The sequence below is a fragment of the Ovis canadensis genome, chromosome 4 (genome assembly GCF_042477335.2).
Source record: "Ovis canadensis isolate MfBH-ARS-UI-01 breed Bighorn chromosome 4, ARS-UI_OviCan_v2, whole genome shotgun sequence".
In the NCBI taxonomy this organism is placed as follows: Eukaryota; Metazoa; Chordata; class Mammalia; order Artiodactyla; family Bovidae; genus Ovis; species Ovis canadensis.
In genome coordinates, this window is record NC_091248.1 from 47,817,663 (window position 1) to 48,061,455 (window position 243,793).

Below are 243,793 nucleotides of genomic sequence, written 5' to 3' on the forward strand. Positions count from 1 at the left end.
GGGGGCTGGGCACAAGGGGCTGCCTTCAAAAAATGAGGTGGCGGGGGAGAAGTCGTTTTGTCTTTCTTTAGTTGTTTGTTTGCCTCAGTTAATTTAGAAGTTGTATTTGTAGAGAAGTAATTTTAGACCCCGGATAATGCTTGCAAGCCTCAAAATATCATTGAAAATATGTGTCCCATTAGGTTTTGACAGCTTTAGCGCCCACAGCTGTCCAATTCAGTTTGAAGAAAAGTGTGAGGAGTTTGGGAGTTCTCTGTAATGGCCATTAGTGTTTGGTTAAGTCAGTCTATTGAGTTAGAAATGCACATGAGGAGAGGTTTGTTTTTTTTTAACTGTTTATTTTGTATTGGGTTATAGCTGATTAATGATGTTATGATAGTTTCAAGTAAAATGAAGAGATTCAGTCATACATGTACATGTACCCATTCTCCCCAGAATCCCCCTCCCATCTAGGCTGCCAGATAACATTGAGCAGAGTTTGTAGTGCTGTACAGTAGATCCTTATTGGTTATGCATTTTAATTATAGCAGTGTGTACACATCCATCCCAAACTACCTATCCCTTCCCCTGTCCTTCCCACAGCAGCTGTAAGATTGTCCTCTAAATCTATGAGTCTCTTTCTGTTTTGTAAGTTCATTTGTAGCATTTCTTTTTAGATTCCACAGGGCTATCATAAGATATTTCTCCTTCTCCATCTGACTTACTTCACTCAGTATGACACTCTCTGGGTCCATCCATGTTGCTGCAAACGGCATTATGTTATTCTTTTTAATGAGAGATCCAAGTTTTTAAACATAAAATTGGCTGGGGGCACCCTCAAAGCATTCTGATGACTGGGATCCCATTTCTTTGGAATTTTTTTCCTCTAAAGCAACAAGGAAAATTCTCAAACATACAATTCCTATAGGAACAGCCCAGTTCCAAAAGAAATTAGGCTAAAGATCAGGACGGTTCTGATAGAGTTCTGATATGACAGACTTCCAGTGGGAACAGCTCAGTTCCAAAAGGAATGAGGCTAAAGGTCAACACAGTTCCAATAAACAGAGTTCCAATAGACAGAGTTGCAGTGGGAACAGCCCAGTTCCAAAGGAATTGGGCCAAAGGCCATATGAACACTCTCAGAAAGAACAAAGCCTTCAAACAGATCCCAAATAAAGCCTGAACTCAAAATGCAGAGTGTGGGCTTGAAATCCAGGAGACTCTTTTCCTCAAATTCATGGTCAGTGAGAAAGCAATGAGCTCTGGGCTTTTTGGGTTGCTCACACACCTTGGGAGTTGTTGGAGGTTTTCTTGGGATCCCATTTTTTATCATCAAGTGATGTTGACCTTAAAAACAAATCAGTCAGTTATTTTACCAGAATGGGTTTACTCAAAAATACCAGAGGAGCTGCAATTCAGGACAAGCAAGCTATAGCAAAAGCCAGAGGCAAGTGCAACAAAAGAAAGGAACGTTATAAGAAAAAAAGAGGAAGTTAGGAAGTATTGTTTTGAATTAGTCTGTCGGAGAAAAGTGAGAGTCTAGGGTGATGACTGTTTCTCATTGGCTGAGTTGCTGCAGTAGCTGGTTTCCTGTTCAGTCAGTTCAGTTCAGTCACTCAGTCGTGTCCGATTCTTTGCAACCCCACGGACTGCAGCACGCCAGGCCTCCCTGTCCATTACCAACTCCCAGAGTTCACTCAAATTCATGTCCATTGAGTTGGTGATGCCATCCAGCCATCTCATCCTCTGTCGTCACCTTCTCCTCCTGCCTTCAATGCTTCCCAGCATCAGAGTCTTTTCAAATGAGTCAGCTCTTCGCATTAGGTGGCCAAAGTATTGGAGTTTCAGCTTCAACATCAGTCCCTCCAATGAACACCCAGGACTGATCTCCTTTAGGATGGACTGGTTGGATCTCCTTGCAGTCAAAGAGACTCTCAAGAGTCTTCTTCAACACCACAGTTCAAAAACATCTATTCTTTGGAGCTCAGCTGTCTTTATAGTCCACCTCTCATATCCATACATTACTATTGGAAAAACCGTAGCCTTGGTTAGACGGATCTTTGTTGACAAAGTAATGTCTCTGCTTTTGAATATGCTGTATAGGTTGGTCATAACTTTTCTTAAAGGAGTAAGTGTCTTATTATTTCATGGCTGTGGTCACCATCTGCAGTGATTTTGGAGCCCAAAAAATAAAGTCTGACACTGTTTCCCCATGAAGTGATCGGACCGGATGCCATGATCTTTGTTTTCTGAATGTTGAGCTTTACGCCAACTTTCGCAGTCTCTTTCACTTTCATCAGGAGGCTCTTTAGTTCTTCACTTTCTGCTGTAAGGGTGATGTCACCTTCATACCTGAGATTATTGATCTTTCTCCTGGCAATCTTGATTCCAGACTGTGCTTCTTCCAGCCCAGCCTTTCTCATGATGTACTCTGCATAGAAGTTAAATAAGCAGGGTGACAATATACAGCCTTGACTTACTCCTTTTCCTATGTGGAACCAGTCTGTTGTTCCATGTCCAGTTCTAACTGTTGCTTCCTGACCTGCATACAGATTTCTCAAGAGGCAGGTCAGGTGGTCTGGTATTCCCATCTCTTTCAGAATTTTCCACAGCTTTTTGTGATCTACACAGTCAAAGGCTTTGGCATAGTCAATAAAGCAGAAATAAATGTTTTCCTGGAACTCTCCGGCTTTTTTGATGATCCAGTGAATGTTGGCAATTTAAACTCTGGTTCCTCTGCCTTTTCTAAAACCAACTTGAACATCTGGAAGTTCACAGTTCACATATTGCTGAAGCCTGGCTTGAAAAATTTTGAGCATGACTTCGCTAGCTAGTGATATGAGTGCAATTGTGCGGTAGTTTGAACATTCTTTGGCATTGCCTTTCTTTGGGATTGGAATGAAAACTGAGCTTTTCCAGTCCTGTGGCCACTGCTGAGTTTTCCACATTTGCTGGCATATTAAGTGCAGCAGCATTTTCACAGCATCATCTTTCAGGATTTGAAATAGCTCAGCTGGAATTCCATCACCTCCACTGGCTTTGTTCATAGTGGTGCTTCCTAAGGCCCACTTGACTTCACATTCCAGGATGTCTGGCTCTAGGTGAGTGATCACACCATCGTGATTATCTTGGTCATGAAGATCTTTTTTGTACAGTTCTTCTGTGTATTCTTGCCACCTCTTCTTAATATCTTCTGCTTCTGTTAGGTCCCTACCATTTCTGTCCTTTATTGAGCCCATCTTTGCATGAAATGTTCCCTTGGTATCTCTAATTTTCTCAAAGAGATCTCTAGTCTTTCCCATTCTATTGTTTTCCTCTATTTCTTTGCATTGATCGCTGAGGAAGGCTTTCTTATCTCTCCATGCTATTCTTTGGAACTCTGCATTCAAATGGGAATATCTTTCCTTTTCTCCTTTGCTTTTGGCTTCTCCTCTTTTCTCAGCTATTTGTCAGGCCTCCTCAGACAGACATTTTGCTTTTTTGCATTTCTTTTTCTTGGGGATGGTCTTGTTCCCTGCCTCCTGTACAATGTCATAAACCTCCATCCATAGTTCATCAGGCACTGTCTATCAGATCTAGTCCCTTAAATCTATTTCTCACTTCCACTGTATAATTGTTAAGGATTTGATTTAGGTCATACCTGAATGGTGTAGTGGTTTTCCCTACTTTCTTCAATTTCAGTCTGAATTTGGCAATAACGAGTTCATGATTGAGCCACAGTCAGCTCCTGGTCTTGTTTTTGCTGACTGTATAGAGCTTCTCCATATTTGGCTGCAAAGAATATAATCAGTCTGATTTCAATATTGACCACCTGGGGATGTCCATGTGTAGAGCCCTCTCTTGTGTTGTTGGAAGAGGTTGTTTGCTATGAGCAGTGTGTTCTCTTGGCAGAACTGTAGGAGATGCAATGTACATATTTTCCTGTTGGGGGCCTGTAATCAATGATTCTTTCCTTCTGCTGACCTTGACAATTCTTCCTGTCATGGACAATGAGTGATATTGCATGAAAGCTCCCTCCATCCACTGCTCGCCTCCTGACTCCATTTTAATGAAGTTTCCCTCTTTATTTTCACAACACAAATCCCTTTCCTTATTCTCTTTCCAGTTATTTGTTTCTTTCCTGCACATATTCATAAGGTAACTAGGCTGCTTTGATAAGTAGTTTCATCTTCTATTACAGCCGGATGGAACCATCTGTTTCTTGTTGAAACTTCTAACAACCCCTGGTCTTCCCTATTCTGGCATTCTCTGCTGAACTTTCTTTTAGCTCTGCACATTGAGTATCTGTCAAAACCCTCATTTCATCGAGTATATTTGTGGTTTCCTTTTAGTTATCTCTTTCTCTCAGTTAATAGAGCCCCCAAAGCCATCTGAATGATTTGGTTTTTATTTCTTTGTCTTGTTTATCTCTGAGCACATGAATTCACGTGAGCCTGAAGCTCCGAGAACACACATGAGGTGTAGCCAGGCTCTCCTAAGGTGGTTCCAAGGCCCTGTGTTGATGCTGAGGCAGAACTATAGGAGATGCAATGTACATATTTTCCTGTTGGGGGCCTATAATCAATGATTCTTTCCTTCTGCTGACCTTGACAATTCTTCCTGTCATGGACAATGAGTGAAATTGCATGAAAGCTCCCTCTTGAAACAGTGAGGACATGGTCAGTGAATATTTAGGTGTACAAATTGGAAGCTCATGAAAACATTTGCATGAGGCTGCAAAGAAAAATACAGATATCCTATGAAATTCCAGGGGGAAAAAGTAGTGAGTTTTTTAAAGGGAAAACTCCAGCACCCACAGCTCTCCCCCTACGCCTCTCTATTCTGTGTGCTGGGTGCTTCCCTGAGATAACTCATTACTGTCCTCCAGGGCTCTGAGTTACCTTCCTAAACTAAGGTGAGGAAAATTCCATTTTCTTTTAGTCCAACTGGTACAAACCTAAATTTTCAAAAGGAATATTTACAGTAATTTTAAGACAAAGTACATAGAAATGAAATACAGACTACAAATGTATCCTCTGACAACTAGAATCTAGCTGTAAGTAGGCTTTACTGGGACTATTGAGTACCTATCCCAGCACATTCTAAGCAGTAACTCGACAAAGGAAGTTGTTTGTCCATCATAGGACGTTCAGCAATATCTGAAAACATTTTTGATTATCACGACTACAGGTGGGAATATTATTGGCATTTAATGGGTAGAGACCAGAGATGCTAAATACCCTATACTGGACAGCCCCCTACAAGAAGGAATTCAGTTCAGTTCAGTTGCTCAGTCGTGTCCGACTCTTTGCGACCCCATGAATCACAGCACGCCAGGCCTCCCTGTCCATCACCAACTCCCGGAGTTCACTCAGACTCACCTCCATCGAGTCACTGATGCTATCCAGCCATCTCATCCTCTGTCGTCCCCTTCTCCTCCTGCCCCCAATCCCTCCCAGCATCAGAGTCTTTTCCAATGAGTCAACTCTTCGCACGAGGTGGCCAAAGTACTGGAGTTTCAGCTTTAGCATCATTCCTTTCAAAGAAATCCTAGGGCTGATCTCCTTCAGAATGGACTGGTTGGATCTCCTTGCAGTCCAAGGGACTCTCAAGAGTCTTCTTCAACACCACAGTTCAAAAGTATCAATTCTTCGGTGCTCAGCCTTCTTCACAGTCCAACTCTCATCCACACATGACCACAGGGAAAACCATAGCCTTGACTAGACGGACCTTAGTTGGCAAAGTAATGTCTCTGTGTATGAATATGCTGTCTAGGTTGGTCATAACTTTCCTTCCAAGGAGTAAGCGTCTTTTAATTTCATGGCTGCAGTCACCATATGCAGTGATTTTGGAGCCCCCAGAAATAAAGTCTGACACTGTTTCCACTGTTTCCCCATCAATTTCCCATGAAGTGATGGGACCGGATGCCATGATCTTCGTTTTCTGAGTGTTGAGCTTTAAGCCAACTTTTTCACTCTCCTCTTTCACTTTCATCAAGAGGCTTTATCCATCCCCAAATGTCAACAGGGCTGAGGATGGGCAATCGTGGTCCAGGTAGATGAGTGCAAAGAATGAGATTCAAGCATGCTGTTTGGGCTTCCAACCCAGAGTGACTTGGATTGGTACTCTGCCATACTGCTGATCCTGGAGAGGCAGCTGTGAGTGGGCCTGAAGAGAGATCTTAATTCTAGGACCCTCCCCAACATGTGGACACAACTTTTTGTTAAGATGGACCCCACCATGGAGGTCTGTGAGGGTAGGTCTATATTTATTATGGAGTGGTACTCTCTCCCTTTTTGATCTGCAGGCAGCCTTCCTGTGCCTGTTCCAACAGGGAAGCTTTCTTTGGCTTCAGAAGTGGGTACCTTATCTCTTTCTTTCAGCAGAGCTCAGTTTCTGCCACTGGCTTTGCCCTTGGAGTGTCTGGGTGAGAACAAAGCTTGAATTTTACTCCACCCGACAAACACCAGCTGTCTAGCCCAGAGGCCTCTTTATCTCTTACCTCACTGAGAACTCTGCCAAAGGTCAGAATCAATATTGAAATCTGTTCTAATTCAATGTAACCATATCTTTTCAGCCTGACAACCAAATTCTTACTTCCTTTGGGTGGAAAGTCTGACTCGTAACTTTCTGTGCAGAGAGAATAAACCATTGATTGCCTGGAAAATCCCATGGATGGAGGAGCCTGGTAGGCTAGAGTCCATGGGGTCACAAAGAGTCGGACATGACTGAGCAACTTCACTTTCACTTTCAAAACTTTAGTAACTTAGGGAGCTGGCTTTCTTTACCTCCCCTGTTCTCTTTGATTACTTAGATGCCTGTAAGAGAAAAACATTGCAGATTTCCATCGCTAGTTTTTGAGTGAAAATAATGTAAATGTTCCCTTAGAGAGGTCACTAACAAGTATTTATTAGGCACCTCAGTTCAGTTCAGTTCAGTCGCTCAGTTGTGTCCGACTCTTTGCGACCCCATGAATCGCAGCACACCAGGCCTCCCTGTCCATCACCAACTCCTGGAGTTCACTCAGACTCACCTCCATCGAGTCACTGATGCCATCCAGCCATCTCATCCTCTGTCATCCCCTTCTCCTCCTGCCCCCACTCCCTCCCAGCATCAAAGTCTTTTCCAATGAGTCAACTCTTCACATGAGGTGGCCAAAGTACTGGAGTTTCAGCTTTAGCATCACTCCTTCCAAAGAAATCCCAGGGCTGATCTCCTTCAGAATGGACTGGTTGGATCTTCTTGCAGTCCAAGGGACTCTCAAGAGTCTTCTCCAACACCACAGTTCAAAAGCATCAATTCTTCGGCACTCAGCTTTCTTTACAGTCCAACTCTCACATCCATACATGACCACAGGAAAAACCATAGCCTTGACTAGACGGACCTTAGTTGGCAAAGTAATGTCTCTGCTTTTGAATATGCTGTTTAGGTTGGTCATAACTTTTCTTCCAAGGAGTAGGCATCTTTTAATTTCATGGCTGCAATATTCTGCAAGAAACTAGAGAGGATTTTTTAAAAGTATCATCTTCACTAGATTTATATTAATGTTTTGTCTTGAACCCATATTGGAGGCCCTCTCAAGAAGCAACTATATCAAACTTGAAAAATGTTGTGAAAATGTTAAGGATGTTGTTCATTACATCACTTACAATATCTCCTACGATGTCTCACATTAAAAACCTTTCTTTTAGGGCTAAATTCACTGAAAGTTTTTGGCATAGTTCCTCTTTTCTGCTAATGAGATTTAAACAACTTTTCCTTTAAGCTATAGCTGCCAGGAAGCTCAGCAAAATTTGAATCATATGAACAGTATCTATTTATCGTTCCCTTTTTGTTATTTAAATGATTTCAAATCTTGTGTAAAAAGAGGGAAGGGTGGGGAAGAAGGAGGAATTAAGAGTTAGAAAAAATATTTATACGCTTAAAGGTACAGGAATAAATGTACATGCAAAAATAACTGAAGAAGAGGTTGTACCTTTTGAAAATTGAGTGTCAGGAGATGTCATATATTAATAGTTCATAAATACCAGTGCCATAGTATTTTAAAACCTAAAACATGAGAAAGGTTATTATGAGCGCTAACTCAGAGAAAATTTGGAATTAAATGGCCACAGAGGAAACGTGGTTATTGGTAAGGAGGGAGGAATGTGGGCTTTCCTTCTGAAAGTGACAGCCACGTTGACAGGTGTGTAAAGGACAGTGAAGAGGCTGGGTGAGATGAGAGATTCATACTGGGGCTGTATACAGAGAGATGGAGAGATGGTAATGACTGATGAAAAGCCAGACCTGGGTTTGGCTCCTGGGTCAGGAAGATCCCCTGGAGCAGGGAATGGCAACCCACTCCAGTATTCTTGCCTTGGAAATCCCATGGACAGAGGAGCCTGGCAGGCTGCAGTCCATGCGGTCACAAAGAGCCAGACATGACTGAGTGAAGAATATGTTTTTCACTTTTTGTGCGTGAAAGCTGTGGAGACACACACACAAGCTGGCCTTACTTGGGGCTCTTTCTGCTATGCCGCATTGTCTCTCAAGATTTCTTTTGACAATGGAAAGCTGTTGTAGATTTATAAGTTAGAAAGTGCGTTAGAACGTGTGGCAGAGTAAAGTGGGTGTGGGTTGAAGGCAACTGTAGGGAGAGTGTGTCTTGGCTGAGCTGTTTGTCTTGGCTTCTTCACTTCCAACATGGAAGAAATTTGCATGATTCCCTGGACCCTGAAAAGCTATTATAATGCCCCTATGATTAAAAAAAAAACAACAACAAAAAACCCACCAGATTAGTGCCTGCAGGTTTCCTTATCATCTTATCAAGTGGAGAAAGAATCATCCTGACGTCACAAACACACGGGCTACTTGTCCCTTCAGTGCTCTCCATCAGCTTCCCCAGGCTGAAATCAGTCACCATATGTCAAGCTGTGATGACAAAAGGCGTATTGAGCAGGATGTAGTCAGCCAAATTAGGGACCTTGGACTAGAGACTCTGGCCAAGAGCATGTGGCAGTGCCCTCCTTGTGATGAAGACTAGGATAAAGATTTCTGGGGAAAGACCAGCACACTACTTGTGGGGCATAGCCAACTAGCATGGCAACAGCATCCCTTTAAGCAACATAGTTAGGGAACATAAGAGTAACCTGTGTGTTCCCACGTCTCTGCTGTATGTTCTGCTATGAAAATCAATGCCAGACCCTAAAAGACCCTTACTGCTTCCTGCCATGGAAGAGGCTATGGCAACTCCACTATTCTTGCCTGGAGAACCCTATGGACAGAGGAGCCTGGCAGGCTACAGTGCACAGGGTCACAAAGAGTCGGACACGACTGAAGTAACTTAGCATGCACTTCCGCCCGCAATGGGTTCTTCACTTTTTTTCCTCCTAATCTAATTAAAGAAAGATAAATTGTCTGTGACTTTCAAAAAAAGAAAGTGTAGCACAGTGGGGATAAGCTGTGAAGAGATAGAACCAAAGAGTCTTTAATGGTCAAGAAAGAATAGAATTCATGACCAAGAGGAAAAAGAACTTGCTGTTTAGGAAGCACTCCCATGGATGCACTATCATTATAGTTCCTGCATTGAAAAAGGAGAGATTAGTATACAGATTCCCTATTTAGCAGGATTAATAGCTTTCTAGGAAGTCATTATGAACACTCCACTTAAGTTATGCCTGTGTGCTTTGAGCTGTGTCACCTAACTCAGAGGACAGCTGGTTTCCATGCATGTATTACTTTATATTCAGAAGTCAAGAACATTAGATATTAATGATATGGGTTTACACTAAAGTAAACAAAAGCTTCTCTTAGGAACTAACATTCCAATGTATTTCATGGAGGATTCTCTTAAGAAGTCAACTTTCCAGTTACAGAACATGTGATTCCATATCACCACTAGTTTTCAGGAAAATGAAAGGTACTGAAAGATGCCCTTTCCCACGTTTTGGAGCATGAGTTTTATGAATGAGTTTAGACACCATGAACTTAATGCTTGTGTATACTCAGTTCAGTTCAATCGCTTAGTCTTGTCTGACTCTTTGTGATGCATTGACTAGAGCATACCAGTCTTCCCTGTCCATCACCAGCTTGCGGAGCTTATTCAAACTCATGTCCATCAAGTCGGTGATGCCATCCAACCATCTCATCCTCGGTCATCTCCTCCTCCTGCCTTCAATCTTTCCCAGCATCAGGGTCTTTTCCAATGAGTCGGTTCTTTGCATAAGGTGGCCAAAGTATAGGAGTTTCAGTTTCAGCATCAGTCCTTCCAATGAAGATTTAGGACTGATTCCTTTAGGATGGACTGGTTTGATGTCCTTGTAGTCCAAGGGATTCTCAAGAGTCTTCTCCAACACCACAGTTCAAAAGCATCAATTCTTCGGTGCTCAGCCTTCTTCACAGTCCAACTCGCACATCCATACATGACCACTGAAAAACCATAGATAGCCTTGACTAGATGGACCTTTGCTGGCAAAGTAATATCACTGCTTTTTAATATGCTCCCTAGGTTTGTCTTAACTTCTCTTCCAAAGAGCAAGTGTCTTTTAATTTCATGGCTGTATCACCATCTGCAGTGATTTTTTGCAGCCCAACAAGATAAACTCTGTCACTATTTCCATTGTTTCCCCATCTATTTCCCATGAAGTGATGGGACCAGATGCCATGATCTTTGTTTTCTGAATGTTGAGTTTTAAGCCAGCTTTTTTGCTCTCTTCTTTCACTTTCATCAAGAGGCTCTTTAGTTACTTTTCACTTTCTGCCGTAAGGGTGGTGTCATCTGTACATCTGAGGATATTGATATTTCTCCCAGCAGTCTTGATTCCAGCTTGTGCTTCATCCAGCCCAGCATTTCTCATGATGTACTCTGCATAGAAATTAAAATGCAGGGTGACAATAGACAGCCTTAACATACTCCTTTCCAAATTTGGAACCAGTTTGTTGTTCCATGTCTGGTTCTAACTATTGCTTCTTGACCTGCGTACCAATTTCTAAAGAGGCAGGTAAGGTGGTCTGATAATCCCATCTCTTGAAGAATTTTCCAGTTTGTTGTGATCCATACAAAGGCTTTAGCATAGTCAATGAAGCTAACATTGATATTTTCTGGAATTCTCTTGGTTTTCCGATGATCCAATGGATGTTGGCAATTCGATCTCTGGTTCCAGTGGATGTTGGCAATTCGATCTCTGGTTCCTCTGCCTTTTCTAAATCCAGCTTGAACATATGGAAGTTCATGGCTCACATACTGTTGAAGCCTAGCTTGGAGAATTTTGAGCATTACTAGCATGTGAGATGAGTGCAATTGTGTGGTTGTTTGAACATTCTTTGATATTGCCTTTCTTTGGGATTGGAATGAAAACTAACCTTTCCAGTCCTGTGGCCACTGCTGAGTTTTCCAAATTTGCTGGCATACATTGACTACAGCACTTTCACAGCATCATCTTTCAGGATTTGAAATAGCTCAACTGGAATTCCATCACCTCCACTAGCTTTGTTTGTAGTGATACTTCCTAAGGCCCACTTGACTTTGCACTCCAGGATGTCTGGCTGTAGGTGACTGATCACACCATCATGGTTATCTGGATCATGAAGATCTTTTTTGCATAGTTCTTCTGTGTATTCTTGCCACCTCTTCTTAGTATCTTCTGCTTCTGTTAGGTCCATAACATTTCTGTCCTTTATTGAGCCCATCTTTGCATGAAATGTTCCCTTGTAACTCTAATTTTCTTGAAGAGATCTCTAGTCTTTCCCATTCTATTATTTTCCTCTATTTCTTTGCATTGATCACTAAGGAAGTCTTTCTTACCTCTCATTGCTATTCTTTGGAACTCTGCATTCAGATGGATATATTTTTCCTTTTCTCCTTTGCCTTTCACTTGTCTTCTTTTCTCAGCTATTTGTAAAGCCTCCTCAACAACCAGTTTGCCTTTTTGCATTTCTTTTTCTTGGGGATGGTCTTGATCATTGCCACCTGTACAACATTATAAAACTCCATCAGTAGTTCTTCAGGCACTCTATCAGATCTAATCCCTGAATCTATTTGTGACTTCCATAATGTAATTGTAAGGGATTTGATTTAGGTCATATCTGAATGGTCTAGTTGTTTTCTATACTTTCTTCAACTGAAGTCTAAATTTTGGCTAGACAGACCTCAGTTCAGTTCAGTTCAGTCGCTCAGTCGTGTCCGACTCTTTGCGACCCCATGAATTGCAGCACACCAGCCTCCCTGTCCATCACCAACTCCCAGAGTTCACTCAGACTCACGTCCATCGAGTCAGTGATGCCATCCAGCCATCTCATCCTCTGTCGTCCCCTTCTCCTCCTGCCCCCAATCCCTCCCAGCATCAAAGTCTTTTCCAATAAGTCAACTCTTTTCATGAGGTGGCCAAAGTACTGGAGTTTCGGCTTTAGCATCATTATTTCCAAAGAAATCCCAGGGTTGATCTCCTTTAGAATGGACTGGTTGGATCTCCTTGCAGTCCAAGGGACTCACAAGAGTCTTCTCCAACACCACAGTTCAAAAGCATCAATTCTTCGGTGCCCAGCCTACTTCACAGTCCAACTCGCACATCCATACATGACCACAGGAAAAACCATAGCCTTGACTAGACAGACCTTAGTTGGCAAAGTAATGTCTATGCTTTTGAATATGCTATCTAGGTTGATCATAGCTTTCCTTCCAAGGAGTAAGCATCTTTTAATTTCATGGCTGCACTCACCATCTGCAGTGATTTTGGAGCCCCAAAAAATGAAGTCTGACACTGTTTCCACTGTTTCTCCATCTATTTCCCATGAAGTGATGGGACCAGATGCCATGATCTTCGTTTTCTGAATGTTGAGCTTTAAGCCAACTTTTTCACTCTCCTCTTTCACTTTAATCAAGAGGCTTTTTAGTTCCTCTTCCCTTTCTGCCATAAGGGTGGTGTCATCTGCATATCTGAAGTTACTGATATTTCTCCCGGCAATCTTGATTCCAGCTTGTGTTTCTTCCAGTCCAGCGTTTCTCATGATGTACACTACATGGAAGTTAAATAAGCAAGGTGACAATATACAGCCTTGATGTACTCCTCTTCCTATTTGGACCCAGTCTGTTGTTCCATGTCCAGTTCTAACTGTTGCTTCCTGACCTGCATACAAATTTCTCAAGAGGCAGGTCAGGTGGTCTGGTATTCCCATCTCTTTCAGAATTTTCCACAGTTTATTGTGATCCACACAGTCAAAGGCTTTGGCATAGTCAAGAAAGCAGAAATAGATGTTTTTCTGGAACTCTCTTGCTTTTTCCATGATCCAGCGGATGTTGGCAATTTGATCTCTGGTTCCTCTGCCTTTTCTAAAACCAGCTTGAACATCAGGAAGTTCATGGTGCATGTATTACTGAAGCCTGGCTTAAAGAATTTTGAGCATTACTTTACTAGCATGTGAGATGAGTGCAATTGTGTGATAGTTTGAGCATTCTTTGGCATTGCCTTTCTCTGGGATTGGAATGAAAACTGAGCTTTTCCAGTCCTGTGGCCACTGCTGAGTTTTCCAAATTTGCTGGCATAGTGATGCAGCACTTTCACAGCATCATCTTTCAGGATTTGAAATAGCTCCACTGAAATTCCATCACCTCCACTAGCTTTGTTTGTAGCGATGCTTTCTAAGGCCCACTTGACTTCACATTCCAGAATGTCTAGCTGTAGATGACTGATCACACCATCATGATTATCCAGGTCGTGAAGATCTTTTTTGTACAGTTCTTCTGTGTATTCTGGCCACCTCTTCTTAATATCTTCTGCTTCTGTTAGGTCCATACCATTTCTGTCCTTTATCGAGCCCATCTTTGCATGAAATGTTCCCTTGGTATCTCTAATTTTCTTGAAGAAATCTCTAGTCTTTCCCATTCTGTTCTTTTCCTCTTTTTCTTTGCATTGATCACTGAAGAAGGCTTTCTTATCTCTCCGTGCTATTCTTTGGAACTCTGCATTCAAATGCTTATATCTTTCCTTTTCTTCTTTGCTTTTCAATTCTCTTCTTTTCACAGCTATTTGTAAGGCCTCCCCAGACAGCCATTTTGCTTTTTTGCATTTCTTTTTCATGGGGATGGTCTTGATCCTTATCTCCTGTACAATATCATGAACCTCATTCCATAGTTCATCAGGCACTCTATCTATCAGATCTAGGCACTTAAATCTATTTCTCACTTCCACTGTATAATCATAAGGGATTTGATTTAGGTCATACATGAATGGTCTAGCGGTTTTCCCTACTCTCTTCAATTTGAGTCTGAATTTGGCAATAAGGAGTTCATGATCTGAGCCACAGTCAGCTCCTGGTCTTGTTTTTGTTGACTGTATAGAGCTTCTCCATCTTTGGCTGCAAAGAATATAATCAATCTGATTTCGGTGTTGACCATCTGGGGATGTCCATGTGTAGAGTCTTCTCTTGTGTTGTTGGAAGAGGGTGTTTGCTATGACCAGTGCATTTTCTTGGCAAAACTCTATTAGTCTTTGCCCTGATTCATTCCGCATTCCAAGACCAAATTTGCCTGTTACTCCAGGTGTTTCTTGACTTCCTACTTTTGCATTCCAGTCCCCTATAATGAAAAGGACATCTTTTTTGGGTGTTAGTTCTACAAGATCTTGTAGGTCTTCATAGAACCATTCAACTTCAGCTTCTTCATCATTACTGGTTGGGGCATAGACTTGGATAACTGTGATATTGAATGGTTTGCCTTGGAAACAAACAGAGATCATTCCGTTGTTTTTGAGATTGCATCCAAGTATTGCATTTTGGACTCTTTTGTTGACCATGATGGCTACTCCATTTCTTCTGAGGTATTCCTGCCCACAGTAGTAGATATAATGGTCATCTGAGTTAAATTCACCCATTCCAGTCTATGCATATTACTCGATACAAAATATTTCCAAGGAAACATTGAATTGGGTACCAAGATAAGAAAGTTAAGACTCTTCAGCTCTGTTGGCAAAGAATCTGCCTGCAATGCAGGAGACCTGGTTTGGGAAGATCTCCTGGAGAAAGGAAAGGCTACCCACTCCAGTATTCTGGCCTGGAGAATTCCATGGAGAGTCCTTGGGGTCGCAAAGAGTCAAACACAGCTGAGCGACTTTCACTTCATTAATGATTACTTCTCTCCTGAAAAAAATAGAAACTTGACAACTTGTTGTTTTTATGACAAAGCTTCAAAAGACCTACTTTAGGTCAATAGAAATAAAATAGTTTTGAAGCAGTAAGATTAAAGATACTTTCATATCTTTTTAAAAGCTTTAAGATACTCTGTTATATTGATGTTTACACAGTCGTGTATCAGCTTTTATTCAACCTTGAATTCTTGCTTCATTGAGATAATATATTGTGTATGAGGTGTTTCCTATGTCTCTTCTGGATCCTGGGACTTATTGGGGACACAAAACCATTTAGATTTTAGGGCTGTCATTTTCCCAAATAGAATTTTGCAAATGAGAATATAATATTCTTGAATAAACAATGAAGCTTTGTAAAGAGAGTTCAGAAATAGCCTTGGAGAGCCTCAAGATTCTATAGCAGGGCCATGTAATTCCAAGAATGTGATAGGAGGCAGGATGGTATAGTCAGGGCACTCCTGGGAAGGTCTAGAAACCTACTTGTGCTGCTAACAGATATGTCTGGAGCTAATCATTGAAACCCCAGGTAGATCATGGCATTCCCTGGGAAATAAAATGGTTGCTCTCAGAGCTCCTTCACCCCTGCCTATGGTTTAGTTCTGAGGAATTCCCAGTGAGCCTTACAAGTTGTCCCAAAACAGGGCTCATTGGGACCATGTCTCTTGATGGGTGGAAATCCTATAGGAAAGTGAAGCAGTCATGGCACACACACGTGTGGGGGGGGGGGGGTGTGGAGAGAGATGAGAGAGAGAGATTTGCAGTCTGCCAGAGCAAATTTGAAGAATTCCTTAGGAAATAAAATGATGTCCACCATCTCATGGGTCTGCCTTCTGCTCTTTCTTACACACAAACTCCTGTAGGAACCCTTTCTTGGTGTTCCCCTTCCTGTTCTCTTCTCACCTTTTTACCAACAACCCAGGCTGACTGCACAACCAGGCTGCACAACCCAGGCTGACTCACACAAATCCTTCATTGCTCACCCTTTTCGTAATCCTTGTGAACCATCCTCACATATAGTTTCACCCCTGTGCTACTGAAGCTGGCTGACTGGGACAGTTACTGTGGCTGGGCAACTTGACGCAGTTGTTCCGACTGATAGCCCTGTTCGGTAGCTTTCCTTTTAGCCTTCTAAATACCGTGGATTCGGCTTTGATGTGTGTAAGGTTCACTTTCTTTGTTTGTTCCACAGAAGCTGATAAAGTGATTAGCTAAAGAGGTGAAAGGCTATACAAATACATGTTTATTAAGCATTAGTCCTTGCCCAGCGTTATGTTAAATACAGGTACAAATCAACACGTTAATTCTGTTTTCCAGTTTTCTGTCTCATGGGTAGGGCATCTCATAGAAGGTGGGAGTCATGAAGCATTCTTTGTTGTATGTTATGGTGAAACACATATATTGTAAGATATAATAGTAGGCTGCCAACTGTGTAGCTTTTAGAAAAAGTGCATTCGACATTCTGCTTGTATCAATGTAAGCGCTATATTTTATGTCTTTTCCTAACTTATACAAATCTGTAGAACTTACTACTATCCCTTGCAGTAATGTTTGCTTCTTCAATAAAAATTGAATGTAGGATACATATCATTTTATTACACACGCTTTGCATCTTTCTAGCACAATGCCAAGCCAAAGTGAATGATGCTTTAATTTTTAGGTGTGGGGGAAAAACTAAATAAGAGCTTTTATCTCTGCATTATAATCATACAGATTATTTTTTATTTCTTTATACTCTTCCTGCATTTTCCAAATAACCTAACATACATAATTGTTTACATACATAGATATATATGTTTATATATATCTGTATCTACGTATGCGTTTTTATGGGACCTCAGGATATCATGCAGTACTGTGTCCTGCCTTCAAAAAGATTATATGCCTTCTAAGAGGTCAGTCATCAGAAGCCCAGAAATATTAAGTGACTTATCTAGAATTATACGAGTAGGAAGTGATGGAGGAAGGACCAGAACCAAGATTTTGCTAGCTGCTAGTTTTGTACTTTTCCTGTTAAAATGAGTATGACAGGTTGAGAGTGTGGCACCATCCTTTCTTCCATTACTGTGCATGTATACTACCTGCTGCTGCTGCTGCTAAGTCGCTTCAGTCGTGTCCGACTCTGTGCGACCCCATAGACAGCAGCCCACCAGGCTCCCTCGTCCCTGGGATTCTCCAGGCAAGAATATCGGAGTGGGTTGCCATTAAGGAAATGGCATGAAAGTGGCATTTCTCCAATGCATGAAAGTGGAAAGTGAAAGTGAAGTCGCTCAGTCGTGTCCAGCTCCTCCTGCCTACTTCATGTTAAATCTCTGGCATTCCAGAACTTGAAACAAAGTGTGCGGCATGTTGTGTGTGCATCTACAGTCCTTAGTCAATTTTAAAATGTTTGTATTTTTTTAATGTCTAAAAATGCCTTATACAGTAAAATGCATGTATTAGACTGTTACAATAATGCCTTAAAGAAAATATAAGGGAACATTAAGCGATTAATTCTGGATTGTGGGTTGGTATTTTTCTTCTTATTTCTTATATGTATCTTCCTATGATTTTCTTTTTCTTTAATAATGACTATTTCGTAGTTTATCATTAATCAAAACTGATTTCTTTATAAAAAGGAGGTTGATATTCCTGAGGCCATATTTTATTCCTCAGAAAAGGAGAAAGGTTTCTTTTTTTCATTGAGGACAGTTCAGTTCAGTTCAGTTCAGTCACTCAGTCGTGTCCGACTCTGCGACCCATGAATTGCAGCACGCCAGGCCTCCCTGTCCAGCACCATCTCCCAGAGTTCACTCAGACTCACCTCCATCGAGTCACTGATGCCATCCAGCCACCTTATCCTCTGTCGTCCCCTTCTCCTCCTACCCACAGTCCCTCCAAGCATCAGAGTCTTTTCCAATGAGTCAACTCTTCGCATGAGGTGGCCAAAGTACTGGAGCTTCAGCTTTAGCATCATTCCTTCCAAAGAAATCCCAGGGTTGATCTCCTTCAGAATGGACTGGTCGGATCTCCTTGTAGTCCAAGGGACTCTCAAGAGTCTTCTCCAACACCACAGTTCAAAAGCATCAATTCTTCAGCGCTCAGCCTTCTTCACAGTCCAACTCTCACATCCATACATGACCACAGTAAAAACCATAGCCTTGACTAGACGGACCTTTGCTGGCAAAGTAATGTCTATGCTTTTGAATATGCTATCTAGGTTGGTCATAACTTTTCTTCCAAGGAGTAAGCATCTTTTAATTTCATGGCTGCAGTCACCATCTGTAGTGATTTTGGAGCCCAAAAATATAAAGTCTGACACTGCTTCTACTGTTTCCCCATCTATTTCCCATGAAGTGATGGGACCAGATGCCATGATCTCCGTTTTCTGAATGTTGAGCTTTAAGCCAACTTTTTCACTCTCCTCTTTCACTTTCATCAAGAGACTTTTTAGTTCCTCTTCCCTTTCTGCCATAAGGGTGGTGTCATCTGCATATCTGAGGTTGTTGATCTTTCTCCTGGCAATCTTGATTCCAGCTTGTGCTTCTTCCAGCCCAGCCTTTCTCATGATGTACTCTGCATAGAAGTTAAATAAGCAGGGTGACAATATACAGCCTGATGTACTCCTTTTCCTATTTGGAACCTGTCTGTCCTTCCATGCCCAGTTCTAACTGTTGCTTCCTGACCTGCATACAGATTTCTCAAGAGGCAGGTCAGGTGGTCTGGTATTCCCATCTCTTTCAGAATTTTCCACAGTTTATTGTGATCCACACAGTCAAAGGCTTTGGCATAGTCAAGAAAGCAGAAATAGCTGTTTTTCTGGAACTCTCTTGCTTTTTCCATGATCCAGCAGATGTTGGCAATTTGATCTCTGGCTCCTCTGCCTTTTCTAAAACCAGCTTGAACATCAGGAAGTTCACGGTTCACATATTGCTGAAGCCTGGCTTAGAGAATTTTGAGCATTACTTTACTAGCATGTGAGATGAGTGCAATTGTGAGGTAGTTTGAGCATTCTTTGGCATTGCCTTTCTTTGGGATTGGAATGAAAACTGAGCTTTTCCAGTCCTGTGGCCACTGCTGAGTTTTCCACATTTGCTGGCATATTGAGTACAACACTTTCACAGCATCATCTTTCAGGATTTGAAACAGCTCAACTGGAATTCCATCACCTCCACTAGCTTTGTTCCTAGTGATGCTTTCTAAGGCCCGCTTGACTTCACATTCCAGAATGTCTGGCTCTGGATTAGTGATCATATCATCATGATTATCCGGGTTGTGAAAATCTTTTTTGTACAGTTCTTCCATGTATTCTTGCCATCTCTTGCTTTGAGCAACACCAAGAGGGTTTACATGAATGAACTTCAGGGGATCTGGGAACCTCCAAAAGTTTTTACAAGGTCTTATTTCTGTGTGTATTTGTATTTCTCTGAGGGTAGGTTCATAAATTTCAAAAGATGGTTTAAGGAGTCTGTGATATAAAAAAACAATTTTTAAAGTAATACATTATCATGTTAGATATTTACCTTGAATATGTACATTTGCCTTCAATATGTATACCTGTCAATGGGCAAACATATACAGTCAATCCTAAAGGAAATCAATTCTGAGTATTCATTTGAAGGACTGATGCTGAAGCTGAAACTCCAGTACTTTGGCCACCTCATGCAAAGAGCCAACTCATTGAAAAAGAACCTGATGCTGGGAAAGATTGAGGGAAGAGGTAGAAGGGGGTGACAGAGGACGAGATGGTTGGATGGCATCACCAACTCAATAGACATGAGTTTGAGCAAACTCCAGGAGATAGTGAAGGACAGGGAAGCCTGGCATGTTATAGTCCTAAGGGTTGCAAAGAGTCAGACACAGCTGAGTGAATGAACAACAAAGAAAAGGGAGGGATTCATGAGTCCTTCAAAAACTGTTCTGGAATTATTAAATGTTAATAATAGAGGATGTGAGATTTGGACTGTGAAGAAAGCTGAGCATGGAAGAATTGATGCTTTTGAACTGTGGCGTTGGAGAAGACTCTTGAGAGTCCCTTGGACTGCCAGTTGATCCAACCAGTCCATTCTAAAGGAGATAGGTCCTGAGTGTTCTTTGGAAGGAATGATGCTAAAGCTGAAACTCCAGTACTCTGGCCATCTCATGTGAAGAGCTGACTCATTGGAAAAGACTTTGATGCTGGGAGGGATTGGGGGCAGGAGGAGAAGGGGACGACAGAGGATGAGATGGCTGGATGGCATCACCGACTCAATGGACATGAGTTTGAGTGAACTCCAGGAGTTGGTGATGGACAAGGAGGCCTGGCATGCTGCGATTCATGGGGTCTCAAAGAGTTGGACATGACTGAGTGACTGAACTGAACTGAACTGAGCAATAGAGGAAACCTTATTAATAATCTCTGCCAACTTTCTCATTTAAAAGAATAAGATTCTTTAAAGTTTATCAAAGCTTTGCTTAGTCATTGTCATCAGAGATAATACTTTTGTGAGATAATATAATGGGTTTATCTAAGGCACATTTCCTTATGTTGGATTGAGATGAAAAATGAAAGTGTAGCTTGCCTCTGCGGAGAAGGCAATGGCATCCCACTCCAGTACTCCTGCCTGGAAAATCCCATGGATGGAGAAGCCTGGAAGGCTGCAGTCCATGGGGTCACTGAGGGTCAGACATGACTGAGCGACTTCACTTTCACTTTTCACTTTCTCGCATTGGAGAAGGAAATGGCAACCCACTGCAGTGTTCTTGCCTGGAGAATCCCAGGGACGGGGGAGCCTGGTGGGCTGCAGTCCATGGGGTCACACAGTCGGACACCACTGAAGTGACTTAGCAGCAGCAGCAGCAGCTTGCCTCTGAGTCACATGCTGGCAGAGCTGAGTTAGCAAGCTGTTCTGTTTCCAAACAGTTTCTTAACTTATGAATGCTCACCCCAGATAGGCCATAGTTGAATATTTATGCTTTAGGTTTTGTATATCTGTACATAGCCTTTGCCCAAGTAATACAGTCTTTACAAGGTAAGGAGTAAGAAAACATATTCTAAACAGTTACCACAGCATGAAGACTTCTACCTGGCATGTGATTCATCACCATGGCAGAGAGGTTGGCTGCAGGAAGGGAGAGGTGGACTGCAAGAAGTTTGTAACACTGAAATCTGAGCCTTCTTCTACCAGAGCAGAAATGCATTCAGGAAATGTGACCTCATTGGGTTGAATTATATTTGTGAGTGAACTGGACATGGAACACCAGACTGGTTCAAATCGGAAAAGGAGTACAACAAGGCAATCTGTTGTCACCCTGTTTTTTAACTTTTATGCAGAGTACATCATGTGAAATGCAGGGCTGCGTATGAAGCACAAGCTGAAATCATGATTGCTGGGGAAAATATCAATAACCTCAGATGTGCAGATGATACCACCCTAATGGTAGAAAGTGAAGAGAAACCAAAGAGTCTGTTGATGCAAGTGAAAGATGAGAGTGAAAAGCTGGCTTAAAACTCAACTGAGTTTTAAAAAAACTTTCAAAAAACTAAGATCATGGCATCCAGTCCTATCACTTCATGGCAAATAGAAGGGGGAAAGAATAAAAATAGTGACCGACTTTTTTGGAGGAGGGGGGGCTCCAAAATCACTGCAGACAGTGACTACAGTCATGAAATTAAAAGACACTTGCTCCTTGGAAGGAAAGCTATGACAAACCTACACAGCATGTTAAAAAGCAGACACATTACTTTGCCAATAAAGGTCTGTCTAGTCAAAGCTATGGTTTTTCTATTAGTCATGTACAGATGCGAGGGTTGGACCATAAAGAAGGCTGAGCACTGAAGAATTGATGCCTTTGAACTGTTGTGCTGGAAAAGACTCTTGAGACAGCAAGAGTCTCCCTTGGACAGCAAGGAGATCAAACCAGTCAATCCTAAAGGAAATCAACCCTGATATTCATTGGGAGGACTGATGCTGAAGCTGAAACTCCCAACAATTTGTCCACCTGATGCAAAGAGCCAACTCACTGGGAAAGACCCTGATGCTGGGAAAGGTTGAAGGCAGGAGGAGAAGGGTGTGACAGAGGACGAGATAGTTGTATGGCATCACTGACTCAATGGACATGAGTTTGAGCAAACTCCAGGAAATAGTGAATGACAGGAAAGCCTGCAGTGTCGCAGTCCATGGGGTCGCAAAGAGTCAGACATGACTTAGTGACTGGACAACAATAACAGAGGTCCTTTCGAAAGCCCATAAGCAAGTGAAAGTTTGCATCCTGTAAATACTCTAATAACTTGTGTATTAAACTGTTCTCATTTGTGCATCCATTTATCTATTCAATAGTACTTATTGTCAATCAGGGTACTAAGTGCAGGCAATAAAGTAGAGGATAAGACTGATATGCTGTCCAGCTTACAGAGCTTACAGGCATACTGGGGAGTTAGCCATCAAACAGATTAAATACACATATAATCATGAAATGAAATTTTCATTAAGTTCTATTAAGTGAAATGCAGTATTTTAATTTGTATTTGGTGGTTAAAGACTCTCTTTAGAGATAACATTAGGCTGAGATCTGAAGGGTGAATAAGTTACCAGCTGTAGCTGGGTAACAAGGTTGTTACCAAGAGGGGAGAGTGTGTTCAAAGACCTTCAACAAACCCAAAGAAGATCTGTGACTGGAGAGCTACAAACAGGAAGAAGTATGTCAGTAGAAGACTAGGAGGGAAGCAAGTTCAGGCAGGAACCGTTAAGGCCTGACTAGCTTGAGAAATCCTAGCTACAGGTGCTGCTTTGAATGATTGTTCTTACCCACCAGAGTGTGTTTTGGGAGAGGTACACTTCAGCTGCCAGAGTGCTGTGTTTTCAGGGACATACTGTTTTACAACAACCATCCTGTTTTACAACAACCTGTGACTAAAACATTTTCAGCCAGGAGTTCATTTTTAAAAGTTTGCCTTGGTTAGGCAAGTTCAGTAAATTCCTCCAAGCATTCAACATATTCCAGTTTTGGGTGGTATAAAAAGGTAAGCTTTTGTGCTCGCTTCGGCAGCACATATACTAAAATTGGAATGATACAGAGAAGATTAGCATGGCCCCTGCGCAAGGATGACACGCAAATTCATGAAGCGTTCCATATTTTTTGAATCAGTTCTAATGAGATGGGTGAAACTGGAGCCGATTATACAGAGTGAAGTGAGCCAGAAAGAAAAACACCAGTACAGGATACTAGCACACATATATGGAATTGAGAAAGATGGTAAGGATAACCCTGTATGTGAGACAGCAAAAGAGACACAGAGGTATAGAATGGACTTTTGGACTCTGAGGGAGAGGGAGAGGGTGGGATGATTTGGGAGAATGGCACTGAAACATGTATACTATCATGTAAGAAACGAATCGCCAGTCTATGTTCGATACAGGACACCGGATGCTTGGGGCTGGTGCACAGGGATGATCCAGAGAAATGGTATGGGGTGGGAGGTGGGGGGGAGTTCAGGATTGGGAACTCATGTACACCTATGACAGATTCATGTCAATGTATGGCAAAACCAATACAGTATTGTAAAGTAAAATTAAGTAAAAATAAAAATTTTTTTAAATAAAATAAAGTAAATAAAAAGGTAAGCTTTTATTTAGATCTATGCTGGGAGGGATTGGGGGCAGGAGGAGAAGGGGACTACAGAGGATGAGATGGCTGGATGGCATCACCGACTTGATGGACGTGAGTTTGAGTGAACTCCTGGAGTTGGTGATGGACAGGGAGGCCTGGCGTACTGCGATTCATGGGGTCCCAAAGAGTCAGACACGACTGAGCGACTGAACTGAACTGATACAGTTAACTGGGCTTTCCACGTGGTGCTAGTGGTAAAGAACCCACCTGCCAATGCAGGAGATATAAGAGACGTGGGTTCGATCCCTGGGTGAGGAAGGTCCCCTGGAGGAGTGCATGACAACCCACTCTATTATTCTTGTCTGGAGAATCCCATGGACAGAAGAACCTTGAGGGCTACATACAGTCCATAGGGTTGCAAAGAGTCAGACATGACTGAAGCAACTTAGCATGCATGCACACATATGGTTAACTCATACTTTTAAGCAATAGCATTGCCCAATGTTTGTGCAGGTTTGGGATGTGACTATGATATCTCAGATGGCAAAAGAAATTTTACAGATATGATTAATTTGGAAAATAGCATTGGCCACAGGACTGGAAAAGGTCAGTTTTCATTCCAACCCCAAAGAAAGGCAATGCCAAAGAATGTTCAAACTACTGCACAGTTGCACTCATCTCACACGCTAGCAAAGTAATGATCAAAATTCTCCAAGCCAGGCTTCAACAGTATGTGAACCGTGAACTTCCAGATGTTCAAGCTGGATTTAGAAAAGGCAGAGGAGCCAGAGATCAAATTGCCAACATCTGCTGGATCATGGAAAGAGCAAGAGAGTTCCAGAAAAACAGCTATTTCTGCTTTCTTGACTATGCCAAAACCTTTGACTGTGTGGATCACAACAAACTGTGGAAAATTCTGAAAGAGATGGGAATACCAGACCACCTGACCTGCCTCTTGAGAAATCTGTATGCAGGTCAGGAAGCAACAGTTAGAACTGGACATGAAACAACAGACTGGTTCCAAATAGGAAAGGAGTACATCAAGGCTGTATATTGTCACCTTGCTTATTTAACTTCTATGCAGAGTACATCATGAGAAATGCTGGACCGGAAGAAGCACAAGCTGGAATCAAGATTGCTGGGAGAAATATCAATAAGCTCAGATATGCAGATGACACCACCCTTATGGCAGAAAGTGAAGAGGAACTAAAGAGCCTCTTGATGAAAGTGAAAGAGGAGAGTGAAAAAGTTGGCTTAAAGCTCAACATTCAGAAAACGAAGATCATGGCATCTGGTCCCATCACTTCGTGGGAAATAGATGGGGAAATAGTGGAAACAGTGTCAGACTTTATATTTTTGGGCTCCAAAATCACTGCAGATGGTGACTGCAGCCATGAAATTAAAAGATGCTTACTCCTTGGAAGAAAAGTTATGACCAACCTAGACAGCATATTAAAAAGCAGAGACACTACTTTACCAACATAGATCTGTCTAGTCAAGGCATGGTGTTTCCAGTAGTCATGTATGGATGTGAGAGTTGGACTATGAAGAAGCTGTACATCCAAGAATTGATGCTTTTGAACTGTGATGTTTGGAGGAGACTCTTAAGAGTCCCTTGGACTGCAAGGAGATCCAACCAGTCCATCCTAAAGGAAATCAGTCCTGACCATTCATTGGAAGGACTGGTGCTGAAGCTGAAACTCCAGTACTTTGGCCACCTGATGTGAAGAACTGACTCATTGGAAAAGACCCTGATGCTGGGAAAGATTGAAGGTAGAGGAGAAGGGGATGACAGAGGATGAGATGGTTGGGTGGCATCATCAACTCAACGGACATGAGTTTGAGCAAGCTCTGGGAGTTGGTGATGGATAGTGAAGCCTGCATGCTGCCATAAAGAGTCGGACATGACTGAGTGACTGAACTGAACTGAGATAGGTAGGGTTTCCTGGATTTGATACCTGGGTCTCATGTACTCACAAGAGGGGAACAGGCAGAGACAGTCAAGGAAGGAGATGTGAAGATGGATGAAGAGGTGTGGAGTTATTTAACTGATGGCCTTAAAGTTGGAAGGAGGCTACAGAGCAGTGAATGCAGATGACTTCCAGAAGCTGGAAAAGGCAAGAAGTGGATGATTCGAAAGGCATGCAGTTCTGCTGACATCTTGATTTTAGCCCTGATTTTGAGCTTCTGATCTCTAGAATGGAAAGATTAAGGGGATAAAACTATTACTTTAAGCCACTAAGTTTGTGGTAGTTCATAACAGGAACAATAGGGGATTAATATAAAGTACATACACCAATTTCATATCACTAATAAGTGAGGGATCATGAATCAAGCCTTGATCCTCTCTTGACTCCCCAGTTCATACTTAACCCAGGGCAGTACCAGTATGACTTGGGTACAAATGAAGGAAGAATAAATCTGTACAAGTTTCAATGAGAGATTTATTCTAAAAGTCTGAAATACTTGAAAAACAACAAAAAAAGATGTGTCATGGTCTATTGAGCATCTTCTTTGAATCAGGCACTGACAATGGCAGGTGGGAGAGTTATAAAGATTAAAACAACAAAATGTCCCAGGACTATGATCTAGTTTGTCATTTCCATGATCCGTGGTGGTTTGTTTGTTTTATGTCATAGCTTTTATCAGATTTTCTGTGAATGCCTTACTGGCAAATCCTTCTCGATATTGTAGTATGTATCAGTATTTCATTTCCTTTTGTTGGTGAGTAATATTACATTATAGATATACTTGTATTGTTCATCCATCAGTTATGAACATTTGGGTTATTTCTGGGTTTTGGCCTTCATGTATGAGATTTTGTGCATCTGTTATTATTTTATGCAGTAAAAATTCGTTTAGATTTATCCATGTATTTTCTAGTTGTGTATTTATTCATTCTGTGTTGGATCTCAGACTTTGAATCTGGCATCACTTTTCTTTCTGCTTGAAATACCTTGTTTTGAGTTTTCTTTAAAGAGATTCAGCTAATGGCAAAAATCACTGTTTTTATTTTCCTGAAAGTATCTTTATTTCACTTTGTCTTTTACAAAATTATTTGGCTGTGCCAGGCCTTAGTTTCAGTGCTCGGGACATTTAGGTGCAGCATGTGAACTCTCAGTTGCAGCACGTGGGATCTATTTCCCCGACCAGGAATCGAACCCAGGCCCCTGCATTGGGAGCTCAGAGTCTTAGCCGCTGGATCCCCAGGGAAGCCACTCACTTTCATGTTGAAAGGCATTTCAAGGGACAAAAATCCTAGGTTGACCGCTATCTTCTTCCGGTACATGAAAGATAGTGTCGGGGGAGTGTGTGATTTCCTTGGCTTTGTGTCAGCACAACAAAAATTTGAAACGGTGGACCAGTGTTACAGCTAGGTTCCAGCTCAGTTTTATTAAGCAAAGGATAGTACACCCTCGAAGCATGAGGGTGGGCCAGTCCCCAAGGAGAGCCCTCAATCTATCTTGGCTTCCTCTTTTTTATACGTTTGTCCCCTCCCCTCCTCAGCCTGCCCTATGTGAATTGGGCTAGCCAGGAGGGCTGTTTGTTTCACCTGAGGTTCTCACTCCAGTCCTTGGATTTTCTTTTGTTCCATGTTTATGGGCTTTTTCCTTTCTTTATCTTTTAGCCAACGCCATTTTGGACTCCTTTTTCTTATTGTAACTACCTAACATTAGCATTCCACCAACTTTGAGTCTCCGCTTTTGCTGATGATATCAGTAATAACTCCTTTGAGGTTAACCCATCTGTGAATTTCTCTGTCTTCCTTTGCATTCATTCTATGGTTCGGGGGTTCTGTAGTTATCCCAGTTTGGCATTTTGTTTATCTTTTGCTGTTCTGGGTCTTTGTTGCTGCATGGGCTTTTCGCGAGCTGTGGGAAGGAGGGGTTACTCTCTAGTTGCAGTGGCTTCCCTTGTTGCTGAGCACACGCTCTAGGGTGCAGGAGTTCAGTAGCTATGATTCATGCGCTCAGTAGTGGCCCCCAGGCTCTGGAGCACACGTTCAATAGTTGGGCTTAGTTGCTCCATGGCACGTGGAATCTTCCCAGATTGGGGATCAGACCTGTGTCTCCTGCATTGGCAGGCGGATTCTTTACCACTGAGCCACTAGGGAAGCCCCCCTATTTTGTGTTTGAAATCTATTTTTGTGCAGTCCTTGAGACTCATTCTTAAATCAAAAGATCACCGTATTTCTTCATTTTGGGGGAATTATCAGCTATTACCTTGTTGATGTTATTTCTTTTCCATTCTCTCTACTCTTCTTCTGGGACTCCTTACACCTATATTCTACCTTCTTTCTCCATTCTTTCTGTCTCTTAATTTTCCTTCTGTGTTTCCCATTATTTTCTCTCTAAATCACATTCTGGATAATTTCTTCTGCTCTGTCTTCCAGTTCATTAAGTCTCTTAGTATGTTATACACAGTTCATAGCTATAGAATTTTTATTTGAAATTACTGCAATTATTTTAAAATTTTTATTTGTTCTTTTACAGTTATTTTAGTTCACTCTTTATACTTTCTCCTAAAGTTACCTTTAGGCTCCTTTCTAAAATTTTTTGATAACAGTATAAAACATTGCTTTCCTAGTATTAATAGTTCCCATATCTGAGGTCTTTCTGTTGTTTTGCTTATTTTCTTTTATGGTGGTTTATTTTCTTGTTTACTTTGTTTTCATCATGTGCCACTCATTGTCCTCAGGTTATTTTTAGGGAGATTTTGAGGTCTTGAATGGAGGTGACTTCCTCCATCCGGAAATTACTTGCCTTCTTGACAGTTGCCTTTAGACATATGTTAACTTGGGGTCACTTTAAACTTAATTTACAGCTTCAGGTGTTTGGGTCACTCAATGGAAGAAAATTTGGGCTCCAGATATTTGTGTTAGTTTAATTATGCAATTAAATTTGTCCTTAAGGTGTAGCTGTATAAGGAGCCAGTTTGGCAAGAAGAACATGTCTTTAGATTTTGTACCTCAGGCAGGATCAGATTTTGCTTCCTGTTTCTCTTGTGCAGTGCTTCAGAACCAAGGTCAAATCCTATGGTTGGGCATTCATCTATTTTTAAGGAGAATTTTCCCATGTTTAATACAATATTTTACATTTTCAGCAGGGCTATTGGTCTGAATAATCTAGCCTGTCATTATTAGAATGACTATATAATATTTAATTTTTCACAAAAATAAAACAAAACATAGTTCAAGTTGTCAAATCTTAAGTAGGTGATGTTTTGAAAACTTGGGTTGATTGCAGACATTCAAGAATTTTTTTTTTTTTTTTTTTTTTTTTTGCCGCACCACGTGGCATGTGGAATCTCAGTTTTCCCACACCAGGGATCAAACCTTCAGTCCCTGCAGTGGAAGTGCAGAAGGCTTCAGAGAAGTCCCAATGGTTACTTTTTAATTTGAGACACAACCTGACCAAGGTAGGCATTTTGAAATGGATACTATTCCGTAACAACTCTGCTCACTTTAGTGAACCTGCTCTCCTTTCCCCCAACAGGCCACAAAGCTCAAATAGGTCTGTGTAGGCAATTTGAAGACCCACCCATGTGGAAATTCATTTTAGCTACAGTTGATTTCCCAAATTCAATTTATTTACTTATCTCAAATTATTTTACAAAATCAAAGCATACTTCCTTGGACTTAGTTCCAACTTACATAAGTCACCATTGATATCAGAAGCTATCAGATGTCAAGGTTCAAATATCCAAAGTGCAGAGGGAAAATTTTGAAACAGAAGGGAAATTTTGGTCATTTTTCAAATCTTTTCCCGAAAAGAAGCAAACTGATGCAGAAGGTCATTAGCATTGAAAAGAAAAAATATGCCCCTTGATGTTACCAATATTGTAATGATCTCCAAGTAAATTGGGATATAAATTCCACTACATGTGTACTAGTTTTGTAGGACTGTCGTAACAAAATACCACAAACTGGGTGGCTTAAACAACAGGAATTAATTTTCTCACAATTCTGGTGGCTAGTTGTCCAAGATCAAGGCATCAGCAGGCTCGGTTTCTCCTGAGGCCCACCTTCTTGGCTTGCAGATGGCCTCTTGCTGCTGTGTCCTCACATGGCCATTTCTCTGTGCGTTTGTATCCCTAGTGTTGGTGAGTCCTAATCTTATAGGGACACTGCTGCTGCTGCTGCGTCACACTGAATTAGGGACCACCGTAATACCTCTCATTAGCTTAATTACCTCTTTAAAAGTTCTGTCTCTAAATACAGTCACATTCTGAGGTAATGGGGATTAGAGCTTCAACATATAAATTTTAGGGGATAGAATCAGTTCATGACAGTGTGTAAATAAAAGACTCGCAGATCCATTCAAGTACTGCGAGTACTTTACTAGTTCCTGAGTACTGCTTGTGCTAGTGAGGAAGAAGAAAGGATTCTATTGACATTTCATTTTAAAACTTAGTTTGTCGCACGTTCTTTGAAATGACACCAAAAGCACAAACAACAAAGGACAAAAAACCCATAAATTGGACTTCATCAAAATGTTAAAAAATTTTGCACCAAAAGACACAATCAAGAAAGTGAAAATGCAACCTACAGAATACTAGAAAATATTTGAAAATTGTCTATCTGAAGGGTCTAGTATCCCGAATACATAAAGAACTCTTAAAACAAGACAAAATTTTTTAAATATCTGTTTGATTAAAAAAGTGAGCAGAAGATTTGATAAGACATTTGTTCAAAGAAAATATACAAATGTCCAACAAGTGTATGAAAGGATATTCAATTCATTAATCATTTGGGAAGTGCACACCAAAACTACAATGAGAAACTACTTTATGCCCACTAGGATGACTATTTAAAAAAAAAAAAAAGCAAAATAACAAGGGTTAGAAAAGATGTGGAGAAATTAGAATCCTTGAACATTGCTTGTGGAAATGTAGAATAGGGCAGCTACTTTTTTTTAATTGAAGTATTTTTAATTGATTTACAATGTTGCATTAATTTCTGCTTTACAGCGCAGTGATTCAGTTATACACACACACACACACACGTGTATATATACACACACACAGTTTTTAAATATTTCATTATGGTTCATCATAGGATATGGAAGATAGTTCTCTGTGCTGTACAGTAGAACCTTGCTGTTTATCCATTCCATGTATAACAGCTTATATCTGCCAACCACAACCTCCTATTCCACCCCTCCCTATTACTCCCCTTTCCCTTGGCAACTACAAGCCTGCTTTGTGTGTCCACGAGTCTGTTTCTGTTTTGTAGATAGGCTCAACTGTGTTTTATTTTGTATTTCATATACAAGTGACCTCATGTGGTATTTGTCTTTCTCTTTGTGATTTCCTTGACTTAGTATGGTAATCTCAACTTGCATCTATGTTGCTACAAATGGCATTATTTCATTCTATTCTTTGTCTGAGTAGTATGGTGCAGCCACTTTGGAAAGCAGTTTGGCAATTCCTAAATATGTTAAACATAGAATTACTACGCAGCTCAGCAATTTCTTGTCCAAATATATTCCCCCAAAGAATTGAAAATAGGCACGCAAACAAATAGGTACTCAAACCAAGAACTTCCAGATGTATGCTGGCTTTAGAAAAGGCAGAAGAACCAGAGATCAAATTGCCACCATTCATTGGATCATAGGAAAAGCAAGGGAATTCCAGAAAAACATTAATTTCTGCTTCATTGACTGCACTAAGTCTTTGACTGTGTGGATCACAATAAACTGTGGAAAATTCTCCAAAAGATGGGATAGCAGGCCACCTTACCTGTCTTCTGAGAAACCTGTATGTGGGTTAAGAAGCAACAGTAGAACTTTATATGGAACAGCTGACTGGTTCAAAATTAGGAAAGGAGTATGACAAGGCTGTATATTGTCACCCTGTTCCTTTAACTTATTTGTAGAGTACATCATATGAAATGCTGAGCTGAATGAATCACAGGCTGCAATCAAGATTACACGGAGAAATATCAACAGCCTTGGATATGCAAATGATACCACCCTAATGGCAGAAAGCAAAGAGGAACTAAAGAGCCTCTTGATGAAGGTGAAACAAGAGAGTGAAAAAGCTGGCTTAAAACTCAACATTCAAAAAACGAAAATCATAGCACCTGGTCTCATGACTTCATGGCAAATAGATGGGAAAAAAGTAGAAGCAGTGACAGATTTAGTTTTCATGGGCTCCAAAATCACTGCAGATGGTGACTGCAGCCATGAAATTAAAAGACGCTTGCTTCTGGAAAGCTGTGACAAATCTCGACGGTGTATTAAAAAGCAGAGACATCACGTTGCCAATAAAGGTCCCTGTAGTCAAAGCTATGGTTTTCCCAGTAGTCCTGTAAGGATGTGAGAGTTTGACCATAAAGAAGGCTGAGTGCCAAAGAATTTATGCTTTTGAATTGAGCTGGAAAAGACTCTTAAGAGTCCCTTGGATTGCAAGGAGATCAAAGCAGTCAATCCTAAAGGAAATCAACCCTGAATATTTATTAGAAGGACTGATGCTGAAGCTGAAGCTCCAATACTTTGGCCACCTGATGTGAAGAGCCAACTCATTAGAAAAGACCCTGATGCTGGGAAAAACTGAAGGCAAAAGAAGAAGAGGGCAGCAGAGGATGAGATGGTTAGATGGCATCACTGACTCAAAGGACATGAATTTGAGCAAACTCTGGAAGATAGTGAAGGATAGGGAAGCCTGGCCTGGTCCATGAGGTCGCAAAAATCAAGCACGACTTAGCAGCTAACAATAACAACAGCTCAAACAAATATGTACATACAAATGTTTATTGCAGCACTATTCACAATAGTCAAAAGGTGGAAACAACCCTTAAAGTCTATCAACAGAGAAATGGGTAAGGAGACTGTTATACAGCCATACAGTGGAATATTATTCAGCCACAGAAAGGTACAAAGTACTGATAAAACATGGATTAACCTCGAAAACATTACAGTAGGTGAAACAGGGCAAACAAAGATCACTTACCTAAGATAACATTTACATGATTCCATAAATATTCCATTCATAGAATAAGCAAGACCATAGGGACAGAAAGTAAATTGTAATTACTAGAAGCTGAGGTGGGAGTGGTGAGTGGAAAGGTGAAAGGCTGGTAGTGGGTGTGGGATTTCCTTTTGGAGTGATAAAAATGTTCTAGAATTAGATAGTGGTGGTCGTTGCATAACCTTGTGAATATATTTTTTAAACACTGAACTGTATAATATAAATAAGATGGTAAATTTTATAGTGTGTGAATTATTAAGTTGATACAGAAGTAATTGTGGTTTCAGACCATCAATTTTAAATCATTTTAACTAGGCTCAAATACATCTTTATTAATCAAAATAGAAACTATACAATCAACACATTTCTGCCAATGAGAAATAAGTTTGTTTATTCCCGTAGTGTAAAAATCCATGCTTCAGGATTCAATGGACTCTTGGAAAGAATTTTCTGCCTCCGGCTGGTTGTGAAAGCATTCTGCCTTCAAGAAGTTGTATTGCTTGAAGAAGTGGTAGTTGGTTGTCAAGAGGTCGGTGAATATGGCAGATGAGGCATAACTTTGTAGCCCAATTCATTCAACTTTTGAAGTGTTGATTGTGCGACATGTGGTTGGATGTTGTGGAGAATTGGGTCCTTTCTGTTGACCAATGCCAGCTGTAGGCACTGTAGTTTTCAGTATGTATCATCAGTTTGCTGAGCATACTTCTCAGATACAATAGTTTTGCTGGGATTCAGAAAGCTGTAGTGGATCAGACAGGCAGCAGACCACCAAACAGCGACCATGAGCTTTTTTTGGTGCAAATTTGGCTTTGGGAAGTGTTTTGGAGCTTCTTCTTGGTTCAGCCACTGAGCTAGTTGTCACCGATTGTCATATAAAATCCACTTTTCTACGTATGACACAATCCGACTGAGAAATGGTTCATTGTTGTTGTGTAGAATAAGAGAAGACAACACTTCAAAACAATGATTTTTTTGAATTGCAGTCAGGTCATGAGGAATACCCTTATCGACCTTTCTCACCTTTCCAGTTTGCTTCGAATGCTGAATGACTATAGAATGGTAGACACTGAGTTCTTTGGCAACTTCTCGTGCAGGATCAGCTTCTATGATTGCTCTCAGTTGGTAGTTGTCAACTTCCGATGGCCGGCCACTATGTTCCTCATCTTCGAGGTTCTAGTCTCCTTTGCAAAACTTCTTGAACCACCTCTGCACTGTCCATTCATTAGCAGTTCCTGAGCCAAATGCATTATTGATGTTGCAAGTTGTCTCGACTGCTTTACAACCCTTTTTGAACTTGAATAAAAAATATCACTCAAATTTGCTTTTTGTCTAACATCATTTCATAGTTTAAAATAAGTGTAAAATAAACAGCAAGTAATAAGTCATTAGCAAAAAGAAATAATAAAGTGAGAAATGCACATGAAATGATGTATAACATAATCACATTTATTTAAGAATCTATTCTAGTGTCAAATGGCAAAGTTCAACAATGTAAAACTGCAATTATTTTTGTACCTAATATATCTTATATATCTCAATGTTTGAAATTAAAAGTGGATTATTAAATATAATCATCTACAGTTTGTTTCTTCTCCTCACAAATTCTTTTTGAGTTTTAGAAATACAAGATAAAAAAGAATGAAATTTAAAACTGGTTATCTATTTAACTCACATTTGTAAGCAGTCTGATTCATAGGAGAATGTAATTTCAATAGCAGTTCATCTTTTATAGGAAAGAAAAAAAATTTAGGATAATAAAACAAGGTTTAAAAAAAAGGAGAGAAAGAGCTTATATCTCTTTAAGGAAAAAAATCAGTAATTTGGAGTCTGAATATGAAAGGAACACTTGAGACCAGAGATAGATATTGAATTAATAGGAATTTCTAGAACATGAAGGGATGCTTCTATAACTAGTCAAGCTTTCAGTTATGAGATGAACTTCTTCTGGGGATCTCACAGCATGGGGACTATGATTAAAAATATTGTAACATATACCTGAAATTTACTAAGAGAGTAGATCTTAAGTACTCTCACTGCAAAGAAAAAAAAAAATGAAGAAAAAGGAAAAAAGAAATGAATGTAACTATGTGAGGTGATGGTTGTATTAATTAACTTGATTGTGGTAATCATAGTAATCATTCACACTGTATACTAAATTATCATGCTGTACACTCTTAACTGTATACATTTTTTATTTGTCAATTTTACCTCCATAAAGCTGGAAAAAAAATGGAGTAAAACAAGTCATTCATGAACAATTTTGGTGAACCTTTAAAATCCATGTTGGAACAAATTTCCATTTCAAAAGGAAGCTTAAAAATAAAAGCAGTCAGATCATTTTTCTAAGGTGACGGACACTGAGTGAGTGAGTGAGTGAAGTGCTTCAGTCGTGTCTGACTCTTTGCGACCCCGTGGACTATAGCCTATCAGGCTCCTCCGTCCGTGGGATTCTCCAGGCAAGGATACTAGAGCGGGTTGCCATGTCCTTCTCCAGGGGATCTTCCCAACCCAGGAATCGAACCCAGGTCTTCCACATTGCAGGCAGATTCTTTACCGTGTGAGCCACCAGGGAAGCCCTGAGAACCCTAAATAGACATCTGTGTTACAAAGGGCAGTCATAACTTGATGATTACCCTTAAAGTGATTAACACGGGCATTTGGTCTAAAGTGAACCTGTTAACAACAGAGCCTTGATGTAAATTTTATTATAATAGAACAGGGAAGACTGTTCATGTTAGTGGTCTTCTCTGAGCAGCCATCGTGGCCAAGTTATAGAACAGAACATTAAGGAATTACATTTCATGAGAGCAAACTTTCATGCTACCTTTCCTTCAAAAGAGTAGCTTCAATGATTACACCAGTTTTAGTGAGAAAGCCTAGAAAGAAGAGTCATATGCTAATCTCTGCAGATGACATTAATAAAAAAACACTAGTAGTGGGTATTTGGTGATAGCTTATGGTGAACATGATCTCTGAAGAAGATTAAGCTTCAGGACCAAACACCAGGCTTAATCACTCAAGAGGCTTTGTGTAGCGGAGTTTTATTAAAGTGACAGAGGACAGAGAAAGCTTCTGACATAGGCAGTACAAGGGGAATGGAGAGTGCCCACTCGCTAGTCTTAGCAAGGGACCTATATACTTTTTAATTGGTTATTCAGTTCAGTTCATTCGCTTAGTCGTGTCAGACTCTACAACCCCATGAATCGCAGCACTCAAGACCTCCCTGTTCATCACCAACTCCTAGAGTTCACTCAAACTCAGGTCCATCGAGTCAATGATGCCATCCAGCCATCTCATCCTCTGTCGTCCCCTTCTCCTCCTGCCCCCAATCCCTCCTAGCATCAGAGTCTTTTCCAATGAGTCAGCTCTTCGCATGAGGGGCAAAGTACTGGAGTTTCAGCCTCAGTATCAGTCCTTCCAATGAACACCCATGACCGATCTCCTTTAGAATGGACTGGTTGGATCAACTTGCAGTCCAAGGGACTCTCAAGAGTCTTCTATAATACCACAGTTCAAAAGCATCAATTCTTTGGCGTTCAGCTTTCTTCACAGTCCAACTCTTAATCCATATAGAAAAACCATACCCTTGACTAGATGGACCTTTGTTGGCAAAGTAATGACCACTTCTCAATATGCTATCTAGGTTGCTCATAACTTTCCTTCCAAGGGGTAAGCGTCTTTTAATTTCATGGCTGCAATCACTATCTGCAGTGATTTTGGAGCCCCCCAAAAATACAGTCTGACACTGTTTCCACTGTTTCCCCATCTATTTCCCATGAAGTGATGGGACCAGAAGCCATTATCTTTGTTTTCCGAATGTTGAGCTTTAAGCCAACATTTTCACTCTCCTCTTTCACTTTCATCAAGAGGCTTTTTAGTTCCTCTTCACTTTCTGCCATAAGGGTGGTGTCATCTGAATATCTGAGGTTATTGATGTTTCTCCCGGCAATCTTGATTCCAGTTTGCGTTTTCTCCACCCCAGCGTTTCTCATGATGTACTCTGCATAAATAAGCAGGGTGACAATATACAGCCTTGATGTACTCCTTTTCCTATTTGGAACCAGTCTGTTGTTCCTTATCTGGTTCTAACTGTTGCTTCCTGATCTGCATACAGATTTCCCAATACGCAGGTCAGGTGGTCTGGTATTCCCATCTCTTTCAGAATTTTCCACAGTTTATTGTGATCCACATGGTCAAAGGCTTTGGCATAGTCAATAAAGCAGAAATAAATGTTTTCCTGGAACTCTCTTGCTTTTTCGATGATCCAGCAGATGTTGGCAATTTGATCTCTGGTTCCTCCACCTTTTCTAAAATCAGCTTGAACATTTGGAAGTTCACGGTTCACATATTGCTGAAGCCTGGCTTTGAGAATTTTGAGCATGACTTTAATAGCATGTGAGATGAGTGCAATTGTGCAGTAGTTTGAGCATTCTTTGAGACTGGAATGAAAACTGAGCTTTTCCAGTCCTGTGGCCACTGCTGAGTATTCCAAATTTGCTGGCATATTGAGTGCAGCACTTTCACAGCATCATCTGTCAGGATTTGAAACAGCTCAACTGGAATTATGTCACCTCCACTAGCTTTCTTCATAGTCATGCTTCCTAAGGCCCACTTGACTTCATATTCCAGGATATCTGGCTGTAGGTGAGTGATCACACCATCATGATTATCTGGGTTGTGAAGATCTTTTTTGCACAGTTCTGTGTCTTCTTGCCACCTCTTCTTAATATCTTCTGCTTCTGTTAGGTCCATACCATTTCTGTCCTTTATCGAGCCCATCTTTGCATGAAATGTTCCCTTGGTATCTCTAATTTTCTTGAAGAGATCTCTAGTCTTTCCTATTCTGTTGTTTTCCTCTATTTCTTTGCATTGATCACTGAAGAAGGCTTTCTTATCTCTCTGTGCTATTCTTTGGAACTCTGCATTCAAATGGATATATCTTTCCTTTTCTCCTTTGCTTTTGGCTTCTCTTCTTTTTTCAGCTATTTGTAAGGCCTCCTAAGACAGCTATTTTGCTTTTTTGCATTTCTTTTCCTTGGGGATGGTCTTGATCCCTGTCTCCTGTAAAATGTCATGAACCTCCATCCATAGTTCATCAGGTACTCTATCAGATCTAGTCTTTTAAATCTATTTTTCAATTCCACTGTATAATCATAAGGGATTTGATTTAGGTCATACATGAATGGTCTATTTTCTTCAATTTAAGTCTGATATTGGCAATAAGGAGTTCATGAACTGAGCCACAGTCAGCTCCTGGTCTTGTTTTTGCTGAGTGTATAGAGCTTCTCCATCTTTGGCTGCAAAGAATATAATCCATCTGATTTCTGTGTTGACCATCTGGGGATGTCCGTGTGTAGAGTCTTCTCTTGTGTTGTTGGAAGAGGGTGTTTGCTATGACCAGTGCATTTTCTTGGCAAAACTCTATTAGCCTTTGCCCTGCTTCATTCCGCATTCCAAGGCCAAATTTGCCTGTTACTCCAGGTGTTTCTTGACTTCCTACTTTTGCATTCCAGTCCCCTGTAATGAAAAGGACATCTTTTTTGGGTGTTAGTTCTAAAAGGTCTTGCAGGTCTTCATAGAACCATTCAACTTCAGCTTCTTCAGCATTACTGGTTGGGGCATAGACTTAGATTACTGTGATGTTGAATGGTTTGCCTGATGCTGTAAAGAGCAATATTGCATAGCAACCTGGAATGTTAGGTCCATGAATCAGGGCAAATTCAGTTCAGTTCAGACACTCAGTCATGTCCGACTCTTTGTGACCCCATGAATCACAGCACGCCAGGCCTCCCTACCCATCACCAACTCCCGGAGTTTACCCAAACTCATGTCCATCGAGTCAGTGATGCCATCCAGCCATTTCATCCTCTGTTGTCCCTTTCTCCTCCTGTCCCCAATCCCTCCCAGCATCAGAGTCTTTTCCAATGAGTCAGCTCTTCGCATGAGGTGACCAAAGTACTGGAGTTTCAGCTTCAGCATCAGTTCTTCCAATGAACACCCAGGACTGATCTCCTTTAGGATGGACTGGTTGGAAGTGGTCAAACAGGAGATGGCAAGAGTGAACGTTGAGATTCTAGGAATCAGCAAACTAAGATAGACTGGAATGGGTGAATTTAACTCAGATGATCATTATATCTACTACTATGGGCAGGTGGCTGCGACAGGTGCACTAAGTGCGGCTGAGAGGAGCTACCCTGCATCTGAGGTCAGGGGCAGTGGCCAGGAGGAGCAACCCAACGTCCAAGGAGTGGTGGCTGCGCAGGGGAGGGCCTAGAGGAACTATCCCATGTTGAAGGTCAGGAAGGGCGGTGGTGAGGAGATACCCTTACTCCAAGGTAAAGAGCAGCAGCTGTGCTTTGCTGGAGCAGCCATAAAGAGATAACCCATGCCCAAGGTAAGAGAAACCCAAGTAAGATCGTAGGTGTTGCAAGAGGGCATCAGAGGGCAGACACACTGAAACCATACGCAAAGAAAACTAGTCAATCTAATCACACTAGGACCACAGCCTTGTCTAACTCGATGAAACTAAGCCATGCCCACAGGGCAACCCAACACGGGCGGGTCATGGTGGAGAGGTCTGACAGAATGTGGTCCACTGGAGAAGGGAATGGCAAACCACTTCAGTATTCTTGCTTTGAGAACATCATGAGCAGTATGAAAAGGCAAAATGATAGGATACTGAAAGAGGAACTCCACAGGGCAGTAGGTGCCCAAATGGTACTGGAGATCAGTAGAGAAATAACTCCAGAAAGAATGAAGGGATGGAGCCAAAGCAAAAACAATACCCAGCTGTGGCTGTGACTGGTGATAGAAGCAAGGTCTGATGCTGTAAAGAGCAATATTGCATAGGAATCTGGAATGTCAGGTCCATGAATCAAGGCAAATTGGAAGTGGTCAAACGAGAGATGGCAAGAGTGAACGTCGACATTCTAGGAATCAGCAAACTAAAATGGACTTGAATGGGTGAATTTAACTCAGATGACCATTATATCTACTACTGTGGGCAGGAATCCCTCAGAAGAAATGGAGTAGCCATCATGGTCAACAAAAGAGTCTGAAATGCAGTACTTGGGTGCAATCTCAAAAATGGCAGAATGATCTCTGTTCGTTTCCGAGGCAAACCATTCAACATCACAGTAATCTAAGTCTATGCCCCAACCAGTAATGCTGAAGAAGCTGAAGTTGAATGGTTCTATGAAGACCTGCAAGACCTTTTAGAACTAACACTCAAAAAAGATGTCCTTTTCATTACAGGGGACTGGAATGCAAAAGTAGGAAGTCAAGAAACACCTGGAGTAACAGGCAAATTTGGCCTTGGAATGCGGAATGAAGCAGGGCAAAGACTAATAGAGTTTTGCCAAGAAAATGCACTGGTCATAGCAAACACCCTCTTCCAACAACACAAGAGAAGACTCTACGCATGGACATCCCCATATGGTCAACACCGAAATCAGATGGATTATATTCTTTGCAGCCAAAGATGGAGAAGCTCTATACACTCAGCAAAAACAAGACCAGGAGCTGACTGTGGCTCAGTTCATGAGCTCCTTATTGCCAATATCAGACTTAAATTGAAGAAAATAGACCATTCATGTATGACCTAAATCAAATCCCTTATGATTATACAGTGGAAGTGAGAAATAGATTTAAAAGACTAGATCTGATAGAGTACCTGATGAACTATGGACGGAGGTTCATGACATTTTACAGGAGACAGGGATCAAGACCATCCCCAAGGAAAAGAAATGCAAAAAAGAAAATGACTGTCTGAGGAGGCCTTACAAATAGCTGAGAAATGAAGCCAAAGCAAAGGAGAAAAGGAAAGATATAAGCATCTGAATGCAGAGTTCCAAAGAACAGCAAGGAGAGATAAGAAAGCCTTCTTCAGTGATCAATACAAAGAAATAGAGGAAAACAACAGAATAGGAAAGACTAGAGATCTCTTCAAGAAAATTAGAGATACCAAGGGAACATTTCATGCAAAGATGGGCTCGATAAAGGACAGAAATGGTATGGACCTAACAGAAGCAGAAGATATTAAGAAGAGGTGGCAAGAAGACACAGAACTGTGCAAAAAAGATCTTCACAACCCAGATAATCATGATGGTGTGATCACTCACCTACAGCCAGATATCCTGGAATATGAAGTCAAGTGGGCCTTAGGAAGCATGACTATGAAGAAAGCTAGTGGAGGTGACATAATTCCAGTTGAGCTGTTTCAAATCCTGACAGATGATGCTGTGAAAGTGCTGCACTCAATATGCCAGCAAATTTGGAATACTCAGCAGTGGCCACAGGACTGGAAAAGCTCAGTTTTTATTCCAGTCCCAAAGAAAGGCAATGGCAAAAATGCTCAAACTACCACACAATTGTACTTCTCTCACTCATTAGCAAAGTCATGCTCAAAATTCTCAAAGCCAGGCTTCAACAATACATGAACCATGAACTTCCAGATGTTCAAGCTGGTTTTGTAAAAGGCAGAGGAACCAGAGATCAAATTGCCAACATCCGTTGGATCATTGAAAAAGCAAGAGAGTACCAGAAAAACATCTATTTCTGCTTTATTGACTATGCCAAAGCCTTTGACTGTGTGGATCACAATAAACTGTGGATAATTCTGAAAGAGATGGGAATACCAGACCACCTGACCTGCCTCTTGAGAAACCTATATGCAGGTCAGGAAGCAACAGTTAGAACTGGACACAGAACAACAGACTGGTTCCAAATAGGGAAAGAAGTACGTCAAGGCTGTATATTGTCACCCTGCTTATTTAACATATATGCAGAGTACATCATGAGAAATGCTGGGGTGGAGGAAGCACAAGCTGGAATCAAGATTGCCGGGAGAAATATCAATAACCTCAGGTATGCATATGACACCACTTTATGGCAGAAAGTGAAGAAGAACTAAAGAGCCTCTTGATGAGAGTGAAAGAGGAGAGTGAAAAAGTTGATTTAAGGTTCAACATTCAGAAAACTAAGATCATGGCATCTGGTCCCCTCACTTCATGGCAAACAGATGGGGAAACCATGGCAACAGTGTCAGACTTTATTTTGGGGGGCTCCAAAGTCACTGCAGATGGTGATTGCAGCCATGAAATTAAAAGACGCTTACTCCTTGGAAGGAAAGTTATGACCAACCTAGACAGCATATTAAAAAGCAGAGACATCACTTTGCCAACAGAGGTCCATCTAGTCAATGCTCTGGTTTTTCCAGTGATCATGTATGGATGTGAGAATTGGACTGTAAAGAAAGCTGAACGTCGAAGAATTGATGCTTTTGAACTGTGGTGTTGGAGAAGACTCTTGAGAGTCCCTTGGACTGCAAGGAGATCCAACCAGTCCATTCTAGAGATTAGTCCTGGGTGTTCATTGGAAGGACTGATGTTGAAGGTGAACCTCCAATACTTGGCCACCTGATGCGAAGAGCTGACTCATTTGAAAGGACCCTGATGGCTGGCAAAGATTGATGGCAGGAGGAGAAGGGGACGACAGAGGATGAGATGGTTGGATGGCATCACCGACTCAATGGACATGGGACTGGGTAGAGTCTGGCAGTTGGTGATGGACAGGGAGGCCTGGCTTGCTGCGATTCATGGAGTGGCAAAGAGTTGGATAAGACTGAGCAACTGAACTGAAGAAGGAGAAACATGTCCTCCAGCAGGATACATTATTACATAGTCATTGATACAGAGTTTAAGGAAAAACATATCCTTGAGCAATTGTTTTGTTGTGCAATCATAAACTCTGGACTTACAGAAAAAAATGTTTGTCCTTCTCTCCTCCTTGAGAACTCCAGACCCCTCTCTCCCCCTTAGGAGCCCCAGATCCCTTTCCCCTCCTTGGGGACCCCAGACTTTTTATCAACCTGCCTAGGAATTGACTCTCTCATTGGTTAACCAAAATCTTTCAGGGACTGGGTCCCCAGGACAATAAGTGAGGTGATATATTTGATTAATCTTTCATTTCTGCTTTCTTGTTGATGAGCTTTGTTCTCTGTAGGCCTTCCCTGTCGCTGGGAAAGATTACTCCTGACAGCTCTCTAGGCTTTTAGGTTTTGGCTCTCACCACTCACCATCAACAAAGAAAGAGATTCTAACTCATTCTCTTTCTCTCTTTTTTTTTTTTTTTGATTGAAACATAGTTAATTTACAGTGTTGTTAATTACAACTGTCAGAGGAGAAAGATTGATTTACAGTGTTGTTAATTACTTCTGTACAGCAAAGTGATTCAGTTATGCATCTATATATACATTAAAAAAATATTCTTTTCATTCTTGCTATCAATATTCAACACAGGATTTAGACGGAATCTGCTTGAATGACTATGCCTTCCCCTGCACTAGTTGCTTACCCAACCAGTGATAGCCTAGGGCAGGGAAGTAGGGTCCTTGACTGACAGCCTCAACAGAGACATATGTACCTATAGATCCCAAAAGGAAAGGATGCAGGGCAAACAAAAAAGTAACATATCTACTCCAGTTAGTAACTCTATCCTGCTTTCCCTGTCCAAAGCCACTGATGGTGATGGAGCAGAAGAAACACGTTTGCATGGCCAACTTGGTCATCACTGGCCATGTTCTCTTTGCATATACACCATTCGTTTCATATTTGATGACTGACCCCCAAAAATAAGTTTTCTCCTTAATTCCAAGACAGATGTGAATTAATTCATCTTTTAGCAAATTAACTGGCATCCGGTGGGGGGGGGGGGAGGGGGAGAGAGAAAAAGACTGCTTCCAATGAGGGAAAGAACCCTTGCAGATGGGACACGGCCTCATCCTGTGAGCTGTCTTGCTTAAGCTTTCAGCTCTGCTAGTTTTTTGAAGATACCCAGTTTTCCTTGGTCTGTTAATTGCTATTTTCCTTTTTAACTAGACACAGCTTCCCCCTCATTTTCCCCTGCCAAAATCTCATTGTAGCATCTGGATATAGAATTCTCTGACTAGATTACCATTTTAGGAACATTCTGAAACAAGAATTCCTATTGCCCTATTCCCCTCTGTTCCTTATGTATAAATCAGATTGCCTCTGAAGTCTGCCCTTGATAATCCTTCTATCACTTCAAGTGATTTAACTTAAAGGTAATATTAAAACTGAACTAGATAATATGATACATGATCATTTATGACATATTATCAACCTCATTTTATTTGTTGTATTAAGCCTGGAATTTGTCTTTGGCTTTTGAGAAAGATGACTGAGAAACCATTTGTCCAATGCATTATAAAATTTCCCCTAACATGATGGGGAGAGGGATAAACTAGGGGTCTGTGATTAACAGATACACATTTCTATATATAAAATTGATAAATAACAAGGACCTGCTGTATAGCACAGGGAACTATATTCAATATCTTATAATAACCTATAATGGAAAATAATCTGAACAAGAATATATATGTGTATGTGTAACTGAATCACTTTGCTGTACCCCTGAAATCAACACAACACTGTAAATCAACTATCCTTCAAAAATTTTCTCAAGGAAATTGTTGATAATAAGAATGTATTCCAACTTTTTTTTCATGTTAAAGGCAGATTTGAAACTTACTGGTACATTTACTAAGTATCTAGTAACTAACTTAGTTTGTTCCATGGAAGAATACAGTTTCTGAAGAAGAAAATTTGGTGGGCTGTGTTTCCCTCTAGGCTCTGTGCTATTAACCAGTCTTGTGACTTTGAGGAAGTAACTTAACTTCTCTGAGTCTGATCATTTCCATCCTGCCCATGTCATGATGCAGGGATGCTAGATCACTCATAGATTTCTGGTGATAATATAAAATCATGTAGCTATTCTGCAAGCAGTTTCTTTAAACACTAAACATGCAACTTCCATGTAACTCAGCAATTGCACTCCTGGTATTTATTCCAGGGAAATAAACTTTTGTCCACCCCAAAACTTGCATATGAATATTCATGCATAGCATTTATTCGTAATAGCCAAAACTAGAAACAGCCTCGATGTCCTTCAGTGGGTGAATAGGATCCCTTATTGACAGCCACAGTGTGGCCATATGTGTATGAGTTAAGCGAACTCCAATACAATGACAGTCAGCCCTCCATATCTGTGGGTTCTACATCTACAAATTCAACCAACAGTAGATCAAAAATATTTGGGGGAAAAATTCCAGAAAGTTCCAAAAGCAAGTTTACCGCATACCTGCAACTACTTACAGAGCACTTACATTGTATTTATAACTATTTGCGTAACATTTATACTGTAGTAAGCATCGTAAGTCACTAGAGATGATTTACACTGTACAGAGGATGTGTGTAGGTTATATGCACACACTCCACCATTTTACATAAGGGACTTGAACATGCTCGAATTTGGTGTCTGTGGGAGTCCTAGAACCAATCCCCAGGAGATACTGAGGGGCAGCAGTAGACTCTTATCATGATCTACCTCTCAGCAATAAGAAGGAATGAACTGTAAATATATGCAACGATCTGAGGGGTGCTGATTGTGAAGAAGCCAGTCCCCTAAAGTTACAGATTGTTTGTTTCCATCTTCATAACATTCCAGAAATGACAAAATGATGAAATCAAAAGAGAGTAGCTACTGTCACAAGTCAAGGAGGGGGTAGGAGTCAGAGGGGACCTGGATGTGGCTGTTAGAAGGGTGAGAGGAGGTGTCCTTGTGATAAAATTGCTCTGTACCTTGACTGTATCACTGTTAATACCCAGGATGTTACATTGTATGATAGTTTTTCATAAGATGTTCAGTTCAGTTCAGTTCAGTTGCTCAGTCGTGTCCGACTCTTTGCAACCCCATGAACTGCAGCACGCCAGGCCTCCCTGTCCATAACCGTCTCCCGGAGTTCACTCAGACTCACGTCCATTGAGTCGGTGATGCCATCCAGCCATCTCATCCTCTGTCATCCCCTTCTCCTCCTGCCCCCAGTCCCTCCCAGCATCAGGGTCTTTTCCAACGAGTCAACTCTTCGCATGAGGTGGCCAAAGTACTGGAGTTTCAGCTTTAGCATCATTCCTTCCAAAGAACACCCAGGGCAAATCTCCTTTAGAATGGAGTAGTTGGATCTCCTTGCAGTCCAAGGGACTCTCAAGAGTCTTCTCCAACATCACAGTCCAAAAGCATCCATTCTTCGGTGCTCAGCTTTCTTCACAGTCCAACTCTCACATCCATACATGACCACTGGAAAAACCATAGCCTTGACTAGACGGACCTTTGTTGGCAAAGTAATGTCTCTTACTATCAGGAAAAATGGAGGTAATTACACACAGGATCTGTCTGTTTTGTTTCTTACAACTGGGTGTTAATTACAATATCTCAAAATTAAAAGTTTAATTTTCTAAATCTCATTTTAGTTGGAGAGAAAGTCTCTGAGTCAGAATTCATGATTTCAGTCCAATGGATTAGGAAAATTCTGTAGTCTGTTAAGCGTATCATTCTATATTCCTTAAACTGAATTATTCTGTGGATTCTCTCTACCAGTAAGCAGGGTTGATTCAAAGTCTTTTTCAGTTAGTGAGTCATTCCGTGGATTTTCTTGCCTAATATCTCATACAACAAGTATATCCCACACAACAACTAGTGTTAGTCACGCGGTCGTATCTGACTCTTTGCAATCCAACGGACTGTAGGATCGCCAGGCTCCTCTGTCCATGGGGTTCTCCAGGCCAGAACGCTGGAGTGGACTGCCATGCCCTTCTCCAGAGGATCTCCCCGACCCAGGGATTGAAGCCGGGTCTCCTGCATTGCAGACAAATTCTTTACTGTTTGAGCTACAGGGAAGACCAGTTGCAGCAAATACCAAAGTTCTTTGATGCAACAGACCTGTCATCTTCAAAACTACACAGTTCCTTTTCAGTCCAGAAAGTCCAGCTGGAGATGGGCTGTGCAACTGTGCCCAGGTCTGGAAGGATTCAGAAGGTTCTGCCCTTGCCAGTAACCACTTGGATGAGAGCTGGGCAAGGATTCTTAGGAAAGCCCTGAGGCCTTCCAACAATACTGAACCTTGATTAGCCTAAGAAATTCCTTTTCTGTCATCATATCATTATAAAGTTATTTCATCATGAAAAATTTCTCCTTAAAAAGTATACAAGATTCTGTATTTTTTTAAATCAGTTCTTTTTTCCTTGCAGAAATATGGAAACTTGTCAATACTTCCTTTGACATACTTGGAAAAGTTATAAATTTCTTCTTTTTCTAGAATTCGAAATACTAACTCCAACTATTACAGTTACTCCATATCATAAGTATATTTTAACTTGCTGAAATGAACCTGGTTGTTTTACAGCCCTATTGGGTACTATTTAAAATTTAACCTTTCTGCCACTCCACTAAGGGTGGATTTCCGTGAACACATTTTTATCATATAATTCTATAAAATTTCGTTCAAAAGTCTTAGAAGTTTGCAGAATTAAGACATGAGTCAGTACAGTACAAACACCACAGTCATCCACTGGAATCTGTGTTTGTAGGCTCCAGAATGAGAAGCACATGAGTGAATTGTCTCATTATGATGCAGTTCTTCCGTATTTTCTAGTTTGGAAAATAAGGCATTTAGAGGGAGTGTATAAGGCATTTGTTGGAAGACTCAAGAGCAGGTTGCTAACCCCAGCCTCCCGCTCTAGCCCTCCCCCAACCTCCTCCCCCTTGGCAACACCAGTCTGTTCTCTGCGTCTGTATGTGCCCCTGTGCTCGTTGTAGGTTTACAGTAGCCAAGATATGGACACAAACTAAGTGTCCTTCAGTGGATGAAATGGATAAAGAAGATGTGATACACGCTCACAGACACACAAATTAAAAAAAGATGAAATCCTGCTATTTGTGACATGACTGGACCTGGAAGGTATTATGCTAAGTGAAGTAAGTCAGCAGGAGAAGACAAATACTGTTTAATTTCACTGATGTGTGGAATCTAAAAACAAAACAGAAATGAACAGATACAGAGAACAGCTTGATGGTTGCCAAAGAGGAAAGAGGGTAGGAAGAGGTGAAAATGGGTGAAAAAGGTCAAGTGTATGTTGGACAGAAACTAAACTTTTGGAGGTATACGCCCCTTATTATATACATAAATTGAATTGTGTTGTACACATGAACTATTTTAAACCAATGTTGCCTGCATTAAAAAATAAAGAATAAAAATATCCATACACGTGCCACTAGTGACCTCCATCATTAGTGCCGAGATTAGTGAAATTCAACGGTCTCTTGTCTTTCCTGGTGGTCCAGGGGTTAAGAATCTACCTCCCAGTGCAAGGGGCACAGGTTTGATTCCCGGTCCAAGAAGATTCCACAGGCTGAGGAACGACTAAGCCTGTTTGCAACAACTACTGAAGCGCACTTGCTCCAGAGCCTGTGCTCCACAACAAGAGAAGCCACGCCAAAGAGAAGCCTGCAGACGGCAACTGGAGCATAGCCTTCACTTACCGCAACCAGAGAAAGCCTGTGCAGAAGCAGCGAAGACCAGCGTATCCAAAGTTAATACAGAAAAACCACAGGAAAGAGCAGCCCCTGCTCGCAGTCACGTCAGGACCTTCTTTGTGCTAAATGTTCTTAAACATTCAGCTGCTGTGAATGGGGTTGTCCAGTAAAATATTGGACACCCAGTTAAATTTGAGTTTCAGGTAACTAACAATTTTTTTTTAAGTGTATGTCTCATACAATGTTTGGCACCAATTACTACACAATTCCTGGAGGAGGGCATGTCAACCCACTTCAGTATTCTTGCCTGGGCAATCCTCATGGACAAAGGAGCCTGGCGGGTAACAGTCTGTGGGACCGCAAAGAGCTGGACACGACTGAGTGACTAAGCACAGCACACAGCACATGCTACACAGTGACCGCATTCAACTGTGTCCTAGAGACTAAACTAATTTATTGCTCATTTAAAATTCAGATTGAACTGTGTTCTGCATTATTTGCTTATCTGGCAATCCTAGTCCTGAACCATGATGGAGGTTAGATAAAGAATGCCAATTTCATGATTAACAAAACACAATGAAGCTCAGAGAGACAACGTCCCCAAAGTCGGTTCATTGAAAAAAATAATAGCAAGAGATGTGACCTGAGCCCAGATTAGATTCATAACTTCCCCCTATGTCTTGGCAACCCTGGGCAATGACTTGAAAGTGAGAGGGAGGTGACAGAGCATACAACCTGCAGACCTGGGGCTGGGACCTGCTGCCGCTCCCTGTAAGAGCGAGGCCCCCGCCGTGGAGGCACCCTCCTGCTGCTGCCCGACTGCCCCCAGCATAGGCACAAGCACACGTCTCCTCCTCACGGTACATCCTGTTCCAGGCTCGGCTCTTTGTTTGGGTCTTTGAATTTGCTGAGACTTGCATGATATGGCGCTTGTCTTCCAGACATGTCACTGTGACTGTGTCCTTGCCAAGGTCTTACATACAGCCCCTCCTTCTACTGAGTCTCAACCCCTAGCACACCACTTCCATGCAAGTTACCTGACAAAGGTGGAAAAGGGAAGGAAAGTTATAGACACCAAGACTGGGCTCTAGGTGGCTGCTGGCTGCTAAGCCATACCCAGCAGGGCTTGCTAGTATGAATACTAACATAAAGAGTAGCTCCGTCCTTTAATACTCCGTAATATTAATACTAAAACAAACAGCAAATGCCTTGTGCCTGGATGGATCTTTTACATACACGGTGTTTCAGTTCAGTTCAGTCACTCAGTCATGTCCGACTCTTTGGGACCCCATGAGTCACAGCACGCCAGGCCTCCCTGCCCATCACCAACTCCCGGAGTTTACTCAAACTCATGTCCATCGAGTCGGTGCTGCCATCCAGCCATCTCATCCTCTGTCATCCCCTTCTCCTCCTGCCCCCAATCTCTCCCAGCATCAGGGTCTTTTCCAATGAGTCAACTCTTCGCATGAGGTGGCCAAAGTATTGGAGTTTTAGCTTTAGCATCATTCCTTCCAATGAACACCCAGGACTGATCTCCTTTAGAATGGACTAGTTGGATCTCCTTGTAGTCCAAGGGACTCTCAAGAGTCTTCTCCAACACCACAGTTCAAAAGCATCCATTCTTCAGTGCTCAGCCTTCTTCACAGTCCAACTTTCACATCCATACATGACCACAGGAAAAACCATAGCCTTGACTAGGCAGACCTTTGTTGGCAAAGTAATGTCTCTGTTTTTTAATATGCTATCTAGGTTGGTCATAACCTCTCAATCCTCAGATCTCCCAGGCAAAAGATACTATATATTATCCTCACTGCACAGGCTCAGGGAAGTGAGTTACTTGCTGAAAGTCATTCATCAGAGCCAAAATTTCTGTCTAGCTTGATTTCCCCCTCAAATCCCCTGGCACAAAGCTCTGTCTGCTGTCCCTGACTATCAGGAAACTAAACCCAGAGTCCAGCAGCGGGGTAGGCAGCTTCTGCTTGAAGCTAAGCAGAACAGAGAGCTTTAACAGATAACACTGGAGGTTGAGATTTAAATGAGTAGCTTGCAGCCTAAGCTTGTACCCTTGCTTCAAAAGAGGTTACCTGAAGAGAGACAGTCCCTACCTTCCTCGTTGCCTCTTTTCCTTTCTTTCTTTCCTAGTTGATCAGATGTGCCCTATCCTGAAAGGTACATCTGCCCCCATTTTCCAAGTGTCTCACTCCCTGGGCTGGGCTCTGTGTCTCTGGTGGGATCTCATTATTGGGATTTTTACTCCATGATCAGAGCAATTACCATGTATTTTTGAGCAAGTTCTGCACCTATTGTAACACTCTGGCAATTAAAACACAAGTTTAAACTTGGTTTCTTCTATCATCCCAAGGACTCCTTGAAGACCTACCTAACTCCACGCCCAGTCAGGAAATAAACTGCAAGCATTGTACTAAGAGTGCTGAAACAGTGTCTTGAGAGTCACCCTCTTATCTGAGAAGTTTCAAACTTTAAATCATCAGAGAGCCATGGAGAGAGTCCTGTTTAAGATAATTACTGATATGAGCATTAAACTTCCTCAGACTTGTAACAGTGTATTTTGAGGAAGGGCTTAGGGATAACTTTTCCAGTTTGTGGACATTTGTTATTGTCTTTCATTTAAAAAGTTTCAGGGAACCCATGTTAGAGAATGCTGACCTAGACCTTTTCTGGACACTCAGAGTGTGGTCGAAAAGCCAGAAGCACTAGTCCCGCCCTGGGAGCTGTTAACTGGGAACTGTGAGGCTCTGAGTCAGAATGTACATTTTCACAAGATCTGCAGGTGGTTTCCGGGCAGCGGTCTAGACTGATAGATCATAAGTGCACCCCATCATAAGGGTGTGGGGGAGTTGCAGTGATGGGAGGAGCCTAAGTGACCCTCAGGTGGGAGAGTCCACCCTGGGAGAAGTCGCTGGGCAGGCGAGGCTCACCGTGATCTTCCCCTTGAGCAGACGGTTACACAATTTTATAATATAGAAATATATTTCATATATATGTCATTTATGTTTGTCATTTCGGTGACATTATAGTTGGGAGGACACTGTCAGTCTGACTTCTTAAAACCAAACCGTTGTCCAGTAAAACAACAAGACTCTTCCTGAACTATATCAACCCCAAACTTGATACACACTTTCAGAAACTGGATCTTTGCCCAAGTTATACAACTTATATTTAAAGAACATCAGAATGAGCTTGTGAATGAAAAAGTGTAGAACGGTGGAGAACAGGGGCCCTTTGGTTGAAAATCACTGGCCTCTCCTGTGAATGAGGGATATTTCCTGGTGGATTGTAGTGACGCTCATGGTATGTTTTCTAAAACGTTAGAACTAGTATTAGAATCAGCATTCATTTTCATACCAGTGTAAACACAGCAGCAGCCTCACCGACTGTCTCCCTACTCAAGCAGTGAGCATCCTGACGCCTGGCTATCTGCATCTGGCTATTGAAAGCAGCAGAGCTTAACTCCAGAAACTGAAGTTTTAGGTTGTACTTACTTGTTGCCTCCTCATTACAGGATGAGGAGTGTTAAAAGGGAACGACCTTAGGAAAACAAGGAGACCCAATTATAAAAGGCAGGTTGGGAATTCCCATGATTCTCACCACTCATGGGACCCAAGACCAACCCAGGCCAACAATGACACCAGAGTGTCTTCACACTGTCCTGCCTGTTACAGGATCCAAGCCAGGCCCACTTCTCTTCAAAACAAGCTCTTATAGGGGCTTCCCTGGTGGCTTAGTGGTAAAGAACCTGCCTGCCGATGCAGGAGATGCGGCTTTGATCCCTGGTTCTAGAAGATCCCATGTGCCACAGGGCAGCTAAGCCCAGGCGCCACGACCACTGAGCCTGTGATCTAGAGGCCAGGAACCTCAGCTAGTGAAAGCTGCGCGCCCTAGAGCCCGTGCTCTGCACCAAGGGAAGCCACTGCAGTGAGAGGCCCGCACAGTGCAGCTAGAGAGCAGCCCCCAGTCCCTGCAGCTAGAGGAAGGCCCGTGCAGCAACGAAGACCCAGCACAGCCAAATAAATAAAATTATTACCAAGAAAACCCAAAACCAAGCTTCTGTAGCTCAAGAGCCAGCTCGTCATTTCCCTACTCCTGATTTGGTGATTTGGCTGGGCTTTTCAGGCCAGCCCCATTCTCCAGGTCACCGTTTTGGTAATGGAGCTGAGAGGTCATGTCTTTCTAGTGCCTCATTCCTCAGCTGTCCTGAACTTTAGAGGAAAGGATAACATCACCAACATAAAACTGTTGTTCCTGTAACTGGCTTTGCTGAAGAGCCATGACTAGAGAAATTTCGATGTAAGGGAAAAACTTTAAATTATATGCAAATTATAACTGTGCCCACATCACAGGTCTTAAAAAAAAAAAAAAAAAAGTTAAGCCCTACTGTGGACACAGCCTCTTTCCCTGTCCTGGTGTTCACTCACCTCTTCAGAAAGAGGGAAGATACTTCAGTATCTCACGGTACAAACTGCACCCCATACTTCAGTAAAATCCCTAACACGGCTAAAGTTTGAGTCCCCATCTCATCCACAATAGCATATATTTTCTTAACATTACAATATTATTTATTCAATACAGATCTGTTGAGTGTTTACTCTGAGCAAACAGTGGTGAAAGGAAAAACAGTAAGCTCTGGGTTGCTGGAACTTTTTTCTCATGTGATGAGGATGATAAGAGAGCTTTGGAAACACTATATACTTTCCTAGAAAATATCATTTCAATAACTTCAGGAAGGGATGGAATATATTAACATAAGCAAGAATCAGAAGAGCCGATCTGACTCCTAATTGGAATGACGTTGGGCAGGGCATTTCTCCTCTTCAGACTTTACTTGCCTTATCTGCTAAATGCAGTGGTTAAACTAGGTATTTCCCAAGGACAAAACTCTAATAAATCCCAATGGCACCTCGGAGACACGACTGACCGTAGGATGAGTCTTCAAATCTTAATATAGAATGATGGGAGGTACTCTAGCAGATTGGTCCCATGTGGGCTTGACCCTCCAAGTCTTCTGGTCTCCTTGGAGGATTCTCTGCAAACGTGAAATGGGGGCACCTGTTCCATCTTCTGGCAGGTTCCTAATGGACCTCTTCCCCACCACACATATGCACCCTTCAGGGAAAGCTGTGAGAAAGAGCAGAGTCTAAACCCATATGAAGGATGAGAGCCGTTGCTCTGAATACAGCCTCACTAGAAGATGCCCCTTTGCTCAAGGGAGAGAGCTCTCCACCATGTCATTTCCTCTTTGTTCATTTCTCTGCTTCCAGAATTTGCCCAGAAATCTATTAAAATTATCATATTAAAAAATCAGGCCCATTTTTAGTCTCAGTAGAGAGTATAATACTAGTGCGTCCCCTTTAGCCGTACAAAGTCCAAACAGAAGCACTGATCATCAGTTTGTCTTCACTTTGGACCAGATCTTAGTTCTGGGACACAAGTCTCTACAAGCAGAGGATGAGCGGTTTAAAGAATGCTTCCCCCTCAGTTTGGAGTGCTCCCAGAGGGGCTGCGTTGATAGCCTCAGGGTTCTTTTCCCTGCATAACAGAACCTCTGTGGAGTTTATGAAGGCCATTTACTGTGGCCATTTTTTCCCCCAGGGAAGAAAATAATCCAAAGCGAAATTGCCACGTACATTGATAGCAGTCTGCTCTGCCTTCGAGCCTGCTTCCTGCCCACTGCTGAGAACCATTGCTTTCACCACATCAGACCCTCTGGCATAGGTGGTGAGACCACGTGGCTTCAGCCTCTGAAGCAGTCCACCTAATGCTAAACGTAGGCTTAACTTTCTTAGCATTTTGACAGAATTACTTACTGAGACTATATTTTCTACAATGACTCAATGTTGAATGAAAGCAAAACATACATTGCTGTCCACTTTGGGGAAAGTTTCCAGCATGTAACATATCACTGGGAATCATCAAATACCTTACTATAAAAGGAAGTAATTTTAAAGGGACTTCAAGAAGTAATCTAAAAAGCTGACAAATCTCCTCCTGGTAATGACATGGCAAAAATATACACCTGAGAACAGCCTGGTTACTAATTACTAGGTTGCAGATTTAAAGAAATAGATTCAGTGAGGAGTGGCTCTGATTCTCCTGCAGGGGCCGGCAGTGGTGGAGCGGCACCTACTGGCATGTGAGAGTACTGCATGCCAACTGGCCACCCCCAGTCCCCCACGCCCCCCAACCCCACCCCCACCTTGAGGAGGCCTTCCGTCAGGTTCAGTCTCTTGTGGGGACATTGCTCCTTTCTCCTGGCTCCTGGTGTGCACAAGGGAACATTTCATGCAAAGATGGGCACAATAAAGGACAAAAACACTATGGATCTAACAGAAGCAGAAGATATTAAGAAGAGGTGGCAAGAACACACAGAACTATGCAAAAAAGATCTTCATGATCCACATAAACATGATGGTGTGATCACTCACCTAGAGCCAGACTTCCTGGAGTGCAAGTGGGCCTTAGGGAGCATCACTACAAACACAGCTAGTGGAAGTGATGAAGTTCCAGTTGAGCTGTTTCAAATCCTAAAAGACGATGCTGTGAAAGTGCTACACTCAATATACCAGCAAATTTAGAAAACTCAGCAGTGGCCACAGGACTGGAAAAGGTCAGTTTTCATTCCAATCCCAAAGAAAGGCAATGCCAAAGAATGTTCAAACTACTGCACAATTGCACTCATCTCACACGCTAGCGGAGAAGGCAATGGCACCCTACTCCAGTACTCTTGCCTGGAAAATCCCATGGATGGAGGAGCCTGGAAGGCTGCAATCCATGGGGTCGCTGAAGGTCCGACACGACTGAGTGACTTCACTTTCACTTTTCACTATCATGCATTGGAGAAGGAAATGGCAACCCACTCCAGTGTTCTTGCCTGGAGAATCCCAGGGATGGGGAAGCCTGGTGGGCTGCCGTCTATGGGGTCACACAGAGTCGGACATGACTGAAGTGACTTAGCAGCAGCAGCACACGTTAGCAATGTAATGCTTAAAATTCTCCAAGCTAGCCTTCAACAGTACGTGAACAAACAACTTCCATATGTCCAAGCTGGATTTAGAAAAGGCAGAGGAACCAGAGATCAAATTGCCAACATCTGTTGGATTATCAAAAAAGCAAGAGAGTTCCAGAAAAACATCTATTTCTGCTTTATTGACTATGCCAAAGCCTTTGACTGTGTGGATGACCACAAATTGGAAAATTTTTAAAGAGATAGGAATACCAGACCACCTTACCTGCCTCTTGAGAAATCTGTATGCAGGTCAACAAGCAACAGTTAGAACTGGACATGGAACAACAGACTGGTTCCAAACTGGGAAAGAAGTACATCAAGGCTGTATAGTGTCACTCTGCTTATTTAATTTATATGCAGAATGCATCATGAGAAACACTGGACTGGATGAAGCACAAGCTGGGATAAGATTGCTGGGAGAAATATTGATAACCTCAGATATGCACATGACACCACCCTTATGGCAGAAAGTGAAAAACTAAAGAGCCTCTTGATGAAAGTGAAAGAGGAGAGTGAAAAAGTTGGCTTAAAGCTCAGCATTCAGAAAGCTAAGATCATGGCATTTGATTCTATCACTTTGAGAGGGTAACAGGCAGGAAGGCCAGGGGTCTCCAAACAGAGGAAATAGCTTGCAAGTGTCAGACATTTTTATCTCTCTTAAGCAGCAGGAGGAAACAAACTAGCAATATTTTTTTCCTTCTCTATGCAAATTTAAAAGGAGGTGTCTCTTAAAATTCTGTGTTGCCATGACACCTGGTTTCACCTGAAGTTAACTATTCTCAAACTTAGAGATAACCAATGCCTTTTTCTTATGGAAATGTTTCTCTTAAGCTATGCTAATGTACTATGCAGTTCAGTTCAGTCGCTCAGTCCAGTCTGACTCTTTGCAACCACATGAATTGCAGCACGCCAGGCCTCCCTGTCCATCACCAACTCCCGGAGTTCACTCAGACTCACGTCCATCGAGTCAGTGATGCCATCCAGCCATCTCATCCTCTGTCGTCCCCTTTTCCTCCTGCTGGCAATCCCTCCCAGCATCAGAGTCTTTTCCAATGAGTCAACTCTTCGCATGAGGTGGCCAAAGTACTGGAGTTTCAGCTTTAGCATCATTCCTTCCAAAGAAATCCCAGGGCTGATCTCCTTCAGAATGGACTGGTTGGATCTCCTTGCAGTCCAAGGGACTCTCAAGAGTCTTCTCCAACACCACAGTTCAAAAGCATCCATTCTTCAGTGCTCAGCCTTCTTCACAGTCCAACTCTCACATCCATTCATGACCACAGGAAAAACCATAGCCTTGACTAGACGGACCTTAGTTGGCAAAGTAATGCCTCTGCTTTTAAATATGCTATCTAGGTTGGTCATAACTTTCCTTCCAAGGAGTAAGCGTCTTTTAATTTCATGGCTGCAATCACCATCTGCAGTGACTTTGGAGCCCCCGAAATTAACTTCTGACACTGTTTCCACTGTTTCCCCATCTATTTCCCATGAAGTGATGGGACCAGATGCCATGATCTTCGTTTTCTGAATGTTGAGCTTTAGGCCAACTTTTTCACTCTCCTCTTTCACTTTCATCAAGAGGCTCTTTAGTTCCTGTTCACTTTCTGCCATAAAGGTGGTATCATCTACATATCTGAGGTTATTGATATTTCTCTCAGCAATCTTGATTCCAGCTTGTGCTTCATTCAGCCCAGCGTTTCTCATGATGTACTCTGCATATAAGTTAAATAAGCAAGGTGACAATATACAGCCTTGACGTACTCCTTTTCCTATTTGGAACCAGTCTGTTGTTCCATGTCCAGTTCTAACTGTTGCTTCCTGACCTGCATATAGGTTTCTCAAGAGGCAGGTCAGGTGGTCTGGTATTCCCATGTCTTTCAGAATTTTCCACAGTTTATTGTGATCCACACAGTCAAAGGCTTTGGCATAGTCAATAAAGCAGAAATGGATGTTTTCCTGGAGCTCTCTTGCTTTTCCCATGATCCAGCGGATGTTGGCAATTTGATCTCTGGCTCCTCTGCTTTTTCTAAAACCAGCTTGAACATCAGGAAGTTCACGATGCACTTATTGCTGAAGCCTGGCTTGGAGAATTTTGAGCATTACTTTACTAGCGTGTGAGGTGAGTGCAATTGTGCAGTAGTTTGAGCATTCTTTGGCATTGCCTTTCTTTGAGATTGAAATGAAAACTGACCTTTTCTAGTCCTGTGGCCACTGCTGAGTTTTCCAAATTTGCTGGGATATTGAGTGCAGCACTTTCAGGATTTGAAATAGCTCCACTGAAATTCCGTCACCTCCACTAGCTTTGTTTGTAGTGATGCTTTCTAAGGCCCACTTGACTTCACATTCCAGGATGTCTGGCTCTAGGTGAGTGATCACACCATCGTGACCATCGTGAAGATCTCTTTAGTACAGTTCTTCTGTGTATTCTTGCCACCTCTTCTTAATATCTTCTGGTTCTGTTAGGTCCATACCATTTCTGTCCTTTATCGAGCCCATCTTTGCATGAAATGTTCCCTTGGTATCTCTAATTTTCTTGAAGAGATCTCTAGTCTTTCCCATTCTGTTTTTTTCCTCTATTTCTTTGCATTGATCACTGAGGAAGGCTTTCTTACTCTCCTTGCTGTTCTTTGGAACTCTGCATTCAGATGCTTATATCTTTCTTTTTCTCCTTTGTTTTTTGCTTCTCTTGTTTTCACAGCTATTTGTAAGGCTTCCTCAGACAGCTATTTTGCTTTTTTGCATTTCTTTTCCGTGGGGATGGTCTTGATACCTGTCTCCTGAACAATGTCACGAACCTCAGTCCATTGTTCATCAGGCACTCTATCTATCAGATCTAGTCCTTTAAATCTATTTCTCACTTCTACCACATGATCATAAGGGATTTGATTTAGGTCATACCTGAATGGTCTCCTTTCTTCAATTTAAGTCTGAATTTGGTAATAAGGAGTTCATGATCTGAGCCACAGTCAGCTCCTGGTCTTATTTTTGTTGACTGTATAGAGCTTCTCCATCTTTGGCTGCAAAGAATATAATCAATCTGATTTTGGTGTTGGCCATCTGGTGATGTCCACATGTAGAGTCTTCTCTTTTGTTGTTGAAAGAGGGAGTTTGCTATGACCAGTATGTTCTCTTGGCAAAACTCTATTAGCCTTTGCCCTGCTTCATTCCATACTCCAAGGCCAAATTTGCCTGTTACTCCAGGTGTTTCTTGACTTCCTACTTTTGCATTCCAGTCCCCTGTAATGAAAAGGACATCTTTTTTGGGTGTTATTTCTAAAAGGTCTTGTAGGTCTGCATAGAACCGTTCAACTTCAGCTTCTTCAGCATTACTGGCTGGGGCATATACTTGAATTACTGTGATATTGAATGGTTTGCCTTGGAAACACACAGAGATCATTCTGTTGTTTTTGAAATTGCATCCAAGTACTGCATTTTGGACTTTTTTGTTGACCATGATGGCTACTCCATTTTTTTTTGAGGGATTCTTGCCCACAGTAGTAGATATAATGGTCATTTGAGTTAAATTCACCCATTCCGGTCCATTTTAGTTTGCTGATTCCTAGAATGTCGATGTATTATTAACATCTCCATTTACAGATGAGGAAGCAGAATCTTAACTAGATTAAAATAATCTTATGGATCATCATCCCTTCCGTCAGTGGTGGAAAGTGAAAGTGAAAGTCGCTCAGTCCTGTCTGACTCTTTTCCACCCCATGGACTATATATATATACAGTTCATGGAATTCTGCAGGCCAGAATACTGGAGTGGGTAGCCTTTCCCTTCTCCATGGGATCTTCCCAACCCAGGGATCAAAGCCAGGTCTCCCACATAGCGGGTGGATTCTTTACCAGCTGAGCCACAAGGGAAGACCGTCAGTGGTGAAGCCACTAACTAAAAATCATCCTATGTCTATCTGGCTGCAAAACTCCCTCCCCAAACTATTCAGGAGACCTCCTCCCACTGCACCATACTTTACTGAAAAGAAAGAAAAAAACAGAGGTGTGAACTCTTTCTCCTCCATTTGGAAATCTTCCCCAGCTCAGAGGAGCAAGCGTTTCTCCTCCTTTGTGCTCCCAGACTCTATGATTCCACCATCTGCCCTTCACTGGAGCCTTTCTCACCTCCACCCTCAGTCTGCATCACCAGCTTCCTGTGGGGAATTTTCTATCAGCAGTCCCTCAGAAGCTCTAGCAGCCATAACTACTTCTTCCCGTTCTCTGCCAGAACCCAGACTTAGGCCCGAGGGCATGAATTCTTTAACAGTTTCCTAACTGGCCTCCCTTCTGCAGTCTCTGAGTTCTCTAGCCTACTCTATATTTCCCCCAGGTTAGTTGCCCCAGAATACTGCTCTTTGTTGACTCTGTTCAAAAAATCTTCACATCATCCCACGACTCATAGATGGACTGAGCATGCCCCTGAGTATGCCCCATCATGCTCACTCTTTTCTTAAAAAACAAATACTTTTCTCTATTTATTTTCGGCTGCACTGGGTCTTTGTTGCTGAGCAGGCTTTTCTCTAGGTGGGTTGAGCGGGGGCTACTGTCTAGCTGTGGTGCACGGGCTTCTCATTGCTGTGGCCTCTCTTGCTGCAGAGCACGAGTTTCAGTAGTTGCAGCATGGAGGCTCGGTAGTTGTGGGGCCCAGGCTCTGGAGCACAGGCTTAATAGTTATGGTTCACGAACGCTGCTGCTCAGCGGCATGTGGGATCTTCCTGCGTCAGGGGTTGAACCCCTGTCTCCTGCATTGCAGGCGGATTCCTTACCACTGAGCCACCAGGGAAGTCCCTCCCCTCATCAATCTTCCCCACACACATGCATTAACTGACGCTTGCATGCTCCTCTCTCATCTTGGTGCTCCTAGATATCCTGAGACACTCCTCCTGCCTCTGGCCTGGAACCCTGTGGGTGAACTCCTGTGCCAGGTCAAGGCCCTTCCCCACTCCTCTATCATTTTCCCAGTGAAATCTCGGTGGATACTTGCGTGAACCCTGTGTTGCAGCCAAACTGCTCATTCTCCTTCCGTAGAGACGTCTGGCACTTTCTTACCTTAGCTCTTGTTCTTTGCTCCTGCTGGTCCCCCAATTTTGTTTCCCACGCCCTCTGCTCTATCCACCAAGTTAGCTAAGATGTAACTTTTACACAGATCCCCCTCAATTGCCTCACCCAGACATGCCATCTCCCTGCTTTAAACCTTTCTCCCTTGCCTGGCCCGTCTCTCACTGCCTGACAGCAACCACTTATGAGTCTTATGTGTTTGTCTCATCCCATCCCTTTATTTCTTATACTGTATAGCTCACAGGGGGTTGTTAGAAACACAGACTCATTGCTCTTAGTTTTCCAGGTAAAGAAACTGAAGTGCAGGGAGATTAAGGGACTTGCCCAAGTTGACAAAATAAGTTCGAGCTACTTGGAAACAGAATGCCAGTTTCTGGATACCCTTCAGCATCGTTCTTTCCATACTATGCTAATTCCTTTACCAACTAAAGCTAATCTTCCAAGGGAAGTGCTTGTCTTTTAAGCATTGTACACATACCCACCCCTGCCCTTGCACATATGAGCATGCACACACGAGCATGCGCGCGCACACACACACACACACACACACCCTCCTTCCCCATATCTAGCACACAGTAATTGCCTTATACACATCTGTAGATGATGGAAAGGCTGTCCCATTTGGAACTATAGTCTTTGCATAGTGTCAATATGAAAATAGTTCTCTTTTCTTTGAGAAGAGGAACGTTTTGACAAATAACCTCCACAGAGAAACAGTAATTAAAAATATATGTAAATGCTCTTATTAATCACCAATACTTTGGCCACCTGATGTGAAGAGCTGACTCATTAGAAATGGCCCTATTGCTGGAAAAGATTGAGGGCAGAAGGAGAAGGGTGAGAAAGAGGATGAGATGGTTGGATGGCATCACTGACTCAATGGACATGAGTTTGAGCAAACTCCAGGAGATGGTGAAGGACAGGGAAGCCTGGTGCGCTGCAGTCCATGGGGTTGCAAAGAGTCAGACACAACTGAGCAACTGAACAACATGTAGTCACCCAATTCTCAGACTCACATCCTTCCTTTGTCCAAGGCTATTTGTAAGACAGTGCAATGTAGATCAATCCGATGTCTTCCTTTTTCTGACTGCTAGACTCAGAAATTCATTGCAGAAATCAGATGTGGTAGCTGTGATACTTAATTCAGCTAAGCTGTATTGGAACCAATTGCATACAAGACTTGTGCTCAGCTGGTGTGAAAGATTTGAATGTGAGAGTTTTACAGGTTAATGGGGATGTAATCTCATGTAAAACTAACTCAGCATCAAGACACATTCTCAAGATGCTCTGCTGGAGGGTCAACATAAATGGCCAATAAGCACTTGAAAAATTATTCTACCCTGCTAGTAAAGCAAAGATAAGCAAATTGATATAATGATAAATATCATATTTCCTGATCAGATTAGCAGGGTTTTTTGTTTTAAATCATAACTCCTAGTGTTGACTACAGTTTCTGGGAAACACACTCTCAAACACTGGTAGAAGAAAGTCCTTTCAGGTAGATAATTTAGCAAAATTCTTAAAAGCTTTAATTAAAAATGTATCTGTTTCACCTAGCAATGTATTTCCCTAAGGTGCCTTGAGTCTGTTTTCCATAGATGTTGCTACAGAAGTATTCACTGAATCAATATTTTTACTTATAATTGTGAAACACTGGACATAGTAAATGATGATAAGAGCTATTATTGAACTGAGTACTATGTCCTAGACACTCTTCTAAGGAGTTTACATTCAGCCTTCCCAGACAACTCTGTTATTATTATTATGCCCATCTTGCAGATGAAGGACTGGGGCACAGAGAGGTTAATTCATGGGCTCACATACCCAGTAGATGAAACAGTCAGGATTTAACCCTAACAGTTAACCTCTAGAGTCCCGTGCTGTTAACCAGACCACCCTACCACTGCTCCAATAACAGGAAAACAGTTAAAAATAGTAATGCTATGTGAGAGAGAGAGAGAGGAGGAGGAGGAGGAGGAGAAGAACGAAAGGAGAGAGGGATGAGAGAATGAACATGTGTGTCATATGCAGGAGAGCTATGTTGCGAGCACGTATCCACCATATATGCTATGTCGCGAGCACGTATCCAGATCACTTAGGGCCTCTCTTAGTGGTGGGACTGTTTCATGTTCCTTGGGATTAGAGAGGAGATGAAAAAAGGGAGAGGGCCACTAGGTTGCATGAACTGCAGCACATTTGTACACATAGGATGATCATTAAAATTCTGATATTTAACTATACTGAGTCCTAGAACTGTGTCTTTCAAGTTCTTTTGATGTGACCGATATCAATAAATAAACACGTTTATCACAACCATGCTCATCCATAATAGGTTGAGGAGCAGCTGTCTCTCACCAGTTCAACTGTACTAGTTATTTATGATTTATTTAAAGTTTTTGAATATCGTATACATTGTTTTACACACACACACCTGAACTAAGTTTTCATGACACAGTACTCAGTCATAGGAAGTGTGACGCACTCATCTATCCTGTTCTGTTCTTTTCTATGCTATGCTATTCTGTTGTTCCATTCTGTTCTGTTCCACTTCCTTCCACTCTATTCCATTCTTAAAATTATAGTTGTCAGCCTCTAGTTGATTTTATCACCCTAAATTAATGTACCCATAATTTGAAAACAATTTTAGAAGCAAATGATGGTACTTTTAATACCTAAAAGCTTCCCTGGTGGCTCAGATGGTAAAGAATCTGCCTGCGATGTGGGAGACTGTGGGTTCGATCCCTGGGTCACGAAGATCCCCTGGAGAAGGGAATGGCAATCTACTCCAGTATCCTTGCCTGGAGAATTCCATGGACAAAGGAGCCTGGGGGCTACAGTTCATGGGGTTGCAGAGTTGGACACAAATGAGTGACCAACACTTTCTTTCACTTAATACCTAGAGTTTCCACAAGAGGGTTCCACAACTCTAGCCAGACACATTTTACCGGCAAGAATAAAGGAGGGCCACAGGGGCAGGGGAAGCACACAACCAAGGAGACCAGCAGTGAGCACCTGGCTCGAGGACAGCCAGGCTCTTGACCACAGACTCACCTTAAGTCCTGAGTCGGAAGTCCTGCCCCTAAGACTGTCAGGGTCTATCAGAACCTGAGTCTCGTAAGCCTGAAATAGAAACTGCAGAGAGATTCAGGTGATTGGCAGAGTGAGGCTAAAGGTGAAACGCCACAAGATAAAGAGAGACTGAAAGGGTAATAATGGGCCACAAAAAGGCCAAAGGTTCAATAAGTTGAAGTCACGAGAAAGAAGAAATTGAAAAAGCAGACGCTTTAAGGACCTAAAAAATAATACCCAGGGCAAGGAAGCCTGTCAATATAGAGAAGAGAACGCCCGGATACACAGCGACATGTAATCATTTTAATGGTGGAGCCCTAGAGGGGCTTCCCAAACTCCTGCTGCCTGTCATACCTGCATTTCCTTCTAGGGTCTCGTGGATCCTGTGTTCCTTAGCACCAGGCATCCTTATGGTAAACTCGGCCTCTTTTCTGTTGACCAAGCAGCCTTTGAATCTCTTCTGTTTATTCCTGCAATGAAATCTTCTCCCTCCCCACCCCCCAAAAAAAGATGTTTCCAGTATATTAAGTTTTAAAAGGATATCATTTAATAGCACTACTTTATAATGTAATTTTGTTTTTAAATGTATAATAGAATATAAAGTCCTGAAGGACAGACATCAGGATATCAACAGCGGTTATAGCAGGGAGGGATTGGGGGCAGGAGGAAAAGGGGACGACAGAGGATGAGATGGCTGGATGGCATCACGGACTCCATGGACGTGACTTTGAGTCAACTCCGGGAGATGGTGAGGGACAGGGAGGCCTGGCGTGCTGCGATTCATGGGGTTGCAAAGAGTCGGACACGACTGAGCGACTGAACTGAACTGAACTGATAGCTGAGTGATGATATTGTGAGAATACCGTTTTCTTTTTTGCACAAGTATCTTTTTTCGAAGGTAAGCATATGTGTGCATGTGTGTGTGCTGAGTTGCTTCAGTCGTGTCCAACTCTTTGCAACCCCATAACTATAGCCCGCCAGGCTGCTCTGTCCATGGGATTCTCCAGGCAAGAATACTGGGGTGGCTTGCCATGCCCTCCTCCAGGGGATCTTCCCAACCCAGGGATCGAATCTGTGTCTCCTGCAGCTCCTGCATTGCAGGTGGATTCTTTATCGCTGAGCCACCAGGGAAGCCCAAAGTAAACATATACTAATTGTTAAATGTTTCAAGTGCGATGCTCATTCAAAAGGATAGAATTTTAAAGTTAAGATATGTTTAAAGATGACAGTACAAGGTTGCTGAGTAACTCCAGAAGGATCATGTGATGTGGGCTGGGCCCAGGGCCTCACAGGGTACAGGTGTCTGGGAAAGTCTCCTGAAAGGGGCCACTCAGGCAAAGTCTGAAAGGTCACTACCTCCAGGGAATGCTAGGAAAGTGGGGGAGGGGCAACCTTAGCTGAAACAGAGAGTACCACGAGATCATAAGAGACACAAATTTGAATATATTTGGTGGAGATTATTTTTTCACCTTTAAAAAATTATGCACTATTTGATAGATATTTTAAAAGACAGTTTATATGTAAGTTATAAAGTATAATAAAACAACAAAAATATATCCATTATCCAACTTTAAAAAATAGAACTTAACTAGCACCTTTGAGACCCCCATATACCTAGCTCTGAACCTATCAAACTCCTTACTTCGAAAAGTTACAATGCTTCTGAATATTGTGTTTAAAATGTTCCCTTATGGTTTTATTGCAAATGCAGTACTAATAGCTTGGACTCTTAAGACAGTATTCTAAATTTGTTACGTATTTTAAGTCTAGTCCTCACAACAATCATAAAGGTAAATATTGTTACCATCCCCATTCAGCAGATGGGGAAACTGAGGCACAGAAAGGTTTAGAGATTCGCTCAGAGGCACGCAGCTAGTAAGTGGCAAACACTTCAAACCCAGGCAGTCCAATCTAGTTTCTGTACCCTTAACTACACGCTGCACCTCTTCTTAACAACAGATTGTTATTCTACTTAGTTCTGAATTACATACAAATAAAGCCCTACTGCCTTAGTTTTGTTTGCCCAGAAGCACTCTCTGAGATATGAATTCTAATACAAGTAGTTTATCTGAGAGGCGAGCCCCTGTATTAGTCAGGGTTATCCAGAGAAATAAAACCAATAGGATGTGTATATATGCATATAAGAGGAGATTTGTGTTTATTATAGGAGTTGACTCATGTGGTTGTAGAGGCTTAGAAGTCTCACCATCTGCCATCTCCAGGCTGGACAAGCAGGAAAGCATGTGGTGTAATTCAACCCCGAGTCTGAAGGCCTGAGAATCAGGGCCCAAGAGTGTAAGTCTGGTCTAAGTCTGACAGCCCACAAACCAGGAGCACCAGTGTCCAAAGTCAGAGAAGACAGGTGTCTCAGCTCAGTAGAGAGAGCAAATTCACTCTTTCTCAGCCTTTTTGTTCTGTTTAGGTCCCCAGCAAGTTGGGTGGTGACCACCTGCACTGGTGGGAGCCATCATCTTTACTTAGTCTGCCCATTCAAATGCTAATGTCTTTCCAAGGCATGCCCCCCAAAACACACCCAGAGAGGTTTTACCAGCCATCTGGTCATCGCTTAGCTCAGCTGACAGTACAATTAGCCGTCACAATCACAAAGGCCCAGCAAGAGAGTGGGGACCTGAGACAAGGAAGAAAAAGCAGCCAAGAAAGAAGTCACTGCCCCTGTGGACATCTATACCTTAATCGCATTGAGGAGCCAGAGTAGAAGACACACGGTGGAACTATTCCTCCCAAGAGTTTCTACCCAAGCCCTGTGGATCACTGGTTGAGGGCTGGCTCTTGGATGGTGTGAACTTCCTGGCATTCCCGCTTGTCTCGTGTGCAGCCAGAGTGGGCTTTGCAAACAGAGCAACCCCCTGGCAAAGGGTTTAAGTTACTGACAGTTAAGGGTTACACTGGCCTGTGCTGCGATGATAAGGCCTAAGGGTTTATGAGCAGGGCACTTCCAGTGTTTGCTATATACTCATGAGCATTCAATGGCACCCACTCCAGTACTCTTGCCTGGAAAACCCCATGGATGGAGGAGCCTGGTAGGCTGCAGTCCATGGGGTCACTAAGAGTCGGACACGACTTTTCACTTTCCTGCATTGGAGAAGGAAATGGCAACCCACTCCAGTGTTCTTGCCTGGAGAGTCCCAGGGACGGGGGAGCCTGGTGGGCTGCCGTCTATGAGGTCGCAAGACTGAAGCGACTTAGCAGCAGCAGCAGCATGAGCATTCTGCAACTTACTTTTTTAGTTACTGTTCATCTTTATGGTTGTGAGATTTGTCCATGTTGGCATGTTGAAATGTTCACTCACTTTCCTTGCTATATCCCTCCGTATAGATCTGGTCCACTGACTTTATCCGCTCTTTTGTTAACGGACATTTGTGCTGCCTCCACTCTTTTGTTATCACAAGTAATGTTACCTTGCAACTCACAAGTCTCTTACTGTGTTGGTTTAGAGTTGCCTCTACAGTCCTGGGTTTAGAATTACTGGGGTGAGAAGTACTGTCATCTGCACCTTTATGACCTAACAAGTATAGCAGTTCTTCTGACAGAAATGCCAGCAGTAGAGGTAGAGATAAACTAATATTTTATCTCTTTGCTTAAGAATGCTATTGTCGGACTTCACCGGAGGTCCAATGGCCAAGGCTCCAAGCTTCCACAGCAGGGGGTGCCCCCTCCATCCCTGGTCATGGAACTAAGATCCCACATCCCATGTGGCAAAGTAAAAAAAAAAAAAAAATGTGAGTGAAGGTAGCAGCTTGAATCAGGTATAGCGTGTAAGGATGACATTGTAGGATGATCCTAAAGTTCTGTGTGTCTATTGAAAACTCAGGGTCCTTCTTTGATAGGTAAGCGTCATACTCTACAGGGAACAGGTTTCCTTTCCTGTACATCTACTGAATGGTTCTCTTAGGACACTCTTCACTGTGGAACAAGTGGTTCTTCCAGGGGACTTACCTCAACCTTATTAACTTCTTGCAACATCTCTAGTGAAAGAGGGAGCGATTCCCAGAAGTGCCCAGTATTCACTTTGTAGGACTGTTTTAACAAATAACCACAAACCAGGTGGCTGACGACAACATAAATTTATGCTCTCACAACTCTGGCGCCCAGAAGTCCAAAGTCAGGGTGTCAGCAGGGTTATCTCCTTCTGGAGGCTAGTGGCGGGGGGGAATCTGTTTCTTGCCTCTCTCCTAGCTTCGGGCAGCTGCCAGCAACCCTTGGCACTGCAGCCTCAGGATATCTTCCCCTGGCCTTCGTCTCTTACAAGGACCCTTGTTATTGCCTGTAGGGTCATGCTATTCCAGGATGATCTCATCCCGAGATTCTTACCTTGATTACGCCTGCAAAGATCACTTGTTTTTTCGAATAAGGTTACAGTCACAGGTGTTTGGTAAACATCTTTTGGGAATCCACAATTCAACCCACCGCAGTGAGGAACGGAAGGCGCTGTTGGCTAAATACATCAGACATCCAGAGGCTCTGCTCAGATCACTCTTTCAGGGGATGGGGTTGAAAAATACACTGGGTATTCTAGATGAGATTTCTTCCTATGTGTATTCTGAGTGTTAATATCTTTTCTCAAAATAGAGGCTTAGTATCAGATGTCTGCTCTCACTGTAGAGAGTGTCAGGGAACCCAGCCAAAGGGGAAGTGGTGCTAATATTTTCACAAGGGAGAATATAAATGACTCTTGAAGAAGGAAAAATGTGTGTGCTGTTGGATGGACAGGTTGCATGAGAATTTCTTTACCTTGGTTGTTATTTATTTAATTATTTTATTCTACATCTTAACGTGCTTCTTAAAAATAAAAACAAAAACAAAAAACTTCCCCAAAGTTCTTCCCTGGAAAAGAAATCTATTCTGTAATGTCCTATTTATTTTATTTAACAAGTCAGAAGTAAGAATGATGAGTGTTTAGCTTTTTCATTTTTGAAAACTTTTCTGTATTTTTACAATGAAAAAATTAATTTGATAAATTTCCCATAATTAGCAATAGACATCATAGTTTGTTAAGTGATACCATTTACTTCTTTAGATGTTTTTCACCATGAATGTGGATTCCTAAGCAATGAAATAGTTGGATTCCTGTCTTGTCTCCCTTAAAATAATTAAAGTGACATTATTCTAAGAAAAGAAGTGTGATTACCCCTTTGTTAGGTCTATGTAGAGGACAACTGAAGCCACAGGGGAAGGACCCCCTCAGCAAGGCGAGCAGGTTAGCGCTTGAGTGTGTGATGCTGTGGTGATGGCCCTAAAGCTATCTAACTGTCATAGAGGAAACACCTTTGTGAGAAAGATCTTAAGCCTGCCCCCCACCCCAGAAAAAGACCCAAAATACCCAATGTCATTATATAAAATGCTAGTACAGCTATACTGCATCTGTAAACTACGTATATATTTATATTTTCCTTTCTTTCTCCTTTTAACTTTAGTCTTTCTTCTCTTAGAGCCAAAGAGTCACATGATGTTAGTGCCACAAATCTTTAAAAAGCAATCTCTCCTGTCGTTCTCATTTACAATGAGGAAATGAGACTCTTAGGGTTAAATCAATAACTAAACGTGATGCAATTAGTGACAAAGCCAAGACCTAGTACACGCTGCTCCTAAAGCTAAATGCCGGAATTTTAATTAATCTACTCCACATCATTTTCAGGGATATTCTAAATCTTGAATGAAATGGTAACAAAAGATAACTGCCTACTGTCATTCCCATCAGTTCTTCCTGAGCTTTCTTAAGAAATGTGTTATAGGGACTTCCCTGGTGGTCCAGTGGCTAAGACTCTGGGCTCCCACTGCAGGGGGCCTGGGTTCAATCCCTGGTCTGGAAACTAGATCTCACATGCTAAACCTAAAGACCCTGTTTAAGTGCTGTTAAAGTGCTGCAACTGAGACCCAGCAACCAAATAAATAAATGCAATAAAATAACGTATTATAGTTCAAAACCTAAAAAAGTCTTTACCTTGTCCATGAAACTAATTTCAGATTTCTAAATTAGGAATTCATTAAAAGCAATACACACACAATTTAAAATTCACAAGTTTTTGTAAGAACTTCAGTAAACTGTTCCTCAGCTAAAAAATCTATTTGATCTTATTCAAGAGGATTGGTTTAAATTAGCATATTTATTTCGTTGCTCTAATTTCTCTGTGCAAATTTTGCACTTTCATATAGAGAACTATGCTCCAGCTATGGGCAATAAACCACTGTTTCATATTTTATCCACTTCAGTAGCAATGCCAAATCAATTATAAAAACATCTAAAAATGACTCTATATCATTTGTGATTCATTCCAGTGAATAGCACTTTAGAGTATAAAAATCAGCTTCACCTACCACATCTCATTTATTTTCACACCCTCTGGGGAAATTTATTTTCCTTTAGCTTTTAATGGATATAAAACTGAGCCTCTGACATGTGCTCAGTACCACAGTTCTCTACTACACATCAGCCTTATTTCAAACTGGTACTGCTGCTGCTGCTAAGTCGCTTCAGTTGTGTCCGACTCTGTGCGACCCCACAGACAGCAGCCTACCAGGTTCCACCATCCCTGGGATTCTCCAGGCAAGAACACTGGAGTGGGTTGCCATTTCCTTCTCCAATGCATGAAAGTGAAAAGTGAAAGTGAAGTCGTTCAGTCGTGTCCCACTCTTTGCGACCCCATGGACTGCAGCCTACCAGGCTCCTCCATCCATGGGATTTTCCAGGCAAGAGTACTGGAGTGGGGTGCCATTGCTTTCTCCAAATGTATCCTTTCCAGTCTTCCTATCTTCTCCAAAAGCATGGAATGTCACAACCATTCAAGAAAACAGAGAAAAAAAAAAATTTTTTTTAAAGCTGTTTCTTTTCCATGTTCCTTTCCAGTCTTGATTCACATGCAAAGGTATTTTACACAAAGTTGATCCTTGAACAACTCAAGGGTTAGGGATGGCACCCTTCTGTGCAATGGAAAATCTGTTTATGTTAATAAATTTACAGTCAGCCCACCTTCCACATCCCCGGTCCTGCATCTGAGGATTCAACCAACCACAAATAGTGAAATACATGTTTATTGGAAAAAAACACACAAATAAGTTGACTGGCACAGTTCAAACCTGTGTTGTTCAAGGGTTAACTATATACTATAAAGATTATATTTAATAATTTAGTTTTTCCTCTTTAACATTGTCATATTCCTTTTTTTTCCATTTTGTTACAATCTTTATTATGTTCATGTAGTAAATGCATAATATGCATACTTCACTGTTTTAACTATGTGTCAAGTGATTAAAATATTTTAATTCTCACCAAATGCTAATAGGGAAAGTACTGTTTTTCTAATTTCACGAAAGTCCAAACTGAGACCTAACTTGGCTCAAAATCACGTAATCTATTCTGTTTACTTAGAATCATTGGACTTGAGGTTAGGACTACCAGTGACCCCTTGAGTGAAGCTCCATCTCAAACCAGTTCACCGATTATGTAAATGTCACTGGCAAAGCTCACTAACAAGTCCCAGGAAATAAAAATAGAGCTGGATAATAATAATTAAGAAAAAAAAGTCATGCCATGATTCAAACAAATATCTGCCAGCTCTGCAGTCTGCGCTATTGGCTTCTCAGATGATAGAATTGTTGCAGAAAGGGGGACCCCTTCCAGAGCCCGAAAGTGGGCTCTTGTCTAACATTCAGAAATGAATTGTCTGAGGAGACACTGTTGCTGCTGCTAAGTTGCTTCAGTTGTGTCCGACTCTATATGACCCTATAGACGGCAGCCCACCAGGCTCCCCGGTCCCTGGGATTCTCCAGGCAAGAATGCTGGAGTAGGTTGCCATTGCCTCCTCTGCTGAGGAGACACATGTGCTGACAAAGCAAGAGATTTTATTGGGAAAGAGTGAGTGGGCGGAGAGCAGTAGGGTAGAACCCAGGAGAACTGCTCTGCCACAGTCTTGGGTTTTATGGTGATAGGATTAGTTTGTGTTGTCTTTAGCCAATCTTTCTGACTCAGAGTCCTTCCTGGTGGTGCACGCTTGTTCGGCCAAGACGGATGCCAGCGAGAAGGATTCTGGGAGGTGGTTGGACATATGGTGTCACTTTTTGACCTTTTCTGAACTCTCCAGGTTGGTGGTGGCATATTAGTTCTGTGTTCCTTACCAGGACCTCCTGTCATAAAACAGCTCATGCAGATGGTTACTATGGTGCCTGGAGGGTGGGCGGTTTCAGTCAGTGTGCTTGCTTCCCCTAACAGAATGAAGATCCACAGTGAAACTCCAGGCCCAGATTTTGAGCCCAATTCTTTGCCCTTTAACCAGTGATTCTCTACTTAGTTGCATATCAGATTTGTCTGGAGAGTTTTGAAAAAATACTGTTGCTGAGTGTTGTCTCCAGAGATTCTGATATTATTGGCCTGGGGTGTGGCCCCAAGCACCAGGGTGTTCAAAAATCCTAAGTATTTAATGTCCAGTTGGGATGGAGAGGCACTGCTCTCCAGGGAAGCTTTACTGTAGAGACAGCGGAAGGGGAGAAGCATGATTCAATTATACCCGAAATAAAGGAGTTATTTAACTTCACAAGGGACTTTCTTCATAAACTCTCTCTCTCCTGGCAAACTGCAGAAGTCCATTTATATAGAGGAGTACTATATGGGACTATGTGGGCGTCCTTAGCATGGAGATAGACATTGAAGCCACGTCCCCGGCAAAGCATGTAGTGAGAACAGAAACGGTGAAGGATGGAGCCCTGGGGACTAATATTTAAGAGATGTGCAGAGGAAGAGCCGAAGATCTATAGTAAAGGTTACTTTCCGCATTTTAAAAGGCAAAGTGCTACTGAAAGGCCAGGTGGGAGGAGACCTGAAAGGGGTCCAGTGGATTCAGCAAAAAAGTTCTCATGAGAACCTTCCTGAGAGAACACCCAGGAAGTAGTGCTGCTAAACCAGATTTTAGTGATTGAGGCAAAGGTGGGAAGGGAGGAAGAGGATATGATCTCTACGGAGCTTTTTACAGAAAGTTTGGCTTGAAAAATGTGTCAACAGACTTTCAGCTATGAGCATGGGAATACCCAGATAAAAATGATTCAGATCATAGAATCACTCCCATTCAATACATACACACACACACAGACCTGCACACAACATGTAAGAAACACACAACTTAGGACTCCAGTTGGTTTCTCTGGGAAATTCTTACCCACCCTTCATGGTCATAAGATGGTAGAAGCATCTCCAAAGGCCACATCATCACATGACAATGACTAGAGGGAAAGCTCTCTGCACGTGCTTCCCTCCTTTCATCAGGGACAAAACCCTCCTAAAAATCCCCAGCAGACTTGCCTTAATGACTCAGTGACCCTAACACTCACTTTCCACTCCCCCAGCTACAAATGTACATCTGGCATTTTTTCCCCCTTTATAATGGGAGGTAAGCTCTGCTTTCCAGGGAGAAGAGGGGAGAATTAAGCTGGCTACCAAGGCAACCAAGAGTTCCAGGGAGGGTGTGGAGGAGTGTGGTAGCCAGAGGGAGACACCGGTTTAATGCAAGGTTTTTGCTTGTTCATTTTAACATGGTTGAAACTGAGCATGTTTAAAGCTTTTCACAGAAAAATTATAATCATAGCTGTGAGATGCCTGTGATGATGGGGTGCAGTGGAACGTAAAGCATGAGAGACAGACAGGCATCTCTTCCATTTTCACTGGAGGGAAGGAGGAGAAGAAGAGGGCGGGCAGAGGTGAGTGTGTAGGTGTGCTGGGAAGTAGAGGGGATTCCCATGGAATGGCTTTGGTTTTTCCCCTGTGAACTAGGCAGCCAAGTCATCTGCTGAGGGTCAGGGAGCGTGGACTACACACAGCACAGTCGTCCAGGCAACGCAGGACTTCCACATGGTTTTAAGGGCATAGTTGAGGTTGGCTGCCTTAAATCTAAAATTACTCTAATTAGGGACATTTATGATTTTTCCCCCCTCCAGTTGCACTAGACACCTGGCCACAGGTGTTGAGAAAGCAGAAGGGTTAGCATTTTAGGGGACTTTCTGCCCAGGTGTGGGATAAGAGAACTGAAGATACTATCACAAGAGTGGCTGCAGTGAGAGAACACAGAATCTAAGCTGGAAGAAAGTGAAAACGAGAGACTAGATCCACTGAGGAGTCAAGAGACCAAAAAATTGGAGACACTGAAGTGACCAAGGGACTGATGTACTGGCCAGGAGTGAAAGATTTAAAGGGATTGGAGGAGAAGGCTTAATAAATGGTCCATCTCGGCCTGTTTCAAACACAGTGCCATTCTGGGTGTTGCCAAAGTCCAGAATGTTGCATCGGAATGAGTGGCTGAAGCACAATGAAGATCAGGAAATGAGAAGTGATGGTTATTGGTTGAGTCATCTGTGTGGCCAATTTGTAGAAATGGAGGTGTATGAAAAAAGCACCTTTCTCACTTCATTGGCTTTTGAGTCTCCTGGGGATCTTATTAAAATGCAGATTGTGATTCAGTAGATCTAGGGTGAGGACTGAAGCTCTGCATTTCTAAGAAGTTAGCAGGTAATGGCCTGCTTGAGGTCCAGGAACCACACTCTGAGCAGCAAGACACTGGAAAATCCTACCATTGACCTGATACAGACATAGTCTCTTCTTTATTTAAACAATCTTCTCCCCTCCTCAATGACAAACTCTGTGACAAACATAGCATATTAAAAAGCAGAGACAGTACTTTGCCGACAAAAGTCTGTCTTCTTAAAGCTATGATTTTTCCAGTAGTCATGTATGGATGTGAGGGTTGGACTATAAAGAAAGCTGAGCACCAAAGAATTGATGCTTTTAAACTGTGGTGTTGGAGAAGGCTCTTGAGACTCCCTTGGACTGCAAGGAAATCCAACCAGTCAACTCTAAAGGAAATCAGTCCTGAATATTCATGGGAAGGACTGATGCTGAAGCTCCAATACCTTGGTCAACTGATTAGAAGAACTGACTCACTGGAAAAGACCCTGATGCTGGGAAAGATTGGAGGTAGGAGGAGAAGGGGACGACAGAGGATGAGATGGTTGGATGGCATCACCACCTCGATGAACATGAGTTTGAGCAAGCTCCAGGAGCTGGTGATGTACAGGGAAGCCTGGTGTACTGCATCCATGGGGTCACAAAGAGTCAGACACGACTGAGCAACTGAACTGAACTGAACCATCCTCAAGGGGGTGGTCCCTAGAAACTGCGTTCTATGTGGTCTCACCTGTTGACTCTTGGGGATGGAGGACTTTATGCAACTAGAAATCAGTCTATAATCTGGATTGAGCCCATTGAAATTTCTCATGAGAATCTGAACTCAAAGACGAGAGACTGAGCCCTCCAAGCAGTGGCAGGCACTGGAGCTATAAGATCCATTTTCCCTGAGTTTAGCACCAAAACCAAACTAAAGCCATTGGTTTCTTGAAGTTTTGGGTGAGGAGCAGTCATGAGGAAACTGGGTTTTAGGAAAAGGAATGGAACAGAGGCACAGAAAATTGATGAGACAAGAGAACAAGCAGGTAAAGAGCCAGAGGGTCACTATTCCTGACTCAACCTTTCTCCTCAAATACACCCTCCATGGATATCTAGTCTCTCTGGCCTGTCTTCTTGACTCTGCTCTTCACCTTGGTTAATGTATGGTCTTCTTTGGGGGTTTTGATTTAAAAGGCTCCTTGGGGAAGCTTTCCCTGCCACCAGAATAGGGTGAGTGCATCTCCACAGTGTGGGGTTTTCCTGATGGCTCAGTGGTTAAGAATCCAAATGCCAGTGCAGGAGATGCCAGAGACAGGGGTTTGATCCCTGGGTCAGAAGATCCCTGGAAAAGGAAATGGCAACCTACTCCAGTATTCTTGCTGGGATAATCCTATAGACAGAGGAGCATGGCGGGCTACAATCCATGGGATTCCAAATGCTGCACGAAGGAAGCCAATTCTGACTCCAGGTTGGAAACTGTTTAACTTGCCTCTATTATTATAATCAGACTCAATGGCTTGTTTAAAGGAACCTGCCCCTCTGCTTTCATGTAAATTAATTTGCCTTTGTTCAGTTCCAGGACAGATTGTTTGTCCCTGCCCACCTGTGAATAGAAGAGATTAACACAGCCCTTCTGAAGGCTGGACATCCCTTTGGAGATGTTTTGCAAGACTGAAGAACCTTTCACTTTACTTCCCCACTGCCCCTCCCTCTCTATTCTGCCTTTTGACTTTAGTTCCTCATTGCTTCTTTCTGTCTATAAAAGAACCTGGCATCCAGACCCCAATAAGATGGCTATTTGGAGGTGCTACTCTGCCATCTTCTCAGTCTGCTGGCTCCCGACTAAAGTCTCTTCCTTGCTGCAACACCTCCTCTCTTGGATTCATTGGCCTGTCATGCAGTGAGCAGAGCAAGCTTGGACTCGGTAACAGAATCTCAGACATGACTAAGGAAGCATACAAGCAAGCAACCATTTGGAAACTTACTTGCCAGGTGTCTTAAATATTCTCTATTCAATTATCTTTTTAAAGGTTGAAATTAGATATTCTAGTTCCATTTACTGTTATCATCTTCACTTTTTACATCGGAAGGAGCTCAAGAGAGGTTAGATATTAGATAACTTTCCCAAGATTACATAGCTTGTAGATGGCATCAAGGTTTGAGGGCAGATATAATCAACCTCAAAGCTTGTGCTATTAGTCACTCTGTGTCACGTGTCTCTCTTTGCCACTCTAGCCTCAACACTAGGACCATGACTGTCTCTTGATGACTGTATTACTCTATTTGGTGGTTGCCTGGTACTGAGCAGGTTCTCAGAAGTATTGTTGAATGAATGTGGCCACCTGTGAGTGAATAAAATTACTTATTGGGTCAAACGTCTAATAGAACTGGGTGCAAGATTGTGTAGCATTCCTCTTAGAACAGAAAGTCCTGACAAAGAGAAGATCCATGAAATAACAGAGCTGGTAGATGGAAATGCTCCATACCTGATTCCACTGTAGCTTTGTGGTTCTTAGTCCATCCCTTATCCCAATCCCTTGTCCTAAACTCTAGAGGGAGCACGTGGAAATTTCTCTTGGATTAAGTGTTACAGGGCTACAGTGTTCTAACATGCGCTCTCCCTGCGAACAAACCTCAGTCACAGCTCTCTTCAGTGTAGGAGCGGTAGTGTCTGGGTTACCTAGCATGGTTGCATTTGTTCCCTAATACTTACAAAGGCTCCCAAATGCAGAGTGACGCTGGGTTGCCTAGGGTGCCTGTCCACCTCGGGTTCTCCAGCTTCAAACCTGAAGAGGTTGACATACGACGCATTTTTCCTCTGCGGCTACACGTATGCTTCTCAGCAGCATCACCAGCAGGATGAGTGGACAAGTCGAAGAAATACCTAAGCACGGATTACCTCTTGACCGTCTCTGTCCAAGACATAGGTTCCCTATCACAGAACAAACACACAAACACAGACAAACACACAAACATGATAAACAATTATCAACCACTCCCTTTCCATCCTAGTGGTGCAAAGATTGGGGTGGTTAAAGCAGGCTGGTTGTTTTTAATAAGTTTCAGCCCAGTGCGAGGCTATCTTCCCGAGATGTGCTCTGCCCACGCGGGTCGCGCAAGCGCTAATTACTAGGAGCCAGAGAAAGCGGGGAGCCGGGAGATCCGCTGCCTCGCGGGGAATAAACTGGCACCTCTAGAAATAAAGCTCCGTAGCCAATGCGGCGCCCCGGCGTGCGGGATTGGCGGCCTCGGCCGTGACGCGGCCTGGGCGGGCCGAGTCGGTTTGCGACAGTGGCCGCGGGTCCCGGCCGTGGGAGGGGACCGGGGACCCGCCGCGCAGCACACTCCGCAGCCCGCGCGGAAGGTCTCTCTCTCTCTCCCCCGACGCCCGGCACCGCACCCCCGCACCGGCGTGGACCCGGACACCGTCTCTCCAGTGGAGCCAGGACTCCCGAGCGTGCGCGCGTCTGGAGACGCCGAGGTTTGGCCTGCGGGCGCGGGGCGGCCCCGGGAGGGCGGCCCGTCGGTGCGGGGCCGAGGCAGGATCCCTTTCTTCCGCCGCGAGAGCGCGCTGGCCCGCGGGTGCCGGCAGCACCCGAGCGGGGACCCGAGCTGCTCGGCGCGGCCGCGACCTGATCCCGCAGCGCCGCGGGAGGGGCGGGCGGCGCGCCGGGCTTTGCTCCCGCTGCTTCACTCCTCCGGCCCCTGGCCGCGGGGGCGAGAGGGGCGGAGCGGTGCGGAGGGCCGGTAATGCCTTCTCCCGGGAAAACTTTTCCCCGCCTTCGAGCATGGAGGGATCCGTGCTCACCAGAACATTTAGAAAGCTCGGGAAATGGTCGCGGCACGGAGCGGAGCGGCGAGGGCGGGGAAGCGGGGAGCCCCGGCCAAGCCGATTTGCATCGCGACCTGCGGAGACAGCCGGGCGGCCCGGGGCGCTGAGATTGGGGGAAGCGGGCGCGGCCGGGCGGGGCGGCCAGGCGGTGTTGTTTCCTTTCACTTCCCGAGGCAGCTGCTCACGATGAGGAAGGGAGCGAGGCTCGGGCAGAGCGGCCTCGTCCCGCGAGTCTGAGCGCGCACCCCCGCCGCCGGGACTCCGGCCTCCCCGGGCATCGGCGATGAGCGCTCTGTGACCGGCGGCGCCGCGACTCGTAGACCCGGGACTCCAGGAGGCAATGCTGGCTCGGGGACAGTGAAGAAACCCTAAAATGGAGGATTTTTCCACCAGGACCTACGGCACAAGTGGCCTGGACAACAGACCTCTGTTCGGAGAGACGTCTGCCAAGGTGAGTGCGGCCCCGGACGCGGGGCCTGAGTGGCGTCTCTGTGCAACTCCCCGCCCCTTGGACCCGGAGCCCTGCTGGGTCCTTCTGCGGCCCCTGCAGGGCACTTGGAGCAAGATCCCCCTTCATCCCTCTCAGGATAGTTGCCTTGCCCCTCGGCTCCCTCTTTGGGACGGGGTTGGCCAAGAGCCTTTGAAGACTGAGGGTGGAGAAAAGTTCAGAAAGTTCTGGGCTGTTAGGGGCCCTAAACGGGAGTGCGGAAGCCCGCTCCCTGCCTCGCCTCCCAGCCGGGTGGTCAGGGTGTTTGCACATCCGCTGGTCCACCTGGCGTGCTGACTTTCAAGAGGCTTCTGAGGCTTCCGTAAGGGCCCAAGAGTGGCGCTTCTGATTTGTGTTTCTCTAGAGCCCTTAAGGGTTTACTGCTGAGGCAGCCAAGCAGAGAAAAAGAGAAGAGGCATGAAATTAGGGTTCCTTTGATGGGGCTCTATTCCAGGAAGTGATCAAAGGGTCTCAGACCCATACACGTTCTAGTGCCTTATTTCAGGCTTTTAAAAATACAGTGTTCTCTTACAAGCTTAATCCTGTGATGTCCTGGGCCAGTAATTGAAGAGAGCTCTTTTCCTGTCCCCAGCATTAAATTTGTGAGTTGTTTGGGCAAGATTAGCCTGTTTTTGTTTTGTTTTGTTTTGTTTTTTTAGTTAGAAAGTGACGCTGGTGATCTTTGACCCCTGACAAAGTACTCTCAGCCTTTCACAGAAAGTAGGGCACATATGGAGTCCAGAGCTTCCTGGGTTTCTCCGCTTAGGCAGGCACCTCTTTAGCAGAAAGGACAGAAAGCTTGTCCAGCCGACAACCTGGGGCATGACCCTGAATTTGGAAGGTTCCAGTCTGCCAGGAGACCACTACTTTGTTGTTGTTGTTTTTTTTTTTTTTACCTCCCTGTGGATTTTGCTTTCTCTTTTCAAAGTGTCTTTACAAGAAAATGTTTTAAGCTTGATGTATAGGAAGATGCTTCTTGTTTATTGTGTGGCTTTTGCATAATCCCAGAATCCAGTAGGTATTCCTATTTCTGCTAATATTGTTTTTCTTTTCTTTTCTTTTTGGCCAAATGGCTTGTGTGATCTTAGTTCCCTGACCAGGCATTGAACTCAGGCTCTCTCTAATCACTGAGGAGTCAACCATTGGAATTGCCATGGAATTCCTATCTGCTAACAGGATTGTGATAGGCCTGGGGGGTGGGGGTGGGGGGTGGGGTCCAAGGAATCCAAGTAGATGGGGGAAATATGTAAGCACACGTGAGGCAGCTGGATCTGTGCTATAACAGGGCATAGAGGGGGCATACTGGGGGACAGGGGAGAAAGTGGTCCCTTTGAGAAGCTTGGGAAGATCTTAGAGGATAGATTCTCCATTCTGAGCATTTGGTAGTCTTCAGCTTTCAGATATGGAGAAGGCAATGGCACCCCACTCCAGTACTCTTGCCTGGAAAATCCCATGGATGGAGGAGCCTGGTAGGCTGCAGTCCATGGGGTCACGGAGAGTCTGACACGATTGAGCGACTTCACTTTGACTTTTCACTTTCATGCACTGGAGAAGGAAATGGCAACCCACTCCAGTATTCTTGCCTAGAGAATCCCAGGGATGGGGGAGCCTGGTGGGCTGCCGTCTTTTGGGTTGCACAGAGTTGGACATGACTGAAGCGACTTAGCAGTAGCAGCAGCTTTCAGATATGAGGGCTCCTACATTGGGAGTTGACTGAAGAGGATTTGGGGCCTGGAGAGCAGAGGCAGCTGACTGCTTGAAGAGATCATATTGTCCCCCCAACCCCCTGCCTTTTTATAAAAATATTTGTTTATTTGGCTGTGCGGGGGTCTTAGTTGAAGCTCACAGGATCCTTAGTTGAGGCATGTAAACTCTTAGTTGGTTGGGCATGTGGGATCTAGTTTCCTGACAAGGGATCAAACCTAGATCCCCTGCATTGGGAGCACACAGTCTTAGCCACTGGACTACCCAGTGGCTGCCCAGCTGGCCTGAGAATGCAGAGGTTCAGTCTCTCCTCCACGTACCTTGGTGCACAAGGGATTGTGGGGTTCTGGTGATGCAGACCTCTGACCTCCTTTAGCCCTTTAATGCTGATGTACATGAATCGATAAGGGACTTATTGATTTATAGGGACACTTAGAAATACTGATGTTTCCCAACTCACTTGGGCCTAAGTAGTCAATGACTGTAAGTTTCCCTATTGCCTATGATCCATTTGAAATCCATCCAAGAATTTGACTGTTCCAAATATATCTCTGTTTATCACAGATTTATTCAATCCAAGAGTGTATACTCCCAGCATTACTTAGGCGGTTTTAGACCTCATAACAGTAGGATCAGCTACTCGGAGGAAAAAAAAAATTATGAGTAATATATATTTCCAGATCTCTCAGAATTCCTCCCTTTAGTTTCTTCTGTAGGGCTGACAGGGTGATTGGACATACAGAAATTAAACAGAATGGAGAAAGGAGAGAGACTTTGGTCTTAGGATATGAAACATCATGTTTCATATAAGTTGTCCTATCTGAGGAAGAAGAGGCATCCATCTTTAATGACGGCAAATGATTTATTTGGGACGTGAGTGAGCAGGGCACAGGATGGGACCTCAGTAGTGAGAGGACAGGACGTGTTACAGTGGGGCCATTCCCGTGGAGGACAGTCACTGCCAGAGCCAGGTGGCTTCCTGAGGACCTTGGGAAAACGTTGATGGCTGCTGTGTGAGTTTGCTCCCAGCGATTCCCTGGAAACTGGACACAACAGCCAATTCATTAATGAACTGTTGCCTTTGAGTAAAAAATCCCGAAAGGGGAAAGCCCACTTCCTGTCCTAGTCTGACAGATCTTCTGAGCTTTTAGCCCTCTTCATTGCCTTTTAATGACTGACCACAGATAGGCTCTCACTTTTAAGTCTGGAAAGGACCAGAGGTTGAGGTCCAGTCTCCAGCTCTGTGGCCAAGATGGCCGAAGCCCACCGAAGCCCACCACAGTCAGGAGGGACGTGGTGTCTCCTCCGTGCCAGGCAGTGTGCTCTGCGTCCAGCATCACCTTGTTTGCTGCCCCAGTTCCTTTGTGTGATGGATGTTGTCACTCCTTTCACAAGCGGGGAAGCTGAACTACAAAGCAGGCTATGTGTCAGTCACACAACTGGTTCTCCTCTGGTGATGTTTCACGAGTTGACTAAGACAGTAAATGTTGACTTTCGCAGTCTGGGTCACATGCTCCAGGAACCACTGTGGGCATTCACAGACTTGGCCCTTTCACAGGACATAGGTGAATTTATATGCCCAAAGTCATGGAGTAAGTGAAAGATACTAGAATCTGCCGTAGAACAAGAAATACACGACCCAGCAGGTCTGGAGCAGCGCCCGCATGGGCAGTCCCTAAAGGGACTTCTGTCTTTACGTACTGTTTTCAGTTACCAAACCCTGGATTTATTCAATTGTTAGCATGTTTAGCAATAACTTTATAGATACAGCCCTGTAGTGAATGGCAAAGCAAAATAGTTCTCTGTTGTTACATAAATGTCTAAAGGATAATAGACAAAAGCAGAGATACTCATTCCTTGATACCTTTGGAATTTTATATTGCTAGGTGGGCTGTCTTACCCACCCAGGTCTGAATATCCAGGTGCATTTCTCATCTGTTTTTATTTCATCCCCAGTTCTGGGATGCAGTACATCTCTTTCAGGGAAAAGACAAATGTGGCACAAATGATATGATAATATGATGTGTCTGAGGTTTCAGAGCATGTGCTGTTGCTTAGTATTTTCTGAATTTTGAGCACTACCCCAATAGAAATATAAGGTGAAGCATGTATGAGATTTTAAATTCCCTAATAGCCATGTCTTTTAAAAGTGTAAACAGATGCAGTTAATTTCAGTAATATACTTTATTTCCATACATCTGAAATACTGTCATTTCAGTACATACTCAATATGTAAAGTGGAGAGATTTTTACATCTTTTTTTTTTTTTTTTTTGTACTAAGCCTTTGTAATCCAGTGCGCATTTTCACTTAGAACCCATCTCAGTTCAGACTAGCTGCGTTTCAGGTGCTCAGTAATCACACAGAGCTGGTACTTCAGACAGTGCAGTTCTAAAGCAAGTGAATTTTTAGTCATGGTAGTTCCATAGTCATGTTTGTGAAACATTGCTCTTTACTGTGGGACTTGTCAGAACCTTTAATGTGCTCATTTTCACTGAGAGTCTAGCTGGAGAAGGGGGATGGTACGTAGTGCTCTTTTGGTGGCTGACCTCTTACCATTGGCACAATCAGTGCCTTACTGGAGCCTTACCCTGCATGCCTCCACCCACAGCAGATTTGAACGGAGTGTCTACAGAACTCCCTTCAGGAAATGTCACTCTAGGAATCTGTTCCTTGTTCCTCCCTTCCTAGTATGAACTATACCCTGGAGATATTTGTCCCTCTCTTGCCCACAGCTGCCTGTAAACGTTTCCTTTGGGCCATCTTTCTGTCTGGGTAATGAAATGGTTTGAGTTATCCTCAGGGCTTGTGAGTTGATGTTGATTTCCTGATTTGCTAGCTGGCTGCAGAATCATCCGAAATCAATTTTAGCCAGTGAATTGGTGAACCTAGGGGAAGAAGGAGGATGGTTCTGTCTGGGGTGGAAGGTAAACCCGCCTCCCACAGCCAGTGCAGTGGGCCAGGGTGGGAGGGTGGCAGGGGGGAAGGGAGGGGTAAGTGCAAATACACACTGGATTACAAAGGCTTAGTACAAAAAAAAGGTGTAAAAATCTCTCCACTTTTCATATTGAGTACGTACTGCCGTGACAGTATTTTAGATGTATAGAGGTAAAGTATATTACTGAAATTAGCTGCAGTCCCTCCATGGAATGCAGTGAGAGCCAGTTCCTGGACCAGCCTCTTCTGTTGGTTTCACTAATAATAAATGATTCATCCTCTAAGAAGGGTGGTGACCATTCTGCCCCTTTGTTCCTACTTGGATGTGATGTAAGAAGAGTGAGCGACACTGGAGGAGGGCGCACACGCTGGACTCATAATATGGAGGGTCTCTCCATGCAGGGAGCAAGTTAGTGGGTCCCAAGGCTCAGATCTTTGGTACCAAAGGCAGTAAGTTTCATGTTCTATTGCATATTCCTGAATCCTTACCTCCGTTCCCTGCAAAAGAAGTCAAAAACCAAAAAGTGTAAAACAGGTCTTTTGATGACCTTTAGTCGAATTCAGACAGTTCCGACTTGGAGCATTTGACTTTGCAAATAATTGTGTTAAGTGCTACTTCTTGCCTTTTGTGGGGTGGGGGTGAGGGTTGCTGCTTCCTTAAGGACAAAGCTGTGGTTAGGAGTGTTGGGTCTGCCTGCCGCCCCTCCCCCTGCCCAAGAGCCTCTCAACTCTTGCCTTTGACACAGCCTCCCTCCCGGTGAGTCTCTGAGCACACCCTGATTCTCCCTCAAAGTGGAGCTAGTCTCTCCCAGGACAGATCTGTTGTCCCTGTGGCTCTCACCCAGCCTGCCAAACCACTTTTAGTTGCCATTTCTTGTGTTAGAGAGACAATTCCAGGTGATAGATGCCAGGACTGGGAAGTTTCTGAAGGATGGGCTCAGGTGACTGTATGTTGAGAAAGCTCTTCCAAGGATGCTGGTGCACAAGGAGGCTGACAGCCCTGGTCTTAACTGTGTTCTGTGATGCCCAGTCTGGGCTGACCCCTCTCCCTGGGCCTCTTTCTGTGCATGAGCTGCCTTCCTGCTCTCGGTAAATGCTCTTCTACTTTCTGTTGCACGCTCTCGTCTCCAAATACCTGAATCCTGGTTAGTCTGATTTCCCATCGTTTCTGCCCAGCCTACATCCATGCCTCTCTCCTACGAGCCTGGTGGTCAGAGATGCCTTCACTGCTTGTGCTGTGAGGGGTTCGTATAAGCCTTGCCTTCCCGAGTCAGAGTCTACTCTCCTTGAGGGTAGCAGCCAATTGCTTTATTTCTCCAGCCTTTTTAGCACTTGGCACAATGCCTTACCTAGTTCTGGATTTTATGTAGTTTTTGTTGTTGTTGAAGTATAGTTGATGTGTAATATTATGTGAGTTGCAGGTATGCAATAGAGAGATTTACAGTTTTTATTTTTTATTTTTAATATTAACTTATTTATTTGGCTGTGCGAGGTCTTAGTTGCAACATATAGGATCTAGGTCTCTGATCAGAGTTGGAGCCCTGGCCCCACCCTGCATTGGGGTGTGGAGTCTTAGCCACTGGACCACTAGGGAAGTCCTGAAATTTATAGTTTTAAAGGTTATATTCCATTAATAGTAATTGTAAAATATTTGCTATATTCCCCATGTTTTACACTATATCCCTTATTTTATACCTAGTAGTTTGTGCCTCTTCATCCCCTACTCGTGTCTTGCCCTCCTTCCTTCCCTTTCCCCACTGGTAAGCGCTAGTTTGTTCTCTGTATCTATGTCTGCTTCTTGTTATGTTCTTAGGTATGTTAAGTTTTAAGTGAAGTGAGTACCTAGCATCACCAAAAAGTAACCTACTTTCTTGGGACCTCCTGAACCATCAGCGGAAGGTGGGGGGCTGGTGTTCAGAAACCTGGGGTGCTGCATACCAACAGGCTTTTGTGCAGTTAAGGGCATCACTCTCTCCTCTCATTGCTGAGCTTCAGCAAAGAGCCCATAACCATAATACAGTACTGTATAAAAACTTACACTGAGGCCTGGTCTCTCAGAAGCTGGTGGTTTGCTTGTGTTTTTCCTTCCGTAGACAAGGTTTTCGCAGCTCTGCGGTAACAGACTGGGTCTACTAAATTAGCCTTTTTTCCCCTTAGGTTCAGTCCATAGTTTGTGTGTAGGTCTAAGGACCATGGGGCTTCCCTGGTGGCTCAGTGGTAAAGAACCCACCTGCCAATGCAGGAGACACACAAGACGTGGGTTTGATTCCTGGGCCTGGAAGATCCCTTGCAGCAGGAAATGGCAACCCATTACAGTATTCTTCCCTGGAAAATTCCATGGACAGAGGAGCCTGTCAGGCTATATAGTCCACGGGGTCGCAAAGAGTTGGACGTGACTGAATGACGGAGCACCCATATCGACCACGTTTTTCAGGCTGCCATGGAGACACTTGGGTTGACAAACTTAAGTGTCCCGGTGGGGATGATGAAATGCATTTGAAATTAGGCTGCTCTTGAAAGAGGGGCCAGGCTCTGAGGCCCCTCTCAACTCGCACTCATCTCTGAGGACCTAATCCCATTGGTGAATGACAGCCCATTAGACGTGGTGGAAATAATACTAATAGCATGTGAGCAGCCATTTACTAACTTTTATAAATGTCACTCTGTTCTAGGGCTTTACTGTAATATATCTGAATCTTTATGGGATTCCCCACATGTTAGACTGTTGTACAAATATGGAAACTTTGGCTTCAGTGTTCCATGATGTACCTGAGATCATAGGCAGGCATGTGGCAGGGGAAAGCACAGATATTGGGTCTGTCCTGATCCTGACGTCCTAGCCCTTGTTCTTGGTCTCCCAGTTCTGAAGGTCAGAGCACATAAAGACCTGGCATTTCTGGGACTTCCTTGGTGGTCCAGTGGTTTGGACTCCATGCTTCCAATTCTTGGGGGGGTGGGGCACAGGTTCCATCAGTGATCTGGGAAATAAGATCCCGCATGCTGTGTGGTGAGGCTGAAAAAACAGAAGAAGAAGAAAGAAAAAGAAGGACCTAGCACTAGATAGGAAGTGCTAGATACTTTTTTTCTCTTCTACTGTTTTTTTAGCACAGAGTCGGACTCGACTGAAGCGACTTAGCAGCAGCAGCAGCACTTCCTATGGTACCAGCGCTAGGGATCATTTTGTCCCCTAAACATGTGGAGTAGGTTTGTTTTCTATTTTTACTGTGATCTCATTTCCCTAAGTGATGCTTCAATGAAAATAATATATTTCAAGTATGCCTCACCGTGAGGAGGAGAATCTGGCAGGAAGGGTATCACAGAAATATTCACAAGTGAAAGAGGCTTCAGAATGTGAATCTGTGAAATAGGGGACATGTTTCAAGGCGTCCATAATGTCTGCTTTCTCTAGAAGGGCCTGAGGCAGAAGTGGGCGTTCAGAGCTAGAGGCAGCTGCGGAGGCCCTGGTGTGTTTGAGACGGGGCTCAGAGCATGAAAGTTGGTGACTGTGGGTGTGTGTGAGTCTCATACACTTTCCTCACGTGCCCCTGCCCCTGGGGTTCTCTCTGAAGCCTGGGGACAGCAGCCCCCGTGATCGGAGCTCTCCATTTCCCAGAGTTATCTGGGGAGGCCATCTAGCCCCTGGCTTCACCCCAGGGATGCTGGTTGCCTCTGGCCACAGCTTTGGGGGTTGCTCCTGTCTCCTCAGGACCACGCAGCTCTGGGGGCTCCGAGGAGACCCACCGGCAGGGCCTGACTTTTCTTGCTTCCACCAAACCCAAAGCTCCTCCCACATGTCAGGTTCTCTCAGCGTCTCTGTCCCTACATGGCTGCCCCTGGGGCTTCTGACTGGGCAACTGCCACAGCTTTCCTGACGAGATGTTTTCTACTGCGACTTGGAAGAAGAAAAGGCAAATCATTTCTGAGAATTGGCCTTTTGTTTCTGGTATCAGGATACTGAGCTGTGATGAGAAATGTAAACCTTTGCACGCGGAATTGCAGGATACGGCCCACGGGCCTGAATCCCTGTCCCAGTTGACAGTGAGAGGAAGTGTGGGCTCCTGGTGTGTTTAATGCATGATGACTGGATTGCCTTTCTCCTGTCTCCCTCACAAGCAAAGATGATCGCTCTTCCGGGACCTGAGAGTCTCGTGAGCTAGGAGGACTGACGTGGGGTGGAGCCCTGTAATGACAGGAGGCACAGAGTTCCAGGGAGCATGGAAGAAGGGGATGTTTATTATACTGGGGGCATCAGGACAAAGGACTTTCGATTCTTAGGCCCAGGAACCTGAGTCAGATTTGACAGGAGGAGGTGACTGGGAATCCCAAGCAGGAGGTCCAGCCGGGTTGAAGGGGTGGGAGCAGGAACATGCCAGAAAGGGGAGGGAGCTGAGTGTCCCATTGTGAGCAGACTCTAAGAACTTGGAGTTGCTATATGAGGCACACTTTGCTTCTGGAAGCTGTCAGTGGTTGAGTGGTCGAGTGTGCGCGTGTAATGTATGCTTTGATACAACAGTTAGTTGTGTGCATACTATGTCCCAGGGAGTGTGCTGTGTGCTACAGTGTATCTTTTCTTTTTTTTTTATTTTTCGCTGCACAGGGTCTTGGCTGTGGTGCATAGGCTTAGTAGTTGTGGCACGTGGCCTTAGTTGCCCTACTGCACGTGGGATCTTAGTTCCCTGACTAGGGACTGAATCTGCGTTCTCTGTATTGGCAGGCAGCTTCTTAACCCCTGGGCCACCAGGGAAGTCCTGAGAGTGTATGTTTTCTAATGGAGCATGTGTACTACACTGAGGAGAGAAAGGCACTCTACAAGTCCTTGTTCTTCCCTTCTTCTCCTTATTTGGCTTCAGCCATCTTAGCCTTCTTAGTTTTCTGCCAGTTTCCAAGCTCACACCTGCCTCAGGGCCCCTACAAGTGCTATACTGCCTTATTTGCAGTACATGTCTCGTAGATCCTTGGGTGTCTTGTTCCTTTTCCTTAAAAAGGTCCCTGCTCAAACAGGATTCCTTGACCTGCTTTTTTTAAAAATAGCCCCTCAGCTCCACCCTGGTCACTCTTCCCTTACCCTGTTTTAATTCCTTCCTGACTTCCTCACACTTAGCTTGTAAAAAGGGTGGAGAATGGATGCTGAACATCAGAATGGAGAGAAGGATTGACAGAAGATTCTTCCCATGTTGGAGGAGTTGAGATTTGGGGGCCAGAGGTGGACTCCACAAGGGAGAGATTCAGCCCAGAGAGAAGGACAGAGGTAACTAATAAGACTGGGGTTGGCAGAGGAGCCAGCTGCCCCCCAGTCCTCCTCAGGCTGGAGGAACGGGGGGGTCCTCTTTCTCTTGGCGTCTTTTAGTTTATAAGGATCTCTGCTGATGGACAGGCTTCAAGAGTGAGATGGTAAATCTGAGATGAGGTGGAGCGTCAAACCAGTTCCTGGAGAGACAGGGACAATCAACCCAAAATGAAAGGCCGTGAAAATCAGCGAAGGCCCAGCTGTGAACTTGTAGTAAACCAGTTAGTTTGTTCTTTCAGCTAATATTTGAATATCTCATATATGCTAGGAATATATAAAAGGGAAATGACCTGCATCCCTGCCCACTGGTGCAGTGGCACTTGTGTACAGTTAGAGAACGTTCTCACCACCCTGGGTGATGGCAGCTCCCACAGCCACATGGCTTAGCTTGGTCTGAGTTAGAGCTGCTCCCACCTCTGGGTGGGCACTGGACCACGGAGGGGTGCACAGTTTGGAGAGGGCACCATGGAGCTGGAAGTCAGCCATGGGTAGCGGGCCAGAGCCTGGCCGTGAACAAGGGGGACATGGCCCTCAGCCTCCCAGGCCTTACAGCGTGGAGGAGAAGACAGACGAGTAAACAGTTACAGGTAGGATTGTTGAAAGGCTCCACAGCAAGGCTTAGCCCCGGAGCCTGGAAGTGATTGGGGGGTGGGGGTTGAGGGTGGATTCAGGACTGGATTGTCAAAGCATCGAGAGCAGGGGGGCTCTGGATGCTCAAACTACCGACTGCATGGTCCAGTCAGGGCTTTGGTGACACACTGGGAGTGATCTAGTTAGTGGATGCAGATGAAGACTAGGCTCAGGGGCAGTGGAGGAGAGGGTTGGAGAAGAGGGATTTGGCAGAGCAGGTGCTGAAATAATTGTGAAGAGGAAGAGAAGAAGTTGGCGTGAGACTGCCAGGGACACGCATCTTAAAAATAGAGGATGCTTCAGTCTATCTGCTTCCCAGATGGCTCCGTGGTAAAGAATCCGCCTGCCAACGCAGGAGATGCAGGACACAGGAGTTCGATCCCTGGGTCAGGAAGACCCACTGGAGGAGGAAATGGCAACCCGTTCCAGTATTCTTGCCTGGAAATCCCATGGACAGAGGAGTCTGGCTGGCTACAGTCCACGAGGTCACCGAGTCACACACGACTGAAGCGACTTAGGACGCATGCAGTCGCATTCATGAGGGCTCAACCCTCGTGACTTATGTACCTCACAGAGGCCCCACCTCCTCCTCTTGCCACATTAGCCATTAGGATTTCAACCTGTGAATTTCAGGGGGACACAAACATTCAGAACATAGCAGAGGATATTGCTGAGACTGCCTTCTCTCTCCAGCTTGGGAAGCAGGGCGTGCCCTGTCCTGCCTTCCTGGCCCAGTGAACCTGGGAGGAGTATGTGGGTGGCACAGGCTCTGTTGGGTAGAAAGTTGAAGGGCAGAGGCTGCAGGGGAGATCCGGGGCTCATGGGAACTTCCTGTGTCCAGGCTGGCTCACTTGGAACAGGTTTCGGTGGGTGTGAGGGGTGAAGATGGAGCTGGAGCGCACTTGGGGAGGGGTGGGGTCTGCAGGGCCGCCTGTGGTGATGTCTGAGGACTTGGGTAGTCGCAAAGGAGGAAGTGACACAGAAGTGGGAGTGGGATTCTTAGCCTCCCCCTTCCTCCACCCCCTCCTTCCAGATGTCAGGGAATGTTCTGGCATTGTCCATCCAGGGTTTTCCTTGCCCTGAAGGGGCTTTCTGTGGCTTCTCCCCGGGAGTGCGAGGGAGCATGGCATGCGGACCAGTTCCTGGGCAGGAGTTGCTGTCGTGCCTCTGAAACCAGGGCCATGCTGCTCTGGCAGATGAGTGGCCAGGCTTTTATCCTCAGGCTTAGGAAGCCTGGACCTGGAGGTGCCCGAAGCTCACTCCTGGCATTTCCATGGGGTCGCCGACAGCTGGCCTGGGAGTCAGCATGAGGGTTCGGTCCCCGTAGCTGGGGAGAGCCTGACCTTGTGGGCTGCAGGGCCAGCCTGTGGCTTCTATGGTGCGGCTGTGTCTGTCCTACAGCAGCGACTGGAAGCTGGGGTTTCTGATGAGTCAGGCCCCAGCTGAGTGGCCTCTCCTGGTGAGAGGCTCTAAGGAAAATGCTATCAGCCACTTGTGTTGATGATTCTGTTTTTTAAGCATCATTCACAGGGCACTGGCCGGCAGTGCGCCAGGCTCGAGGCTACCTTCCCCATGGTTAATAAACTGCCAGTCCTAATGGAGGAGGTGACAGGCAATAAATACAGAAGTGTCACATGTGGACCATGTGACCCGGGAGACCTGAGGCAGGCACAGCTCCCATCTTGAGGGGTGCCCGAGGGAGCTGTCTGGATGGGAGTTACAGTGGAGGCGATGTTTGAGTTGAGCTGTGAAGGAAGAGCAGTTAAATTGGGTGTGTGGCATTTCAGCCGTCCCACTTCTTACCCCGCAGCTCACTCTTCTGGGGCCATTATGCCTTCAGCTATTTTTACGTGTCAATAAGAGAAATGATCATGTATGAAGTAGATGTGCTTTCTGCGTCTGGGTACCCCTGCAGCACTCTCCTTAGACCCAGGAGAAGCGTGCCTCTTCTCATCGTGCAGTGCGCTTACTGTCATCAGTGAGTGCTTTGAAATCCACTGGACTTCTTTCTTGGCTGCTTGGAATCTTAGAACTAACATTTGAACTTAGAAAAGTTTTCTTCAGTCAGATATATGTATTTTGGCTGTGCCACTTGACTTGTGGAATCTTAGATCCCCGACCAGGAATTGAACCTGGGCCCTTGGCAGTGAGAGCTTGGGGTCCTAACCACAGGACCACCAGGGAAGTCCCATAGTCAGATTTTTTTTCTCATAAATCCTTTGACTCCTTCTTTCTACTCCCCAAATCCCTTTAGAAATTTTGCCTTACTTTTTTATTGTTGCTCGAATCGGTTATGGTTTTGCTAAGATAGCACAAGCTTCAGCTCCATTTTGGAATAAGGCAAAGCAAAAATGACTGTGGCAATGGAAGCATGATTTTACCTGTCAGCATTCTGAGCAGGATGTTTTGGGTTGCTGAGGACAAAGGCCGGTTTTTGGTAATTTGGGATGTTCCCAGAACCTGAGCACTTGAAGTGAATTTGGGGTTCTGTGTTTTGTATCAAGATGCTGGCTAATGACTGACCAAGGAATCTAGGGGGCTCCTGTGCTTTTTGATTGCTGAGGGATAGGCCTTCTCTGGCCTGGGTACTGTCTAAAGCTGATGATTCAGAACCATAAATGGTTAACACTGGAAAGGACCAGATATCACCCCAGTCCTCTCACTTGATAGACCCAAAGGGGTTGAGGGGTCCTTTTGAAGCCATCTGGCTAGCCAGTGAGATGAGAACATTGGTCTCAACTCTAATTTCAGGGCCACCACATACATGTCTAAGCATTCTTATACCTTTTGAATTGCTTGTTAGCCTTGCATTTTGCAGAGCTTTGGGGAGGAGACTTTCGCCACTACCTGGCTGTATGACCTTGGGCAAATAGGTTTGATTAAACCCAGTTCCCCACTGGTAAATGGAGATAGCGTATTCCTTACTGCTGCACAGAGCTACCTTCTCACCCCACGTACAGACACTGCAGCCACAGCAATCTTTCTCGCCTTCATTATTTCAAAGGAAGATGTGCCTCTTTTGGACTTGGGCTGCCGTCTCCACCTGTGCATCGCAGCCCAGCTTCTTCCCTGTCATGACGTTTGCTCTCCCCAGGTCTCTGTGGAGTCCCTTCATCCTGAGCTATGACATAGAAGATACTTTTTTCCCAGCTTTATTGAGATAACTGAGGTAATGTTTAAGTGAATAAATAAATGACTTAAGAGGGAATATGGGTTTCCCTGGTGGCTCAGTGGTAAAGAATCCACTTGCCAATGCAGGAGATTTCAATATCTGGGTTGGGAAGATTCCCTGGAGGGCATGGTGACGTACTCCAGGATTTTTGCTGCGAGAATTCCTTCGGCAGAGGAGCCTGGTGGCTACAGTCCTTGGGTCTGCAGAGTCTGACACGACTGAGCACACAAGAGGTAATATATGCAGATACACAGTTATTTAGTCACTAAACTTAATCCGACTCTGTAGCAACCCGAGACTGTAGTCTGCCAGGCTCCTCTGCCCATGTAATTCTCTAGGCAAGAATACTGGAGTGGGTTGCCATTTCCTTCTCCAAGGGATCTTCCTGACCCAGAGATCTAACCTGTCTCCTGCGTTACCACTGAGACACCAGGGAAGCCCAATATATGCAGAGTCCCAGTCAAAACTAAACTATGTGTGTTTGTATGTTACGTTTGTGTCCACGTAAATTCATACATGAGTTAAGACAGACTCTTGGCCTGTTGCTGAGCAGATGTCTGAGGAAGGGCTGTGCTGGGTTGCTCAGTTGTGTCCGACTCTGCCCCATGGACTGTAGCCCGCCAGACTTCTCAGTCCATGGGGATTCTCTAGGCAAAATACTGCAGGAGGTTGCCATGCCCTCCTCCAGGGGATCTTCCCAACCCAGGGACTGAACCCAGTTCTCTGGCACTGCAGGCGGAGTCTTTACTGTCTGAGCCATGAGGGAAGCCCCTGAGGGAAGGGAAGACAACCTGTCCTATCTCTGTGGGTAAAGATCAGGGCTGATTCTGATCCTGCTGAACTTTCTTGGGGAGTGGAAATAAGTAACAGTATAAAGTGTAAAGATCTGGTAGGGAGAAAGGTTTTGTTAGATGGAAATACAGCAATAATAAAACAGGAAGAGACAGAGCTAGTTTTTGTGAGAATTAAGAGTAGCTGAGTTAATAGAAACTAGCTTTTGATATGGAGATAACCTGAATTGCAATTCACTCCATAAACAGCAAATTTAAATGTAATACTCCCTTTTCTCCATGCACTCTGTTCTGACTTGGAACATATTAGCCCTAACACTGCCCTTTGAAATGCTAATTAAGGGCAATTTACTTATTCTCTATTGTTCTATCTTTGGAGACTGGGAGGGGTAGGGGGAGCTGCTAAAGTCCTGAAAAATCATCTCTGGGCCTAGGGAGGGTCTCTACCCTAAGATCTGAACTTACCAACGTTCAAAATGGTTTAGATTCTAAACTTTACAGCTGTGCACACAGATCATGTGAGGCTCTTGTTAAAATGCAGATTCTGATTCAGTAGGTCTGGGGCAAGGCCTGAGATTCCACATTTCTTACAGGCTCTCATGTGAGACCAGTGCTGCAGGGCCAGAGCACTCTGCATAGCAAGAGTTTAGACTGAAGTGGGAGGTCTTCCAAAGCTAACTCTGCCGTTTCTTTGGCCTGCATTCAAGGTTACTTCAATAGCCGAAGGCCCGAAGCCAAGACCTTGGCTTGGAGAAAGGAGACTGTGAGAAATAGTTGTGCCATATTCTAAATACTTTGTCCCATCTTGGGAGCCCTAGTTGTTGTCAGTCGGTTGTGTCCGACTCTTTGCAACACCATGGACTGCAGCACACCAAGTTTCCCTGTCCTTCTCCATCTCCCAAGTTTGCTCAAACTCATGTCCATTGAGTCCCAGAGACTGTATTTTAACGACTGAATACCTGATATTCATAAAGATGAGCTGGGATTCTAGACAGTAGATTGTCTAGAAGGTAAATAGGGAAGTAGTCATTAAAGTTTAGATGGATTTTCATGAATGACTGAAACCAGTTAGGCTTCTATGGTTAAGTTCACCAATCTAAAGCAATCAGTTATGAGGAAATCTTCATTCCTGAAAGATAAACACTTTACTGAAGTACTGTTGTACTTTGCTAATAGGCTAGTTTTTTGCAACTTGCTATTTTTGTCTAGGAATTCCCTGGTGGCTCAGATATAAAGAATCTGCCTGCCAGTGCAGAAGATGTGGGTTGGATCCCTGGGTTGAGAAGATCCCCTGGAGAAGGGAATGGCAACCCCTCCAGTATTCTTGCCTGGAGAATCCCATGGATAGAGGAAACTGGCAGGCTATAGTCCATGAGGTCACAGAGTTGGATACAACTGAGTGACTAACCAACAATCTTTGTCTAGACCAGCAGTTACATGCTACGCTGCCGTTTCTGTGAAAAGTAGAAATGGAATCTCCTCTGTTGCATTGAATCCTGTTTCCATTACTTATTGGTATTGAGATTTGGGGCAAGCTCTCAATTTCCCTAAGCTTGTGTTTCCACTTGTAAAATAGTCATGCTAGCCTTTCATCGCGGGATTTTTTAGAAGATACACAAAAGCTTCTGGCATAGTTGCCATCTGTTCACCATTAGACCCCTTCTTCTCTCTGTTTTGATCCTGGCTGCTAAACCTGCTGTACCATTTGGAGAATAGGAATTCTTGTTTGCTGCCTCTCACCTGAACCTCTTCAGTGGCTTCTGTTGGTAAAAGCTCTTGTGACATACGCAGACCTTTAAGAATCCCTGGAGTTTATAAGATGAGCAAATATTCTTTATTTCTTAGAATAGACCAGAGTTTAGTTCAAACTTTCTCACAAGGCAGAAACAGTGGGGTTCTCATAAATGGGTTGTCTGTAAACACATTTTATGCTAACACCACATCTGCCTTGTGCAGGACGAACAGTCATCAGTGCTTTATCCCTGGGTCACTTTCTTAACAAGAGGTTCTAGTTTCACTCTTGCGTGTGCAGTGTGGTCTTCTCTAGCTGATAAGATCTGTTCTGAGTCCTCAGGTTTGGTCAGGGTACGGCTGGAGTTCAGTTTCCTTTGTTCTGTGTGACATTTAAATTGCAGTGGCCTTGGTCTGGAGTGTGAGGTCAGACACCCTGGAGAGAACACTTGGCTTTGTTTCACTCTTCCCTCCCAGCTTTGCCTGCCCTACTCTTTTTTGGGTTCTTATCTTTAGAAGCAGACAGCTCTGTGCAAGTTCCTGTGCCTTTCTATCTCAGAGCTTTTGTTTATTGGCTGCTTATATTCCCTATCCTGCTGATCTTAAAGTGCTCAGACATTACCAACACTGTCTTTAAAGACTTCAGCTTTGACTTTTCCAAACTAAGATTACTTGATATTCTCATTGGCCATGAGGTAGTATTTCCTAATCAGGTCTTAAACCCTTACCACTTCATTCTGTAAGGTCTGTGAATAAGTGCTATCAACCTAATATACATATTGGTACATACTATTTTTATATATTACTTGACTTTTCAGTTCCTTTAACTGAAACCATCTAACCAGTGACCCTGATTTCAATGTCCTGTTTCAAGTTGATTCTAACTTCCTGTCTGTCTTTAGGCAAATAGTTTAACTGCACTCACTGAACCAAAATTTACCTTAACCAGTAAAATGAGGATTGGATTAGATCAGTTTTTCAAAGCATTCTTTGGAGTTGGCTGGGGCAGGGATGAGTATAAAAAGAGAGCTCAATAGGTAGAAACCCCAAGCTCCTCATTCAGGTGATTCTTAAGATTAATCAACAAGGATACCATCTGTATCACAAACAGGTTGAAACTCATGATGGAAAGAGACATCATCTAAGTCTGGTTCCTGACCGTTTTCACCAAGGATCTGGGCTAGCCACCCCCATGCTCCTGTCCCTTTTGCTTCTGCTCATACTGTTACCAGCAGCAAAAGTAGATTATTTGTAAGCCTCCCTTTCCCATTTTCAAAAGGCCCTAATGTAAAAATGCCATGTCCCTTTAAGAAACTTTCTCTAAGCAGTTGTCCAGCTTCCCACAACCCCTTTCTTTACCCTGGTGGCTCAGTACACTCTGCCTTTCTGGCAGCTGTTTGTGTGAAGCTCAGAGGGGCAGGGTACTGCCTTCTCCATTCTCAGTGTCCTGCATTGTGTCTTTCTAAAATGCCATGAGTTTATCATATGGCTAAAAAATTCTCTCTCTTTTTCAGGATCGAATCATCAATTTAGTTGTTGGCAGCTTAACATCTTTATTGATCCTAGTAAGTATCTGTGTGTCAGCCAGGGTCTTAGCCAAAGTTTTGAAAACCTTAATACTGCAGTTCAATCAACTCTCAAAAAAAAAAAAAAAACCTTAAGGGGCCAGTACATGAACATGTGGAATATTCCAACTGTAGTTAAATTAATGCTTTCAATCTTGTTAACACTTGAATAAAACTGCATTTGGTATAAATGGAGTAGCTAGTTGATTTCCACTCTTACGCCCTACCCTAGTTGAATGTGAAATAGCACAAGTCAAATAAACTTGGTTTTCTGGGTTTGCCTAATAAATTTGTAGTATGTGAGTGGCTACTAGTAACTCCCTTCTGTATGTAACCCACAGCTCTGCTAGTATCTTTACATTTATTTTGTTCCTAAAGTATGTTCATTATCCTTTGGTTTTAAAAGATTTTTTTAATTTCTCATTGTATACTACAGCTTGGTGCTATCAAAATAAAACAAAGCTACATTTCCCAGTCTGAGAATGACCTTTGGCACTTTTTTTTAAATCTAAGAGAATTTTAGTGAAGTCTCTTTCTACGACTTCTTCATAAAAGAATGGGTAACATTATATTTAAGGTAGAAAGAGAACTATAGGGTATTAGAAATACATTTTTAATTATTTTTCATGTTAAGCAAAAACAGTTTTGGATAATTTTTTTTGCTAGTATACTCAAAATAACAAAAAGGTTAGAACTTTCCCCAGTATAGTCATTAGTCCTGGGGAATGATGTTTAAATGCTTTCTAATCTTTGTTGATGAAGAGGTTTATCTTGAGGTTAGCTAGTTTTATTGCTTCATTGTCTCCTTTCATAAAGGAGGAGTTTGGGAAGATTAAGTGGAACTATTAAAAGGAATAACAATTGAAAAGATTTTATTAAACATTAACATTCCAGAAGACAAACCTGGTGGTAGGTAAGATGCCATTTCACCATTTGGAGCATTTTATAATGTTACTTTGCCTAGATGCCAGTCTAACCAAGTCTTGGAATTACTTCTGAGGCCTAACACACTTCTTTTCATACAGGTAACGCTGATCAGTGCTTTTGTTTTCCCTCAACTACCTCCAAAACCGTTGAATATATTTTTTGCTGTCTGCATCTCTTTGAGTAGTATCACTGCCTGCATACTTGTGAGTACTATTGAAAATTTAAATTCAGTATCCTTGAGGGCTGATGGTTGCAGTGCCTGGAAATCTGTATGAGAAGGTGTCTCTAATTATACACCACTCCTCTCCCCCAAAGGATGTCACAATTCTCATTGTTAAAATCCCAGGGTATTTTTTTTTTTTTTTGAATTTGTCTCCTTTTCTCCTAAATCCCAAAGTTGTAACCTTGTAACCCTAAAAGGCAACTCTGTTCCCTTGATGCCCCCCCCCCCCCAAAAAAAAGACTTAGGTCAAAGATATGATATGATTTAATTTAATTCATCTTCCTTCAAGGACTACATACAGAGTCCAACAGTCTTTGGGAAATGTTATTACTCCTCTAATAATTACAAAACTCGTCTATTTTAATCTTTGAGTATTATCTTCCCAAATGAAAGTAATTAACACCAAAACCTCTTGAGAAACCTAAAGCTACAGTTGTATCTTTTTCACGAGAATGTTCAGTTTTTATACTACTACTATGAAGCCTTTCTGTTAGGTAAAGAAACAAAGACAATAGCCAATCCTCAGTAGGGTATTTGCCAAGTCATCATCAGTTGGCAGCTGTTTCATTTCCCTTGAAGAAAGGCAGAATCAAAACCCTTACACATAATTGTTTTGACTCACATAAGGCTTAATCATAACTAATAAGATCTGAGTTAAAATTAAACCTGGGGACATTTCCTAGCTTCAAATTCACTGACTGTTATTTGTACTCCTTTGACCTGAGGGAAGGAGTGGCCCCTCGGACTTGGAGAACCTGGGAACAAAGCTCCCAGAACTCTCTCCCACTCTCAGCCTAGAGCCGGAAGTGGCTGACAGTGATCTGTAATAGTTTAAACTAGAGGTATGCATGTGTAAAGCTCCGGTTTTATTGGCGATTTGAATCAGTTAAAGGAATTTAAAAGTTGTCTTCCCTTCCAGTACTTTAAAAAGCTGTACCTTTTACTCACCTATAATTAAAATATCTCTAGAAGATAGATATATATTCTTGGATGACTCGCCAAATGATTGGTGGACTCTTTAAACACTGAACAAAGTTAACTGAGAAAGCAGGAATAAGGTATGATTTTGGATATAAACTCAGCTGGTACACTTGAGTTACAAAGAATAAAATTCTGGCTGCTTTAGCCTCGTTTAGGGGGAAAAGTATATATGGAAGAACTTGGTCACAGTGGAAAAGAATTAGTTGTATTTTAAATTTTTAATATTCAGGCTAATGCTATTACTTAAACATCTATTTAATTCTTCTTCTTTTAGATCTACTGGTATCGACAAGGAGATTTAGAACCGAAATTTAGAAACCTTATTTACTATATCTTATTTTCTATCATCATGTTATGTATATGTGCGAATCTATACTTCCATGATGTGGGAAAGTGAGGCTCCAAGAGATACACTCACCAGGTCTCTTCAAAGCAATACATTTGGACTCGAATTAAGAGCTGGATAAGGAATGCCGAAGAGTCTCCTGCAAAAGTCTGATACATGATTTTCATGTTAATTGTAAATCTAAATTCCCTCTTGCAGGGGAGACATATCCTAATCACTTCGCTTTTTCTTTAAGGAGCCGATGTTGCACTTAAACATTACCCCTTAAAGCACAAGTCATTTTCACTTTTGAAATTTTTTATATAAAGTAATTGCGTGGTGCAAGGCTATGTAACAAACAATCTTGCATTTTAAGACAAATAATCTTTTATTTCTGTTAAACTGAATATACAATTATTGTTCCCTAGGCAACCAACTTTTGCTTTTAACTACAATTTCACGTTAACAAAACACAGACGGTGAAAAGACAACTTTGATTGTGTAGATCTAATTACAATAATAAATAAAATAATTTATACAAGTTTTTTTTTTAACTTTTTCTATAGGGGTCATATTCATTAAAGCCCTAGAGGCTAATTTTGGCTTAACCTTCTCTAGTATAGGAATGACTCTTGGTTTGTTTCAAGAAGCAAATTTTGTGTTTTTAAATTGCCTGAGAGGGAGAAGTTACATCAAACCCCCACCAGTTAATGCACTAAGTGAACGGCAAACTCTGGTACTCTGCTATTTCCTGGGTAATTTACATAGCAAAACATGTAATAAAAGGTCATGGTACAGGATAGGCAACTTAGTACTTCCTTTCCCATTTAGTTTTACTTCAAAGTGCTAACTTTGTAAACTGGTGACAGTGGGTTCTGAGGGATGAAAATGCTTAGCTTCTGGTGAATTTTGTTTTACTACTCTCATCCATATTCCCTTTAAAAAGTAATTTAAAAGAAAAACCTGTAGTGAATTTTCTAAACCCTTTTAATACTCTTCTCATTACCCAGCCCAAATCAGCTCCCACTGCCAGCAATGGGTAAACCCAAATAACCCCCACACAATCACCTCAAGTCTCAACTTAGAAGATATCTCTCTCTGTGCAGAAGGTCACTGGGAAGCTCTAGAGCATGTTAATGTGACTTCTCTGAAATATAAACAGGCCTACTTGAGACTGGACAGAGTGCCATGTCTGATCTGTAGAGATGAATATTACTGCTTTTAAAACAGTAGTTAAGCTTTGGCGATTTCAAAATTCTCTCAGCTAAAGTGAATCAAATTCCCTGCTGACAAGAAACACTAATTACTGGGATCTCTGCAGTTAAGACCCTAGTGCTCCACTCAACTACATACTGTTCTAAGACTAGACCTCAGATGATATATTTAAAGAGGTAAAAAGTCATAGCAGCAACACTGTATGTGGCTTGAGCACTGTAGTTATTCAAAAGCCAGAGGAATGGTAAATTAAGCCTCTTGGGGGTTGCTCCTATTTCTTTGGAGATATAATGAACAGTGTGGCTTTGCCTGAATGGCTTGTTTCTAAGAATTACCTAATGACAGTGTACCAAATCCTCAACATCTTTTGAGTCTTCTGAGACAGGACTGCCCAGAGATGATCCAATGATGTTTGATTCTTCTTGATGATGCTGGAGTATGGGATCTGTAATGAGATAAGTTTCAAGTTGATCCTAAATGTATATATATCATCTAATCCACATCAAAGAATTTAGAATTAAGTGTTCTACCGAAGTGAAAATTTAACAAGACTCACTGCCTGATTTCCCCCTTAAGATTTATCAGGCACATGATGGAGTTACAGTACCTGTTAGTGTTGTCAAAGGCAAGACGGATTCAGTATCTATAACATCAGATGTCTGGATAAAGCCATGTGGTGAAGGAACAATAAGTATTGTTTCATCATCAATTGTTGTTTGATGAACTTGCTCTTCTATGGTAGGTGACCCTAAATCCTAAGTAATAACAAACAAAAAAAAAAGATTCTGTTTCATATTCCTTGTTTCCCTTAAGTCCCCAAACACACTTAGGCTTGAAAGGACTTTCAAATACTATCCTACTTTAAAGTTAGACTATAAAGAAATCAAAGTTAAGGTCTTAAACAGACAAAAATAATAATAACCTCACACTCTGAAGTTTTACATACTAGCAAAAAAATAATATAAAAGAACCAATTCAGTGGCAGGTCCTGCTCTAGACTTTTCCCAAACTGCAGGTTTGAGGCTTAAGGCTGTTTAAGCGCAACTTACTTCAGTAACATAAGCCCGGGCTAACGGGGAGGGTTCGTCCTCTTGTTTAAGGTGGGTGTCAGAGATTTCTTCTTCTGTTCTGACCATAATACTATTCATCAGTTCTGTGCTATTTTGGTCACTGAATTTGGATATATGAGCATCATTAAATGACGGCTCTACTGTAACCTTAGGCTGATGAATTTCATCTGGGAAAGTGTCTGCTTCTAGGGCATCTGGAGGCTCAGGAAAATCAGATGAGTGAATATCACTATCCACTGTCAGTTCTGCTTGGGATATGGAAGAGGCGATGTCCTCTGTGGCAACTGTCTGAATGATGACTCTTGGTGCGTGACACTGCACTGTGACGTCACTTGTGTTCAACAAATGTTCTGGCTATAGAATGTTAACAAAAACAATCAGTGGCAAGATGAAAAAGTACGTACCAGCCTAAAGTTATAGACAACAAATGACCTTTCACGTGGTGCCCTGGTGTCCCCTCCATGCCTCTCACCTCTGGATCTGCAGTGTTCTTACCATGTTCTTCTAGAACTCCTGTTTCTTGACCTACTGGGGCCTCTGCACGCCTAGGAGCCCCTTTCCCCTAATGTACGTCCATCTCATGTACAGGAATAAGGGAAGTGCCCCAGTGAAGGTGTAAAACATGCTCCTGGGACAACAGTGGTAGAAGAATAGTTTAAATCCATGGATTACAGTACTACTGGCTCTTAATATTATATATCAACTAATTCTGGTCCCTAACAGGTCCTGAAGTCTTGGAGCTCAAAATGTATTTCCCTCCTCCCCCAGGGTATGAGTTCTATCTCTGGTGACACTTATCAGTTTAGTCAGTCTTTTCTACAGAAATTAGAAAAATCAAGGAATTTATGTAAGATGACATACAGATAAAGCATGAACAATGATCTGTTCAGGAGAAGCAGGAGCGGCAGCTGCCAGGGTGACTGTGGGACTAGCAGTCAGAGTGAGGGGAAGGCCTTGGCTTGAGCTTGTCTGAAGCAGGTAGGTGCCTGGAGTGCCAGTGGGCTGTAAATGGAAAGACTAAAGGAAAAAGAAAAATAAGGTCAACACAGGTGCATCATACCACCCAGTAAGCAGACTTAGTGCTCACTACGTCTAGCTTTACATCTAAAATGGGGACTTTACTAGCCACAAATGTACTTGATACCAATCATGAAGATGCAAATTATAAAATAAAAAGCATAATATTCTGGACTACTTATGTGTTGTAAGTCATTTCTCAGCCTGCAGGTTTAACAGAGAGGCAAGGCCCTGATCCTACTCTTCATGCCCTGTGTGTCTATGGTCTGGTTTCAGCTCAATTTCAGTCCAAGACACTGTCTCATAAACCACTGTTTCCAGTGCAGTACCCCAGCACACACTCTTTATCCTTTCTCTGCAGCACATAAAACCTAGTGTCTCCCAGTTAAAAAGCTTCACATCTTTGAAAAGGCACTATGGCAGTGTTTACTTACTTGAATAGATTTTTTTTCACAGTATAATTTCAGAAAATTTTTATGTTAGGAGAAAATGTACAGAAATAGCAATTAGTCTTCTGCTGAAAGAAAAAATTCCTAATTGAAGACTGCTTAACTGATAGTATACTGAGATGTTTTATGGAAGTGTAACAAAAATACCGAACAGCGACACACGTTTCACAACCATAAGCTTCTCCATGGTAATGTGAGTTTGGTTTACCCCAAAACTCTGAAGGAAGAGCATGTGCACTTACAACTGGAGGTGACGGTCCTAAATCCTAAATCCTGGTCTCTAGTCTGACGTGGTCTTGGGAACTTCCTTCACAGCAGTTCTACTGGCTCCTGACTCACTGAATCTAGGTTTCTTAAACATGAAAGCAGGGATAATACCTACTTCTCACAGAAAGGTTTGTTGAGGATTAGAAATGATTGTGATGGTGCCTGGCACGCACCGGGGATTAACTCACTTCTCCCTCTCCCTCTTCATAAAAGTGAAAGCTGACTTTTTCTAAAGGTTGTATTTATTCATCACATATCATCAGGTGGTATACTAAATACTTTATATGTACATGTGTATCATATATGCATATTTTAATATACTTAAATACATTTAATGCTTATACATTTTTGGAGCTGAGGCACTATTATGCTTTATTAATAAATTAGGACAGAAGTCTCTAAATCTTTGAATGTGACCTCGTAAGTTAAAACCTGAACACATACCTCAAATATATGTGTATACATTATTTATTTGGCCAGGGGGAAGGTGGCAAAAAAAGGTAAAACAAATTTCTGTTTTGTACCTGTGACAAATGACTTTTACAACTCTGTTTTGGAGACCTCTGAATTAGGAAACCAAGGCTTAGGTTAAGCAAGCAGCCTAGTAGAAGTTCCAAAAGAGAATCTTTTGCTCTGTGGGCCATTATGAGATTTGGCTGTGTATAGGAGAAGGAAATGGCAACCCACTCCAGTGTTCTTGCTTGGAGAATCCCAGGGACAGGGGAGCCTGGTGGGCTGCCGTCTGTGGGGTCGCACAGAGTCGGACACGACTAAAGCGACTTAGCAGCAGCAGCAGGATATAAATAAACTCATGTACTAATACTCCTTGTATTTTTCACAGCAAAGAAATCTTGACATAATTTAAATATTTTCTTCACGAAAACTGAACCAATAATTTTGGGTTTACCTATTTTAGAAATCAGGCAAAGAACTGGGGCTGTTTTTAAATTTTCACCCCCTGCAAAGAAATTACATTTAAATTAGCAGATATATCCCATCTCTTAGCATAGTTAACCTCTAATCTATGTTCTGTCTCTACAGATTTGCCCATTTTTGACATATCAAATGGGAGCCCTGTACTATATATTTTGTGTCCCATTTCTTTCACTTTGCATAAGGTTCAAGGTTCATCCTTATGGTAGCATACTTTTTACTGCCAAATAATCGTTTGTATGTCTATAGCACATTTTATTTACCCATTTATCAGTGGATGGACATTTGGATTATTTCTACTTTTTAGTTATGAACATTCATGTACAAGTTTTTACGTGGACGTAATGTTTTCATTTCTCTTAGGTATACCTGGGATTAGAATTGGTGGGTCATATGGTAACTATATGTTTAACCTTTTACGGGACTGCAAGATTCTTTGCCTAAGTGGCTACATCATTTATGACTAGGACTTTTAAATCCTGTATCCTCAATGGCTAGTGCAGTGTTACTCTGTTAAATAATTCATTCCATAAACTTTTCCTCAACCAATATGAACTTGTTTACAACTCGATAAAAATATATAGCATGTACCCTATGTGTTAGCATTGTCATTTTCATCTATATAAGAAAAAGATGTTATTGGTTTATATCAGATTGAAAAAGAAAGACTAAAATTAATTATAAAAATTAGAAGTCTGATTTATGTTGTCTTCTAACCATCTGGCTTCCAAAATCATGGATATAGTTACACTTACTGACAATCAGGTTAATTTTTATATTTCATTTGCTTATGTAATATTTCTAAAACTGATACCAACTGATCTTATACATAATATGGCTTTTTAAAGTAGTTACTCACTGGAAGAATCTCAAATGTCTGTAGTGTTCCACTGTTTAGTGTTATTGTTTCCGAGTCAACAGTAGCAGCAGCGGAGTCTGCTGAAGCTGTGGTAAGAACAAGGACAATAAATAAAACACTTTCTAAATTTCAATTTCCTTAGTGTATTCAATTAATTAGGAGGGCAATTTCATATTGAATAATTGGCCTGGAAACCCACAATCATTTAATAAGAGATAAGAAATCTAATGGATCTGTCTGGGATGGCATAGATAAGGGTCAGTAAACCATGACTCACAGCCAGATCCAGCTCACAACCAGTTTTTATAAATGAAGTATTATAGGAACACAGTCAAGCCTACTTGGTTATGTATTTTCTATAGTTGCTTTTGCACTACAAGGGCAGTTGAGTAGTTATGACAGAGACAAAATTTGCTAACTCTGGCATAGATCATAAAATATTTCTAATGTTAGTAAGAAAGAGAAATACACTAAGGCTAACCTGCAAAGATACAGGAATTTGATAAAATGCTAAGTTTTCCTGTATCTTTTGGTAAGATGGTATAGATGTCTGGAATATAGAGATGTCTGAGAACACTATATTTTAGTTCTAGTGACATCACTTCTGGTAATGTAAATCCAGGCAAATAACTTACTTTAATCCAAACTACTGTTCAGAGACTTTACTTGCCCTGTCTATCTCATACAGTAGGTGTGAGGATCAAAAACATTAAATACATGCAGTATTGTTTCAAATGACTGTACTGGGTGAATGAATCGCACTTTAGAGATCAAACAGGTCTGTTAACTGAAGCTCAGACTAGATCATGTCTGCTCAAGGTTATACAGAACTACAGCAAACTAGAAGAAATGTGAGCTCTCTTGGTGCTTTCAGTCCCACTTGAAGGTACATCCACGTGGAAAATGCTTTGAAATTGACTTCTAATGTATAACATTTATTGTTTATTATATTCTGACTATAATACTTCTCAGTTTACGAGATATGTACTTAATTCCTGTTATTTCTCTGACTAGTTCATGGATTCTTAAGATCATACTTAGAATAATTTGATTTCAGATAAATAACCTAAATCAAAGGTAAGCAAATTATGGCTGGGGACAAATGTGGCTCAAGGCTAAGAATGGTTTTTACATTTTTAGAGGATTGTGTAAAAACAAAAATAGAGAATTCCATCGAGATCTATCTGGCCTTGGCCTGCAAAGCCTAACATATATGTACTGTTCTGGCCCTAAATAGTCTGGATCCCTGATCTCTAATAAAGAAACAATCATGAGATTTTAGCTCAAATGCCAAGAATAATGGGTGTCTTGTAAAACTCTTACTGTACCCATATTTCTTATTAGATGAAGCAAAATTATTCTAATACTTAAAAAAGTATGCTTTTTTGAGAAAGCATGAATATTAAGGCACCATTTATAAAATGTCTGCTATTTTCCCAGTAAGTATCAACCCAGTAGCCAAGGAAAATTATAACTTTCTCCATGCATAAACAATTTTTAGCCAACAGAATCTCTCATATTTATGGTGGATTAGTAATTTCACTTGCTTTGCAATTCTTAAGACTATAAAACAAAACCAGCAGGGTAAAAGAAAATAAATTCTTCATGTTTAACTATACTGGTAGAAAGCTAAAGCTAATATGCACATTTAAATTAGAACTTTAAGAATAAGACAAGCATAATTAATTTAAACATCTGCCATGGAATTCCCAGAAATACAGTGTTAATAATGCCAACTAAGTGGTCCAGAGATTCCCAAATGGGACCACAGAGTACATATGAAAACCTGTGAGTTGCCTGCATCTGTCACACTGACTGGAAAGCACCGTTTGGCATTTTGTGGCTGACGTCAGGGGACCCTGCACATCTTGCAGTGTGTAGGAGGACATCCTGCCAACAGAGGGCTGTCCCACTCAAAATGCCAATAATCCCTGGACTGAGAATAATACCCAGTGACTGAAAAACCCTTAGCAATGGCCTTTCTATAGGCAAATAACATTGTGTAGGGGGAAAAAGTGAGATAAAAATGAAAAAATAATATGGTTCTGAGATTTTTATCCTCATTCTTTCCTTTTCTGTCCCTCTATAATAGAAAGAAAGGTAGATCAACTTGGCTTAGATCTTAGAAAATAAATTTCTCTCCCTATAACTCACTGGGTTCTCATCTCATTAAGCACAAGAAGATGTCAGTCAGAGGCTAAGGAAAAGAGAAAGTTGAAAGTCACTCAGTTGTGTCCCCATGACTGTAGCCTGCCACGCTCCTTGGTCCATCGAATTCTTCAGGCCAGAGTACTGGAGTGGGTAGCCATTCCCTTCTCCAGGGGATCTTCCCAACCCAGGAATCAAATCCAGGTCTCCCGAATTGCAGGCAGATTCTTTACCAACTGAGCCACCAGGGAAGCCTCTCTGTTTACACCAGAGAGGTAAACAAAACAATCCCTGTAGGAAACTGGGTTTACTCCCTTAAGAAAATCTTTTTCAACCTCACCAAAACCCATTTCTTCGACATTTCACCTCCAATCATTTGTATGTCTTCTGGTGAATTACTACAAATGATGTGCCATCCTAGGGACTCTATCCCCTTGCTCCAGTTCAGTTCAGTTGCTCAGTCATGTCCGACTCTTCGCGACATCATGAATTGCAGCACGCCAGGCCTCCCTGTCCATCACCAACTCCTGGAGTGCACTCAAACTCATGTCCATTGAGTCGGTGATGCCATCCAGCCATCTCATCCTCTGTCGTCCCCTTCTCCTCCTGCCCCCAATCCCTCTCAGCATCAGGGTCTTGTCCAATGAGTCAACTCTTCGCATGAGGTGGCCAAAGTACTGGAGTTTCAGCTTTAGCATCATTCCTTCCAATGAACACCCAGGACTGATCTCCTTTAGGATGGACTGGTTGGACCTCCTTGCAGTCCAAGGGACTCTCAAGAGTCTTCTCCAACACCACCGTTTAAAAGCATCAATTCTTTGGCACCCAGCTTTCTTTATAGTCCAACTCTCACATCCATACAAAGGGAAAAACCATCCCTTTGACTAGACAGACCTTTGTTGGCAAAGTAATGTCTCTGCTTTTGAATATGCTATCTAGGTCGGTCAAAACCTTCCTTCCAAGGAGTTTAAGCATTTTTTAATTTCATGGCTGCAATCACCATCTGCAGTGATTTTGGAGTCCCCCAAAATAAAGTCTGACACTGTTTCCACTGTTTCCCCATCTATTTCCCATGAAGTGATGGGACCAGATGCCATGATCTTAGTATTCTGAATGTTGAACTTTAAACAACTTTTTCACTCTCCTCTTTCATGTTCATCAAGAGGCTTTTTAGTTCCTCTTCACTTTCTGCCATAAGGGTGGTGTTATCTGCTTATCTGAGGTTATTGATATTTCTCTCAGCAATCTTGATTCCAGCTTGTGCTTCTTCCAGCCCAGTGTTTCTCATGATGTACTCTGCATGTAAGTTAAATAAGCAGAGTGACCATATATAGCCTTGACGTACTCCTTTTCCTACTTGGAACCAGTCTGTTGTTCCATGTCCAGTTCTTTTTTTTTTTTGCTTTCTAAAAATTTCATTGAATCTTGACACATTGGCCTAGCTTTGGGATAACACAAAGGATGCCAAACTTCAAAGCAAAAATGGAAGACATTTTCTGAAGAGGCAGATGCTCAGTTCTGAACTTCCCGATGCAGCTAGCATTCCAAATGAACTCAACAGGATGAGGTAAAACCTCTACTGCGTAACCCAGGACACAGCTGTGGTCTACATCTTCGCCTTCCATTCTCAGGGTTCTCGCTCTGTCAGGTACTGTTCAGCCAGTGCACAGCTAGATGTGCTTCTCTACTTGAGGGCTTCCTGCATAGAGCACAGCCATCTTGCTCTCTGGGTCACATGGAATCCTGAAACATGTACCATGTAATGGAAAGCCAGGTTTCAAGAAGTAAAAATCCTGAGTGCTTTGAGGGAAGCAAGAGGGCATTCAAATAAAGATTAATAAAAACAATGTCTATAAAGTTCATGGAGGGGCTTGAAGATGAAAACTAAAATTTTTCAACCATGGAAGGGGTTGATCAACACCCAGGGATTGGGCTGCTTGCCTGAAGTGGGAGCTGAGACAGAAATTCAATTCTTTTGAGAATCTACATACATGGTAATTGGCAAAATACATGATAGAACAAAACATATTAATTCCTTTCTTTTGAAAATGGCTTTAAAGGGACAGTGAGGCTTGAGTTCTTCCTTCCATGGTCCTGCCTATTCAGCCATCCAGAGCTTGAAGGTCCTGTCATAGAAGCAAGTGGCTATGACCTGTCCATTGGAAGAAATGTCCAGGCCCATCACTTAGCCTTCGTGGCTGGCCAGAGTCTCCAGAGGGGACCAGGCTGGGTGAGTCCAGATCTTGGCTGTGTTATCATAGGCACCAGTAAGGAAGAAATTCCCATGGATAGGCTCAAACTTGACACCTGTCACTAAGTTCTGATGGGCAGGAATGGTACAGACACAGCGTCTCTGTCGAAGGTCCCACACTTTGCAGGTGTTGTCACCACTGCCAGTTGCAATGTGGTAGCCACTGGGGGAGAAATTTATTCCACATATTTCCTTCAGGTGACCTTCTAGGAACATAATACAACATCCTGTGCGCAGGTCCCAAAACCCGGCCAAATGCATCCAGTCCCTCAGGGCCAGCCAAAGAGCCATCTTGATGGAAGGCAATGTCATACACACCCATGCTGTGGCCCTCCTGATGCAGGATCTCCTCTTGAGCTTCCAAATCCCATAAGCGCCATGATCGGTCATAGCAGGTGGTACCTAAGAAATGTCCTGATGGATGCCACATAACATGGGCCACACGCACTGTGTGGCCTCCAATATCTGCCACAGGTTCATCACTGTAAGGCTCCACAGCTTCACAGAACCGTCAGCAGCAGAAGAGGCCAGACTGACGTCTTTTTGGTCCAAGGAGACCATGGATTTGGGATGGAATACGATCCCTCCCACGTTTGTGTTATGGCCTCGAAGAGTGTGATGGAGGTTTCAACTGGGAACAGACCAGAGCTTGCAAAGCCCACTCCAACAAGCTGTGGCCAGCATTTTGGAATTGGGACTGAAGTGACAGTAGGAGACAGGCCGATCATCCCCAATCTGCCTGCAGAAATTATTCAAAGATCAGAGAGATTTGTGCAGCTCTTGCATCTGCGAGGTTCTAGTTGTGTCAGGAATCTCTTTATGAAGATGGGCCTCTTCTAAGCGTTTCATTGCCCTGGGCAGTGAATAATTAGCAATCCACAATCTAGCAACCTTCAGGTTGTTTGGTCCTGATTCATGGTCCCAGGTCTGCTGATACTCTTCTTTGGACTTCTTTGATTTCTCATCATCTTTTTTGGTCTTTTTTAAGGCATTGGTACTGACCACTGAGAGGATATTTCTTAACCTTTCTCTTCTTTCAGCAGGACCTTCTCCAAAAAGTGTGATGGGTTCCCCAAAGCTCTAAGGCAAACCTTGACCTCTGAGTTATCTGTGGAAACGTTGATTTGCCAGGCTCACTTCCTTCTCTCAAACTCTGCTAACACTTCAGCCTGTCTCTCAGTGATGTGCTCTTCAATTTCAAACACGTCTCCAGAGGTTATGTTAATATTTTCTGCTTCAATTCCTGTTTTGAGTCCTTCTTTTCCCAAAAGCCCATATTCTCCTTTGGCCGGATGCTCCCTCTCCTTCTCTTCCAAACTTCCATAATAGATGTGTGGTTTCTTCACAACAGGAGCCACTAAGTCATCTGGTGCCTTAGTTTTTTTTGGTTGCTGTGGAAGAGGGTCGTGAGGAAGCCATGCTGGGCTCTGGGGCCGTGAAGCCCCAGCGAAAGCCGTGCTCTATGTTTCAGACCATCCACCGTGCACCCAGCCCATGTCCAGTTCTAACTGTTGCTTCTTGACCTGCATACAGGTTTCTCAAGAGCTAGGTCAGGTGGTCTGGTATTCCCATCTCTTTCAGAATTTTCCAGAGTTTATTGTGATCCACACAGTCAAAGGCTTTGGCATAGTCAATAAAGCAGAAATAGATGTTTTTCTGGAACTCTCTTGCTTTTTTGATGATCCAGCAGATGTTGGCAATTTGATCTCTGGTTCCTGTGCCTTTTCTAAAACCAGCTTTAACATTTGGAAGTTCACAGTTCACGTATTGTTGAAGCCTGGCTTGGAGAATTTTGAGCATTACTTTACTGACAGTAGTTTAAATAGTTTTCTATTAACCATTAATTCTTTATAACATCTAGAAAGTAAGATGATTTAAAATGGTTTATAATGGCTGGGCAGTTGGTTATCAGTCTTTCCTGTTACACATTCATCCTTTGCAAATATTTATCAAGCTAATAAACATAAAATGCCTTAGATCTCCTTTAATTCGTCAACTTGGATAAATTTCTGTCAAAATTCTAGAAGACTGAAAGGTGTCAGAGCCATTCACTAAATCGCACAGGTCAAATAGCAAGGAGTCCTGAGGTTACTTACAGACGTGAGTGATCTGGACGGGAATCTGTAGGGCTGTCATGGGGCTTGGAGAGATGGCAGCATTGTCTTCCAAGCGGGCAACTCTGATCTGAACATGCTGTACACTGGAATTGGAATTACTGTTTGGAACTCCAGGTCCTGATTTATTCTCCAAAAGCGTTGGGTTGTTTTTTTGATTTTCATGTAACTGTTTAAGACCTTTTATCAAGACTGAAGGGAGATGGGTAGACAAAAAGAACATTGATTCTCCGACAGACCACCATCTAAGCAGCAAGGGAGGTGGGGGGTAAGGAGGGAAAGTATTTGGAATAAATAGTTGTATATAGGATATGACATCTTACCAAAATAATAATAAAAATATTTAAAAACCACAACCTGTCTGGAAATTTTTGGAAATGTTATCTATCAAAACAGATTTTTAAAAAAATTCACAACTGAATGTTGTTCTTGCCATCAAATCTACAATAGCCACTGTAAGGAACATAGAAATACAACATTTTCTATGTCTTAGGGCTTCTTGATAAAATTCTTATTTAGGAAGAAAACTAACTAACTTATTTTTATTCAGTAATGAATCGTGTACCCACCCCCTGCCCTGACTCAAATGGCACTTGACTGTTTTAGCCACTGCACGAACTGTCATCTAATTTACAACCCGAGAGTGGCAGCTGAGCTTTTCCCAACAGCAGTATGCAAACAACTTGGGCTCCTGTAAAGCCAGCTCCTCTACTAATCATGATAAACTACATCAGTCATCCCAGGTGATACTGGGTTCCTGTTACCTAAGTATTCCTTCAGCCTAATGGTTATACTACACTTTTTAAAATGCAAAATAAATTTGTAACTGAGTATTTAGGAAAAAAAAAAATCACATTTTCATCAAGCCAAATTCCTCAGCATTTAATTTTACCTTTGCAAAAATGAAGCTGGAGCACTATATCAGTGAGAGTGAATTTGATTACCTAAATCAAAGACAGCACTACCTGGTTCAGTGCCTAAGTACAGAGCAGACAGTGAAGTGGAAAAGTAAGCTTTACTTCACTTTTAAACAAACCTAAGATCTCTAGATTTACACAATAAATCAAACTAGAAACTTACCAGCCTTTGTTCTACAAAATAAATCTCCACAGAATTTCTCTAAATAATGCAGTTAAGTAATTCAAAATTACTCAATTCATAAAAGTTGATTTAAATGTAATTTCTTACATCTTTGTATGCAATGGAAACACATGTGAAATTTATTTCCTCTTCACAGTTTATCTGAGAAGAATGTGTGTAAATACGTGTAATTCTATCCTTGGTGCTTTGAGAATTACAAATCATATTAACTCTGCTCAAGGAAAGTTTGTTACCCAAAGAAACAGGACAGAGGTTGAAATAAAATCTACCATGATTCATCTCTCTTCAGCCGAGGCAAAGAACTTCTAACTGCTAATTCCTTGAGTACATAAGATAAGGTAAGGACTTAAGGAGCAAATAATACATTACCAGGGAACGAAACATCCTTATGATTTGCGATTTGCCTTTTGATGGTCCACCATTTACTTCGAAGCCACTGTGGTGAACGGACACTGCTCCATCCCTCTGCTAACAGATCCCAGTTTATGTCATTTTCATCAGCTACATCAAGCTCTGCTATCCTATAGGTTACAAAATAAGCATCTGTTAGATGTTTGTTTCTCCCCAAGAATCCTCTTCTGACTAGAGGTGATGCCACCGGCAATAAAGGGAATGGCAGGGTGTGTCACTGAGATGCTAGGTACGTGGGAAAGGATGGACTGCGGGAGTGCAGGCCTGCTTCCTGAGCTAAGAGCTAAGACGTACCACAGTGACAGCCTTTTGTTAATGGTACTACCAATATGCTGAAACATAAATATGGCCAGAACCAGAACTGTGAAGGAAAGGGAAGAGCTAAAAGTTAGAACAGAAAAAGAACAGGTTTAGTTGTATAGTGTTCTATAATGTTTTATAGTGTGTTATATAATGCTATTTTCTAGATCTGAGCTCTTCCAGTTGTAAAATAAAATTACTTAGAAAAGAATGGGGCTTCCCTCACAGCTCAACTGGTAAAAAATCTGCCTGTAATGCAGGAGAACCTGGTTTAATTCCTGGGTCGGGAAGATCTGCTGGAGAAGGGATAGGCTACACATTCCAGGTGGCTTGGGTTTCCCTGATGGCTCAGGCTGAAGTAAAGAATCATCCTACAATGTGGAAGACCTGTGTTTGATCCCTGGATTGGGAAGATCCCTGGAGAAGGGAACGGCTACCCACTCCAGTATTCTGGCCTGGAAAATTCTATGGGGTCGCAAAGAGTTGGATGTGACTGAGCAACTTTCATTTTCAGAAAAGAACTATTTATAAAGATGACTAGCTGGGGAAAAGCTATATTAAAATAAAACGCAAAAGAAAATGATAAAAAGATAAAACAGTGCTTGAGCAGCAACCCCAAACCCCACAATTAACACAAAATAGTACAGCTAAATTTGGGGTTTTAATGGTCTATATGTTTTCTAGTTAACTGTCAGGATTTTGATTTTCAGTAGGGAGTAGCCACAAAAGTTCTAGCTGGTATTTTTGGCCACTGAGTCACTGAGTCTTAAACCAACTAATTTAACAATAAGTTTAGGATTATTCCTAAAAGCTATCTTTGGATATGTATGAACTGGAAGTGTCTAATTTGGTCCAATTTGAAGGTGGGAGATAACTAATGTGGGTTATCTTATTAGCACAGTAGCCAAAGATTGAAGGGCATGGAGACTGACAGCCCTCTTACCCTCAACATGGTCCCTCTTGGCCAGGACTGAGGCACAGTGGTGGGACAGTGGGAAAGCTGCACTGCCGCGGCCTGTGCCACACCTGTTCTGCGGACAGAGGGAGGACTTCAGTCTCCACGCCTTCAATCTGGTACTCTGCACGAGCACTAAATCCACTAAAAGAGGAACAAACACAAAACAAAAAAGAGCTCAATATGAAATAGGATTTTAAACAGTGGCTCTCTATGGAAAAGATGGCATCTATGGAAACCAAAAGAGTAAAGTCAACCTAGAGAGCCACAGCAGTTCTGCAGCTTTTGTCATGAGAAGATGCAGGAACAAACCTGAGGATGAGATTGATTTCATCTTCCTTGGTCCACTCGGTACCTCCGCTCTGCTTCCAGTTCAGGTAGTTGAGCCATTTAGAACGACACTGCTTTTCTGAGCGAGTACCCACTCGTTCTGCCACAGCTGCCCAAGACACACCCTGTGTGACTATGTCACCTGGCTCAGTGCTTGTCAATTCATGCACCACCTCTGCAAGTCTCTTTTCTTCTTCTTCTGTCCACTTGCCTGAAAGAAGGAGAGCATCCAGATGACCACTGCTACCTTTTTCTTATTTTGCAAATCAGATTCAGCACTGTATTTCAAAGGATGATGGAAGTATGCAGTAGTTGTCAGAATTATTTCTGAATGACATGGAAAACCTGTATGTAACTACTAATACAGTTACTAGCCCAGTAAGGTCCTTAGTGGGCTTCCAGGTGGCTCAGTGGTAAAAAGTCTGCCTGCAACACAGGAGACGCGGGGTTGATCCCTGGGTCGGAAAGATCCCCTAGAGTAGAAAATGGCAACCCACTCCAGTATTCTTGCCTGGGAAATCCCAGGGACAGAGGAGACTGGCAGGCTACAGTTCATGGGGTCATAAAGAGTTGGATACAACTTGGCGTCTAAACAACAAAGGTTCTTAGTACTACAAGTGAAAATATAGAATCCTAATAGAAAGCACCAACTGACTCTTTAAGGAAAGAAAAACTATCTAAAACATAGCTAGAAAGAATTATATTCTCTCAAGTTATACTGTGTCCTAACTGGGAAGTGTTCCATTGATGGCTTGATGGACACAGAAACTTATACTTTTTTCTTAGTCCCACCAAAGATTCCCTGCTGTGCAGAAGTGAAGTAGTAAGCTCAACAGAGACCTTTACTTACAGGAATGAATGAGGACGGACAAGTAGAATAACTTGGCTTCCCACCCATTTCAATAAAAACAAAAACTTGATTTATATCATTTCCTTTCCCAACTCCAAGCTGCTGTGATAAAATAGAAGTCTGAGACTGGTATTCACACATATTTCTATTTCAGTTTTTTTAATCCATAAACCCACTAACAATATCACATGTTCCCTTTGGTCTTTTTCTTTAAAAAAGCTTAAGCAGAAAAACAGGGAAACAACAACAAAAAAAGAGAGACCCTTTAAAAAATGTCTTCCACTCTGTTTCTATTTTCTTACTACTAGTAGCTGCAAATTTCAAAAAGGCTATGTGCTTGCCTTTCTGGGATTCATTCATTCAACTGTTACGCACAGTTCTGGATACCAGAGATTCAAGACAAAGTTCCTGCTCTCCTATTTTAGCATGGCAAAAAAGTAAGGGGAAACTCAGACTGTCGTCTCATGGTGTGGTCAAAAGACAAAACTCCTGATCCAGAACAAATAGCAACAAGGAAAGGTAACAGGCAGAGCATTCCTTCAGGCTGGCAATCAGGGAATGCCATAATGTTTTTCCATTATGCTCATAAAAAGGCTTCTATGCTCAATGTCTTACATGAACCTCTGGGGTTCCACTGTAAACCTAAAACTCCCATTTCTGCTTCATTCACTACACAATAAGAGCTGGTGAAATTTTTGTTTTCACTGCCTTAGAGGTAATAATGCTGGTGGAGTGGTTAAGCAGGAAACATTCCTGATTCCACTTTAGGGGGTGAGGTCAAAAATATATTCCCTGGAAGCTCAAGCCAAGCTTGAGAACTAACTGAACTTATTTCTAATTGAAAGACTGAGCACAGGCTGTGGATCCTTCAGATAATTTGAGGGCTAAAAAGGGAACTGTGAGATCATTTATTCTACCGTCATAATTTTACAAATGAAACAGGTTCAGAGAGGTAATTGAGAGTTGGTGGTGGAACTTAAATACTGCTGTTGGTCACAAAGGTTAGGTTTAACAGTATCATCAATCAGTAATTTGTATACATGAACTGGGTATCTGCAGTCTGGTCTGGGGACTGAAACACCGATCACCATTTTTTTCTATGGAAAAAGTTCAAGTTTGAAATAGGCAAAATATGTACAGCTTTCAGAACACAGCTTCTTCTTAAGTTGGGACATGCCTGAACTAAAGGTTTTCATAAATATGAGCTGATAAGCTGTTGCTAACATCAGTTCAAGAGTCAGATGGACTTAAAATTACTTCCTGCACATACGCTTTAAAAAGTACGTGTATAGGACAAAAATTTCCCACCTGGAGCAGTTTTGAATTGCTACAAAACGGAAATATGCTAGACCTAAATAAAACCTTTGAAGCTGAGGAGATGTGTCCCTATGAAAATATCACCTTACTACACAAAGCTCAAAAATAAAGGATTAGTTGGGTCTAGTTGAAAAGAAACGGCACTAGAAGAAAAAACCTAAACTTGAATGAGTAGTAAAGCTCTTTCCACAATGGAAGAGCAGGAAGTATGTGAAGGGGCAGGAGGGCTGAATGGTCACAAAGAGCAACAGTGGCGCTCACAGTACCTGTGTTGCAAGTGTCCTTCATCAGTCGGCACCGATCTTTGACGGAAGAGGCACTCCTTCCTAGCGCAGCCCCTATTGTTGCCCAGTCATTGCCATGCTTTATCCGGAGCCTAAAACAAGAGTCTGCCAATCAGCATTTGGTTCAACTGTTTTCTCCCTTTTAATTTCATCATTTATTCTTCATTCTTCTTCTTCCCATTTGACTGGTTTGGAAGTGGTGGGCAGCAATACTTTGAGAGCCAAAGTTTGAAAGTGTGGCCTTTTTTTGGGGTCCACAGTTGTCTGTGGGTGAAAAAAAACAGGCAGCAATTGCCTTTTTCCTGGGTCAGAGAAGAAATAAGTAACTTGGATATGTGTTCAAAAAAGACCAAATTTCCCCTCAGGTTACTGACACAATATCCCAGGCAATCCCCAGATTTTTCCCTTTTGAGTACTCCTAACACGCTCTTCTCAGACACCTGAAAAATTTCCCAAGTTCTTATTATCATAAACTGGATCAGCCTTTTTTTTGTTTTTTTCCTTTCATGATTAACACAATCCGTTAACCCATACTTTATGGTCCCCAAATTATGTTTCCTACAAAATAAGACTGTATAAAGTAGTCAGTCCAGGTAGTTGGTGAAAGATCTGCCAACTCTAAATCATTCTAAACTAAGCCATTAGCACAACCTTGGTGTTGATCCTGGTTATGTAAGTTCCCCAAATTTAGTCTTCAGGTTACCAAGAATGGCCATCTTATCTCTTTTGCAACCCCTATTAGTGGTCTAAGGACAACAAGAGAAGACTTGAATTTATGGACATGGCTACTCTATGGATTTGATAAGGTCTTTATATGGTCAACTTTGCTTAACAGCAGGATTAAGTTGTACCAGTCTACCAATAATCTCTCGACATTTTCAAAGTAAAATTTTAGAAAACACAAAATATTTAAAAAAGAAAATTAAAACTCAACTATCAGAATTAATGGGGAAAAAAAGTCAAACTTACTCCTTGAGCTTTTCAATTTCTTCAGGTGTATATCTAGAAATTTAAAGAAATTTTTAAAAGATCAATTAACGAATGCTAAAAGGCTTATCAGAATTTCACTTAGGGAGCCAAATGTTAATCACTTGGCATATTCATAATATTTTTAAAGTAATCAATTTCTAAGTAGATTAATAAAAATTCATGCTTTTTTTCCCTTAAAAACAACAACAACAAATATTTTAAGCTATTAATAAAAGTTAGCACTGTAACAATCTTCTCTGGGAAAATTCAACATTTAAAACGTATTTTCTCCTATGCTGCCTAACACTTGTTTTATTTCAAGTTAGATTCAGGTACTCTAATACCATGGCTATTCTGAAAGATGATGACATGGTAAACTGTAGCTAAAAAGAAAACCTATGGTCAACTCTGACAAGTCACTGAAAAAAATTCAAGTTCTCCTTCTCTACTCACGCATGGACAACTGATATATTCTTGCTCCAAAGTCAAGACTTTTTTGCAGTAAAGTACTCAACATAACCAATGCAATGTTCTTTTTAAAAGCAGTATCTAATATGCCACACCATCTAAAATTCCCAAAGAGAAATTTAAAATATGTCAATAACACCATTATTATCATTGCATTGAAGATATGAAGGCTTCCTCTGGGTATTATCTATGACAGAAATCCATGCATTATATCCAGAAATTTAGTTATTTTCTGTTCTGCTTTTATTAAAAAAAGTCACTGACTGCCCTAAGAAATGTTATACTATAAAAATGAATAGGAAAAACATTACCAATGAATTTAAGAGTTAACATCTACTAAATCTTTAACTACTTTTATACTTTCTTTAACACTACTTTACTCAAAAGCAGATTTTGATGTCTTAATATTAACTGAGCTAAGTCTCAAATCAAACCTATATAAGGTATTTCAGATTCTAATTTCTAAAAGAGGCCTTATTGTAATGAGATTTCACCATATTTACATGTACTTGGAGAATAAAAATACTAACATCGCTCAACAGTGATTTGTAACTGTGTCCAATTAGGCTTTGATCATAATTTTAGTTAAAAAATGACAGTTCCTTAAATATTTCCCATCTAAGTTACATGAAAACATGCAGTATTACAAGTTTTCATACTTTCCCACATGGTTTCTGTCATCGTACATGCGAAGCACTCTTCTATAAACTGCAAACAAAGGCCGGTTCAGACCCCATGCTATAGTCCTGTAGAAATCTTTTCTTTCGTCTTTTGACATCTCAAAGATGATTTCTGTAGCATCTTTTATTCCGCGTGCCTAAATGGGTACATTTCTTTGATTTAGGGATTTCTGATAAAACGCATATGGATATACTATGCTTTTTAAAAGATTTTTTAATGTTAAAACCAATGGCATTTAGAAAAATAACATATTGCTAATTTATTAAGTCAAATAAGAAATAATGATACTTAAATATTCCAAAAATAAGTTGGACATAATTCAATAAAATCCTGTACACCACTTTTAAAATTATAAAAAATTATATCTAAATAAAGTAGAAAAGGAAGAAGTCTTAAAAACAAAATTAATTTAATCAAAAATAGAAAAGATAAGCAATGCTAAAAACTGTTTCTTTGAAAACATGCACAAGACTAAATAAAAGACAAAAAAAGATAAACTTAACAACAAACCTTAAAAAAAAAGAGCTTAGAGCCTAGAGATCAGATAGTTGAAACTCATGAAAATTTTATGGCAATAAATCTGAAAACTTACATAAAATTTATACATTTCTAGAAAAAGTCAACTTACCAACTGACTCAGGAAGGGAAAGAAAATCTAACAAGCACAGACCATGAAGAAAATTTAACCAGTTATTAATAATTTTCCCACAATGAAAACAGTAGGCCAAGATGACTTCACAAGTAAATCCTACTAAACAATTAGGAGAAACATAATTCTGATTTTTAAACTATCTTAAATATAAAAAGGGGGATAATTCCCCACTCATTTTATTAGACTGGCATAATCTTAAAAGCAAAACCAGACAAGCAGAGTTTCAGAAAAGATTTTTCAGGCCAAGTTCAATCATCAGAATAGATCACCCGAATCCTCAAAATCTTTTAGCACACTGAACCCAGTAATATATAAAAAGGTTAATACACAATGCAAAAAAGTAAGCTTACTCTTGGAATGAGTTTGTATTAATGTCACAAAGAGTAGTAATTAATTACACAAGTAGACTTACAGGGAAAAAAGTAAAATCTCAACACGTATGGAAAGAGCAATCATAAAATCCAACATTCAAAAAGCATAAAGACTGTAACAATCATAAATGGAGTATAACCTTTAAATATTGTAAATCGCTATGTATATCTGAAACTTATATTGTACAACAACTACACCCCACTTTTACAAAAAGCATAAGGATTAGAAAAGAATCATTTACAGATGTTATACACATAGAAACCCAAAAATCTATGAAAAAATTATTTAAGAATATTTGCAAGAATGCTGATTACAAATTAACAAAGTCACTTGTATTTCTAGACAAAGCTGATAAAAATCTTTAAAACTGTTCACTAATAATAGCATCAAAATTAGAACTAAATCTTAGGTAAATTATGCAATTCCTTTATGAAGGAAACATAAAACTATTAAGTGAAATTAAAGAGGAACTAACTAAAACAAAGAGCTGTAAAATGCTCTTCAGTAGGAAGTCAGAATATTAAAAAGATGTTACTTCCTTTCAAACTGATTCAGGTTCAATGTTGTGTCTGACTCTTTGTGACCCCATGGACTGAATTCTCCAGGCCAGAATACTGGAGTGCATAGTAGCCTTTCCCTTCTAAAGGGGATCTTCCCAACTCAGGGGTCGAACTCAGGTCTCCTGCACTGCAAGCAGATTCTCTACCAGCTGAATAGCCTATCCCTTCTCCATTGGATCTTCCCGACCCAGGAATCAAACTGGGGTCTCCTGCACTGCAGGTGGATTCTTTACCAACTGAGCTATCAGGGAAGCCCAATACAGACAGCTATAAAATGTTCTTCAATAGGAAGCTAGAATATTAAAAAAAAAAGTTAATTCCTTTCAAACTGACTCAGATTCAATGTAATCCCAATAAAAATTGCAACAGTTTTTCATTCTTTGCAAGCTGAATCTAAATTTATAATGGGAGAGCAAAGGGCCAAGAACAGCCAAGACATCGATGAAGAGAACTGCCTCATCAGACAGATACTGAGGCTTCTGAGACAGTGCTGTACTGATGTAGGTATCAAACAGAACCTAGGAACAAATTAGAAAAGCTAGAAACACATCTATGTAAGTTCGAGTTAAGACAGAATGGGTATTATAGACTGGGAAAGGACAGACATTCCCTAATAATGCTGGAACAAGTGTCATCCATACAAAAAGAAAGCAAAAACCACCACAACCCAGTAACACTGAAACGCTATCTCATAACCACAGTAAAAAAAAAAAAAAAGACAATGTAAAAGGCAAAACTATATGAGAATATCTTTATGCCCCTGAAACAGAGGAGGATTTCTTAAAAAAGCACACAAAAATACAAAAGTAAAAAGATGATATGACACTGAAATGAAGAATATTTTTTCATCAAATGATACCTAGAGAGAATGAAAAGACAGGCCACTAACTTGGGACAAGTTATCTGTAACACAACCAAATAAACATTAGTATCCAGCATATGATAAGAACATCAAGAAGATTATAAAGATGAACAACCCCATAGAAAAAACTGAGGAAAGACACAAACAGGAATTTCAAAGAGGAAACACAAATGGCCAACAAGCATATAACAAACAATACATAATCAGATAAACACAATTTAAACCCATAATAAATACCTTTTACACCTACAGGAATTAAACAAATTAATAGCAAAAAATGAAAAAGAACCCAAATGACCATTAACTGTGGAATGGATAACTTATATATTCACATGATGAAACAGGTTTCAATTAAAAAAAAAAAAATAGGGGATGAATCTCAAAAATCACACTACTGAACAAAAGAAGCCAGTTACAGAATACCCAGAGAATAAATCTACTTATGTAAATTTTAAAACAGGTAAAATTACACTGAAATGCATTATATACACTCTTTTGACTGTATTAAACTTTACAGTGAAAAGTTTCTAAATTTTAGAATCTTTTTCAAAATTATTTTATGCAATTTCAAGTCTGGAAACAATTAAACCTAAATGTTTACAAGTACCTAGATGTAAGGCATTGTGTTGCAGGGTGACAGTACAGAGAGACGAAGACTTTTTCTTGGTTCCTTGTGACAGGATCTTATCTTTTCACCCAAAATATGGAATATATGACATCTAATTAATTGCTTTAAAAACAGCTCCATAATGTTCTTGCAACAGCACCACATAATAAAAAATCATAGTCAAAAACTAAAATCAAACAAATTATCTCCTCCCAAGATCAGTGTATCTTTTTTCGACATTTCTTATTCTGACAATTCTATCATCCTTCTCCGAAACATCCTCAATTGAAAAAAAAATACTCTTAAATTATTCCATCTCCTCACTTGCCTTCTTAGCCAACATTCAGTCACCAAGCTTCCTCAGAAGACTACTTGCTTATCTGTCTTTTTTTTGCCAATTCTATTTCAACTATTATAGTTTTTACTACTCACAACCTGGTCAAATGAAATGGTCATCTAAAAGGTCTTATCATAAGGCTGCCCTTTAACCATCAAGTTGGAAGAGTCCTTGGAAATCATCTACTCTAATTTCTTACATAAGAAATCAGCTTCTTATTTCCCAAATTCAGTGCGTTTTTTTTTTTTTTTTTTTTTTTTACCAACTGGCTACTAAACCTGTAGCATTTCCCCAATTTTAACTGAAGTGTGTGTGATCAGTGGACAACTTTTAATACACTTCTGGATATATTTCAATAGTCACTGAATTTCTGTTTCTCTTAAAACAATTAGCTTGGCGGGAAGGATTTTCCTTTCCTAATAAAGAAGTAAAAGTTTTTTCTCTCTTTATAATTTATAAAGTGTAGTTTGGGAGGAGTGTAGCTTAAAATTAAGCTTGAGAATGTGGACATACTAGGCAGCAATGTATTTAAAATAGTGAAAATTTACACATAAACTACCGAACAGTAGGAGAATAACTAAACTTCAAAGCTCAAGTTCTAGCAGCCAACTGTCTTCGGTTTAAGTTAAAGGGGTTATGTTAATGTACTCTGGGTTTGAACTCTGAATCCTCAACACACATCATTAACTCATAATGTTCCCTCCAGCCCTCAGTTCAATTCAGTCCCTCAGTTGTGTCCCACTTTTTGCGACCCCATGGAATGCAGCACGCCAGGCCTCCCTGTCCATCACTAACTCCCGGAGTTTGTACTCAAACTCATATCCACTGAGTCAGTGATGCCATCCAACCATCTCATCCTCTGTCATCCCCTTCTCCTGCCTTCAATCCCTCCCAGCATCAGGGTCTTTTCCAATGAGTGAGCTCTTCACATCAGGTGGCCAAAGTTGGAGTTTCAGCTTCAACATTAGTCCTTCCAATGAATACTCAGGACTGATCGCCTTTAGGATTGACTGGTTGGATCTTCTTGCAGTCCAAGGGACCCTTAAAAGTCTTCTCTAACACCACAGTTGAAAAGTATCAATTCTTTGGCACTCAGTTTTCTCCACAGTCCAACTCTCGCATCCATACATGACCACTGGAAAAACCATAGCCTTGACTAGATGGACCTTTGTTGGCAAAGTAATGTCTCTGCTTTTTAATATGCTGTCTAGGTTGGCCATAACTTTCCTTCCAAAGAGTAAGCGTCTTTTAATTTCATGGCTGCAATCACCATCTGCAGTGATTCTGGAGCCCCCCCAAAAATAAAGTTTGACACTGTTGCCCCATCTATTTCCCATGAAGTGATGGGACCAGATGCCATGATTTTTGTTTTCTGAATGTTGAGCTTTAAGCCAACTTTTTCACTTTCCTCCTTCACTTTCATCAAGAGGCTCTTTAGTTCTTCTTCACTTTCCACTGTAAGGGTGGTGTCATCTGTATATCTGAGGTTATTGATATTTCTCCTGGCAATCCTGATTCCAGCTTGTGCTTCCTCCCAGCCCAGTGTTTCTCCTGATGTACTCTGCCCTACTCTACTCCTAAGTCTTACCCCTTTCTTTGAAACTCAGCTCAAATCCTTACTCTTGTAAATATTTTCTGTAGCTGTCCTAACCCTGAGAATAAACTCCTCCTTCTCTGTTCTTATGCATAATCACAATACGTTATCCCTCACATGGTGCAAACAAAGCCTTGTATCATTCTTCACATGTTTTCAGAATTACCACATGGACTGTTGGCATTTGAAAGGCCAACACTATGTATTAAGGCAATTTCTATATCTAGTGCTTTAAAAATTGTTTTCATCAGTCTTTTAATGAAGAAGATGACTAAGCCTGAACATGAAACAGGATATAAGCCTGAATATGAAAATGAACTGGAGAAGGCAATGGCACCCTACTCCAGTACTTCTGCCTGGAAAATCCCATGGACAGAGGATCCTGGTAGGCTGCAATCCACGGGGTCGCTAAGGGTCGGACACGACTGAGCAACTTCACTTTCACTTTCATGCACTGGAGAAGGAAATGGCAACCAACTCCAGTGTTCTTGCCTGGAGAATCCCAGGGATGAGGGAGCCTGGTGGGCTGCCGTCTACGGGGTCGCACAGAGTCAGACACAAATGAAGTGACTTAGCAGCATGAAAATGAACTAATATTTTTTAAGGGAAAGGACTAGTGCAATGTCATAAATTCAAGGAAAATGCATCTCTTAGGCTTTACACAGCATAAACTTTAATTTATAAGCTGCTTGAAAAGATAGAGCTTTAAGATTCTGAGAGACTATTAAAATTCTGTCTTAACTTTGGGGTGTTACCTAAAGCAATAAACCTGTTTTAAACTGAGAATTCAAAATGTGTAATTATTAAGCTACAACATGTTAGCCAATTATCCATTACATAATTACTTAAAAGTGCTACTTTGGTATTTTGCAATTGGCAATCAAAAAATTCATGAAACAAAAAATATGCCATAAGATACCTTCAAATAGCGTTCAATATTGTTCATCAAAATATCAATTTCTTCCTTGGACCACATCCCCTGCTTCCATTTATGTCCTTTAAAAGAAAACAAGTAATGCTATTGATAATGTTATTTTTGGGAAGAAAAGAATGTAGCTAATTTAATGTCTTATTCATCTGAAATCTGAAAGATCCCTAGGTAAAGTTGCTTCTGTGACCTCTGGTTTTTAAGAAAGAATACAAATAACTAGTAAACAGGGGTAGTAAGTAAAAGAGTCATAAAAAATATTTCCTCTTAATTACATCTCTTACCCTTTCAGCAGGATAGGACTTATAAAAAGTGTAAAAGCCAAATCACAGCCAAAACTTTCTGAAAAATTTCTGTAGTGAAAAATAAGTTTTATGGAAAAAAAATACATATAAAAGATTCTAGGACAAGGTAAACATAACATATTGGAATACCGAGTCAGTAATTCATTCTTAATGAGTAGTTACTGTACAGGGGTTGAAAACAATCTGTTTACTTATTTTTTGTTTCCTTTCCTTACTGTGGCATACACACAACCCCCACTTTCTTGAAGTAGCTTCCTAGTAATCCTTACGAGCACAGTAGCACTATAAACACTTAAACTTCTAAACAACTTATCAGATCAAAGTTAGTAGTAGAACTTTGAAAAGGTTTGACTTCCTTCTCCCATAAGCAGTAACTGCATTAACTTAAATGGTAACACTGTGCATTTGTTTATAACCTACTTCATATGGGACAAGCGATCAATTATTGTAAAATGAGTATTGGTCCCCCAGCCCCATTCGGAGAAGGCAACAGCAACCCACTCCGTACTCTTGCCTGGAAAATCCCATGGATGGTGGAGCCTGGTAGGCTGCATTCCATGGGGTTGCTAAGAGTCAGATACAACTCAGCGACTTCACTTTCATGCACTGGAGAAGGAAATGGCAACCTACTCCAGTGTTCTTGCCTGGAGAATCCCAGGGACGGCGGAGCCTGTTGGGCTCCCATCTATGGAGTCACACAGAGTCGGACACGACTAAAGTGACTTAGCAGCTTAGCAGCAGCAGCAGCAACACTCCCATTCAGAGTCAAATTTAATTCAATTAGGTCCAAATTATTGTAATTATTCAACCATAATTATGAAGGCCCAAATTAGGATCCTTATGACTACAAGCTCTTTTTGATACTCACTTTTGCCACTGGTCACTGAAATTCACAGTGTATCTTACCTTTGTTAGTTAGAGAATCCTTATCTTCTTTAGTTGTAAACCATGCTTGGCTAACTGCTGAAACCTCCTCATTACCCAAGGGAGATATTTCATCTAGTTGCTCATTCTGCAGAATCTTCAAAAGGCAAAAAAAAAAAAAAAAAAAAAAAAGGTGGCAGCTTGATTTAACACCCAACCTGATTCATCTTTGTAACGCTAAGCGTTATAAAACTCTGCTGTATCTAAAACAAATGAATTTCTAGTAACATGAAATTCATTTGTTTTAGATATAATAAAACTACACTGAATTCATAGAAAGACAAATATTTTCTTGCTTTTAAGACAGCATGAAAACAAAATTATCTTCAACAAGAAAAAAAGCCATTCGAATATTTATATGTATAAAACATGGAGAAGGAAATGGCAACCCACTCCAGTATTGTTGCCTGGAGAATCCCACTGACAGAGGAACCTGGAGGGCTGTAGTCCATGCAGTTGCAAGAGTCGGATACGACTTAGCGACTAAACCACTACTGTTACTACTATATATAAAACAAGCTCATATATAAAATAAAATGGAAATGCTGGGATCAAGTGTCATGATTATTCATGTTCTCACAGGTAATTTGCTGCCTAAATATTAATATATGGTCATCTGTAATGTAACCTGTTGATCAATCTAAAAGATTAACAGGCTAATTCAAAAGATGTTTTTGCAAAATTGTAGTCTGTGTATTTTTTACTGACAACTTTATTTTTACATTTAGGAGGGTATTTAGAGCTGACACCTACCCTCCTAAAGGTATCTTTTCAAAGAACCATATGGTACTAATTTTATTATTATTGCAATAAAATAGCCTGTATTGAGAGATATAGTTAAATAAGCTTTATTAAGATACAAGTCACATCATAAAATTCACCCTTTAAAGTATACAATTCAGTGGCTTTCAGTGCATTTATGCAGCTATCAGCAATTAAGGACATATCTAATCTAGAAAATTCTGCAAGAACAAAGCTGTTTTTAAGAGACTTGGCTGTGGGCTAGAAAGTGCTATGGTTTAAGTGAGGAAGATATGGCAACAGTGCTACCATATCAGTGCTACCGTAAGATGAACCTGTTATATGCAGACCAGGATAAGAGGAGAGTCACAGGCCTAGTGACCACTCAACCCAGCTAGGTCTCGCCTGGATCAACTACTAAGCTACATCACCTTCTGGAGGTAGGTCCTAACAAAGATTGACTGTTTCTTGAGTAGGCAGAAACTGGATCTCTATTTTCAAGAGGAAATGAAACATCTCACTTAGAAAAGAGAGAGGCTGTCAATGAAGAATCAAGGCACAGTGAGGAGAAAAGCCATGCCTATTGTTACCTACTATTTGTATATCCGGTGGCAATATTTTGTATTTATTAAAGTGGTTAAAAAAAAAAAAAAAAAACACCATGGGCAAAAGCTAGAAATCACTAGAACAAACAAGAAAAGTTTTATAACCTGGCATTTATGTGTCAAATACTTTAGATTTTTTCTTTTAAAGGTTAAGAGGACTTTATAAAACTGAGAACTTAAACAGACTAGTCAGACAATATCCAAGGCCTCTTATATTCTGAGGATCACAATTCTGTAAGATTTAATATAGGAGTTACTTATCAAGGACAATACAGAGAGCTATCAAAAGATCTTGATACATACAATACTTTTAAGAAATGTAGAAAAACATTAACTAATTTGTTGAAAGAATAAAATCACCATTTCCCAAAGTGAGTCTAAATATATAGCAAAGCCCACTCTGTGAATCTCAGGAATAAACCTTTCATGATTAATTATTGTCTTTGGGTAAACATTTAATGCCTTATGGTGCAAAATTTCCTGAAGAAGACTTACATATTACTTAAACCATGTAATGTTAAACGTGACAAAAATCATCACATGAAGTAAATAATTACTAAATTCTAGCAGTAATATTCAACACTGTCAATCAAACTGAGTATATCAGGAGACTTAGGTATCTAAGAGGCTATCTATCTATACTTAGTATACAGATAGTGATTAAGTTTTTTTGGTATTTTACCCCCGTTTCTCACTACCTGAGAACTTACCAGGTTGCACTAGTGGTAAAGAACTCGCCTGCCAATGCAGGAGACATGAGACTTGGGTTCAATCCCTGCGTTGGGAAGATCCCTAGGGGGAGGGCATGGCAACCTACTCCAGTATTCTTGCCTGGAAAATCCCATGGACAGAAGAGCCTGGCTGGCTATAGTGTATAGTGTTGCGGAGTTGGATATGGCTAAAGCAACTTAGCACCAGCCACTTTCCTACTTTATATATAAATCTTTTCAAGTTACTCAGGCTTTGTTTAACTTGCTGTTGCTTTTTCTAAATGAAGTCTTTGTGAATTGGTTGTTGGGTTTCTTATTTATCATATACACAGGTTTAAAACTCTGAAAATAAATATTTCACACACTAAATGCCTCTTGCAACCACAATGTACTACATACATGGGAAGTTTATTTTAGTTCCTAATTGTTTTTCAAGCTAGTCCCACCACTGGAATGGGACAAGGGGGCATTAGCTACTAACTAGGTGAAATAACTACACCTAGTTTGACACAAAGCGCACAGCAAAAAAGCACACTATTTCTGAACTTTAAACTGTGCTTTCACTCCCAACCTAATGTTATTTAAAAAAAATTAGAAATTATTAAAAGTTTTTCATTCCCTAAAATGGTAATAACAAACCAAGAGGTTAGTATTAGATTGTAACTCATTAACTCTTCAGAAATAATCTAAACAAAACAACCCTAAAACTTGTGTACATTGCCACTGATCAGTCTGATAATAACTAGGTTGTAAACCAAACCAGACATACGTATATAGTTACTTTCAACACGCTAAAAATGGAAGTGAGACTACACTACAAATGAAATGAATTTGACAAAAACTTTTCAAAACTTTCTATTTCTTTTGGCTCTCTAGTTGCAGCGCACAGGCTTCTTATTGCAGTGGCCTCTTGTTGCAGAGCACGGGCTCAACAGTTATGGTGCAATGGCTTACTGCTCCACTGCACGTGGGATCTTCCTGGACCAGTGATCGAACCCATGTTTACAGCACTGGCAGGTGAATTCTCAACCACTGGGCCACCGGGGAAGTCCTGCAGGATCCATTTTGAAGAAAGAATGTGCCCTATTGTTTCTGAGGATTTAGAAAAAATTTCTGTCCAAATTCCCCAGCCTGCCTCAAAGATGTCTGAAGCATATTAGAGCATGTCTGAAGCATATTGCTTCTCTGGAAATCCTGTCATTCTGGGACTGCTCTCAAGCTCCTCACTGCAATTCACAGTACACTCTTCTGAAACGTCCTTAGTCCCTCATATGTATCAACTTGTACCTACTTTGTAATGAAGAAGGGTCATTATGACGCTTTGCATTAAGAAAAATAACGGTACAATGTCGCTACTGTCTGCTAAAAAGTATTTTATTAAGTGAAGAGACAGAGTGAAAGAACAATCAGCCAGAAATAAACTTACAAGTAAAATAGATTTAAGCTGCTGGCCACTGAAGAGAGCTAAGAATGATGACTGCTTTTGGCACAAGTAACACAAGAAAATTAAAGAAGTTCATATAGGAAAACAGGCTAATTATTTAACCTCAACACACGGTAAAATCTATCTAGTCATACAGGTTATCAAAAGGAACCATGACTACCACTGTTATAGTTAAAAATGTATTTGAGATGACCAGCTTTCATTCACATTAGGGCAGAGAACACATGGAACCTTTCTAAATCAGTTACTACAGATAACTGCTGGGTAAAGCTTATTTTAAAAACTTTTATATCCCAATCAATATCTCATGTAACTGGTAGATGAAATTTAAAGTTATTTAACAGCTCGAAAGAGATCACTCTAGGGAGATAAAGAATGCACATGCATTAGCTCAACAGATGTGAACCACTCTACAAGGAATCAGCTTTAAAATTCTATCGCTGTTTACAATCCTGAGACTCATATATGCAGGGACTGGAAACCTGGAAGATTAATAAGTCTTTCTTCCATCCTGTGACTGCTACTTTTTCAGACTCAGGGATTTCCAGGTGGAGCTAGAGGAAAAGAACCTACCAGACAATGTAGGAGGCTAAGAGACTGGTTCAATCCCTGGGTCGGGAAGATCCTCTGGAGGAGGGCATGGCAACCCACTCCAGGATTCTTGCCTGGAGAATCTCATGGACAGAAAGCCTGGCAGGTTACAGTCTATGGAGTTGCAGAGTCAGATGTGAATGAAGAGACACAGCACTCACGCATACTGTCAGACAGAATCTATTCTCATCATTTTATCACCTAAGGTTATATACAAAGGATAATCTTCTTGCAGCCATACAAAGACTTACTATACCTGGATCTGTGTCACAGTTCCCTCAGTAATCTCATCATCTGCCACCTCTGTGGTTGCAGTCATGGTCACCTCAAAGCTCTGATCATTTTCTGAAACTTCAAGAAAAAGAACAGTTCATCTCCAGAGTAATAAAAGCAGGTCCTAATTATTAAATATACCCAAAGAATTAGGATGTGATCATCTAATTTCTTAACATATTCCTCACCAATACATCCACACACCTAAGTGTATGTGATATACATACATATATACTTGCTTAACGAGTATCTATTATGCACCTAGAGAAGGCGATGGCACCCCACTCCAGTACTCTTGCCTGGAAAATCTCATGGACAGAGGAGCCTGGTGGGCTGCAGTCCATGAGGTCACTAAGAGTTGGACACGACTGAGCGACTTCACTTTCACGCACTGGAGAAGGAAATGGCAACCCACTCCAATGTTCTTGCCTGGAGAATCCCAGGGATGGGGGAGCCCGGTGGGCTGCCGTCTGTGGGGTCGCACAGAGTCGGACACGACTGAAGTGACTTAGCAGCAGCAGCAGCAATGTACCTAATACATGTGAGGTACTGTTCTGGGCAATGGAGAGACAATAATAAACAAAAAACAAACAAACAAAATTCTGCCTACAAGGCACTTAGAGTCTAGGGGGAAGACAAAATGAACACAGTATTATGTCGGAAAAGTGTTAAGGAGTAAAAATGAAGTATGTGAAATCTGTTGGGAGTGGGGTCAAGTGTTTGAAATTTTAAATAGGAGGTCAGGAAAAGTAACCAGGATTTGGAAAAGGGCTAGTCATGAAGGTATCTTGAGAGATAGCACTTAAGGCAGATGGAAAGCCAAGTGCAAAAAGGTTCTGTGTGCCTGCCAGAGCAGCAAGGACAGTGTAGTAAGAGTAGACCAAACAAAATATTGTGTGGGATTCGAAAGCCACTGTAAATGAAGACTTTGGTTTTAATTCTCTTCCACTAAGGTGACCATAGTAAGATTTAGAGCAGAGGAGTGATATAAACTGAGTTTTACTTTAACAAGATCTCCCTGGCTGCTAAAGGGGAAATAGCCTGAAGGGCAGCCCTAGCTGGAAGGAGATCAGTGAAGAAGCTAAGTCAGTAATCTATTACTAGATAAGAGGTGTGACTGGACTAGAGTGAAGTCGAGTGAGGGTGGTAAGTAGTTCAAATTGTGGATATATTTTGATGGTAGAGCCAAAAGGACATGCAGATAAACCAAATAAGAAAGAAAATAAAATGTCAAGAATGGAATTTAAAAACAGTTTTTTAATTTTTTACAAAGTTTTCTAATTTTACAAAATTAAAAAAAGAAAGTTTTTTACCTGAGCTACAGGAAGAATGTACCTACCAATAATGAAATGGGGAGAAGGGTTTAGAAAGAAGCAAGTTTAAAAATGTAGCTCAGTTTTAAACATACTAGATGTTTAAACCCACTAAACACTTGGAGTTAGGAGAGGTATGGCCTGGAATAACTCGGGGTATTTAAAAGTATGAATTCTAGGGAGTAAAAACAGAAAACAAAAGCAATTAAGACTGATTCCTGGGTACTCCTCATTTAGAGGCTGAGGAGATGTGGATATGTCAGCATAAGAGACTAAGAAGAAATGGACAGAGAGAAAACTAGAGAAATGCATTCCCTGGAAGCCAAGTGACAACAAGTCTCAGAGTGATAAAAAATGTGGGGAGATCAAGTAAGACAAAGACTAAAAAAAATCACCACTGGATTTAGCAATGAGAAAGTCTCTGGAAAAAAAACTTAAAAAAAAAAGAGGAAAAAACAAAGTCTCTGGAGACAACATTTACAGTATAGCATTAAAAGCTGAGAGACGGATTGGAGTGGGCTTATGGAACAAAGGAATTAGAAATGGAGGCAAGTATAGGCAATTCTTTCAAGGTACTAAAGGTACTCAAGGGAAGTAGAGAAACTGAATGGGAGCCCAAAGTGAGCTAACAGGACCTTTTATTTTAAAGAAGAAACTATTGTATTTTTGTAACGCTGATGGGAATGATCCAGAAGACAACGAAAAAACTGTTGACTCAAAAGAGAAAGGAGAGACTTCCTACAACTATGTCCTTAGGTGGGCAAAAGGGATGGGATCTGGTATAATGAAGGGTTGGCCTTGGCTGGGTGAAAAGACAAGACTACATGGACATAGATACAAGTTGGTTTGTAAATACATTTGTAGTGGTGGAAACTTACAGAAACTATTTTCTGGCCACTTAAATTTCTCAGTAAAGTAGGAAGCAAGGCTATCAGTTAAGAGTTAAAAATGTGGAAGAAGTATTGGAGGTTTCAGAATGTATGAAACAGTCATCTTAGAGTGGGAGAAAGAATACCAGATAAGTATGGTATGACTGGGAGGCAACATAAGGAACCCATTTAATGGTCATAAATTTAAAGTGAGAGTAGTCAGCTTACTTGTGCTTTTTTCCTCCAATCCTTTTCAATTAACTATACTGGTATAGTCATAAATAGGCAGACAAATTGAACCAGGGTTGTGGTTTCATCAAAGAAAGGTGAGGTGAGGGAAAGAAAAAAGGATCTCAGGGTAAATGCAAGACAAAGATTATAATGATTTACCATAAAAACTGAAACTAGGTAAGAAGGAAACAAGGAAACAAGTGAAGAAGAAATAACTAAAAAGTGCTAAGGTTAATGGGTCCCATTGGGGCAAAGGACTGCAGAAGTATTAGAGAAAGCAAACTGCAAAGATAGGAATTAGTGGCAGGAAGACAAAGTCTGAAGTGGGATACAGACAGACTCCAGTTATATACACAATAGGGAGAGCAGTATGGGAATGACAACGCAGCACGAAGAACAAAAGGAATGAGAGGCATAAGTAACTCCAACGATCATCTAAATGAATAATCACAAGAGTTATCTTTTTACATAATTTTATTTATTTATGTATGGCTGAGATGGGACTTCATTGCTGCTCAGGGCTTTTCTCTAGTTGTGGTGTGCGGGCTTCTTATTGCAGTGGTTTCTCCTGTTGGGAAGCACGGACTCTAGGGTACACAGGCTTTAGCAGCTGGTGGCATGTGGGTTCAGTAGTTGTGGCGCACAGGCTTAGTTGCTCCATGATATGTGGGATCTGGATCTTCCTGGACCAAGGATCAAGCCCGTGTCTCCTGCATTGGCAGGCAGATTACCACTGAGCCACCAGAGAAACTCCACCAAGAGTTTTAACGATGCACAGGTAATGGAGTAAATGTGTGCAAATGACTGCAAAAAGTAGCAGCAAGTGATCTATACTGATTAACACTAGAGTTAAGAGAACTTTTAAGGCTCAGACAGATAAATATTAATCAGTTTTATAAAGCATCTAAAGAAAACCTCAATATTAAAGTTAAAACTTTAAAATTAATATTCATCTTCATGAAGTCCAGCATAAATGACTTGCCCATTTAACTGGTTCTAAATGGTGATATAGATACAGGACTTCATGATTTTGGGGACTTTTTTAAATGTAAAAACTTTCCAAAGTTGATTTTATCAACATAGTTCTTATAAGTCCAGGGAACTTAAAGCCACTCCTTATAAATTCAGTCTTACTATAAATTAGGCTCCAGACTGTCCTCTTTACACTGTGATGCTATGACCCAACATCAAAAAGTTCATGGCCTTTCAACACATCCATATTCTCTTACCCAGGTAAGTGAATGAGTGTGTGAAGGATTTAGTCTTACTCCATAAAATAGAACAAAATATCAAGTGTAGATCAAACCTACAATCACATTCAAGGCACTCTAACCAAATCAATTAACAGGTCAAAATTTACATCAAGATAATCATACAAAAATTCTGACTTAATTAAATATTTTTATATCTTGGGGATGTAATGTTCAGCATGGTGACTACAGTTAATATTATACTTTTCTGCTCCGTTTAATAAGCAATTAACTCCAAATACAAAGTACATATCTGCTTATGAAGACATGATTTTCGACAATGAAAACCCAGTCTTAGTTCTCTTCCACTGGAAGTTCTTGGATATGGCAATACCCTGCTCTGTACAGAGTACGTCACCAACAGCCCTAGGCCTGAACCCCATTGTCAGGGACTGAGGTATCTACTCCAGCCTTGGAGGGCCACCACGGTTCAACAGATTCCATATTCTTTGCTAAACAAATGAGAAATATAATCTAACATTACAGTTGGTGTGCTGTAGTCTTTCACCAACAGCATTTCATCCAAAATACTACACCTGCTTAGAATCCAGTGTATTCTAAATGATCTTGGAATATAAACATTTTAAGAACTTTCTTAGTGAGAATAAACTTATCAGGCTTCTACTTTCCATTTAGCCATATAACACGTAAAAAGAACATAAACTATAAGAACTAGAATGCCTGGGTAAGACCTTAGACAAGTTACTAACCTCTCGGTACCTTAGTTTTCTCATTTATAACGTAACGATAAAAATACCTACTCTAGAGAATGCCTTCTCAATGAGGGTTAATATGCTTCTTAGGAGAGGAGATGAAAAAACCTTACTCTCTTTATTAAGAAAGCAAGGATATACATACATACACATAGTACATTAAAAACAAAACAATGATACTGAAATTATAATTTTATGTGAGAAAGCATGATTATGAAAAAAATGTCTAAAAAGACTCTCAGATGGGGGGGTCAATTAAAATAAAAGGTTGAGAGATTAAACTTGGCAATATAGTAAAAGTATGTAGAGCCATGCCTGGCACATAAATAAGCACTCATTGAGAGCTGATTAAAGGAGGTTTCTTGACTAAACGAGGAGAAAAATAATGGGTCCAACTGATGGGTTAAACTGAAATGCCAGTTTAATCTCTTACAATGTGAATTTTGATTCAGAAGGGAAGCTCTATGTTAATACAGTGACTTACGTGGAAGTGCAACAACGGATATGCAAGGAGTGGAATCATCAATACTTTGATCATCTTCAGAAGACAGGCAAAGCCTTTTATGTGGAGGTTCAGTACTATCTTCTGAGTCTATTTCATCAGCTTCTAATGAAATAAAACAAGAACAAAAAAATCTCAGAAATCTTCAAATCAAAAGGAGGAAACAAAATCTTCCACAAGTAATGAATGTAAAATAATCTTATTAATTTGCTAAGTCAGAAAAAGATAGCTGTGCAATGAGACTCACTGCCCTTAACATGCCTACCTCAGTTCCACTTCTTATGACAAGGAACCAGGAACCAAGGCGGCGCTTTTTAAAACATCACACTTTTGTGCTGTGATTACCTGGCTTTCCAGATTATTTCACATGTAAAGATAAAGACTGGTTATTTAATTACTCACAAATATTTACTGAATACCTACCATCAGCTAAGTTTGAGAAGCAGAACAATGACAGACACCCTGACTGTCAAGGAGCTCACAGTACAGTGGAGATGACTACAATTTCAAAATAGTTTAATAAGAACAATGAAGGTGGAATGAAGAGGCTGTTATATGAGCACTGAAGCATTTAATTTAAACTGGAGGTGAAGGGCGGTTTCTAGAAAAGGTGTCTTGAACTTCAAAAAGAAACAGAAGCCAGGGGAAAATGATTATCACTGGCAGTAGGATTAATACGTGGAGTGATACTGAGGTATGAAAAGCTTACAGTAAGTTAGGAAAATAGTAACAGTTGTGAACGGCTGGAACACAGATATATGAAATGTGGCAGGAAATGAAGCTGGAAAGAAAGCTGAGATGATGGGAGCCTATGTGCCAAATTAAAGAACCTGAATTAAAAACCCTGGGAAGCTCATTTTTTAAAAAAAAAGCTTTCATGTACTGTTGAATCATGACCACAATCACCAGCAATCTGAAGGATAAATTAGAGGTGAGAGATCGGCTAAAAGACTACTCAGGTGAGAAATGAGAACCTGAACAAAGGAAAGGGGACCTGAGACATAGTTTGAGACATGTGAAATTTAAGGTGCCTATGAGAAACAGAATTCAGAATAAAGAGAGGCTTAAATCATTGTAGAAGCTATGCAGAAATTAAAACCAGAAATTTGAATGAAATAACCCAGGGATTAAGTACTAAGTGAAAAAAGAACACAGAACCTACGCGGAACAAGGATAAACTTAAAAAGCAAAATAAATATAATTATGGAACAGGTAGAGAAATAACAAAACCACAAGCCTCAAGTCAACTGAATCTTAGTTCATTACAGATGATATTAAGTCCTATTCAGTCATGTAAAATTCTCTAACACAGGTTCTAGACAAAAAAAATTCTATGTTCATTGGCAGGATTATTTCTACATTTTCTAATGTACTATGTATACTGCTGGTATCAAATGGTGTCAAAGAGAAAAGTGTATTACAGTTAATCCATCATTAGAGATTCAACAAATTCTACTTATAAAATAGCTACAAGATTCATAAAGATTGAAATTTATGGTAAATTAAAAAGATACACAAAGTATATTTTAAAAATATAAACATGAATTAAGATTTTCTAAGAAACAACCTCCTTTTCTACTGTTCTAGCCTAAACTGTCTGAGTAATAAGGTTTAAAGGTGACATGAAATCCAGAAATCCAAAAAAATTTAAAAGTATATGTCAGCAGGTTTCCCTACCATTATGAGGACAATGAAGAATGAGGTTCCCGTCTGTGTCCCGAGTCAAAGTCACAGAGTCCACAGTTTCTACTGTTACTGTGTCAGAATCCTCTTCAACTGTGCTCATACTCAAATCTGTAAAAGAACAGGTTTCAGATTAAGGTTTAAAAAATCATTTCCAAATACGAACTAAAATAGCCCTCTCCAAATATGTCTGCCTATAGCATTCTTTGCGTGAAATTGCAATGATGGTTCAAGTTTCAAAATTTGTTTTTCAGAAGTTTATACCAATTACTTAGAATTAGTTTTAATAATCTGCAACAATCTAAAATGCAATGATTAATTAGAAACATAAAACATTTACTTTTTTTTAAAAAGAGCTGTTTATTTATAACATCCAACGAAAGACAGTCTATTCCAAGTTGTCTGACATATGACCAAAAACTCTCACCACTTTTTTTAATTGGCAGCTCTGTGATATACTCAGACAGGTGTTTAGTAACTTCTGATTCTTTAGCAGAAGATCCATCACAACTTTTCTCTTAATCTAAGAATTAGATTAAGAGAAACATTTTTTATAAGTATTTAAGTTTATTATCTGAAAAATATGAACACTAAATAATTGTTTCTTTTCTAATAATATTGAACACGTACATATATTTATCATTGACCAAACTGTTTTCCGAATAGACTTGGAGCTAGGCCTTCTTTTGAAATAGAGAACTGGGTCTTTACCTATTATTTTACAGTTATTTTTTTTGTTTAGACAAACTGAATGATCAGTGCTTTAATTGCAGTATGTCATGGCTGACAGGTGGATTTGCACCGAATTGTAATCAGTGGCCTAACTGAAGTCTTTGGGCTTACCTTGTAATGTTCAATGAAGTTCTTGTCTCAACACTCAATTTTGGTCTGGTCCACATAATCTAGTCTAGTAGTCTAGTTAGTCGCTCAGTCGTGTCCGACTCTTTGCGACCCCATGGACTGTAGCCTGCCAGGCTCCTCTGTCCATGGAATTCTCCAGGCAAGAAAACTGGAGTGGGTTGCCATTCCCTTCTCCAGAGGATCTTCCCGACTCAGGGATCGATCCCTGGTCTCCCGCATTGCAGGCAGATTCTTTACCAGCTGAGTCATCTGGGAAGCCTCCAACTAAATAATACAGAGGACATAAGCCTTGATGTGTTTCAAATTAATCATTCAATATTTATTTGGTTCCTATATGTAAGATATTTGTCTATACATAAAATTGCCATTTAAACAAATGCATTTTTCCTTGGCAGAAAAACTTAAGAACTATTAACATTTACATGGTGAAGATCTAGTGATTTATTCAAGTTTTACTATACAAATTACTGTTTTAGAAGGACATCATTCATTTTACAATGTCAAAGATGTCATTTCCAAATTAAAGATAAATGGAGACCATGACTTAGTTATGACGAAAATTTGCAAATCATAAGGTGAGATACCCAGAACAAAGGAATGCTTACCTAGAAAACAGATGGATCAGCTATAGCCCTTCCCACAGAATCCAGATGCCTTCCCTTAGCCACCAGCATCACTTTCATGTTATCCAAATTGTTTCTCCCCCATGTTCCTACCTCTGCAACACTCTGAAAAAGTAATAGCATGACACAATAACACTTACTGAGAACAAACAGCTGTCTGCTAGCAGTATGCTGATGACAATTCTGCTTCTAGCCTCTGTGATGTCTCAAGTACAAGAGGAAGGACCAACCCAGAATTCTTTAAGTAGAGCTTTTGGAAATCAGCCTCTAAAACTATTCCCCAGTGAAGAATAGAAATGATAGGATCCTATGCCTACTAAGTCAGTTTACACATGGTTCCTCAACCTAAGTTGTCCCACATCAGGCAGTCAAGCTTTCTTGGAAAAAACAAGTTGAACTATACCAGTGGTTCTATGACCTGTAGACCTGGGTACATGTAACTCGATCCAGGGTGTATATTAACCACCAGGACCACAAGTATTACCAATAACTGTTATTGTTTTCTTTGTAATAATTAGCACCTCTCTTTATATGTAGTACTATATTTCATCTTAAAGTATTAAAAACCATACACTATCTGTTAACTCTGCCTAGGGATTTGTGGGAAAAAGAAATCCTAAACAATCAGGCCAGAAAATGTAAATTATAAACAAACTTTTCAATGCAATGTGAAATTTACAAAATTTGAATTGACTGATTTTTAAAGGATTTTTTAATAGGATTCTCATCTTCACCCCAAAGGATCAAACAAAAATTAAAAAGCACAGTAAGATTTTAGGTCTAAGGGGATGCAAAACCAGTAATTAAATTTCTCATTTTTGCAGTATTCTAATTAGAATACTCCTCTCCAGGATTGGTATCTTTGAGAACTGCTATACATAAATGAGTCTGTAGTGCAACAGGTACAGATCCTGCTAGAGAAACATTCAGTTAATAGATTTCGTGTTATTCTCATTTTTGAATCCATTAAAAACTTCTTAAAATCTGATTTGTACCTACTCCAGAAGACAGAAAAATGAAATGTTAAAAAAAGAATAAGTTAAAACCATCCATAAACTTTCCAAAATTATAGTTCACTCTCAACATGTTCATGAGACTATACCATAGAAGCACTTTTATATCCTGCATTGAAAACTGTGAAGGAAGCCAAGCTCGGTATTTAACTGAGGTTTTTCTGTACTCTTTAAAAAGTTATTAGATCAAAGAATATGACAAAATAAACTCTTAAATCATACTGCAGTCTATTTTACAGAAAGGATGTGCAAATTTATATTCCAACCATTTAGATGTAAACTGTACTCCTGGTAACCTTGCCAGTATTTTTATTAAAAAAAGAAACAACAAAGTAAAAATAAACAAAAAAGCACAACTGTTCATTTGATAAGTGCAAATTTGTTACTCGCTTAGCATTTTAATGAATGTGATCTCAGGACCCAGGTTAATCTAAAACTCTGAGAAAAAGAAAAAGTGACAATGGTACATGGAAAAGGGAGTCTGAAATAGCTAGATAGGAGTTTTATCATTCTTGATAATCTGTATTATCAAAATTGAGGTGATCCCAAAGAGTGTACTAGCTTTAAAGCAGGAATCTAAGTTCATTTTTAAAAGTTTGGTAATTCATGTTGGAAATGAGTAAACAGGTCTACACTGCTCTACAAATTAATTAGCTTATCTGTTCAATCAACAAATATATATCACATTCCCAATGTGTAAGACACTCTCTAGGACAGTTGTTACTTTTTTAAAACCCCAAAATATAAGCTCTTGACTCATTTTCCTGGGGTTTTCCCCTTCCTGTAGTTAGAGCTACATGGTCTGTATTTATTAGTATTTAAGAAACTCCTCTAATTTTCTCTTTTAGGTAACACATTTACATGGTTCAAAATTCAAGGGTAATAGTGAAGGCTACTTTCCACTCTAGTTCCCCAGTCACCTAGATCCCTTTCATGGAGGTAAAGAATGCTGTTGATTTCTCATGCCTCCTTCCAGTTACTTTATGTAAGAAAATACATATCCCTCTCTGGGGCTTCCCTGGTGGTTCAGACAGTAAAGAATCTGCCTGCAATGCAGGAGACCTGGGTTTGATTCCTGGGTTGGGAAGATATACTAGAGGAGAAAATGCCAACCCACTCTAGTATTCTTGCCTGGAGAATTCCACAGACAAGAGGAGCCTGGAGGGCTACAGTCCATGGGGTTACAAAGAGTTGAACACAACTGAGTTACTCACACACACATCCCTCCCTGTTACATATACTTTACAAAAATACTATCATACTACAAATATTGAACCTTATCTCAATGGCTACTTTACACTGCCTCAACAAGATGAAGAGATACCATTTCAAGTGCATGACTGCAAGCCAGCCGACAGATTAATAGCCAAGTCTTCAAGGTGGGACCTGACTCGGCCAGGTGGGAGTGGAGTGAAAAAGCAAGCCACTATGCAGAGGTTTTTGTGCAGAGTGAGGGTGGCTGAATTTAAGAATGGAGGAAAAGGCAGGGGCACATTTTACAAGGCCTTACAAATTCTTGGACTGTTTTAAACTGAGAAACATAATTTACATTTTAAAAAGATCATTCAGATTGCAACATGGAGGACAGATAAGGGAGTAAGTCATGAGACAAGCAGTTGTCCAAGAAATGAGTCATTTAGGATAGGTGGCAGAAATAAAAGGAAGAAGTCTGGACAGAGGATTTATTTTGGAGGCAGTGTTGACAGGATTTGCTGAAAGGAGATTAAGAAATGAGGAGCTATTTCAAGATGATTCCTAGGCTTCTGGCTTGAATAGCTGAGTTTTAGGGCACTAAAATATATTTTATTAAGTATTTTATTAATGTTAATACTAACAAATTAAGTTATAAGGCACTCAAACGAAGACGTCAAGTTACCAGCTGGAAGCTGTAATTCAACAGGCAAGAATTAGATAATGATAAATGAGTTAGTGGCATGCAAACTGTAAAGATAAGATCAACTAGAGAAGTTAGAGAAGATAGTCCAGTATTACTGTAAAGTCAAGCAATACACAAACAAGAAAAGGAGACTGAGAAGGACCAGTCAGGATATAGGAGGAAAACAGGGATTCAAGGAGCACTAAGTAGCTGACTGTTAAAATACTGCTGAGAGGATAAGATGGAGAAGTGACTACTTGACTCAGCAATGCTTAGAACACTGGTCATCCATCTACAGGGATACAGAGAACTTTTAAGTAAAGAAGGTAATGCAAAACAGGTCTACAAGGTTTAGCTTTCGAGTTAAGTAGAGTGAGTAGATACTATGATGGTAGAGGCAAGATAGCTGTTATTTATAGGAAGAATACATCTGTCTCTTAGTAGGACTATTAGACTAAATGAAAAATACTGCTGAATAAATCAACTTATGAAAGTAAGGTACAAAGCTGAGTAATTTAGTGCTTTGTATTATAATTTATTATGCATGAAACTATGCCTAAATTGAAAAACCATTCTCCACTTGGTTGACCAGGGGATTGTATCAGCAATATATCTAATATCAAATTTTCTGGGCAAATAAACACACACCATCATCCCATTTAGATCTTTCCTTCTTTCTCCAAAATGGGTTATACTATATGTACTGTTTTACCAACTGTGAGAACTTGAAAGCGAGGAAGTTTTAACATCCATTTTTAATTGGTAACATGGCATTTTGGCATGCTTCCATCATTTGGGGGGGCATCTGAAACAATACTTCAGTAAAATCAAGAATACCTGAAATGTGGTACAAAACATTTATAATACTTACATTTAAATGAGAGATGTTTACATTTTTAGCTCCCAATGAACATGACCCTACTCAATGTAAAACAAAAAAAACCCACTACTCTTGGTCTGTTAACATACAATTTAAGGAAATGAGTCCTTCATTCTACTCCATTCCTGTATGGATGTCAAGTTTATTCATTGGATTATCTTAAACTAGTATTTCCATCAATTAGACCTACATAATTGTCCTGATTTACTAGGCAGTTAAGTATCGTATCACTCTTGTGGGGACACACTGCTCCCTTCTCCTGGTGCGCACAGCCTCCAACAATCTGTTTCCCCAGTCCTGCGCAAGTTCTGCAATCTAATCCCACTGGCCTCTGAAGTCAAATTCCCTGGGGGTTCTCAGATCCCCAGGTTGGGAAATCTGTTGTGGGTCCTAGAATTTAACAGTTCGAGAATTCCTTTGGTTTAATTGTTCTGCAGTTGGTGGGTTGTCTGCTCAGTGGCTCTATGGTGCAACTGATGGCGACCTCCTCTAAGAGAACTATGCAACAGGCTGTGACTTGCCTGTGAGTGTCCAGGAGTCTGGGGTGAAACAGGGAGGGAACACAGCCCTGCTCATCAACAGAAAATTGGATTAAAGATTTACTGAGGGAAAAAAAAAGATTTTCGGAGCATGGAAAAGACCCTCATGCTGGCAAAGATTGAAGGCAGGAGGAGATGGGAATGGCAGAGGATGAGATAGGTTGGATGGCATCACCAACTCAATGGATATGAGTTTGAGCAAGCTCAGGCAGTTAGTGATGGACAGGGAAGCCTGGCGTGCTGCAGTCCATGGGATTGCAAAGAGTCGAACACAACTGAGCAACTTAACTGAACCAAGTATCAAATCTTCTAAACTAGATCAAATCAAGAAGTGGCATTTCTTCCTAGTTTTGTAAAAAAAAAAAAAAAAAGTCATTGATTCCCAAGCACAGTACTCAAGTTTAAGGTGGGAAGGGTATCAAATATGAGTAGAGATCACGAGAAGCAGAGCTAACACTTGCTGACCCTTGAATCTTGAAGTTGTGATTCCATATTACAAGATGGGATGAGACTACATGGCATGAAAAATATTCCAATAGTTTTATAGCAGGACATCAGGCAAGCTACAGAACATAAAAGCACCAGAATTTTATTGGATGAGGCAGACTGAGAAACACTAGCTGAGACAAAGTTTCTGGCATAATCCAACTATGAGGCAGTAAGGACACATTTCGTTTTCAAATGTCTTTTTTCCTGTCCCAACATAAGAATATCACTCATTTTACTCTTCTCTGTGTGATGACCTTCCAAATTTTTGTGATGTTTGTTCTAAATAATACCTATTATATCTTTCGTAACTTTTTTGCACTTACTTTCCAATATTACTAGTTAACTCTCATAGCGCTTTATTTGGGTGCATAGTCCCCAAACTTATCTAAGCATTAACCTATTACTGGACATTTTTGTTTTCAAGGTCTTGCCCTTATAGACTGTTTTGGCCACTATGAAACCTAGTGATAGATAACTAACACCTTAGGAAATGCTTATATGGGGATTATCTTGGTAACATATAATAATTCGAAAAATGTTTAAAATTTTTTATTTCGAAAGAATGAAAAATCTGCTAAATAGAAAGTCTTGGTGGAAGAAAATAGGTAACAAATTCCTACATCCTGAACATGGGTACATAGAAGGATGTCAGAAAACAGACAACACCACAGAATAACATCTTAAATAATGATTTTATTAAAAATAGGAATGGGAAACACTTCATGGTTGAGGTTGAGTGCTTTGAACTATGGTCCCAGGCCCCTGGGGATTTGTTTTTTATACTTTGTGGAAAGTGTGAGAAGCAGAGCTGTAAATGAACATAAGGCATACTGAATTATGGTAGCTTACTAACGTTTATTATGGCTTTGTTTTAAGGTGATATGACTATATACCATAAACTGTCAATAAAGACATTACTGGGATTATTATAATAGGCTTTAATTGTTTGATGTTGATTTCAATTACCAACCACTAGAAACAGTGACATTATTAAAGTAAAGGAAAATTACTTGGTAGTAATCATTCATTTCATGGTACACCACTTTATACCTTGTTTGGCAATATAATCATACCATTTATTAAAAAGCAAAAACATCTTTCACCCAGTGTATAAGAGCTAATGTGTATTTGGCTACACTTAAAGATTTCGTCCATTCAAAACTGAGCCCTTTATGTAAAGCATCATGAGAGGCTCTTTAAAGGAGTACATTAAATTATCACTTTAGAGTGTATCTAAATATTAATATCTAACCCTCCAGGTTTCTCTGTCCATGGGGATTCTCCAGGCAAGAATACTAAATACTGTGGCTCAGCTGGTAAAGAATCCACCTGCAATGCAGACCTGGGTTCATCCCTGGGTTGGGAAGATCTGGAGAAGGGAAAGGTACCCACTCCAGTATTCTGGCTTGGAGAATTCCATGGGGTTGAAAAGAGTTGGGACACAACTGAGCAACTTTCAGGCTTCCCTGGTCACTCAGAGGGTCAAGAGTCTGCTTGCAATGAGGGAGACCTGGGTTTATCCCTGGGTTAGGAAGATCCCCTGGAGGAGGGCACGGCAACCCACTCCAGCATTTTTGCCTGAAGAATTCTCATGAACAGACGAGCCTGGAGTGTTACTCCATGGGGTTGCAGAGTCAGTTTTGGGCTTCCCTTGTGGCTCAGCTGGTGAAGAATCCACATGCAATGTGGGAGGACCTAGGTTTGATCCCTCAGTTGGGAAGATCCCCTGGAGAAGGAAATGGCAATCTACTCCAGCACTCTTGCCTGGAAAATCCCATGGACGGAGGAGCCTGACAGGCTACAGTCCATGGGGTCGCAAAGAGTCGGACACGACTGAGCGACTTCACTTCACTTTGGGAAGATCCCCTGGAGAAGGTAAAGGCTACCCACTGCAGTATTCTAGCCTGGAGAATTCCATGGACTTTCGCTTTCCCTTAGATTAAATTTATCAGTACACTGAAGCTGATTTTTAAACCACACTTCTTCAACAGATACAAAACTATGTGGATAATAAATAAGTCTAATAAGCATTTCATTTGCTGCATTAACACCTAATGGTCAAAAAAGATTTTTTTGACAACCAGGTGCTTCAAAGAATGGCCTAACAACAGGGTGCACCCAACTAAAACAGCTTAAAAACATGGGATAAGGTTAACATCCCTCCCATATACCCACCAAACGAACAAAAACAAGTTAAATTGCTCATAAAGGGCTCTCCAGTGTGCTTTCTCATGACAACTTTCTGCTATTCAGTCATGGAATGGGATCTTTCCATAAACTTGAAAAAGAAGACACGATAACCAGGCTCCTTTTTTTATTTAAGTTTACCATTTACCTTTCTGAAATCAAAACAAAAACAAAACGTATTTGTGACTTCTATTACAAGCATCCTCTTCACAAAAGGAAAAAAAAATGGAGAAAATGATAGGAAAGTAAACAAATACCACATACATTTCATAACTCTGTATGTTATTAATCATACTTAAGACTCTTGGCAATAGGTTTTTCATTTTCTCAGGTCATTGCATATCATTTGAGGACAGAAAAGGTTTTGGAACTCAAAGCATTTAGAAGCATACCAATTCCTAAGGAATCCTTTTATATGGGGGGGGGATGTGATAAAAATGATGATGGAAAGAGAAATTTATTAAAAAAGAAAATCCCACTTTGAGAAAGCAGGCTAATGCTGCTGCTGCTAAGTCACTTCAGTCATGTCCGACTCTGTGCGACCCCATAGATGGCAGCCCACCAGGCTCCCCCATCCACGGGATTTTCCAGGCAGGAGTACTGGAGTGGGTTGCCGTTGCCTTCTCCAAACAGATGCTACATATGATATTAAAAAACTGGAACTCTTCCTAATTACTGTTTTAAAGTTTTGATGTTTCTAGAAGATGACACGCTTCCCAACGCCCTCAAAATTTTAACATCTATGTATGTACCAGGCTGTAAGTTCCCAGACACTGGGTTCACATTAACTGATTCACTGTCACAAATTTTAACTTAAGCCAATGTTCTTGATGGAGGATGAAGCAAACAACTTTAAACAGTATTATTTTCAGGAAACACGTTTATTACAATATTAATAAAAATTAGGCTCTACAATTGTTAGATAAAGTGAGCAGGAAGGTAGACATGAGGGAAAGGTTATGTCTACTTTTGATGTCTTTACTTCAGCATTAACTACTAAGGTCTAGCTAACCTTACAATTATACTTGTCTCTCCTGCTGCGGTCGAGGTGAAATGAAATAACTTTTCTTCATCTTAAAAAAGCCTGTAAAAAGAAGAAAACTTAGGGGTGGGGGAGACTATAAAGAGGACAACTACCTTTTTTGGGGAGGGGATAGAATTCTCTACCAGTAACCATTTTTCAGCCATACTCTACTTTCAAAGCTCAAATTCTAAACCCAATACTCTTTTGTGATTGCTTTCCCTCAAATAATTCTAAAACCTGAACACTCAGAGAAAAATGTTTATATAGCATATATTTATTTATATAATTGCTTAAATTATGGACTTAAAAGTTCTATGTAAGTATGCAATGCCCAGTACTTACTGATTAACTGTTGATGAAGACAGGGCAATAGCATTTTGGCTCCACCATCTAGCTCAACTGCAATCAATTAAAGAGATTCACGGAGAATATGCTGGTTCTAGATCAGTCCCAAAAAGCATATTTTGGGGTGAGCCTATCAACTAAAATAGTAAAAAAAAAAAAAAAAAAATTAGCTTGTTTGGTGGCACATAAAAGTACTTAGTATATGGGGGTTAAAATAAGCTTATCACAAAACAAGAAATACATTTTTTCTTCGCAACATGTGATTTCAGAAAGGATCAAGCTATTTTTTGTCCCTTGTGAATGAAGGGGAAAAACTTGATTTTCACACCAAATTTTAGTTTGACAACTTTTGTAAAGATAAGGAACGTAAACAATATTTTCCTGGACCTTAACTAAGCCTCTAAATCTTAACCTAATAAATGAATCTTACCACTAGAGCATCATGGTAAAAAAGCTAAGTTTTTGGTGTAATACCACCACAGTTTTTAAACGTTTAAGTGATGGTAAACTATTCACATCACTAAATAAATATTTTTTAAATGCAGTGATACTCAGTTATTTGAAACACAAATTTAAGACCACAGCTCAAAGGAAAAAAATCTGAAGTAGTGGGAAAACACGAAAATCTTTCACTAAAACATTTTTCTGTATGTAAAACTTTTAACACAATGCAAGAATGTTTTACTTCAACTGGAGTTTAAAAGCTATAAATGGTTGTCTTTCGTGAATTCGAAGCAAAGGTAAAATCAGTGAAGATAAAACATTTCCAAATGTTATTATTGTAAGTTTAAAATACTGAATATTAGAAAGTAATCCTACAGAATTCGCATTTTGTCAAATGTCCCAACGAATAGCCTCACCTACTGTCACAACGATGAATAAAGTTACAAGAAAATAGCCATTGGATTTGAATTTCTAAATTCAATCAGGGAAACGGAGTTCTTTTACATTTCATAGACTTATCACCTCTCCTTATTTACACCAAATTATTTTTATTCTAAAAACATATGCTGTATCATTCAACTGCATAGAACAGCGTTTCGTCACTTCTACCCTCAAATCTACGCCGCAGATTCACTAAAGACTCTCAAAATCCATTTCAAAGGACAAAGATTACAAATTTTAAAAACTTCCTCTAATTTCGGCAAAACGCAATTCCTATTTTGCAGGCGCATATTCCTGTTCTCCGTCGGTTTAGGGTTGTCTCCCCGCACTCCAGGTCCCATCTTTCCCTTTTCTAAAAGACTCAAGCTGACAACCCGAGTTGATCGGGCAGCAACCCCGATTCCCTCCGCCTTGGGCCATCTCCCAAAAGATGGGAGATGTGAAGACACAAAAAGGTACGAGAGAAAAAAGAGGTGCGGTGGGGTGGGGCGAGACCCGCCCCAATTCTCTCAATCTCATCCAAGCCCACCTCTCCTTCACTGGACCAAAAAAACCCCGAAAAGATAACAAAAACGTAAGAAAGGAACCCTCCCAACACCGCCTCCCAGAAAGCTAGGAAGGCTTCTTCACTTTCCGTGTTCCCGAGCCCGATTCTCTAGCCAAGCTCTCGGCCCACCCCACCCCCAGGGGTCCCGGCGCCATTTAGCTCCTCCGAAGCCGCCATTTTCCGCCCCCGCCGGATCGCTAGCTGTGCCTCGGCGGCAACTCGCTACCCTGTTCTGCAGCCCACGCCACCGCCGCAAGCCCGGCCCCGTAAAGGAGGCCCTGGCCTGAGCTTGCGGGAACGGCAGCTTCGGCGTCACGAAGGCCCAGCTCCGACCCCGCCCGCGGTGCCAGAGCGCCTGCAGCTGGCGCCGGCCGGCGGGAGCAGGCGGGCAACAAGGGGGCCGGACAGACTCCACTGGGCGGAGCGGCCCTGGCGGCGGTTGGGACCTGAAGGTTCTATCGCACTTACTTCCTGTTTTGGGTCCGGGCACTTTGGAAGAACCAGGATGGAGGCTCCAAAAAATACCAGGATGGAGGAAGCAGCCACGGGCAAGAGTGGCTGCAGCTGGAGTGAGCGAGCGCTACGAGCCACCGGAAACGGAGCTACGGCCGCGCCCCGCCCCCAGTCCCCGCACGCTCCCCCGCCCGGCCTCTTCTCCCTGGGGTTGGCCCTGCGCGCCGGCTGTTGCGTCACTTCCGGCCAGGTCGGCGCGCCAAAAAGGGTCTCTGGATATTGGAGCTTCGGTCTCTCTCAGAGTAGGGGTTGTTGTCTGCTGTTTTCCTTACCTCACTCTAGGAAATTTAAGTACTGACTTCCCCGTTACAGATATTGTGTAGAAGAACCGTCTTTCTTCGGCGCAGCTGTGATCCTTTTGGCCCGGGGACCGTTGGCCCTCGCGAGTCGACTTTCGTAATTATCTAGGGCCACAGAACGGAGGGAACCGCCGTGTGGAACGGCTTGAGAGCGGGGTCTGGATGCAGAGGAAGGCCGGAAATTGTGTGTGTGGCTCTTCTGACTGGGTCCGCCCTGTAGACGTGTTACCTGTTGAGCCTGTGATGCAGTTCTTGGTGAAATGTATGCTCTGTGAGTGTAGGAAGATGGTGGTCTGCAATGCACAGTACGCCTTACAAAGCCCGGCCCTGACACGCTGGTTGCTCGTTACCCAGGGAGCTCTCAGGAAGGGAAATACTCGGCCCCGCTCCCATGGTCACGAACCTGCCAGAGAACCGCCCCGGCAGAAATTTTTGTTTTGAAAGAGTTTCGAAGATGAATGGTCGGAACCGTGTTACAACTCTTCTTGTGATTCTGACCTCATTTTATTTGTTTATAATAAACTGGTTTATTGTGCGCTGCTTTTCTCTCACTTCCCTGGTGGCTCAGATGGTAAAGCGTCTGCCTACAATGCAGGAGACCTGCAATCTCTGGGTCAGGAAGATCTCCTGGAGAAGGAAATGGCAACCCACTCCAGTATTCTTGTCTGGAAAATCCCATGGACGGAGGAACCTGGTAGGCTACAGCCCATGGGGTTGCAAAGAGTCGAACACGACTGAGCGACTTCACTTTGACTTCACTTTATCTCACTAGGGGGATGAGAGGAGTTCAGAAATGAGATTTGAGAAATTTCATGAGTCCAGTAAGTATGTGTAGACTCACACTACCTGGTCACAGTGGGAATGTGGTCAGCATCAGTTGTAAAGGTCAAACGAAGGCTGTCAAGATGGGAATATATACGTCTTGAATTGAACTTAACTAATCAAGTCAAGAATGCTTTCTTTTCCTCTATACTTTGCTTTTTTTTTTTTTTTAATTGTTTTATATAACTGGTTTCTCTTGAATACAAAATATGGTTGAAAGACTTCGTGGAAGTGACACTAATTCTTTGAAGAAAGGGGAAGAAACTGTACACAGAAATGAGTTTAGACAGATAAATGTTTGTTTAGATTTTAAGCCAAAGGTACAAAAGTTTTACCAGCAGTCCACATTATTTATTCTTTGGAATAACGTTCTCACTCATAAATGTCACATTTCATAAAAAAAGTGGAAAACGAGAACCATCACACACTGATTAGAAGTGCTAAAATCCGAAACACCAAGTGCTGATGAGACTTTGGAATACTAGGGAACTCTCATTTATTGATTGAATGCAAAAATGGTACAGCCACTATGGGAATCTTTTCGGTGGCTTCTTACAGAGCAAAGCATATTCTTACCCTGTGATCATTAATTACTTCTCGATATTTACCCGAAATAGTTGAAACTTTATGTCCACATAAAAACCTGCATATGAATATTTATACCAACTTCGTTGTAACTGCCAAACTTACAAGCAACCAGGGTATGCTTCAGTAAGTAAATGGATAAACTGGTACATCCTGTACAATGGAATATTATTTAGTGCTGGAAAGAAATGAACTATCCATGAAAAGACATAGGAATGCAGAGACATGGGGGAATCTTAAATGTATACCTCTAAATGAAAAAAGTCTTATCTGAAAAAGGCTACATATTGAATGATTCCAACTGTCTGACATTCTGGAAAGGGGGAAACTATGGAGTTAATAAAAGGATCAGTAGTTGCCAGGATTTGAGGCCAGAGGAAGTGAAACAGGCAGAGCACAAGAGGATTTTTTTTAAGGCAGCAATATGATTCTGTTTAATGCTATAGCAGTAGATATATTGTGTTATGCATCTATCAAAACCCATAAAATGTCTAACACTTAGAATGTAGCAGTAGATACATCGTGTTATACATTTATCAAAACCCATAGAACATAACCTGTGGACTTCGGTTGTTAATGACATATCAGTGTTGGTTCATCCTTTGCAATAAATGCACCATTCCCTTGGGGGATGTTAATAATGGGGGAGACTATTCTGAGTGAACTCCAGGAGTTGGTGATGGACAGGGAGGCCTGGCATGCTGCAGTTCATAGGGTCGTGAAGAGTCAGACATGACTGAGCGACTGAACTGAACATTCATGTATAGGGTAAGGACTGTATGGGAAGTGTCTGTACCTTCCCCTCAATTTTGCTGTGAATCTTAAGTGGTACTCCACAAAAATAAGGTCTAGTTTAAAAAAATACAAACTGAGTTTGGACAAGGTTAGATAACATTTTTTTGAGTGCTTATGTATCATTTAAATGATTTCCATATATTAAATGCATTTAACATTCCCAAGTGCCAAAGCGTCTGTATAGTTATTGTAAATGATTCCCATTTTGGACAAGGATCAAATAAGTGAAGGAATGTGTCCAAGGACACACAGCAAGTAAGTGGCAGAGTCAGAATAGAAGCCTCGGCTCCAAGCCCATACTCTGAACTACCCTCTTGCAGCTCATAAAGTAGATTTTGCAAGTCTTTTTGTAATAAAAAAATTATTACAACCAGTTTCCAGATTCTTTACTAAACTGGAAGAAGGATATGTTTGACCATATTTCAAAAATAAGTGTCAGGAGCAGCATTTTATTGCCTCTAACATTATTACCAATTTGTGGTAATCTCTGCATCCCCTGTGGTTATGGCTGGTATCAGTTTTTAAATGAGTACATAACTGTAGATAACCACCACCATGAGGCAGGATCTTGTGGTACAGATGTTGAAGTCAGACCCATGTGTGAATCTTGACTATATTGCTTAGCAGTAGATATGGTACTACACATCTCTAAGCTTCACTTGCTTTTGAAAAGTGGAGATACTAAAATCTACCAGAATGATGTTGGTAGAATGCTTTGCACAGAGCCTATCATATGTTTTAAGCACTTAAAAATGGAAAATAATAAACCTCTGAACCAGAAAAGCAATTAAATTACTGAAAGTAGAGTTCTAATGAGGTAATAATTATGTGTATAAAATTGTTAACATTATCATTTAGGAATTGGTTCTTAATTAGCTACATTTTCCACAAAGCATGATCATATCGGATTCCTCTTAGCTGAGGCATAAAACAGTGGTATCTAAATTATAATTGCTACCCATTCTTTCCTGAAAAATGTTAGGTTAGTCTGCATCCGGCTGTTAAATCCCTAAAAAGGTCAAGTTCATCCTGGTAATTTTTCCTTTCTGGGCGAGTTTCCTTCATAACTACCTTTCCTCAAGGTCAGTTGGTATTGGAAAACAAGTGTATTTTAGCATCAGTTTAACCCATAACTTTAAAAGTAAATCTATAGTAGTAACATCTCTTTAACTTGCCTAATCAGTGTAAAATTATCCATAACATAATTTTAAACCTGAAGAAACTTTCTGTAATTAGAATTCTGGGTGTTTCATACCTCACTATTTAGTAGTACATAGAGAATGCATGAGAGTTTTACTATTATCCTAGTATTTACCTAATTAGGAATGAAGTGTTTTGTAGAAAAATCTGGAGAAACAGTTTTTTCACAAACAGAAGTTATTATGAAAGTATAGGACACATGGTATTTACTGTATTTGAAGTTATGATTTACTCTGTTGGACTCCAGATTTTTTATAACACTTTTATGAACCTCATCAGCAATAGAATAATGATGAAATGACCTTTCCTTTTTGAAAGGTTGATAGGTTGGTATGTTAATATAAACGTGGTTCAAATACTGAGAGGCAAATTCTATTGTTTCATGATTATCTTGTGTTCTGGATGTCATGGTTCAGGAAAGAGATGTCTGCAATAACTTTTGTTTAAAGTAAATGAAAAATATTATTACTGAGTAGCCCATTTTCTTTCTACACAGTCTCTTGAATTCTGCTAATACAACTGATGTGTATACACTGGAAGACCTTCCAGAATTTCTGGTAAGCTGATGAGAATTCCTATGCTAATAGAGAAATGTCCCTAGCTAGGCCCACCCATCAGACCCTTCCAAGTCCTCTTCTGTCTCAGATTTTGTCGTCTAGGTCTTTCTGTGGGGCTTAGGGCCCTCCGTCTCATAACTCCTTCCTACCCTCCAGCTGTGTCAGTGTCTCATCTCTATACTTCTTTCAATCTCTCAGCCTGGTTACCACCACTCCATATCCTCTTCACTTCATTTTCTTTTACAGTAGGTCTTTACTGAGGCCTTTTAATGGAACATTAGCAAAAATTCATTCCTCTTCCGCTTAGCAGAATGGAGAACTTCAGATCCTCCTAGCAAATGAGAATAAAAGTTTTCATTCTGTTCTTGAAAATTCTGTGGGCAAAACAAAACAGAAACAGTTAAATTACTTTACTAAAACTAGGAGAGTGTTTGTACCCAGATTCAAATATCTGTTCCTTTATAGTCCGGCTTTGAAGGGAGAGGGACAATATATTGGCAAACCAATCAGCAGTTGCCAGTTTGGTAAATTCTAAAAAGGATACAAATGGAGTTCTCTGAAGGTGAACTTCATGTAGGGAGTTCCAGGTTGGGCTTTCTCAGGAGACACTTCAGCAGGGACTGGAAAGTTGAGAAGGGGACAGGAGGGAGGAAGGCATCTGTCCAGCTAGTGTAGGAAAGAATGCATTTGTAAGGAAGCAGCTGGCCTATAACATTTACAAAATGGTGAGAGCACAGTGCTGGTAAGTAATAGATTTGGTCTCTCACAGATGTTAACTGAGTTTAACCCCCTTCCTCTGAGGCTGGAACTGGGCATGTGCCCAGAGGTGGCTGGACCATCTGCCACCTCTGCTTTGTCTTACAGCTTCAGTTTTCCAACACCTGGTACAGCACCTTAACAGACACTTAAAATGTTTGCTGAGTTCAGAGATACTTCTGTCTTAGACCTGAAGATCAGAAATCAGATCAGAAATCTAGCCATTTCTGTTCTGTTCTGAACTTTTGTTCATACTGTTCATGTTATGCTCAAACTTCTTCAAACGAGGCTTCAGTATGTGAACCGAGAACTTCTAGATGTACAAGCTGGATTTAGAAAAGGCAGAGGAATCAGAGATCAAATTGCCAACATTTGTTGGATTATAGGGAAAGCAAGGGAAATCCAGAAAAACATTGGGTTCATTGACTGTGCTAAAGCTGTTGACTGTGTGGATCACAACAAATTGTGGAAAATTCTTAAAGAGATGGGAATACCAGACCATCTTACCTGTATCCTGAGAAACCTGTATGCAGGTCAGGAAGCAACAGTGAAAACCAGATATAGAACAACAGACTGGTTCCAAATTGGGAAAGAAGTACCATAAGGCTGTATGTTGAGTGAGAGTCACTCAGTCGTGTCTGACTCTTTGTGACTCCATGGACTGTACAGTCCACCGAATTCTCCAGGTCACAATACTGGAGTGGATAGCCATTCCTTTCTCAAGGGGATCTTCCCAACCCAGGGATCAAACCCAGGTCTTCCCGCATTGTAGGAAGATTCTTTACCAGCTGAGCCACAAGGGAAACCCAAGAATACTAGAGTGGGTAGCCTATCCCTTCTCCAGCAAATCTTCCCGACCCAGGAATTGAACCAAGGTTTCCTGCATTGCAGACGGATTCTTTACCAACTGAGCTATCAGGGAAGCATGTCACCCTGCTTATTTAACTTATATGCTGAGTATCATGTGAAATGGAGGGCTGGATGAATCACAAGCTGGAACCAAGATTTCCTGGAGAAGTAACAACCTCAGTTATACAGATTATATCACTTTAATGGCAGAAAGTGAAGAGGAACTACAGAGCCTCTTGATGAGGGTGAAAGGGGTGAGTGAAAAAGCTGACTTACAACTCAACATTCAAACAACTAAGATCATGACATCTGGATGGCAAGTAGATGGGGAAATAGTGGAAGCAGTAACAGATTTTATTTTCTTGGGCTCCAAAATCACTGTGGCTGGTGACTGCAGCCATGAAATGAAAAGACACTTTCTCCTTGAAAGGAAAGCTATGACAAACTTAGCATATTAAAAAGCAAAGACATCACTTTGCCAACAAAGGCCTGTATAGTCAAAGCTATGGTTTCTCCAGTAGTCATGTACAGATGTGAGAATTGGACCATGAAGTTCAGTTCAGTTCAGTTGCTCAGTCGTGTCAGACTCTTTGCGACCCCATGGATTGCAGCACACCAGGCTTCCCTGTCCACCACCAACTGCCGGAGTTTACTCAAACTCATGTCCATTGAGTTGGTGATGCTGTCCAGCCATCTCTTCCTCTGTTATCCCCCTCTCCTCCTGCCTTCAGTCTTTCCCATCATCAGAGTCTTTTCCAATGAGTCAGTTCTTCACATCAGGTGGCCAAAGTATTGGAGTTTCAGCTTAAGCATCAGTCCTTCCAATGAATACTCAGGACTGATTTCCTTTAGGATGGACTGATTGGAGCTCCTTGCTGTCCAAGGGACCCTCAAGAGTCTTCTCCAACACCACAGTTCAAAAGCATTAATTCTTCAGCACTCAGCTTTCTTAATAGTCCAGTTCTCACATCCACACATGACTACTGGAAAAGCCATAGCTTTGACTAGATGACCTTTTGTTGGCAAAGTAATGTCTCTGCTTTTTAATATTCTGTCTAGGTTGGTCATAACTTTTCTTCCAAGGAGCAAGCATCTTTTAATTTCATGGCTGTAGTCACCATCTGCAGTGATTTTGGAGCCCAAAAAGATAAAATCAGTCTCTGTTTCCACTGTTTCCCCATCTATTTGCCATGAAGTGATGGGACCAGATGCCATGTTCTTAGCTTTCTGAATGTTGAGCTTTAAGACAACTTTTCCACTCTCCTCTCTCACTTTCATCAAGAGGCTCTTCAGTTCTTTGCTTTCTGCCATAAGTGTGGTGTCATCTGCATATCTGAGGTTATTGATATTTCTCCCGGCAATCTTGATTCCAGCTTGTGCTTCCTCCAGCCCAGCGTTTCTAATGATGTACTCTGCATACAAGTTAAATAAGCAGCGTGACAATATACAGCCTGACATACTCCTTTCCTGATTTGGAACCAATCTGTTGTTCCATGTCCAGTTCTAACTGTTGCTTCCTGACCTGTATATAAGTTTCTCAAGAGGCAGGCCAGGTGGTCTGATATTCCCATCTCTTTCAGAATTTTCCACAGTTTGTTGTGATCCACACAGTCAAAGGCTTTGGCATAGTCAATAAAGCAAAAATAGATGTTTTTCTGGAATTCTGTCGCTTTTTCCATGATCCAGCAGATGTTGGCAATTTGATCTCTGGTTCCCCTGCCTTTTCTAAATCTAGCTTGACTGTGAAGGCTGAGTGCTAAAGAATTGATGCTTTTAAGCTGTGGTGCTGAAGAAGACTCTTGAGAACCCCTTGGACTACAAGGACATCAAACCAGTCAATCCTAAAGGAAATCAACCCTGAATATTCACTGGAAGGATTCAGCTGAAGCTGAATCTCCGATGCTTTGGCCATCTGATGCAAAGAGCTGACTTATTGGAAATAAGACCCTAATACTGGGAAAGACTGAAGGCAAAAGAAGAAGGGGGCAGCAGAGGGTGAGATGGTTAGATAGCATCACCATCTCAATGGGCATTAATCTGAGCAAACTCCAGGAGATAGCAAAGGACAGGGAAGCCTGGTGTACGACATTCCAAGGGATCATAGAGTCAGACACTTAGTGACTGAACAACAACAATTCTTTGGCGGGAGAGCTCAGTCTTTTTTCATATAGTGTCCCTACTTGCACAACTCTGGAATGAACCAAGCAAATGTTACCTTTATAATTACTCTACTTAGAAGGAGGTTATTTGAACATATCACATGTTCAGCATTATTCTAAACTTTGTTACCCAAATCTTGTCCATCTAGTTGCAGCATTTCAAGGATAGGAGTGTTCCATTTTAACCAGCAGATGTCCTTATTGTTCAGCAAGATTTATTTTTTTTCCCTTTCCAGACCAGTAGCTACAAGAGTAGATGGGAATTCTGTGGCTTGAATTCGTTAGTGATAAGCTGTGGTAGACAATTGACAAGCCTCAAGAATATTGAAACCAAAGGGATTATGCTTTGAAATTCCAGTGTGAAAGGCCCTCTAACATTTAACGACTAATTGATTAATTCTTTGCTCTTTTATTCGATGTATATCTAATTCCCTTGCACAGAATGTGCAATGACAGAAAGAAACAGGGAATTTGTGTTACCTTTGTAGCTTTCAAGAGTTTGCATGTTTGTGATACATCCATTCCTTCCTTTCATTGAGCAGACCTTCACGAGCCTGTCCTTTGTGTTGAGCCCTATGCAAGGCATAGGGAACAGAAACGGGGCAGAGATCGAGAGACAAAGTATTAAGGAGCTTACAAAATACTAGTTTTTTTTTTTTTCAATGTGTCTTGGTACAAAACAAATTTACTAAATTATTTCAGTTGCTCATGGAACTTGCTCATAATTACCAACGTAATGAAAGTTCAGTTCAGTTCAGTTCAGTTCAGTCCAGTCACTCAGTTGTGTCCGACTCTTTGCAACCCCATGAATCACAGCACGCCAGGCCTCTCTATCCATCACCATCTCCCGGAGTTCACTCAGACTCACGTCCATCGAGTCAGTGATGCCATCCAGCCATCTCATCCTCTGTCGTCCCCTTCTCCTCCTGCCCCCAATCCCTCCCAGCATCAGAGTCTTTTCCAATGAGTCAACTCTTCTCATGAGGTGGCCAAAGTACTGGAGCTTCAGCTTTAGCATCATTCCTTCCAAAGAAATCCCAGGACTGATCTCCTTCAGAATGGACTAGTTGGATCTCCTTGCAGTCCAAGGGACTCTCAAGAGTCTTCTCCAACACCACTGTTCAAAAGCATCAATTCTTCGGTGCTCAGCCTTCTTCACAGTCCAACTCTCACATCCATACATGACCACAGGAAAAACCATAGCCTTGACTAGATGGACTTTAGTTGGCAAAGTAATGTCTGTGCTTTTGAACATGCCATCTAGGTTGGTCATAACTTTTCTTCCAAGGAGTAAGCGTCTTTTAATTTCATGGCTGCAGTCACCATCTGCAGTGATTTTGGAGTCCCCCAAAATAAAGTCTGACTCTGTTTCCACTGTTTCCCCATCTATTTCCGATGAAGTGATGGGACCGGATGTCATGATCTTCGTTTTCTGAATGTTGAGCTTTAAGCCAACTTTTTTGCTCTCCTCTTTCAGTTTCATCAAGAGGCTTTTTAGCTCCTCTTCACCTTCTGCCATAAGAGTGGTATCATCTGCATATCTGAGGTTATTGATATTTCTCCCGGCAATATTAATTCCAGCTTGTGTTTCTTCTAGTCCAGCGTTTCTCATGATGTACTCTGCGTATAAGTTAAATAAGCAGGGTGACAATATACAGCCTTGACATACTCCTTTTCCTATTTGGAACCAGTGTGTTGTTCCATGTCCAGTACTAACTGTTGCTTCCTGACCTGCATACAGATTTCTCAAGAGGCAGGTCAGGTGGTCTGATATTCCCATCTCTTTCAGAATTTTCCACATTTTATTGTGATCCACACAGTCAAAGGCTTTGGCAGAGTCAATAAAGAAGAAATAGATGTTTTTCTGGAACTCTCATGCTTTTTCCATGATCCAGCAGATGTTGGCAATTTCATCTCTGGTTCCTCTGCCTTTTCTAAAACCAGCTTGAACATCAGGAAGTTCACGGTTCACGTATTGCTGAAGCCTGGCTTGGAGAATTTTGAGCATTACTTTACTAGCATGTGAGATGAGTGCAATTGTGCAGTAGTTTGAGCATTCTTTGGCATTGCCATTCTTTGGGATTGAATGAAAACTGAGCTTTTCCAGTCCTGTGGCCACAGCTGAGTTTTCCCAATTTGCTGGCATACTGAGTGCAGCACTTTCACAGCATCATCTTTCAGGATTTGAAACAGCTCAACTGGAATTCCATCACTTCCACTAGCTTTGTTCATAGTGATGCTTTCTAAGGCCCACTTGACTTCATATTCCAAGATGTCTGGCTCTAGATTAGTGATCACATCATCATGATTATCTGGGTCGTGAAGGTCTTTTTTGTACAGTTCTTCTGTGTATTCTTGCTGCCTCTTCTTAATATCTTCTGCTTCTGTTAAGTCCATACCATTTCTGTCCTTTATCGAGCCCATCTTTGCATGAAATGTTCCCTTGGTATCTCTAATTTTCTTGAAGAGATCTCTAGTCTTTCCCATTCTTTTGTTTTCCTCTATTTCTTTGCATTGATCACTGAGGAAGGCTTTCTTATCTCTCCTTGCTATTCTTTGGAACTCTGAATTCAGATGCTTATATCTTTCCTTTTCTCCTTTTCTTTTTGCCTCTCTTCTTTTCATAGCTATTTGTAAGGCCTCCCCAGACAGCCATTTTACTTTTTTGCATTTCTTTTCCATGGGGATGGTCTTGATCCCTGTCTCCTGTACAATGTCATGAACCTCCATCCATAGTTCATCAGGCACTCTATCTATCAGATCTAGGCCCTTAAATCTATTTCTCACTTCCACTGTAAAATCATAAGGGATTTGATTTAAGTCATACCTGAATGGTCTAGCGGTTTTCCCTACTTTCTTCAATGTAAGTCTGAATTTGGCAATAAGGAGTTCATGATCTGAGCCACAGTCAGCTCCTGGTCTTGTTTTTGTTGACTGTATACAGCTTCTCCATCTTTGACTGCAAAGAATATAATCAAGCTGATTTCGGTGTTGACTATCTGGTGATATCCATGTGTAGAGTCTTCTCTTGTGTTGTTGGAAGAGGGTGTTTGCTATGACTAGTGCATTTTCTTGGCAAAACTCTGTTAGTCTTTGCCCTGCTTCATTCCGCATTCCAAGGCCAAATTTGTCTGTTACTCAAGGTGTTTCTTGACTTCCTACTTTTGCATTCCAGTCCCCTATAATGAAAAGGACATCTTTTTTGGGTGTTAATTCTAAAAGGTCTTGTAGGTCTTCATAAAACCGTTCATCTTCAGCTTTTTCAGCGTTACTGGCTGGGGCATAGACTAGGATAACTGTGATATTGAATGTTTGCCTTGGAGATGAACAGAGATCATTCTGTCGTTTTTAAGACTGCATCCAATACTGCATTTTGGACTCTTTTGTTGACCATAATGGCTACTCCATTTCTTCTGAGGGATTCCTGCCCACAGTAGTAGATATAATAGTCATCTGAGTTAAATTCACCCATTCCAGTCCATTTTAGTTCGCTGATTCCTAGAATGTCAATGTTCACCCTTGCCATCTCTTGTTTAACCACTTCCAATTTGCCTTGATTCATGGACCTGACATTCCAGATTCCTATGCAATATTGCTCTTTACAGCATCGCACCTTGCTTCTATCGCCAGTCACAGCCACAGCTGGGTATTGTTTTTGCTTTGGCTTCATCCCTTCATTCTTTCTGGAGTTATTTCTCCACTGATCTCCAATAGCATATTGGGCACCTAATGACCCGGGGAGTTCCTCTTTTGGTATCCTATCATTTTGCCTTTTCATACTGTTCATGGGGTTCTCAAGGCAAGAATGCTGAAGTGGCTTGCCATTCCCTTCTCCAGTGGACCACATTCTGTCAGACCTCTCCACCGTGGCCCACCTGTCTTGGGTTGCCCTGCAGGCATGGCTTGGTTTCATTGAGTTAGACAAGGCTGTGGTCCTAGTGTGATTAGATTGACTGGTTTTCTGTGAGTATGGAAATCACTTGGTTTCCTCAGATTGCTCTAAATTGCAGATATTAGGAAAGATGGACCGTTCTTCATTGGTCTTGCTTAGTCAAAGCACTCTGAAAAATATCTGACCAATAGTAGATTTTCAGAAGTGTCAGATATTATTATTTGTATTTACCCATCATAACAGCAAAGGATAAAAAGCAGGAAAAGAGAATTTTTGCCTTATTTGAATGTTGAGTAGGATTTGTTAGGACAACAACCCTATTTCAATGAATACCTTTTAAAACTTTGTATTTCATAAAGGCAGTCTATTGCTGAAAGGTATGAAAAGGGATATTTTAAGTTCCATTGTTCTAAGCCTTTGTTTTTTTTTAAACTCCTTGGAAATTGGTCTGTTTTCATGTTTTTGGGCAAAGTGTTTCAAGCACTAGAAAAAGTGATATGGCTTCTTACTTAAGGGTTCACTGGATACCCTTAATATACATGTAACAGGGATATAGCATGCTTGGGGCTGGTGCACGGTGATGACCCAGAGAGATGTAATGGGGAGGGAGGTGGGAGGGGGGTTCATGTTTGGGAACGCATATACACCCGTGCTGGATTCATGTCAATGTATGGCAAAAACCAATACAGTATTGTAAAGTAAAATAAAGTAAAAATAAAAATTAAAAAAATATATATACATGTAACAGAAATGTATAGATACATGCAAGCTAAAGGGTTTCCTTGACCTGAAATTGTTACAGGCAAAGTCTAAACCCAATAGGAAATACTATTTCTTCAGCTATTTCTTTCTGCAATTACCTGAACTATCAGTCTAGTCTTATAATATGTACTTAAGAGAATCTATATTAGATATATATATTTAAAATTTACTTTATTGACATATAGTTGATTTACAATGTTGTATTATTTCTGCTGTATTTCTGTTGTATATTTCAGCAGAATGATTCACACATTCTTTTTCATATTCTTTTCCATTATGGTTTATTGCAAGATGTTGAATATAGTTTCCTGTGCTATATAGTGTCCTACTCTTGGTGACCCTATGGACTGTAGCCTGCTAGGCTCCTCTGTCCATGCTATACAGTAGAACTTTTTTTATTCATTCAATTAATAATAGTTTGCATTTGCTAATCCCCAAATCTCAATCTTTTCCCCACTTCCCCTCTCCCCTTTGGTGAACACAAGTCTGTTCTCTATGTCTGTGAATCTGTTTCTGTTTCATAAAGAATGTCTACCTTATATTAAATACACCATAGTAAATTAAATTCCAGAGCATAATAATATTTATTATAACAACTGCACCTTAAGTGGACAGACCTGATGAAGACATGTAATATATAATAGTTAATTTGATGAAATTGGGAATAACAGGATTATGTGTTCAGACTTGAGAATATTATTATTATATATAACCATATAATTGTAGCCACTACAGCTGTATTATGTTTATTTTAGCAAACCTAGGGTAAGAAAGGTATGTGGCTGCAGCAGGAGAGTATCACTAAAATCTTTTTCCTGTGTCTGTGTTTCTTACCAGAAGTTTACATTTATGCTGAATTTTGGTCTGTGTTGGTTCAACCTGGTGTAGCAAGACATAAGGTTCTTACAGCCATTGTCCAGAGGTAAAAATCCTTTTTCTATTTCCACTGTAATTGGATAAGCTCATTTTTGTTGAACAGGAGCCCATTTTCAGACGCTGCAAAAGATACTGAAGTCTTTTTTTTTTCCTTTGCCAAAGAGCCATGTGCTGTGGAGTCATTCTCTGTTGAGAACACTCTTGATCATGAGTCTGTAATAAATTTTCACACGAGTCTCGGCTGAGAAGGAACCCATGCTGCTTTACCATTGTAGAACAACTGTGGGAGGAAAATATGATATAATGGTGTCTCATATATAATGTTATAAATAGCTATGTCATTTGAAAAGATCATAGTAGGTACAGTATAAGCAGTATGTCTCTTGCAATGGGTAAAAATGAAAATAAACCTATAATTTCCTGCTTTTAGACCTTTCTTATGTCTCTCCTTACTGCAACTACACTTTTATAAAGTAATAAATCAAATTAAGCATTTAGAAATTAGATTTTCCTAGCATAGGAGGCTTATACCTGAAGGTAAAATAAAATAAGTGACCAGAGTTTTCCTACTATTTTCATATTCACTTGGTAGGAAAATCTGATATTATATAGCTATTTTATTTTTATTAAATTTAAAGTAAAAATCAACATAGTTGATTTAACTTCTTTTTATTATTATTTAAACAAAAAGTTAAATTCAAGTCAATGAACTTTTTTAAAGCCGTAGATTATACACTATAGGTTTGCAGTGAGTAAGTCTGTCATTTCCTTGGCAACAGGCCTTCAACCTTCTCAGACTCTTAAGAGCGATTCGTTCTACCCCCTCTTCAACAAATGACCTTTTACCAGAGACTTTTAAGCATTAACTTCCTTGATAACCTGCTGCCCCTACCCTGCCCCTGCTTATGTGCTCATCCGAGCTCATCCTAAACTCCTTTCCTCCAATCCTACAGATGTTCCTTCTCTTATTCAAGGCTAATCCATTCTTTTGTGCTTTATGATCTCATCTCCCTCCTGGGACTATGCTTATTCTTTCTTTTATGTTTTCAACCATTTTAGTCTAGCTTGTGCCTCCAACATGCCCCTGAAAATCATTAACAACCTCCACATTGCTAAATCCCATGAAAATAATCTATCATTTAGTTTAATTTTCAGCAGCATTTGCTCCTGAAATGACTGCATTGTTCTTTGAGTACTCCTCTTTTATTGACTTTGACATAAAATACTCTGAAATTCCTGCTACCTCTCAATTTGCTTCTTAGCTGGCCTGGCTCCTAAATTTCAGAGGTCTTCACAGTGACCTCTAAGGCCTACATTTCTTCCTCACACTATCCTCTCCCTACGTGGCTATGCATTCCCAGTGGCTACAGTTGCTCTCTATACACTGATGACTCCTAAATTTATAACTCTGCTAATCTGTTATTCAAATGCCTTTTTTTTTTTTGATGTGGTACTTGGCTTAAAGTGTGGAAAGCTTATAATGTAGAAAATTGCATTTTCTAAAGATGGCTGTAATAGTATTTCCTATCCAAAATGTTCTTCATACAATACAACTTGCCACTCCTTTCATTAAGAGACGGAGCTGCGTGACTCCTCCCTTTGACACTGGACAGGTTTTGTGGCTACTTTTTTGTGTGTGTTAAAACATAGCTTTTATTTCATCAGACATTTTATGCTTTTTCCTTAGTCTCTAATTGTCCTCCCACTGTTGTGTGACTTCTTTAACCGATAAAGTATGCAGAAAGTGGTGCTATGTGACTTCTAAAGATAGATTATAAAAGGCCTATCAGCCAACAAGTATTCAGCCATCATATATGCAGTCCAGTTGCCATAGAGTGATAAAGCCCAAACTAGCCCAGATAAACCACGTAGAGAAGTACTGAGAACATAAAAAATGAAGGATGATTGGAGAGCCCCCAGCTGCTCCAGCTTCCCCTCCTAACTAGTTATCTATTGCTGTGTAACAAATTAATTACCCCCAAAATGTAGTGTCTTAAAACAGCAAGCATTTATTCTTTCCCAGTTTCTATGGATCAGGAATTCAAGAGTGGCTTAGATGGGTGATTTTCTTAGGGATTCTCATGAGGTTGATATAAAGATGTTGACTGGGGCTTCAGTCCTCTGAAGGCTTGACTGAGACTAAAAGATCTAGTTCCAGGCAAAAGACTTCATTCCTGGCTGTTGGCTGGAGGCTTCAATTCCTACCATATGGACCTTTCCATAGAGCTGCTTAAGTGTCCTCAAGCACAGGCCAACTGGCTTCCTGAAGAGCAAGTGATCCAAGAGTGAGGAAGCTGCAATGCTTTTAATGACCTAATTTCAGAGGTTACACATTGTTGCTTCTATTTTGTTCCATTTATTAGAAGTGAGACACTAAGGTAAACCCACACGTAAGGGGATAAAGATTGGGCTCTACCTTTTGAAGGAATCTGTGGGCACCTTCCCACCATTATCTGACTGCAAAGGCATGCAACACCAGTAAGATGGAGCTGCATATCCCAACCTTTCCTAGAATTCTGATCCATAGAAGCTATGAGTAATAATAAAATGATTACTGTTGTTTGAAGCTTCAAAATCCTTTTTCTTTTCCTTCATATTCTTGGCCCTTAAAGATCAAAGTATTGTCTCATGTAAATTTATAAAAATCCATTCAAAAATTTAATTGACTTCTTTGTTCTTACCTGTATGCCTATTCTTCCTCTGAATCAGAGCATGGAAAACTATCAAAGCTGCCTTTATGGTAAGGGAAAGATTAACAGGTGCAAGACAGTGCAGGAAGGAATAGCAACCCACTAATAGTGCAAAGATATGATTATACTGAGGGATAATTAACACTGATTTATATATTGATAGTAAGTGGTATTTGATTTTACCTATGAATAAAAGTTTGCACAAAGTATGTGTATATGTTATAGTTAATTGTCTTTTTATCTATTTATTTGTGATAGATTTTTGAAATTTGGGGGATGTGGAATGGATACCCAGGACCAGAATTCCAATTTGCACAGTTGTACCATAGGAAATAGAGACTGAAGGAAAAATGTACCTGGGAATTACCAGTATTTTCAGGAGACAGGCAACTCAACAGTGCATTCCAAATACAGAGATGCCTCTGGGTTTTAAAAGGCTGGAAGTAGAGTATCCACCTGACTCCTTTCCAGTGACAAGAAGATAAGATAGTAGCATGAGGCACGGAAGTGTTGGTAGAGCACAATTCAGAGATATTGAGTCCTTTCACAGAAGATTAAGGATTAAAAAGATTAGGATTTTGAAAATTCTATATGTTAGAAACTAAAAAAGTGTTATATGTTGTTACTTTCAACATATTTTAAAATATAGCCATTGCAAGCACTTGCAAGCCATGGTGGTGCAGATAAGGAATGTTGATGCAATAGATATTCCCATATTTGTTATATTACTAATAATATGAAATATTCATAGAACTTACCTGAATTCTACACATCATTAATCAATAACAAAGAGGTTACCTGAATCTAAAATCCCGCCAGTAGCTCATAGAGGGCAAAGTCATGTTTTGCATTTCCTGGTTGGCCAGACATTTGAACAGCTCTTCTCCCACAGCTTACATCAGAAGGGCGAGAGTAACTTGTTCCAGGAATTTTTTTTCTAAGAGAGCCTTCTTTTATTGTACCTCATTAACATCTGGAAAATGACACATGGAGACTCAGATAATGCTTCCTGATAACTCTTGCTTTATGTTTATTTGGTTCTAAAGAAACTTTCTCCGTGAGAACTTCTGCTGGTGATGAGGCCTATTCAGCAACGAATTATTTTGTAATCAGGCATGTTGCAATCTGTCATAAGTGCAGTTGTCCATCTGCTGTGTCAATTCCACTGACATTATAAACTATAGTCCATTTGGACTCATTTGCAAAGACAGAAATTGGCTAGTTCATCCTGTTTACTGATGTCTCAGTGTCAGTATGCAAAATGTGGCTAAGAAGAAATTTGGTGAAATTCTTAAAATCTGTGATGGATACATTTAGCCTACATTTCTGTTAAGAAAGTGATTCATACTTCATATCTATTTCCAGTAGCTAAAACTAACACTATGTTATGCCTAATTGAAAGCTCTCTCAAATTGCTAACTTTATAGTTGCTATAAGTAGCGCAATTAGGAAGTCTATACTGATTTTTTTTTTTTTAAAGAAACCATGTATTTTCAACCATGGTTTATCCTGCTCCTAGCACCCTTGTTTTCTTAAAAGTTACAGACTTTAAAAGGAGCTGTGATACTTGCAGCTTTGTTGTTCTTTCTCAAGATTGCATTGGTTATTCAGGGTTTTTGTGCATCCATACAAATTTTAGGTTTATTTGTTCTAGCTCTGTGAAAAATGCCATGAGTATTTTGGTAGGAATTGCATTAAATCTGTAGATTGCTGTGTGTAGTATGGAAATTTTAACGATTAACTGTTTGAATCTATGAGCACAGTGTATTTTCCCATTTGTGTCATCTTTAATTTTATCAATTGCCTTGTAGTTTTCAGAGTGTAAGTCTTTCACCTCCTTGATTAAATGTATTCTTTTTGATGCAATTGCAGATGGGTTTTCTTAATTTCTCTATCAGATAGTATTTTTAAAGTTCTTCTTTCTTCTTGTTTATTTTTTTGTCTTCCATCATGGAGATGTTCTTAAAATACCTGGCCTTTTCAATTTTGATTTCCTCAGGGTATATGCCTAGGAGTGGGATTGCTGGGTCATATCGTGGTTTTATCTCCATACCATCTTCCATAGTGGCTGTATCAATTTACATTCCCACCAAGAGCTCAAAGAGGGTTCCTTTTTCTCCATATCCTCTCCAGCATTTATTGTGAACTTTTTGATGATGGCCATTCTGACTGGAGTGAGATGTTATCTCATTGTAGTTTTGATTTGCATTTCTCTAATAAGAGCAATATTGAGCACATTACCATGTGTAAAATAGGCAATGGGAATTTGCTGTATGTCTCAGGGAATTCAAACAGGGGCTCTGTATCAACCTAGAGGGATGGGATGGGGAGGGAGACGGGAGGGAGGTTCAAGAGGGAGGGGACATATATATACCTATGGCAGATTCATGTTGATATTTGACAGAAAACAACAAAATTATGTGAAGTAATTATCCTTCAATTAAAAAATAAATAAATTTAAAAAGAAAAAAAAATGCCTGGCCTTCCTTGGTTGTCTGTCTCACGAGAGTGAGGCACTGAAAACCTATGTTTAGAAGCTATGGAGAGGAAGTGGAGGGAGAGATTGTTGACTAATAGATTTTACTGTAGAACTTAGGGTTAATCTGTCCAGGCTTGGTCAGTTTTTTAAATTTAATTTTTATTGTATATTGGAGTATGGTTGACTTACAATGTTGTATTAGTTTCCAGTGTACAGCAAAGTGAGTCATTTATACGTATACATATATTTATTCTTTTTCAGATTGTTTTTCCATATAGTTTATTATAGAATATTGAGCAGAGTTCCTTATGCTATACAGTAGGTCCTGATTGATTTTCTATTTTATATATAGCAGTATATATATGTGGTAGCGTGGTTGTTAGTGTATAGAAATGGAACAGATTTTTGTGTATTTTGTATCCTGTAACTTTACTGAATTCATTTATTAGTTCTAGTAGTTTATTGTGAAATCTTTAGTTTTTTCTATATATAGTTTCATTTCATCTGAAAATAGTGACAGTTTTACTTCTTCCTTTATTTCGAACTATACCACAAAGGTATAATAATCAAAATAATATGGTACTGATACAAAAACAGACACATAGATCAATGATGAAATAGAGAGTTCAGAAATAAATCCACACTTACATGGTCAATTAATCTTGCCTCAAAGGAGGCAAGAATATACAGTGGGGAGAAGACAGTATCTTTAATAAATGGTGTTGCTAAAGTTAGAGAGCTACTTGCAAAAGAATGAAACTAGACAATTTTCTTACACTGTATAAAAAAATAAACTCAAAATGGATTAAAGACTTAAATGTAAGGTCTGAAACCATAAGACTACTAGAAGAAAACATAGGCAGGATGCTCTTTGACATTGGTCTTAGCAATATTTTTTTGGATCTGTCTCATCAGGAAAGGGCAACAAAAGAAAAATAAACAAACAGGACCTTGTCCAACAACAAAGCTTCTGCTCATTGAAGATAGCAATCAACAAAATGAAATGGCAACCTGCCAAATGGGAGAAGATATTTGCAAATGATATGTGTAATGACGGGTTAATATCCAAAATATATAAAGAATGCATACAATGCAATATCAAAAAGCCCAAACAATCTGATTTAAAAATGGACAGAGGCCCTGAATAGACACTTTTCCAAAGAAGACATGCAGATGGCCAACAGGCACATGAAAAGTTGCTCAACATCACTAATCATCAGTTCAGTTCAGTTCAGTCGCTCAGTCGTGTCCGACTCTTTACGACCCCATGAATTGCAGCACGCCAGGCCTCCCTGTCCATCACCAACTCCCGGAGTTCACTCAGACTCACGTCCATCGAGTCAGTGATGCCATCCAGCCATCTCATCCTCTGTCGTCCCCTTCTCCTCCTACCCCCAATCCCTCCCAGCATCAGAGGCTTTTTGAAAGAGTCAACTCTTCGCATGAGGTGGCCAAAGTACTGGAGTTTCAGCATCATTCCTTCCAAAGAACACTAATCATCAGGGAAATGCAAATCAGAACCACACTGAGATATCAGTGTGAGATATCACCTCACACCTATCAGAATGGCTGTTATCAAAAAAGACAAGAAAAAACAAATGTTGGTGAGAATGTAGAGAAAAAAAGAAGTCTTGTGCACTATTGGAGTGAATGTAAATTGGTACAGCCATTATGGAAAAACAATATGGAAGTTCCTCAAAAAATTAAAAAATCAATAGAAGTACTATATAATCCAGTAATTCCACTCCGGGTATTTATCCAATGAAAATGAAACACTAATTTGAAAAGATATATGCACCCAATGGGGCTTTCCTGGTAGCTCAGCTGGTAAAGAATCTGCCTGCAATGCAGGAGACCACAGTTCACTTCTGGGGTCAGGAAGATTCCCTGGAGAAGGGATAGGTTACTCCAGTATTCTTGGGCTTTCCTGGTGGCTCAGTTGGTAAAGAATCTGCCTGCAAAGTGGGAGACCTAGCTTCGATCCCTGGGTTGGGAAGATCCCCTGGAGGAGGGCACGGCAACCCACTCCATGCCTGGAGAATCCCCATGGACAGAGGAGCCTGGCGGGCTGCGTTCCATGGGGTTGCAAAGAGTCGGAAATGAATGAGCAACTAAGCACAGCACAGCACATGCACCCAATGTTCACTACAGCATTATTTACAGTAGCCAAGATATGGAAGCAAGCTAAGTGTCCACTGATGGATGTATGGATAAAGAAGATGTATATATATATATATATATATAAAATACATGTATATATGTATGTGTATAAGCATATATGCTTTATATATGTAAAATATTACTTAACCATAAAAGAGAATGAAATCTTGCCATCTGTCACAACATGAATGGACCTAGAGGGTATTATGCTAAGTGAAATAAGTCAGACATTGAAAGACAAATAAATACCTATGATCTTTCATATGCAAAATCTAAAAAACAAACAAGCAATCATAACAAAATAGAAACAGACTTATTGATACAGAGAGTAAACTAATAGTTGCCAGAATGGAAGAGGTGGGAGGATGGGTGAAATAACTAAAAGGGGAATAAGAAGTACAAAATTCCAGTTATAAGTAAATCATCATAATGTACAACACAGGAAATATGGTCAATAATAGTGTAATAGCTTTGCATGGTGACAACTTATAACTAGACTGATAGTGGTGACCATTTCATAAGGTATAATAATATTGAATCACTATTTTATATACCTGAAACTAATAAATATTGTAAGGCAGTTATACTTTACTAAGAAAAAGAAAAATTGCTGGCATATATTTTAACTTGCATTGCACATCTCCAAATAAATAGTGTTTCTATATTTCAGAAATAAATAATAAAGCAAAAAGGAGCTTTGGCAGTCCTCACATGTCAGCTAGGGTCTTTTGTTTCCTATATAACAAAAAATCAGTGTTAGATTGCCTCAAATGCCCAATTCCAAAATCTGGTTACATTCAAAGCTTTCCATAGTCTTCTGCAGGTTCTCAGTTTTATGCTATGATGGTTCACTCTTCCTCTAATTCTAGAATTTATTTTACCTTGAAGAATCTAGTCTCTTTACCAGTTGTCACTGCTGCTGCTGCTGCTAAGTTGCTTCAGTCGTGTCTGACTCTGTGCGACCCCATAGACAGCAGCCCACTAGGCTCCTCTGTCCCTGGGATTCTCCAGGCAAGAACACTGGAGTGGGTTGCCATTTCCTTCTCCAGTGCATGAAAGTGAAAAGTGAAAGTGAAGTTGCACAGTCATGCCCGACTCTTAGCGACCCATGGACTGTAGCCTACCAGGCCCCTCCATCCATGGGATTTTCCAGGCAAGAGTAATGGAGTGGGGTGCCATTGCCTTCTCCGACCAGTTGTCACAGGGCTTGTCATTCCAAGAATTCAGAGGTTTTAAGAGAGGATTCATAGCCTTCCAACATTTGCCTGACTTTTCTCTTCTCCTACTCTCTCTTACCTCAGAACAGAGGCAGTTCTTCTTGCCTCAGACATTAGATACAGCATTTGGCAGGCTAATATTCTTGATCTTACTTGTGATGAAATCTACTACTGATCGCCATATTTGTTCTTCCCTTGTTCAGTAATAGTAAAATATTTGAGTGCCAAGATAATTCCTGGTAATAATTTCCTAACCTGTGCATCCAGGTTTAATTGTATGACTGTCACTCTGGCCCAAGTATTATATGTAGAACTGATGTGTGCAATATCTGGATATTTTCCCTAAAGGAATGAGCGTGCCCTCCTTTTTACTTTCTTCTTTTACTTCTGGCTGGAATGTGGGTGTAATGGGAATGAGTCATTTTTAACTACATAGGTAAAGACTATAGGAAAAGTGGAGCAACAAGATAGACTGACACGATTTAATTCCCCACATCTGATTTTTCCCACACCTGTCCTTGAGTGATTATGCCCTGTTACATGAGAGAGAGGTAAACCTCTGTTTTCTTAATCTATATGTATTTTGAGTTCCTGTTTCTGCAGTTGAGTCTTAATACTAATCCATACAATGTCTTCAAGCTCTTACCTTTCACACTGAGATATTTCTTAGACTCTAAGAAGAGCTCTGATGAACCAAATTTCCTCCCCTCTTAGTATTTCTATATTAAACTTTATGCAGAAATGTGAAATGAATGACATTTCCTTAGACAGAGATGTGAGAGTATCTGTCTAAGGAAATGTCACTCTACTTTAGGTAGAGGGGGGTAAGATTTTACGAGCTAATATTTTGAAAGGTATAAAGAATTTACTAGGAATAAACCCCCAGCAATTAGAGTGGAACATAGAAGAATTCTGGAAAACAAAGTTGGACTGACTTCAGTGAGGTAAGGTAATAAAGCAGTGTATCAGTGAGCTTTGGCTAATTTGCTGTGTAACAAAACACCCAATTTTATAGTGTTTAACAAAAACAATCATTAGTTCACTGTGAATGGGTTGGCAGTTGGGGATGATGGCAGTTGGGGCTGACAGCAGTTGGCCAGTTTCACCTGGGCTTACTCATGCAGGTGAAGTCTGCTGGAAGATCAACTGGGATTGGGTGGCCTCATCTACATGTCTAGTTGATAGGTTGATGGCTGGTATGGCTTAGTCCTCCTCCATGTTGTCACTTCAGGTATCTATCTGGCTTCAGCTTGTCTATATGGCAGCAATATTCCAAGAGTAGCAAAGAAAGCAAACCTCAATGCTCAAACACTTTCTCAGCCTCTAGTTGTTTCATATTAGCAAGTCACCATCCAAGCCCACATGTATAGATAATACTTCACCTCTTGGTAGGAAGAACTGCAAATAATCAAAGGAAAGTATTTTGTAATCTTCTATGTCCTTGAATACTAAACTAAGAAATTTTTTAATTGGTGGACAGAAAGGAAGGGCACAGATTTGGTGACTAGCCTTAAATGTAGCCAGAAAACTGTCTTTTTAGAAGAGTTTTAGATTTATAGAAAAATGGAAAAGATGGTACAGAATCCTCATACACCATACATTTAGTATTCCCTTGTTATTAAGATCTTACATTATGGTATATTTGTTACAAGTAAGGAGCCAATACTGATATAGTATTATTAATTAAAATCCATGCTTTATTTAGACTTCTTTAGTGTTTACTAATGTCCTTTTTCTGTTCTAGGATCCCAGAATACCATATTACATGTAGTTGTAATGTCTTCTCTTGATCGTGATAGTTTCTAGACTTCCCTTGTTTTTGGCGACCTTGACAGCTTTGAGGATCACTGACCAGATAGTCTGTAGGATGTACCTCTGTTGGAATTTGACTATTTTTCTCATAGTTAGATTTGGTTTATGAGGTTTTGGAAGGAAGACCCAGAGGCAGAGTGCCAGCTTCAACGTATCAAAGGTACGTGCTGTCCTCATGACTTCCAGCTGTCAATGTAAGTCTTGATCACCTGGCTGCAGAAGTTTTGTCAGCTTCCTCCGTTGGAAAGCCACCCTCCTGCCAATGCCCCTGGCCCCAGCCATGTGCTCTTTGGAAGGAAGTCACTATGCTCAGCCCACACTTAAGCAGTGGGATGTCATTCTCCCTTTTCTTAAGGATGGAATATCTATACAAATTATTTGCAATTGTTCTACATGGGAGATTTATTTCTTCTTGTCCATTTATTAATTTACTCAGTGATTTATTTATATCAGTATGAACTGGGCACTTAATATGCTTTGGGTTATAACCTGATACTAATTTTTATTTTATTGCTCAAATTGTTCCAGATTTAGGTTGGCTCCTGTGCCCCTTTGACATCCCCTTGTCAGTCATAGGCCAGTGTAGCCTAGAAAGTCAGGCTGCACAAGTATAGGGAGAAGGTGGCGTAAGGCATGAAAAGCAGAGAAGGGAAATTGGATGAAGACAACTAAAGGGCAGTGGGAATTAAGAAGAGGATTAACTTTTTTCCCCTATAAATTGGAGAAAAAAAGAATAATTATCCCACTATAACAGATTTTAAGGTCAAAAATATCATAAGGGAAAAGCCAGATGTTCACTGTGTGAAAGAGAAAATACTTCTGGAGGAATATGAGGGTGCAGAAAGCTTTGACAGTTGGACATAGATGCCACAGAATGCAGTGAAAGGAGCTAGTAAGGTGCTCAGCTGATGTGGGAGACTGTGGAAGAGGGAGGGGAAGAGGTGGAGATTTAGCTTCATGAATCAAAAGGGTACTTATAAGATAAGATGTTATAGTATGTCAGTATAAGCCCCAGACTAGGGATTTGGTAGTTAAATACATGAATAAAAATATCTCTGACAAATGGCCAATTAGTGACTGATAATTGTTTGCTCAAATAATTGAGATAAGAATGAATGAAGAGCATATGCTACTTGTTTGAGCTGTCAGTACTTAGATGAACTGTTGACAAAAATGGAAGAATATTAAATTAGAACCACGGTTTCATGGAAACACTGGCACTTTAAATATTCACATGAAAATATTGTAATGCAAATGACTTTTTACAGCTTGTGGAAAAGTAATAGAATGATATATGGACTATGTCATTATACTTTTTTAGATTAGGGAGAAGGAAAGATAATGGTTCTTTCTCCCACAATATTCTACATTCCCAAAACATTTTGGTACACAACCCTCATTTGGGGTTTTCATTTGGGAAGAAATGGAAGGTAGAAAGAATGCTCTGAAAAAGCAGAGATAGAATTAAATTGAAGAAAAAGCATACCTCTCCTTACTTCTTATCTCTCACTTCCCTATCCCCATCCCCAACCTTACCATCACTGGAGAACTGGTAGGATGACCTTAACCCAAAGACATCTCCATGTGCCTGCTTTGAGCAACACAAAGAGAACAGAATCAGGAACCAGATTTAAACTGAACTTTGAAGACAGAAATATCTGAAATTTTTGATATGAAGAACTGGACAATTTAAAATGACCCAAAATAACATAACAAAATTGTCTCCAGCAGGGAAAAATCTTTTTAAATCTAGGCCAAAAGTTCGTATCTGTTATTTCATCTTATCTTCAGTCATTGACCAGTTACCTGTCCTTGAGCAAGTTAATTCATTCTAGAAAGTTTCTTTATAAACAACAAGGGCCTACTGTAGAGCACAGGCAACTATGGTCAGTATCTTGTAATAACCTATAGTGAAAAGGAATCTAAAAAAGAATATATATATACACACACATGTGTGTGTAGGATGGTGGTTTAGTCGCTCAGTTGTGTCCAACTCTGCGACCCCACTGACTGTAGCCCACCAGGCTCCTTTGTCCATGGGATTTTCCAAGACAGAATACTGGAGTCAGTTGCCATTCCCTTCTCCAGAGGATCTTCCTGACGCAGGAATCAAACCTGGGTCTACTGCATTGCAGGCAGATTCTTTACTGTATGAACTACAGAGAAGTCCTTATGTGTGTATATGTACACATATATAACTGATCACTTTCAGTATACCTGAAACATTGTAAATCAACTGTACCTTAATGAAAAAATATCCTTCTCCTTTAAAAAAGAGTTTCTTTATTCATAGGATTCTGAACATTTAATCTGTTGGTAAAGATATTTCTCCATAGTTTTGTTTTAGTTTCTATTTGAAATAGTCAATCTCAAACTTACAGGAGAGTTGCATGTGCAGTATAATTAATTTTTTTTCCTAAGCCATTCGAGAGTAAATTGCTGTAATAATGCACTGTCACCCATGAATAGTTTTGTGTGTGTATCCTATAGTGACATTTCCCCCTGCATAATCATAATAAATGTGCTGTGTTACCCTGGAGAAGGAAATGGCAACCCACTCCAGTGTTATTGCCTGGAAAATCCCATGGACAGAGAAGCCGGGCAGGCTGCAGTCCATATGGTCGCATGGAGTCAGACATGACTGAAGCGACTTAGCACAATCATGATAAATAGATTACTACCATCTAATCCTCAGACTTCACCTACTGTCTTAATATATCCCTTACAGGAAAAAGAATCCAGTCAAAACCATTGTTGCATTTATTGTCTTTGTTCTTTACTCTCCATCAGTATGGAAGAGTTCTTTGGGCTTTCCTTCATTTTCTTGACCTTGACATTTATGAAGTTTACAGACCAGTTTTTAAAAAATATTTTTAAATTTTATTAAAGTGTAGTGACTTACAGTGTTGTGTTGATTTCTGCTGTAGAGCAAAGTGAGTCAGTTACATGTATATATACTTTTTTATATTCTTTTCTATATTCTTTTCCACTATGGTTTGTTGCATGATGTTGAATGCAGTTCCCTGTGCTGTACAATAGGACATGATCATCTCAATAGATGCAGAAAAAGCATTTGATAAGATTCAGCATTCATTCATGATAAAACCCCTTGTAAAAGTGAGTATAGAGGGAACACCTCAACATCATAAAAGCTGTTTATGACAAACCACAGCTCAGATAATACTCAGTGGTGAAAAGCTGAAAGCCGTCCTGCTAAAATCTGGAACAGGACAAGAATGCTCACTCTGGCCACTTCTATTCGATACTGTATTGGAAGTCCTAAACACAGCAAACAACCAGTTATTTTATAAAATGTCTCACCATTTGTATTTGTCTAATGTGTCCTCACTATTAAATTTAGGTTCTGTGCCTTTCTCAGAAGTATCACAGAAGTAATGCCAGGTTCCTCTCATTGCATCCTATCAGGTGACACAAAACTGATTTATCTCATTGCATTCATTTCCTCTGTTGCTGTGTCAACATATTACAGCACAAATTTGGTGGATTGAAACCATACAAATTTATTTTATACTTCTAGAGATCAGAAACCTGAAATAGGTTCACTGGTCTAAAACAGATGTTTCAGCAGGGCTGAATTTGTCCTGGAGGCTCTGGGGAAAATCTGTTTCCCTTTTTTAGCTTCTAGAGGCTGCCTGCATTCCTCATCTTGTGGCTGCCTTCCATCTTCAAAGATAATAATCACATCACACTGAACTCTGCTTTCATCATATCTTCTTCTCTGGCTCCATCTCTTGCCCTACTTTTCCACTTTTAAGGATCATTTTATTACATGGGATTCACCAGCATAATCCAGAATATTCTTCCCACCTTAATGTCCTTAACCTAAATCTGCAAAGTTCTGTTTTCTATCTAGAGGAATATAATCGCAGGTCTGGAAATTAGGATGTGGAGTTTTATGTGGAGGTACATTATTCTACCTACCTGACATTTTTGATAATGTTTACTTTTATCACTTGATAAAAGTGGTGACTGCCAGTTTTCTCACTGTTTCTTTCCTTCTTCCTCCTTCCCTCTTCTTTCCTCATGGGTTTTTATGGATTATATACTAAAATTTAAAATTGTCATTTTAAAAATTATAAAGTCAGTAAACAAGCAAACAGACCTCATTTCCAGACTCATTTTGTACTTCCCATTCCCCACCTTATGAATGAGCAATTTCTACAAGAAGCTCTGGTTCTCTTTTAGTGGACGGCGGTATTTAGAAATCAAGAACTGGGTACTAAGTGTGGTCACTACTATTGGAACATTGCTGTTCCCAGGCCTTTTAGTGGACAGAAATTTATAAGGTCATCACAAAGAGACTTGTATAAAAATAGTTATGGAGCTTTATTCTCAAAAGCTCAAAGCTGGAAGCAGCACAGATACATACCAACAGGAGAGTGGATGAAAATTGTGGTATATTCATACAGTAGAATATTGCTTAGCAAAAATTTTTTTAAAAATGAATAAATGATGCATGCTATCACATGGATAAATCTCAGAATAATTATGTTAAGTGAAAGAATCCAGACACAGATAAAAACACCCTGGATGAATCCATTTATATGAATTTCAAAAGCAGGCAAAAGTAAAGTATGAAAAAAAATAGACCAGAACAGTGGCTTGCTGTGAGGACCGTAGTAATCTTCTGAGTGGAAGATGAACACCATTCATCTTCCCAAGTAGAAGATGACACAAAGTAATTTACTACTGTTATGAAAATATTTTCTCTTAATTGGGATGTTGGTTATATGGTACATCCATTGAATTGTGCATGTAAGATTTGTATATTTCACTGCATGTAAAACAAGTGGTGGGCTGACTCAGCTCTGCAGAGAGCCTTTTATACCTTGTCTTACCCTTTCTTCCTGACAACAATTATGTAACTTTGATGTGGAACTCATGACATTAGGATGGCAGAATAAAAAGATGGAGTGTAAGAGCCTCATAACTTTGTAGGACCACGTAGCATGCATTTGTGTGTATATGTGCGTGTGTGTGACAGAGAGACTGAGAGAGAGACAGTGAAACACAGAGACAGAGACAGAGAGAGAAAAGAGAAAGAAATTCAGATCCTAATAGGTTTTAATCATTATAATTGAACCTCAGTTCTAGCAGTCAAACCATTTCCCAGTGGACACGCCTCCCGTGATCTCTTCTCTCATTTTGTTTGTTTAGGAGTACAGTATTTCTAAATGTAAATGTACTATAAATCTTGAGGGAGAATTAAGCAGTTATCTCACATGACAGTAATTGCCTGCTCCTAAAGCGTCATCCACAGAATGTTAATGTTACCAAGAAAAAAAGATATTTCATATTCAGATAAACTAGATTGGCCTTTTATGTGTGAGTCATTATAAATTATTGAGAGTTGTAAATTCCCATTAGGGAAGTACATTCTACTCATTTCCGAAATGTTGTTGGCCACCGAAGCCTTTTTTTCAGTGGTGCATTGAGCTGGATCAGAATATATGTTTTGAAAAGCCATCCTAGATCCAGTGCTGCTGCTGCTGCTAAGTTGCTTCAGTCGTGTCCGACTCTCCCTGGGATTCTCCAGGCAAGAACACTGGAGTGGGTTGCCATTTCCTTCTCCAATGCATGAAAGTGAAAAGTGAAAGTGAAGTCGCTCAGTTGTGTCTGACCCTCAGCGACCCCATGGACTGCAGCCTACCAGGCTCCTCCGTCCATGGGTGAAACACAGAATAAAATGCTAGCTGTAAACAACATTTCTTGGGATTAGCCGTCTCCCCCATCCTCCCCTCCTCACTTCAATAGGTTATGTAGCTGGCCTTAATTTGCTGTCATAGATCAGTCGTATTTAAAGAATGTGTTTCTTTCCTTAGCAGAACTATGGGAAAGCTCTCCAAGACAGAGAGTATTTAAAATTTTTAAATCATCTGAGTGTGATGGCCTCATATCTTCTGCCTGTTTTGCCCTTCCTTTTCAGTTCCTTATTCCCGCGGATCTGGACTTCTGATCTTACCCTTATATCCAGGGCCTCTGTAAACAGTGAGCATGCACATGATAAAACTCTAGCAAGCAGTGTTAATGTAGATGGTGATATGAAAAGCACCCCTTGGAATCTGTTCATGTAGATGGTGATGTGAAAAGTACCCCCTGGAATCTGTTCATGTAGATGGTGATGTGAAAGGCACCCCCTGGAATCTGTTCATATAGATGGTGATGTGAAAGGCACCCCCTGGAATCTGTTCACGTAGATGGTGATGTGAAAGGCATCCCCTGGAATGTCAAGTGGGACAGCCTCAGCCCCTGATTCTTGGTTCCTGTGTGCTCTTTTTCTGACTGACTCCATGTTTTATTTTTCCCTGTTAGTGAATATTGACTTCTGTTTGCTTTTCTAGTTTCTCACTTGTTTTGGTTTTCTTACCCTTACTTTCATTTTGTATATATTTTTGAGCTTCTGATATATTCATCTGGGAACACACAATGGCTAAGTTTTATCCCATATCCAGGTACTAACCTTTCTCCATCATTTCCCTTTTTCTTACAAATTTTCTTCTGCTTAAAATGGTATTTTGCCCAGATGACAGTTTAGAGATGTATGGGGGAAGGCTAGAGGAGGAGGAATTTTTGAAATTCAAGATTCCTATATGTTGTGAACACTTAGCAGGGAGGTGAGCTCCCTTCCTTCTCCATAAGACTTTAGATTGTTTGTTGGGAATTAAAATTTTAAAAGGATCATAGGACAGAATAGCAAACTCTTCTCTAAAAAGGAAGAAGGGTTGCCCACCAGGTGACATTGAACTGTGTAACCTGATTGACTATATTTAGTAGCTAAAGGAAAACACATGACAATCAGATGGTGTGGGGGCTTGGTCAGCCCTGAAATTTCAGAAAAAAGGCAGATTGTGTGTAGAGACAGAAGACTTGGCCCAGAGACAGCAGAGAACTGACACCACTCATTCCAAGGTTATGATCACCAAGAAACATTTTGACTATAATTTGACTTTTTGTGTAGTGTTCCTATAGGTAAAGAATGTGTAGGCCATACCAACCAGAGTCAGTAATTTCCTTTGCAAATCAGTAACTCGAAATTGAGTTTACGTGTCAGTCTTTGTAAGCTGGATTAGTGAGATGCTGTGTGGTGTACTGGCAGATCAGTTTTTTTTAAAAAATTGAAATATAGTTGATCTATAATGTGTTAATTTCTGCTGTACAGCAAAGTGATTCAGTAGTGTGTATATATATGTGTGTGTGTATATATATATATATACACATTATTTTTATATTCTTTTCCACTTTGATATATCTCAAGTTATTGAATATGGTTCCCTGTGTTATACAGTAAAATCTTGTTGTTTATTCATTCTATAAGTAATAGTTTTCATCTGGCTAGCTCCAACCTCCCGCTCCATCTTTTCTCCAGCCCCCTCCCCCTTGGCAATTGCAAGTCTGTTCTGTCTGTGAATCTGTTTCTGTTTTGTAGATAGGTTCATTTGTGTTGTCTTTTAGATTCCACAGGTAAGTGATATATGGTACTTGTCTTTCTCTTTGTGACTTACTTCACTTCATATGATAATCTCTAGGTTCATCTGTGTTGCTGTCAATGGCATTATTTCATTCTTTCCTATGACTGAGTAGTATTTCTTTGTGTATACATGTACCACATTTCCTTATCCATTCATCCATTGATGGACATTTAGGTTGTTTCCATGTCTTGGCAATTGTGAATAGTGCTACTGTAAACATAGATGTACATGTATCTTTTTGAATTATAGTTTTGTCTGTCAACTTGCCACATTCTTTATAGCTGAGTGGCCAATAACGTTTTGAAGGAAGTGGGGTTTGAACAGTATTTTCAGTGTCTGCCAGAATCAGGCAGTAGGAACACTGAGTCCAGGGCTCAGATGACTTCTCTGGGCCAAGGATACAGCTTTGTGATCTGCATTGCTAGGGCTGGCACAATAGACTGTCATCAAACCACTGTGTGTATGTGAAATTTCCTAGGAAAAAAATGAGGAGTGAGATGAAGACAGCAACTAAGAGTGATACTGAGGGACTCCAACATTTAATGGCCACGTGGAAGAGAATAAGCCTGCAATGGAGACACAATAGGGGTGATTAGAACGGTAGGAGTCTCGTAGGAGAGGGCAGACGCAAAAAATCCAAGAAAGTAGAGTGTAATTGGCCCAACTGTTGAAGACTTTGAAAGATCAAGTAATGTAATCCACGAGCTGAAAAATATCAGTTGAAATGAGTGACATGAAGCCTATTGGTAATGATAATGATGGGGCAGAAGCCAAATTCCAGGGTTTTGGAAAATGTAGGGGGGAGGTGAGAAGGTGGAGCTGGAAGCATAGATAAACTTCTTGAGAAATATGTTTTAAAGATTTATTTTAATATTTTTAAAAGTCCAAATATATTTGTAGCTCTAGGTAACCAGTCAAAAATGTGAGCAGGGATACAAGTTATATTGTTATTTTAAAGGGAATTGCATTTCTTTCAAATTCTATTCTATATTATCATAGTTACTTTGAAAACTATTTCAGAACTTTCAACTGAATTTTAACTGAAGTATTTACCTAATAGATGAAAATCAGTTGGAAAAATAAATGCATAACATAAATGATAAAAACAACAAAGAAAAAGCATTCTGTTTCAGCATTTTTTAACATAGCAATAAATGTAGCATTATTTGTACCTAGCCTTTACCTTTCAGAGCAAAATAAAAATTAATTAAATGGGACGTTGCTGAAACTATGCATGCCTGCTCAGTCACTTCAGTCGTGTCCGACTCTTTATGACCCTATGGACCCACCAGGCTCCTCTGTCCATGGATTTTCCCTGCAAGAATACTGGAGTAGGTTGCCATGCCCTCCTCCAGGGGATCTTCCTGACCCAGGGATTGGACCCATGTCGCCTGCATTGTAGATGGATTCTTTTCTGCTGACCCACCAAGGAAGCCTCATTCTAGAACTATAAATAAGTCAATTTGTAGCTATTTAATAGTTCAATAGTAATTGAGACAATTAGATTGAAGTTAGAGCATTTAGTACATTAGAAGCATTCTATCTATTGGAAGGGTAAGACAAATGACCAATCTATGTATCCCATCCTTCTGATCACAGTGATTGTTTCAGGCATGGGTGCATAACCAGATCAGAACAACGATATTTTGTGTGACAATTGCTATCTAGTTAAAAGGAAGGTAAATAAAAATTCACATGTGAGAAATGGCAGAGGAGGCATCTTTTTGGTACTGGATGTTGAGGTATAACAGATGTAAAGCTGGTTGTATTGTAGCATATCACTACCACCAGCAGGGAAACTGTGAAGCTTCCTAGGAAGGCCAGTGTAAAGATACATTATGTAAGGCAGAATGGAGACATAGTGTGAAACTGAGCCTTTGATGTCATATATTCCTTTATTGTTAAAGTCAGTTTGAGTTGATTTTTCTCTCAAATATAATGATTGTCAGTGGATCCAACATTTTATTTATTTTTAATGAACTTTTTCATAAATGAACTAATTTGTAAAACAGGATAGTCACAGATGTAGAAAACGCACTTATGGTTACCAAGGGTAAAAGGGGTGGAGGGGTGAATTGGGAGATTGGGATTGACATATACACAGTACTAAATATAAAATCGATAACTAATAAGAACCTACTGTTTAGCACAGGAAACTCTACTTAGTACTCTGTAACGACCAATATGGGAAAAGAGTCTAAAAAAGAGTGGATAATGTATATATATAAGTATTTCACTTTACATCTAAAATTAACACAACATCTGAAACTAACACAACATTGGAAATCAGCTGTACGTCAATAAAAATTAATCAAAAAAGAGTGCACGTAATGTAATTTTACTTGATTTCATCTGTATATAAATGTTGATAGTGGAAGGAACCCCACAAAATGATTCCTTAATCTCCGTAAGTAGTTCTGCTCTCATTTCTCCCTAACTTGTATCTCTTCCTCCAGTTAGTTTTGAAGGACTTCCTGAGATTACTGTGTCCTTACATGTAATTTATTCTTGTATGAGACCTACATTGGGAACAGTGCAAAAATTTTGTTAATACAATGTTGAAAAATGATTATTTATTTTAAATAGATCTTGTATTTTTACAATTATAGGAAGAGATGACTTCTTGTAATTACTTCTTGAGAATCCATAACTTGGAAATCTGTCATCCCTAGATTCTAACTGTATTAACAGAGAACATGAAAGGTGATTTCTGCTGAGCAGCATGAAAGTCATTAATAGTTTTGGCTTGTCTCCATGTTTCATTCAACACTTCCATAACCTCCCTCATTCTATTTCCAGTATTTCATGTTTTCCCAGAATAGCTATGAAATCACATAATTAGTCTCCAAATCAGTAATGCTGACATAGCCATTGGCATTAAGTATAAAATAATTGATCAACTTATTTTAAAGAATATATTCCAAAGGAGTCAGGTCTATTTTAAAGACTAGAGAGAGCCTGAACATTACTACAATGTTTCTGTCCTTAGAACATGAAATGGCTCTTGAGAACTGTCCCCACACTGCCTCCAAGAGTGCATACTCCCAGATGCAGTAAACACCTGCCTTGGTCCAGATTTCTGCACATATACCATGGTGTGACTATCTATCATGAGGTCACAGGATCCAGATCCAGGGAGGTCACGAAAAGTCTATAAAATAACATATTTAAAAGGGAAAATAATCAAGAGTAAGGTAGGTGGTATATGGAGGCAACAGTGTGTTGCCACCCAAGAAATTTTAAAGAGAAATGGGGTTTTCCTTTGAGATTTAATCTATAAAATAAATATATAGTGGATATATAAGGTATATAAAATATTACTCAGGAAGACAGAAAACTCACAAATAAAAGTAAAAAATAATGATATGTGTGTCTTTGTGTGTCCAGAAATAAAAGTGAGTTAATCCAATTTTTTGCATCTGAAAAATGCAGATAAAATTGAAAGTGTTAGTTGCTCAGTCATGTCCAACTCTGCAACCCCATGGACTGTAGCCTGCTAGGCTCCTCTGTCCATGGGGTTCTCCTGGCAAGAATACTGGAGTGGGTTGCTATGCCTTTCTTCAGGGGATCTTCCCAACCCAGGGATCAAACCTGGGTCTCTTGCAAGGCTGGCAGATTCTTTACCATTTGAGCCACCATCCTATTTCACAGTGGCATTGTGAAGATTAAATGGAATGAAGCATGTAAAACATTTAGTACGGTGCCTGCTACATAATAAAAGCTTAGAGGGGGTGGAGAAGGAAGGAGCAGGCACATAGGGCACACAAGAAATGCTATCCATTTGCTTTCTGCACAAAAATCTCCCCAGGAACTATTCTAAGTGCTTTATATGTTTTAACCCTGTAAATCCTCACAAGTACTTTTAAGTACCTTTAAGGCAAGTGCCATTATGTCCATTTTGCTAATTAAGAAACTGGCACTAAGAAGTTACTTTGGTGTAGCTTTGTCAAGGTTTCGGAGTTGGCAAATGTGCTGAAGCCAGGCTGGACCTGAGTCAGTATATACTGTTGGTGTCTATGGAGGGTGAGTGTAGCCAGAGCCCAATTTGAGGTTCTGTGAATTTTTAGGGGTTCCTACCATGTGCCCTGAAGCTTCCTTATTCAAGATTAGTCTTCTTGTGGCTAAAGTCTTTCTTAGTTCGTGAAACTGCTTATATAGTCAAGTATATTTGCATAATTATAGATTTATATATTCTTTAACATTCTATATTCTTTAACATTTCTACCTGCTTCCAGGGATCTGGTGATTGCACTCTCTCTTAAGAGCTGTTTAGATTGTCTTGGTTCTTTGTATGCCTAGTAATTTTGGATTTTATCCTGAACATTTTGAACATTATGCTGTGAACGTTTGGGTTGTGTAAAAATCATCTGGAAATTGTTGATTTTGTTGTTTTAGCAGCAGTCAGCCTAGTTAGGTTCAGACTACAGATTCTGACTATCTTCTGTGGTAGGTGGTTCAGTCTTTAAAGTCTTTCCAGCTCCTGGGATCCCATCTCATGTGTATCCCACTGGATGTGAGTCTGAGACCTGGGTGGAGTCTACACTGTAGTTCAGTTCTAAAGCCTTCATTATGCTGTTTTGGGTCTACTTTGTGCATTCACATTTTGGAGGTGAGCCTAGGACTTGTGTGGGTTCATACAGGGATACCCAGATTGAGAGAGGGATACCCAGGTTGAGAGAGTCTCCTTGAGCTCCTTTCCTATTATTTTCCCAGTTTCTAAGGTTCATTATCCCAGTCCCCTGACTGGAAAACTACAGTTTCCCTCAGAGTTTAGCTTCTTCACACTGTTGTGGATTTCCCATACCTGGGGCATAGAGGAAGGAGGAAAAAGAAATAAATATCCTGGGTTTCCCCCATACATTTTTGAGAGTAGGGAGCAAGCTCTTTTTTTTTTTTTTTTACTTTATTTTACTTTACAATACTGTATTGGTTTTGCCATACATCAACATGTATCCACCATGGGTGTACACGTGTTCCCAATCCTGAACCACCATCCCACCTCCCTCCCCATACCATCTCTCTGGATCATCCCAGTGCACCAGCCCCGAGCATCCTGTATCCTTCATCAAACCTAGACTGGTGATTCGTTTCTTACATGATATTATACATGTTTCAATGCCATTCTCCCAAATCATCCCACCCTCTCCCTCTCCCACAGAGTCCAAAAGTCTGTTCTATACATCTGTGTCTCTTTTGCTGTCTCACATACAGGGTTATCGTTACCATCTTTCTAAATTCCATATATATGTGTTAGTATACTGTATTGGTGTTTTTCTTTCTGGCTTACTTCACACTGTATAATCAGCTCCAGTTTCATCCACCTCATTAGAACTGATTCAAATGTATTCTTTTTAATGGCTGAGTAATACTCCATTGTGTATATGTACCACAGCTTTCTTATCCATTCATCTGCTGATGGACATCTAAAAAATATGGAACGCTTCATGAATTTGCATGTCATCCTTGTGCAGGGGCCATGCTAATCTTCTTTGTATCATTTCAATTTTAGTATATGTGCTGCCGAAGCGAGCACGGGAGCAAGCTCTTTCCTGGATCTTCTGACTGAAGGTAAAGGCTTTCTCTCAGAGTTTTAGGAGCCCATCCAACCATAATTGTCACTGCACTCATAATGCTTTGGGGAAGGCTGGAATCCAGGAAAATAAAACAAAGCAGAGAGATTTCACCAAAGCACACAGGCATGTCACTGCCCCATCCTCTGATAAGAAAAAGCATGTCTTTTGGAGATTTATGTCCACACTTGCTGCACAGTTCCAGGATTTGGGTTGCCATTGGTCCAGGCTGGGAAACTGCTGTTCAGGTTGTTCTCTGAGTTTTGGTTGCCTTTTTCAATGTGCTTGCTCTTATTTATTTTCAAAATCCACAGATAGTTGTTTTTTTTTGTATTCTGTTGCAGGGGTTTTATTTGTAATTACCAGGAGAGTTAGGGTGTAGTGGGCTTATACCATCTTAAATGGAAACAGAAATTCCTTGGTTAGCTCTTAAACTGAGCTGATACGTATGAGATCTGATATGTCCACTGTGTATTGTGATATAAAGATCTTTAATCCACTAGAGTTACTTATTTGTTGAACAACTTATTCACTAAATATTTGAATACCTACTGTGTTCTACACCTTAAAAATGTGTTAGAATATGTTTATAAATAAGTCCCAGTTTCTACCCAAGTGTTTCATTGTCCAGTACGGAAGACAGATATACCAGTAATTGCAGTACAGAATAAGTGCTATCATGGATTGTGGATTTTCTTTTATGGGAGTGGGTAGAAACCCCAAGAAGTGAACGTCTTTGGATCAGACGTCCCCTTGGTCTTCTGGCAGCTCCCTGTTGCTTTCTCTGCTTTTTATTAATAGTCCAGAATAGTTCATTCCAAGGTACAACTAGATGTTTCTATTTTACAAAGAGATTTAATGACATATATTTAAGCAAAATTAAAAGTAAATTCTCACCTAACTGGGTTAGTTGAGACAAATTTATTTAGAAACCAGGAATCTTTTCCAATTTCCTCTGCCATCCTTACACCTTGGTCTCAGGATCTTATCTCTTGACCAAGAGTAAATCCCCTCCATTGCACATTTTGAAAATACATCCTTTTTACCATGGAGCCAGTTCCAAGCTGTAGATATGAATTCTATTTTAGCTTCTTTTCAGGGCTTCAAACCACCCCTGATTTCAGTTATCTATCACTGCTTAAAAAATTATCCCTAAAACTTAGTAGCTTAAAATAGCAAATATCTATTATCTCACATTTTCTGTGAGCCAGATGTTAGATGCCTCTGGTTCTTAGTCCCTTGTGAGGTTTCAGTTAAGCTATCAGATGAGACCACAGTCTCATGTGAGGCTCAACTGGGAGACATGCACTTCTGAGTTTGTTCAGTTCCTCTTAGGGTGTTGGGCTGAGGGCTTCTGTTCTTTGCTAGCTGTTAGTGAGTTCTGTGCCATATATCTACAGTTCCTTGCTATGTCTCTTCAGAGGGCTGCTCTTCACATGACAGCTGGCTTCTCTCAGGACAAATGTGTGAGAGAGTGGGAGGACATTAAAGACAGAAGCCGTGGTCTTTATGGAACCTAACCCCAGTAATAAGCCATCACTTTTTGTCATATTCTGTTTGTTAAGAGGAAGCCGCTAATCCAGCCCACACTCAGAACGAAAGGATTGCAAACCTTGACTGCTTGGATCAGTGCATTTCTTATTTGCTTTGCCCAGGACTTCTCTATTTTAAGTCATGGGCTAATATAACCTTCAAATGCTGACTCAAAGCTTCTCAAATTTCATAGATATTTGTTTCTGTCCTTTCATTTTGTTTATTCATCTTACCTTTGAACTATTTCTTTTCTTGTTTGGATTCAATCAAATTAGATCCCCCTTTAAAATATCCTATAAGAAGTCATGGGCTTCCCAGGTGTTGCTGGTGGTAAAGAGCCTGCCTGCCAGTGAAGGACACATAAGACACACAGGTTTGATCCCTAGGTCAGGAAGATCCCCTGCAGAAGGGCATGGCAACCCACTCCAGTATTCTTGCTGGGAGAATCCCATGGACAAAGGAGCTGGCAGGTTATGGGGTCACCATGAGTCAGATAGGACTGAAGTGACTTAGCATGCATGCATAAATCATGATGCATATTTATATGTTAATTAAAATAATCATCTTGCTAAAGAAGTCTCTTCTGACTTTCAAAAGGTATGTAAAATATTTAAGACAACATATTTACATTTGGTTTAGATATGCCTTGTGTGCCTTCTGTTCGATTATTACTGTTCATTCCCCAGTTACTTTGGAGAGAGGGAGGAAATTCTTTCACAGTGGAAAAAATCTTTCATTCAGGACACTTTGAATATAATTTTTCAGGACATGTGTTTTTTTTAGAGGAGCTCTATAAATTCAAAATTGTATTATTATTTATGTATTAATGTATAACTAAAGATGCACTTATCAAAATCACAGAAAGGGCATTACTGCTATGGAAAATATACATATTCTATCAAATGATCTGCTCCAATAGGACTGTTACTAATAGAACTAATAATCCTAACATTTTTGCATCATGTGAATTAGAATGGAATGCCACTTATAATCTTCTACTTAGTAAATTTTTGTCTACTTCAGATTTTAATATCTCATATCCTGTGAAATATATTATTTTTCTTTTTCTTGTGATTTAGATTTTTCCCAATTCTTAAAAGTTTTTAGTTTAACAAAACTAATTCTGGACTGCCCTCTTTCATCTTCTCAAACAATAATTCACTTGCTGCTAAAGCTAATTGAGCATTAATTACCATATTATTATCACAGTGTTACAGCAGCACATGATATTATGTTGGGAGCCATGTGAAATGAGGGCATGAATATTTTGTGCTGAGGGGTTTATGGGTCCAGAGATAGACTCTAAAGACCAGAAAATTGAAGTATAATCACTGGACATAGGTAATACAGAAGTGCAAAAGTCAGTTTCACTTACATCTTAGAACAAGATGTATACTTCATTATCTTTCGTGAAAAGCTTTATTCATTGAATCCACCTGTAATGCAGGAGACCCCGTTTCAATTCCTGGGTCAGGAAGATCCCCTGGAGAAGGGAGAGGTTACCCACTCCAATATTCTTGGGCTTCCCTGGCAGCTTGGACAGTAAAGAATCTGCTTGCAATGCGGGAGACCTGAGTTTGATCCCTGGGTCAGGAAGATCCCCTGGAGGAAGGCATGGCAACCCACTCCAGTATCCTTGTCTGGAGAATCCCATGAACAGAGGAGCCTGGCGGGTTATAGTTCATGGGGTCACAAAGAGTTGAACATGACTGAACAACTAAGTAGCAGCAGCACCCATTTATGTCAGTTCTGAGCTGAGAAAGTCACTTTCTCCAGAGCTTACAGTATGACAGGAAAAAACAGTAGTAAATGTTAAAAATCTCCTTTTTTAAAAACTTAAAAATTAAGAGCTTTTTAAGAAAAAGATTTTAATATGAAATATTTTATACAGGGTTTCCCTGGTGGCTCAGGTGGGAAAGAATCTGCCTGCAATGCAGAAGACCTAGGTTTGAGCCCTGGGTTGGGAAGATTCCTTGGAGAAGTGAATGGCTACCCACTCTATTATGCTTTCCTGGAGAACTCCATAAACTTTTGTCCAAAAAACATTCACCACCATCTAGCTGATGTAGAAATTTTTTTTTTCATGTTCAAGAAATTGTTCTTCCCTGACTATAGGACTTCAGAATCCAGCCTCCCCCAGCCTGAGAGGCAATGCCTACTAACTGCACAGATCTGGGGTACTGACACACTGTATAAGGCTCCTGTGTTATCTCACACAATGAGAGGGCAGGAGCAAATGTAGTGGATACTCTTGGGGGGTTTGCTTCTTGTCTGAAATTCAGTCTACTCAGCAACACTCTTAGGTCAGGCTCTGGGAGAGCTTCTGTGGGCATGAAATGGTGGAGGACCTCACGGTCCTGGACCACTGTGGTAAGAAGGGAGTGATTCAGTGCAGACCAAGCAGCATTTCTCACAAAGTTTCTGTGGGCTTGGCTTCTAAACCCCCGAAAGGTCTAAGTCCAGTAGAGCAAGTGAGTAGTTGTCGCTGACAGAGGCCAGGAGGGGAGCACTGTGTGGAGAGAACACTGGCCCAGTGACGCACCAGGACTGCACCACCGAGCTGAGGGCACAGCTTGCACTCAGGTGTCCATAGGGAGGACAGTCCCATTCTTATCACCAAAGACAAAGACTTCAGTCTGCTGAGGATGCAAAGCCAGGGAGGCAAGACGGTAGCCAGAGGCACCGTGGCCCATCTGTGAGGCCGGCTTAGGACAGCAGATATCCTCCCATAAGATTCTGTCGTCCTCGCCTCATGAAAGAAACACAGGATCCTTGTGGAGAAAGGCAGCAACACAGGTGGCCTGCCCAGAATGAGCTTGGTAGGAATTTCGAACCATCTGCCGAGCAAGGTCTCAAACCTTGATCCAGAAGTCTTTGCTACCAGCTCACAGCTTGTGTGCCAGAGCTCGGGACACTGACTGTAGACACAATGCCATCGTGCTTATACTTGCAGAACTTGTTGTCAGTGAGCGTCTCATTCTCATCCAGCTCCCACAGTTCAACAGCCACCAGGATCAGAAGCCACTAGGATACCTCTGTCTCCTATCCAAGTGAGGTTAGCCACTCTGGCCTCCGTCTGGACTCCAGCAAAGCAGAAACCTTCCTTGGGGGCGGCACAAAGCGGCCTTGAAAAGCCTGAGGGGGCCAGCCCAGCAGTGGCCACTCAGGTTAGAAGCCTGGAGCAGGAACATCCCATCAAACAGGTACAGTGCAGCCTCCAATACCTGCTCCATTGGCAGGTGCGTTAGGGGGAAAGTTCCACTTTTGGCCACAGGGTGTGGGCACGAGGAAGGACAGGGTTTCCTTCTGCATCTCCACGATTCTAACTCCAGCCTAGACACAAACTAGATGCCCATCTGAGATTCAGCTCAGCAAGTCCCCATGTGGTTCCTCTCTGGGCCTCTGGTCTTCTAAACAGGCCACAGCCTCTATATCTCCTGAAGAAGAAAATATTGAATGTTAATGGTTGATCTATGTAGCAGTCCTTTAAAATCCTCTCCCCAAAGAAGGACATTGAGCAATCATTTTAATTCTTTCTAAACAGCATTATCCACAAGTCTTTGTGCTATTAAGCTGTTATTTCTAGATCAAAGACCTTTGGTATTTTCTCTTTGTTTACAGGGTATACTCCAAACTTTTAAGTTGAAAGTATGACACCTTGTGGGGCTTCCCTGGTGGCTCAGATGGTAGAGTCTGCCTGCTATGTGAGTGACCCAGGTTCAATCCCTGAGTCGAAAAGATCCACTGGAGAAGAGAATGGCTATCCACTCTAGTATTCTTGCCTGGAAAATTCCTTAGACAGAGGAACCTGACAGTCTACTGGCCATGGGGTCACAAAGAATCAGACTCAACTGAGCAACTAACACTTTCACTTTTCATGGAAGCTTGTGGTTCCAGAAGACTTTTCTTGCCTCACCATTCATTACTTTATTACATTCAAGTTTTGACTTTCATAATGAATAGTTTTTACAACACTGTATTTTAACTGAACCATTCTCATGCTTTGTGTTATTTGTCTCCTTGCCTTTCCAACTGCTGTTCCTTTCACCTGGCTCTTTATCTGGTTTTTAACCACACGTGACATTGCTCTTTCCCTCCTCTTATTGCCAGGGATATTTGGCAGTATCTGGAGACTTTCTGGTTGGCCCAGTTGGAGGATGCCACTGGTGTCTAGTGGATAGAGGCTAGGGATGCTGCTAAACATTCTACAATGCACAAGACAGACACCATGACAAAGAATGATCTGTTCCAAAACATTCCTAGTGCCAAGGCTGAGAATCTCAAGATAGAAAGTCCTGTCCTTTGCTCTTTGTTCAAATTCTAACTGTTCTTTATAGCTTCTTTTAATGATTACCTCCTCCATGAAAGCTGGTCTTGGTCTTTCCATCCACATAATCACTCTTTTGACTTTCCACCTTCCCAGGCAAAGTCCTTTTTTTCTATTTAGTATTTTATTTTTTATTTATTCAAGGCAATTTTTAAAGAAGCAGTTTTAGATCCACAGCAAAATTGAGAGGAAGGTGTGGGGATTTCCCATATGCTTTCTGCTCTCATATGTGCATAATTTCTACCATGTCAACATCCTTCACCAGAATGGTACATTTGTTACAACTACTAAACCTCCATTGGCACATCGTAACCATCCAAAGCCCATAGTTTACATTAGGGGTCACTCTTGATGTTGTGTTATATGAGTTTGGAAAATGCCTAATGACATGTATCCACCATTATATTATCATACAAAGTATTTTCACTGCCCTAAAAATCTCTCTGCTCCATCTCTCAGAGTCCCCATTCCCTGGCATCCACTGATCTTTTTACTGCCTCCAGGGTTTTGCATTTTCCAGAATGTCATATAGTTGGAGTCATCAACTACAAGTAAGTAGACTTTTCAGATTGGTTTCTTTTGCCTATTAATATGCATCTAAATTTCCTCTACTGTACAATTGAATGTTCAAACTACTGTACAGTTGTACTCATTTCACATGCTAGCAAGATTATTCTCAAAATCCTTCAAGCTAGGCTTCACCAGCACATGAACTGAGAAATTCTGCATGTACAAGCTGGGTTTTGAAGAGTCAGAGGAACAGAGATCAGATTGCCAACATTCATTGGATTATGGAGAAAGCAAGGGAGTTCCAGAAAAGTATTTACTTCTGCTTCATTGACTATGCTAAAGCCTTTGACTGTGTGGATCACAACAAACTGTGGAAAATTCTTTAAGAGATGGGAGCACCAAACCACCTTACCTGTCTCCTGAGAGATCTGTATGTGGGTCAAGAAGCAATAGAACTGGACATGGAAAAATTCACTGGTTCCAAATTGGGAAAGAAGTACTATAAGGCTGTACATTGTTACTTTCTTTATTTAACTAACATGCAGAGTACGTCATGTGAAATGCTGGGCTGGATGAGTCACAGGCTAGAATCAAGATTGCAGGGAGAAATATCAACAGCCTCAGATATGCAGAAAATACCACTCTAATGACAGAAAGTAAAGAGGAACTAAAGAGCCTCTTGATGAGAGTGAAAGAGGAGAGTGGAAAAAAAAAAACAAACAGCTTGAAATTCAGCATTAAAAAAACTAAGGTCATGGCATCTGGTCCCATCACTTCATGGCAAAAAGAAGGGTAAAAAGTGGAAGCAGTGACAGACTTTGCTTTTTGGGGCTCCAAAATCACTGCAGATGGTGACTGCAGCCACAAAATTAAAAGACACTTGCTCCTTGGAAGGAAAGCCATGACAAACCTAGACACCTTTTTAAAAAGCAGAGACATCACTTTGCAGACAAAGGTTCATATAGTTAAAGCTATGATTTTTCCAGTAGTTATGTATGGATATGAGAGTTGGACCATAAAGAAGGTTGAGCATTGAAGAATTGATGTCTTTGAATTGTAGTGCTGGAGAAGACTCTCGAGAGTCCCTTGGACTGCAAGGAGATCAAAACAGTCAACCCTAAAGGAAATCAATCCTGAATATTCATTGGAAGTACGGATGCTGAAGCTGAAACTCTAAGACTTTGGCCACCTGATTCAAAGAGCCGACTTGTTGAAATAAACCCTGATGCTGGGAAAGACTGAAGGCAAAAAGAGAAGGAAGAGCAGAGGATGGGATGGTTAGATGGCATCACTGATTCAATGGACATGAATTTGAGCAAGCTCTGGGAGATAGTGGAGGACAGAGGAACATGGCCTGTTGCAGTCCATGGGATCACAAACAGTTGCATGTGACTTAGCGACTGACTGAACAACAACAGCAGATTTCCTCGATTTTTTTTATGACTTAGTAGCTCACTTCTTTTTTGCACTGAATAACATTCCACTGTGCCAGTACTCTTGCCTGGAAAATCCCATGGATAGAGGAGCCTGGTAGGCTGCAGTCCATGGGGTCGCTGAGGGTAGGACATGACTGAGCGACTTCACTTTCACTTTTCACTTTCATGCATTGGAGAAGGAAATGGCAACCCACTCCAGTGTTCTTGCCTGGAGAATCCCAGGGACAGGGAGCCTGGTGGGCTGCTGTCTAAGGGGTTGCACAGAGTCAGACACGACTGAAGTGACTTAGCAGGTAGCAGGTGTAGGTATAGCACAGTTTATTTATCCATTCATCTACTATGAGACATTTTGGTTGCTTCCAAGATTTTGCAATTCTTGATAAACCTGCAGTAAATATCCATGTGCTACATTTTGTATGCACATAAGTTTTCAATTGCTTTCGGTAAATAACGAGGGATGCAATTAGTGGGTCATTTGGTTGAAAGTGAAAGTGAAGTCGCTCAGTCGTGTCCGACTCTTTGTGACCCCAGGGACTGTAGCCTACCAGGCTCCTCTGTCCATGGGGTTTTCCAGGCAAGAGTACTGGAGTGGGTTGCCATTTCCTTCTCCAGGGTATCTTCCCGACCCAGGAATTGAACCCAGGTCTCCTGCATTGCAGGCAGACAGACGCTTTACCATCTGAGCCATCAGAGAAGTCCATTTTGTTAGAGTATGTTTAATTTTTGCCATTTCCTTTTTATACCTACTTTCATTCTCCCCATCCTCTAAAGCTCAGCTTATAGTCTTCAGGAAGACTTTCAGATCATTTCTGCTCACAGAATTTATTCCTGCCTTTAAAACTATTTTGTAGAGGTAGTAGTCGGACACGACTGAGTGACTTCACTTTCACTTTTCACTTTCATGTATTGGAGAAGGAAATGGCAACCCACTCCCATGTTCTTGCCTGGAGAATCCCAGGGACGGGGGAGCCTGGTGGGCTGCCGTCTATGGGGTGGCACAGAGTCGGACACGACTGAAGCGACTTAGCAGCAGCAGCAGCAGCAGTATGGTCTAAGGCAGTGATTCCAAAAGTTAAAGAGGCCTCAAAATCCTGGTGAGGAGAGCTTGTCAAAATGTGGACTTCGTCCCTTTCTCAGAGTTTCTGGTTCTGTAGGTCTGGGGAGGACCCAAGAATTTCTAAGAAGTTCCCAGGTGGTGCTGATGTGCTAATCTGAGGACCACACTTTGAGAACCATTGCTATAGACTATCCTGGGAGCCAGACAGGTGATTTTGTATCCCAGTTCTACTTCCACATTATATGAAAATGAACTGGTTATTTTACTTCTCTAAACCTCAGTTTCCTCACCTGTAAAAAGAAAATAAGAATACTAACTACCTCACAGATTAATTTACTAGGATTTAACAAAATGACATGTATATGTTAAATATAGGGTATTCTTTGGTATTATTTTTGTTGCTTGGTAAATACTAAAATATACCAGCTATTAACTTGTTGGAAAATAAAAGGTTAGAAAGTAAGGATTTGTTGACATTCATAGGCTAAACCCAAGGGAACAGCCAACACTTCCAAAACTGGCATGGAAGCAAACTATGTGGCATAGTGGAGCAACTGTTTATCACTCAATGGTATACTGACCCTTTTCTGTGTACATGTTACTTCATCTTTAGCAAGAGGAATGAAGTTTGTTGATTTGTTACCATTTGATACAGGGTACCCCTATTGGGCATAGTTTTATTCTAAGCTTCTCAAAGGATTAGCTCTTCCTAACGTTCAGGTAATTATATATGCTTTCAGCATAGATAAGAATAACTGGTCCAATCTTCTGTGGTCAAAATGGCAGTCTTGGTTGTATTCAATGTACATAGTATAAGTCACAACAGAGATAGCAAGAGCACAATGGGAATGACAAACAGGATCTTGGCATGGACCACCCTGGCAGGTATTTTCACCCATATTTCTTGTCTGAACTTGTCTGAGTGGCTTTGCTTTAAGGTCTGACTCTAGGTTGAAGGGGCAGTGGCTATAGAGAAAAAGCTATAGAAAGCTCTTTTCATGGCTATGGGAAAGGTGCCAGAGAACAAGCAGGAACATGCAAGGCATATTGAGACCTAGGCTTGAAACTAGCATTCTGTCACTTCTGCCCCCTTCTTTAGGCCAAAGCAAGTTACATGAGGTGGGGAAAGATAGTTGCCTCTACAATGTCACTACTCAGGAGTAGACAAATTGTTCATTCAGACATACAGGGAACATCAAAATTTAACACATGAAGAGAATATTTTAATTCATGGAGAAAACAATTTAACAATTGGTACTGGTACAACTTGTTGTTCATCTATAAGAAAATAAAATTGGATTCCTATGTTTCAAATATACAAAAGTAAATTTCAGCTCAAAGACTCAATTATAAAAATTAAAATGTTAAGAATTTTAGAAAAAAATCTAAGAAACAAGGCATACAGTCTATGGGGAAAGAAAGACCTTAATGGTGATGATAATAAAATAATAGTAAGCCTAGCATCTATTTTTAAAATTTTTATGATAATTTTTTTCTAGCATCAATTTAAAAATTGATATATCTGAGCACATTAATGCTAAAATTTTTATGTAAAATAAAGTATAAGCAATGCTTGCTGACAGTCATTAAATTTGGAACAAATATTTGCAAAGCAGATGATGGTTTTAGCAAGGGTTAATAACTATAATACATAGAGAGCTCTTACAATTTGACAAAGAAGGCAAACAACTCAACAGAAAAACAAACAAGGGTATGATTATGCAATTCACAAGAGCAAATCCAAACAACCAATAAATATATCACGGTCCTGGTTTGATGCATGATACTGGATGCTTGGGGCTGGTGCACTGAGACGACCCAGAGGGATGGTACGGGGAGGGAGGAGGGAGGGGGCTCAGGATGGGGAACACGTGTATACCTGTGGCAGAGTCACGCTGATATATGGCAAAACCAATACAATATTTAAAGTAATTAACCTCCAATTAAAATAAATAAATTTTAAAAAGATTCAATATTCAAAAAACGAAGATCATGGAAAAAAAATAAAATAAAACAATCTCGAAGAGTTAAAAAAAAAGATGCTCCAATGTGCTAGTAGTCATAAAAATGCAAACTATATTAACATCAACGTACCATGTTACATCTCTCAGACTAGAAAATGCTGAAGTGAAGTGAAGTCGCTCAATCGTGTCCCACTCTTTGTAACTCCATGGACTGTAGCCTACCAGGCTCCTCTGTCCATGGGATTTTCCAGGCAATAGTACTGGAGTGGATTGCCATTTCCTTCTCCAGGGTATCTTCCCGACCCAGGGATCGAATCCAGGTCTCCCACATTGTAGACAGACACTTTACCGTCTGAGCCAAAGAAAATATATAAAACGCAATAATAGCTATTGAAAGCAGGGATGCAGTAGCCATGGGTATACTCATCATGCTAGTAGAAGTGAATTTTCATAGTCCACCTCTTTGGTACTCAATATCACATTTTTCTTTCCACTTATATAACCCTCTTTGTAGTTATATAAAGTCTTTTAAAGTCTATGGTCTCTGAGTGATGTTCATTCCTTTCCATCTGGTCTCCTTGTGTTTCCCCAGTGTCAAATGATATAAAAACTTAAATATAAGTTATTGGTTTTCAACACAAACATATGCAGTAATTAAACTTTAGCAGGGAAAATTGCAAAAGAAATTTCCATTTTAAAAAGGAGAGAGTAAAAATATCTGGCTGTCATTGGTGCACAGCATGCATTCAGACTCTGGTGGGTGGGAGTGGCAAGGACTCTGTGGTGTCTTGAAAGTTCTGTCAATCTAGTAGACAGTGTTTCTGTTTTCTGGGAAATTCCTCTGTCCTCCCATTCATACCTCTGGTTCTTCCTGAGGTGGGAGTAGGGGGTCCTCCTTGTCCATCATATTTTATGAAGAAGAGTGAGGTCAGCTGCCTAGTTTTAACATCTCACTTTTAGTTGCTATGTATTTGGGGGCCTGACTGATTCATGGAAGTATCAATTTGATATAGGGATAGAGCTTGGGGAATAGGGGTACAACATGGATAGGAGAGTAGGGAGAGGACCCAGAAGAGCAAGTCTCCTTTATCTGCTGGCTCCTTTTTCTGTCTCATCTCTCAGAAGAAGTAACCTCCTCCATACTCTTGAGTTGTGTTTCTCTGGCCCCTCCGCTGGGAGACCCAGAGTTCATGCAGCTCTTCTGAGGTGAGATTGTGGGAAGAGTCAGAGTCTCAAGAGGTACCTCCAGGAACTTCAGCGGCTCCATTATGGTGGGCACAGCTGCAGCCTTGTGAGTGCCTGACCTTTACTTCCAGAGAGGCTGAGTCAGTCAGTGGTATCTGGAGATATTACCAAGAGTGTGGATGAGTCTGGATGCAAATGAATCACTCTCTCATGTTGGGGAGGCTCAGGGAGCTGGAGCAAATCATTACCATCAGCTGCCACTCACTGAGAGGGACAGGTCCCACACTATTCCCACCCATTTCAGGCACATGCAAATTCTCTAAAGTGGCCAAAAAAGTGTCTGTAATTGCAGGGCACATAAAACTTAACATTTGCACACAGGACTTTTATTATTTGTGCAGAGTAGAACAAAATCACTGCAGACAGTGGCTACAGACATGAAATTAAAAGATGCTTGCTCCTCAGAAGGAAAGCTATGACAAACCTAGACAGTATATTAAAAAGCAGACGTTACTTTGTCAACAAAGGTCCTTCTAGTCAAATCTATGATTTTTCCAGTAGTCATGTACAGATGTGAGTTGGACCATAAAGGAGGCTAAGAACTGAATAATCGATGCTTTCAAATTGTGCTGGAGAAGATTCATGAGAGTCCCTTGGACTGCAAGGAGATCAAACTAGTCAACCCTAAAGGAAATCAACCCTGAATATTCTTTGGAAAGACTGATGCTGAAGGGGAAGCTCTGGTACTTTGGCCACCTGATGCGAAGAGCCGACTCACAGGAAAAGACCCTGATGTTGGGAAAAATTGAAGCCAAAAGGAGAAGGGGGAGCAGGGGATGAGATGGTTAGATAGCATACCAATTCAATGGACATGAATCTGAGCAAACTCTGGGAGATAATGAAAGACAGGGGAGCTTGGCATGTTGCAGTCCATGGGTCGCAAATAGTCAGACATGACTCAGCAACTGAACAACAACAAGGGTCATACCTTTTATCTCTCTTAGTTTTCATTTTGTTAGTTTCACTGAAAAAATCGGTGAGACAGATGATAGAAGGGAAACCAGCTACTCTGTAGTTCAGACAGAAGAAGGAAGAGTGAGGCGCAAACATTTTTTTATTAGGGTTGGCTATGCCAGGAATTGCACTAGATTAGGCACATATGTTAACTTGCTGGTTCTCAAGCTTGGGTGCATATCAATCACCTGGAAACTTTCAATAAAATGCAGATATTCAGATCTTATCCTATGCCAGTGATCCTCTGTAACCTATACTAAATTTCTGGGTAGTTCCAATATGCACCTAACTTGAAGTTCTTCCTGCATTAACTCATTAAATCTGAGTTAGACATCGTTTCTCTCTTTAAAGAAGCCCAAGCTAAGATCTAAAGAGGTTAAATAATCGGTTTGAAGTGGCTAGAAGAGAGGATGAACATAAAAAGTAATTTTTTTTCCCTTAATTGATGGGGAGTTCAGAAGTTTGGAGGTCTTAGTTAATGCAAGTATGACATTGACCTTGCTCACAGTCTGATGAAGACTGATGCTTAGAAAAAGCTATTGCATATTAAACCAAAAAACCCGAAAACATTCTCAGCATTGTTTTGCCACCTTACATTATTAGCCCATTTTTTTCATTAAACATTTCAAATATTATTTGCACATAGTTAAAAAAAATAGTGGAGAAAAAGTTTCCCTTGTAGCTCAGTCGGTAAAGAATTTGCCTGCAGTGCAGGAGACCTGGGTTCGATCCCTGGGTTGGGAAGATCCCCTGGAGAAGGAAATGGCAACCCACTCCAGTATCCTTGCCTGAAAAATCTCATGGACAGAGGAACCTGGTGGATTGCAGTCCATGGGGTCGCAAAGAGTCGGGCATGACTGAGCGACTAACACACATCCTAAGGACTGGCATGGGGAGTGCTTATGCAATTTTTAAGGTTTGTAATTCATCTTGGGTCATCTCCCTCATCACTCAATCCCAGCTTCCTTGGCTTCCTACTGCATATAGAATAAAATATAAACTCCTTTAAATGAGCTAGAAGATTCTTCTTGATCTGGCTTTGCCTGCTTCATCAATTATTTCTACCATCATCTTTAGCCCTGTTTCACCTCACTGGCTTTGTTCTGTCTGGGGGTCTTGCATCAGAAGGTTTTTCTGCCTGAAAGACTCCCCTGATCTATTCTGGCTTTCAGGTGTTACTTCAGCCTGTCTTAGGCAGTTTGTCGTTAGTTTTATTTCTTCATAGTGTTGGTCACTATCTGAAAGTATCTTATTTATTTATTTACTTGGTTACTGTTTTTCTCCTCCATTCACAAATAAGCTTCTTAAGAATAAGAACTTTGTCTTGGTCCTCTTTGTTTCCGTAATATCTTAAAAAAAAAAAAAATCCCAGTGCCTGGTCCATAACAGGGCATAATACATATTTTATGGAATGAATGACTCTACCTTTCATACAGAGGAACAGACACAGACACACACACGCACGCACTCTAAGAAAGTTACACCAATGGGATCATGCTATCATTTAAAAAAAATTATATGTCTCAGAGATTTTCTCAGGAAAACACACACAAATTTACCTAGTTCCTTTTTATGGCTTAAAGACCTCCAGATAAAATTTCATTAAAAATAAAAAAGCAAATGGCAGAATGTACTATTTTGTAGATGTACTGTGATTCATTTATTTAGACCCCCGTTCAATAGATATTTTTGTCCATTCCAGGAGTCTGCCATTTCAAAAATTCAACAATGAATATACTTGATGTACTTTTGTTTATTGCTCACTTTTAAAATTTTAATACTTCAGATTCATACATACTTAAATGATATTTTATCAGAATCACATGTGACATTGTTGTTGGGAGGGAAATATTAAATACAGTTAATACCTAAAGATTTTCAAAGATTGATAGGATGATTAGGGAAAAAAGTTCTTTTTACTTTAGCTCCAGACTTATTGTAAGTGATATTATTATGTGTGAGATGTCAATTTTAAAATGAATTTCTTGGAAATGAAAGAAGTATTTTCCCTATTACTCTGACCTTTGAAATAAAATCAAGAATTGGTTAATTTCTCAAGTGTAAAATTCAGCAGGGCCCATCCATGCCTGCTGACCCAAGAGGAATTTCAAAAGACTGGCTAATGCATTATTGATTGTACTTTTTCTAATTAGTTCTAGGAAGTGGGCAGTCCTTGGGGTAGGGTGAAGGGTGCAAGGCCTGGGGTGGATCAGACAGTGTGTCCCCTTCTCTGCTCCATCTGTTTTGTTAATCAGATGCTATCAAGTCATGAGGAACACAGAGAGCCTTGGTAGGGAAAGTGAAAGTGTTAGTCACTCAGTAGTGTCTCTTTGTGACCCCATGGGCTGTAGCCTGCCAGGCTTCTCTGTCCATGGGATTCTCCAGGCAAGAATACTGGAATGGGTTGCCATTTCCTCCTCCAAGGGATCTTTCTGACCCATGGAGATGGAACCCACACCCCCTGTGTCTCCTGCATTGCAAATGGATTCTTAACCCACTGAGCCATTGTGGGGTGGGGGTTGGGGGTGGGGTGGGCAGGGGCTAGGAAAAAAGAGTATTTAAAAGGGCTATGGCCTGCAAAGAAGTGAGGAGAGGAGCTCCTCCTGCTGAGCTTTGTGGGTGCAAATAAGATGCATTTTTATAGGCTAAATGTTCATATCAGATTAGCCATCAGAACTAATGCCTGCCTCACCTGTGGCTGCTTCCTTGACTTACAGTTCATCTTTCAACTAGAGGAGAGGACACGGTGAAGGACAGGTTGTCCAGGGTCATTTATTAATACCTGATACACATAGCCTAGGTCAGTGTTTCCCAAAGGGTTGCCTTTGTACCTCTGGGCACATTCCAATTTATCAGTGTTTATTTTAAAAGCATTCATGGAAGCCTAAACAGTGCCTCGCACTTGTTGCTATCAAACCCAATCTATTACCTTGGCATGTCACCACTCTCTGGGAAGCCACAAGTTACCACAGTAAGAAGCAATAACCAGTTCCCTAAGAAGTGGAACGGAGAAGGCAATGGCACCCCACTCCAGTACTCTTGCCCAGAAAATCCCATGGATGGAGGAGCTTGGTAGGCTGTAGTCCATGGGGTCGCTAAGAACCGGACACGACTGAGCGACTTCACTTTCACTTTTCACTTTCATGCATTGGAGAAGGAAATGGTGTTCTTGTCTGGGGAATCCCAGAGATGGGGGAGCCTGGTGAGCTGCCATCTATGGGGTCGCACAGAGTCGGACATGACTGAAGCAACTTAGCAGCAGTAGCAGCAGCAAGAAGTGGAAGGACCTGCTTTTCCTTGGTGGCAATTCTAGGCCTATTTACACACTTAACCCCAAGAATAAAGAAAGCAAAGAGGTCACCTGTATGTACCTTTTGCATTTAAATGCGTGGTGAATGCTTATTTTTTGTGGCCAGATGAGTATTTTGAGCCGTTTATCAGTCTGGTTAAGCAAGCAATTCCTGCTTCCTTGGGGAGAACACAGGGGTGGCAGAAGATGGTTGGAGTGGTAGATATGTTTTAAGTTTTAAAAGGAATTTTTTCCAACTAGAAATGCTAGAACTCAGCTTAAGGAACAGAAGTCTGAAAATAGGGAATATTTTGAGCTCACCATGGTCTACTTTCCTCCCTCTTTTGTCTTTCTGTGTTGCTTTTAATTACAGTTAGTTACTCAGTTGTGTCCAACTCTTTGCAACCCCATGGACTGTAGCCTCTGTCCATGGAATTCTCTAGGCAAGAATACTGGAGAGGGTAGCCATTCTCTGCTCCAGGGGATCTTCCTGACCCAGGAATCAAGCTCAAGTCTCTCACTTTGTGGGCAGATTCTTTATTGTCTGAGCCACAAGGGAAGCCCCATTGCTTTTATGTAATTATATACATTATATACAAAATATGTATATATGTTTATGATATAAATATATATGCAATATGTGATAAAAATATGCAAATAGATGGGGAAAAAGTGGAAACAATGACAGATTTTATTCTCTTGGGCTCCAAAATCACTGCGGATAGTGACTGCAGCCACCCATGAGAAACCTAGACAGCTTATTTTTATTTTTATTTTTTTTAATTTTTATATTATTTTTTTTCCTTTATTTTAATTTACAATACTGTATTGGTTTTGCCATACATTGACATGAATCCACCACGGGTGTGCATGCGTTCCCAAACATGAACCCCCCACCCACCTCCCTCCCCATAACATCTCTCTGGGTCATCACCGTGCACCAGCCCCAAGCATGCTGTATCCTGCGTCAGATATAGACTGGCGATTCGATTCTTACATGATAGTATACATGTTACAATGCCATTCTCCCAAATCAGCTAGACAGCTTATTAAAAAGCAGAGACATCAGTTTGCCGACAAAGGTCTGTATTGTCAAAGTTATGGTTTTTCCAATAGTCATGTATGGATGTGAAGGTTGGACCATAAAGAAGGCTGAGCACTGAAGAACTGATGCTTTTGAAGTGTGGTGCTGCAGAAGACTCTTGGAGAGTCCGTCGGATAGCAAGGACATCAAACCAGTCAATCCTAAAGGAAATCAACCCTGAATATTCATTGAAAGTATTGATGCTGAAGCTGAAGCTCCAGTACTTTGGCCACCTGATGTAAAGAGCCAATTCACTGGAAAAAATCCTGATTCTAGAAAGATTGAGGGCAGGGGGAGAAGGTGGTGACAGAGGATGAGCTAGTTGACTGAATGGACATGAATGCTAAGTTTATATAGTGTTAATTTATATAATGGAATCTTCACTGTCTCTGGGAGACAGTAAAGGTCAGGGGACCTGGCTTTCTGTAGTTCATGGGGGTCATAAAGATTCGGACATGACTTAGCGACTGAACAACAACAGCAATGTATATATATATATATATATATTTTTTTTTTCTTTAACTAGATTTTGGGAAGTCCACACATAGATCTAAGTGACATCCTCCACAATGTCAGGAATATTCTGATCTATCTTGGGCTTTTTTTACTCATTAAATGATAATGAAGTATTTTCTCTTCAAAATAGGAAGAATGAATATAATTTTTTCTAAAGAACTTACTATTAATGATTTTTCAGCCACTTATTGGGCCTCCCAGGTGGTGCTAGTGGTAAAGAAGCTGCCTGCCAATGCAGGAGCCGTAAGAGACATGGGTTTGATCCCTGGTTTAGGAAAATTCTGAGGAGGAGGGCATGGCAACCCACTCCAGTATTCTTGTCTGGAGAATCCCATAAACAGAGGAGGCTGGGGGGCTACAGTCTATAGGGTCGCAAGGAATCAGACACGACTGAAACAACTTAGCATGCATGCAGACATAGCGCTAATAGTCAGGTAGTCATAGTATTTGTAGTCAAAAGGAAGTCAGAGGCTATAAGTCAACCCTGCTCATCACTGAATGCAGAACAGAAACTCTGAGCTTAACTGTGTTAAGACTTCTAAAGAATACTAGCCTAAAGCAGATAAAAAATTTACTAAACATGGTGTTACAGGTTGAACTGTGTCCCCCCTCCCACGTTCATTTATTGAAGTCCTAAATCTACAGTACTGAAGAATATGACATTACATGGCAATAGGGTGATTGTAGATGGAACTACTTAAAATAAGATGAGGTCATATTGGAGTGGGGTGGGCCCCTAATCCTACATGACCAGTGTCTTTACAAAAGGGAAAATTTCGAGGCAGACACAGGCACAAGGAGAACACCATGAAAACAGGTATTGGGGTCAAGTATCCATAGATGAAAGATCACCAAAGATTTCCTGAAACCACCGGAGGCTAGGAGAAAGGCATGGAACAGATTCTGTTGCACAGCCCTCAAAGGAACCAAACCTGCCAACACCTTGATCTTGGACTTACAATTTCCATAATTGTAAATTCTGCTTGTCCACACAATAAACTTCATTTAAGCCAGCCAGTTTGTAATACTTTGTTATGACAGCCCTAGTAAACTAATACACATAGGTAAAATTTTCTCCATTTCTCTTAAACAGGCCTGGGACTAGGGCAAAGAAAACAAAGCACTTGCCTCCGGCACAACATTTAAGGGGCATGAAAAATACCCTTCAGTAATGAATATAGATAATATCTTCATTTATTATTTAAGGAATGGAAATTAATGCAAAAAAATCAGTGCCAAACAAAATATAAAAAGTTTAAATAAGGAGAGGATAAGTGGTAGCTTCATGCTGAGCATATTGGAGCATGGGGCAAAAGGAATAAAAAATTAGTAATATTGATCTTGTCTTTATTTTGATCATTGTGGATATTTTCTTTGCATTTGATTTCTAAAATACTGCATAAAATATTACGTATCTTGATCTGAGATTTTTGGCACTCCTTCAATTTTACATGTCACTTTGCCTCAGCTTGGTCTTTCCTTACCTCAAAACCATCCACTGAGGATAAAATCCTAATTTCAACACAGAGTAGGCTGAAACCTGTGTGATTTCCACATTCATCATTTTGGTTTTGGTCAGAGAAATGAAGAAAGAGTGCTTACCAGATATTTCTGCTTGTCTTTCATGTCATCTCAGACACAAAGATTAACATGAAACTCAGTTTCTCAACTTCAAAGTGATTCCTTTGCTGTCATTCTTTCTTCAGTTCCAGTATTATTCTTACATTAATTGTGGGTCCAAATTCAGTGCTATTATTAATTCTCCTATCTCTCTTGTCACCCATATCCAGTTGTTAAGTCAGGCTAGTTCATTACCTGTCTCCTAAGTAGAAATGACTTTATTATGCCTTTGTAAAATTAACATTAAAGAGTTCATTGAGATGTAAGATTTCATATATTTTAGCAAGTATAGAGAAGACAGTAAAAGATTATCAGTCATCTCACCATCCAGAGATACCTTTTCTCAATATTGTAATGTACATTCTTCCAGACACTGTACATTTATGCTTGCCATATATTTTAAAATCCCATGTATTTTATTTATTTATTTATTTTTAGTTTTTTATTTTTTAAATTTTAAAATCTTTAATTCTTACATGCGTCCCCAAACATGAACCCCCCTCCCACCTCCCTCCCCCCAACATCTCTCTGGGTCATCCCCATGCACCAGCCCCAAGCATGCTTGCCTAGTGAATTATGTACATCTTTTCATGTTATTAAAGCTATGTCTACAAAACAATTATAATGGTTTCATAGCATCCAAATAAATGGATATATCTTCATGTATTTAACTGATATCCTCTTATAAAATATTAACCCTATACCTACTGTTTACTATTACATACACAACCACAATGAATATCTCTACTGTTAGTTGCTAAGCCATGTCCAACTCTTCTGCGACCTCATGGACTATAGCCCACCAGGCTCCATTCTGTCCATGGAATTTTCCAGGCAGGCAAGAATAATAGAGTGTGCTGGCTTTTCCTTCTCCACGGGATCGTCCCTATCCAGGGATCGAACCCGTGTCTCCTGAATTGGCAGGCAGATTCTTTATCATTGAGCCACCTAAGAAGGCCAAATATCTCTACACATGTACACATACCTGATGATTTCTTTTTCTAAATACTTAAAAAAAATCAATTTATATTATTTTTGGCTGTGCTCGGTCTTTGTTGCACTGTGGGGGCTTTCTCTGTTTGTGGCGAGCAGGGGCTGCTCTTGCTTGTGGTGAGCAGGCTTCTCATTGCAGTGACTTCTCCTGTTGCGGTGCACAAGCTCTAGGGTGCGTGGGCTTCAGCAGTTGTGGTACACTGGTTTATTTGCTCTGTGGCATGTGGAATCTTCCCAGACCAGGGATCAAATCCATGTCCCCTGCCTTGGCAGGTGGATTCTTATCCACTATGCCACCAGGGAAGTCCCTACCTGATTATTTATTTAGGCTAAATTATTAGAAGTAAAGTTATTGGGACAAAAATGTACAGGTTTTATTATTTTTTCTTATTGCTAAATTAACAAAAGTTTGCTTTTACCAATAGTTTATCAAATTGCCAGTTCATGGCAAATAGATGGGGAAACAGTGGAAACAGTGTCAGACTTTATTTTTGGGGGGCTCCAAAATCACTGCAGATGGTGACTGCAGCCATGAAATTAGAAGATGCTTACTCCTTGGAAGGAAAGTTATGACCAACATAGACAGCATATTAAAAAACAGAGACATTACTTTGTCAACAAAGGTCCGTCTAGTCAAGGCTATGGTTTTTCCAGTGGTCAAGTATGGATGTGAGAGTTGGACTATAGTGAAAGCTGAGCACCGAAGAGCTGATGCTTTTGAATTGTGGTGTTGGAGAAGACTCTTGAGAGTCCCTTGGACTGCAAAGACATCCAACCAGTCCATCCTAAAGGAGATCAGTGTTGGGTGTTCATTGGAAGGACTGATGTTGAAGCTGAAACTCCAGTACTTTGGCCACCTGATATGAAGAGCTGACTCACCAGAAAAGATCCTGATGCTGGGAAAGATTGAGGGCAGAAGGAGAAGGGGATGACAGAGGATGAGATGGTTGGATGACAACACTGACTCAATGGACATGAGTTTGGGTAAACTTCAGGAGTGGGTGATGGACAGGGAGGCCTGGTGTGCTGTAGCTCATGGGGTCGCAAAGAGTTGGACATGACTAACTGAACTGAACTGAACTATTGAATTGCCTCTTTCTTCTAGATTTCATTCAATGTTTTGAATATACCCCTTATTTTGTGAATTACCTATTCATGTACTTTAAATATTCTGTATTTTGGATTGCTCATTTCTTTCAAAGCAGTCTTTAAAACACTTTTATTAAGGATATTATCGGAATATTAAATCCTAGTGATGTTATATACAAATTGCTAATATTTTTCCAGGTTATCGGTTGTTTTTTTAACCTATGCTGTGTTTTATACTACCAGAAATGTTAAGTTTTATGTAATCAAAAATGTCAGTATTTTCCTTTATTTCTTACTTTGGAATCATGCTTAGAAAATCTTTCTTCATCTCAAGACTATAAAAGAGGTTACCTAAATTTTCTTCTAGTACAGTCATAGTTTCATTTTTACAAATACATTTTTGACCCATTTAAAATTCATATAACTGTTCTGATGATTCTTCTTGTCTCTTTCTTTTTAATTCTCTTGCTGCTGACCAATTTGGGCCCTGTATAATTATAGCTGTCTTCTATTTACTGTTCTCATCTTTTAAATATATATATATTATTTATATGATCCCATAGGAAAAAATTTCTAAATACTGTCCACTTTTAGGGGAAAAACAAAAACCAAAAAACACCTTCAGAGCTACTGGGCTTTCCCGGCGGCTCAGCAATAAAGAATCTGCCTACATTGCAGGAGATGCAGGTTCTATCACTGAGTCCTCAAGATCCCTTGGAGGAGGACATGGCAACCCACTCCAGTATTCTTTTCTGGAGAATCCCATGGACAGAGGAGCCTGGCGGGCTACAGTCCATGGGGTCACAAAGAGTCAGACATGACTGAAGCGACTGAGCATGCCTGAAACCAATTCTATTTTTCTAACATTTTGCTCAATCTTACCCCCTATATGTGAGCTTTCTACCCAAGATAGGCTGAAATAATTGTTGTTCCCCAAATGCATCTCCTTGCCTCTGTGCTTCTGTATGTGCTGTTCCTTCCTCATGAAATGTCCTGCCAACACCCAAACCATTCTTTAAGGCAGGGGTCCCCAACCTTTGGTATCTAATGCCCGATGATCTGAGGTGAAGCGGATGTAATAACAATAGAAATAAAGTGCACAATAAATGTAATGTGCTTTAATCACCCTGAAACTATCCTCCCATCCTGATCCATGGAAAAATTGTCTTCCTCGAAACCGGTCCCTGGTGCCAAAATGTTAGGGGACCACTGCTTTAAGGCACCTCCAGGAGGTCGTTTCTGGGCACACTGTTAACAGAACCCTTGCCTGTTTGTGAAACTCTTATATCATTCATATGTTTGGGTCCTAGTTGTATGCTGACTTGCTTTGTTATTTAACATTCTACTTGTGTATTTAAAGTCATAGATTTAAGGATTTCAGAGCTGGGAGAGCCTCAAAATATGTCATCTAATGTCTTATCTGATGTTGAAACCCTTCTACAATATTCTTGCTAAATAGTCACTAAGCTTCTATGTGATTACCCCCAATAATGGAGAACTCACTATATCCCATGACTGACCATGCCATTCCCAGGTACATCCTAATGATCAGAAAACATTTTCTTATTAAAAGCCCTCAAATCTGCCTTCTTGTGTCTTTCACTCTTGGAGGGAATTATGGAAACAACAGTAAATGTAGGGTCTGGAAAAAACTAGTTTTGAATCATGACTCCATTTGCTAATCGTTTTATGGTCTTGGGCAAAACACTCTACTTCTGTTCACTTCACTTGTGAAAGAGGACTGATACCTACTTCTTATTGCGGCAAGAATGGCATTAACTGAGAATTAAAATAATTAAATGAAGACATATATGAAAGTCCTTGGCATAGATCTTGGCACTAAGAGAGTGTTCGGGGGCTTCACTGGTGGCTCAGTGGTAAAGAATCTTCCTGCCCATGCAGAAGACACAGGTTCGATTCCTGACCAAGGAGTATCCCACATACCTTGGAGCAACTAAGCCTGTTTGCCGCAACTATTGAGCCTGTGCTTGAGTCCAGGAGCCACAACTACTGAAACCAGCACACCACAGAGCCCGTGCTCCACAAGAGAAGCCACTGCAATGAGAAGCCCTTGCACCGACCACAACTACAGAGTGGCCCCTGCTTACCAAAACTAGAGAAAAGCCCAGGCAGCAGTGAAGATCCAGTGCAGCCAAGAGTAAATAAACAAAAGTGCTTGATAGATATTTATTGAGTTAGAATTTGATTTATCCTTTGGAGCTATGCAAACAAAATCAAGTTCTATAGGCTGATATTACATGCATTTTGCTTAAGTCTTTTCTTCTCCATCTAATTTCCAATTACTTGAGTTATTTACTGATATGGTTTCTTCTGTCATAGTGTCCACCCTTTATGCTCCTGGTCACTCTCGTCTCAATATGCTGCATTTTTTTCAGCATACTCATGGAAGGATGGGATTCTGAACTCTGGCAAGCACTCCCAAAGTCACCTAATCAGTATCCTGTCATTCTATATGTCAATTACAGTGACTCTTGAATCTGGATGTATATTAGAGTCACCTGAAGAGTTTTAAAAAGTACTGATGCTATCCCCAGCACTGCAATTCTAAAACTTGAATGAACACTGAGCACTAGCATGATTTAACAGCTGGCCAGGTGATTCATATGTGCATAGGTCTATAAATTCTTTGGGAACAGATTTGCAGTCCCTATTTGAAATGTTTGTAGTCAGAAATGGATTCTGAAACACTCCCTCATCTTTTGAAAAGGTAAAATGGTGCATAAATCATTAAGGTGAAATACTCTTGGTGGGTCTGGATTTTTACCTGAGGTCAAAACATAAGTATTTTGTCAGTGATATACCTAAACATTAAAGTTGAGTGGAAATGGTAAAGACCACTTGTATTAGCCAAGATCTAGTTTTGCAGTCAAATGAATTTTGTTGAACAAATTTCAGAAGAAAATTGCAGTTTTGAGAATTTCCCAATTGTAGATAAGGGATTGTGGGCCAGCCTTTAGTGGTATCTTTTCAGCATTTAGCCAGGTGCATTGACCAAACCTATGAACTTAACAATATTTGGTGAATGAATGAATGAGATAAACTTTTCTATGTGCTAACTTCAGAAGTATTGGTATATTTCCTAAAGTCAGTTCTTCTCCAACAAATATGCCTTTGGACCCTAAAACTGGAAGGTAACTAATTTGAAAGTCACTGTAGGAGAATAAGAAAGTTTGTTCTGTTTTTTTGTCATCTAAGGATTTCTATACTGGAAATATATATATCAAATGACTGAAGATAAATGGAGAGCTTTGCTTATATTGGACTGAAGTAAGTGAATCAATACATGTTTTTTTTGCCTATTATGTGTAAAGTATTATAACATATTCTGTAACAATTGAGAAAAGGATTAGAGCACAGCTGGAGAAATCTAAATTGCACTGAGAATCACAATGAAGGAATCTGAAGAATATTTTGATTTTGAATAACCAAGATTGTAAGTTTAAAGTTTAATCGACATTAAATAAGGTAGAATGACAGGAGTTTACACATATAAACAGAATTAAATTGTAAGAGTCAGCAAGCATCAATCAATCCTCAATCAGTCAGGCCTCCAGTTTGCTTTACTTTCAAAGTAGAAAGTTTCCGAAGAAATGAGATCTATGTAGACATTTAATGCAGACCAGGGTGCCCTTAGCCATTTAAGAGGATGCACTGGCATGACATTAAGATGGTGGTCTTTGCTCCGTGGTTCCCTGAAATCTTTTTATCACAATCTATTTCTGAACTTAGACATTATGTTAATCAGAGTTCTCCAGAGAAACAGGGCTGATAGGATGCATATATATTTTGTACATGTGTGGACAGAGATTTATTACAAAGATTTGGCTCACATGGTTATGAAGGCTAGCAAGTTAAAAAGCCTGCAATGTGGGCCGGCACATGCAAGACCAGGAGAGCCAGTGGTACAGATAAAGTCCAAACTCAATCTGCTGGAGGATTCCCTCTTCCTTAGGAGGGCAGTGTTTTTATTCTATTCAGGTCTTCAGGTGATTGGATAAGATAAGAAGTAGAAGATATTAAGAAGATGTGGCAAGAATACATAGAAGAACTATACAAAAAAGATATTCATGACCCAGATAACCACAATGGTGCCATCACTCACCTATAGCCAGATATCTTGGAGTGCGAAGTCAAGAGGGCCTTAGGAAGCATCACTACAAACAAAGCTAGTGGAGGTGATGAGGATATTTCAAATCCTAAAAGATGATGCTGTTAAAGTGCTGCACTCAATATGCCAACAAATTTGGAAAACTCAGCAGTGGCCACAGGACTGGAAAAGGTCAGTTATCATTCCAATCCCAAAGAAAGGCAATGCCAAAGAATGTTCAAACTACCACACAATTGTACTCATCTCACATGCTAGCAAAGTAATGCTCAAAATTCTCCAAGCCAGGCTTCAACAGTACATGAACTGAGAACTTCCAGATGTTCAGAAAAGGCAGAGCAACCAGAGGTCAAATTGCCAACATCCACTAGATCACAGAAAAAGCAAGAGAATTCCAGAAAAACATCTACTTCTGCTTCATTAACTACACTAAATCCTTTATATGCAGAGTACATCATGCGAAATGCTGGGCTGGATGAAGCACAAGCTGGAATCCAGATTGCTGGGAGAAATATCAATATCCTCAGATGTGCAGATGACACCACCCTTATGGCAGAAGTGAAGAGGAACTAAAGAGCCTCTGATGAAGGTGAAAGAGGAGAGTGAAAAAGCTGGGTAAAAACTCTCATTCAAAAAACTAAGATCATGGCATCTGGTCCCATCACTTCATGGCAAATAGATGGGGAAACAATGGAAACAGTGACAGATTTTATTTCCTTGGGCTGCAAAATCACTGCAAATGGTGACTGCAGCCATGAAATTAAAAGATGCTCGCTCCTTGGAAGAGAAGCAATAATCAACCTAGACAGCAGAGACATTACTTTGCCAACAAAGGTCCAAATAGTCAAAGCAATAGTTTTTCCAGTAGTCATGTATGGATATTGGAGTTGGATCATAAAGAAGGCTGAGCGTCAAAGAATTGATGCTTTTGAACTGTGGTGTTGGAGAAGACTCTTGAGAGTCCCTTGGACTGCAAGGAGATCAAACCAGTCAATCCTAAAGGAAATCAGTTCTGAATATTCATTGGAAGGACTTATGCTGAAGCTGAAGCTCCAATACTATGGCCACCTGATGCGAAGAGCTGATTCATTAAAAAAGACCCTGATTCTGGGAAAGTTTGAAGGCAGGAAGAGAAGGGGACGACAGAGAATGGGATGATTTGATGTCACCACTGACCCAATGGACATGAGTTGAGCAAGCTCCGGGAGATGATGAAGGACAGGGGAGTTTGGCATGCTGCAGTCCATGGGGTCACAAAGAGTTGGACACGACTGAGTGACTGAACAACAACAATGACACTATGGAGGGCCATCTACTTTACTCAAAGTTCACTGATTTAAATGTGAATCACATTCAAAGATACTCTTCAAGGTGATACATAAAATTAATCATCACAGATATTAATGCAAAGCAACCTCCCTTATCTCAATATTTAAGTGATTATAGCTAGATTTGACTATACTTAGATTTTCTTCAGAGTCCCAAATGCATATTCTTTTATTTCATAGATTTAACTTTTCTCTAGATCTGTACATGTCTAGCGTGGTTTTTTTTTTTTTTAATTTTCTAGATCTACACATCTCTAATAAGCTCTCAGGAGATGCCAATGCTGCTGGTCTGAGGACCACACTTCAAGGACCCAGGGGCACTATTTTATGCTTTTGCCTGTCAGAGGGAAATAGTGTCTAGCAGAAACAAAGGAATCTTTTCCTGTTTTCTGAGTTTCAAAAACTTAGGTCTTTGAGGGGAAAGGGAAGGACTTGGGGAAAAATGTGAAGATTGGAGAGAAGTCATGACATAATTGGCTGGATTGCAAAGAAAATCAGTGTCCCTAAGAAGACCTCCTCTTCCAACCCTCCCTCGACCCCCACCACTGGGAGAAGCAGTACCCCAAGAGAAATGTGGGAAATCTGTAGAAAGTTATAAGAATCATTTGTGCAAGAGAGATGGGGATTTCAAAAGGGAATTAATCAGCCAGTGTAATGCATATTTGATAAGTTTTTTAACTTTCCTAATGATTTGTTCCATCACTTAATGGGAAATAGATGGGGAAACAGTGGACAGTGTCAGACTTTATTTTTTTGGGGCTCCAAAATCACTGCAGATGGTGACTGCAGCCATGAAATTAAAAGACGCTTACTCCTTGGAAGAAAAGTTATGACCAACCTAGACAGCATATTCAAAAGCAGAGATATTACTTTGCCAACAAAGATCCGTCTAGTCAAGGCTATGGTTTTTCCAGTGGTCATGTATGGATGTGAGAGTTGGACTGTGAAGAAAGCTGAGTGCCGAAGAATTGATGATTTTGAACTGTGGTGTTGAGAGCCCCTTGAACTACAAGGAGGTCCAACCAGTCCATCCTAGAGGAGATCAGTTCTGGGTGTTCTTTGGAAGGAATGATGCTAAAGCTGAAACTCCAGTACTTTGGCCACCTCATGAGAAGAGTTGACTCATTGGAAAAGACTCTGATGCTGGGAGAGATTAGGGGCAGGAGGAGAAGGGGATGACAGAGGATGAGATGGCTGGATGGCATCACCGACTCGATGGATGTGAGTTTGATTGAACTCCGGGAGATGGTGATGGACAGGGAGGCCTGGCGTGCTGCGATTCATGGGGTCACAAAGTCGGACACGACTGAGCGACTGAACTGAACTGAACCGAATGATTTGTTCTGTGCTTACTTTGTTCCAGACAGAACCCAGCCAAGTGCATCATCTTTTTTGTTATTTCTTCATCACAACAACCCCATGAGCCTTGGGGTAGCTACTTCTGTTACCCACATTTTCAGCTGAGGTTCAGTGAAGTAAAGAATTTCCTGCTTATCCCACTGTTAGTGAGTAAAGGACCCAGGATTTCTGATGCACTTTTTGTGGGAATTAAGTGAATTGATATTTATAATGTACTCATGACTGTGCCTGGCCCATAGTAAATGTTATATGTGAAAGTCGCTCAGTCACGTCTGACTCTTTGTGACTCCATGGACTGTAGTCTGCCAGGCTCCTCTGTCCATGGGGATTCTCCAGGCAAGAGTACTTTAGAAAGACAGGAATGATGATCCTATATGCAAGACAGCAAAAGAGACACAGATGTAAAGAATAGACTTTTGGATTCTGTCAGAGAAGATGAGGGTGGGATGATTTGGGAGAATAGCATTGAAACATGTATATTATCATATGTGAAATAGATCACCAGTCCAGGTTCAATGCATGAGACAGGGCCCTCAGGGCTGGTGCACTGGGATGACCCTGAGGGATGGGCTGGGGAAGGAGGTGGGAGGGAGGGTTAGGATGGGGAACACATGTATGCCCATGGCTGAGTCATGTCAACGTATGGCAAAACCACTACAATATTGTACATTAATTAGCCTCCAATTAAAATAGATTAAAAAAAAAAGAGTACTGGAGTGGGTTGCCATGCCCTCCTCCAGGGGATCTTCCCAAACCAGGGATCAAACCTGGGTCTCCCACATTGCAGGCAGATTCTTTACTGTCTGAGCCACTAGGAAAGCCCAAACGTTATATAAATGTTAGTAATTATTGTTTTGATTCCTTGATTTTAGATTTTAGAAGATCATCTTCCAACTCTTTCTCTTTTACTGATAGAGGTAGAGTTTTCACCTCTTTCTACCCCTACTTCCCACAGACCCATGTTCACTTCTTCTCTAGCAAAACCAATAGACTCTGGTAGAGAAAAGTTTCTATATTCAACATAATTTGTAAGAAATAAGAAGACAGGGGAGGCAACTTTTCAGAATATGGAGAGAATTGGTGACACCAGTAGGCGAAAAGGGGACTGTAGGAATTACTGGAGAGAAGAGAGAGAGCAGGGAAAGTTGAGCCCTGTGCTTGGCTTCCTTCCTCCAGAGGCCCCAGATAGCACAGAAGCCTTCCCCCTCCAAGTACAGCCATCCCTTGGAGCCCCCTGGGGATTAGTTCCAAGACCCCATGGATACCAAAATGTGCTGATGCTCAGGCCCCTTATGTAAAATGGCATTGTATTTGCATGTAACCTACACTTATCCTAGGATATATACTTTAAATCATCTCTAGATAACTTACAATGCCTAATACAATGTAAATGCAAAGTAAAATTTTCTGGTGCAGCAAATTCAAGTTTTGCTTTTTGGAACTTTCTGGAATGTGTTTTCCCAATTATTTTCAATCCATGGCTGGTTGAATCTGTGCTTGTGAACTCTCAGATATGGAGGGCTGACTATAGTAGAGAGGAATGAAGTGGTTGGAGGCTCAGTGGTTAATCCTATATCCTTTACTCCCTGGTTCTCTACAATTGGCACTGTTCTGTTGAACCACTGAATAAAGAACTGCTGAAACTGTCCTTAGGGTCTAGTGGTTGTATGCAGTTGGCCCTAGAACAATATGGGTTTGAACTTCGTGGATCCTCTTATATGTAGATTTTTTCCAAGAATAAACGCTACAGTTCTATTCCATCTGAGGTTGGTTGAATCCTCAAATGTGGAACTGGGGATATGTACAAACTGAGGATAATGGAGTTATATAAGTCTTACTTGGATAATGCAGTGCGCCTTATCCTTTGTTGTTCAGGGGACAACTGTGTTTTGCTTGAGCATAGGTAAAAGAAGAGGGAACTGCAACGTGGGAGGTGATAGGTCCTTTGTATAGTTGCAGACTATTAAGCAAGAAGAGAAGGCACCTATAGTCAACTCCAGGCCAGAACAATGAGGAGAGCGTTTCGCTCTGTATCTCCCACCTGGAGAACTGAACTTGGTATGCCTGATAAACACATATCGACAGATTTGCATGAGCTAATGAATTCTACTTTTTGCATAAGCCACTTTGTGTTAGGATTCTGACAGTTGTAGCCACAAAGAGCCCTAATTGGTTATGCCACATACTTTGAGAAGTTTTTTTTTTTTTTTTTCCTGTTAAATACAAGGGAACCTGAAGAATACAATGGCCTGAAGAATTGAAGTAGTAGTTTTCATTTCCAAGTTTAGTAGGCAAAGCCTTAGTTGGTATTCTGGATACACTAATTAAAATGAGAAGATGAATCAGAATTTTGACACAGGAGTCATGAAGGGTATTAGTATTTACACATATCTAAAGCTCTATTTGGGAGAAAAGTTATGACCAACCTAGGTAGTATATTCAAAAGCAGAGACATTACTTTGCCAACTAAGGTCCGTCTAGTCAAGGCTATGGTTTTTCCTGTGGTCATGCATGGATGTGAGTGTTGGACTGTGAAGAAGCCTGAGTGCCGAAGAATTGATGCTTTTGAACTGTGGTGTTGGAGAAGACTCTTGAGAGTCCCTTGGACTGCAAGGAGATCCAACCAGTCCATTCTGAAGGAGATCGGCCCTGGGATTTCTTTGGAAGGAGTGATGCTAAAGCTGAAACTCCAGTACTTTGGCTACCTCATGCGAAGAGTTGACTCATTGGAAAAGACTCTGATGCTGGGAGGGATTGGGGGCAGGAGGAGAAGGGGATGACAGAGGATGAGGTGGCTGGATGGCATCACTGACTTGATGGACGTGAGTCTGAATGAACTTCGGGAGTTGGTGATGGACAGGGAGGCCTGGTGTGCTGTGATTCATGGGGTTGCAAAGAGTCGGACACGACTGAGCAACTGAACTGAACTGAAAGCTCTAAGTGTGAGGCTTTCCCAGCGGCTCAGTGGTAAAGAATCCACCTGCAACCCACAGGAGACATGGGTTTGATCCCTTGGTCAGGAAGATCCCTGGGAGGATGGCAACCCACTCTAGTATTCTTGCCTGGAGAATCCCCATGGACAGAGGAGCATGGCAGGTTACAGTCCATTGGGTCGCAAAGAGATGGACACAACTGAAGTGACTTTCACATGTAATGCTCTAAGTGTGAAGGCTGAATTGGAACTGAAGGTCAAAACTTCTTGTCTTTACCCTCATGGAATCTGCCTCTAAAGAGAGAGAATGTGATGATCCTATTGGCTTTGCACGTTCTAGTTGTATGGCAATTTTAAAAAAATGTATCATATCAAGTGGGCTTTTGCTTTTTGATGCTTCAGTTTCCTGAACTGAGATGAGTCTGCCCTTGGGAGATGGCAATGTACCAGTTACTTAGCCATTTTCATTTCACTTTACATTTAACCTATTTTAGTCTACTCTGTAATGTTGGAGCTGGGGCTTTGTAAACCATATTTCCCAGAAAACTTTGCCTGCCAGTTTGCTCGAATAGCAGGTTTTTCAAAGAAATTGGATATTAGGAGGAGGAGAGAAAAGTTTTTCATGCTGTTGGCTTGTTATTCCCGTTAGGAAGGCACCTATGCGAGCATTTTGTTCCAGGCTCCATCTTCTTTTTGCATTTTGCTCCTTTGTCTGCCCAGAGGTACCTGGAGCAGCCATGTCTCCCTCCTCTGAGCTTCCAGGCTCTGATAATCTAAACTCTCCTTTGTGCTTCCCTGGCATAAGGGGTGATAGCTACACTTATTATTATTATTGGCTGTGCCATACGTCATGCAAGATCTTAATTCCCTGACCAGGGATGGAACCTCTGCCCCCTGCATTGTGGTGGTGGAATCTTAACCACTGGACTACCAGGGAATTCCTGTGTACTTATCTCTGGCCTACTCCAGTGTCTCTATTTTGCCCATTCAGCCCACCAACACCTGTATAACCAATTCCTTATATTTAATTCCCTCTTGAAATACTTACATTGGTGTCTGTTTTCCTGACTAGATCCCAATGTGTAGTAACAGAAACAGTCCCAGGAAACGTATCCTAAAAGATGGCTTTCTGGATTTGGTTTAGTTATATTCTTGGCCTTGAATTACTGCTTAATGTCTTAGCAATAAAAAATGAGTTGTTAATAGTCCATGACATGCGCTAGTATCATGATTAATTAAATAATCTCTTATGGTTGATTGTGATGAAGTATGTGCTGAAGCAAATGTCTTGGAGACCAAGTGGCTGTCATACGTATCTTTTTTTGTTTGTAGTGAAAACTATAAAGTCTAAAAGGTGGGGTAACTCCTTGATTGAACTGATGAGTTTACTGAGAAAAAATAACCAATTCAGACCTTTCAGCTCTCAGCTGAAGACACTCTTGGAGATTCAGAGAGTTTCTATAGCTGCCCAAAAAGAATCTTTTACTTTCTGTAGCCCCTGGATGGACTTTGCTGAAGAGCAGGCCACAATTTAGTTGTGTAGATTGCAGAATTACAATACAAGTTGGATTTATACACTGTCAGTCTCTTACTTGAAAGTTAAGACATTAATTGGGAAGGAATGGACTTGGAATGGAGTAACTGCAAATTCAGACAAAGTTGAGAGTCTGGAACCCCTGGGCTCTTTGAGCCTCCTTTGCCTCCTGCTGTCACTGAGGAAACTGGCTTTCCCTTACAACAAGGTCCTGTAATAACCTCATGCCTAGCCTTGTCGAGACCCGCCAGCACCGTCTGTCCTGACCTCTACAACTCGAGTCAGAACATGTGCAGGTCATGAGTACAAGTAGCTCAGGTCTGGCTGCTCACTACTTGACAATCAGTACTGGTGAGAGAGGCAAATGTTTGTAGTAAGGAAAATTCCTTTTAAGCAGAATGCTGGCAATCTGGAGAGATGGTGGACTCCTGTGTTCCCCAAAAACCATCTCTGAAGATTCTGTTCAGCCATGAAAGCTTTGAAAGGGAAATCGTATCAGTTAATCATTGAGATAGAGCTTTATTGGTGGATCAGTGGCAAAGAACTAACCTGCCAATTCAGGAGACATGGGTTTGATCCCTGGCTTGGGAAGATTCCCTGGAGAAGGAAATGGAAACCCACTCCAGTGTTCTTGCCTGGGAAATCTCATGGACAGAGGAGCCTGGCAAGCTGCAGTCAATGGGGTCGAGAAAGAGTCAGACATGACTTAGTGACTAAACAACAACAATCACTGACACAGGGTGTCAGAGTCACTGGCATCCCCCACTGCCTGCATGCCTGTGTGCAGGCTTGTTGACTTCTTTGATTCTTCTTTTGATGCTATTTTGTTCACACAATTTATTCACCAGATTACTGAAGGGGAAGCTAGAGAAGAGATACCGTTAGCTGTTTATTACTTATTCTTCACGTCTACGTCTTTGATCTATGGAAAGAACAAACAAGTTAGGCGAAGTAGTATGTTATCAAAAGATGTGAAAGGTGTGCCAGGGATGGAGATGAGTAGAGCATTGGGGTGCCTGGTTTAAGGTTAGTGATGAGACAACAGGGCCTCCTGCAGAGAGCTCTTTCCTGTAAAGGGCTCTTACCTGCCAAAAAGTGCTTACATAGCTATGCTCAAAAGAGTTGCAAAATTTGCTATTATATGTTGGCAGAAACTTGGTGAATTTATGTGGGAATGGATTTTCTAGCTGTTAGATTAAGATAGATGGATTATAACATTGTATTAGGCTAAATTTATTGATATGCGTTCACAGAGTGTTTGGATTTAATATACTGGTTCAAGCAGCTGAAACTGGCTGTAACCATTTGCTTAATTAATCGAATTAAAGTTGGGCTCAGTGGTTGTCTACATTCATTGAGGTTGAGATGCCAGGATTTCCAGGTGTAATGTTGAGTGAGGAATTCAAAAATGTAGGGAGGTGGGGATTCAGAGTGGATTAATCATATGCAGTCTCACACTGCCCCACTCCCTCCACTGTAACGTTAGAGAAGGCCCAGCGATCATTCCTTTCACTAAGACACTGAGAAATAGATTAGTGAGAGGAGCTCCAGCGTCCATAAAAATAACTGTGTGATTGTGATGGCTGTTCTCTGGAGCCTAGGGATGAGGGAATCTGATTGCTTTGACACACTTTACATAGGAAAACACTGAGGAGCCCCCAAATTTAAGTTTGTTGGGAGTAGATATAGAACGAGAAACCACATCTATTGACTTTTGCTCTGAGACTCCTTGATAAAACTTCATTTAGGCCAAAATTCATCAGATTGTTTTGGTGTGAACTTCAAGACTCAAGGCCACTTCGATTTTATACATTTATATTCATGAATACTTGTTTTCTCCCTCACATTTGACTCATGGGTAGAAAATTGTGACAGTCCCATAACATGCAAAAACTAAAATTACAATCCATTATAGTAACTCTGTTGCATGCATGTTTATGCTGCTTTTGAGCTACAAAGGCAGAGTTGCACGGTTGCAACAGAAACCTTCTGACCTGCAAAGCCTAAAGTGTTTATTCTCTGGCCCTTTATGGACAAAGTTTGTCTACCCCTGCTCCAAAAACGAAAACACTGCAGATAAAGTTTAAGTTGTTTGTGATCACCCCTTTTTGTTAGTATAAATTCAATAATATTGTGTTTTCATGTTTGTAGGTTTAAAGAATCTATGAGCTCTGTGTCACTAGCAGATTTCTCAGAAGAAAGGGTAGAATGACTGTCTCCTAAAGAGGGTGGGCTACTTTTCACAGGCATATTTTAAGGGTATAATTACTCAGAGAACTTTTACAGATCACTGATACAATGCAAAGTTGCCTCCTGATGATTAAGAGATGACTTAACTTTTTTAATTGTTAGCATTTCACAACATTAAAAAAAACTTTCCTCATTAATTTTCAAGGCCTACTAATTAATCAAATTTAAAAGTAATGCACATTTATTGTGTAAAATTGGAAAAATATTAAAAAGTAGAAAGAAAAATATATAACTCTCTAGACTGACCACCTACAATCATTGTTAATTTGGTTTCTTTCTTAGCATTAATTTTAGTTGAAAAGTGCTCAATGAATAGAAAGAAAAAATTGATACATTATTATTTTTGGACTGTTTCTAGCTTAACTTCAAATGTATTTATAGAATATTTAGTCAATAAATAATTAATTGTCATCTGCCTCTTTTTTCATTGTGAAATGTAAGATTGCATATATTTTCCAAAAGTCAAGAAACATATTCATATCTAAGACAGGCCACTATTTCCTAAATTACTGAGGTCACCCTAGAAATGAAGTTGTTTTGAGATGATGGATTTTTTTCATTATCCCACCAGCCTGAATATGTACTGCTGTGATCCTTTTTCACCATTCACACTAAAAAAATCTTTCAGGAAAAGAGAAACATAAAAAGCCCCTAGGATCCTTCTCCACTGCAGTATCTCTGTCACCCAGTGCTCTTGTCTAGCCTCTTGTTTCCTGTGTAAAAACCCACAGTGGCTATTCAGTCAGACGTGTTCTCTGAAAAGACGCCATGCAGGATGTTTTCTGATGGAGAAACAAGTGACAGTGTCTGTGTCTGAAGATGTAGTTCACACACCTCTTCTCAAGTGATTAAACAAACACACTGGCTGAATGATGATTTGATTCTTACATTAGCCTTGCTTTTCTTCCCCAAGATTATGTTTACGTTTTAAAAGAAATCTTCAGTGAACACTAGATTGGTTCCCTAGTATAGCTGCTGAAACAAATTACCTCACATCTAGTGGCATAAAAGGCATCTATTATCTTACAGTTCTGGAGGTCAGGAGTCTGAAACAGTTCTCACCAGACTAAAATCAAGATGTTGGCAGGACTGTGTTCTTTTCTGGAGGCCCTGGGGGAGCAACTGATTTCTTGCACTTTCTAGTATCTAGGGGTCTCTTGCATCCCTTTGGATCTTTAAAGCCAGCAAGGTCTGTCCAGTCTTTCTCACAGTGCACCTCTCTGACACTGACACTCCTGTGTCTCCCATGCTTAAGGTCCCTCATGATTACCTTGGGGCCACCCTGGTTAATTCAGGATAGTCTCCCAGGTCAGGGTCCTTGACTTATTCACAGTCACAGAGTCCCATTTGGCATGTAAGGCAAAGTGTTCACAGGTTCTAGGACTTAGGACATGGACGTCTTTCCAGTGGAGTATATAATCCTACCAACCACAAATACTTTAACTCAGAAGAATGGATAATGTCTGAAGTGGGGCAAGGTCATTGGGAAATACTGTTTTCCTTTTCCTGTTTCTCAGTCATACTAGTTTACTACTTCAGCTGTTGTAGTGTAAAATACATTTCAGGAGTAAAATTGCTATTTTGCAAGCTCTTTTTCAGGGCTGGCCCAAGGCAAAATGGTGATGCGATTTGTCTGACCAGTCAATTTTTTTCCTTTCTAGTTCTATTTGTCCTTTCCCAGAACTCTGCTCTCTCCTTACTCTCAGCCCTGGGTTAATCCTGATAAACTATTTTTTAATAGGAGCTAAACAAATGATCCTTCCAAGGATATTTTCACAGTATCAAAACCCATACAGTATTGTAAAGTAAAATAAAGTTAAAAAAAAAATAAAGTTTTGGAAAATCCAAAGACTTAAGGACACAGAGTGGAGCAATAGGTTCCAAAATGATTCATAATAGGCTGATAGTAAATTATGTTAAAATATTTATTCATTATATGCTTTGCTAGCCACTGGGGAGATTCAAAGATAAGTAAAGCTCAGTTGCCATACTCAAGGAGTTGGTAGTCTGGTCAATTTAAAATTCATATCCTTGCATCAGAGGACTTTCAAACTACCCATGTAGGTTCTAGTACTTTGTACTATGTTATTAACAAGCATTAGGATTTGAAAACTAGAAATTTTGAAATGATACTGCTATAGACCTACATTTACCAGTGGTTGCAAATTTTCTCATCCAGTTTGCTCTTGAACAACACAGGGGTTAGGGGAACCAACCCTTCACACTCTCAACAATCTGCTTATAGACTGTCCTCTGTATCCACGAGTTCTGCATCTGTAGATTCAACCAACCTTGGATTCACGTAGTATTACAGTATTCACTGCTGAAAAAAATCTACGTATAAGTGGATCTATGCATTTCAAACCTGTGTGTTTAAGGGCCAACCGTACAGTGTGCCAATAAAATGAAGGCTTCTCATGTCTAGTGATAGTGAAGTGGGGGAGAAAGAGACGTAAACTTTAAATTTGCCAGTTTACAATATCTTCTGGTTAAAATATTTTCTTCTGACTGACTCAGATTTTTAGATTTAAAATCTATTTCCCCTCTTCCTCTACCTTTCCAGAATGGTATCTGTGTGTATTTGGCGATGAGGCTATGTGACTACACAGTCATAGTAGAGTACAGGGGTGTGTGCTGTGGAGTGGCTCTTCGGGTTTTGTTCCTAGACTAGTATGCATTGAAATGTTCTTGAGCCTGGATACTCTGCTGGTTAGAACCGGACATGGAGAAATGGACGGTTCAAGATTGGGAAAGGAGTACTTCAATGCTGTATATTGTCACTCTGCTTATGTAACTTACATACAGAGTGCATCATGCAAAATGCCAGGCTGGACTAAGCAAGCTGGAATCCAGATTGCCAGGAGAAATATCAATAACCTCAGATATGCAGATGACACCACCCTTATGGCGTAAAGCTAAGAGGAACTAAAGAGCTTCTTGAGGAAAGAGGAGAGTGAAAAAACTGGCTTAAAACTCAACATTTAAAAAACGAAGATCATGGCATCCAGTCCCATCACTTCATGGCAAATAGATGAAGAAACAACCGAAACAGTGATAGACTTGATTTTCTTGATCTCCAAAATCACTGCAGATGGTGACTGCAGCCATGAAATGAAAAGACACTTGCTCCTTGGAAGAAAAGCTATGACCAACCTAGACAGTATATTAAAAAGCAGAGACATTATTACTTTGCTGACAAAGATCTGTATAGTCAAAACTATGGTTTTTCTAGTAGCCATGTATCAATCCCTGGGTTGGGAAGATCCCCTGGAGAAGGGAAAGGCTATCCACTCCAGTATTCTGGCCTGGAGAATTCCATGCATTGTATAGTCCGTGGGATTGAAAAGAGTCTGACACGACTGAGTAACTTTCACTTTCATGTATGGACCATAAAGAAGGCTAAGCATTTAAGAATTGATGCTTTTGAACTGTGGTGTTGGAGAAGACTTTTGAGAGTCCCTTGGATTGCAAGGGGATCAAGCCAGTCAATCCTAAAGGAAATCAGTCCTGAATATTCATTGAAAGGACTGATGCTGAAGCTGAAGCCCCAGTACTTTGATCCCCTGATATGAAAGAGCTGACTCATTTGAAAAGACTCTGATGCTGGAAAAGTTTGAAGGCAGGAGAAAGGGATGACAGAGGACGAGATGGTTGGATGGCATCACTGACTCACTGGACATGAGTTTGAGCAAACTCCAGGAGATAGTGAAGGACAGGGAAGCCTGGCTTGCTGTAGTCCATGGGGTCACAAAGAGTTGGACACACCTGAGCAACTGAAGGGAAAACACACACACACACACACACACACACACACACACACAATAGACCTTTGTCCTAGACATGTATTTCTAGAGTTAAAATCTCCATACATTGTGGCCTCACAATCCAAACTTCTGCTGGTCCTGCAGCTCTCAGAATCTTATGCTTCTCAGTGCAGTGCTGTGTCCCTTGCATCCTTTGGGTGGGCTATAGGAGGGCATGAATGCTGCTCCAGGCTCATCTCTCCATCACTGCATCACTGCTTCCCATCATGCCAAGTGAGGTTGTATGTGGCACTCCATCCAGGGGCATTAAGTCTCTAGGCTATGCTTATGTGTTGCAGATAAGGTTACCAGGAGACAGGCTGAGATAAGATTTATTGCATGCAGAAGTTTATCGAGAAGTTTCCCCAGAATCTATTCTTGGAGGAGGGGAATGACAACAGTGTGATTGTTGTTGTTCAGTCACTGAGTCATATCTGACTCTTTGTGACCCCATGGACTGTAGCACGCCAGGCTTCCCTGTCCTTCACCATCACCTGGAGTTTGCTCAAACTCATGTCCATTGAGTCAGTGATACCATCCAACTATCTCATCCTCTGTCGTCCCCTTCTCCTCCTGCCAGCAATCTTTCCCAGGATCAGGGTCAGTAACATCAGCAATGGTATGATGGAATGTAGTAAAGACATATCTCATCCTATGGAGAATCTCTGAAGCTGAAATGGACAGTAGAGTGATATTAAATAAGGCATGTGTAACTCTGTATTGACCAGTCACTGGACGAGAGTTGCTCTCCTGCTCCACAGAGGGGATTCCCTTGGGCAGTGGGACTGTCTTGAGTTGAGAACAGTTCTCTGAGAAATATTTAGCTATGAACTGTCAGCATCAATACTCCCACCAGCCAGGGAAATGAGTGTCTTAGTCTTGAAGAAGGGAAGAATGGGGTGCCATACCAGAGCATCTGTTACCTTGGGTAAGTCTGCCCTAGCCTCTCCTGATTCCTAATGGATGTTCTTGGAATTCCCTTACCAACCTGGATACTTCTAGTGGGTCTCATTCCCCCACTCTGTGTAGGCATTCTACTCTGAGAGGGCAGGGAGGCAGCACAGTCATTTGTTGTTATTGCTCTAATTCCTCATTGCTTGTATGTCTTATACTCTCCCTGGACTGTGAGAGTGGAGAGGTTTCTCCATCCTGCTTCTCTTTGGAGTGGACTTATCCTCCTACATCACGTCACCAAGAATCATAAGGTGTCTGAGATTTTACCCTGGCTAGCAGGTTAGCCTGTCACAGTTTCATGGTTGCTGGCAGAACACGTGAGACTCCTGGGTCAGAGACTAGGGGCTGAATTACTCGTGGCACAGGAGGCAGCATGAGCTTCATGTGAGTGCCCATTCCCCTGTTCCCTTAAGTCCTGGGAGTAAGGATGATGGCCCTAGGTGGGTGCTGTACACACACAAGGTTGATGTCACAGCTGAGGAACTCAAGCTTAGGAAAGCCCAAACCCACCCAAATTTTGAACTAAAGGGAGACATTATTTTCATTTTACTGGACAGCAAAATAACAAACTTATGCTCCAAAGGGACGTACTATCTCTGTCTTTCAAGACTACTCTCTCCGCAGCCATCCTAGAAGAGATAGTCCAGAGTAAAAGGCTATCACCACCTCTGCTTACGTGATGTGAAGAAACACAGAAGTTAAACGGGGAACTGTCTCTCAACACAGACATCCTCAACCAAAAGCATTGAGTTTCCCAGCTCAGCCTTAAAGGTAGAAGGGGTATTCCTTAGAAGAGGTAATATGGAAGAAACTATGCTCAGAGTCTTATAGGCTTGACTATTGTCATAAGAGTTTGGGAACTACCAAAACCCAGGGATTATTATGAATAAAACAATTTGGTTTAACATCTGCCAAATATTTTCCAGATTATCTATTGATTTTACACTTATATATCTTTCCTATTTAAAATTTAGGAAGAGCACAATTACATGATGCTTATAACACAGAGATACAGTCTTGACTAGGACAATCACAATCTAAAGACCACATTTCCCTGAATTGTCCAAATTTCTTTTAGGAATGTTTACAGCTTTGTTTGGTGTTTTATTTTGACATGCACACTGTCAGGTAATAAGGTAGTTCATGCTGTTAGTCAAGGTAATTAACACTAGCTGCTATAACAAACCACTCCCAAGTTTCAGTGACATAATACAAAAAGGTTTTATTTCTTATTCATGTTACAGACCAAAGCAGGTCAGATGGCTCTCCTAGGGGTTCTCTCTTCCAGTGTTGAGTCAGGGATCCAGGCCCATTTTAGCTGGTGGTTTCAGTTCTAGTAGGGGCTCCCAAGTCCTTCAATGGGTGCCCTCCATTTGGTCAACTAACTAGCAAAGAGGGTTGAGGGCCACATGGGGTGTTATAGGGGTCAGAATGTTATATGGGTGGTTATATGACTACCCATATTTCACTGGCCAAAATTACATGACCTGATCTAGATGCAAAGAGTGGGGTAAATGTGACCTTCCTATAGTCTCTGTCATATTTTTTAATAAGAAATGGTCAGTCAGCAATATTTATTGCTGTTTACTGCTACTGCTTCAGTCGTGTCCGACTCTGTGCAACCCCATAGATGGCAGCCCATCAGGCTCTGCCGTCCCTGGGATTCTCCAGGCAAGAACACTGGAGTGGGTTGCCATTTCCTTCTCCAATGCATGAAAGTGAAAAGTGACTTTTGGACTCAGAGGGAGAGGGAGAGGGTGGGATGATTTGGGAGAATGACATTCTAACATGTATACTATCATGTAAGAATTGAATCGCCAGTCTATGTCTGACGCAGGATGCAGCATGCTTGGGGCTGGTGCATGGGGATGACCCAGAGAAATGTTATGGGGAGGGAGGTGGGAGGCAGGTTCATGTTTGGGAACGCATGTAAGAATTAAAGATTTTAAAATTTAAAAAATAAAAAACTAAAAAAAATAAATAAATAAATAAAAAAATCAAGAAAAAAAAAAAAGAAAAGTGAAAGTGAAGTCGCTCAGTCGTATCCGACTCTTAGCGACCCCATGGACTTCAGCCTACCAGGCTCCTCTGTCCATGGGATTTTCCAGGCAAGAGTACTGGAGTGGGGTGCCATTAGATTTAAGTACCATGAAAGTGGAAAGATGGTCAAAAGCCCCATGCTTGGATATAGAGAATGGATTAACGCAAGAAGTCTTTTTGACTTATTTTTTTTAAGCAAATCATTCAGTAATAGGTTGAGTTGGAAGCTCTGTTGTGAGTAAGTTGTTAGAAATAGGGTCACATTTAACCCCTAGAATTAGTATACCAATTATGGTATATGTATCAGATTACATGGATTCTGGGATCATTTTAGATGCCCCAGTTGCTGATAGTGATTGCAAACAGTCCTCCATGTTCAATAACTGAAGAGGGTGGGCCTAAGCAGTCATAGGAACTTGCATATGTTAGGTTAGTTTTTTTTCGGAAGCATAAACATAAGATATTGCATGTGAAGCAGTCAGTGGCATCTTACAGGAGAATAAGGCTGGGACTTGGAATCTGGGTCGAGAAAGCTAGATAAAAGAACAGGAAACAAGTGACAGGACATGATGATTGTCATCAAATTGACAAGGGCTGTTATATAAAATAAGGGGGGAAGAAACGAGCATAATGATAGATTATGTAATGACATTAATAGCTAAAGAAAACATGTTAGAATTACCATGACCTTCTTTTTGTTGCAACAGACATAAATTTATTTGCAAAAGACTTGGTGACCTTGTAATTATGGAATGAAAGCAAATTAAGCAGCTGCTTGCATCCCGAGGTACAATCTTGCTCATTCTCCACCCCAACCCCACCTTGACCCCATTTGTACTTATAAGCAATCCAGTTGCTCAGGTAGCACAATGATGGCAGTAGGGAATTGACAGATTTTTTTTTTAAAATAAGTTTACTGTTTTAATTCTCATGAAGATGCTCTAAGGCAGGCATGATTATCCCTGTTTTAACAGAAGACAAAACTGAAGCACAGTGAAGTTGCATGACTTGATGAAGGACATGTGACTGACTTTGGAGAACTGGAACTGGAAGCCAGGTCTTTTGACTTTGTTTTTTTTTTTTTTTGCCTTGCTTTGTAATAGGGACATGAATATAACGGATTATTATAATCTCTGACCGATATTTTGTGCATTTTATTGAACCATGTGAAGTAGAGTAAAAGATTGATCACTGGAATGGCACAGAAAAGGTAAAACAAAGAAAGAAGAAAGGTGAAATATGGATATGTAACACATGTGCACCCATGGCTGATTCATGTCAACGTATGGCAAAAAATACTACAATGTTGTAATTAGCCTTCAATTAAAATAAATAAATTAATTTTTAAAAAAAGAAAAAAATGTGGATATATACTGATTTTGATCACAGAAAATGCAGGTAATTTTCACTCTACTAGTCAACACTCTCATTCTCTCATTTTTCTTCCTTTCTCATTTATAGATTTATATCTCATCAGTCTCTGGAAAAGCACTGATGGATACTCTTCGGTTGACTCCCAGGAAAGTAATATATAGTGAAATTATTTTTACAGTTTAGCAAAATAGATTGCTTGCTTCTGATTGTGAAGAACCAACAATATTGATAAATGAAAAAAAATCCCTCTAGGTAGTACGTACTTTTATGCTTTATATGAATGGAATCATATTATAAACATTTTCCATAGCCTGCTTTTTTATTTAATGTTATGTCATTGGGTTTCATCCATACTGTTTTGTGTAGGTGTAGTTCTTTTAAGTTTTACTGTCATATGTGAAATTCCATCATGTGTATATACCATAATTTGTCTATCCTTTGTATTTTTGATGGAGTGGCTCAGACAGTAAAGCATCCGCCTGCAATGCGGGAGACCCGGGTTCGATCCCTGGGTTGGGAAGATCCCCTGGAAAAGGAAACAGCAACCCATTCCAGTACTCTTGCCTGGAAAATCCCATGGACCGAGAGGCCTGGTAGGCTACGGTCCATGGGGTCGCAAAGAGTCAGACACGACTGAGTGACTTCACTTTTCACTTGTAGTTTTGACAGACACGAGGGTCGTTTCTGGGTTTTTGCTGTTGCAAGGAAATGCTGGTGAGAACATTCTTTTTCAAGCATTCTGGTGCATGTGTGCATGTATCGCTGTAGAGGAGACATTCTCAGGAGTGTATTAGCTGGGTCAACTATATAGGATTATAAAGTTGCATCAGCATTGTCAGATAATGTCACAGTGTCTTTCCAGAGTGAGTGTTGTAACAGAACGCTGCCAAGAGTCATGTGAAAGTTTTAATTGTTCCACAGCTACCTTTTACACTTATTATTGTCACTTGTATTCAAATCCTGCTAATCTGGGAACTCAGTGTAGTTTTAATTTGTATACCTCAAGTACTAATGAGATTAAACACTGTTTCTTATGTTTTTGGTCCTTCTTGTTTCTATTTGGTCTGAAGATCTTTGCCTATTTTCCATTGGCTTGTCTTTTGATCACTGATTTGAACATGTGTTTTCTTTAAACGTATCTTCTTGATACTAATCATTTGCAGTAGTTTGTGATGCAAGTCTTTTAATTTATGATTTATCTTTTTCATTTTTTAAAATAACTTTTCTGGGTACACACAAGTACTGAATTCTAATGTAGTTGTGTTTATCATTGTTTCTCGTATAATTTGTACTTATTGCGTCGGTTAAGAAGCCTTTTCTATCCTAAGGTTTTGTTGATAGTCTCTTTTATTTTCTTCAAAAATGTTTTTCAATACATGGTTTTCTTGATATATATAGTGTGCTTTAGGAGTATAATTTATTTTTTCTGAATGGTTAACCACTTAGAATTCTGACATTCTCTACCAAATTGAGGTGCCAATGCTGTCATATAACAGATTTCTTGACTTGTGTAATAAAAAAGCCACCCCCTATTCTTAGATCAGATTAAAGAACATTTTGTTATACGGTTGTGATTAAATGTGTTTTCATTGAAAAATAAAGTGTGGTTTAGGTGGATGAATCTAGATCTGTTGAGCAACAGCCAGGAAAATTGTGAAAAAGAACTTTGAGGCAGGGAGACCAGTTAGAAATTTACCACAAGTCAAGAAAATGAGGTTCTGATTCATGCAGACGACATGGTGGTGGAAAGGACAAAAATGTGAGAAGACTTGCAGGAAAAGAACTGACTGTATTTGATGAATAATTGAATGTGGAAAGCAAAGTCAGGTAAATATTAAGTATGACTACAAGTTTTGAACTTGGATGACTCTAGCTTTAGGAAAAACAAGATTACTTCAATGTTAAATTTACCAAAATTAATATGGCTAGGGGTCACTGAGGTAGAAATTTAGGAAGTTTTTGTAGACAAGTTAAATCTGTTGGAAGGATACTTTTAATAAACTTGTTGGATTCTGCATTCTTTTTGTTTCATAGGAATTCTTTATATATTCTAGATATAAATCCTTCTGCCAGGAATATCTTCTTCTCTTTGTGCCCCTTTGTTTTTAATCTTTTTATGGTATCTTTTGAGAAACAAAAGTTCTTTATTTTTATGTAAATTCTGTCAATCATTTCCTTTATGCTGCACATTTTAAGAAATTTTTCTGTGGTGTGAGGTCATGATGATATTTTCCTATATTGTATTTCAATTATATTTTTAACAGTCACATGTAGATATTTAATCCAAACAAAACTGAATATTTATGCTATCAGGTAAGGCTACAATATCATCTTTTCCCCTTATGGATACTCAATTATCCCAGAACTGCCTTGAAAAGTCAATCTCTCCTCCATGAACTTTTAAAACCACCTTGGTCATATATCAATTGATAAACATATGTCTATTTCTAAGCTTTTTACTCTACTTCTCTTCTCTAATTGTCAGTCTGTGTAAACAACACCTGATTTAAATATCTATAACTGTATTGAAAATCTTGATATTCTAGTAAGGCAAGTTTTCTCCCTCAGTTGAAACAGTAGCTTGACAATTTTTTGATCCTTGAATCTCACTACATGCCTCAGCATGTTAATTTGCACACACACACATCTGATGGGATTTTTATTGGCATTGCATTGAATTTACATAACAGTTACAGAGCTGTCATCTATATGACTGTTGTTTGTTGTTTAGTCACTCAGTCTGATTCTTTTGTGACCGCATGGACTGTGGCCCGCCAGGCTTCTCTGTGCGTGGGATTCTCCAGGCAAGAATACTGGCCTGGGTTGCCATTTCCTTCTTCACATCTGTATGATATTACTCTTTTATTTCATGGGCATGATATAGCTCTTGATTTATTCAGGTCTTTAATGTTCTTTAGCATAGCTTTATATTTTTGTCCATAATGATTTTGCATATTTTTATTAAGTCTATTTCTGAGTATTCTATAAATTTTTATTTTGGTTTCAAAAATATTTTTCAGTTATGTATTATTGATGTATAAAATGTAATAGATTTTACCCTGCAAATTTACTACTCTTCTTATTCTAGAAATTATCTACAGTTCTGTTGAATTTTCATAACATTCATATCTTGTGAAAGTAATGATATTTTAATTTCTTCCCCTGTATTCTGTCTATTGTTAATTTCCTTTTGGTATTGGCTAGAAATTCCAGTAAAAAGCTGAAAAATTGGGCATTCTAGTCATTATCCTGATCAAGAAGGGAAAGTTTTAATCATTGAGTATGACATTTAGTGGTAGTTTTTGTAAATACTCTTTATTAGGTAAAGACAATTTGCTAATTGAAAAAAAAAATCAAGGTTGAATTACTGGGCTGGGCCAAGAAAAAGGGAAATAGAATGGGAAAGGAGAGTCTATTGAGTTTTTTTATTCCACTTTTAATAGCTTTAATTTCTAAATGTTCTATGTAGTTCCCACACCTTTTCTTTCTTTCCTTTCATCCTTCTTTCCTTTCCTTTATCCTTCTCTTCCTCCTTCCTTCCTTCTTCCTCGCTCTCTCAAACCAGTTTTGTCTTTTTAAAACATTCATTATTATTTTTCTCTTATATTTTCATTGTCCTTTTAATTTTTAAAATAGATAAGTTTAATATTTCATCCCTGTCTTCTAAATCCAATATCTGAAACCTTTACATATCTGACTTTGCTATCTGTTGTTTCTATTACCACTGACTCTAGGTGGCTTGTTTCCTGATACGTTGTATAAGTTTTTAAAAATTTATTGTTTTATGTATTTATTTGTTTTTGGTTGTTCTGGGTCATTGTTGCTGTATGCAATCTTTCTCTAGCTGTAGCAAGCAGAGGCTACTCTCTAGTTGTGCTGCACAAGCTTCTCACTGCAGTGGCTTATCTTGTGGAGCAGAGTCTTGGGTGCCCAGGCTTCAGTAGTTACAGCTTTCAGGCTCTAGAGCACAGCCTCGGTAGTTGTGGCACACAGACTTAGTTGCCCCATGGCGTGTGGGATCCTCCCAGACCAGGGATCGAACCTGTGTCTCCTGCTCTGGTAGGTGAATTCTTCACCGGTGAGCCACCAGGGAAGACCTGTGTGAGTTTTTAAACTATAAGTTCATATTTTTGGGGAATTTTATCTTTAAAATTTATAAAGCCCTGTATTTGCAATTTATATCTCCAGGGACTACTTGCTTTTGCTTCTGCCAAATTTTGGGGAACTCTGCCAACATAGAAACACTTGAAATTTTTTTGCCTGAGGATTTTTTGGATGTACCCAGGTGGTGCGAGATTGAGCTACCAGTTCAAGTGAGGGCCAGCTTGGAGGTAGGAATTCTAAGGGGCTATTTAGTGTTTGCTTCTACCCAATGACACATTTTATAATAGGCCATTTTCCTTGCTGTCCTCTGGATTTATTTCTAGTTCACATATACCGGGAAAGTTTAGGCCTGTGAGGTACCTGATTTATTAAGGCATCTCCTATCAGATTGCTCATCTTGGTCAGGTAGCTCCCAGGATTTATCTCCTTGTAATCTATGAATATGGAAACCCAAATTCACCTCCATGGGCAAATGTCCTCAAAGTGAAAGCCAGAGCCAAAGTTCAGCTTACTTCTTTGGATTCCTGTATTTACTCAATTTTTGGCTTCTGAGGGGCCTTATTTTTTTGCTAATATGAGATATACCTTAAAATTTTTTCTTTATTTTAATTATTTTCAGTGGCATGGTGTCATGGGTCACATTACTGAAAATGGATTTTTTCCTAGTCCTTGAAAATAATTTATTCCTATAATAAGTTTAGATTGGCATGAAAAAAAAATGAGAGGTTGCTTTATGAATAATAGATAGCATAAATATACGACCAGAGACTAGACATTTATTCATTTATTCACGCTCTTATACATATTTACTGAGAACTCTGCAATGTGAGGTGCTATGTTATACTGCAGAAGCTGCCAGAAAGTATATTGAAAGGTCCTTGGATTTCAAAGATCATTTGATCATCTATAGGTGTAAATAATACATTTAATAAATATCATATAAACTAAATGCTCATACCCAACTGGGGAACTAAAATCATTATTTGAAAAGTGATATTTTAGCTTACTTTGTAGGATAGACAGGGGGAGATACCTGGACATTCATTTCAGGTAAATGACCAAAGAATGTGAACAAAGGTGTAGAGATAAAAAATCATGGAGCAGCTGAGATAATTGCATGTTATCTCATAAGCGATTGGATCATAAGCAATTTCAAGGAAATGGTTAATGACAAGGATTGAAAGTTAGGCTGAGGCCAGAACAAGAAGGGCTGTGAATTCTAAGCCCTGTCATTTGAGCTTAAATTAGTGGGGGACTGAGAGTCATTAATAGATGTATTAACTTCTCAATTTTATACAGTTTAAAATGTGTCATTTATGTGGGGCTAATAGTAGAATCAAGACTTAGCTAAATTCAGGATTTCCCTGAGGTCCAGTGGCTAAGACTCCGTGCTCCCAATGCAGGGGAGCTGGGTTCGACCCCTAGGCAGGGAGCTGGATCCCATGTGCCACAACAAAGATTTCACATGCTGCATAAAGATTGAAGATCCCATGTGCCACAACTAGACCTGGCCTTGTCAAATAAATAAAATATCTAAAACCAAAAAGTTAGCTGCTGCTGCTACTGCTGCTAAGTCACTTCAGTCGTGTCCGACTCTGTGTGAACCCATAGACGGCAGCCTAAGAGTTAGCTAAACTCTAGCAATTATAAACAGGGGTAAACTAGAGTGAGAAGAAGAATGGGGGTGTGAAACAAGTAAAAATGTTGGTGTTTATTCAGGGTGTCTGATATGAATAATCTTGATTTCTGACAATGGCTTAATGTGGTTTATATAATTACTTTCTTCCATTGCTTAGAAAAAAAAAAAATTTTCTGAATAGGTTTGAAACCACATCTTGGTTTTTCTTCCATGAGTAACATTCGTCTGAGTTGTAACACTGAACGGTATTTAGAAACAGATTTTCCCCCTCATTTTGAAGAGGAAGAACTGAGCTGGTTCCTGCTCAGTTTTGCTTATCTTACTTTTTAGGTTATGATGTTAGTTTAACAAAGCATCTCTATCAATTTCTCAGGCCACTCCATTTTATTAATAAGGAAAAGAATCATTAACTGTCAATCAGGATTTGTAGTATCAAAATTCAAGGTCTACTTTATAAATGCTAAGGATCAGAAAATTATAAAAGGAACACTAATAGGCATATTGCAAATGGCTAATGTAATTTTAATTCCTGAACCAAGACGAAAAGTGAAAATATATGTCTTTCTTTACTGTAGTACCAAAACCTCATTAGGATTTGGACAGCATGTGGGGAAGTGTCACAGCTGAGGCTTTCTCAGGCAAAATACATTAACATTACAAATGAAACTTGTTCTGAATCTATCTCAAGGAGCATTTCATCTCAGAGGTATAGTAAGAATTACATTAGCAGTAGTTATTAAGCTCTGTTGAATAATTCTGTGTTTTAAAAAAAGAAAGTGACCTTTCGTATCTCTCAGAGGGGTAATAGCTCTACAGATACATTTAAAATAAAGCTAATTGGGACAGGACAAAAGATTTACAAGATTATGTGAAGAAATTTGGTAATCAGTTGAAAAAGGCAAAGTATCTTCAACAAAGCATTTCATAATATTAGACAGATGTCTGACCTTTGTTATTTCCTAATCAAACATCTTCATCTTCGGTTACAGGTTGTAAATGGGGAGTGGAGGACAGGAAAATACTGTTGAAAGTTTTCAGTTTTGCACTGTTTTGAAACATGGGCACAATTTGTACCACAGACTCAATAACTAGCATAGCTATTGTTTTTCTTCAGTTATCTGAGTTACATATTTTTCATGTTTTGACATGTTGAAATCTGGGTGTTTTCTAAAAGGCAGTGTCAAAAGAAACATGCTGCAATTTCTGTGCTTCTTAGTGGTCATTATCTTTGTGACTAACATTACAGTCATATGTGGTAGCATTCAGATGCCTATATTAACTTAAGTTTAAATCTATAATATTGCTTTAAATGTTTTTAAAAGAGATATCATTGTAATACTGAAAGGAAATGTTATTTTTTTAATGAAAATTTTTTTTTGTTTAAAAATTTTTTATTTTGTACTGAGGTACAGGCAATTAACAATGTTGAGATGGATTCAGGTGAACAATGAAGGGACTCAGCGATATGTATATATATACAAGGAAACATTATTTTATATAAAGAAGGACTATTAAATGCCAAGCAGTGAAATCAGAGGTAACAGAAAACTGCCAAATCTACTGCATATATCATGGCATTTCAAAGCCAGGAAAGGTTCTATGACAGATTCGTGGTCTTAAAGGATTATTACTCAGGTGCCAAGCCTCTGTTTGTCAAAAGCTTCTGGATGACTTTCAGGAGAAGATAATTTACTTATAGTTGATAGGTAATTCAATGATGGAAAAAGTAAAACTATCAGCTTAGCAAAATAGGAAATACAAACAGAAGTCTAAAATTATACTGCCAATCTTAAAGATGCCCAAGAGGTCAAGATCACAAGCATGGATTATAAAAAGCAAATCACAAGAGTCAAAAATCAACTCAGAATACTAAGTGGGAAGGCACTGGAACTCAGATATCATTTTAATGATGGAGAAAGTGTTGTCTCTAATTACATGAATAAAAATATAGCATCATGAGCATGAAAGCGACTGGAAATACATTTAATTTACTGTTTTATTTTGAAAACATAGCAAATACTTAGAAACACATGAAGATCACTGAGATCCAAGATAGATTTACTATCTCTAAATTATTTCACACTAATATAAGATTCTATTTTGATTGGGTTGTTAAGTTGAGCTGGGATGACAAATCTGTATTTGAGTAAGACACAACAAATTGTGTTCTTGCGAACAAAATGGAGAAATATGGCCTAGACTACATAGTGTATTAAAGGCTGATGCAGTCTGGTGAGTATGTTGATAACATCTAGAAAGATGGTTCTAGTGGTTTGTACGTGACTCTTTGCTATGTTTCCTTCCATGCAGTGTAATTTGTTGGCAACTTGAACACATGGAAACTTTCTTGTAAAACTTGCAGTTATAAAAATGGAGCAGAGATAAAAAATACTTTGGAATAAATAAATATCTCTAAAAAAATTTGACAGAGTAATGGACTTAATCCAGAAAGATTAATTTTATAAGGGGTAATTAAAAATTCCAAATCTGGATATATAAACTGAATTTGTTCAGATAAGCTAGTTCATTATTTCTAAGCATTTTGTTATATCTCTCTAAGTCTCAGTTTCCCTATGTGTAAAATGGGAATATTAATACTAACTACTTAACTGTTTGAAGTGAGAGCTCAGCACAGTGTTGGCACATACTAAGTATCAATAGGTGCTGCTACTTCCCCAGAAATCCTGGGACAGACCAAATTCTGCCACTTATAGGGTATTTGACCTTAGGTAAGGTACTTTGGGCTTCCCTGGTGGCTCAGATGGTAAAGAATCCACTTGCAATGTGGGAGACCTGGGTTCGATCCCTGGGTTGGGAAGATCCCTTGGAGAAGGGAACGGTTACCTACTCCAGTACTCTGGCCTGGAGAATTTCATGAACTGTATAGTCCATGAAGTCACAAAGAGTCAGACACGACTGAGCGACTTTCACTCACTTACTCACATTTAATTCTTTCCCTGGTAGCTCAGTCGGTAAAGAATCTGCCTGTAGTGCAGGAAATATGGGTTCAATCCCTGGGTCAGGAAGATCCCCTGGAGAAGGAAATGGCAAACCACTTCAGTATCCTTGCCTGGAAAACCCTATGGATAGAGGAGCCTGCGGGCTGCAGTCCATAGGGTCCCAAGGAGTCTGGCACGACTGAGCAACTAACACTTTCACTTTCTTTTCAAGGTACTTGTTCTTTCTAAACCTCATTTTCCTCATTTGCAAGTGGCATAAAAATAGTGCCTTTCTCACAGGTGGTTGTCAGGAAAATTAAATGAGATGATGCATATGAGGCCCTCTTCAAGGTACTTAGCACTGTGAACTCCTAGTGAATATTAGCAATCAGAGTGAACATTGGTGCAACTTTCAGAAAAATCCACCTGGACATGAAGTTAAGAAAACTATAGTCTGTCTAGAATAAATTGATGCTTTTGAACTGTGGTGTTGGAGAAGACTCTTGAGAGTCCCTTGGACTGCAAGGAGATCCAACCAGTCCATTCTAAAGATCAGTCCTGGGTGTTCATTGGAAGGAATGATGCTAAAGCTGAAACTCCAGTACTTTGGCCACCTCATGCGAAGAGTTGACTCATTGGAAAAGACTCTGATGCTGGGAGGGATTGGGGGCAGGAGGAGAAGGGGAACGACAGAGGATGAGATGGCTGGATGGCATCACTGACTCAATGGATGTGAGTTTGAGTGAACTCTGGGAGTTGGTGATGGACAGGGAGGCCTGGCATGCTGCGATTCATTGGGTTGCAAAGAGTCGGACATGACTGAGCGACTGAACTGACTCATACTTCTACTCTATTGGATGCTAAATCTATGCTAGTACCTCAGTTTAAATGTATGCTTTCGAGAGGAATATTGGAAAATTGAGGTGAATGTAAAGTCATATCATGTGAAAAATTGTGGAAGAAATTGGGGACACTTATTTTGGAGAAAAGAAGATTATGATAGAAGAAGATATTGGAAGGGTTGTCACTGAAAGAGGAATGGGGCTGGCCCTGTTTGGGCCCGAGTTAGAACTGTGACTGTGACACAGATGTTTTGCTCCCCTGAAGAAAGACTTCTTTACATGACTGTCTGCAAAGGTAGTGACTTTTCAGTCACTGAAATGTTTTTTAAAGTCTGAAAAGTCATTTGAGGGAGACTTGCCAAGAGGATTCAGGGATTTGAGATGGGATTTGGCTCAGTGATCTTTAAAGGCCAATCCTTTCCTGAGGTTCAGTTGTTGACTTCTTTACAGTGCTTAACATTTAAAACCTTAAAAAAAAAAAAATCTGCATCCACTCACCTAGTCTTTTCTTCCAAATTATTTGACTGAAGTCACTTACATGAAATAAAAATTGCATATCCCTGACCTTTAAGGGGCTAGAATTTATTTCCTTCCATGCTCTTATCTCGGTAAATGGATTTGCAGAATCTGTGCATGCCAATCATACTTGTGTTTCTTTTGGAATAGGGAAGTGGATAAAATGATAAAGGAATTGTCAGGTCACAGGATTTCTAATGGCTCAGCTTTAGTTGCTAGCAATGTTCCTGTTTCACCTAATATCAATATTAGCTAATAGGCATGCAAATATTGAATATATGGTTCACAGACAAGCTGGTTATTGCAGAGGGCAGAGGATTCTTGGAACAATGTATGTACAAAAAAAAATTGTATTGACATTTATCTAACTCAGCATAATACTCTGCTTCCAAATGGTTTAACTTTTCTTTGATTTTTCAGTTCATGCCTCCTGGCCTCAGAATTATGTGCTGAAAAACTCAAGGACCAATCCTCTGCTTTTATATTGATTAACAAATAAATCATGAGTGGCTCTGAAGGACAATGAAGGGATCTCCTCCAGTGGGTACAATCCTTATGGTGAACTTTACCAAGAAGGTGACATTATGTCAGCTCTACACCAGCTCACAGGTAATAGCTAAAAGTTTGGCCATTTGGTGAAGGAATCTGGAAAGAATAGGATTGGAGGTTTGCTGATAAGGAGGATTTGGGAAGAATTATGTGAATGTATCTCTTGAAATGGGCCTAGCCTGTATCCCATGTGAATTTTCCCATGTTCAATGACCAGGTAAACCAGATGACTCACCATTGATGTCAGTCAGCTTCTTTCCCTAGTGACCTTACTGTGTCAATGAGCTTATAAACAATAGTGCATCATAGCAGTGATGATGATTGGATATGCCTCCATAAAGAAATTGATTGCCTCTCTCTGAGGTTGACCTGGCTCTCCCACTATGGCTAAATGCCAATCAGCCAGATGTAGAGACCAATAGAAAGCTCTCCATATTGTATAACAATGAGAGGGCAGCCTACCTGCTGGTTGATTATACTGAGTCCTTTCCATTATGGAGTCAACAGTATTCTGTCCTCACTGGAATAAACACAATCTGGTTCTGGTTTGTTTTCCTGGGCCATTTTGCTGAGTCTGTTGACTTAATGCCTTATTTACATCTTGCCTTATTATACCATGTGTTCTCATAGAATATTGTTTTTATCAAGAAACTCATTTCACAGCAAAATAATTAAGGCCAGTGCTCTGGGTTTCACTAGTAGTTCCATAAAACCTTCACTCAAAGGCCCCAGACTTACAGCATAGCAGAATGATCCAAGGAACCAACTTACTGAATCAGCTGGGAAATAATGCGTTTTGACATTAGGATGGTATCCTTCGGTATAAAATATACAATATTATCTGAACTAGTGACTAATATGTGATGCTGTTTCTCCCCAAACCAGGACATATTGGCCCAGAAATCAAGGAGTACAATGTGGGTGGTATTTCTCATTACTATGCTGAATGATCAAAGCACAAAATTTTCCTTCCCAAGTCCAGGTCCTGCTAGCCTGAAGGTCTTAGTATTCAGTGGATAAATATTCCACTGGGGGAGATAAGTGAACTGAAAATTGGGATGTTAAGACTGCCATTTGGCTTTTTGGGCTCCTCCTGCCAATGGGCCAGGAAGAAAAATAAAGTTTACTAGAGTGATTAACTATGAGTTTCTAAGATGGAGCTCAGGAATTCCTCTGGAGTACCTCCTAGTATTGTGATATCCAGTGCCGAAAGTTAATGGCAGACCACAGCAACCCCATATAGCAAGTATCGCTAAGGTTCAGACCTACTCAGGGACTAGGCTTTGATCAACCTATTTGCCAAAGAACCATGACCAGCTGAGGAGCTGTCTGAGCATGAATGAAACTTGGAGGAAGAAAGTGATCAATGCCACAGATAATCTCAGAAGCAATTGAAGAAATGGAAATGATTGTCCCAGAAATGGAAATGATTCTTCCTTATTTTTCTATGTATATAATCATATATTAATTTTTCTTATATTAATATAAGTCTCATTTGGGGAGAAACAGCATCACATATTAGTCACTAGTTCAGAAAATATTGTATCTTTTACACTGAAGGATACCACCCTAATGTCAAAAGGCATTATTTTCCAGCTGACTCAGTAAATTGGTTACTTGGATCATTCTACTATGCTGTAAGTCAGGTGCTTTTGAGTGAAGGTTTTGTGGAATTACTAGTGAAACCCAAGAGCACTGGCCTTAATTATTTTACTGTGAAACAAGTTTCTTCATGACCCAGATAACCACGATGGTGTGACCACTCACCTAGAACCAGACATCCTGGAATGTGAAGTCAAGTGGGCCTTAGGAAGCATCACTGCAAACAAGGCTAGTGGAGGTGATGGAATTCCGGTTGAGCTATTTCAAATCTTAAAAGATGATGCTGTGAAAGTGCTGCACTCAATATGTCAGCAAATTTGGAAAACTCAGCAGTGGCCACAGGACTGGAAAAGGTCAGTTTTTATTCCAGTCCCTAAGAAAGGTAATGCCAAAGAATGCTCAAACTACTGCACAACTGTACTCATCTCACACGCAAGCAAAGTAATGCTCAAAATTCTCCAAGCTAGCCTTTAACAGTACGTGAATGGAGAACTTCCAGATATACAAGCTGGATTTAGAAAAGTCAAAACCAGAGATCAAATTGCCAACATTTGTTGGATCATCAAAAAAGCAAGAGAGTTCCAGAAAAACATCTACTTCTGCTTTATTGACTATGCCAAAGCCTTTGACTGTGTGGATCACAATAAACTGTGGAAAATTCTTCAAGAGATGGGCATACCAGACCACCTGATCTGCCTCCCGAGAAATCTGTATGCAGGTCAAGAAAAAAGTTAGAACTGGACATGGAACAACAGACTGGTTCCAAATAGGGAAAGGAGTATGTCAAGGCTGGTATATTGTCATCTTGCTTATTTAACTTATATGCAGAGTACATCATGAGAAATGCTGGACTGGATGAAGCACAAACTGGAATGAAGATTGCCGGGAGAAATAGCAATAACCTCAGATATGCAGATGACACCACTCTTATGGCAGAAAGTGAAGAGCTAAAGAGCCTCTTGATGAAAATGAAAGAGGAGAGCGAAAAAGTTGGCCTAAAACTCAACATTCAGGAAACTAAGATCATGGCATCTGGTCCCATCACTTCATGGCAGATAGATGGGGAAACAGTGGAAACAGTGTCAGACTTTATTTTCTTGGGCTCCAAAATCACTGCAGATGGTGACTGCAGCCATGAAATTAAAAGACGCTTGCTCCTTGGAAGACAAGTTATGACCAATCTAGATGGCATATTAAAAAGCCAAGATATTACTCTGCCAACAAAGGTTTGTCTAGTGAAAGCTATGGTTTTTCCAGTAGACCTGTATGGATGTGAGAGTTGGACTATAAAGAAAGCTGAGTGCCGAATAATTGATGCTTTTGAACTGTGGTGTTGGAGAAGACTCTTGAGAGTTCCTTGGACTGAAGGAGATCCAACCAGTCCATCCTAAAGGAAATCAACCTTGAATATTCATTGGAAGGACTGATGTTGAAGCTGAAACTTCAATACTTTGGCCACCTGATGCAGAGCTGACTCATAAGAAAAGACTCTGATGCTGGGAAAGATTGAAGGTGGGAGGAGTGGGGGATGACAGAAGATGAGATGGTTGGATGGTATCACTGACTCAATGGACATGAGTCTGAGTAAACTCTGGGAGTTGGTGATGGACAGGGAGGCCTGGTGTGCTGCAGTCCATGGGGTTGCAAACAGTTGGATACTACTGAGTGACTGAACTGAACTGAATTGATTGATCAGATAATCAGTGCTGCTGCTGCTAAGTCACTTCATAATCAGTAATCAGCTGAATAACCTGCAGTTAAATTCTAAAATAAATAAGTAGAAAGGAACCACAGAGTTTTCTCAGAATTTTCCTTTCTCTACCAGTCTGCATGCTGGTATTAATTACTTAAGGTCAACATGTTTTCTCTAGGTGAAAATCCTATGAGAAAATCACTTATTGAAAGTGGCAAATTGTCCCATTTAGGAAAATTTGTAATTGTCATGTAAGCTCAGGTGACTGGGATGACTTTTATTTTTTACAAGGAAAGAAATTGTTTTCAATCCATTAACCATGTTGTTAGGTCCCACTTAGGTGACAAAAATAATAATGTAATTGACTCAGATTCTGAATGGATTAACTAATAAAAACATATAAAGAAAGTAGTAACAAAATAAGAAAATATAGGCATCTATGTGATCTTGCAAAGGTACAGTATCTCTGAGCATAAAACAAAGGAAGAACTCACAAGAGGAAATGTGGCAATATTTGAGTACGTAAAAATGACAGTCTTCTGCAGAAAAGGTCACCAGAAACAAAATCAAAAAGAAGACTACAGACAGAGGAGCATTTGTGACATATATGGTAAGCAAAGGTATAATATATAAAACTTACAAAGACTGCTTACAAATCAATAAAAAAGACTGAACTTCAATAGAAAAATGGTCAAAGAGTGTCAGTGAAAAATTCACACACCAACACGAGAAGGAACTATATAGCTAGTAAATATATGTGAGAAATTAGTCAGTGTTACTGAAAGAAGCTCTTTTGCCCCTTTTCTGCTTGCTCATTCCTGTTCCTCTCTAACCCTAAAAGAATCTAATTATAGGAATGAGATCACTAGACAATTTAACTTTGCTCCTGACTTATATTCTACTGAATGCACACCATGCCATACCTAACCTGTGAATTCTTTCCCTAGATTAAAAGAAGAATGAATCATTAAATAGTCAAGCATGACCAGCTGTGTACCCCCAGCAGCCCCCTTTGCAATACTGCAGGCAGATGACATGGGCAAGGTGACATCTGAAGAAAAGATAAAGAGGAGTCAGCTGGTCTGTGCATGGTGAAGAATGATGCAGAATCTAAGCTTGTACCTTGGTAATTCACTGATATTCTTTCCCCCCTTTCCCGTCAAAAACTCTCATGGCCGAGCAGAATCTGGAGAGTTGGTTCTGGCACATGAGTCCTCTTTCTCTTCAGATTGCCGGCCTTCTGATTAAAGCAAACTTTTCTTTCATCAACACTTAGCTCTCCATTATTGGCTTTTGAGTGGTGAGCAGCTGAACATGAGTTTGGTAACATTACTAAATAAAATATACTATACATTTACAAAATATTAACACAGTCACATTTTTCTCTTTTACAAAAATGGCAGATATACAAAGCATTATAATTTAGAAAGTTATGAAATAAGAACTCATAAACTGCTGATAGCAACTGATAAATTTTTTTTTTAGGAATTTGTGCACTATTCACCAAAACTTAAAAATGTACATGCTATGTAATCCAATGATTTCAATTTTAGAAAAGCATCACAGAAAATTAAAAGGAGATGTATATGCATCATAAAAT

At 40.6% G+C, this 243,793-nt stretch overlaps 4 protein-coding genes, 2 non-coding genes and 2 pseudogenes across 16 annotated transcripts; 3 read left to right on the top strand and 5 right to left on the bottom strand.

Annotated features, from left to right (window-relative positions):
- The first annotated feature begins 23,065 nt into the window (after nt 1–23,065).
- LOC138439954 (U6 spliceosomal RNA) lies at nt 23,066–23,172 on the top strand. Its single transcript, XR_011256892.1, has one exon. It is a non-coding gene; the product is annotated as a U6 spliceosomal RNA (small nuclear RNA).
- A 44,844-nt stretch (nt 23,173–68,016) lies between these two features.
- Nucleotides 68,017–77,704, bottom strand: LOC138439800 (uncharacterized). The gene is made up of 5 exons (XM_069588886.1): nt 77,592–77,704; nt 77,375–77,500; nt 76,786–77,282; nt 76,308–76,526; nt 68,017–69,920 (listed from the first exon to the last, which is right to left on the bottom strand). The coding sequence occupies exons 1-4, from the start codon at nt 77,702–77,704 to the stop codon at nt 76,375–76,377; spliced, it is 888 nt and encodes a 295-aa protein (XP_069444987.1). The 3' UTR covers nt 68,017–69,920; nt 76,308–76,374.
- On the top strand, nt 76,839–130,907 carry TMEM243 (transmembrane protein 243). Of its 4 annotated transcripts, none has more exons than XM_069587758.1 (5): nt 76,839–77,075; nt 77,604–77,877; nt 95,679–95,729; nt 96,755–96,859; nt 128,248–130,907. In XM_069587758.1, the coding sequence occupies exons 2-5, from the start codon at nt 77,800–77,802 to the stop codon at nt 128,359–128,361; spliced, it is 348 nt and encodes a 115-aa protein (XP_069443859.1). In that variant the 5' UTR covers nt 76,839–77,075; nt 77,604–77,799; the 3' UTR covers nt 128,362–130,907. The 4 variants fall into 4 exon arrangements, with proteins under 4 accessions (XP_069443859.1, XP_069443857.1, XP_069443858.1 ...); XM_069587756.1 differs by lacking the exon at nt 128,248–130,907 and adding an exon at nt 98,135–98,726; XM_069587757.1 differs by lacking the exon at nt 128,248–130,907 and adding an exon at nt 98,135–98,726 and having other exon boundaries at nt 76,861–77,075; nt 77,600–77,877.
- On the bottom strand, nt 97,133–148,180 carry DMTF1 (cyclin D binding myb like transcription factor 1). 8 transcript variants are annotated; one of them, XM_069587748.1, is made up of 20 exons: nt 147,978–148,180; nt 146,075–146,214; nt 137,707–137,829; nt 136,235–136,351; nt 134,540–134,662; nt 129,663–129,757; nt 125,298–125,412; nt 124,078–124,154; nt 118,153–118,310; nt 117,026–117,058; nt 116,039–116,148; nt 113,588–113,816; nt 111,979–112,130; nt 110,491–110,700; nt 103,996–104,081; nt 101,332–101,487; nt 100,450–100,824; nt 100,008–100,155; nt 99,736–99,845; nt 97,133–98,355 (listed from the first exon to the last, which is right to left on the bottom strand). In XM_069587748.1, the coding sequence occupies exons 4-19, from the start codon at nt 136,341–136,343 to the stop codon at nt 99,736–99,738; spliced, it is 2,286 nt and encodes a 761-aa protein (XP_069443849.1). In that variant the 5' UTR covers nt 136,344–136,351; nt 137,707–137,829; nt 146,075–146,214; nt 147,978–148,180; the 3' UTR covers nt 97,133–98,355. The 8 variants fall into 8 exon arrangements, with proteins under 8 accessions (XP_069443849.1, XP_069443855.1, XP_069443850.1 ...); XM_069587754.1 differs by lacking the exon at nt 100,450–100,824; XM_069587749.1 differs by lacking the exon at nt 146,075–146,214 and having other exon boundaries at nt 147,978–148,137.
- Nucleotides 108,157–109,892, bottom strand: LOC138439229 (U4/U6 small nuclear ribonucleoprotein Prp4 pseudogene; annotated as a pseudogene).
- On the top strand, nt 147,393–243,462 carry LOC138439802 (uncharacterized). The gene is made up of 7 exons (XM_069588887.1): nt 147,393–147,536; nt 147,622–149,142; nt 152,220–152,280; nt 161,536–161,620; nt 184,932–184,990; nt 238,770–238,958; nt 243,141–243,462. The coding sequence occupies exons 1-2, from the start codon at nt 147,393–147,395 to the stop codon at nt 148,318–148,320; spliced, it is 843 nt and encodes a 280-aa protein (XP_069444988.1). The 3' UTR covers nt 148,321–149,142; nt 152,220–152,280; nt 161,536–161,620; nt 184,932–184,990; nt 238,770–238,958; nt 243,141–243,462.
- Nucleotides 184,849–184,955, bottom strand: LOC138439958 (U6 spliceosomal RNA). The gene has a single exon (XR_011256896.1). It is a non-coding gene; the product is annotated as a U6 spliceosomal RNA (small nuclear RNA).
- Nucleotides 188,809–189,837, bottom strand: LOC138439230 (methylosome protein WDR77 pseudogene; annotated as a pseudogene).
- Nucleotides 243,463–243,793: the final 331 nt, after the last annotated feature.

Bases quoted from the DNA above. Each gene is read 5' to 3' on its own strand.
- LOC138439800 (XM_069588886.1), bottom strand. From the start codon at position 77,704: ATGCCCGGGGAGGCCGGAGTCCCGGCGGCGGGGGTGCGCGCTCAGACT. The intron at 77,501-77,591 runs GTGAAAGGAAAC...CTGTCTCCGCAG, and splicing joins GTGAGCAGCTGCCTCGGGAA to GTCGCGATGCAAATCGGCTT. The intron at 76,527-76,785 runs GTGCCAGTTTAT...GTTCTGTGATAG, and splicing joins ACGGAGCTTTATTTCTAGAG to GGAACCTATGTCTTGGACAG.
- TMEM243 (XM_069587756.1), top strand. From the start codon at position 77,800: ATGGAGGATTTTTCCACCAGGACCTACGGCACAAGTGGCCTGGACAAC. The intron at 77,878-95,678 runs GTGAGTGCGGCC...TCTCTTTTTCAG, and splicing joins TCGGAGAGACGTCTGCCAAG to GATCGAATCATCAATTTAGT. The intron at 95,730-96,754 runs GTAAGTATCTGT...CTTTTCATACAG, and splicing joins TAACATCTTTATTGATCCTA to GTAACGCTGATCAGTGCTTT.
- DMTF1 (XM_069587748.1), bottom strand. From the start codon at position 136,343: ATGAGCACAGTTGAAGAGGATTCTGACACAGTAACAGTAGAAACTGTG. The intron at 116,149-117,025 runs GTAAGTTTGACT...CTCTTGTTTTAG, and splicing joins GAAATTGAAAAGCTCAAGGA to GCTCCGGATAAAGCATGGCA. The intron at 101,488-103,995 runs GTGAGTAACTAC...TTTTTCCTTTAG, and splicing joins AGACATTTGAGATTCTTCCA to TCTTTCCATTTACAGCCCAC.
- LOC138439802 (XM_069588887.1), top strand. From the start codon at position 147,393: ATGGGAGATGTGAAGACACAAAAAGGTACGAGAGAAAAAAGAGGTGCG. The intron at 147,537-147,621 runs GTAAGAAAGGAA...CCGATTCTCTAG, and splicing joins CCCGAAAAGATAACAAAAAC to CCAAGCTCTCGGCCCACCCC.